Below are 284715 nucleotides of genomic sequence, written 5' to 3'. Positions count from 1 at the left end.
CTAATAGCGAAACACTGAATGTTTTTCCTGTAAGATCAATAGCAAAGTTATTAGATAATTATCTTCAACATTGTACTGGAAACTTTAGATAGTGTAATAGGAAAGGAAAATAAACAAAAACCATAAACCATAAATATTGGAAATTAAGAAGTAAAACTAGCATTATTCAGAAAGGCTGTGTGTATACATAGAATACACTACAGAATCTACCAAAAAATACTAGAATAATTGAGTTTCTTGACATTGCAGCATATAATGTCACTATATAAAAAGTCAATTATTGTTCTATGTGCTAGCAACAAAAAATGGAAAATGAGAACGTTTTAAAATACCATTTGCAATAGAATGAATAAAAGCAAATACCTAGGAATGAATCTAATGATCAAGGTGCAACCACTATACTGAAAACCACAAAACACTGCTGAGAGAAATTAAAGATCTAAATAAATGTAAAGATATGCCATGTTCATGGACTGGACAATTTGATGTTATTAAGATGTCAGCTCTCCCCAAACTGATCTATAGATCCCAATCCTAAATTCCAAGAGGAGTTTTTGAAGAAACTGACAGGTTGATTCTAAAATTTATATGACAATTCAAGGTACCTAGAATAACCAAAATAGTACTGAAAAAGAACAAAGTTGGAGGATATAAACTAATTTCAAGACATTCTATTAAGCAACAGTGATCAATTCAGTATGGTTTTGGTTTAAGGACAAACAAATAGGTGAATAGAACAAGATAGGAAGCCCAAAAAAACAGACCCACATTTATGGTCAGTTAATTTTTGATCAAGTCAATTCAATAAGGGAAAGGAAACTCTTTTTTTAATGGTGTGAGAATAACTGACTATCCATATTAAAAAAAAAAAAAAGAATCTCAACTCCTACCTCACTCCATATGCAAAACTGAGTTAACAATAGATCAGAGACTTAAATATAGTGCTAGAACCATGAAGCTTCCAGAGAAAACATAAGATGATATCTTTGAGACTTGGGTAGACAAAGTGTGAGATAATAGAAAAAATATATTTATTGGTGTCTGCCTCCTGGCTCAGAGTTCCTAAATTCCTTGGAATTTCCTGGGCCATAGGAATATCTTCTGTTCTAATGAGGTGACTCTTGGTGGACTCCTAGATGGGGGCTGGTCACCAGAAAGACCAAGCCATGATTAGAAGCTTAGAACTTTCAGCCCTAACCCCTATTCTCTGGAAGGGGTCTGGAAATTGAGTTAATTATCAATCATGCTTACTTGATGAAGCCTTTATAAAAATCCCCAAAGTACAGGATCCTGGGAGCTTTCTGGGTTGATGAACACGTGGAGGTGATGGGAGAGTCATGCCCGGAGGGAGTATGGAAGCTGTGCACCCCTTTCCCACATGCCTTGCCCTATGCATCTCTTCCCTCTGGCTATCCCTGAGTTGTATCTTTTTATAATAAACCAGTAATCTAGTAAGTAAACTGTTTTCCTGGTTCTGTGAGCTGCTCTAGCAAATTAAAACCAAGGAGAAGGTCATGGAAGCCTCCAGTTGATAGCAGTCATCAGAAGCACAGGTGACAACCTGGACTTTCAATTGGCATCTGAAGTGGGGGAAGGAAGCCTTAGAGGACTAAACCCTTAACCTGCAGGACCTGACAGTATCTCCAGGTAGACAGTGTCAGAAATGAGTTAAATTACAGGACACCCAGCTGATGTCACAGAGAATTGCTTGGTGGGGGAAAAAACCCACACATTTGTTAACCAGGAGTGTCAGAAGTGCAGTCTTCTGTGTGAGTAGTAAAGGAGAGGTACCCAGGAAGAGTGACTTTTTCCTACTCACAAAGATTTCTTAGGACACAAAAAATAATAATCATAAGAGAAAAAATTAACAAATCAAATTAATCAAAAGTTAAATTTCTGCTTATCAAAATACACTATTAACCAAATGAATAAATAGGCTACAAACCGAGAAAAATATTCATGGTACATAACTCCAACAAGGGACTCATATACAGAATACATATGGAATCCTACTAATCAGTAACAAAAAGACAAGTAACACAACTTTATAAATGGGCAAAAGACTTGAAAAGACATTGCACAGAAGAAGGCAGATGAATAGTCACTGACATGAAATATGCTCAATATTCATCAGGAAATGCAAATTAAAACCACAATGAGATACATTTCATACCCACTGGAGTGTAGTTTTTTGAATGATAGCAAATGGGCATTAGGAATCTTTTTGGAGAGATGGAAATATTCCAAAACTGGATGTGGGGATGGTTGCACAACTTTATAAATTTACCCCCAAAAAAATCAATGGATTATACCATCACAATAGGTGGATTTTATGATATGTAAATTAGTCCTCATTAAGCTCATACATTGCTGATGAAAGTGTCAGCCATATATTACAATTTAAAGACACAAGCATGTGGTGAAATTATAAAGAAAAGCTGGAGAATGATAAACATAAAATTCTGGAGAGTGATTACTGGGAGGGGAGGGAGGGGAGGGAAGGGGAGGGAGGGGGATGGGAAGCAATAAGCACAGAGGGACCTTCAAAGGTATTTGTAATTTTTTTCCCGATATTGGGTAGTGGTACACAGGTGTTCATTGTATCAATAGTTTTTATAGCTTACATGTAGCTTATAGATGTTATTTTGTTTCTATCCTATAGTTAATAAGAACTACTTCAAATAAATAAAATAAAGCATAAAAGAGATTGCAGGCAGACCTGATAAGAACACGTGATACAATAACACACTGTCCAGTGGGGAGTAAGATGCAACCCCACCTAAGAAACTTGATAATAGCACAGAAGGCAGAGTTGGAAGACAGTCCCCAGAGATGAGAGCCAACGGGCATCCACACGGACTCCAGGGAGAACAGCTGGGAATGCAGGACCAGACAGTGAGGAAGAGGATGATGGGTTGGGTGAAGGCCACGGCGTCTCCACTTTGGGTGCACAAGACAGTGAAGGAACACAACACCCGATCTGTCCCCACCCCTCTCAGCTCAATACCATTTAGGTACCACACCCTAACGCTTCAGTGAAGATGTGTGCAAATCTTCCTTTGAGTTCATCATCTGGCCTGTCTGGAGAGGTAAATGAGGACATTTAGGAACAGAGAAGAGTGGTGAGTGCTGGCGGCCCTTTCATCATTGGCAGTACCTTCACTGGGGATTACTTGGCTAAGCACCATATCTGCACAGCTGGAGAAATATAAGTTCCTCGCAGGCCGACCTACCATAACAAATAGATTCACAATGTTAACGGTGCAAACACAACAGGCATTCCTTTCTGCCTTCTGTGCCCAGTTCGAGGAAGGTGGTCCCGCTGGGGACTCTCCTTCATGCAGTGATTAGATCCCAAACTCTTTTCATCTCACGGCTTCTCCATCTTCCTAGGTCCTTGTTGTCATCTGCTTCCAGGAAAGGGAAGAGGAGGAAGGAGGCAGGAAAGACACATCTATTTTTTTTAAGTTCTTGGTCCAGCGACCTTGGGACAAAGATTTCTTAGATAGGATACGTAAAGAACAAACCATCAAAGAAAAAAACTGACAAACCAATTAATTGGTCTGCATTAAAATGAAAATTTTCTCCTTTTCAAAAGACGCTATTAACAAAATGAAAAGACAAGCCACAAAGAGATCATTTTTGTAATCCACATATCTGACAGAGGGCTTGCATCCAGACTATACAAAGGACACTTAGAATTCAATAATAAGAAGACATTTTTAAATGGGGAAAAGTTTTTAAAACATTCACAAAAGGAGATATACAAATGACCAAGAAGTACATCAAAAGGATGCTTGATAGCTTTAGTCAAGGAAATGCAAATTAAAACTACAGTGAGATATCATGACACACCCACCAGAATGTTTAAAATTAACGGGACTGGGCTTCCCTGGTGGCACAGTGGTTAAGAATCCGCCTGCCAATGCAGGGGACACGGGTTCAAGCCCTGGTCCGGGAAGATCCCACATGCCACGGAGCAACTAAGCCCGTGTGCCACAACTACCGAGCCTGCACTCCAGAGCCTGCGGGCCACAACTACTGAGCCCACATGCCACAACTACTGAAGCCCACGCATCTAGAGCCTGTGCTCTGCAACAAGAGAAGCCACTGCAATGAGAAGCCCGCGCACCGCAACTAGAGAGAAAGCCCGTGCACAGCAACGAAAATGCAGCTAAAAATAAATAAATAAATGTTTTAAATAAAATTAACGGGACTGACAGTATCAAGTGTTGGTGAAGGTGTGGAATAGCAGGAGCTCTCATATACAGTATAGCCGAATGTAGAATGGTACAACCACAGCGGTTTCTGGTAGTTAAACAAGTAGTCATATGACTCAGCAATTCCACTACTAGTCATGTAGCCAAGAGAACAGAAAACATGTTTACCTGGAGACTGATACAAACGTGCACAGCAGCCGGATCCACAATAGCCCTAAACTACAAACAACCCAAATGCCCACAAGCAGGTGAATGGGTAAACAAATTGTGGCAGATTCATACAATGGAAACCTACTCAGCATAAAAACAAACAAACAAACAAAAACACCACACACACACACACACACTATTGCTACACGCAACATGGATGCATTTCAGAACATTACGTTAAGCAAAAGTAGCCAGCCCAGACGATTTCATGTTGTGTGATTCCATTTATATGAAATCTTAGACTATGCGACCAATCGAGGGTAACGTAAAGCAGATCTGTGGTTGGGCGGGGGCGGGGGTAGGGAGGGGCATCCTACCACAAAGACGCACGAAAAAAACCTCTGGGATGATGGAAATGTTCTATAACTTGATGGTGGTGATGGTGGTCTACATCAGTCTGGGAGTGGGGGCATCCATAAAATGGCATACTTTTAAAGGGTGCATTTCCTTGTACGTGAACTATGCCTTCATAACACTGATTAAAAAAAGAAAGTCTTGGTCCAGAAAATGCACACACATCTCCCGTCACGTTCAGTGGTCAGAACAATGGATCGTCAGGGCAACGCAGCCTCAAGGGAAGCGGGGAACTGTAGTCCAGCTGTGCGGCCAGGAGAAAGAGGAAAATTAGTCTGGGTGAACGGCAACACAACGCACAGTCTGTGGCCCAGAAGGCTCCTAGAGACCTCTTCCAAGGCAGATAAGGCGGGGCTGGCCAAAGTTCACCACAAGACAGTAGATGAGGCCTGGGACAGAGACCTGAGCATGGACCTACCGGGGCACAGAGGAAAAGGATGTCTTCCCAGAGAAGAGGGGATGGTCAACAGCCTGACCCCAGAAGAACAAAGCAAGAGGAAAAGGAATAAACAACAGCATGGGAACAGGAAAGCAGATGCTGGAGAACTGGTGAGGAGTTCTACGCAGCCGGGCAGCGTGTCTGGGGAAAAGGAGTGGGTGGTGGGGCTTCCTGGGTCTATGGTGAGGGGCTAAGCGGTGCGGGTTCCATCGTGCACACCGTGAAAAGCCTGGAAGGGTCTGAGGGAAGCTGTGGCTCTGACAGCCCCCAGGCTGTTCCCATCCTTCACCCCGGAGCTGCTGCGCTCAGAGCACACGGCAGCTGCACAGCCCTCTCCCACGCAGTCCCAGCACCTAGGAGTGGGGGCAGGTCCCCACGTGGGACACAGGCCCCAAGCAAGACGGGCTGCAGGCAGCCCCCTCCGCTGGAGGAGAAGTTCCGGCTGTGACTCAGGCTGCTCGCCTCGAATCCGGAGTCAGCGTCACAGGCAGGAAGTCCTGTATGGCCGGAGCCCACTCGCAAAGCCCACACCCATCTGAGTCAGGGCACAGAGAAGGCACCCGTTGCTCAGGCAACCGAGGCCCCAGCTCTGGGCATGGATTCCGGCCTGGTTAACCCCTCACCTGCCAAGTAGGGGGTATCTGGCCCCCAGCTGCTATAAGTCAAAACTCTAGACTCACCTGGATTGGCTCTACCTGCCATCCAGCCTGTCCCCCAAAAGGCAGCTCAGAATGGAGGCTGCAGAGTCTGCCGCTCCTCGCTGTCCCACTGGGGAAAGGAAGGCTCAGAGGGGCCAGGTCCTCGCCCACGGTGACCGGCTAACCAGCAGCAGAACTGAGATGGGAACCCCAGGTGTCCTGGCTTCTGCCTACGAGGTCATCTTATCCACTCGGTGTGATGGGAGAGAGCCTAGGAGCCTATGAAAATACTTAAGGCCAAGAAAAGAATTACTGGTTCCAAAATACAAAAAGAAAACTGCGGAATCAAATTTAATAAAATGTTTATAAAGTTTATAGAATAGAACTTGGTGGTCGGCTTCATTAATGGCTACATTTAGAATGTGTAAAATGTTTCCTTACATTTGAAAACAATGTCTAGATTAGCTTCCGTCACCTTGCAAGAATTCCCAAGTATTCAAGAGGATGTCTGAAAAAGCTTGACCAACACCGAATTAGTTACCTGTGACCCGATAATTTCAAAAGCAAAATTGTAAATGTCTTTTCAATTTATTTACAGTAAGAAAAAAAATCTGTATTTCATATGTGATCTGTGTTATTTATGAGGAGAGAAGCTTCCAGAAATAAGGAGGCAAAAGCCCAATGGAACCTCTATGTGCCTCTGACTGTACCACCTTCCCTACCTAAGGCTAAAAGTGGGGAAGAAAGAGGGCCCAGCCTGGGGATGCAGCTCCCGCCCTCACCTCCAGGCACAGTGGAGCAGGATGGGAAGGTGCCCTGCCTCAGAGTGAAATGGACCTGGAGGATTTTCCCCTCCTGAACAGCAAAGCTTCTCCTCTTCCGGCGGGGCTGGCAGCTGGCTGAGCTGCCAGCCACAGTGACAACATCCTCCCAGCCACGCTGGGCGTGCACACTGCGGCTCCCCACACCCACTGAAAGGACCGATCCTATGAGACAAGGTGCCGGGGAGAAGTCCGATTTCATGTTCCAAGTAGGTTATGCTGATGGAAACAAGATAAAGGCTTCGTGCCTGGTTCTTAGTTGTATCAGGAGTCCTGGGAAATGCTTTCCTCCAGTAAATGGTACAATATTTGCTCTCTGGGGTAATTAGAGATTCACAGACCTGCCGTCTCTCCTGTGAGGATCCACAGATGATTCTGAAGTGGCTGGCCAGGGAGTCAGCCCTCCCAGGGCATGGGAGGTAGGCATGGGGAAGAGAGCAGAGCTCAAGACCTGAAGACATGGGCTCAAATCGTGAATACAGTTACTAACTAGCCAATCCTTCGCCATTCCTGGTGGTTCACCATTGCTGGCCTCAGTTTCTTCATCTGTAGGATGTAAGGAGGGGACGAGATTTTCATCTCAAAGTTTCCCTTCAGCTCCAAAAGTTCAAGAGCTTTAGCTTTTCTCTGTGGCCATGTGGCTCCTGCCCTGAGTCTTTTAGTCCTAGCGACCCCAAAGGTCTACCCTAAGCCCAAGGACCACCTCGGTCCCAAGCAGAACATCTGCTATAGGGGCCTCCTGGCCCCCTGCCCTCTCTTCCCTCTCCCTCCACAGATGGGGCTGCCTTCCCTGTGCTGGCCCCCATCACTCAGACTGGGACACCAGCAAACCTGGGGTACCCAAAGTATTTTTTTAACTTAAGTACCTTACAACAATAAAATTACATTTGCCCACCCCATCTTTTGTGCTGTTGTCATTTTTTTCCATTTTCTTACATTACAAACCCTATGATACAATGCTATACTTTTTCCTTGAAGCAGTCATTTGTCTTTTAAAAACAACAAAAGAAGGAAAAATATTGTTCTTTTATATTTACTGACATTTCGCCATTATCAGTGCTTTTCATCCTTTCTTTTATATCTGAGTTTCCATCTGGTGCCATTTCCCTTCATTTGAAAAACTTCCTCTAGCATTTTGTGAAATGCAGGTCTGCTCATCTTTGGTTTAGCTGAAAATGACTTTCTATTGCCTTCATTTTTTGAAAAGGATATTTTTCACTGGATATAGAATTTTCAGTTGACTTTAAAGATGCATTCCATCATAATATGATCCCCATTGTTTTTGATGAGAAGTTTGTTCTCATTTGTATCATTGTTTCCCAGGATGTAAAGTAGTTTTTGTCTCTGATTTCAAGTTTTTTCCCTTTCTTTGGTTCTCAGTAGTTTGATAACATGCCTAGGTAGCAGTTTTCTTTGTATTTATCCAGCTGTGGGGTTAGCTGAGTTTCCTAGATCTGTAAGTTTATGTTTGCACAAAATTTGTGGAAATCTACAACATTGTTTTTTCCATATGTTATTTTCTGCCCAAGCTTCTCTTTCTCCTCCTTCTAGGACTCCAATCACACATAAAACAGGCCACTCAATATTGTCTCACAGGCCAAGGAGACCATGTTCAATTTTACTTCAGTTAGTTTTTTTTCTCTATTCTTCAGATTGGGTAATTTCTTTTGATCTATCTTCAGTTTCACTCACCCTTTCTTCTGGCATCTCCAATTTGCTATTAAGTCCATTAATAAATTTTTCCTTTCAGATATTTTAGTTCTCAATTCTGGAATTTCCATTTGGTTCTTATTTTTATTTTCTTTCTCCCATCTGCTCATCATTATGATCGAGTCTTTGTATATTTTAATAGCTTTTTTTTTAAAGACCTGTCAGCTACTTGCAGCATCTGGGTCGTTCTGAAGTCCGTTTCTATTGACTGTTTTTCTTTTGACTATTGATCACGTTTTATGATTCTCTGTGTCTAGCAAATTTTAAGTGTCTACTGGTCATTGCATACAATATGTTGTAGAGACTCTGGATTCTGAATTTTTTTTCCATGATGGCTTTACTCACATGTCTGGCAATTGGACTGGCTGTCAGCTAGGACACCTCAGTTCACCTCCATCCTCTTGTAGGCTACACCAGCTTCCTGGCCTAGTGGTCTCAGGATGGTATTCCAAGAGGCTGACACCAGAAACTGCAAAGCAACTTAAGGTCTAGCCTTGAAAGTCATATAATATCCCTTCTACATAGTCTGTTGATCAAAGCAAGTCTCAAGGCCAGCCCAGATTCCAGGAAATGGGGAAATAGACTTATTCTGTGAAGAGTGGCAGAGTCTCATTGCAAGGGGACATACATACTTGGATGCAGGAGTTTTGTGGCCATAAACAGTCTACCATAGCACCCTTTACTATCCTTAGAATGAAAGCATAGAAAATAGAACCAACCTCAAATTTTTTAAAACTCAAAATAATTCAGTAACCATAGTATAAGGGAGGTATGAGAGGAAATGAAATTATAATAAAACAATATACATTTCAATATGTAAATGTTGGGCATAATTGCCCTAGAAGACATAATGAAGTAATCAGCATCTTATGTTTGTATGCAGATCTACACATGCAGAGGCACACAGGAGTATTATATTGGTGACTCAGATATTATGAGCATCATTACCAACACTAATGATTTCCAAAATGGTGAACAACTGTTGGTAATGTTCAGAACAAAACAAAAGACAAAATTCCCTTGATTTACACCACAGTTGCATTCCTGGACTATTCGGCGTCGACTGAAAGCCACGCGAAGAAGTACTTATGTTCTAGGTTCAGATACATGTGAACAAGTTTGGCCCCTACAGGAATGTCTACAGGACATTCAAAGTCCAACAGGACAAGAGACAATTTGTTGAGAACATTACAGGATAACTAGGTACCTCCTTTATCTTTGGTCCAACCAAAACCGCACTGTAGAGTTTGAGGTGTTCCCTGGGGAGTGGTACTGCTGGTTGAAAACTATCAGATTGGGGGCTATTATAACAGGGCTATGGACCAGAAATGCACACTATGGAAAGTCTCCCGGTGCACTATCAGAGGCAAAGCAATGCCCAAGAGGACTACCAGTGAGGTTCTGGAGAGAAAAGGAAGAAAAACAGAAGAGGTGCCCAGGAGGGTGTGATCAAAGCAGGTACGGCTCCCAGCAGATCATGAAGTAAGTAGCTCTGTGTTTCCCACCCACATCAGAATCAGGACAGACCCAGTGATGCAGCCCCTCTGGGGGAGGGCAGGCCGAGCAGCCCACCATACCCGTCTAGCTCATAGCCTCCATCCTGAGCGCAGGAAGGTGGTGGACCGGCAGTCATCTGCCCCGCTCCAACATCTGAAGCTGACCCTACGGACTTACTTCTGTTGAACTTTAGAGGGAAACAGGGACTTCCCTGGTGGTCCAGTGGTTAAGACTCCGCGCTCCCAATGCAGGGGGCCCGGGTTTGAGCCCTGGTCTGAGAACTAGATCCTGCACGTCGCGACTAAGCGTTCGCATGCTGCAACAAAGATGCCGCGTGCTGCAACTAAGACCCAGGACAGCCAAATAAATAAATAAACATTATTTTAAAAATAAAGAGGAACAAATTCAGTGCCCCTGGGCAGGGATTCTGGCGGAGGGGGATACCTCAAGATTTTGTGTTTAAGGCTGTGCCTCCACCTTGCCAAAGTTTTTCTTGAGGAATAAGGGAAGATCACAGCTTGATTTGAGAGCAGTGGGTGAGTCCCCAGAGGCAGAGGGAGCCAGCCAAGAGCTCCCGTGTGTCTGCATGTGGCACACGCGTTGAGAGTGTGATCTATGGGTTGTGGAGTCATTTCTGTTAATTAAACTCCTTAATGTAATTTTGAGGTAAGAGTGCTTGGCCTGTATTTCCGACAGTCCCTGGAGGACCAGGAAAGTGGGAGAATACGCCATCTGGCAGAGCACCATGAAACTTAATCACCGGGGGGGGGAGGGGGGGGATTCGTGGAAAACTGTACTGATGGGGGAGAGATACATAGATGGACAAAGTGACACACAGAATCTGTACTCCTTTACCAATGATCAAGGTTGACAGCAGGGTTTTGTTTCCCCTCCATGTCCAACCCACCCACCCACCCAGCCTCCAGTAGCATCTGCATCCCTCCCAGAGGCCAGCCCGCTCCCTCCTCCAAAGTCCTGTGGTGGCTGTTCTCACTCCTGTGTTGTGACAGGCCCTCCCCTCCCCACCCCAGAGTCAGGATCCTCTGATTTCCCCCCAAAATCAAACCCTCTTGCTCCTCAGATTGTGTTTATGTAGGGCCACAAAAGTGCCGTGTTAACTCAAGGCCGTGCATCTTTGGAAGGAAATCAATACATAATTATGTGTTCTGTCTGGGCAGCAATGGCCCAGAACCAGGCTGACTGGGAATTAGATAAAGTAGAAAACAGAGTGGTCAAGGCTGGCCAAGCTGACCGGGGATGCACGTTGGCTGGGAAGGGTGTGGAGGCTCTGGCCACCTCTTGGGTCTCAGAGCCTTTCCTCATGAAGCTGCCGTGTCCTGGGATGAGTTCAGACCGGCAGGTGGTGGTCTGCGGTGGGGGGGGGGGGGGGCGGGGGCTGGCTCTTTGGCTTCTCCCTGTGGAGGATTCACTGCTGCATCTACGGAGGGCAGGACTCTGGGGCAGCCTCCAGGCCTCCACACTCTCCCTCTCAAATCCACCCCACATGGGTGCCCGCAGCCCAGATGATCTTCCTAAAGTGTAGATATGACCACTTCATTTCTCTGCTTAAAGCCGTTCTTGGGAAGCAGCATGGGGGTTAAATCATCCTCCATGAAATCAGAAAGGCCTAAGTTTGCATCTTTCCTGGGCCCCCGTAAGTCACAGAACCCCTCTGTCAAACAGACAAGGATATGGAGCCTACAGAGTTGTTTGCAAGGGTTCTATGAAGTCACACGGGCAAAACATGTAACCCAGTGCCCAGCACATAGTAAGTACTGGCCTTCATCATCACCATCATCATCATCGTTGTCATCACTTTTTTATGGCTTCCCAGAGGCAGTGCCTGATGATCTAAGCCAAATGAAGAGCCTGTAGCCAAGAAGGGGTGGGTGAGGGGTCTTAGTCCGTTAGGGCTGCTGCAATAAGGTGCCATAGAGACCAGTGGCTGAAACAACAAACATTGATTTCTCCCAGTTCTGGAGGCTGGGTAGTCCCAGATCCAGGTCCCTGCAGATTAAGTGCCTGGTGAGAGCCCTCTTCCTGGTTTGCAGATGGCTGCCTGCTTGCTGTGTCCTCATGTGGTGAAGAGAGAGAGAGCTCTGTGTCTTGTCCTCTTTTTAGAAGGGCACTAATCCCATCCTGAGGGCCCCACCCTCATGACCTCATCTAACTCTAATCACCTCCCAAAGGTCCCACCTCCAAATACCATCACACTGAGAATGAGAATTTCAACATATGAATTTGGGGTGGGGGGACACACATTAGGTCCACAGCAGGGGGGGAGGTGAGAGGAAGCTGTGGCATCTTCAAAGGGACAGTTGCTGAGCAGATGGTGGGTCCAGCTGGTGTTTGGGTAAAATGCTCACTTTCTTCATCTTCCCCAGGCCTCCTTCCACGTGTTTGGGCAACAGCACTTATGATTTGGAAGAGCTTCAGTCATCTTTCCTCCACTTGTGGGAGGTTCCGAGCCTCGTGGGTGCAGGATCTGGATGAAAGTCACGTCCCAACAGGCTTCCCTGTGATGTCGGCATGTGCTTGTGACAATGGAGGGGCTGGGCTTGGCTATGGCTGGCTCACAGCACTGACAACGCAAAGATCCAAGCTCATTCTGGAACTAGTGTTCAGACCTCAGTCTTGGGCTGGGGCCAGAGCTCAGTCTGGAATTGGGGTCAGAACTCAGCCCAGGGCTGGGATCAGTCCTCAGCCTGTAGCCAGAATCAGGGCTCACGTGAGCTACAGGTGAGACTCAGCCTGAGGACAAGGAACAGAATTTCTTGCCGTGAAGCTTAAAGATTTCTATGAACATAACCCACGGCCAAAGCTTTGTGGGCATCAGGCTCTAACCACACCATTGATGTTCCAGGGGCTGAAATGCATCATTTCCCTCCATGGCTTTAATGCATCTTCCAGCCCACATGCAACATTAATGCAGACATCTTTAAAAACAAAAATATCAACATTGGTGATTTATCTTCTGCAGCCAACACGCCTGCCATAACCATTCTGCCTCTTGATACCAAAAAGGACCCTCAACAGGCAGAAGAAAAGCAAAAGTAAACCTCCCTTGAATATTTCCAAAGACCCAGGTGTTCGGGCCCTCTGTAGCCAATACCCCTCCCATGGCAAGAAGGGAGCCCACCGGGCCAGAAGGACAGAGTGTATGGTGCTAGTGGCCGCGGTGCATGGGCTGGAGAGCGTCCACCAGGAGAAGAGGGGAGTTGGACATAGACCAGAGAGCAGAGAAGAGGAGCCGGGGATCCCTGAGCGAGAACAGGCCTGAGGACAAGGTGATGGGAAGGGACTTAGCAGGGGGGCCAGCGTCTGTGCCTTGGATTCCATACTGCCCTTCACCAGCAACAGAAGCCCCTGAGGGGAGCCCGTCCTCTCTCCCTCAGGATAAGGAGCACGTGGGTAGAGCACCCATGGTCCCCGCCCCATGTGGCCCAGATGCCACGTCCTCCCTCCAAGCTCTTTCCCTATGGGGACAGCAGACCTGCCCACGTCCAGCCTTCTCTGTATCTCCCTCCCCAGCCTTGATGTCCCCCAGCCCGCTATAGACTCAAGTCTCTATTTCATCCCCCAATTCCTCAACTGAGATGGTTCCAGAAGGCAAACTCTTCCACAGCATTAAAAAATAATTTACAGAAATAATGTTCCTTTAATAAAAGCCACCTAGAATGATACAATTTTTATAGCGCATGCCAGAATAAGAAAGGTCCGAGCTCTCGGAGAAAAATGAATCTCTCCCACTCCAGTATACTCCAAACGATACAACCTCCTCGGGTGAACATAACATATTGACTTGGAAAGTTTAACTTGTAAGGTAATTGGGCCAAGACGGCCACTTATTCTACTCCAGAGCCCTCCAAAGACAAGCTCTTTCAGCCCGGCTCATAAATATGAGGACAGGAAGAACAAACTCGCTTCTGCTGCTTCTTTGTCTTTTTTTTTTTTTTTTTAATATAATTAAACAGTTAGTGGCTAAATTGCATTGTAATTGATCACAAAATTGCTTTTTTAATGAGATTTAGACACTAGGAAATAGCTTTTTTTTTCTTCAATACGCCCAAAGTGAACTTGGTCATTTTGACAACAAATTGTCTCCCTGGCTGTCTCCTCGGCTGGTGTGACCCTGAGATTTAGCAGAGAGGAAGGTACGGGGCGAAGCCAGCAGACCCTCCTGCCTCCAGCAAGGATGGTACTTTTATAATACCCTCCTCCCAGGACCCTCAGAGCACGCCCTTCCCCGCTCCACCCAATATGCCTGGAGTGTCAGAGCTGGGGTCCCGAGATTATCCTGTCTGCCCTCCTCATTTTCCAGTGCCCTTTTTTTTTTTTTTTTTTTTTTTTTGCATGCTGCCAGTGGAAGGAGCAGGATGTGCAAGGGCCCTGGAGGAAGGCGGGAGAGGGGGGGGTCACGGCAATCCCACAGAACTGAGGGAATTCAGGGATCAGAAGGATGGAGACAGAGAAAGGCAGAGCCGGTGGCCATCGGGAAGCAGCTTTGTCTGCCTCGGGAAGGGCCTTAAGATGGTAATAACATGAACAGGTCTGCACCTAGAAGAGACCTCACTCTGGCTTTTGTCAAGAGAAGAGATCTGAGGGAGGCCATGGGATGTCGTGAAGACAGGCAGGAGGGTTTACCAAGCGTCCAGACAGGAAGTGATAGCAGCTGCGACCAGGTGGAGGTGATGGAGGCGGCAGAGAGAAATGGACAGATCTGAGAGATATTTTGGAGGTAAAATGGACAGGACACAACGTGATTAGATAAGGGCGGGTAACGAACAGGAGGGAGTGAAGCATGGATCTGCCTTGGGCCACTGGAGGCACCACCAGCTGGGCAGTGGTCCCCCCTGCTTCAGACTCCGTGTCCCCTCTGCACACCTAGGGCCCACCCCCAGCACTAGCACCCTAACCATGCCAAGCTCCTTAGCAGCAGAAGTCATTTATTCCTCATAACAACTCCAGAAGTTAGGTCTGTTATTACTCCCATTTAAGAGACGGGGATACAGGCTCAGAGAGATGAAGGAACTTGCCAAGGTCACCCAGCCAGTAAGTGGCAGGCGCAGGGTTCAAACCCGGGCCGTCTCAATCCGCAGCCCACGTTGTCACCCACCTCACACACTGTCCTGGGTTCAGTTCCAGGTCCCAGGAGGCCTCCCCCTTCTGCCCATCTTGTCCCTGGGTTGCTGTATGACCCCTGTCTCTCCTGTGTGCGTGGACATCCTTTCAACGACCCTCCCCACAACAGTTGAGGCAAGTTAGTTTTGTCTCTGTCCCTTGTCACTCTGTGGCTGCGTCAGTGACCTTGGGAAATCAATTCTGCACAGATTCAAATACAAATTCATCAAGAAGTCTGGAAGCAGTCGCCCACCCAGCACACTTCTGATATGGCCTGGGGATCAATTAGAATAATGCTAGTTCCTGCTGGATAAACATCAGAAATTTAAGATCTTGACACAATGAAAGATCACCTCTCACTTACCTAAGAGTCCAGGGTGAGTGGGTGTTCCTGGCTGGCAAACAAATTTCCTCCCCTTAAGGATTCAGAGACACTGGTTCTCTCCATCTTGTGTCCACACCATCCTCCAGGGCAAGGCTCTGCAAACTTTTTCTGTAAAGGGCCAGAGGGTAAACATTTTAGGCTTTGTGGGCCAGACCACATCTGTCACAACTACTGAACTCTGCCATTGTAGGGAGAAAGTGGGCATTGATGACATTAAACGAATGGGCATGGCTGTGTTCTAATAAAACTTTATTTACAAAAACAAGTAGCAAATTTCAATAAAACTTTATTTACAAGAACACGCAGCGGGCCAGATTTGGCCCATGGGCTATAGCTTGACTCCTACTTCCAACTGGCAAAGGGGATAAGGGGCTGATAAAGGGATACCTACTTCCTAAGCTCCTTCAGCCAGAAGTGTCACCCATCACTTTCATGTACATTCATGTGTCCCTACCTAGATGGAAATGTAGTCCCTGGCTGGGCAATCACTTCCCAGCAACAATGCTACACTGCGGGAGGGAAAGCATGCATGGGTCTTCGGCAACTGGCTAGGCAGCCATCTCTGGGAATTTAGTTACATTCAACTAATACCAAGCCTCTAATACGTGGCAGGCTCTGTGCTCCATGTGGGGACACAGGGGGGTCCACAAGACATGGCTCCAGTCCTAGAAGGATCAGAGTCTAGTTTAAACTGGAAATGCAGCTGTTTTTAAGATAAGACTTCACATCTCTTTCAGGGCTTCTCTGGTGGGGCAGTGGTTAAGAATCCACCTGGCAATGCAGGGGACACGGGTTCGAGCCCTGATCTGGGAAGATCCCACATGCTGAGGAGCAACTAAGCCCGTGCACCACAACTATTGAGCCTGCGAGCCACAACTACCGAGCCCATGTGCCACAACTACTGAAGCCCGCTCACCCAGAGCCCGTGCTCCACAACAGGAGAAGCCACCGCAATGAGAAGCCCACACACCACAACAAAGAGTAGCCCCCGCTCGCTGCAACTAGAGAAAGCCCAGGCACAGCAATGAAGGCTCAACACAGCCAAAAATAAATATAAATAAAATAAATTAATTTAAAAAAAAAAAAGCCGGAAGAAATGCCAGGTCATTAAAAAAAAAAAAGGTACCCCAAATACCAGGCTGAAAACCGTGGTCCTACCAGGGAGCTGATGGGAAAGGCAGAGAATTGATGGAAGCTTCACAAAGCAGGGACCATCGTATGTATTTACCATTGACTCCTGGAGCTCAGCACAGGGCCTGGCACATAGTACTTGTTGAATGAATGAATGAATGAACACCTAGATCATCTGTAGAGTTAGACCCTGGAGGTTTGGAGGTGGGTGGGCAACTTGAACATGCTTGATTGGTTTATCATCTACACCAGAGAATCTTAGATTAATGCAGTGTCAAAATATCAAAGGGGAATAATTTTCATCCAAACAAAAAGAGTAAAAACTTAGATTCACCACGTAGACATTTGGCATAGAAAAGAAATTCTAGTCCTAGTGAAACCAGGAGACCTAACTCTAAGAATTTGTAACAATAACAGCCATAGGGGATGTATGTATATGTATAGCTGATTCACTTTGTAATAAAGCACAAACTAACACACCATTGTAAAGCAATTATACTCCAATAAAGATGTTAAAAAAAAGAAAATTAATTGTAAAAAAATAAAAAATAAAAAAAATAACAGCCACAATTCAATACAATTCTTTACACCTGATAAAATGCATCCATATCCATGAACTCATGGGAAGCCTCATAAATAATGTGAGGTCAACAAGGCAAGCTCCATTCTCCCCATTTTACAGAAAAGGATACAGAGGGCCCAAGAGGTGAAGTGGATCCCCCAAGGTCACACAGCTAGGAGATTCCCAGAACCAGGCCTGGAGGTCAAGGCTGATTTTGAAATCAGTGAGGATCTATCCCTTCCCCTAGCCTGTGGCTCTGGGTTGAGAACATAATATCAACAAAGTACCAATTTCTAGAATTAAACCCATTTTTTAAAAAATGTTATTCCAACTTGCATCTTACCTAAGAAAAGTGATCTAAAGTATGCATGTATTTCAAATACAAAGTAGTTTTAATTTTGTAAAGTTTATGAAATAGAGTACCCTGGGGGCATGCCTCGCAAATGAGATTGGATTTACACAGAACCAAGAGACAGGAGCTGGGAGACCCTCTCTTATTACGTGACCTCTGGCAAGTCACTTCCTCACTCGGAGTTTATTCTCAGTTGTCACCACGGGGTGGGATCAGACATTCTCCGGAGTCTTTCCCTACTCAAAGAAAAATGCTATGATCAATTATGTCCAGGCATTAGGCCAACATTTTCACAATCTCCCAATAACCCATTCTGTAAGCATAAGGGGGAGACAAAGGCATTGGGGGTTCACTTGAAGGAGGCTGGGGTGATGTCCCTCCAGGCAGCCTCTGGATTTGAGCATCCAGACAAAGAGATTTGGGGGATTGGGGAAGGCGGGTTGGGTGCAGCTGAGTCCCCGCAGGCACCTATGAGCCGGGACATGTCATAAACCTCTCAGATGCAGATGCAAGCAACCTGCTCTTCCCCACCCATCACTCTGCAAGGACTCTGACCTTGGACAACATCTCTCTCTTCATCTTCAGAAAGTGGTAAGTAAGGTGATTATGAGCCATTGACATCATAATAATGAGCTTGGAATGGAGTGCCACAGGCAGCGGTGAGGGAAGCCAGGTGGCAAATCTTCACCCAGACTCCTCTGGGCGGCGGGTGATGGTCCTCTGCACACATCCTCTGCAGATCCACCTGGCTGAGAGGGGCAGAAAGGAAGCAGGCCGGGAGCTGGGCTGCTGGGAATTTCCAAACCAGAGCCTGTGCACCGGGAAGGAAGCGTTTGACAGAACTTCTCAGGGGTTTGTTCTGAATAGTAATGAGTGGCATGCCGAAGTCAGGATTTGTATTTCTTATTTTTCAAAAGCCATATTGATGGGAGCGAGCTCACAATACAAACAACGGTGATTGCAATCACTTGCCGTTCCCATAGCAACAGACCAGATTAAAAGGGCAAACAACGGAGCTGGAACTCTTCAGATTACTCTTCCGATTTTAACCGCCAGGCAGCACGCTAACACATGGAGTCCCCGGCTCACTGTTTAACAGAATGAAAACCTCTCCTCAGTAACTGACTGGGGACCCTCCAGACCAACCACCCTGGCCCTCACTACTCCCATCCAGGGCATAAAGCCCAACGAAAGTCATCTGGTAGCTTCTTGATTACCTCCAGTGATGGGGAGCTCATTCCACCACTGGCTGGATATGGTGCCCTTTATTGGGCACCCTCTTAGCAGCCAAAGGCCTGGGCTCAGGCCATTGAAACAAGTATGAAAACAACAGTCGACAATAGCATCAATTTTAATCAAAGCCAACATTACACACTGTGCTCATCACGCCTTATTTGTGACCCCCTCTAATCCTCACAACGGTCTGCAACGAGCATTATTATCATTCCTACTTTGCGGATAAGGAGACTATGGCTTGGGGAGATGAAGGCCAAGGTCACACAACTAGAAGGAGCAAAGCCAAGACTGAAGCTCAGACCCATCTGACCCCAGAGACCATGCCTTTTCCCCCACTGTGCCCTGGAAGGAAGGAATCAGCTGGATGTGGAGACAGTTGCCTGGCAGGGGTAGGCAGGGCTGAGAAAGTGAGGACTCAGGGACAGCTGGGGTAGAAGGCACCAGCCCCACTTGCACTGCCAAGCTGCTGTCTCTGAGCCCCAGGCGCCTCCTGAGAGAGGAACGCGGTCCTGGGGCTGCGGGCTCAGCCGTCTCTCTGGCTGTGGTGTTGTGACTGTTGCATTCTTTGGGGTTTGGTCTGTGGTTTCCAGGGCTCCAGCTTTGCCTATCTCCAGCTTCCTTCTCCCCCGGCCCTGTGTTCCCTCCTCACACAGCTGCCCAGCATTTGATCGGCCTGGTTCAAAGCAATCTCTGCAGGCCCAGGGAGAAGCAGATTTTTGGAAAAACAAAAACAACACTGAAATAAAAACAATAATGAATTCACAAAGAAAATGACAATTAAATAAGCCACCCCAGGGCATCTGGTGTTGAGCCACAGATAAACAAGGTCTGTTCCCAAACTCAGGCATTCCATCATTGATTTACCTCTCAACTGTTTATTGTGTACCTACTATGTGCCGGGCACTGCTCGAGGTGCTGGAGATTCAAAAGGGTCGAGACCTGGGTCATCCAGAGAGAGATCAGGGTGGGGAGAGCTGGCAGGCATGGCCACAAACCACAGAGAGCAAGGTAAAAAGAGACAAATGCGGGCTTCCCTGGTGGCGCAGTGGTTAAGAATCCGCCTGCCAATGCAGGGGACACGGGTTCGAGCCCTGGTCCGGGAAGATCCCACATGCCGCGGAGCAGCTAAGCCCGTGCGCCACAACTACTGAGCCTGCGCGCTAGGGCCCACGAGCCACAACTACTGAAGCCCGCATGCCGCAACTACTGAAGCCTGCACGCCTAGAGCCCGTGCTCCACCACAAGAGAAGCCGTCGCAATGAGAAGCCCGCGCACCGCAACAAAGAGTAGCCCCCACTCGCCACAACTAGAGAAAGCCAGTGCGCAGCAACAAAGACCCAACACAGCCAAAAATAAATAAATTAAATAAATAAATAAATAAAAAGAGACAAACGCTACAAGAGTGGCATGGGCCATTGCCACTGATGCTGAGACAGAAGAGAGGCTGCTCTCCTGGAAGACCCTGGAAGGCCTCTTGGAGGAGAGGGTCTTTTCAGTCATTCATTCACTCCATCATTGAAGCAATGTTTCCGGGGTCCCCACAGACCCTCTGCTAGGGTCTGGGGATAAGAGGATGGGCACTAGACCTATCCCTGAAGATGGAACCAGAGTCTAGCAAAAAAGAAGACAGCAAATGATTAAACTCATCAAAAAGTGCCCCGGGGCTTCCCTGGTGGCGCAGTGGTTAAGAATCCGCCTGCCAATGCAGGGGACATGGGTTCGAGCCCTGGTTCGGGAAGATCCCACATGCCGCGGAGCAACTAAGCCCGTGCGCCACAACTACTGATCCTCCACTCTAGAGCCCGCGAGCCACAACTACTGAAGCCCGTGTGCCACAGCTACTGAAGCCCGCACGCCTAGAGTCTGTGCTCTGCAACAAGAGAAGCCACCACAATGAGAAGCCCGCGCCCCGCAACAAAGAGTAGCCCCCGCTCACTGCAACTAGAGAAAGCCCGCGTGCAGCAGCGAAGACCCAATGCAGCCAAAAATTAGATAAATGAATAAATAAATAAATTTATTTAAAAAATGTAATTAGAAATATTTAAACAAAAAAAAAAAAGTGCCCCGAAGGATAAAGAGAGGGCTCTAGGTATGAGTAAGACATTACACTGTTCAGGTGAAGCTTCCTAAAGGGAGTGACATTTGGGCTGAGATCAGAATGAGGAGGCGCTGGAAGGATGGGGTGCAGGAGGCTGATCGGTGGGGTCTCAGCTAGAAACACACGGTCCCCTCACTGGAACAGCGGAGGAGCCCGTGATGAGAGCACCATTTACAAACGTGTGCGCAGGGTTAAGGGAAATCAAGAGGTAGAGAGTGGTACCCAGGGCTGGTAACAGTGAGGGGCCCTGACTATCTCTGGACCTGAAGGGGAGGAAACAGTCACCAGCATCTGGAGAGAGTAACTGCAGAGAGGGCCTCATGATAGGACCTGCCACCTTCAGCCACGACACAACCAACCCCCTGACCTCACTCTTCTCCTACCATTTGATCTCCTGCCAAGGCCTCCCACTGGCCAAACCCAACCAGAAGCCAGAAAGCAAGGGATCCTCTTGATTGGGCCCCTGTGGTCAACCTCCAAGGGCATGGAGAGAACCAGACAAGAGCCAGAGTGGACCCGAAGGGACAATGGGAACATCTTATCTTTTAAAAGAATCACTCCAAACGCTGTGTTGAAATAGATGGTCAGAGAACAATGGTGGAAGTAGAGAGACCAATGATGGGGCATACTGTAAAAATCTGAGTGGGAGGGGCTAATGATGGCTCGGACTAGGACGATGGCAGACAGAGGTACTGAGAAACAGATTCTGGGTGTATTTTGCAGGTACAGGTAACAGAATTTGCTGAGATTGGATGTGGAGTATGAGAGAAAGAGCATCAGAAGGGGTCCAAAGTTCTTAGCCTGAGCTATTGGAAGGAGAGTGGCTGCTCACCAGGATAGGGAAGAATACAGGTGAATGTGGGGGGAAGGAAGGGGAGGAGGAAAGATAAGGGGTTGTGTTTTAGACACATTAAGGTTGAGAGTTTATTGGACATCCAAGTGGAGATGTTGAGAAAGTGACTGGATATAGAGGTCTGGAGTTCAAGGTGGAGGTCTGGGCTAGGGACAGGAATGTGACAGTCATCACTATATTCCGGACGGTCAAAGCCATGGAGACCAGATGAGATACAACGAAAGCAAAAAGCCAAACAAGGACGTGAAAGGAAGCATCATCGTGTCATACCTCTGGCTTGGCAGTGAAAACATTTATACAGTCATAATAATACAAACACAAAACACTGACTTAGCCAAAATTGTGATTTAACTGTGTTGGGAAGATGGAAGAAGTAAAGAAAGAGCTGGCAAGTGGGATCTACAAGTGCTTAAGCCTAGGATTCCTAATAGGACAAAGATAACGTTTGAAATCTAGAAATTCAGACTTGGTCATAAAAGATATCCCTGGTTCAGAGTAGTCTGGAAATTGCCCTAAAAAGAAGTGCCATTCTCCCTCCCCACAGCAGCCCTGTTCAGACGCTTGTTTGGCCAGAGCCTGGGGAAGGAAGGGCAGGATACTTCCAACTTAACAAACGGCACATTTCTGGAAATGTGACTGTGTATGCCCAGTAATCACTCAACAAAGGCAGCTTTCAGCATCCACGTCAAGATGCTGTGTTTGTTCAATAACCTGATATCACTACTGGACACATAGCTTAAGTAATTAAACTGGAATGAAGGTTTGAGTAGGCGTTTTAAAGGATACTTTTATTTTAAACATGCTCTTTCTTCCATTACATGCTGATTGCCAGGAAGTTCATTCCTGAAAGCAGCACAGTTTCCCCCCAACCCCACCCCACCGCTGGTAATTTGGTGCTTTTTCAAGGCTACAATGCTTCAGCCAACAAACAATTCTGGGGGTGGGGAACTTCAGAACTGATACAAAATGTTATTATGAATTGGACTCTCATTAAGATGAAAGGATGATGTGTGGTTTCAGGTTTTATTACTTTAAACCATTTGCTGGATGATTCTTTTTTCCCTTGGAAGACACAAAGCTGTGACTCAGTAAGCTCACAGCAATAATGAACAAGCGACAGATAACTCAATTCCTTCAGATCTGTCTTCCAGCTTCATGTGTCTCTTTAGATAGTTTGTGTTTTATTTAGTAATTTCACTTTTTCTTTACTCAAAACCAGGGTGGGTGTTTCTTTCCTGAGAAGATTTTCATGCAGCAGCTGAAGGTTGCAGAAAAAAAAAAAAGCCCCACTGGTGAAAGATGCTCTATTAAAGTAAGATTGACGCCAAAATTGAAAATTGAGAGCTAATCTTTGCGTATCTTTCAAATGGAAGTATTTTTAAATTGGCCATTTAAAAAAGAATAGGGCTTCCCTGGTGGCACAGTGGTTGAGAATCCGCCTGCCAGTGCAGGGGAACGGGTTCGAGCCCTGGCCCAGGAAGATCCCACATGCCACGGAGTAACTAAGCCTGTGCGCCACAACTACTGAGCCTGCGCTCTAGAGCCCGCGACCCACAACTACCGAGCCCTCGTGCCACAACTACTGAAGCCCCCACACCTAGAGCTCACTATCTGCAACAAGAGAAGCCACAGCAATGAGAAGCCTGCGCACTGCAACGAAGAGTAGACCCTGCTCACTGCAACTAGAGAAAGCCTGCGCACAGCAATAAAGACCCAACACAGCCAAAAAATAATAAATAAATAAATAAATAAATAAATAAAATAAAAAAGAATAAAATTGGTTGGAATACTACAGTGCAAGTTGGGCAGTATCATGATAATTCTAATTAGGTGCATTCCCCTGTTTGAGATTTACTTACAAAACGACCTCAGTTTTAGCGGGAAGAAATCCTTACTGACAAATCTGATGACGACTATGGAATTTTACTTGCCTTGTGGTGGGCTACAAGGGCAAGCCCCATAAAATGTGGACTTGGAGATGAAGGCATAGCCATCCTTCCATGCTAGTGATTTGAACTCTTGTGCCCAGAACACAATGGAATTTACTGAGAGATATTAAGTATCTGTGCTTCTGTTTCTTTATTTCAAAGATCACCAGGAATTAATTTTTCACAATATTGAGGAAGCATCTGGATTTGCAGCTAGAGGCAGTGTTATCAGCTCTCCCGCAACTTCATCTCCATCCTAGGAGAATGGGTCCTCCATTTGGAATTTTACTGGCTTTGCTGATCCCATTCTTGGCAGTGTGGGTAGGAATATACGGATTCCCCAGAAAGTGTCAGTACTGAACAGTTTGAAAGTCAGGAATCTCATACATAATGGGTAAAATATTTTACAGGAGGCAACTGAGAAGTGGAAGGCCAAGGATAAAGAAAGAGAAAGGAAGGATGAGAGGAGTAGACAAAGTGAACAGAAGCATCCTGGTTACACGGGCCACGAAGCATGCGGCTTCAGTGACACTTGGGCATCATCATTCGGCAGCTAGGAAGGCGGTCGTGCAAGGGTTTTAGGTGCCAAGCTCAGAAGTGGTGTCCATCACCTCCACCCCCATTCCGCTGGCCAGAGCTCAGGCACATGGACCCATCTAACTGCAGGCGGAACTGGGAAGCAGGCCAGTCGTGTGCCCAGGGATGGAAGGAAAAGGCTTTGGTGACCACCCATCTGGTCTGTCACAAGACTCCTTCTATCATAGTTCTAGGCTCTCCAGCTGCCTCTAACTCTCCCCAGGAATAACCAAGTTACTCATCCTGCACGATGGGGGCCCCTCACGAAGGGAAGAAAGCATGTAAGTGGCACACTCTGATGATCCCTGGCTCTAAATCCCCAGCTAACCTGCCGATCCCATGCCAGCAGCCTTCCTGGGAAGCTGGCTTCTGCACACCGCCAGAAATTGGTTCCCACTGAGGGCAGCTGTTCTTAAATTAACCAAAACAAGGCACAGAGGGGAAGGAGCATTTGGAGAGACAGCTGATGGCTTCACTGAATCAGAGGAAGCCGCTCTGCTGCTGCCACCCCACTGCCAAGCTTCCCCTCCCGGTGGGCCAGAGAATGTTTTTCATGTTCCTTCCTCAGATCTGAACTCAGGGCCATTTACAAGCCCCGGACGCAGATGAGGCCTTCTGATGCCAGCCCCAGGAGCTGAGAGGGCAGCCGTGAGGGGCCAGCCAGAGATGCAAAGTCCCAGGAATAGAAAAGGCATTTCTAAGAGACGCATGCAAAGCAGTCAGCAGGATGAATACAAACTTTTGAGATTGGTGTCACTTTTCTTCCCAAGAATTCCCCAAAGGGGTCCTGAAAAGTAGCTGTGAAAGAACTGAAGATTCAGTGTTGGCCGTTTGCAATATTTATTACAAAAAAGGGATGTCCGTGAAAGGCTGCACCATTCACATTGGCACAAGACATGCAGCAGTCTCCCCGAGGCTGGGCATCCCTCATTACCACACTGGCAGGCGCTGTCAGGGCTACAGGATGGCTGTGAAAATTCACTCTCACCTAGAGCCAGGCAGTGGGGGTCCTGCCAAAATACAGAGGGCACCTGAACAAGGGGCTTTCTGAAGGCAAACGTAAGGCTGGGACTGCTAGGGTGCAGCCACAGTGCATGTAGGGGTGACCCTGAGGCGACAGCATGCAGAGTGATCGTAATAATAAAAGCAGCCGACATGGTCACTCACTGTCATGGTCAGCGAGTACATTTCTAAGTACTTTAGAATGCACATTAACAAATTCAGTCCTCCCAACTACCCCATAAGGTAGCCACAATCATAACCTCCATTGTACAAGTGAGGAAACTACGGCTCAGAGAGGTTAAGTAACTTGCACAACATCACACAGCTGGTAAGTGGTCACACTGGGTTAGGAATCCAAGCCTGTCCAATTCCAGAGCCCTTGCTCTTAACCTTCATTCTATGCTGACCTCTGATGTGGCCCTGGAGATAGTGGGACGGGTGTCACTGAGATGATCTCTGAAGGACCCCAGGGAATCATTACGGCAAGTGGACAGTAGTCACGGTCAGCTTTAATTGGACAACCAAACTGATAGCAGCAATGTCCCAATGTTCCAATGCAAGTGGACAGCCAAGAGGACCACTGAGGAACAGTCACCTGTATTTATGAAAATCACTACAATGTCAGCAGTCAGAGAGTGAATGCCTAATGGATGGAAAAACTCCAGTCCAGGCTATAAGAGTCAGTGACAGCAGGAGGGAGAGCTCTGCTCTGGGGTCAGAGTTAGTTTTGGTTCAAATCCCAGCTCTGCCGTGACCTACCCATGCAACCTTGGACAGGTTACATAACCTCTCCAGCCCCCAAACTCCTCAAAGATAAAATGGGCCTTTGGGGAGGAAGGGGGAGAGTGAAAAATCCACGTCAAAGATTGTTGGAAAGACTATATTAACTGGGTAGGTGTATCAGCCAAGCTTTAGCAGGAATCCGAATAGCAGGGATCCAATAGCACTGTCGCTTTGGGTAATTTGAGGCAAGTTTTGAAAGGGGACTTTATAGAAGCGAGGGCAGGATACAGTGAAACCTGTATTAGGACCTGTCCAGGTCCTAATAAATCCCAAAGCCTGGGAATGAGTTACCCTACATGGAAAAAGGGGACTTTGCAAACGTGATCTTGAGGTGGGTAGATGATCCAGAGTGATTGGGGTGGGCCCAGTGTAATCACAAAGGTCCTTATAAGAGAGAGAAGAGAATCGGAGAAGATGTGATGACAGAAGCAGGGGTGGAGGGCTGTGGAGCCACGAGCCAAGGAAGGCAGGCAGGCGGAGAAGCTGGAAGAGGGAAGGAAGGAATTCTGCCCCCAGAGCTTCCGGAAGGAACACAACCCTGCTGACACCTTGACTTTAGTTCCCTGAGACTCATTTCGGACTTCTGACCTCTAGAACTGTAAGATTTGTGTTGTTTTAAGCCACCAAATGTGTGGCGATTTCCTACAGCAGCCATGGGCGACTAATACAGTGAGGGATGGGGGCGGAGGGCTGCCCTGAAGAAGGTGTGACCTTTAATCAGCCCGGCCAGGAAATCCCCCCCACCAAGAAAGCAAGCAGAGGAAACAAAACCCTGACCTCTCTCTCCTCTGGAGAAGAAGTTGCCAAGAACCCAACTGAAGCCAGAGGGAGACACGTCCATACAGATCAGCTTCCGGGGCGGAGCGCGGGGAGCAGAGGGGGGGACAGATCGGAAGAGACAGAGAGGCTCTCCAGCACCACAGCGAGGCCTGGAGGAAATCGACGTCGGCTCGCACACCGTACAAGAGGTGGGAGCCGCGCGTGAGTCCTGAGAAAGAGCAGGACGCCCACAGTGCGGCGGGAAAATGAGACTCACCCTTAACCCTCAGATCAGAACCCCAGCAAGACAGACTCAGATCTGGGGCACGGAGGGTGGAAATCCTTCCAGAGCTTCCTGGCGGCGGGGGGTGGGAAATGCCTTGAATGATCTAATAGGAGCCAGTGTGCAGAGGCGATCAACTCAGAGACCACCACCCCTCCTCCTGTCTTAACCACCAATCCCAGCCCTGGCTACGTGCCCCACACACACCACACCCTTCAAGGATGAGATTGTGCTGGATGGAGAAGAAAGCCCAGGGTCCCAGGCATCGGCTGCCCCTCCTAGCCTGGCTCTGGCCAACTGCTACTGCCCATAGTACCAGCTGGGGACATGCTCAGGCCCTGCCCTCAGAAACTAACATTCACAGGCCAACTTAGCTGAAACATGCAGCCTGGCACTAGCCAAGAAGGCAACTGTGCAGATTAAGAAAAGCTATCCTTGGGGCTTCCCTGGTGGCGCAGTGGTTGAGAGTCTGCCTGCCAATGCAGGGGACACGGGTTCAAGCCCTGGTCTGGGAGGATCCCACATGCGGAGCAACTAGGCCCGTGAGCCACAACTACTGAGCCTGCGCGTCTGGAGCCTGTGCTCCGCAACAAGAGAGGCCGCGATAGTGAGAGGCCCGCGCACCGCAATGAAGAGTGGCCCCCACTTGCCGCAACTAGAGAAAGCCCTCGCACAGAAACGAAGACCCAACGCAGCCATAAATAAATAAATAAACAAAAAAACAAAAAAAGAAAAGCTACCCTTTCCTTAAGACATTTTCCTGCCATCTACTGGGGATCTACAATAACTGCACATATCCAAGATGACAGTGAGGAAAACGGGGGCCCCCTGGAATTGTGCAATGCACAACCTGCACAACTGTGAGTGGCAGCCCCCCAGCCTGTCATAGAGCCCTCATCACAACTGGATGATAGTGATTGTGGCCTTTTTTGGTTTGTTGTCTGTCTCCCCAGCCCCCACCGAAACTACCATCGGTGCCCCCGGCCAAAACCTCCCGGAACACGCCGCTAGATGAACGCACTGGGCAGTGCACTGTTGCAGTGAGAGAACACAGGGGAGAATACTGTTGGGTCATGTTTCTATGAAGCTCAAGAACGAGTAAAATGAATTTACGGTGTCCAGGGTCAGAACAGAAGGTGGTGTATATTCACTGTCAATACAGTAGCCACTATCCCCTGTGATGACTGAGCACCTGGAGTTCAGCTGGTCTGAACTGGGACGTGCTGGAAGCATCAACTATACTTCAAAGACTTAGTGTGAGAATCAGAGTGCAAAGTGTCTCATGAATGATAATATGATAACATTCTTGACAGATGGGGTTAAAATTAACGCCACCTATTTCCTTTTTTATTTTTTTTAACATGGCTACTAGAAAATCGTAAGCTACCTTCGTGACCTGTATTATCTTCCTATTGGACAGAGCTACTCTCACCCTCTCCTGCCTGCGCTCAGAGGGGAAGGGAAGCCTGTGCCTCAGACTCAAGGTCATTCTGCAGCAGACCTCAGTGAACTGGGCATTTGTCTGCCGCCTGATCCCATCCAACTCTTCCTTTAGGAGGGTCTAGTTAAGGCGTTTTGACAGCTTCTGCAGAAGGTCTGACTTATTATTAGGATACACGGGTGTTGCACACGGGGAATCAGATCTTAAAAATTCTCTCTTCTTCCTCCTTTTTTCTCCCTCTTCCTCTCCCTCTGATCTTCCTACTCTTCCTTTCTCCCCCTCTCTCTCCTCTCTATACATCTGTCTCATTCCTCTCTCCCTCACCAACTTGCTTCCCTACTTCTCAGGCCACAAGGGGGGCAACAGGCTGCCAACTGGTCCCCAGTTATGCTGCTAACCTGTAACCACCTGGAGAGAGATCCCTCTGCCTCTGTCTCTGGGTGTCTCTCTCCTAACTCATCAAGGAACTGGCAGCCTGGCTGTGGTCGCAGCCCGCCCTGGGCAACCAGCTCTGCAGAACGTAGGTCTCCGTCCTTCCTTCGTAATGCAGGCTGGGGAGGTGAGACTCACGGGCAGCTCCAGCTGGGGGGCTGGGATCGCTGAGCCTGTCAGCCAGGAGGCAGGCAAACCAGGGGCCTCGTAAGACATTCAGGAGAAGAACAGAGTGTGGGTGGAGGTTTAAAAAGAGGGGGGAATCCCATCATGCCACCAAAGAGTAGAGAAAAAAAAAATTGGTGAGGCAGAAAGAAAATGCTGGGATGCAAATAGAGCCACAAATTGTAAGTGGTGGAGAAAATGCTGGCAACGCATTTCATCCCAGCCCTGGATCCGTCATAGACTCACTGCTGTGACTTTGGACGTGTCCCTTCTCATCTCTGGCCCTTAGCTTCTCCATCTGCAAAATAAGCTGTTAGATACTTTCTGAGGGTCCTTACACATGTAGGAATCAAGATGTGTTTTTCATAAAGAAATGGACTATGTTGGCTCACGACCAGCAGGTATTTCTGAACCCGTGGTATGGGGCAGGCATTATTCTAGCTACTGGGGATGTGGCAGAGAACAAAGCAGGAGAAATTTCTCTGCCCTCCAGAGACTGTCACACTCAGTAAAAGCTGCCAGCCTCAAGACCGCTGAGGAGAGACAAATGCTCCATTACATCTTCAAATGATATTTTTATTGGAGGCAGGAGGAAAGGTGAGCTTCTTCGTTCGTCGGATTCTCACACTAATGAGAATACCTGAAGTAATGGAGCAATTGTAATTAGGCCAGGAACTCTGCACACGCAAAATGGCCATACGTAAGAATGGGGCCATACCTAACCTTTCCTTGAAAGCCCTGAGAGCGGAGGGATGGGGGAAAAGGCTGTGCGGGGGGCAGCCTTCCCCCAAACAGCAGGTACTTGGAGGCTGCCAAGGTGGTCCCTCATTCGCAGGCCGATCAATCAAGGTGAAGTTCAAGACAGAGTCTCTGGTACAAGACATGGGAAACCCAGGGAGGAAGAGGGAAAGGCAGGCAGCCAGATGGTGGCTATCCGAGGACTCAAACCTGGGCTTCCAGGCTGTCATCACGCAGACGGTGGTCATGGGGAAGCCAGGGCTCCAGCACTTTCCATGAAGCATCTATTATTCAGGGGAAATCAGGAGCCATGGAAGGCCCAGGTGGCCCCTCGCTCCCCAGCTCTCTCCACCCTCACCTGCTGCCTGGGCCCCACAGGAGCAACAGCCTTGCAGGAAATTAAAAGAAATGCCAGCTCCGCTCTTCAGTTTGGGTTATACTCACCGCTGCCACTTACTGAGCCCAGCTGTGTGACCCGGGCAAGCGGCATCCTCCCCAGAGCTGAGGCTCATCTGCCAAGTGGCACCTACACTGCCCACCGTGAAGCAAGGGAAAAGGCACTCAAAAAGGGGCGCTGATTCGTCCCCGGGCTCACGCCAAGCCTCCAGCGGATCCCGCGCCGTTGAAGGTTGAACTCTTGGCTAAATGCATCTGACTGAGGTCGCCTGGCCATTTCTGTACGAGGAGGTGGCTTGGCCTGTGACAAGCGGTAACTGGGCACGCGCTATAGCCCTTTGCCATGCCACCAACTTCGGGACACGCACCAAACCCTCAGATGCCCCGTCTAGCTGAGCCCCTCTCATGGCGAGGGTTCTGCCACTGAAGGGGTCCTCACCTCCTGAGAGGTGGCCGTGCCCAGTGGGGCAGGAAAATGCTGACTCTAGCCCCCATTCATCTGGGTCGGAATTCAAATTCCGCCCCTGCCCCTGACTAGCTGGGTGACACTGCACATGCTTCTCTACCTCTCAGCTTTCCTCCCCTCCTTCCAGTCTGGAGGAGACTTGATGCCTGACCAGCAGCATCCTGGCAGAGAACAGGGGGCCCAGCTGAAGGTGCCACTGCAGAGAGCTGAATGAAGGTGCAGGTGGGGTTGGGGGAACCAGCAAAGAATGAGGGGCACCTTGGGGGACGGGTGGGGGTGAAGGACCAGGGGAGGGGCTGCTGCTCTGGGGAGCAGGGAGAGCTGTGGCCTAGAAGGGCTCCCTGACCCCAATTGTGACCACAGGACAAAGAGCACAGACACGGCAAAACCACAGCCCAGCAAGAAGGGAGTGGGAGAAACAGAGACCCAGCCTTACTCTCCTCCCACACAGATCTCCTGCTGGTACCTCCTGTTGGCCAAACCCAACTGGAGGCTGGAGGGCCAGGGAGCTGGGACACATCAGCATGTTGAGCCTCTCAGGGGACAGAGCAGGCCAGAGAACAGACCTGGGGACAAAAAGAAACCAGCTGGCTGTGGTAGGCTCTATAATGGCCCCCAAAGGTGCCCACATTCTACTCTCCAGAACCTGTGAATAGGTTACCTTCGTGGTAGCAGGGACTTCGCACGTGTGCTTAAGTTAAGGGTCTGGAGACGGGGAGACCATCTTGCATTATCCAGGCGGGCCCAATGTATCCACAAGAGTGCTTATAAGAGGGAGGCAAGGGGGTCACCACAGAGGGGATGTGATGACGGAAGGAGAGGAACACAGACGGAGCGGAAGATGCTGCTCTGCTGGCTTTGGAGACAGAGGATGGGGCCACAAGCCAAGGCATGCAAGGGCTTCTAGAAGCTGGAATAAGTAAGGAAACGGATTCTCTCCTGGAGCCTCCAAAAAGGAAACAAGCCTAGTGACCCATTTGGGGACTTCTGACCTCCAGAATTGTAATGGAATAAATTTGTGCAGCTTTAAGCCATTAAGTTTGTGGTAATTAGCTACAGCAGCACTAGAAGCCTAATACACCTGCATAGTACCCAAGGGGGTCCCTCTGCCTGGTCCCCAGCCCCCTGCCACCCTCCCAAATCATTCTCTGGTGTTGTGTCACGTAAACCCCACTAGACAGAGGTCAGGAGGGTGGCTCAGACATGGGAACAAATGCCTTGGTTAAGCAGTAATGATTCTCAGAGGGGCCAGGCCAGAGGGGGAGTAATAGGGAAGAACAATTGGTACTAGATGTTTCTTTCACTTTAACCTTTGTGTTCTATTGCTTTTGCTTCCAGCTAAGAATGTTGCCTATAGCCTGAAATATACAGGATAGCCCATTCTCAAGGCTCTGACCTTGAAGGGTATAACACTTTTCCACTCATACAGAGATAAAAAGTTGCAGAACAGAGAATAACACTCATCTTGTTGGAAGTTTACAGGAACATCGCAACCTGACCTAAGGAGACAGCTGCAACAACAGACGATTCGAGAAGTTTGCAGCAAGCAACAACACCCCTCCGTCACCTTGCTTTGCTTTGAAACCCTTTGGGGAGTTCGGGGTTTTTTGGGACCACCAGCCACCCGACTCCTTCCATGGCTCTGCAATAAATCTTTCTCTGCTCCAAACTCCAACGTTTTGGTTTGTTTGGCCTCCCTGTGTGTCGGGCACAAGAACTTGTCCAGTAACAGGGGCTGTGAGGCCCACACAAGCCCCGCTCACGTTTACCCCTCCAACTGCTCCCAAACTAAGCCTATAGACATGCTCTGGGTTGCTCTCTAATAGAAGTTTCATATTTTTCTCCTTTTGTTTTTTAAAAAAAGTCATACCCCTGTATGGACTGTCTGGTGACGGAGGCAACACAATGTAGAACAAGAAGGCCCAGCCCAGAATCCTGGAAACCTGGATGCTAATCCCCGTCTACCCCAGCTTTGGAGTGGCATCTAGAAAGTTACTGGCCTTCTCTGAGCCTCAGTTTCCCCATCTGTACAAGGGGATGAGACTGAGGCCCTAGTCTGCTGGCATGCTGATTCCATGGTTCTAAACACCTCCCCCCTGTCGCCAGTCAGCCTGACCCTGTAGGAGTCGGGGTGGTCAGGGCCCCTGGAGAGCCGTCACCTCCAGAGCCCAAAGCTTTCCCGGCCAAGTCCAGCTCCTGGACCAGGAACTACAATCTGCTTGTTCTCTGCTGCCCCCTGCTGGCCGCTCAAAAACAAAGGCTTCCTGCTAGATAGATCCCTTGGAAACAGTCAAAAGGGACCCTCAGGAGATGCCCCTGCTACTTCCTGCGTGCACCGGCCTAGACCTGGCCAGCCAAGACCTCCTTGGAGACACAAGGAAGCCAGTGCAAGGACCAGAGGCCTGGCTGGGGAGGCTGCCTGCTGTGGGGCCCGGAGTCAGCTCTCCCCATCTCTGCATTCCACCTCCCCCGGCACTAGTGAGATGAAGTATGAGATGCCGTGAATTCTGAAAACTGGTGATGTTGTCCCATTCTCTGCCTTTGGATGACAGTAACAAGAGGATGGTGTCCCTGTTCCTTCTCTCTCTCTCTCACACACACACACGCACACACACACACACACACACGCACACACACGAATTCACACAAGAGAAGCACACAAAAAGCGTGCTTGACAAGGCAAAAATTAGCAGGAGGGAGTCCACTGAGAAGACCAAGAGGGCTGGACCAGGAAGAAAAAGAGAGACTGTGCAAAAACCATGATTAAGAAGCTGAGGGTATGTCAAAGGCACATTATGATTTGTGTCCCCCATTTAAAAAGAAAAGACAGGCAATTAGAAATGCTGGGTGCAGATGAGGCTGGGGGAAAGCTGGCCTAGAAAGTCATGAACCAAAATGTGGCTTGATTTTAATCCACTGGATGCCATGTGAGAAAGGATTCCCAGGACTTTTGTAATAGAAATGTCTCAAATGGCTGCTGCAGTTTGCGGGGGGAGGTCTCCAGTTGTTTGAGTTCAACACCTCCTTAACTACTAATGCCAGGGTGTCTCCCACCACACTTCATGGGGGTCCTGGCCCCTACCCCTCTTTGTTCTTGGGCTTGCAAATGTCCTGGGGCATCAGGAGGGGAGCCTTCCACCCAGGATGCACTGGACAGGACCACACAGGGTCCTGGGATACATTCAGGCATCAATCCCCCTGGGGGGACCACAAATGAAGTGAGATCGTCATTGTCCCCAGGAAAAGAGGAAGTAGAGGGGACGCTGCACACAGAATATGGACAGGACAGTGGAGGCTGGGAAGCTTGCAGACCACAGTTCCTATCCTCAAATAATCCCATTTGCCGGGCTCTTCATCTGCTTCTGAGCTGCCCCTGAGACTCTGGCTGTCCAGACACCACCCAGGCCTGTTTTCAGGGCAGCCAGGAGCAGGTGAAGGTCCCCTCTGCTCTCATCCCACAGCCTCCACCCTGCTCCTCCTTCTCTAGCTCAGAGCCTTCTTTCCGGCCTCAGGACATTCCTCCCTTCCGTCTTCTGCAGGTCATAATGTCCCCTTCCTTGGACTTCCTTTAAAATCTCCACCTGGTTCTCTGACAGTATACCTGGCAGCCCATCAGACACCAAGCCTGATTCAACCAAAAATCAACCCTCTTTCCTCGACGGTCGGAAGACTTAAACCTCAAATCTCCTAGTGCCACAAAAGGGAAGAGGAAGGGGGGGAAAAATCCCATGTTAAAATAGACGCTGCCACTCCAGTAGCCAGGAATATCCTCATTCTGGTGGTCCAGGGGTCATGAATTTGGAACCACAGAAAATTGCAATCACACTACACGGCCATATTCAGGTAAATGATGTATATTGATTTTTCAGATTTTAGAGTCAACCGACGGACAAAGCATAGAAGACTTCATTCTGGTGACAGACAGAACACAGACGTTAACAGCCGGGATGATGGGAGAGTAAAGGTACATCAAACTGGTTACGGAGGAAGAAGTGCGAGATGAGAGGGGAGGTCCCAATGCTGCCACCCTCATCCTACACAGAAGAGAGTCCCTGCGGCCCAGCAGAGAGCTCTAGGTGAAGAATAAATACCAAGTTACAAAAATAACCAAGCAAAGAACCAGCCATATAACTATCCGAAATTAGGAGAAGGGGAGGGAAGGAAGGGATCAGAAAGCATCAAAGCATTCAATTCTCACTTTTCATTGACATGGGGTAAAAAGCACACGTGGGGAAGCTGATTTGAACATATGGAGATAGAGAAAACTACCAAAAGAGTAAAAAACAGGGTCCATTAAAACTGCTAGCTCTATGCTAAGGGAAGGGAGAGATAGGGCAGGAAACTTCATTTTTATCCATAAGCTCTTCTGTGCCCTTTGGGGTTTTTTGGGGGGTTTTTTGTTAACCCTGGCATGTATCAATAAAAAATGTTGCTTGCCACGTTAGTAAACAAAGGATGTTGCAGCCACCCACAATGTGCACCCTGAGAGGATTCAGGATGGAGAAAAGCAGGATATTGAGCCTACATATAATAGTTAAGGTGTATCTCAAAGGAATGTTTTCAAGGAGCCCAGACTCTTGCATCTTTCCATACCAAGAAAAGTGCTACTAAACTCATTAACTTGAGGTGTCTGATTTTCTTTCATTAACGGTAACCTTTTGAAGTTCCGACTATCTGGTCTTTGTTACAAGAACTCCTGTACATCCTGGCTCCTTCCTTACCTCTTCGGAGCAGTCCCTCAGGGCTATCTGAGAGGCTGTCTTCTGGGGCGGGAGTCCTCAGAAAAGTCCGCTGAATAAAACATAATTCTCAACCTCTAGGCTGTGCATTACTTTTTCAGTCGACACATGCATTATTTTGACTTTTAAAATTAAAAGTTTAAAAAGTGACACCAAAATCCTGGCCAACTGAACCAGAAACGGCCAGGCCATCTGCTAGCTGCCCAGTGCCCTGCTGTCCGGCTGGGGCGGAGGGGTCAGTGCGCGGCGAAGGGGCGGCGGACTGGGGAGGGTGGGGGAGGGGCCGATGGAGGTGGGGGCCGGAAGCGGGAGGCCTGGCGCCTGCGCACTAGCCCAGCATGTTCCGGCAGCGCAGGCGCTCTTCCTCGCGTTTCTCCTCCAGGCGGTTCTCCAGCAGCCTGAGCTCCCTGCGCACCACCTTCCGCATGGACGGCTCCAGCTCCAGCACTTTCTCCAGATCCGCCTTGGCCTCTGCCTCATTCCACACCTCGGCGTGAGCCCGGGCCCGCACGTAGTAGGCCTTCGCGATGCCTGCGGGGAAGATCCAGCTGGACCCGCCACCCAGCCCCAGAGGCAGCCCCGACCCCGTACCCGGCGGGGCTTGGCCAGCTGACACAACCCTTAACCTTGACCCTGATCCTTAACCTCTCTGTGCCTCCAGAGCCCGTCTCCTGCACTATAAAATACGGACGGTAATAATCGCAGTACCTACTTCCCTCCCTTCCGCGGACCCTTCCAAGGCCCTGCAACTAATTTTACATTCACAACTTTCTATTCTTTTCTTACAGAAGCGCCCCTAATGGTGCAAGCTCCAGGCCCAATCCCTGCACCTGTCCCTTACGGTCACTATAAGGACTAAATGAAATGATAAATGCAGAGAATTTAGCGTGTGACGCAGAGTAAGTGATGTAACATTCTTCAAACATCGTCTTCACAAGTATCGCCATATCCGCGCATCACGGATCCTAGAATGTACTTAATATTGTTCTCTGTATTGATTGCCCCCATTTTTAAAACCCGTTTACCGCTGCACACAGGTTTGGTGAACTGCTTATATTTTGCCCTAATGCACCTTAAAATAAAATATCTCCCGCAATAAGTACAGCTCATTCATTACCTGTGGTATCGTTACAGGCTTGGGAAAAACCCTGCTGCGTGGAGGCGAGTGTTGATGCCCTGACAGGGTCAGAAGAGAAGGCCGCGGAGGTCTGTGCACGTGACTCCGGGCCCCTGGGCGGGATTGGGCGCCCCTCCCCGCCCCAGCCCAGGACCCGCTTCACGCCGCCCACCTGGGTGGTGCCGGAGGATGTCACTGGTGTGCTCCAGCACCTCGTAGTACTCGCCCTTCTTCAGCAGACATTGGCAGTAGTTCAGGATCAGGGTGTTGATCATCTTCTCCAGCTTCAACCACTGCACCTCCCAGGGTTTCTCCTGCCCCGTGAAGAAAGGTCTGCGGCTGCCCTGCCCCCACCCCTCTCCCCCCGCGCGCAGGGCCAGTGCAGGGCTGCTCCCCCCACATGCACCCCGCTTCCCAACCCCCTGGCGGCAGCCTCCCACCTTGGTCTGCAGATTCCTCAGGCAGACGATGGCTTCCTGGTACTTGGTAGAAGCCTCCTCGTAGCGGCCCAGCTTGAAGAGCCGGTTTCCTTCTCCATGGAGGATGGGCACCGCCTGCATCTTCTCATCTTTACTCAGGTTCCAGGTCTCCCTCTGGTACTGGCTGGGGGCCTCCACCTGCCCCAAGAGCTGCAGGTCAGTAAGGCAGGGACCCCGAGTGCTCGAAGCCCAGCAGGGCAGGCCCTTTCCCTTGCAGGGAACCAGAGAAAGTGGACCCAGCACATCTTGCTGAAGTCATTTCTTCATTTTCCCCAGTGAAGATCGCGGGCAGAATCATGCTTGCTGGCCAAACACATACAAACGGAGGAAGGAAGCAACAAGCCCCCCACCCAGGGCCTTACCCTAGATCAGAGCCTTTGTGCAAATTAAGAAAAGGTACTCCTTTGTCAACACACTTCTAATATTCAGAAAATTGCCATGATATTCACTTCATTAGAACAGGACACTTTATTGCCTGTTGGAATCTGTTGGAATCTGTTGGAAAAATATTATTATAAAAGCACAAATATATAATGTCTGTAATGAGCACCTTAGAGGGGATGCCCTCTTGCAGTGCACAAGCCACACAACTGTTCAAGCAAGCCCCTTGGTGACACAGTTCTTATTTATTTGCACTCACCCATGTAACCCTCAGGCTGAGCCTCAGCCTTGGCCATTAGCTGAGTCCTGCCCTGGTTTGACCCTCTCCCACCACCCCACAGACAAGGGCCATCAGTCATTCTGGGGTCTGGGGGAGAGATTGTGGATGGTTCCGTGCAGCCTCTCCCACTACTGGAGAATGAGATCGGAACCCACAAACCGTAGGGACTGGGGCTGAGGATGTAATTCTAGACTTTTGGAAAAAAATGGAAGTAGATAACCAATAGAAATAAAATGCCTCCAAGAAGAAAGTAACATTTTTAAAAATTAGTCCCAAAAGGGCTTTTCCCTTGGAAAAGGCAAAGTACCGTTTTTTTGGGGGGGGGGAGGGGTCCAATTCCAGTTCCCCTGTGGTTTATGAACCCTTTATCGTTCTCTAAAGAGGAACTGGGTGATGTCCAGTGACCCGTGGGGCTGGGCTCCCCTTGATGCCCACTGACCCCTGTTGCTCTTCGATGCTGGGACAGTACCTACCCCGCCTCCCATGCCCCAGGGTCACACCTGCAGCAGCTCTATTACGAAGATCAGTGGCTGCGGCTCCTTCTGCAGCTCATCCAGGTCCTCGTAGCCCAGTGTGTGGTAGGCGAACATGTTGGCCAACCCACACGTGTGCACGTGCCACTCAGTGGGGTCCTTGCCCTCCGCCATCTGCCGCAGGCTCCGGGACAAGATGGGGTAGACCCCTGTGTGCTGTGGGGAAAATTGGGCGGATGGCATCAGGCTGTCTGCTCAGAGCCAGCTGGGCCACAGAGAGCCCCACTCTGGGGCCCCCCAGAGCAGGACTCCTGCTCTCTCCCTACACCTGCCCCATGGCTGTTACTACTCATCACCCCGGCGTACCCCCACTAATCACTGTGGTTACCTGTGTGCCAGGGAGAGCGCGCTACACCTATTAGCTCCTTTAATCCTTAAGGTGACCCAACGAGGGAGGCGCTACTATTCTCCCCATTTTAGAGATGTGGGAACTAGAGCCCAGAGAGGTTAAGTGATTTGCTTAAGGTCACACGGCTAGGAAACGAGAGTCAGGTTTCAAACCCAGCTCCGGGGACCATGCTTTAGCCACAATGCTATGCTACCTCTTGCTGGCCCTTGCGGTCGACTGTAACGGGTTTCTCTCCCAAGGAGACCCTCAGTCCATGAAACCTATGACCCGCAGGGACGGGAGCATGGAGAGCTGTGGAAGGAGCAGGGCTCTGGGCCCACGAGGGCCAGGTTGGTGTCCTGATGGTGCTGCTGACTGGCAGTGAGTCCAGGTCACTGCAGCTCCCTGAGCTCCCATCCCCTGGGTTGCACCTATCTGATAGTGAGGCTGGTGTAGGGGTTAAATAAATGAGATGGCGCAGATATAGGGCCAGCTCACCACAGCTTCCCCCAGCACCAGGAGCTGGGGTGGCCACCCTCAGTGTGGAAGAAGGCTAGGAAAATCAGCTGCTTGGCATCAGGCAAGGCCTGTGGCATTTTAGGCCATCTTAGGCCTCAGCTGCCCCATCTGTGAGCTGGGATGCCCCACAGACGAGCTCTGAGAACCGCTCTCCAGGGGCTGGGTTCTGAGATGGCCCATCTCAGGCTCCTGCGCCGCAACTCCAGTAAGACACACCACTGGGAAAGTGAAGGGGCAGGAATGGTTCCGCTTGGTCTCCAAGTCACCAGCAAGAGGATGAAGGTCACCCCTCCCTGCCTGCACCAGCCAGGATTAGCCCGGAGTACCTTCGGCTTCTTTGTGAGCTGGATGACCAGATGGCAGTTAAGCCTGTTGAGATTAAAGCTGGATGAAGAGAGGGAGGGGCCCCCCCGGGAACAGCTTGCTGGGGGGAGGGCGCACTCCTGGCCCTCACATAGCAGCCCCAGCTCGCAGCCCCCTGCCTCCCAGAAAGTCAGTGCTGAGCTGCTGACCCCAGGAATGGGAGGCTGCTTGGACATGACCTCAGACCAATGCCTTGTCCCATTAGCCACCTGCCACCCTAGCGCTACCAGGGATGCTGGTTGGCACGGTGAACTGTAGGATGCCACCGGGAGTGGGCAGAAGTCCCAAGAAGAAGGATACAGGCCAGAAGAAGGAGCAGAACTCCAGGGCCCCGCACCCACCTCTGCAGCACCTCCGCTGAGACTGGGCAGGGGGACCCCAGGACCACTGCCCCTGTCTGGGGCTTCAAGACCACAGCCTGTTTCTGTCTGAGGGGCTCTGCCTATCTGGAAATTGCAAACTGGCATCCTGGAGGCCACATTCAGCTCCCAGATTCGTTTCGTTTTATCCTTCACGTGGTGGGGTTTTTGTGTTAATTAGTTGCCAACACTTAAGCATTGAGAGAATTCATGGACTAATGAAAATCTCTGGTTTGTCTCTAAAACTCAGACTATCCAGCCACACCAGACCTGCCCCTTTCACACAGCAGCCATCCCGTTGGAGCTGAGGGGCAGCTGCCCCCTGCGGATGGAGCAGATGACCTTCAGTCACCCAGGGGCCCTGGCCCTTGTGGTATTTGAGTTTGCAACCCCTGGCCTCACTAGACTGGGCACCAACAGAAAATTCCTCGTAGAGACCAGTGTGCTCCCTGGGTAGAGGGGGTGGTAGTGCATTTCAGGGCAGAAGCTCCCAGAGCCCCTGACGGCCCCTGCTTCTTCACACTCCCTGGCCTGGATGCTACCTCTCTTCCCACTTCTAGGCCTGGTGAACTCCTATTCATCCTTCAACACCCAGCTCAATGCCATCTTCTTGAAAAAATTCCAGTGTGCTCCCCTCCTGTGGCTCTATACCAATCTGTCCTCACTCATTTATATCGTGGTGCTACCTGCCCTGCATTGTAATTGCTTAGGTGTCTGCTCCTCCTCCAGAATTCAAGTTCCTTCAAGGATGGGGACTTTGCCTGTTTAGTCTGTAACAGCTAGCACAGGCCAAACCTGGTGCACTGAATGTTTTCAGATAGATAGACCTACAGATAGATGACGGGTGGATGCTTAGTGATGGAAGAATGGATTATGAATAATTCTGGTTGAAGGGAAGGATGGATGAATTGATGCCTAAGTGTGTGGATAGAAGGATGGATAAAACATGGATGCAGAGGTGGGTAAATGACTCTGGAAAGTGTGTGTGTGTGTGTGTGTGTGTGTGTGTGTGTGTGTGCATGTGCAATCATAGCAGCTGTGAGCTGGGGGGAGATGAGGGGGACTATTGGAAAAACCAGTAATCATCGTGGCATAAAAATTACCAGCCTGTGAGATGGGCAGTGCACTCATGTGACCACTAATGTGATCAAAAGAACACAGAGTCCACAGGAAACCAAGAACCATGCCCACATTATGGGAATAACCTCAGCTTATGGTTTTGCAAACAACAAATCAATCAACCCATCAAAGAATTTGACAGCCTTTTATGCACTCAGCACTCCTACATTAGCAAATATGCATCCTATGGAGAAGGGGCCCTTGTTGGTGACCAAGCTTTGTCTAACATATGGCCTAAATTACGGGCACATCTGGGTCTGAAAAAGTACAGGAGCCCTATAAGCAAAGTCAATAGATACCATTTTAAACTAATTGAAACCACAAAGAAGCCGATTTTCTGAAGACTCGACTTGTTAAAAATAAAACATCTTTTAAAAAATTAAAACATCAGGATAAAGAGTAACATAAGGACTGGTACAAAGAAAAGATGCTCAACTAATATTTGCTAAGTGAATGAAGAAATGAATAACACGTTGGCTAGGATCCCCTAGGGGTAGAGGATGGCATTGCAGCCTGGCTCTATTAGACATTGTAACCGGAAACAGTGCATAAGGAGGGGACCAGGGATCCATCCCTGATCCTATCCCTTAGCTTGTTTGACCCAGAGCAAGTTACTTTCCTCCTCTGAGTCCTTTTTTTAAAATATTTATTTATTTATTTGGTTGCACTGGGTCTTAGTTGCAGCACGTAAGAACTTTAGTTGTGGCATGTGGCATCTAGTTCCCTGACCAAGGATTGAACCCAGGCACCCCCCTGCATTGGGAGTGCAGAGCCTTAACCACCAGACCACCAGGGAAGTCCTCCTTCTCTGAGTCTTATACTTCCTCATCAGTAAATCAAGGAAGTTAGTCTCTAGAATGCTTCTAGCTCAAAATAATAAGCTCCCACTTCTCAATTGCCCTGTCCCATGATTTGCCCTAGTATACATCAGATCAGGTAATCCCCACAACAGCCGCTTAACATGGGGATTTGTTAATTTATAGATGAGGAAATGGAACGCTAGTAGGGAGAAGGGACTTCCCCAGGGTCACACAGCTAATAAATGAGCAGAGTTCAAATTCCGGTCTCTCTTTCGCTCTCAAATTGCTTTTTCAAAAAGTCAGTGGCTCCTGGTGAAATAATGAATCTGGGCATCCACCCAGAATCCAATAATCCTTCCCAAAAGTGAGGGCTGTGAGGTGGGCCCTGCACCCACATCACCAGCCAGCCTTGACATCGATTGTCACTTTAGCAGCACCTATTCTTTTGGGGGAACCCATCTTCATCGCTACCGTAGCTGAGAAGGAGCAGGCAGGGTTCTCTCTCCAGAGTTTTGTTTTACCCTCTCTTTCCTGAAACACAGCAGCCCTGCAAAGCGGATGGGCGGGGCCTACTTACGATGGTGTCACACCAGAACTCGGCCACCTCGCTGACCCGCATGGACGTCAGCAGGATCTCCCAGACCTCCAGCTTGAACATGTTCCCGATGATGATGTGCATGGGATGGCCCACCTGCTTGCTGTCATCTATCACCGTCCGCTCCTCATCACATTTCAGGGTTCGGAAATGAAAGGTCACCTGGTCACCAAGAGAGCAGACCCTGGTCTAGACATACCTCCCGAGGCCCAGCAGAAGCCACCCCTATCACCGACTCCCTGGGCTGTCCTCTCCCAGCCCCAATCAGACCTTAGAGCATCCCCCGCCAGCCTGCACTCCCCCACTCCCTCCTAAAGGACCCCATCCCACTCTCGACAGCTCTGCAGGTCAGGAAGTCTTTCCTTAAACACGCCCTAGATCTGAGGCCGCAGACCCAGACACATCCATCATCCATCTAGGAGCCCACCAGAGATTCCCGGACAAACACCCTGAGCCCTGAAGGCCCTTCCTTCTCCCACAGCATTTGGGACTTCAGAAAATTCCCAAAGCCCCACCCGCACTCCACGCTGAAGTTTAATTGAAGTTTAATTTGCAAAGTATCAAAAACACCCCGTGAATGGGCACCACTTCAGAGCTACCCAGATGCCTGGGGCAGAGGGAAGGGGAGGGGCGGTTGATAATTCCAGCAAGGACCTCCTGGCCATTTGTTGGCAAAGCTGACGAAGGCTGTTTGCAGTGCCCTGTGGCCAAGCTGGAATGCAGAAGGCTGCCATGGGGGCTTTTAACTGGTCTGGGGGGGGGGTGGGCCCCACTCACTCGGGCTCCGGTGATGAAGTTTGGGAGCTCCCCCGTGCCCCCATGCAGAATGGTTTTCTTGATCCCTTCCACGTTGAGGAGCAGAGCGGCGTCCATGGCTCCAGGTGCGGGGTGACGTCCAGCCCAGCTGAGATAATCTGCCTAGAGGAAGGCACTTAGGTGGCTGAGCGGGGGAAGGGCGGGGGTGGGCGGAGCGGGGGTTGGGTGTGAATGCGAGGGATAAGGTGAGGCCACTCCCGGCAGGCTGGCCGCTGCCCCATCCTCTGCTTCTAGCAGTGACGCAGGGACCCTGCCTGACATCCACTGTTACTGCCTCAGCTTCTGTTCTAGCCCACCCTAAGGAGGAAGGAAGACAGCTGGAGCTTTCTTAAAGAAGACAGGAGGGGACTTCCCTGGTGGTCCAGTGGTTAAGACTCCGGGATCCCAATGCAGGGGGCCAGGGTTCAATCCCTGGTCAAGGAACTAGATCACGAACACAGCAAAGAACATCCCACACGCGGCAACAAATATCCGCGTGCTGCAGCTAAGACCCCGCGCAGCCAAATAAATAAATATTAAAAAAAAAAAAAAAAAAAAAGAAGAAGAAGAAGACAGGGGATGAGGAGTAGCAGCAGGAGAGAGGCCTCAGGCCACTGAAGGAGGAAAGGAGGGGGCACCGGAAGCCCCCTTTGCCCTGCCTGGTCCTGGAGCGTTGGTCCCGGTCTCAGACTCTTAGTCCCTTTGGAGCCCAGGCCGGGGTGCAGTCCTGCTTCCCTCTTTTCTGTGTCCCGCTATCTCCTCCCCAAGATCTGCCCGCAGGTTTCTGGCTTGGGAGAGCGCTAGACGGAGTAAGAGAAGAGGAGCACGTTTGGAGAAAGCTGAGGAACCCCCACCAGCCATGCTCCTGTCTCCCCTACAGGTCTGGCTGAGGACAGTGAGCTCTCCCGTCCCCTTTGCGGGGTCTCATCCCTGTGCCCTGGCACCCAGGCAGAGCTTATTCTGGGCATTTGGGGTTTAAAAGTGAAAAATGATGTGAAGACGTGGTGTTTGGCGCCACCTTGTGGCCAGTTCAAGTTCTCATGCCTCGGCTCCCCCAGGCCTTGAGGGTGATAAGGATTCTGAGCAGCACAAAACGTGCTCTTCTTGACCAGAGGCTGTGTTACAGGGAGCAGGGACACAGGACCCTGCCACAGGGAGAGACGAGAACACGGCACTAGGAGCCCAGGAGAGCTGCGTTCAAAGGGCTGAGCCCACCTCTTATTTCCTGACCTTGTGGCTTTGGGTATCTCTCACCCTATCTCCACTTTCCCAACTGAAATGGGAAAATCGACCTCTCCTGCCTCCCTCTCTGTGAAATTGAGAAGTTTCCCTGAAAAGTGAGTGGGACCCCCCAAACCCAGCATCCCTAAAAGTTTTGACTCCCATGAGGAACCACTGGCATACAGCAGGGCCAAGCCTGGGCCAACTGGTCTGGGCCACAAACCCAGACTGGAGCAGCTCAATCACCCCTCCAAGACCCCTCCCTGAGTGCTCAGAACCTCCCCACTGTGGGCCCAGCTCCATCTCTCTCTGGGGACAGGGGATAAGGTGGAGGGGGGTTACAGAGGTCCTCCTTTTCTGTTCCATTCTTTCTGCAGCCACATAGCAACCTAGAGCAGTCTGCATGCGTAGGAGGTAAGATGGATACTTAGATGGTAAAACTACAAAGAAAAATCAGAGCGATTCCCATAAAAGTCAAGGGAGAGAGGACCAGAGCAGGGGCAGTGGTTGCTTCTGGGGTCCTGGCAATATTCTGTTTCTTCACCCAGGCGATGGTTACATGGGTGTTGGCTTTATAAGTATTCATGCTACTAGCCTTTACGTTTTAGGCATTTTTCTGTCCGTGATATCATTCACAATGGAAGAAAAAGTTCTAATTGGGTCTCACCTTGTTCAAAACTCTCCCTCTGTTTCAATTGCTTCCCTTTGCAGAGAGTCGAAAGGCACACATGGGGACTTCCCTGCGGTCCAGTGGTTAGGACCCCATGCTGCCATTGTAGGGGAGGGACGTGGGTTCAATCCCTGGTCAGGGATGTAAGATCCCACATGCCACGTGGTGCGGCCAAAAAAAAAAGAAACAAAGAACGAAAGGCGCACATGGATTGCAGAAATACCTAGGGGTTGAACTGACAAATTTGGCCCATGGTTGGCAAGGGTGAGGGGTACAAGCAGAAGGGGGTGTTGAAGCTGAGGCCGGAAGTTTCAGTTTCACTGCTGAGAAAAATGAGGTGCTCAGGCCACAGCCTCCAGAGGGACCCCCAGCCACTGTTTGGCCCACAAACTAACCTCCTAATGGACTTCATAAAAATGCAATTCTAATAACCTCAGTCCCCTCTGAAAATTCAACAAAGGCTTCCCACCGCCATCAGGATAAATTCTAAGCTCCTTCCTTGGCTGATGGGGTCCTTCAAGCCCTGCCTCTTGCCATCCGGCTCCTGGCCTCTCCATCTCGCTCAGCCTTCCTCTGCTCCTGGAACTTGATGGAGCTCTGGCCTCCCAATATCGGCCTTTGCAGATCCCTCTATTGGAAATCCTCTTCGGCTTTGTCCCCCTAACTCATCAGCTAAAACATCATATGCTAAGGGAAGCCTGCCCCGACCCCCCAGCTCCAGTGGGTTCCCCATTCCTTTTACACCCTCTCATCATCCCCTAGCACCTCACATTCATGACATTTTGCACAGTTTAATGTCTGCTTCTTGCATCACACTGGCAGTTCCATGAGGTCAAGGTAACTGGTGGAAGTTTTTCTGTTGGACAGGGAGCCTTCAGGTCAGGGCAGGGCTGGAGCTCCTTCTCCTCCTCCAACCTCCTCCCCAACAGAGGCAAGGATGGAGCTGGACCCAGAAAGCCTCAGCCTGGAACCACGGACTGGTTTTTCCTCGTTACAAGGAGGACCAGGAGCCCCTGTACCCACCACCCCTCCGCCGGGAGCCTGCTTGCCTCCGTACATTTTCCTTCCCACCACCTTGCTCCACCCTCCACAGGAGGCCAATAGAGAGGCTCCTCATTCAGAAGAAATTGTTTCTTCCTCCTCTTGTTGCCATGGAGACCGCTCTCCTTCACCTGCCCTTCCAGTCACAGAGCTGAGGGAGGCGGGCTGAAAGCTTCAAGCAGGGAGGGCCTCAGCGTGCATTCAACCCCTCGTTCCTGATGCTTGATGAGGCCGTGGAATCTCAGGGTAAGAATTCAGGTTTCAAAGTCAAACCTTCAGGGTTTAAGTTCCAGCTCCGACTCTCTGTTCCATCTTAGGTGAGACACCTCACCCGTCTGAATCTCAGTTTTGTCATCTGTAATGGGAATAAAAATAGTACCTGCTTCATAGCGTTGCTGTGAAGATTAAGGAAGATTAAAGAAAGGAAATGCACTTAGCAGACACATGGTAAGGGCTTCACGCATATAAGCTATTGTTGTATAGATGCCCGTGATGTACGAGCCAGGCACTGCGACAGGAAGACGGGCATGGATGGACAATGGCAACACGACAACCAATTTGGGAGGATTTGTTTCTACGTGTGTCATCTTCCCTGAGTCTTTCCCACATGTTCAACTTAGTTTCCAGAAAAATAATAACTCTTGCTTTCCCCCCTCATATTTCATTGGTAGAGGACACAAATTAAATTCCCTAATTACAATAATAAATCCAAAAAGCATACAAGAAGTGTGGGAACAAACACTTCCGACGCTTGGGAAACAACTCAGCTAGGGGAAGAAGTTGAGCAGGCAAAACCGAGCAGCGTTTTTCAAACCGCAGCTCACAACTCTTAGAGAGCCATTGTAACATAAACTTAGCGAGCTGTCACCAGGATTTTTTTTTTTTTTAATGAAATAGAAAATATGTCAAAGCACCTCACACATAGTCAAGTATCGTTTCAGGAAACTTTTGTTTTAGTTACACATATGGGTGTGTGCTGGGGGTCTCCCCTGGGTCCTGGGCCCCCAAACATGATGTTCCTTGTGCAAGAAGAACCCCCCTTTCCCTGCCTCCTACCTCCCCACATACACACTCAAACACACACAAACACACACATTCTTTGCTTGGTGAACTCATTTTCTAGGTCTCAGCTTTAAGTGACATAATTTTTGTGTCATAATTTTCTTTGATGAATCGATTACTGGTTATTTAATTTATTCATGTCCGTTTCTCCCCACACACTAGATCTGAGCTCCTGGAGGTAAGGAATGCATCCGTTTTGTTGACCTTTGTGGACCGTTGTTAGCACAGTGCTGAATCTATCAAGACACAAGTAGGTATTTGGAAAGACACATGAGGGGACATGGGGAAGGAGAAGGGGGGCCGGGAGAGACCAGGGTTGGATACACCTGCCGGGGAGAGGTGCAAGCTGAGGAGATGCAGTGTGGTACGCTGGTGAGGCTCATGGACCCTGGTCCCAGACTGAGTTTGAATCCTTGCTGCATACTAACCGGGGGAAATTGGGGCCCCACCTGACCTCCCTACACCTCCATTTCCTCATCTAGTCCTTGGCTGCAATGAGGGGTTCATGAGTTCCTCCTGTAAAGTGCTTGGAACACCAGTACCTGGTGTATAGTAAGTGCCTCGTATTAATCGTTCTCCTCCCATGGGGAGGGTCCCTTCGCAAGGGTGTGGGTGAGATCACCCAGAGGTGAAGAATAGGGTTAAGGACTGAGCTTCAAGGGGCCCATCAGTCGAAACTCGGGGTGGGGGGTGGAGGGTTTTAGGTGAGGACGGCAGCAAGGAAACGGAAGGGAGAGCATGGCTAATACTGCTTTGAGGTGAAGGGGGGACGAGGCTTTCTAAACGGTGGATTTTTTAGTTTGGATGCTAAAGGGAGGGAGGGAGGCACTCAGCTGGATAGAGGGGACGGGGCGGGGAGCGTACTTGGAGGAGGAGGGGAGGTGCACCCAATCTGTCCCCTCTTCCAGGATGGACTTTCCTGGGGGTCAGCGCGGGTGGCAAGTTTGGGGGACAGAGGGTCAGTCTCCGGAAGGCACAGGGTCACGAGGGAAGTTTGAAACAAAACTTCCACAGGAACCCAAGGTTCCGAGCTCCCCCAGCCCAGGCTCTTTCTTACCAAACCACTGAGACCTCCAAGCAGGATGGGAGGGGCCCCTAGGAGCTCGGGACCCCGCCTCCGCCCCGCCCGGTCAGACCAGCCAGAACCCTTTGTAGTTAAGGAGGGAGCCCAGCGACCGGGGGCCGAGCGTCAGGAGGTGGCGCCGGGGCTGAGCCGGCGCGGGGGAAGGATTCCTCAAGCTGAGCGGGCGGGACCCCAGAATACAAAGAGGCCTCAACGCGCGGCTCCCGGCCCGCCAGACATCCAGAGGCATGAATGGGGAAGGCCGGGCCAATCCGAGGCAAGATTCACAGCCGCGGGCGCAGGGGCCAATGGGATCCCCGACGAGGCAGCGAGGCGGAGACGGAGCCAATCAGCTGTGAGGACAGGGCCAGGGGGCGGATCCACGCGATGTTTCAAATCGTCTGGATGGGTGAGGAGCAGCTGTGCTCGGCGTCTGGTCAGCGTTGGGCGCTGTTGGGTGAGTGCGGGCCGGGGCGTGGTAGGGCCTCTGTTCAGAAGGGACGGGAGGTGGGGAGAGGGGACCTCCCGTTAGGACGGACACGGTATGTGGGGCTTCTGGGTATAGCCGGATGGACATTGGGGTGTCTGGTCAGCCCGCCAGAGCGCGTGGGGTCAGGGCGAACCCGTGAAAGAGCCGCTGGTCCTGCCCTGGACCAAGTGCTGAGGCTCGGTGGCGGCCGGCCAGTCCTGACTGCCTCCCTCTCCGCCTGAGGCAGATAACGGAAAGGAGGCTGGGATGAAAAGACAGCTTGTTTCAGACACTTGCAGCCCGGGACACCTTGCTGACCGGCCTTGTTCAGCCTCTACCCTCTCTGGGCCTCGCTGACCCATCTTCCAGGAAGCATCCTCCTTCCTGCACCCACAGTTGCCAAGTGCCCCACCCCACGGGCCCCCATCCCATCTCTTTCCCCGGTACTCAGGGTGTCTTCGAAGCCTGGGAAAGGGACGGTGGGGGGACGCCTTGCTGACCTCCCTTTGATCTCCTCTCCAGGGTCTGCTGGGCAGAACAGACTCTCGGCCAGGCAGATGGCTTCTCGGTGGCCGGCTGTGGGGACCTCCATGCGCCGGAGGTCCCTACAGAGCCAGGAGCAGCTGGAGGAGAGCGAGGCCCTACAGCCTGCAGTTGGCCACCCAGACAGCTCCAGCGGGGCCCTGGACTCCCTGTGCAGACAGTTCCAAAGGAGGCTGCCCCTGAGAGCAGTCAGCCTGAACCTCAGGGCGGGCCCCTCCTGGAAACGCCTGGAAACCCCAGAGCCAGGACAGCCCGGCCTCCAGGCTGCAGCTCGCTCAGCTAAGAGCGCCTTGGGTGCCGTGTCCCAGGTAATGTCGAACGTGTCCAGGTATGGAGGGCTTTCTTGATGCTGGATAATAGCTGCCCCCGAGGAGCCCCCAAGAATATAGACTCTGTGAAGACAGGGCCTTTGATTTGTTCATTGCTGTGTCCCCAGCACTCCAAATAGTTCCTGGCACGTAGCAGGTGCTCAACAGATAGCTGAATGAGTGAATGAAAGCAGTGTTGTGAGGAAACAGGGCCTCATAAGACAAGATGATAGAGCTGTATTGTGATAGGAAATTACATTCAAGGGGCTAATGGTGGGGGAACACCAAAAAGAAGCTTAGTCAGTGAAGGCTTCCCGGAGGAGGTGATTCCGTGGAATTCGCCCAGGAAAGGGGGAAGTATGAGGAGTGTACAAGGCAGGTGAAATAGTCCAGACCCAGGGCTGAGGGAGGGCAAGATGCTGAAGAGAACTGGCAGGAACTTAGTCTACGTGTGGCCGGAGGACAGCGAGCAACGTGGGACGTGAGAGGGGGTTCGGTGTGCCGAACATGTTTAGATGCTCCCAAGAGCGATTGGGAGCCCTGGGAACCAGTGGGAAGAATTTGCACCATGGTGGGAATTGGGTCCGATTAGCATCTTAGAACTTGTTCTTTAGCTACTTGATGAAAAGGGGGTTAGAAGAAGATTCGCCTCTGAGGGGGTCTGGGGGTCTGGCCTTGCAGAGGAGTGAGCAACTCCAAGAACTGCTCAGAAGGTAGCTTTGAGAGGATCTGGTATCAGATGAGAGGTGTGGGCAGGAAGAGGCCATGTGTGCTGGGGTGACGGGTCCCTGGGCCTCCCAAGTGGCTGTGTCTCCAAACCTAGAGCTGGAGGTGTGGGGAGGCGTCACCTAGGAAGGACAGGAGCTGTGAGAGTGGACAGGCCTCCAAGGAGAGAACTGGGGGTGGGCAGGGCATCTCCTTGCTGTCTGAGTGGGAATCTGAAGGTTTGGGAGAGGGAAGCATTTCTGGACCCTTTGAGGAGAAGTCTCTGAGCCAAATGTCAGTCCCTGAGAAGGGTCTCTGTGCAACAGTGTGGACGGTAGATTAGAGTGAGGGAGACCAGAAGCCGGGAGAGAAATTATTTCACGGTATCCTGTGGGTAGGCCTGGTCTCCTCTGGGCCTCCCCTTTGAGTCTGGGTCAGTCTGTCCCGAAAGAGGGTTTGGACTTAGACCAAACGCAGACTCCATGAGCCAGCGCGGTTCTGCTGCTGACCACGCACTCACCCCCGGGGGCCCTGAGCTGGGTCCTTGCCGTGGACCCATTCCCCATGGACTCATCTGCAACCCTCACCCTGAGACTAAAAGCTGCATGGATTTGTAGGACCAGCTGGTGGGCAGAAGTGTTGGGGGCATGGCCTGGGGACTCTGGGGTAGCTCACTCTTGGCTTGTCCGTGCTGACCTTTCCGTGTACCTGTCGCAGAGAATCCAGGAGTCCTGCCAAAGTGGCACCAAGTGGCTGGTGGAAACCCAGGTGAAAGGCAGGAGGAGGAAGAGAGGGGCACAGAAGGGCAGCGGCCCCCCCGCTCGCAGCCTGAGCCAGAGGAGCGCCCGGCTATCAGTGGCTGCCCCTGCCCGCCCAGCCCTGGACCCCCGGGAGAGGGCGCAGCACCGCCTCTCCACCCCGATGGGCCCGCGTGCCCACCCTCGGCGGCGGTCCAGGAGGGAGGCTGCCTTCCGGAGCCCCTACTCCTCAGCAGAGCCCCTCTGCTCCCCCAGGTACGTGCGGTAGTGTCTGCCCCGCAAACACTAACTGGGCCCTGGGGGCTGCTGAGCCCCTCCTGGGGCTACCTGGAGCCAGGGACACCCTGAGCGGAATCACATCCGTGCTGTGGCCCAGCTCTGCGCCCTGCAAGTGGGGGATCTGGGGAGGTCCTTCAGGGCCTTAGTTTCTCCGTCTGCCAAAGGAAGAGACGAGCTTAACTCTGGGAGGATCACAGTCGCCCGAGCCTCCGGGGAACCCAAAAGCAAGTTCTGAAGCCATCCGGAGGGCTGAGGCTCACCTGTCTACAAGATCACCTGCCCTTGACCTTGTGGGCCTTGATCCAGCTTTTCTCTGCCATCTGCTCCAAGCTGCTCTGATGTCACTTCCTGGAATGGGGGTCTGCGGTGACACGTTCCCAGCCCGTGTGGGTCATCTGGGCCCATACACCAGGCCGGGTGCTGGATGGGAAGGGCTCCTATCACAGGTTTCCAACTAGTGACTGATATGTGTGGCTTTTCCTTCCGTTCAGCGAGTCTGACAGTGACCTAGAGCCCGTGGGGGCAGGAATCCAGCATCTCCAGAAGCTGTCCCAAGAGCTGGATGAGGCCATCATAGCCGAGGAGAGGTGAGCTGGCATACCATGCTTCAAAGGGACATGGCCGGGAGGGTCCGCCTTGAGCCAGCCACTTTTTTTTAGGCAGGCTCTGGCTCTGCCCTGCTGTGGGACCCTGGTTGGCCCTCTCCCTCTCTGAGCCTCTGTCTCCTCTGCAACATGCCTTGGTCTCCTCCTTGATGAAAGACCTAGATTGGGGTGGTGGTTAAGGACATACCCTGCACGTATGTGGCCCCCTGGGCCTTGGTCCCCCACATTTGTCCATCACGTGTGGCCAGGTCCCTGGTTCCTGAAAGACCCGCCCTTCCTCTGCCACTCCCCATGGCTCCTCTCAGCCCTGCCCGCCCATGGAACTGGGGAAAGCATCCTGGCTGCTGTGAAATGCCTGGTCTGTCTGCTTAGGACACCATCCCGGGGGCAGGGCCTGGGCCTGGAGCTGCCCTAACTGGGGGCCGTTTGTACGTGGCTGTGACGGCCTCTGAGGCAGGGCCTGCCGGCTCTGACTACATGCTGAGTGGGCCACGTCCCGCCACGTTGCCAGGTCTGCTCTTGTCTAGCTCAGGTGGGGAGGGTCCCTCAAAGCCTGCGGCACCCAGTGGCATCTGTCCCTCCTGCTTTCCCACCTCTAGTGGCGACATGACTGTTTCTCTCATTCATGACTGAGGACAGCATCCTGCAGGTAATGCCCTCCTCCTAAGCAGCTTTCTCTGTGTCTTCCCCCTCCTCCTCCTCCTCCTCCTCCTCCTCCTCCTCCTCCTCCTCCTGCACGAGCCCGTAGACATACTTGGAGGCATGTTAAAGAACTGAGTCTTTTCTGGAAAAAGCCACAGAGCCAATGGGCCCCACAGAGCAGGAAGGTGCAAGTCTTCTGAGCTGCTCGGAGCCGGAGCTGCTGACCTCACTGGGCCCATCACTGATGGAGCAGAGCATACCTGGGCCCCAGGCAGCCGCAGCCACCTTCCAGCACCTCATTTCGGGGGGCAGTCTATGGTGTCCCCGCCTCCCCTGGCTTCAGCACTGTGAGGGGCATGAAGGGAGCTCTGTCTTGCAGGAAGCAAGCCATAGCTGACCACCATGCCCGCACACCCAGGATCCGCGCCTCCCGGGAGTTCCTGGAGGACCCGGGAGCTGGCAGTGCCCCTGGGCCGCTGCAAACAAGGACCAGACTAACAAGGGCCTGCTTGTTAGCTTGGAGGCTGCTCGGGGGTCTCTGCTCTCCTGCTCCAGCTACGTCCCCGCCCGCCAGCGACCACTTGCCGCAGTCTGCGACTGACTCGGGGAGACCTCGGAGAGGCGGGGGGAACTGTTCATTCTACTCCCCTTTGGGGCTTAGAAACTCATCCCACACGTGAGCTTTACAGTTGCTTCACTTGTAACGTGAAGTGCAAGCACAAGGTAATATCTGAGAGCTCTGAGCTGTGTACCCAGGAGTAGGGTCTGCAAAGAGTCATCTCCTGTGTCACCAGCGCAGTGGCTCTTGGGAACCCAGATTCTAGCCCTGCTGCCCACAGCAGAGCCCCGGAAGAAGGGATGGGAGAGAGTTCCAGGCCCCAAGACCCTGAGTCCACAGGTACCTATTTACATTCTCAGCACAGGGCACCGTGGGCGTTCAGGGAGAGGTAGCCCTGTTCAATAGCAATTTCTGCCCTTTGTAAATTATTTAAGAAATCTGCTTTGTCATTTTATTCGAAACAAACCAGTGTATGACTTTCCTAGATAACACTGCTTTTTCATAATAAAGACACTCTTTCTGTATCTGACATCTCTTCGTTGTCACCCTACCCCCTGCACCGCTCTGAGCAACAGGTCTGTGGTCTAGGGCCCGGCTTTGTCCCCCTCATCCACCCCGACTCCAAGCCAGCCTGCCCCCAGCTCAGGCAGAACATGAGCAACGGGAAAGGTCTCTCGGCTTAGTTCAGAGCAAAGCACATTTTAAAGGCAAATAAGGTTTTTATTTAAGTGACAACATTTGAGAGTTAAAAACCAACTCACATCAAAATCAAGACCAGTTGTAAAAATCTTTTAACTCCGTAAGCTGTTTTTTTCTTGTTAGAAATCTGATATTTTACATTTTCTTTTCTAACGGATTTTGTACAAGGCAGCCATGAGAAATAGAATAAACCTTTTTCACCACAGAACCGTCCACCACAAATAATACTGAGAGTTACATACTTAGGAACAGTCAGACGGACAAGATCAGACCGGCTGCCACCGCCGAGTAAACAAACAGAAAAGGACAGCGGGGTCCGAGGGTGGGAGTCCCTGCGAGCGAGCCACCCTACCGTCCCACTCCTCCTTGGTGTCACCTGCCTCTCCTTGTGCCAGTGAGGGTGGCAGTCAAATTCCTGATTTTTTTTTTCCCATCCACTCTGTTGATTTCTCAGCAAGGAGACAAGGACCCAGGCCAGGCCTCGCTGCTTGGACTTAACCCTACTTAGGACGGGGGGTGGGAGGGGAGGTTTCTTTTGGCTGAGCCAAAGAGAATAGGTTTCCAGAGCACTGGGCACCCAAACCCCCAGGGATTCGGCAGGAAAGTTGGTTATTTAAGGCGGGGTCAAGCTGAGGCTCCGCAGGCAGGGCTCCCCTCCCGGGCAGGGCTGCACCTGGGCTGGGTGGGCGAGTGTCCCCCACAAAACCGGCGCCACCTCGGGACCCATTTCCACCTGCCTCAGGGTCCGCCTTTCATTTAACAATCGGCGCCACGTTTTGTTGGCAGGGCACTTCCGGGGCGTGGGTCTGGGCTCCAAAGCCGTCAAAGTACAGTTTAAAACCAATGAGATCCAGCCTCCCCTCTTTCAGGGAGCCCACCCCACCCCAGTAATGTCTGGAATCCTGGGGTTCAAATATGTTGGTTTTCTGTGGCCCAGCACCCAGACTGGAGGGCCCTTTTTCCAAATGCATGAGTCTTACATTAAAAAAAAAAAAAAAAAGGTATCTGTTGCGGAGCCTAAGAGAGGAGTTGAGATCTTTAGAAAAATGCCATGAGGCCGGAAGAGCAGGCCCTGGCTACAGATGCACCCTGAACCCCCAACAGGGCGAAGGCAGGGGAGGCTGCAGGCAGGCCCTCTGTCGGGACAGCCGCCCCCCACCCCAAACTAGGAAGAACAAACATGCCACGCAGGGAACAAGGAGCTTTGGTCAGGCGGGAAGATCTGTCTTCCAGCTCCTGGGGAGCAGGCACACCGGGAGCTGGAAGGATTCTCTAGAAAACAGCCAGACTGGGGGTCACAGAACTGCTCCAGGAGAGGCAGTGGCACCCCCTCCAGAGAACGACACAAGGTGGTTCTTTGTTTTCCTCCAACTTAACTGGAAGGACAAAATCAAACAAACCACTAGCAGAGAAAGTGCACGTTGGTTACAGAGTTGCCGTGAAGGCAGTACTGAAACAAGTCGAGTCTGATCACTATACAGAGCTCCAAGTACACACGTTCACACACGCCGACCGACGCTCCCAGAACGCTGTGTTCACCATATCTCACTGTACACCTTCAGCATCTGAGGTGCAAGTCGTCAGAGCCCCAAACCGGAGCTCCAGGACGGAAGGGGTGCGGGCCCTCCTGCTGGGGCCCACGTCCCGGCTCCCATCCCCACACGCACAGAACCCTGCTCCCGCGGACTCCAAATTCCTCAGGGTTGCTGCCCTCTCCTGCTCCCAGCCTGGGGTTCTCAGAAAAAAGGGCAGAGGGACTCTAGCTGGGGGAGAAGTATCTCACGCTAATTATTTCATCACTTGAGAGCAACACATCAGTGGCTTCTGCAAAAAGGAGATGGAATTTCAGAGAAGCAGACCAACTCCGCCCGAGTTTAATTCAGCGTCTGTTTTGGAAAGGAGGGGAAGGACTGGAGTTGAGGTGGCTATGCCATATGAGCTGGTGCTCGACGGAGAGCCAAGAAGGATGAAACGTTAAAGGAGGGATAGGCCCGCTGCGAACCGCCAGGAGGCAGGACCAGAGAGGAAGCTGGGGGTGATCACCCCTCCCCAGCAGACTTGCCAGCAGCTCTGGGCCTGGGCGCAGATGCGGCGCTGGAAGTGGAGCAGGAGCTGGCAGGCTGGAGAAGACACAGTTCCAGTGGAGAGCAGGGGTGGGGGCTGGGAGCCCGGAGCCGTCCAGCCCCAGCGGCGCATCGAGTTTACCGGGTGATTCACAACAGCGGTGCCAGCCGCCCCCACCAGCAGCCGCCACTGGGGAGGACACTGGCCACATGGGACCTGCAAGAGGTAGACAGCAGAAGCGACACTGAGCTGACACAGGTGCCTGCTGGGTACACAGACGTCTGGGTCTGGGCAGCCCGGCCCGTGACACAGAACCTCGGCTGCAAGAGCTGGATCAGCCTCAGTGACAGCCCGAAGGGCTCAGGGGCAGCCCGGGTAGGCCAACACAGCAGGTGTGGGTCTGGGCCAGGGAGCGGGGGAAGTGCAGGAGACCAACGCCTGGGCCAGGGGCTCAGCAGGAGGAAGGCCTGGGCAGAATTTGAGGGGCCCCAGGAGAGCCAAGCCCTGCCAACCTCAGGGGATGACCCAAGAGGAGGTTATGGGCACCAAACCAAGCTGAGTGGCAGGGGGAAGGGAAGAGAACACAACAGTTTGAGCCAAAATTACATGAACCCCCGGAGCTCTGGGACCTCAGCTGTTATGCCTTCCAGGAGCCAAAGGGAGAAATTGCTCTGAGCAGAGCTGGGGAGGGGGAGCCCGACCAGTGCCCTTTGGGGAATGTCTCTGTCCCTGGGACACCAGGTTTGGACATCAGTGCAAAGCAAACCTCTCTATGGAGTAGGGACCCCTTCCCAGCAACCCCACAGAGGGGCTTCCTTTGAAGTGGGGGGGCAACGGCGGCTCCCTCCCGCCCCCCCTCTCTGCCCCAGCCCCTCTCTTAGTCTGCAAGGAAGGTATAGATCATTGGGCACTCTGAGGGGCTCCTAGGCCTGAAAAGCCTCAGAAGGCAGAAGTGCAGGACAGCCTAGGAGTCAAAATCTCCCACCAATCTCAGCCGGGGAGACACCTCCAATTACAGAAGGAAGGCAGGGCCCAGAGAGGGCAAGCAACAGGCTCAAGGGCTCACAGCCAGCTCAGCTAGGCCAGAACCCAGGGCCACAGCCTCACAGGGGAGGGCACCAGGCAAGACTCCGGGAAGAGGCATAACTGTCCTCAAGGGCCACGGGAGAAAGGTGAGGATACGGAGGACAAGAAAGAGGGGACAGCTGCAGGAGGACAGACCGTCAGCACCAGACCCCGCCCCCCAAGGGCCGTGGGCAAATGACTCAAACATGGGATGAGCCCAGGGGACATCCTCTCACTCCCAGAACGTGGCCACTTTGCCACGGGAGAGCCAGGCCCAAGATGGTGACCCGGGACGTCACACGGAGGGCGGGCACAAATGCCACGCGACCCTCCAGCAGGCAGCCAAGAAGCTGTACCTGCCAGCGGCTGTTGGTCCCTGGTCTGGGGGCTCCTCCCGTTAGGGCCTGCCTAGCATCGCTGCGGAAGCCTCAGGAACTCAGAAAGATGGTCGACTTTGTCAAACACTCCGGCTCCGGGCAGGCCTGCCCCCGGGATTACACAAACATCCACCCTCGCCGGGGCTTGCGTTGCAGGCGTGGGGGTGCCGCAGCGACTGCACTGAGACCCCTGGATCTCACCCCTTCGCAGCCCAGGGAGCCCCCCAAGGCCAGGCAGGGTCCTGCCCCCCTCGCTGGTCGGACACTGCTGGACAGACACGGGAGGGAAAAAGCAGGAAAAGGCCTGTGTCTGCCGGGGAGAAGGCAGCCCGCCGGGGCCCCCCTGCTCTGCGCACAGCCTGGCCCTCAGGGCACCGACTCGAACTTGGGGGGCCCGCGCGCCCAGCTGAGCGCGGACAGGGGCCGCTCGTGGTCCTTGTCGGACTCGGGCTGGCTCTGGGCCCGCTCGGGCTTGGGGTTGGCGGGCGGGTCGGGCTGCTGCACCGACATGGTCCGGCGCAGGTGGTTGCGCTTCCGCAGGAACTCGGGCTGCGCGTGGAGGCCGAAGCTGCCCTTGCGCAGGATCATCCGCGAGCTGTTCTTCTTGGGGCGCGAGCGGTGGCCGGCCTCCAGCGCGGCCAAGTGCGCGGCGTAGCCCTCGCTCAGGAACTGCGGAGGGGACGGGCGTCAGGCCAGAGGGCCAGGCGGGCCGTGGTCCTGCCCTTCCCCACACCCCAACACCGCCCTCTCCCCGGAACACCCAGCTGCCCCGGGGACCTGGGGAGCTCACGACCAGTCAGGGCTCCCCGCCCGGCTCTGGGCAACTGAGCGCTTCTGTCTGTACCCGCGGGTCATGCCAGAGTTCCCTGGATTCCTGACGGGGTGAAGCTCCCATCCTTGTCACTTTCACTAAAATCCCCCAAAGGTAAGTCTCTCTCTCCCCTCCTCCAGTCTCTACCGCATGGAACCTCGTTATTTTCTGGCCTCCGCAGCTGCCCTTCTTGCCAATCCCTCTCCCTAGGTCCTCAGAACCTTTGCTACTCAAAGTGTGGGCCGCGGATCAACAGCATCAGCACGACCTGGACCCTTGACGGGTAGAATGTCAGGCCCCAGCCCAGGCCCAGGAATCGGAATCTGCATTTAAACGAGGCCCCCAGGTGATCTGTGTGCACCTTAGAGTTGACAAGCCCTGCTCTAACGGTCCCCACTCTGAGGTCCCACCATCTCTGCCCCTCCACCTGCTGGTCACTTTCAGGCACCTCCCACTCAACGTGGCCCAAAGAGATCATCGCCTTTCATTCAGTCGCCTGCTTTTCAATCCCAGTAATGGTACCACCTACCCGGTCACCCAGGTCAGAAACCGGGCGCCATCCTTGACTTTCCCTTTCTCTCGACCCATGCGTCTGATCCCTTCGTTACCAAATCCAATCCAGCCTGCCTTAGAAGTGCCTCTCAGACCCTTGGCCTTCTGTGTCCTGCCACGGCCCTGCCACAGCTTCCCTCCCCTCTCCCCTTCCTCTAATCCGCCTTCCACCTGCAGCCTGACGGATCTCTCTGAATCACAAACTCACTCGAGAGCCGTAGAGTCCCAGCTTGGCAAGACACACAGGCCATCCAGGACCCGCTGCCCCAGCCCCCTCTCCCCTTCCCTCCCACAGCACACTCAGCCAAGCTGAGTCACTTGCAGTTCCCATAATATACATGTGCTCTGCCGTCTCCTGACCTTTGCTTTTGCTGCTGCCTCTGTCACAAAGGCTCCTCCAACCTCAGGCCCTTCCTGGACAATTCCTTCAAACTCCCAAAAACCAGCCTTGTCCCTGAGTCCGGCTTAGCTGCTCCTCTCTGGGACCCCACAGTTCTCTGCGCTCCCTGTCATTCATTGGGGCTCCTGCCACACTGCACTGTCATTGTCTGCTCATTTTTCCATCTCCCCCACTAGACTGGATGACATGACATCCGATTCCACCGTGGATCTCCCCTGCACCCAGCGCAGGGCCTGGCCCAAAGCAGGCACCCAGTCGTGTTTGTTGAATGAAGGAAGGAAGGAAGGAAGAAAGGAAGGAAGGAAGGAAGGAAGGAAGGAAGGAAGGAAGGAAGGAAGGAAGGAAGGAAGGAAGGAAAGAACAAACAAATGACTAAACGAGCAAACAACGGAATAAACCTCCTCCTCCCCTCTCCCCTTTTGTTGGTTCCACCCCTCACCCCCCAACCCCCAGCCCCACCTCTACCCACCTGGCACTGGGTTTGATACTTCTTGGTGGGCCGGCCCACAATGAAGATCTGGGAGGGTGGCAGGCCTAGCACGCTGTAGACGGAGATGTCCTTCGTGGAGCCATAGGCCGCGCTGATTTTGATGAAGCACTGAAACACAGGGCAGCTGATGGAGGGAGAGGGGGCCCAGCGCATCCCCACAAAGGATTCCTAGATGTCCCCCCAGGGAGCACTGCTGGGGGACCCTTTATCTGCACACTGATAGACTCCAAGTCATGGGTCCACCCTGCATCAGGAACCACCCCCTGCAGTGGCCTCCCCTCCCGCCCCACCCCCTGCACCGAAAGCCTGATACGGGCTCCACCCGTGAATCACAGCCCCACCATTTGCTGACCCCACGTGAGGAACACGATCCGTAGGTTACGAACAGTGGGGCAAAGTGCTCCTCTGTGGACGGGAACTTGAGTGCCAAGTCGACACAATCCAGGGCCAGGACTGGAGGCTGGTTCTGTCCTGACAATTCTGCCCTCTGGTTCTCCTGCCTGTCCGTGCCTTTCTCCCCATTCCGTGACTACCACCTGGATTCTGGTCTTTCTGTCCCTTGCTTGGGCAGCAGCCTCCCAACTGGCCTTCCTGCCCCTCGTTTCTCCCGCCAATCTGTTCTCCATACAGCTGCGAAAACGATCTTTCTACCACGCAGATGAGACACTGCCACTCCCCTGCCTTAAGCTTTTCCGTGGCTCACCATCACCCTCAGCAGAGAGTCCATGGTCTTGCCCAGTTTCTAAGGTTTTCACGGCCTGCCCAGCCCAGGCCCCTGATCACTTCTGGGACCTCAGCTCCCACCTGGCCTGAATCTGATCCAGCACATACCCCCATCCTGAATACCTGCAGCTCTGAGAACATCCCAGGCTCTTTCCTACCTCAGTGCCTTTGCACATGCTGTTTCTTTGGCCACCGGACAAACTCATACTCATGCTTCAAGACTCAGCTCAAAAGTTACCACCTCCTAGAAGCCTTCCCTGGCCTCTCCAGACAAAGCTAGGTCCTTTCTCCTCTGTTTTCCCAAAGGGTCTTTTCTAATCACCCACCAGTAAACTGTCAATTTCCATGTTTTTCTTCCTGTAGATCAGGGATTGGCAGACTCTTTTGGTGAAAGACCAGATACTAAATATTTTAGGCTTTGCACTCTGTTGCAACTACTCAACTATTCCACTGTAGCTCAAAAGCAGCCATAAACAACCCGTAAGCAAATGAGCATGGCTGTGTTCCAGTAATACTTTATTTATGGACATGGAAATTTGAGTTTCATATAATTTTCACATGTCATGAAACCTTATTCTTCTCTTGATTTTTTCCCCCCAACCATGTAAGAGAATTAAAACCATTCTTAGCTCACAAGTCATATAAAAACCATGGGCCGGATTCAGCCCCTGGGCCATGATTTGTCAACCCCGGCTCTAGATCAGCAGTTCTCAAAATTTTGTTAAGCATCAGAATCCCCTGGCGGGCTTGTTAAAATCCAGATTGCTGGGCCCCCTTCCCAGAGTTTCAGATTCAGTAGGTCTCCAAGGGGGGCCAGAGACTCTGCATGTCTAATGAGGTCCCAGGGAACCCAGTGCCACGGGGCTCACAGTGAAAATCACGGCTCTAGGACATCCCGAGTTCTGTTTGCCTCTGTGCATGTCCAACACCCAGGACAGGGGAGGGAACACACTAGGCACTTAAGTGTCTGTTGAAGGGATAACCAGATGCAGAGACAAGAGTTTAGGCTTTCGGGTCAGAAGATAAAGGATGAAAGGGTGACTCTGAGATCCTGGGCACATCCCTAAGCCTCACCTTTCTCACTCGCCCGTGGGGATAATAAGACACACCTCGCTGGGCAGTAAAAGGACCAGTGAGGTGCACGGGAATGTGCTTTGCAAACTGGGCATCCGCTTGGACAATCGGAGGATATGGGGTCAAGGAGGAGGCCCCCCCGACCCCGGGTTGAGGGAGGAGGGGAGGGGTGAGGAAGAGGGCGGTGGAGGAAGCCCTGCCCAGCCGGGACACTCACCTCCTGCATGAGGTTGCGCAGGAAGATGGCCTTCTGCCGCAGCGGGTCGTGCACCAGCCCGTCCGAGAAGAAGATCATGCCCTGTGGGAAGTTGTGCTGGGACAGCCACGACACCACCCGCTGCTTCTGCATGTCCGGCCGCCCCGTGATGTAGAGGATCATGTAGCCCAGGTCCTGCCAGTGCCTGGCGAGACGGCATTGCAGGGTCCAGCCCCGCCCCATGTGGGCCACCCCCTGCTCAGCAGCCCGCCCCACTCCCCACTTTCCCCTGCCCCGAGAAGCCGGACAGGCTGTTCCCAGGAGCACTAGGGGAAAACAAGGGGGCACCCTGAAATCCGCACCCCCAGTTGAGCCCCGCGGGTCCTGGCCATCTCCCCCGGATGGCCCACAGGCACCAACCACATGCCCACAACACAAATGATCCCCCCACTCCTGCCCCCTCTGCTTGGGTCCCCTTCTCCGTGATGCGCCATCATCACTCAAGTTTCTGGAGCCAGAGAGAAGCGCCTTTGATTCCTCCCTTTCCTTCGGTCTCTCCTCCTTCCTCCTCCAATCAAGGAGCCTTTGATTCTACCTGACAGGATCTTCACTCCATCCTCTCACTTTAACTCCACTTCTTAGCCTTAGCTCAGGACCCATCGCTCTCCTGGGCCACTACAGAAGCCTCCTGGGAGGCCCCTTTCCCTCCAGTGCCCCCAATTCCAAATCCAACCTGGGCCGTGCAACTTCGAGCAGGTTACTTAATGCCCCCAGGATTTCAGTTTCCCCATCTGTAAAATGGGGATAATAACAACAATTACCACCTAGGGTTTTCTGAAGGATGAAATAAATTCATCCCAAACAAGCCTGGCAGTGACTTTATTGTTATCCCTGGTAGTATTTCCATGGTGATTTCTGTAAATTGCACATCTAACCCCACCACTCCTTTGCCTAAAGCCATTCCTGGCTCCCCGGTGCCCTGAGGTCGCAAGGCCCCCCTGCACTGGTGGTCCTCCACTGCCCTTGAGCATGGCAGCTCCCCAGCCACACGGAGCTGCTTTGCTGCCCCAGACAAGCCCTGTGCTCTTCTGCTGCAGACCCCTGCCCTAGAGAGGCTTCGTGGCTCCATCTCCTAATGTTCCCATCCCCCCATCTTTCAAGGCCACCTCCTCCAGGAAGCCTTCCCTGCTTTCCAAGCAGGATCTGCCTGTCTCTTCTCTGTGCTCTCACAGTGGGCAAGTACTCTCTGTTGACATGGAATCCTGTCTGCAAGATGTCAGATGAGACCAGGCCTGACTGCAGGCTTTTGTGGCCCTAGCCACTGACTGGCCACCATAGATTGGGGGTTTCCAAACCTGGAAGATGCTCTGAGAGATTTGGGGAGGTTTTGTAAGAATGCACAGGCTCAGGTGTCACCTCCAGAGTTCTGGTTAATTCTGAGGAGGTACCCAGTGATCTGTGATTATAAAAAGCAGCTTCTGATGCTTGGCAAGGTTTGGAGAGCATCGCAGCGACCCCAGGAGCCCATGTGAAGAGGTGAGAGCCCAGATGGACTGCCCCCCAGAGAGGAAGGACCACAGCCTCCCCTTCCCAGGTGTGGGAGGGGGACACTGACTTGGGAGGGGCTTGGAGAAGATACAATGGGAATAAAGGACGCACGCTTATAAGGAGGAGGTCGACCCCTGAAGTGAGCAGGTCCAGGGCCTGTTTCCACAAGGCCAGTGGGCATCTTGAGGTGGGCAGTCTCGTAGGAGTCCTTGAGCCAGACTAGTTTTCTCTCCCCACAGTGACCACTGCTGCTGGGGTGATGCAGGGCAGTCCCCTGACCCAGTCCCCAAGAGCTCCCAGGACCTGGGATCGGTCCCACTCTTGGTGTTCTGGTCACTTGGAGTCCTGGAGTACGGTTTCTCATGCCCATGACTTGTTTTCTCCACTGGACTGTGAATTTCCTCTAACTAGGATCTCTTTCTGCATCAGTGCCCAGCCTAGAGCCTGGCCCAGAGCCAGCCTCAGAAAAGAGTGGAAGGAGGGAGGCAGGGAGGGAGGGAGAGACTAAAGTGGTACCTCTTTTGCTTTTCTATTGGCAAACTCCATTTGCACCTCTCTCAGCGGTACAATAGCCCTAGGAAGCTGTGCTTCCTGCCACACCGCCTGCCCTGTCCCAATCTGGCCTCCAACATCCAATGGCCCTAAACTTGCCCCACCTCTTCCCCACACATGGTCTGTTCGTCCCTGTCCTTGTCACCTTCTTGGCCTATCAAAACCAGTTTTGTATTTTCTTCTTTTTGTCTGTCTGCATGTGCTAATATTTGTACAATGGCATGGATGGCAATATATATATATATATATGTATATATATATATATATATATATATATATATATATATATATAATCCTTCAGGAGTTGCCTCAAATGTCACCTGCCCCAGGAAGTCTGCTCTGCTTTCTCCAATCAGCTGTAATAGTTGCAATCTCTCGATTAGCACTGTGTGTTAGCTAGTCTCGAAAGATGGCCTCCCAGTGAGCCATGTGTCCCAGTATTCACACCTTTATGTGGTCCCTTCCCCTTGAATCTGGGCTGACCCTGCGACTCACTTAGAACCAATAGAACGTAGTGGAAAGGACACTGAATTCCGAGGCTGGGTCCTAAGAAGGCTTGTAGCTTCCAGCTGGGTCTCTAGGAACCAGAGGAGGCCGGTCACCATGGTGGAAGTCAGCCACCAGGTACAAAGTCTGGCTTGTCTGAGACCACCTGGCTGGCCACATGGAGAGAGAGAAAGAGGGACCCCAGCCGAGGAACAAGACACATGAGTTCATCATCCATCTTGAACATCTTGAACCTCCAGCTCAGTGGAGCCCTTAGATGACCCCCAGCCTGGACCACCACCTGACTGCCATTGCTGGAGAGACCCCACATGAGAAACTCCCAGCAGAACCCAGTCAATGATGTGATAGAATAAGAAAGTATGATCTTCAGTTGCTAAGTATGGAGCCATTTGCTACACAGCAACCGGTAATCAGAACACACCAATTTTATCCTGATTGGGATCTGAATGCAAGAGACCAGGCCTGATTCACTGCACAGAATGCTCAGACAGTGTTAGAATAAACAGAGGGAGGAAGATAGGGAGGGAGGGAGGGAGGAAGATAGGGAGGGAGGGAGGGAGGGCATCCGAGTTTCTCAAGGGCCCTCAGTAAATTACTCCTGGAGGTGAAGCCAGGACTCCTGGCTCCTGGCCCAGAGACCAGTGGAATTCCTAGCGGAAACTAGAAAAACACAGCCCAGATCCCCCAGGGCTGCTGGCCCCTGCCCCTGGGGGACACATCCCCTGCAGGGAGGGAGCACTCACCGGACAACGTCCACTGCCCCTGGCCGGACCTTGGGGTCGCTCCCCATGATGGACACGCTGGCCGCAAAGGAGCCGTCGATGCTGAAGACCACGCACTCCATGCCCCGGGGCAGCACCGTGAGGTAGCTCATCGCGCAGGTCTGGTCGCCCCTGAAAGGTATGGCCAGCCGTGCGCTCAAGGTCAGGTGTCAGCCTGAGGCCAAGGTCAGCCCACAGCCGGGGTCAGAGCTCAGTCGGGGCCAGGTTGAAAGAGAACCTGGGCAGCATCTCCTGATGCTACAGCTGTGACCGCATCTCATTTTCCTCTCTCCCTGCAGACAAGGACAGGGTCCAAAAGACAGTACCTCGAGGACCCCATCTTCTGGACAGGCCTGGCTGGCAGGGCCATGGAATTGGGTGAAACCACCATGAGAATGTCCCCCGGGTCTTACCTGACGACCATCTTCACGGGGTAGACGCCGACCCCCAGGCGCCGGGGCCGCGGTACGCTGTACGTGATTCGGCCGCTGCTGTTGGTGATCTCCGTGTCCAAGTGCACCCAGCGGCCGGAGGAAGGCTCTGCCATGACCAGGATGTCCACCTGCAGGCAGTGAGGGGACCAGGGGAATCGCTGAAGGCCGGGGGGCTGGGGCTGGGCTTGGGAGCTCTTCTCTGCCAAGACAGCAGGGCTTGGGGTCCTGTCCGATGCTAGTTCCTGGCTCCCACCACCTTTCCTCTTTCCACTGCAGCCGCACCAGCTTCTCCGAGGCACCCGGTCCATCCCTCACTCCCGCTCTCCCTCCCTGACCTGCGTGAGCATCTCCCACCTCGTGCAGCCAGGCCTTCCGCAGCCCTCACCCCACGTGCCACATGGTACCCAGGAGGGGATGGCCCAGCCTCTGTACCTTCTCCCCGGTCAGGGCCACCATGTCGAGGGGCCCGTACATGAACCGCCCCACCAGGACCTGGGGGCCGTCTTCGGCGGCAATCACGTCGTTGGCCCGGTGGTTGGCGGTGACATTCTGGAAGGACAGAAACCAGCTCAACCTCTGCAAGGGGACTTGACCTGGCTTTTTCCTTCCATCAGCCACAGGATCAGCTGGAGGGTTGCGCACCTGCCGGATATTGCCTTCCTTCCTATTAACCTCATCAGAGTTTTCCGAGATGTGTCCCCATGGAATCCACGAGGGAAACAGACCCTTAGACCCTCACGTTGTCTCCAAGGGGCCCTGGGCTCCTGCAGACCAGCATTCTCCGCTCTTGATCGTCCCCATGGCCCGGAGGTAACGCCAGTCCTCAGAGCCTGGCATCCTTCTAGACCCCCAGGCTGGAAACTGAGGCTCACCTTCACTTCTTCCTTCCTCATCACGGCTCACATCCAGTAGCCGTTTACCATCCGTCTTTGCTTCGTGGGCGATTTAAATGTCAAGGGTAGAGAAAACAGTGTAGGAAATCTCGTGTGGCCGGAAACCACTCACGGCCATTCTGGTTCTGTTCTTCCCTGGCTGGATTCCCCCACCCCGCTCCAGATCATCCTGGAGCAATGCTGGACGTCGCGTCACTTGTCTGTAACTATCCCAGCATCCCCTTCCTTCTTCACGTCTGGTTTCAATTCATTCCGTAGCTCAAAGGCCTACATTGGCCCCATCTGCCCACCACCCCCAGCCTGGCTTCAAGACCCAAACCACTCTATCTTCACAGAACCACCCACATCTGTGTCTTTTCCCACACCCAGGTACCTCTCACCTGGGCTCTGCTAGTAGCATCTTAAAGGAGCCCCCTTATTCAAAAACATTCCCTGTGGCAGATCAACCGTCTTTATAAAGCACAGATCTTTTAACCCCCCGGGCCCTCGGGATGAAGTCCAAATCCTGAGCCTGGCCTCAGAACGTTGCTGGGCAGTCTTTTCAGTCCCATCTCCTGCTGCTGCCCTTCGAAGCCCCACTGGTTCTTTCAGGTCAGGCTCTGTAGAGGTCTCTGGGCCTTTGCTCACGCTGGGCCCCCCACTTTCCATGGTACCCCTGGCCCCCTGCCTCCTTCTTCCAGCCCATCCACTAAGACCTGACTCAACTTCGTCCTCTCCAGGAGGCATTGGTGGACTCCCCAGAGATGGTCTCTACCTCCGCTCAATTCCCATGGTATTTTAATTCACTTCAACAAACGTTTGCAGGCACCTCATCGGCACTGGTCCCAGAGCTGGGCTCTGGGGATGCAGAGAGGAACCAGTCATGGACCCTGACCTGGAAACCCTCAGTCAAGTGGGAGATGCAGGCCTGCTTACAAGAATACTGATAAGGGAAGAGCTCATTCATGGAAATGAACACATGGAAAGATGCCATAAAAAGGAATTAAGTACTGACACAAACCACAACGTGGGTGAACCTTGAAAAAGGTGCTCAGTGAAAGAAGCCAGACACAAAGAACCTCATATTGTATGATTCCATTATATGAAATGTCCAGAACAGGCAAATCTATAGAGACAGAAAGTAGATTAGTGGTTGCTTAAGGTTAGGGGTGGGGGTAGGGGGCTGGGGGAGGGGGATGGTAGCTAAAGGGTAAGGGGTTTCTTTTGGAGGTGATGAAAACGATCTAAAATTAACCATGATGATGGTTGCACACATCTGTGAATATACTAAGATACATTGAATTGCACACTTTAAGTGGGTGAATTGTATAAAATGTGGTTATAGCTCAATAAATATGTTTACCAAAAAAAGAGCTGATTCGTGGATCACTGATCACCTTCTACCATTTAGGACTGTTCTTGGGGTCCATGTCTGATGTTCCCACAGGACTGGAAGTGCCCACCACAGAGGTGGCTGTGCTTGTAAATCCCTGTGCCCCACTGCTTGGCAAAGGGTCTGGGACACAGTGGGCGTTGACGATCGCTTGCTAAGTAAATGAATGTATGCTTACTGAACTCCTATTCATACGTCAATACCTTGCAGAGATGATGCTTCTTCAGGGAAACGCTGCACGGCCTGCCCTGACGATCCTTCTCTACATCTTCTTCCTAATCTGTGCCTCCCTCTATATGATGGCAAATGCCACACCAGGCTGTGAGCCCCGTGGTTGTGTGTAGGACTCTTTCGGACCCCTGTGTACATCTACAGAGGCCTGGCGTATAGCAATTGCTCCATAATTGGCATCTCCTCACCATCCCCAGTGCCCTGGACTCCCACCCGTGGTGCTCCTGTGGAGCCAGGCCACGGGGGACCAGCTCCCCCATCTCACCTACTCCCCCCCCACCCCTCCACTGCAGCCCTGGGGGCCTCGTCTAAGCCTGAATCCCAGCATGTATGAGCACGGAGATCTGAGGAGCAAACCAAAGCCCTTCCCCGCCGTGTGGATGCCCCAGCCCCCGGGGGCAGCCCCACCTCCCGGAGACCACAGCCTCAACCCGTAGGCACCTCCAACAAGCACATACCCGCAGCTTGACCTGGGTCCTCTTACGAAGCCACTTCTCGCGGGGGTTGGTGGGGCTCAGTGCTGCGGGGTCCAAACCAGCGCTCTCCTTGACGTTCACGCTCTCGTAGCGCATCACCTGATCAGCGGCCCAGCAGGACTCCGGGTCAGGCCATCTGGACCCCTCTCCCTCCTCCCCATGGTGTCAGGTCCTCCCCCAGGCCTCCCCACCTCCCAGCCTGGGACCCTCAGGAGGCCGGGAGCCCCCAGCACCTACCACTCTGCCCACCTTTCCTGAGAGCTGGGGCCAGACCACTGTCTCGCAAATGCTCTGGCCTGGGAGCAGCCTCTGCTCTCGACACCCAAACCTCGCAGCCACCTGCATCTGTACCCATTCTCTGCCTTCCCCCATTACGGTGGGTGACCCTGATCGAAGGCCAGCTAGAGCCCTGGTCCCACCCAGCCCCACCCACCTCCTCAAGAACATAATGGAGCCAGCTCCCCGCTCAACCCGACGTCGCTGGCGAGTCCCTCACTACTGGATCATTCTCCTTGGCATCTAAATATGCCGTCACAGTGCCTCTCCCTGGGACCCCTCTCAACAACTATCACATGCTCCTGTTCTCCCTGACAGCAAAAGTCCACAGAAGACTCGCCCTGCACTGTCTCCACTTCCCCCCTGCCTTCTCCCCTCCCTCACTCCAGGCAGGTTTCTGACCCTGTGTCTCCCCTGAAGCCATTCTTGCCAAGGCCCCGTGACCTCCATCCTGCCCAACTCAGCGGCCCCCTCCCGTCTATCCGCTCTGGTCCTCCTCCGACCTCAAGGGATGTCCTCCTCCGTTTCCTTCGGTGGCTCTTCCTCTCTCCCCAGAGGAGCTCCAGGACCCCTCCCTGAACTTCTCCATCTACAGTAACTCCCTCGGTATCTGTGATATTGTGACTTATAATAAGAAGTATATATTTGGTCTTTGTCCAATTTCTGGCACAAAGCTCCTCAAATCCTTGGAATTTCCTAAGTGAGAGGGACAAAGGTGTCTTTTGTTATGTTAATGAGGTGACTTGAACCGCATCTAAGGATGGGGCTGGTTGCCAGGAGAACCAACCTTGTGAACAGAGGGTTGGCACTTTCAGTCCCACCCCAGCCCCACATCACCACCTCCAGAGAGGGGAGAGGGGCTGGAGGGTGGAGTTCAATCACCGATGGCCAGTGATTTAATCCATCATGTCAATGTAACGAAGCCTCCACACAACCCCAAAAGGATGGGGTTTGGAGATCTTCCAGGTTGGTAAACACACGGGAATTTGGGGACAGTGGTGCCCTCAGAGAGGGCATGTGAAGCTCCAGCTCCTTTCCCCATACCCTGCCCTTTGCATCTCTTCCATCTGGCTGCTCCTTTTATAAAATCCTTTTATAATTAACCAGTAATCTAGTAAATAAACTGAGTTCTGTGAGCCACTCTAGCAAATTAACTGAATCCAAGGAGAGGATCTTTGGAACCTCCATTCTATAGCCCGTGGGTCAGAAAACCCAGGTGAGGGACTTCCCTGGTGGTCCAGTGGTAGAGAATCCGCCTTCCGATGCAGAGGACGTGGGTTCAATCCCTGGTCGGGGAACTAAGATCCCACATGCTGCGGGGCAACTAAAACCCACGCGCCACAACTACTGAGCTCACACGCCTCAACAAGAGAGCCCATGTGCCGCAAACTACAGAGCCCGTGCGCCACAACTAGAGAGAGAAAAACCTGCATGCCACAACTAGAGAGAAGCCCATGCGCTGCAACGGAGAGCCCACGCGCTGCAACAAAAGGACCCACATGCCTCAATGAAGATCTCATGTGCGCCAACTAAGACCCGACGCAGCCAAAAAAAATAAAGAAAAAAATTTTTCATGATGTTTAAAAAAAAAAAAAGAGAGAGAGAGAAACCCAGGTGATGACCTGAAGATTGACATCTGATGGGGGAGGGGCGGGCAGTTGTAGGGCTGAGCCCTCAACCTGTGGGATCTGACCCTATCTCTAGGTAGATAATGTCAAAACTGAGTGAAATTATAGGACACCCAGCTGAGGTCAGAGACTTGCTTGGTGTGGGGAAAAAACACACACATGGGAATTGGTGTGAGAAGCAGGGTAATCCATCGCTGGCTTTAAATGCCATCCAAGCTCTGATGACTCCACATTTTTATCTCCAAGCCAGCTAAGCTCCAGACTCTCCACTCACCTTCCTTCCCAACATCTAACAGGCATCTCATCTTCCCAGGTCCAGACCCATGACTCAGTATCCCCTCCCACCCAGCCCCCCTCTTCCCCAGCCCTAGGGCATGGTGTCACCATAGCTAATCGAGTGGAAACCAGGATTCGAGGGACTCCCCTCCTTCCCTCGCAGCCCGAATGTCAGCAGGTCCTGTCACCACACCTCAAACCCGGCGGCTCCTCGGCACCTCCGCCACCAGCTCCCTAGCCCAAGCCGCCACCTCAAAGTTGGGGTCCCACGCTTACCTCATAGCGGGGCCTCACGCTTGCTCTCCTGCCCTCCAAACAGCAGCCACAGGACTTCCTTCTAAAATATCAGTATCTCTCCCTTGCTCAAAACCCTGCAGTGGCTTCTCATTGGACCCAGTATAAAATCTCCCTCTGACCTTGGCCGTGGAGGGTGCATGTGATCCGACCCTCACCTCCCAGCCTCTACCCCCCCCCCCAGGCTCTCCCTCAGTCATTGGCCTCTCTCTCCACCTATTTTAGAGATGAGGACCTTGAGACCCACAGGGGAACAGGCATGATGACTCCAGTCTCCAAGTTGAAACACAGGTACATTCTCCTACGTGGTGTCTATTTAATTTTCTAGAAAGTACCACGCCATTGGCCAGAAGCCAGTGTTCCTTAGGAAAACCGTTGTCTGTCCAGGTCACCCCCCCAGTCGCCGCGCTTCGGTGCCTTCCCAGCGTCCAACGTGGCCCGCGAGGTCAGCCTCTTCCCCCCAGAAGGATGCCCCCTCCCGAGAAGGGACGGCAGTACCTGTCTGAGGATGAAGGCCACCACGTCCGTGGACTCCCAGTAGCTGGCGTGGAAGAGGTGCGGCAGGGCCACGGCGGGGAAGGCGGTGAGGACGTCGGGGCAGTACAGGGCGTAGTCGATGCGCTTGCTGCCCCACCACTTGGCTGTGACTGCGGCTCCAAGAGGGAGGCAAGGTCAGAGCGGCCTGCCCGGGGCTTTGACCCAAGGGGCAGCGTGGGACCCCGGGGCCCGGATCCAGGGGTGGATGTGCCACTCGGGGCACAAGTTGAGGGCCAGAGCGCTCGGCTCAGAATGAGCTCTGGGAAATGTGCCGCTCCTCCTCCACCTTCGACCACCCCCAGCCCCATCGCATACCCACCCCTCCCCCAGGACGTGTACTGCAAACTGGTCCCCGGGATGGGGGCCTGACCCACGGAGACGGGCACAGACTCAACCCAGGGCTGTTGGTCACAGGGACTCCCAGGGGGAAAACTGAACGTTCGGATTAAGTCGAGGCCTGGCAAGGTCACGGCTCAGTCCACGGTCAGAGGTCAGGGCCCCTGTCCAGGGTCAGAGGTCACAGTTCTCTCTGAGGTCAGAGCTCGGTCTGGATTCCCTTTTCCCCTCCTCCCCCGCCCTCAGCAGCCCCGGCAGTGGGCCAGCGGCCACCCGGAGGAGGGTTCCCCCTCCCGCGGATCCAAGCAAGGCCCGGGAGACCCTCACTCACTGCGGGAGGTGCCCACGGGGGCCAGGCTGTCCGAGGACTCCGAGCTCTCACTGTGGGAGCTGCCCTGGCTTATCCTCCGCCCCGGGCGCTGGGACCTCGGGGCCTGAGGGGGTGAGGCAGGCGCCTCCAGAAGCGGCGGGCTGCCCCGGGAGCTGCCCTCCAGGAAGAGGGAGCTGTGGGTGTGCAGGGCGTCAGCTGGAGGGGGAATTTCACAGTCAAGGCCGAGTGGTGGGCCTCAGATGAAGCTGCCCGTGTGCGCCAGCCCCGTGCTGGGCGGGAGGCTGGGCGCCCAGGGAGGAGCCAGGCCGGCCTGCTGCCTCACCTGCCCAACGGGCGGCCCGCACCTCTTACCCCAGGGCCTGACGGGACCCCCTCACCATAGCATGCAGTCAGATTTCACCTCCTCCAAGCCATGGGTTAGGCAGGCACGAGTCAGGGTCCCAGCCATCACGTCCAGCCCCGGTAGAGCTGCCGAGGGCGCGTCTGGGACACTGCCCCAGAAGCACCAGCTGAGGCCACAGGTGGCACACCACCATGTGCTCTTGTATCAGACCCCTCCCTGGGCCACAGAGGATTGTGGCTGAGCTTGGAAATGAAGGGGGCCTCCAGCCTGGGAGCGAGGGCGCCCCCTGGGGGCAGGGGGATGCCCTGAGCAGAGAGCGACACATTTTAAGATGTGGGAAGGTTTTAGAGCCCCTTCTATCTACGGAAACGCCTGACAAAAGAGGACTTTGGAAATTAAGTTTCCTTTGAAATGGGGGCGAGGGGGGTAAACCGGCTTTTAATCCTGAACGAGCCACGTGCACAGCAACCCCCGCCCCCAATCTAGCCCAAATCTCTGAACAGGCTTGGCTAAACTTCCTGAACTGTGGTACGGAGCCAAGGCTCTGATCTCCGAGCCCCTGACTGTCCAATAGAGGCCTCGCCTTGACCTCACCCCAGTCCATGCCTGGCTCACCCCACTTAAGCCCTGGAGGCCACTGGCCCTCCCCCAAACCCACCTGCCCTTTCTCCTGCTGTTCCCTCCACCCAGCAGTTCTCTCCAACCCCCATCCTCCAGCTCTTCTCCACCTGTCCAAATGCCTTGGTTGAAGGCCCCCTCTTCCATGAAGCCCTCCAGGGTGACCCACTCCCTGCCCTGCCCCTCCAGAGTCCAGGCTGGGCTCTAGGAATAGCACTCAGCATGGATCCCCGGACTTGCAATCAGGTCTGACAACTCAAGTATTATGCTGGTCCTGGCCATGGGAGCTGGTCACGGGGCAGAGCCCAAAGATGCCGCCTGCAGAACAGGTGCTCACACAGGTGGGCTGTTCGGAAGGCAGGTGAGTCAGCTGTCTTCCTGTCCCCCCCCGCACAGAGCACAGAGACCTTGTTCAGGTGAGTCTGGTCACTCTGACAGCTGACTAGCTTGGAGGGGCTGGACCAGAGAGGGTGGCCCTGGGGCACCTCCTAGCTGGGGCCCAGCCTCTGGCTCAGCACACTCTTACACTCCCGAGGGCCTACCAAGGAGGAGGGACTGTCCGTCACCCAGCGGGAACCTCTGGTAGCGGGGCACGCTGACGGGCGACACCAGGTGGAACTTGGGCTCCAGCAGTGGTTCAAGCCGGGAGGCAGAGGGGTCTGCGCAGTGGAAAAAGCTGTAGACCTGACTGCAGGCAGGACGTACCTGGAAACCTGGGTGGGGGTGGGGAGTGGGAGGATACATGGGGGAAGCCCCTTGAGCACCTGCTCCCTTGGCCCTAGGAGGCTCCCTTGACTGCAGCTTTGAGTAGCCTACTCCTCTGCTCAAGAACCTGCCGTGGCTCCCTGCTACCAACAGGATCAAAGCCATTAGGTTCAGCTTGGCCTTCAATGCCTTGCCAACCTGCCCCACCTAGAAGCACCGCTGTAGGCGCCCAACACTACAGCCATGGTGGACGTCGGTGACCCCAGCCAGGCTTGCTGCTTTCCTTTCTCTGTGCTTCTGCTCAAGCTGCCCCTCCTCCTAGCAGGACGCCCTCCACTATTTCCACTGGTCAAACTCCTTTAAATTCTTCTAGCTGTCACTTAGTTGCTCCCTGATCTATGAAGCGGACCTAGGATCTTTCAGTCAGGATCAGCACCCCTTCCTTCGGCCCGCTCAATTCCCAGGTCCAGTAGTAAGTAGACTTCTTAGTTTGCCAGAGCTGACAGAACACTTCTCCCATTGACCAGCAGGTGTCTCCACTGAGGCTTCAGCTCATCAACGTGCCTCCCTGTCCCTCACAGGGGACTGGACGGTCCAGCATACAGGGAGCCCTAGGTTTCCTTAGCAACGTCAAGGGTGGCCGTGAGATTCTGCCTCCTTCCCCGACTTCTAGCAGACACCCCCCCCCCCCCCACTTCTTATCTGTTCCATGGTGCAGGCTGTTGGTAAGCTTTGGTGCTAAGGAAATTCGAGAATCCCTGATCCATTGTTCTCCGAGGTGCCTCCAGCCTCTTATATCCTCAGAGTCATTGCTAAGCCATCTGCTGGTGCAAATCACCTCCGTGTGTATTTTAGAGGAATGGGGAGAAGGCACTGAAGGCTGCAGGGACTGCGAGAGCAAAGGCACTGAGGTGAGCGGGGCATCTGTGGGGGCAGTAAGACCAACCTGGCTGCAGAGGGCCTGCCTGGGCGCTGGGGATGGAGGGGGTGGGTGCAATAGGGCTTCTCTTCCCTGACAGCATGACAACTGGACAATGGGGGCACAAATCACTCTGGGCCATGTGACAGGGACAGCGAAATCCACCAGGAGCTGCCTCACCTTTGCCCATCTAGGGAAACTGCCCCACTCTCCCTCCCACCCCCACCCCTCCTTCTTCTTCCTCGCCTCTCGCTTCATCTACCCCAACTCCGCGGCCCTCCCCGCCCCCGCTCTCCCCAGTTCCAGGCCCTCACACAGTGGCCTAGTGACCCAAAGGCATCTTGGACCCCAGCCCGCGCCACACCCACCATCCAGTCCGGGCAGCACCGTCCTCCGCATGGCCAGGACCAGGCCCAGGGGCGAGCCAAAGAGGAAGAAGTCGGACACCTCGAAATCCAAGCGGCCCAGGCTGACCTCGGGGAGCTGGGGCCCCCCGGCCGCAGGGGGCTCAGCCTCATCCTTCAGCACGCTCGAGTGGATGCTGGCCAAGGGAGGAAGACAGGGGAGCGCAGGTTAGGGGAGGACCAAGCACGGGGAGTGAGCACTTAGCAGAGCAGCCTGAGGTCCGCGGTGCAGCGCCCAGCCCTCCATCTCTGGGGCGGGGCTCAGACCCGGAGTCCACTTGATGGATCACCGACACGAGTTGGCGACCATCTCAGCATCCAGCACCAAGGCCTGGCCAACATTTGGGTAAGGCAGCAGTCAGCCAACTTTTCCTGTAAAGGGCCAGATGGTAAATACTTCAGACTTCGGGGGCCGTGTGGCCTCCATCACATCCACGTAACTCAACTCTGCCGCGTGGCACACCGGCAGCCACAGGCGCTACTTGAACAAACACGCGTGGCCATGATCCAGTCAAACTTTCTTCGCTAAAATGGACTGAGCACCTGAAAACCCAAGCCCCCTGCGCACTGGCAGGTCTGCCCCATCGTACTGGTCTTGTGACGGCCGCACTACGAATTCCTGCCCTGTCCAGCAGAGAAGCCCGGCCTGGCCAGACAGCTGGGTGACATCAGTTCTGCCAGGATGAGGGCTTTCATGGTAACGCATGTTCCAGGCAGCTCACAGACACAGATGCAAACAGCTTGGTCTTCCCTCCCCTCCAGCCCGCAAAGGAAGCTGAGCTTAAAGAGAAAAACAGGAGACACACCGAATTCCAGCCGTTCCCATCCCAGGTGCCCGTTGCCCCGAAGACTTCAAGTCGATGTTTAGCCACAGACCCAGAGTGGGCTGCTGAGAATGGGCAGAAAACTGGGGACCTCCCTGACCTTCCAGCTGCATTTAGGTACTGCTCGGGGTTTAAGAAAGTCCAGCGGGATCGCATGATCTATGAATCCATTAACGGAATGCAAATTCTACTAAAGTACTCAAGTTGGAGGAGAAAGGGAATCTTAGAAATAACAGTCGAAATAATGTGTGCCAGTCCCCCATCCCCTGTGGGCGAGGGTCTGGGCAGTTGAATCTGCATCCCCACACGCCGCCCGCCTCTCGCAGTGTGAGCATCTTGCAGTGAGGATGACCACCTGGTGTTTAACAATTCGTGTCTCATGTACAGCGTGGTCCCGAAACACACACCAGCTACGTAACTGCCAGAGAAACAGCCATCTGTCCCTACACCAGAAGGAAGAGCTGGCTTTGTTGGACCAGCTATCGAGAGCCTCCAACTTCACGTCACTCTCCAAATTTGGGGCTTCCTTAAAGGATTTTTCAAGGATGAACCAGAAATGGTATGCTTTTACCTTGCAACCTGACTTGAAATGTAGCTGCTTTTCTAAAGAATAACCTTTCAGAGGGGCTTTAAATATGATTTGAATATGCAGAGCCTTTGACCTAATAATTCTTCCTCCAAGAATCCATCTGAATGAAATAACCCCAATATATATATATATATAAATATTTATGCACAAAGATGTTTCTGGAGTGCTGTTTATAATTGCAAAGAACTGGAAAAAGCCAAAGTGTCCAGTTACTGGGACTAAGTAAGATGTCATCCATTCACTCAAAAAAATATTTTTAAGAATATTTACCAAGTATTTTTAAGTATATGGGGAAAAGACCACAATATAAGAGGGGTTTTTAAAGTAGAACTATAGGCAAAGTATGTAAAAAATATACTCCAAGGAAATACTCCAAAGTCAGCAGTGGTGAGAGGATACATTTTCCAAACGTTGTGATGACCTCATGCTACTTACCATTTGGGTAGAAAAGAAGGAGGGAGGATGGGAGGAGAGAATTGAGGAGAGAGGGAAGAAGGAAAGAGGCGTTCCTTCCCATTTGGATCTATGTTCAAAACCCATTTGAAGCCTGAATAAATGTACAGATAATTCATTTAGCCAGTGTCTGTTAACATGCCTCTTCTAGAAAGTTAAAGGGTGGGCAGTTCCATGGAGGGACCCGGCTGGCCTTTGAATGAGAGTGCCTTGGGTGCTGGGCACTGGGAGACCAAAATGCTGACCCCAACTCTCCAGTAACTGGCTGTGTGATCCCTGGAAAGTTCCTAACCTCCTTGGCCTCTGCTGCCCCATCTGAGAAATACCAAGAACACAATACTAAGAAATACAAAACACACCTACATCTGTTCTTTCACCAGATTCTTAAGACCATCAGTGAAGTAGGCTGAAGCGCAGCATCTACTCTCTTGGTGAGACCGACTGCCCCCATCTCTCTGCAAGCTGGGGAGTGGGGCGGGCACAGCGTGCAGAGTCCCGGGTCTTGGCGCAGGGTCCGTGGGGAATGGCCTTGGTCCCAGCATTTCAGTGCTGGTCCCTTCCCCCCACCCCGATGCAAGGGCCTGGGAGTCACAGGACTCCCAGATGACTGTGGGCCGAGGTCCTGTCCCCCTGGACGCCTTGCTGGAAGGCAGCAGGCACAGGGAGCGGTTACCTTGATAGGAAGGCGTGATGCTGGGTGATGGCCTCGCAGTCATAGGTGGAGGAGTCGCTCTGTTTCCGTGGCAATGGCCTCTTGGGTTCTTCATCCTCCAGCGCGCTGGAGACATCAATGCTGCTCTTGCTGAGCCGCTTGCTGCTGGCCAGGCTGCACTCCTCCTCCACCACCGCCGGGGTGTCCTTCGGGGCCGAGCAGAGGACAGGAGGACACTTCAGTCACCGGAGACTCTGGGGCCCCGCCTCCTCCCCCAGCACAAATGAACCCCTTTCTCCTACGGTGTGAGAGGCAGTACTTCTTCCAAAAGGGGCATGGGAGCCACAGCACAGTAATGGTGGGATTTTAGGCACAGGGCTGTCCCCGGAGTCCAAAGGGCTCGGCAATCCAGCGGGACTCTGGACAGCTGTCTAGGGACCAAACCCGGCATGAGCCCTCTCTGGGCTTCAGTTTCTTCACCTGTATTAATAACCTCCCACTACTCTTGCAGGACTATGACACAATACCTTGTAACGTGGATGTCACAGCACAAACAGGAAAAGCTAACACTGCTCCCCCAGGAGAGGCCCTGTTCCCCTGGGGCCGGGGCTGGGGGTCCCAAGGACAGACCCTCCCCCATTCCCACTCTCTGGCCCGCACCTGGGTGCTGCTGACGCTCCCCTTCCGGCTGTTGCTGCCAGGGCTGTCACCTGAGGGCCCCGCGCTGTAGCAGATGGCATCGAAGGCCAGGAGGCCCCCCACACAGTCGCCGATGAGACACACCTGGAGAAGGCAGAGCTGGGACCGCAGGCCTGCCCACTGCCACCCCCCCACTCCACACCCAGCCAGAGCGTGGGTCGCCTGTCCGCGGGGGAACAAGGAGCCTGTCCCAGGGAGGCACTGAGAGTCCCAACAGGGGGATGGGAGGGTCAGCCTGAGGACGGGAAGCAGGCTACAGTCAGGGGTCAGACTTGGGCCACAGATCGGCATGGGCTGAAAATCAGAACTCAGATGTTGGCCTCAGTTTCTCTATCTGTAAAATGAGGATAAAGCCAAAGATCTCAAAAGCTTCTTTGGATCTCAGAAGCTAGGGCTCCGGGGCACCCTGGTCTAGATCCTTCTGGAAGACCCCAGCCTCTCTCCAGGCAGGGACCAGGACGGGGAGGCGAGGGCAGGCTGTCCTACCTGCCCACTGAAGCCAATCCCATCGGGGGATTTGAGGAACTCCGTGTACACCTGGTTGGCTCGCTCGATGACGGTGGCAACTGCATCCTGGTACTGCGGGGAGGAGATGGCCAACAGGGGCAGGGCGGCCAGAGGGACGTGGTCCTGGCTGTTGCTGAGACAGCCCTCATCATGGCTGTAGGGATTCAGGCTGCAGACAGGGGGCCAAGGTAAGCCCAGCCGGGCAAAAGAGAGCACATGCTGGCCAGGAATTGGGCATTCGGCTCGGGGACTCTTCAGGAGGACCCAGGCAGGAGCCGGACGAGACAAAGCACAGGCAATGGGGTGGGGGTGGAGGGAGGGGCAAGCCTCTGCTGAATCCCCTGTATGTCCATCCCGTGCCAGCCATGATGTGGGCCCTGTGTCTCTTATGACAGCAGTGCTCTCTGCCCTCTTCTGTGTGGCCTCAAAGGACACCCCAGTTATGGAGGAAGCCTCTGGTGTGGATCAGGGTGGGGACATGTCACCATGGCGGACTTCCTGGAGGAGGTGAGGTTTGAACTAGGCCTCAAGAAAGGCTTTAGGGAAGCTAGAAGGGAGGTGATAGGGCGTGCCAGGCATGGGTATCACACACTGGCCACAGCTTGGAGGTGGGCACACCGCTGCACGCATGATATCGTGTCCATCTTTCTGGGGAGAGGATCCAGAGCCATCAAGGGCTTTGCAGAAAGGTCTGTGACCCCAGAAAGGACTAAGAGAGCCTGTCCTACAGCACCGCCCCCCCACCAGTGGATTGATCCTCAGCCGCTGTGTGGGCCCCTCACTTCCTGCCTCCCTCTCTCTGGGCAGCTCAGCCCCATCAGGGACCAGCTCCCAGCTGCCTGTGCCTGCCCGCACCCCACCCGTCCTACCTCTGTCCCCTGGGGCATCGGACCCAGCTGGCCGGGAGGGACAACAGAGGGAGGGACTGTACGTCCCCTCCCCAGAGCCTTCCCCCGTAGTCCAAGCTCAGGTTGACCCAGGGCCCAACAGGGACCTGACAGAAACTGGGGAAGGTGACAGGGCTCAGGGCACCCTGGACAGGAGGCAGGGACCTCATGGTGTGCCAGGCAGGCCTAACAGCCATTCCTCATCTCCAAAAGAAACACAGATTAGAGGAAACAGCCCTCAATTGCAGCCGGAGAGATTTTAATTAGCTGAGAAAGACCTCCTTCCCAGAAGTGATTAGGGGTGATCGATGGCCCGGGTAAGGAGCTGCCTGGGGGAGAGCTAGGCTCCCTCCCGCTGTCCCCTCCAGTGGATGCCGGGCCATTCGTCTTCCTGGAGATGGGGCCTGGGCTGGGTGACCCAGCTCTGGAGGTCAGATGTCCTGGGGGAGAGGGGGTAGGGGTGGGGAGTCCTGAGATTGATGATGAAGGAACACAATTAACTCCGACTATTGGCAGTGACGGACAGAGCCTTCTTTCAGCTCTGCTTCCCAAACCTGCTGCAGAGCAAAAGCCTGGAGGAAGTCAGGATGCAGATTCTACGGCTCCTCCCCTCCGGACTCAGCCGACCCAGGGGGAGGCCCGACCGCCTAGCAGTTTAACAAAAATCACACCCGGGATCTGGGCCATTAACCAGGCTGGGGAACTACTCTCCTTCCTGACCGAATCTCCTTCCTTCCAACTCTGGTTGGGATCTGCCCAGCCCGTGTCCTGGGAACACGGATAGATCTAGAAGGCAGAGGAGACTTCCCTTTCTCTCTCAGAGGGGAGAACTGAGACCCCCACATACCCTCCCCGTGTTCCCCCTGAAGCAGCCGGACGCTGAGCCCCTCTCCTTAGAGCCACACCTGATCCAGAGCACCCACTCCATCCCCCTGGGGAGCCGGCACCAGGCTGGGGATCCCTCTCCACCCTCCCCAAACCCCACATGGATGGCGGCTCCTCTGCAGAAGCTATGAAAGGGGGTGAGGGGCGAGACCAAGGTGCCACTGGCCTCCCTTTCACCCCAGCTGCAGAAAGTTCCCGGCTCCAGGCTCGAGAGCCAGCCATTTGCCACACATGGGTGCTCAGGGTCTTGTTTGCCTATATCACTGCTGAGCAGCCGGGGCTCCCAGCTGGCTCCAGGCACCACCTTCAGCTGGTTCAACAGGGCAGGCATCTGGGGAGCCCCTGAGGGAGACCCCGGGGCCTGGAGCAGTGGGCAGGATCTCCCAAAGCCCCCCAGGTTCTGAGGGCCCCCAGTTTCACTATCTGTCCCGCACCGGTTCCAGGGCAGGTTCGTGAAGAACTAAGCCCTGCAAGCACACTGCCTTATTCCCAGCCAGCAGGGTCCTCTTCTCCTGCCCCGGCCCACTGTCCACCAGCAAGGACAGTACCTTCTCTCCTACCAGGATGGTGTCGTGAGTCTCAGCTAATCCCCGCTCCCTGCCACGTCCTTCACACGCACTAGCACACAGAGTCCTCACAAAAACTCTAGGAGGTGGTTAATACCATGATCATCCCCATTTTACAGATAAGGAAACACACAGCGAGAGGTTAAACAACTTCCCCCAGGTTACACAGCTGGAACTCAAATCCAGGCTGACCGGAGAGCCCACACCCTTAACAGGTTACGCTACTCTCAAAGCACACCCAAAAGTCACCTCCTCCAGGAAGCCTCCCTGGCCCTCTCTCTGAGTGTCCGCAGTGCCCTGTGCCACCTCCATCATAGCACACATCTCTACTGGCTCTTAATTGTGTGGCTCGAGAGTGGGGCTGCCTGAGTTTGACTCCTGGGTCCACGGGCTGCGTAACCCTGGGGACATTGCTTAACCTCTCAATGCCTCAGCTTCCTTGTCTGGGCCAACGAGACCAGGGCCTGTTGAGCACAGGAAGTGGGTCTGAGCGCCACCCAGCCCCGGGCAGAGGAGGATTCGGTGCGCGAGTGTTAATCACTGTGGACTCTAGCTGACCACTTCCCACCGGCGATGCTCGTGGTTGATCGGGACCTGACACCCCAGAGAGGCCTAGGCAGGCACCCACCTGCCCACCACGTACCCACGTGGCAGGGGCAGCCCCTCCGCTTCTCGGCCCCACACCAACCCCAGCCAGTCCAAACAAGCAGAAAGGGACTCACTTGGAGACGAGTGAGAAAGCCTCAGAGCAGATGGCGGGACAGGGGACGAACTTGATGAGGATGTGGCCCAGGGCTGCGGGGAAGTGGGCGCGCGTGACCTTCTCCAGCACGGAGCTGAAGGTGTGGATGTCGGCCACCTTGCAGGACGGGTCCCCCGAGCCCGTGTCCAGGATGTTCCCCCCATGCAGCACCAGCAGGAGGACGTGCGTCTTGCAGGAGCGCTGCGGGCAGCCTTCCTAAGAGGGACATCAGTCAGGATAGAGAGAGACAGGCAGTGGGGAGGTGGGGGCAGCGGGCACACAGAGGATCACGCACACACAGGGGGACTCTGACGGCGCCTCCTGTGCATTCAGAGTGAGGGGCACAGGCTGCCAGGAGGGCAAGCCCCCCCGTGTCAGGGTGGGAAGAGTCCCAAGAGACTCTTTTTGTTCATACGGGACCCAGAAGCCCAGAGAAGGACAGGGACCAGCACGACGTCACACAGCAAGTCAGATGAAGAGCTGAGTGAAAACTGGGTGGCCTGTCTACCAGCTCGGGGCTCTTCCTGACATCCTGCCCACAGAGGTGGCCCAGACACCCTCAGAAACCCACCTCATTGTCTTCGTGGATCTCGATGCTTCCCTGGGCTGGGAACCTCTGTCTTCTCAAGGAAACCCGGTACAGTTCTCCTGTGGGGGGGGGGACAGAGGACTCAGCATCTCCAGGCCTCCCTCACGGTGACTGGATGTTCCCTGGGTCCAGCTGGCATGAGGCCTGGGCTCCCAGGTGAGCTGGAATGACAGCGTCCCCAGCTCGGGAGGGTCACGCTGCCCAGCCCCTGCCGCCGACAGATACACAACCTGAAACCTTTCTCCTCGTGAAGAAAGGGAGGCCGGGGACTTCCCTGGTGGTGCAGTGGTCAAGAATCCGCCTGCCAATGCAGGGCACACGGGTTCGAGCCCTGGTCCGGGAAGATCCCACATGCCGCGGAGCAGCTAAGCCCGTGCGCCACAACTACTGAGCCTGCGCTCTAGAGCCCGTGAGCCACAACTACTGAGCCTGCGCTCTAGAGCCCGTGAGCCACAACTACTGAGCCTGTGTGCTGCAACTACTGAAGACCGCGCACCTAGAGCCCGTGCTCCACAACAAGAGAAGCCACCGCAATGAGAAGCCCGCGCACCCCCATGAAGAGTAGCCTCTGCTCGCCGCAACTAGAGAAAGCCCGCACGCAGCAACGAAGACCCAACGCAGCCAAAAATAAATAAATTTATTTTTATTAAAAAAAAAAGGAAGAAAAAGAAAGGGAAGCCGGCAGTGTGAGGCCATCATGGATGCTGTCTGTCCCTGAGGCCAGGAGGGGTGTCCCTGAAAGGAACTATTCGGCTCTTCCTCACCGGTAATGAGAGAGCAACAGGACAAATGCCATCTGGTGACTACCAGTTACAGAGGGAAGCTTGGGCCAAGCATCCCTCTGAAAACAACCAGAGGAGCTGAGTAAAGTATTTTTTAAAAGATCTGTTTGAAGCTCTCGGAGTGACAGCAAGGCCTTAAATTATGGGACCCCGGTCCAGGGAAGGTGGATCCTCCGAGAGGCAAGGCCAGCATCCAGGAGCACACTTACCGTCACACACGAGATTTGGGGTGAAGCCAGCCACTGCCAGGAATGCTTTTCTTGCTTCTCTCGGCCGCCATGTCCTCCTCCAGGAAGCGCTCCTCGGCATCCAGCCCTGGCTGAGCTCTCATTCCTCTAACATGTAAACTACAGCCGTGGACCAAATCTGGCCCGCCGTCTGTTTTTGTAAATAAAGTTTTATTGGGACACAACTGACTTTTTCATTTATGTATTGTCTATGGCTGCTTTTGTGCCACAGCAGCAGAGTTAAGTAATTGCCACAGAGTTCTTACAGCTGGCAAAGCCGAAACTATGGACTATCTGTCTCCTTACAGAACAGTTTATCTGATCTAACACCCGCATTTCTGCATGTCACTGCACTGGACTCTCCGGTGGAGGGGCGCCTCCAAGACATCCAACAGCCCCCTCAAGGCCCACCCGGTGATTCCAGCCACACTGAGGAATCCTCACCACCTCTCCTTTCTCCCCATGAGAAGGATACTATTTTCTCTGTGTCGCTGAACCACAAAGCTAGACTGTGAACCACTCGTTTGCCTTCAAGCGGTTCATCTCTAAAGCAGCCGGTTCTAGACAGGATGGCCCTTTCTCCTTCCCACTCCACCCCCACCCCCTTCCACGAGCCTGCAGCACCCACTAGGAGTCACATCTGGGGAGGGGCCTTCCCAGGGGCTTTACAGGCAACCCTGTGGTAGGCGTGGGTGAGAGCCCTGGCCAACATGTTTCTAAGTCAACATCTTCTCAGCCACTACTGGCCCCAGGGGAGGGTGCGTGCAAAGAATTCCAAGTGAGAAGCTTTTCTCAGTCAGCAAGTGCCTTTCTGAAATATTCTGTCCTCACAGACACAACCCTGGTCTAAGGGTAACTGCTTTATGAGCTCGGAGCTGCTGCCCACACAGACAGGAAATCGTTTCCCAAATGATGGAGAGGTTTGGCTTGGAGGAGGACGAGAAAAAACTTGTTTTGAGGCCGGACTCTGCACTAAGACTCCTTCAGTGGCTCAGACTCTTCTGCCTTAATTCGAACATCCTGTAGACCCTGCCCTGGGCTTGGCTAGAAGAGGTCTGGGCCCTGCCTTCAGGACAGGATTATGCTAAAAGACACCAGTAAATGGCTCAGTTTTATTGAGCACTTATTATGTCCCAGGTACAATGAGCTTTATAGGTACCATCTCATCTAGTCCCCACAGTTATCCTCTGAGCTGTGGTCCTCTTATTATTAGCCCCGTTTTACAGATGAGAAAACTGAGGCTCGAACAACCAAGGTCACTTGCCCCAAACCGCGCAACTAATAAGACTGAGGGAGCTGCCCCACACTCAGCAGAAGACGATGTTTGACAAAGTGGCTCCCCTCCCATCCCCCTGATCTCCACAGCTTCCCAGTGAGGTAGACACGACAATCCCCATTCTGCAGGAGAAAAAACAGGAGCACAAATTGACGTGACACCCTGAAGACTAAAGCCCCCGAGACTTCTTCCCACCGCACGTGAAAGTTTGCTAGTAGGAAACCCCGAGAGTGTCCAGGAGGGAAGCTGAGTGTCGCTTCCCCAGGATGAAGCAACCATACTTCGTGGTGTGTGCAGCCTCATGTGTGCAGCTCTGGGGCAGCTGGACCAGGAGGAACCAGGAGCTGGGCAGAGCTGAGGTCATGGGCGGGGAGCCTGGGAGACCCCTCACTTCTGGGGCCGGGAGAAACCTAGTTGGGACCATGGACTTTGGAGCCAGAATGCCTGAGTACAAATCTAGGCTCTTACCAGCTGTGTGCCCTGTGTCTCAGTTTCCTCATCTGGAATATGGGCATAATAATAGTAGCTACCTCACAGAGTGGTGATGAGGATAAATGAGCCCATATATACAAAGTGCTTAGGACAGGGCCTGCAACATGGTAAGTGCTATATAAGTGTTAGTAGTTTATTATTATTATTATTATTACTATTATCCAGGGTGCATCGGGGGGCACGGAGCCAGGGCCACAGCTGACACAATGGGGCCGGAGGCTGATGGGGACATCACCGCCTCCACACTCCTGCCCTGCCCCCAAGTCCCTCCCTAAGCCCTGGCAGCCTCCCCAGCCTCACTGGGCTGGATGTCTGCTTGCAGTGTGATTACAGAATTAAATGCTGTGATTGCCACAAATTACCATAGCGAGGCTATAAATAAGTCGCAGGGAAGACATGAGGGTCCTGCCATCTCCTGGGCACCATGGCCTCCAGTAGGTGGGGACTGCATCCTGCACCCTCAGTGATTACACAGACTGAGAGCACCCGCATCCTTGATCTTCCCGTGGCCAGCTCCCTTGGGGCCCACGTGATGCCCTGGGCATCAAATCCGTGCTGCGTCCTGGCCACAAATGATGCTGAGGCAGCTCCAGGCTCAGTGGAGATGGGAGACCAGCAGGGCTGTCCTCAGCATGGCTCACGCCTTCCCTAGCCAAGGGGAAGAGTCCGGCCTCCCATGCTGTTTGAAGACGGAGACTTGCTTCCTTTTAATGCACAAAAGCCAGAAATGCTTTGCTCTGGAAGATGGAGGAGGGGAGACCTCGCCTGCCAGATCTGGATTCTGGCCCCTTGAGAGCTGACCAACAGGACCAGAGTTTCCCCATCTTCAGTCTTAGAAGAGGTCTCTGTAGACCAACAGAAAGGCAGCCTAGAACCCATCTGCCAGTACCTTGCCCACAAGGGTTCTGCTCTTCTAAGAACCAGACATTCCCACCACAATGATTGAGGCCACTGGCTCTGACTCACCCACAAGACACAACTCTTTCACTCTTCCATGCCTTTGCTCATGCTGAGCCCTCTGCCTGGGAAGCCCTTCCTCCCTCTGCAGACCAGCAAACTCCTACCTAACCTACGAACCTGCTCAATTGTCACCACCTCTGGAAAGCTTTCTCAGATCTACTCAGGCAGAGATGGTTATCTCACAGCGTGCCTGGCTGGGCCTGGCTTGCTGCCGTGAGATTACTTGTCTAATTTCCTCATCAGACTGTGGACCCCATGAGAGCAAGGCTTACCAGTCAGTGGTCAGGACCTAGCATGACATTTCTGTGAAAACCTATTGCAAGTGAAGATCCCTGGGTACACGTGACCTATGAGACATCTCTATGCCGTCAAACCCCCAGGAGAAACTGGGGCCAGGCGAGCATCGTCCAGCACGAGGCACATTGCTTGAAAGTCCCCAGGGAAAGTGGTATCAGGGAACCTGTGGGAATTCTAGAGCATCCTGGCCGGGGCCTTATCACTCTGCCCCTAGAGGCTTCCCCAGAGCCTCTGGTGACAAGAGCTGCTGGAGAGGTTCCTGGGTGGTGAGGAGCCGCATTCCAGGGGCCCCAGGACCTCATACCAGGCTGCCTGTTTCTTCCCACTTCCTGTTCATTTCTGTTTGCATGGCGCTATTCAGGCTGGGTCCCTGCCGTGCCCAGATCTGGGGCGGGGTGAGACCACAACTGTTTTTGTGACAATGTTTTGTGACAAGCTCTGAGGCAGGCCAGCTACTGCAACGCCTGCTCCCAGCACCCCTGCCAGCCCTGGCACCAGGACACCCAGCTCACCGTGCCTCCTCCTGCCGGCTGAAGAATAGAGGCTATTTTTGCTTAATCACATCCTTGGAAAGGCGCAAATCATGATCATCCCTTCTAATTACCGATGTGCTACACTCCTCTCAAGGCAAAAGCCAAGGTCGTCACCCACGCACTCGGCACCCTAAGCAAAGCATCACCCAGTTTGGCCAAAGACTCCATCTCCCTTGCCACCCGCCACTGGGACCCACAAGGAGTGGATGCTGGGGGTGTCCCCGGGCTAAAGCTGACCCCTCAATTTTACCCTCCATTCTACCAGCCCTGGCAGTCGCCCCACCTCTCTTAGTCACTCCTGGGGTCAACTGAGCAGAGCTGGGCCCAGCTTGAGGCCACATGGCACGTCCTGAGACGTATCTGCAGAAGTATCTAATCCTTTAGAGCACATGGAAGCACATGCATGGGCAAACACACACACACGTGTGTGTCTGCACAAGCCCAATGGCTTGGCTATCTTGCTCTGATGTGAGATGCACGGCATATACCTAGAAATGTCTGGGAAGATCTAGAGCTTCATTCAGCTGCAAGCAGGAGGCTCAGATCACGGCCCCAATCCCCCAGGTAGACGCCCATGGAGAAGGACACACACACGGGAGACAGGCATGGACAGAGTCCTGGGATGGGAAATGAGTACCCTAGTCAGAGGATGACCTCGGGCACTCTCCCCACGACCGCAAAATGAGGGGGTCAGACCTCATTCCCTCTTAGGAAGTCAGGCAGTCGGAGATTCCATGAGTCCAAGCATGCTGTGTGAGTTCAAGCCTCCATGCCCAGCAGAATTAGACTCTTAGACCCTAACGGGACCTGCAGGCATGATGGGTGAGTTGCTTTGAGGGATGCCAGAGGGAGGAAGAGGAACCAAGAAATGGCAGGTGGCAAATGTCACCTGGATTTTCAAAGTGGTTGATTCTATCTAGGGAGCTTCATGTCAATTTCCAGGCAAGACCTGTTGCAAATTAACAAACAAGTGTTTGGGGACCCTTAGAAAAGGAAGCAATGGGCCCCCAGAGCCCTGATAGGCTCACTCGGACATCTCTGGCCAACCCCACTTCATTGCTTGTTGGGTAGGGTCACTGGGCTGGGAGCCCAAGGTAGCGCCAAAGGCTTAGGGCATCTGGGGAGGAGGGGACACTGGCAGAAAGACAAACCAGGTTGGAACCCACAGCTCTCATAGCGGCTCAAGGAGTGCAGGTTCATGAATGGGGCCACGATGCGGATGGGGCACTGTGAAGCAAGGGAAAGAATGGGCCCGCGCTGGATGGTTTTAAAACTTTTTTAAAATGGTGAAATCTTTTGCCCAGTGAAATTTTCCTTAGAAACCCAATTTGCAGAACAGGTGAAAGTGGACGGCTCTGACTGAAAAAGGTTGGGGGGCCCAGAGCCCCGCTTCCTTACTCCCCCCAACCCTTGACCTAGGCAGCCACTGAGGGCTCCAGAGAACAATTAAAAAGCCACCAACTTTGTTCACCAGCCAGACTCCAGGCCACCCTCCTCCACGGTGCCCCAGCCCCTGGCTTTATGCAAAAACAGCAGTCTAGGTGGAGGGGTGGGAGGATGGGTTGGAGGCCTGATATTGGAAGAAAACACACCAAAATGTTTATAAGTGGTTTTCTCTGGATGGTGGAACAATGGGTGATTTTTTTTAACTTTCTGCTTTTCTCTATTTTCCAATTTTTCTCTAGCAAACTCATATTTCTTTTAGTTTACAACTATTTATGAATACATCGATTGAATGCACTACAGGCTTGTGTCATGTTTACGATAAGAACATTTTCAACAAGCTACTACCCCTTACTCTGCTAAATGCAAACACCACAGACAAAACAAAGTGAAATGCCCTGCCCTCTGGGAGCTGACAGCAAATGAGGGAATGCAAAAGGAAATGACATGCTTATGGAAGGAAAGAACAAATGTGAAACACGAAGAGTGAATCACCATCCTGCATTTGGGTTAAAAATCCAACTTGACATGACTTGCCAATTCCTCCTCCATTGGTTATTGCCCAAACTTGTGTCAGGGCTGGAAGTACCAAGATGAATCAGATATATAGCAGGTGACTTCAAGGATCTCTCAAGCCCCTAGGGTCACATGACCAAGGCCTATGTCATGTGACCCAGCCCGGTCACATGACCAAAGGCTGCGAACAGCCTGAGCCAGGGTAATGGGACCCCCAAAGGTAGTCAGCCTCTGAGGTGCACACACTAGAGACTATGGAATGAGGAGGGGACGTCCCCGTCCTGCTCCCTGCAGCTCAGGTCACTTTGAGGGCACATCTGGAGCCCAATAACTGGGCAGGAAAGCTGTGGAAGGGGGCCCAGCCTGGGGAAGAGCAGGCTCTATGGGACATTTGCTGCCTGCAAATCCCAGCCGAGCTGTGTTTGGGTCACAGGAGCAGAAGACAGAGTCGGGATGAATGGGGGCGCGGATAGTTTCTGAAGAGTTCTGAATTTCAGCACAACTAAGGAAATGTTTACAATAGTACAAGAGTGACCCGTGCTGGCCCAGCGGCAGGGCGTTCTGTCCCCTTTGGGAGATTGTACAAGCAAGGAGTGTAAGTGGTCATTTGGCAGGGTTGCTGGCAGGGGATGTTCATCCAGGGCTGGGGGATCTAGAGGCCGAGGTCCCTCCTATGACTCCTTAAGCCTTTCAGGGTCAGAAGCCAATCAAGTCAGCCTAGATTCATCTGGCTAATGAGGCCAAACCCCAGGGGCCAATTAGCCCCCCACAGAGTTGCTTGTCCCCACTAAGGCCTGTCCCTTGCTAGGGTCTGGGCCCCAGATCCTGCCTCTTGAAAACACACTTTTGGCCACCCCAAGGGAGCTTGGGGATAGCTCCAAGGAGCCACTCCCCCTGGGGGAACCCAGTGTCCCCATCTTGAATCAGGCCCAGGGAAGGTTTCAGATATACAACCATAAGAACCTCTCCTGCCACTACACAGTGATGCTAGAAGGGCTTGGCGTCCCCTATCTGGTGACTCTCTGTAATAAGTGCAGTCTTCCTCAGATGGGTCTTGAATTTCTAGTCCTCGCCCAGCGTCTCAGGCAAACTTCACATTCATCCTGCGAGGGCAGGGTGCTCTGCCCATTTTACAGATGAGAAAACTGAGGCTCAGAGAGGTTAAGTGAAGGGGTGGGGATTTGAACCCAGGTCACCCGGCAAGGGCTCTTTCATCCTCCTGAAGCATCACCCCACAAAGGTGGGGGTTAAGAAAGGGGTGTTCTTGTCAGTCTTTTAAATGCCTCCATACTGGCTCTGCCAGCAGAGCCATCCCTGGCAGGGAGGGAAACGGGAAAAGAGGCAGTTATCAGGAGCAGAAGCCTGCCTGAACCTTTGGGTCCTACCCCCTAAGGAACCTCTGTCAAGCCTGCCCTGGCCCGGCTTGGAAGTCAGCACACAAAGGAACCCCAAAGCACACTCCCCGATGGTAATCCCCTCAAAACGAACATGGGCTCCAGAAAAGGAGTGGGGCAGGGCCCTTGAACATATGAAAAGGTGCTCAACCTTAGAACCCTAAACTGCAGGAACACTCATTGAAGTCACTCTAAAACGCCTTTTTTTTTCACCTTAGCAGTTATTAACACCCAGCCGCCCAAGGTGTGGGAAAGCAGCCTCTCCTCATTCATTGTGGGTGAAAGCGAAAACCAGTACAGCCTCTATGGAGGGCAGTTTGGCAAGGTCATTCCACATACAGAATGCCCTTGACCCAGCAATTCCAAGTCCATGTGCAAAATGACATGGGTACAACACTAACCACTGCCACACTTTCTAAGATATAGACAAGAGACAGAAAGCAACCTATGTGCCCATAAATAGGGGCCTGGTTCAATAAACTAGGCCACCGTGAAATATGACACACCCGTTGCAAAGAATGATGCCCTTCTGAATGTATTAGATAGTAAAATACTCCGGATATATTATTATCTGAGAAAAGCAAGGTACAGAGTGGAAGGCACCGAATGCTCCCATCTGTGTGGGGTAGATATAAAGTTATATATATATATAAATGAATATTTAGGGAGATGCTCATACATGCAGAGAATATCTCTGGAATGTTCTAGAAGAACCTAGTCACAATCGTGGCTTCTGGGGAGAGGGAGGCACCCTCATCACCTTCGTTCCTTTAGAATTTTATACCATGTACATGTGCTACCTACTCAAGAGACAGATTAAAAATAAGAACTTTTTCAAAGGGCATGTAGCAGGGTGATTAAAAGCCCTTTTGTCCCCAGGAGAAAGGGATTTGAGGAGACAGAGGTTCCCTGAGACTAAAAAGAGATCCCCACCCCCTGCCCCAGGCTGAGGGGAGGAGACAGAACTAGGTGCGGTGCCCTCACAACTTGGGGGACTCTCGCAAGTCCAGGAGGAGAGAGAATGATTTTCACGGTCTGGTCACCCTGTGCCCCAAGGAGCCTGGCCCCTCGGCAGACCAGGACGGAAGCGAGTACCAGGCTGGGGCCCGGAGCCCCGCAGCATCCATGAGTGTGGACGGAGAGCTTCCTGCACGCATTCTCATGTGCACACACTGTTTCCCCACCAGGGTGGCGGGGAAGACCCCTGGGGGCTTTGGAACAAGGGCAGGAAAATGAGGAAAAGGGAAACCCCTGGAATCACAGAGGGGGCTCTGTCACCAGTCTGGCTGGATGGGTATGCAGAGTCGAAATTGCAAAGGGGCTCATAGAAAAATAAAGGAAAAGGTGGTTCGTTCATGTATAAGTCCACTGACTGTGCAGTATGGTCTCCATTCGCCCCTCCAGATCCACCTCCACCATCCCCAATGAGGCTCCCTCCCTGCCCGCTCACCACAGGCTGTCCCTCTCCTGTCCCTCCTGAAGGTCAAGCTCCTGCGCAGGTGGGGCAGGGACAGAGGGGGAGGCTCTCCATGCAGCGACCTTCAGGGCTGGGAGTGGCCCAGGGCATCGTCCTGTGCCTGGCGGGTTTCCTTTACCTGAGATTGAAGAAACCCCTACTGGACTCTCCTCCAGTCATGCTGCTCGAGAGCCTTCCTTTTCCTGCTGGAACCCCCGACCGAATCATGACTAGACTCTAACTGCCCTACAAAAATCTTATCATGTCAGCCTACACTGTCCTTTCCTGCGTCTTCCCCATCCTGACCAAGGCCCGTGTGGTCTGCCCACAGGCCCGACTCTCCACTCACCTCTCCCACCACTTGCCCCACCCTCTCTGAGCTCAACCACGTCGGCCTTTTTGACAGTTGTCAAGGATCCCATGTCCCTCTCGCCACAGGGCCTTTGCACATCCTGTTCCCTATGCCTGGACTCTTCCTCTCACCCTCTGTGCCCAGACAGTCCCTACAGAAACCTCAGGGTTCCTTACTCCTGGGGGGCCTTCCCTTCTTACTCTCTTCCTCCCAAAAGCACCATGGCTTTCTGTATCCTAGGACTAATCCTTATACTTTTAGTTTTGTGGTTATTTCATTTGTCTTCCCCTCCACCAACCCCCAGATTGTAAGATCCTTAAAGGCTGGAACTGGATTTGTTTTTGTTCCATTTTATCCCCAGAGACTATTAAGGTGCTGGCATATAAAAGAGACTCATTAAATATTTTTCAAACAAGCGAATGAACTAATAATTTGTTCCTATTTTGTGCCCCTACACGTGTCAGAAGCTGCACACGTCCCTGGCAATGCAGACGCGGCACAGACTCACATAGATGCACACGGAGCCTTGTGCAGATGACTGCATTGATGCTTGGACACACACGCTAACGCACACACACCAATGCACAGGCACACGTTTCCCTGTGCGCGTGCACACACACGAACGGACCGTGCCAAACATAGGCATACGCACACGCACGCAAGGAAAGTGCTCCCAAGGCGGACGTCTGCCACCCTGAGCTCATTAAAGCCGCTAAATATAGCCCGTCTGCAGCTGTGCTCAGCAAGCTGCCCACACAGGCCAGGAAAAGACATCAGTTACCAGGCAGAGGAGTGGGGAGGCCAGCCGTGGGCAGGGGGCTTCACGCACCACGCCTCACGCCTGTGTGGGGCTGCTGGGGAGGCCATGGGGCTGAGGGTATGCAGGAGGGGTAGCCCCTCGGTGGCTGGTCCGGATATTCAGAGCTGCTCCTCTGGTCCCTAGTCCCAGACAGTGGGCCGTGAGGTCAAGCCACGCCCCCACGAGCATCCCCATCCTCCCCCTCTGCCTCTGTGGGACAACCACACAGGTTTTCCTGACAGTTATTGGGGTCAAGGAGCCAAGCTCAGTCCAGGACCAGGGACTGGAGCCAGCATACAGCCTGGGACAAATCGGGGCTCGGTTGGTGCCTAGGGTAGAGGTTCAGTCTGGGATGAAGATCAAGGGTCCTTCTGGGGCCAGGATTGGGACTCAGTCTGGACCACTGTCGAGGACGAGAGAAAGTTCAGAGACGCACTGCTCATCCCGCTCTAACAAACAGGCATGGCCACGGGCAGACCCTCCCCACACTGGGGGCACCACCTGCTGCCCCGACCCCTGCACCTGAAGCCTGGCACTGGCCCTGAGAAAGCCATCTGACGACCACAAGTGTAAGTCACATGTGAAGGTCAAGTTGTACTCCACACAGACTGGGTCCAACTCAGAGGGCCCAATAGCAAGTCCTCCTGTCCTGGAATCTGCACCCTCCTCCCACCACCCCGACCCACACAGGTGGACATGAGGTAGAGAAAGTCTCTCCAACTCGCACTTTACTGTGCACATCCTGGACCCCAAGTTTTTTGGGGGGTTCGTGGAGCTGGCTCTTGAAGGGGGTACCTGTGGGACACAGGGGACAATGGGGCACCTCCCCAGGTACCTGGGGTGACCAGAAAGGAGAAACTTCAGGAAAATGGGAGCTCAGACCAGACATGGAACTGAGCTCCGGAGATGGAGGAGCATGGAGATCTGTGTTTGAGCACCTTCCTTGGAAGGTTATTTACCCCTAGTCTTTATCTTATCAATGTGACACAGTTGTAATGATTGTAACCTTTCCCAGCATCCAGGTGGCCATGAAGATCAGTGTGCAGCGCCCTGCACACTGCGAAGCTGCTGAGAGGGGAAGGGAGGGGGGATGGAGAGAGTGAGGCAGCCACGGCTCCCCTGGGAGAGTCTGCTCCCCCTGGAGATGGACCCGGGGGACAGAGGAAGGAGAGTTACTACACCCACTGAGCCAACAGCTGTGCCCTCAGCCTCCTCTGTGATGACGGTAGGTCCTGGCAGGAAGGGGTGGACCCAGCTCCCTGATCCAGGAAGCGATGAATGGAGTAGAGGGCAGAGGCCAGCAGGGCTGGGTCCCAAGGCAATCGCTCTGGAGCCCCAAGTCCTTCCTACCATCTGCTGTGGAGGGGGCTGCTAGTGTCCCCTCCACGGGGCTGGATGCACCGCTCGAGTTTTCCAACTAGCTTAAGAGAAAACTGTGCTTGGAGTCTGCATGCTCCTTCTAGAAGTCAGTCTGGAAAGGAAGGGGAGGGCTGGTGGGGAAGGTGGGCAGGTAGGCCGTGCGGAGGCCAGTCTCATCCTTTATTGGAGAGGAATCACTAGAGGGCATCAGGAGGCCATGAGGACAAGTCTGCCTCCTGCAAAGGTCTCTCTCACACTCTGGAGGAAGAACCAAAGGGGGAGAGACCGGAGGCAGGGAGGCCAGCATGGGAGGACGGATCCATCCAGAAGAGAGAAGATGGTGGCCTCAGCTGCAGAAGGGATGGGGGATGGAGTGGGTGGAGGCATTGAGAGCTCTGCTGGGGGTAGAATGAATGCTCTCAGGGGTCTGATCTGACTCTGGAAGGTGGCAGAGAAGGGGAAGTTTAGACAGACGCCCAGATGTCTGGCTTGAGTTTGTGGAAAATGGCGCCATTCACTCTGTACAGAACAGGAGTGAGGTTCAATGAGCAGGTAATCAGCTCCCCAAGTCCTTACACCCAGCACCATGTCAGGTGCCAGAAGTGCTCTGTAAATGTCGGCTCTGCTGTGGAGTAGCGTGAACACGGCAGAACAGCCAGACGTGCGGGCAAAGGAAACCAGGAGACAGAGGCAGCGACGGAAAATCAGAGAGCGCTAGAATGTCAGAGCTAGAAGGGGCTCTACGTACAGACGGGCCAGGAGACCGGCCACAGGCAGGAGCTGAGGCTGCACAGCAAGTTAGCTGGAGGGGTGGGGGGCCCAGGTCTCCTGCACGCTGGTCCGAGCCCCTCTCCCCTCTGCCTCCACCCGGCCCCTCCGCACTGGTTCCCTAGGCTTCCTCAAGTCTGGTTCCAAACAGCAAGCACAAGCCAGAGGCAGCAGGCTGCCAGCGCACCTGTGCAGCTGCAGGATGAAGGCTGGGCTGCCTGGCTGAGGAGGGAGGATTCCAGGACACCCCCGGAGTCCCCCACCTGTGGTCACTGCAGACAAGGCCTTACAACCCCATGCCTGCACATGAGCTGGGAGGCCCTTGAAGGCCCCTTTCCTGCACTCCCAACCCTTGTGGCCAGCTCAGGAGGGCTCCCTGGGGACTCAGACTGTGACAGTGACAACAGAGCCGGCCACAGGACCAGCAGAGCATGGAAAAGACTGGGCTCTGTAAGACGCTGAGATTCACCCCCGCGCCTGCACCAGGTGTTCCAGGGCTCATCCAAAAGCCAATAATAAGCGAGAACCATGCAATGCTTCCTATCTGTGAGGTGCAGACCTTGGCACCCATGTACATTACCTCTATGCCCTCAGCGACTGTCGAAGTAGACATTACGATCATCTTTCCCCAACTGAGTAAACCGAGGCCCAGAGATGTTAGGTAACTTGCCCAAAGAAGCACAGAGAGTAAATGGAGGAACTGGGCCTCAAGCCCAGGCCTGACACCTTGAAAGCTCAGATGCTATAGCACCAGTCCCAGGATTTTCTGACTCCTGGTCCAGGGCAATTTTTACCACGTCCCACCTTGTTTTTAGTGAGGTTTTGAAAACCAAGTGGAAATATCAAATACGATAATACGCACAGAGGTGTAACATAAATGGTGAAGCACATCATAAATGTCAGGCATTGCCATTATTCTATTTTTATTCAGGGCCACAGACTTTTATTTTGCCAGTTTTGGATGACAAACACAAATCACCATCAACTACCACCGTCATTTCATAAAAGAAAAAGTATTTGAATGCCATAATGTGTAGACAGGACCAAAGTGCGGAATAAAAAGCTGTTCTCTCAACCGAATGCATTCAATGTTATGGGAAAACACATTACAGGACTGTCGTTTGTCTCGTTGTCAAAAACGCTGGGTTTGTGCTTGGCAATCACTGACCTCAATGACCATTTCGGCTCTGAAATTCTTCCATGCATCTACTGTTATTCTTTACTAAACAAGAATATCCTTAAGGAGCAGAAGTGGATGACAGCTGCCGGCAATCTCATTCTGACTAAAATCCATAACCGTGGTGTTAAAAACAGAAAACAAACAAACAAAAAGGCTTTGTTTCTCCTTAAACACGCATTTTTCCCCAACCAGGTCCAGAAGACACCAAACGTCTGATCAATGCATTTGTGTCTGTGGAGAACAGAGCTGTGGTTTGGCGTTTCGGAGACAGCCCCGCGGCAGGTGGCCGTGTTTTTCACTTTGAGGCCGCTGTGGTTTCTTCTTCCTAGGGGCCCAGAAGGAGTGATCTGGGCTTTGTTCCTCTCTCACATTCCTGAGGAATGTGATCCTGTGTTCAGCATGCTTTTATTTTATTATGTTTGACATCTCTGGGGGCAGCCTAGCTGGCCAGGGAGAGACTGACCCTCCCAGGCCATGCTAATTCCTAGAGACAATAAACAACTCACCCTAGAACGCACCTTTCACATGCAAACCAACCAATCCTGGGTCCTCAGCTCCAACCACCTCCTTTAACGAACTCCCACACGCCAGGCAAATATCCCCCCTGCCCTAAATCACCTTGGGGCCAGGTGCCCGAGAACTAGAGACCGCCCCTGTGGCCCAGAGCCTGCGACTTTATTCAATCCAGCCAGGCCTCAGCTGTTTCCCCTGCCCTGACGTGCCTTTCCCACAGAAAACACAATCCAGGCTCTGGGCCAGGCTTTCCCCATGCCCCTTCTGCCCGCCCCACCCCCAACCAAACCTGGTGCTTCCCCCATGGCCCCTGCCCTGGGGAAGTGTAAATAACAAATTCTTCGGTCAATGGCTTTGATCTCTCCATGGCTTTGATCTCTCCGGGTCTTCACTCAGTCACCTCTATAAATTAAAATCCCGTGGGTACATTTTAACACCCAGCCCCCCTCCTAATGAACTTGGTTCCTCACATCCTGTAAGGACACAGGAGAGAGAACTGCCCCCTTCTCTGCACTGCCCCTCGCCTTGCCCAGTGCACTTACGGCCTGAGTCTTGTGGGGGGCACGCACACCCCTCTCAGAGACACTCATGGCTCCCAGCCCCTGAGGGGCTTTGTCTATGAACTGCCACCGGATGTGTGAAGCATAGAAATCTTCTCCAAGGCCTGTGCACCTACTCAGGCCGTGGGAAGCTGGCGCTACAGGTACCCCTCCTGTCAGCTGACGGATGGAAGAGCTTGGAGGAAGAACTCAAGAAAGGCTTCAGCCTGGGGAGGGGGTGGGCAGAGTGGGCTGCAACCACAGACCAAAAGAGCAGGAGAGAGAAGGAAGGAAAGTTCTGACAGATACACACATAGACCCCAGTCCCCAGCCCTGGCCTCGTGTGGAACTCAATACTGCCAACAGCAAAGACGTCCGGCTCAGAGAGTGCCCATCAAGTGCACCCCAAACCTCCAGGGAAGATGGCCTGAGGTCACTGTGCCAGAAATTGACATCTTTACCAAGTCTCTCCTGGGCCTAATCCTGTGCTCGGCCTCTTGAGAAAACACAGGCAGAAGGAAATCTGAGACGCCTGTATCATACGAAGGACACAAGGACTTGGGAGGCCCCGCTCTGCAGACAAGGCCTCTGAGTGATGGGACAGAGGATCATGACCGCTGGCACAGCCTCGGTTACCGTGTCACCAACTGTGGTTCCTGGAAGTTGTGTCACCCGAGAGAGATGGTCTCAACGGCTCAGGAGGGCTTGCTCCCGTTTCCGGTGCCCCCCTCTGCCCACAGGCAGACCACGCACGAGGCTTCCCGTGGTTCCACCTGCTCTGCTGAGCTCAGCCTCCTGGCCCATCAGCCTCAGGCCCCTCTCTCTGGCCCTGACCCCCGAGCTGCCCAGCACGTAGGAAGTTGGGAACCCGTGGAGCTCAGCTCCTGGGGCAGAGAGTGGCCCCGGCCCTCCGATCCCACACGGTAGTGAAGACCCTACCACCTGAGTGGATAAGGGGGCCCCCCGGCCCAAGGAGCTTGGACCCATCCAAGGTGGAGAAAAGACCCCTGGGGGCCAGGTTTAACTCACGTTGCTTCTCCTGGAGGATGCTGGATGTGCACGGCACGTTCCCGTCTCCTGCAGAAGAAGAGAAGAGAGGTGAGCGGACTCCGCATCGCTGTCGGCCAGACGCTGGGAGGCCACTGTGGCCCCACTGGCCCCTCCTGTCCAGCTGCCCCCGCCCGGAGCCAAGAGCCGGAGGTGAGCACCGGGGAACGCCCAGCCCCTCCCGCCCTGCCCTGCCCCTGCCACACCCAGCTCTCCGCGCACACACACGACAAAGCCCAAGCCCTGATGCCATTGCCTGGGGAGGCGTGTCCTGGCCACCCTGCCACCTCCGCCCACCTGCATAAAGCAGCTGCTTGTCTGGGGTGGCCCTTTTCTACACTTACTCTCATCTCTGAGGGTCACCGCCGCCCTGCAGACAACTGGAAATCCCTGCCTCTAGGCCAGCCTCTAGTCTCCTAAGTGCTTGACCCACGTCCCCCACCGCCTCCTGGACCTCAGCTCAGCAGGCAGCGCGTGCGCACCACGACCACAGAGAGCGGCCTGGAACTGCCCCTGTTCCCAAGTCCCCACCTCAATGAAGGCACCACCTTCTCCCCAAGCCTGGGAATCACCCGTGACCCCTTTCCCTGCCTCGTCCCCACTTTCAGTCAGTCACAGAATGCTGGGGCCGTCTGCCTCATTCTCTCCTCCTTACTCTCTCCTTCTCCACCGGATTTGGACTCCCCAGTGGAAGGGGTTTCTGTGCTGTTCACTGGTGTGTTTCCAGGCCTAAAACAGTGCGTCTCAGTCAATATCTGTTGAATGAATAAATGAAACACACACACAAACACATACACACACACACAAATACATACACACAAACACACACACACAAACACACACACACACACACACACACACCACTCCCCAAATACAGAACTCCATCCCGTCTCCCTGGACTATTGCAATAGCTCCTCCTTTTGATGAGAAGCTTTTTTCTATAATTATGAAAGTAACACAAGTTCCTTATGGAAAATTTGAAAAACACCAACCAGCAGAGAAAAGGGAAAAGATTCCTTATAATCCCATGACTGAGGGAAAACTACTGGTCCCCATTCCATGTCATTCCTTCCAGGCTTCTTTCCATAAACATTTTTTTGGGCCAATTGAGATCATATCATCTCTCTGTGGGCAGGGATTATGTCATTTATCTCTGTATCCCCAACAAATAGATCAATGGGTGGCTCGTGGAAGGTATCATAGATGATAAAGAAGCACAAAATACACTTTCTGTACTTCAAGTTGAAGCATGAATAAATAAATAAAGCTACGAAACCTCTGTAAACATCACTCCAACAGCTATAGAACATTCTATTGAGAGGATACATCATGGTTGACTTTTAAATTATCCTATTGGCAGAAAGTTTCAAAATTTCACCATTATGATTACTGCTGCAAGGAACATCTTTATGGCTGAAGCTCTTTCTGCCTGTTTTATGATTTCCTTAAAATACAGCCACAGAAGGAAAATTCTGGGTCAAAGGGTAAGAACATTTTTAAGGCTCCCGATGTTTATTGCCTGATTGCTTTCCAGAGAGGCCTGATTATGTTCTGATTTACACACCCAGTCGCAGCAGAAGTCAGGGCTGCCCTTAACAGACACTCACCTCCCCAGCATTTACATTGGTCTGTCAAATTTCTCTGCCTCTAGTTTCACCAGTTTAATCTTTCGAAAACTGGCCTGCCCAGGCCACTCTCTTGCTCCAAGCCCTCCAGTGACTCACCGTCATCAATTTCTCAGCCTGGCAAGCAAGCCTCTCTGTAAAGTGGCCCCTGCCCACGTCCCCAGCCTTTGCCCACCCCTTCCTGCCTCATCTCCACCAGCCAAATGACCTGCACACCATTAGGGCTCTTCCATCTTTCTCTGTCGAACCCGCTATATCCTGCGGGCTGGGTGGAGAACCAACCCCGAGGCCACCTCTTCCACGAAGACTTTGATCCTTCCTCAAAGGCCTCAATTCTCAGGACCTTTGTCCTCAAAGGTCAGCTCTGCGTCCCAAGGGACTCACAGGGTCAGGTTCAGCAAAGGCCAGTTCCCTTCCATCGCGAATGCTCCCCTCGAGCCCACCCCTCCTAACTGGAAGGCTCAGAAAGGGACCTAAGCCAAACCCCAGGAGCTAGAAAATTCTCTGTGGCCAGAGTGAGGCTGGAATTTGAAAAGTGGAATCCCCGGCCCTCAGCTGACCTCAGCCCACTGAGAGCCCAGTCAGTTAGCAGTTCTGTCTGAGCCCCCCAAAGATCTTCAAGCCAGGGGAGCCCCTTGGCATCAGGAGCCCTAGCCCTGGCTCTGTGGCACCATGTTTTGGGCCTTGATTATACACATCTGTACAATGGAAGGTCTCACTCTACCCTGCTGAAGGGTCCTCCAGCTCTGCCAGGACAGGGGTCCAGGGCCAGGGGGACAACACAAAAGTGGCCAGACTGGAGTCTAGGGCATGGGCCAAGCAATGTAGAAGTCACGCCTCCAGCCTGAAAACTCTAGCTAGAGGCAGGATCCTGCTGCCCGGGTGGGACCCTCTCTCCTGACCCTGACCATGCCGGCAGAACCTACAGGTACCAGGTCTGGCGTCCCCGGCTTCCTGAGCAAGTCTGAGGTCCCCCCAAAAATGTGTCCACAGCTTCCCCAAGGACCCCAGTTCTCCAAGGAAGGTTCCAGGGCACAGAGAGAAGCCAGCTCCAGGCCTCTGCCGGGGGCCTTGAACGCCCTTCCTCGTGCAAAGCTGCCGGCCCCTCCCCTGCAGACTCAAGGGCGGCTCCAGTGCAGGAAATGCCACCACCTCCCCGCCAACAATCCAGGGGCTGATGGGCGACTCCCTTCCAAGGGAATGAACCATCCCAGATGCCACGCACCGGAATCCATCACCCTGTTTCTGCAGCCTCTGCCTCCTAGGGCTGCCTTCATGGCTCATGTCACCTGAATCCTAATCTGTCTCCCTCCTCCATGGGATCAGGGCCTCTGGGCGCTCTCAAAGGCAGGAGTAGGGAATGCAAAGAGCATAGAGTTGGAGTCAGGAGGCTGAGATTCCCTTCCAGGTTCCCATGGACTCAGACTCACTGTGTGACCTGAGGCAAGTCACCTTCCCTCTCTGGGCCTCATTCCCACAATCCAGTGTGGGTCCAGTGCTCTCTAAGGACCCTACAAGTACTGAAAGTCCTTGGTGGTACTGCATTTCGGTTAAACACCTGGACTCAAATCTTGGTAACCGTGTACCCTTGGACAAGTTACTTAACTTCTGCATGCCTCAGTCTTCTAATCTATAAAATGGGGACAGGAGTGCTACCTACCTCAGAGGGTTATTGTGAATATCAAATGATTAATGTGTGTAAAGCCCTTAGCACACAGCCCAGCACACAGTAGCCATTCAAGGTGTGAGGAGTGGTCTTATTGTTGCTTCATTTACTTATTTACTTTTAACAACAGGCTCAAGACCTCATCTCTTTTGTCACCATCACGACTCCAGGTGGAGCCAGGTAGAGAAACTCAATGGTTAGTGCTGGGTGCCAGCTCACAGTGCTCCCCGGGCCCAGGGGTCATGGCAGAGCCTGTGCTCCAGAGAGGCCCAGGTAGAGAACAGAGGCCTGGGCACCCTCGCAGAGTAGCCCCCCGACAGCATGACACGGTGCCCGCAGACCGCTTCCCCGGGTGCCAGAGCAGCACTGATGCGGACAGAGCAAGGGAGATCCCACATCAGATGTCAGATGCGTAGGTCAGGACCGAACACGAGCATCCTGTCTGAGCACCAGCTGAGTCCAGGGGGAAAGTCAGCTCCCACCACCCAGCAGGGCAGATGCCTCACATCGAGATGAAGACACTCACTTATAAAACCCCTTCTATTTATCTATCTGCCAAGCACTGTGCCAGGGGCCGTGGGGGACGCGGAGATGAAAAGTCAAGGTGAGATGAGAGAGGAGGAGGGAGAGACTCGCTCTGACCGAGCGACCCTGGGGAAGGTGCGGCAGAGCCACGACTTGAGAGCCTCGGGGCAAACATAGCTTGACAGGGAGAGGACCGAGCAGGACATTGCAAGCAGCCAGCGAGACCGCGTCCGCAGCACGCCGAACCGAGGAAAGGCAGGTGTAGAGGAGCGGGGCCCGGGGCAGATAAGAAAACTGCAGCTTGGAGAGACGGAGGGATTCACTAGCTCTTCCAAACCCGAGTCTCCTGCCATTTCTACTGTGCCCCAAACCAACTACATGAGCAGGGCCCAGTGCAAAACGAAAAGGCAGGGGCCCTCGTTCAAAAAGCAAAATAAATAAAACCTGGGGATTCCCTGGCGGTCCAGTAGGTAGGACCCACGCTTTCACTGCCAAGGGCAGAGGTTTAATCCCAGGTCAGGAACTAAGATCCCACAAGCCATGAGGCCCAGCCGAAAAAAAAAGAAAAAAATAAAACTGTTAAAGGTACTAAATCACAGTTTTTCCCTTTGTCCTTTCCTGCCCTGTCCTGGTGTTCTTTATTTGCTACCTAATGTTGTGCTCCCTCGTGCACAGGGATACCTGAGGGGTGAGTGTAGACCCTCACAGGTGCCCGGGGGCGGCCGCTTCTCAACGTGGCACCCAGGCACATGGGCCATCAGCTACCGGAGTCCCCCTCCCGCCAGCTGCTGGACCCTGGCACCGTGCCGGGACCGAGAGCAGGAAAGCTGGGCCATGCGTCCACCCTTCCCACTGCCTGCTGCCCCGACCCCCCGGGCGGGCAGGTGACCCCCAAGGGTACTGCAGCCTCCGCATCAAAACACTCTAGGTCCCCGGATGGGGTGGGTGAGAGGCCTGCCCTCTCCGAGTCACCCACTGAAGGCACTGCAGCACTGCCAGCCCAGGGCGGGAACGGCCGCTCTGTGCTGACACTGGGCTCCGTGCCTCTGACCCCAACCATCCCGGCACCCAGGCCCCTGCTTGCGGGAGGACAGCAGCTGTCTCTGGGCAGGTGCAGGGAGGAGGAAGCTGGGTGGCAGAGGGCAGGAGAGCGGGAGGCCAAGAGCCCATCCTGGGAGGCAGGGAGGCGGGGGGAGGCGGCCCGACCGTGAACCAAGCTCCCAGCACATGCTCCACTGTCCCATCAAGCGGCACTTACAAAACACAGATCTGAAGATAAAATCATTCAGAATTGAGATCGTTAAACCCCAAGCCCCAGGCCTTTCAGAGCACTGGTCACAGCCCTGACTACCACACATACACCTCTGGTGCTTCTCTAGTACCTGCTCTGTGCCAGACCCTGGGGGAAGGGGAGGCGATGGGCCAGGTCTAGCCCATCACCTCCCTGCTCTCAGGCCAGGCCCTAGGAGCGACTCACCTAGGTGGTTTAAAGGATGCCGCTACCAAGCAATACTTCATTGCCAGAAAGGAAGTAGGATCTGTAGCCCAGGCAGGATTTCAGTGGCAATAATGCCTGCTGGGGGAGTGGAGCTGGGTCATTAAAGCTGGGGGTAGCGGGGAAGCAGGGGTGCAGAGGTGGAAAGAAGCCAGGAGGGAATGTCCCTGAGGAGCTGGTACACAGGATTCACACCGGTGTCACATGGGTAGAAGGAAGAACGTTGGGGAGGTCAGAGCCGGCCCCACCAGTGCGGGTTCAGCTGTGGAAACCAGAAAGGCTGTCCCTGGGCTGCAGAGCTTGTGGTTTGCCCGGTGCTTTCCCACCTGTTAGATCACTAAGATCTCACACCTGTGCGGAGAAGGGTGCCTTCACAGATGAGGAAGCTGAGGCTCAGAAGGATGAAGTCACTTACCCAATTTTATATCTGGTCCCTTTCAACGCCCTCACGTCTGCTGGGGGCTCTTCCCATGACCTCTGCCCCCTATTGGGGGAGGGGCTTTCAGAGCAGGGGCTTCCTGGGATGGCTCAGGCAGTGTGGGCAGTGCTCCCTGAAGTCGGGGGGTGGTCAGGGGCCGAGAAGTGGGGAGCAGTGGAAATGGAGAAGGGGTTGTTTGTAAGGGCTGCTGGGGAAAAGCGTCCAGAGGCTGGAGCTGACCAGTGCTTCCTCAAGCTCGGATGCCGGAGCCCGGTGAGGCCACCGACCTGGGCAAGAAGGAGCTCAGTGCATGACAAGGTAGGTGTGGAGCCCGAGCGGCAGGGAGCTGGTCTCCTCCGCCCAGCCACCGGCTCCGGCTCCAGCTCCGCCGTCCCGCACAGCCACCAGCAGGCGGGCGCAGCGGAGTCGGCGGTGAAGCCGGCTTCCTGATTAGCAGGCTCCCAGGACGAGGGTGATTAACCAGATGTGCCGCTGGTTCAGCCACTGTCTAAATGAGACCCCACTTAGCCTAAGCTTTCCAGGGCCCCTGGGCCCAGTAGGCTCGCCTCAGCTGGAGCTTTCATCAAATGCAGAAGCTGCCAGCAACTCCCACAAACACGACGGGCTACACAGAGAGGGCTGGGTACCGGGAGGGCAGGGCCTCTGTCGCCCACAAATCCCGCCCGTCCCAACCTCACACCCCCACGCACCTGAGTCCCATCATTTCCTCCAAGAAGATGCTTCCATATCCCGCCCATGGTTTCCTGCGTGATTTTATATTTCCTCTTTCCAATCCCCTTCCAACAAACCGTGAGCTCCCCGAGCGCAAGAGAAGCAAAATGTGTGGCCAAGGACAGAAACACTTTCACCAAACGCCTGAAACAGGAGGATGGGGCGGCTGCTGAGGGAGCGATTCAGGCAGACTGGGCCTCGGGGAAGAAGGAGTCGGGAATCCTCCTCCTGATATGCCAGAAAGGGTCTGAGCAGACCCCACGGAGCAGGAATGGGGGCAGCTGAAGCCCTGTGATCTGCCAGGCCTTGGGGGCCCAAACCAGGCTCTGGCCAGCCTGGTAACTCAGCTCACGAAGTGGGGCTGAGAAGGAAAGACCCATACACTACCCCCTGCCCAGGGTGCTCCCCAGATGCTGAGCCTCTGCTGAGTTGCAAGGTCAAGATTCACCCTCATCACCTCTCATCCGGCCCGTCACAACCCCCTCTACACTCATTCCCTGGTCCCTCCTACTGTCTTCTACACTGGCTTCCAGAAAGATCTCTCTAAAATGTAGCTCGTCCCTCCCGCTTAAACTATTCCGTGGGTCCCCAGGGGCACTCCTGATGTTCAAGGGCTTCCTCTTCAGCTCCCCCACTCCCACTTCTTCTCCGAGATCTCCCCACCCCTCTGGCCAGCCCCCCAGCCCAATGCCTAGCACCCCAACTTCAGTCAAGATGAACTCTGAGTAGCTCCCCAAATTTCCCTGCCTTCTCATACCTCCCTCCGTACCTCTGCACCTGCTGTTCCCTCTGCCTGCTGCACCCTCACGGGTCTGTCCAGAGCCCCAAAAGGCCTCCTTCATGCCTCACATCTCAGCTCCAGCTCCGTGTCCTTCTCTGATCCCTCTGGACCTTGTTCCCACTCTTGTTAGAGTAATTAGCTTACGGGCCTGGAACCGCCCTACCCCAAGTCTGGGAGCCGGTCAATTCTGAGTCCCTTTCTGAGTCATCAGTGTGTCCCCAGCATTGACCGGCACAGGCTCTGACACAGAGTAAGTACCAGTACGTGTGTCCTGAATGCATAAGTGAGGGAGGGAGGGCATGAATGTGTGAAGAACACCTCACTGCTTCGGGTTCAGAAAGGGAGGCAAAGCACCACCACCCAGAAAGGCACAGCTGTAAACAGACGGGCCAGCACTGCAGGGGCGGCCCAAGTAAGCAGTGCTGAGCAAGAGGGAGGTGGTCTGGGAGAGGCTGGGCCATCGGGGAGGCTCCCTGGGGAAGTGCACAGGATTACGAGAGCTGGAGAGGAAATCAGGGGAAAGGCAGGGGGAAAAGCAGGCAGAGCTCAAGTGGGCTTGAGAGTCAGCAGGCAGCCCCTGGGCATTTGGCTGGAACACAGTGTGAATGACAGCGGGAGGTACAGCCCAGAAGTCATGAATATCAGAGTAGAGATAACCTTGAGATCGCCAGATTTAGCAATGACCTGACAGCCCCTGTGTAGCATGCCTCATGGTAGTCATTCCAGGGCTGTTTGACTCCTGCAGGGATGGGGAACGTACTAACCCTAGACAATTATAATTGTTAGAAGGAAGGCTAGAACCAGGATGGCCTCACATGCCAGGCTGGGGGGTTTATACTTCCTTCTTTTTTTTTTTTTTTTTTAATTTTTATTCTTTTTTTTTTTTTTTTTGGCTGCGTTGGGTCTTCGTTGCTGCTTGCAGGCTTTCTCTAGTTGCGGTGAGCGGGGGCTACTCTTCGTTGCCGTGCGCAGACTTCTCATTGCAGTGGCTTCTCTTGTTCTGGAGCACAGGCTCTAGGCGCATGGGCTTCAGTAGTTGTGGCGTGCGGGCTCAGTAGTTGTGGCTTGCGGGCTCTAGAGCGCAGGCTCCGTAGTTGTGGCACACGGGCTTAGTTGCTCCGTGGCATGTGGGATCTTCCTGGACCAGGACTCGAACCCATGTCCCCTGCATTGGCAGGCGGATTCTTAACCACTGCGCCACCAGGGAAGTCCCACACAATTCGTATTTCTGATGGTTTCCAAGTGATGCTAATTGTGTTGGTCCAGGGACCACTCTTTAAGAATCACATATCTAGAAATAAGGGTATAAACTAGAGTCAGAGGGTGAGTGGTAGGAAGAAACAGCTCTCTGGAAAGCTCGAGGCAGAGAAATTGATCAGGGACACCTAGGCAGTGACTTTGTCTTCATGAGAATGTGGCCTTGATGACACTAAGTTTGTTTCAAAAACAAGAAGGGTCCTGATTGTAAAGAGTCTCTTAAGTGACAGCTCATAGACTATTAGCACAAATTATTCTGGAAGAGATATGTAAATCCGGAGCATAAAAGATTAGTGACACAGCAAGATCCAAGTGGAATTTATCCCAGGAATGAAAGATTGTTCAATATATGAAAATCCATCAGTGTAATATGCTGTATTAACACAATAAAGGACAAAAACCACATGATCATCTCAATAGATGCAGAAAAAGCATTTGGCAAAATCTAACATCCTTTCATAAAAGCTCTCAAGAAACTGGAGGGAATCTCTTCAACCACAGAAGGGACTACAACAAAAAAAACCCCACAGCTAACATCATATTTAATGGTGAAAGACTGAAGAGTTTTCCCCTAAGATCAGGAACAAGACAAGATGTTGGTTCTCATCATTTCTATTCAATATTATACTGGAGAGTCTAGCCAGGAAAATTAGACAATGAAAGGAAATAAAACGCATCCAGTTTGGACAGATTGGACTACCTCTATTTGGAGATTGTATATATAGAAAATCCTAAGGAATCCCCCCAAAATAAAACCAATAAACGAGTTCAGCAAAGTTGAGGTATACAACATCAATTTACAAAAATAAATTGTATTTCTACACACTTGCAATAAACAATCTATAAATGAAATTAAGAAAACAATTTTGGTTACAATAGCATGGAAAAGAATAAAACGCTTAGGAATGAATTTAACAAAACAAGTGTAAGACTTGTACACTGAAAACTATAAAACGTCATTAAAAGAAATTAAAGAAGACCTAAATAAATGGAAAGACATTGTATGTTCGTGCATTAGAAAATTAATATTGTTAAGCTAGAAATACTTCCACAATTGATCTGCAAGATTCAACAACAATCCCTATCAAAATCCCAGCTGGATTTTTTGCAGAAACTGATGAGCTGATTCTAAAATTCATGTGGAAACGCAAGGAACACAGAAGAGCCAAACCTGCAAGAAAAGAACTTGCAAAAAAAAAAATGTTGGTGGACTCCCACTTCCTGATTTCAAACTTACTACAAGTGTACAGTAATAAAGACTCTGTGGTACTGGCACAAAGACAGACATATATACAAGTGGAATAGAATTGAATGTCCAGAAATAAACCCATATGTTTATGATTAATTGATTTTTGACAGGCATACCAAGATAATTCAATGGAGGAAAGAATAATTTTTTTCAATAAATGGTACTAGTACCACTGGTTACCCACACGCAAAAGAATGAACTTGAATCCCTACCACACAAGCATATACAAAAATTAACCTGAAGTGGATCCTAGACCTAAATATAAAAGCTAAAACTATAAAACTCTTAAGAGAAAACATAGGGGTAAACCTTCATGACCTTGCATTAGGCAATGGTTTTTTAGATATGGCACCAAAAGCACAAACAATAAAATAAAAAATAGACAAATTGGACTGTCTAAAATTGTTTAAAATTTGTGCTGCAAAGGACATTATCAAGGAAGTGAAAGGACAATCTGCAGAATGGGAGAAATATTTGTAAATTATACAACTGATAAGGGTCTAGCATCCAGAATATATATAGAACCCTTACAACTCAACAATAAAAAGACAACCCAATTTTTTTTTTGGCCGTGCTGCATAGCATGTGAGATCTTAGTTCCCTGACCAGCGATCGAACCCATGGCCCCTGCAGTGGAAGCTTGGAATCCTAACTACTGAACCTCCAGGGAATTCCCAAGACAACCCAATTTTTAAATGGGCAAAAGATTTGAATAGACATTTCTTCAAAGAAGATGAACAATGACCGATAAGCACATGAAAAGAAGCTCAACATCATTAGTCATCAGGGAGATGCAAATCAAAACCACAATCATACACCACTTCACACCCTCTAGGATGGCTATAACCAAAAAGACAGACAATAACAGGTGTTGGCAAGAATGTAGAGAAAGTTGAACCCTTATAAAGTACTGGTAGGAATGTAAAGTGGTGCAGCCACTTTGGAAAAGAGTTTGTCAGTTCTTCCAAAAGTTAAACAGTTACCATACGATACATCAATTCCACTCATAGATATATACACCCAAGAGAAAATATGTCCACACAAAAACTTGTACACAGATACTTTTGACAGCATTATTTATAGTAGTCAAAAAGCGGAAACAACCCAAATGTCCATTGACTGATGAATGGATAACCAATATGTGGTATATCCATACTATAGAATATTATTGAGACACAAAGTGGAATGAAGTACTGATTCATGCTACAGCATGGATGAATCTCAAAAACATTATGCTAGACAAGACAGCAGCCACAAAAGACCACATTGTTTGACTTCATGTATATGAAATTCCAGGGGCTTGGGGAGAGGAAAATGGGGATTGACTGCTCACGGGTATGGGGTGTCTTTGGGGGGAGTGACAAAAATGTTTTAGAGCTAGATAATAGCGATAATTGCACAACTTCAATAATATATTAAAAACCATAAAATTGTACACATTAAAAGGGTGAATTTTATGATATGTGAATTATGTCTCAATTTAAAAAAGAATTTGGCAAGACCTGCTTTACTTGGACAATGTTAGTGACAGCTGTGTGTTTCCTTAGACAATTAGAACCAAGCTCGATCCTGCTGTGTTATAATCTCACTTATGGATCTTTGGCTAATTAACCCAATCTGAAGTGTGTGTGGGTTATTCCCATCCACATCTGACAGACCAGAAAACTGTGAAACTTAAAAGAACAAGGGGATAGAGACTCTAAAAAGCATGGAATGAGTCCATGACATCTATGAATCCGTATCAGATTGTTATGAAAAAGAACCAACCAGAGCACATGAAAATCAAAAGATGATTGTTAAAAAAAAAAAAGAAGAAGAGTTGATCAGAAGAACGGAAACAGCCAAAGAAGAGAAAAATTGGTGAGCTGCTGATTAGTTGGAAGAAAGGACTATTTCCAGAACCCAGCAGGAACCGAGAAATAAGAATAGGCAGGGCAAGTTGAGACATGGTTCCAGCAACTATCTAAGTTTTGGAAGGAGAAAACATAGTGAAAGAAATACTTGAAGAAATAATCAAAAGAAAATGTCACAGTAATAAAAAAAGAGGACACTAGGTTCAGACACAGCAAACAACAAAACCTCATCTGCAAACTTGGCTGTGACTTCAGAATGCAAAGAATAAAGCTTTTAAAAACTGAAAGCTTCAACAAGAGGGAAAAACAGATTATCCACAAATTTGCCCCAGACTTCTCACCAACAACACTAAATGCGAGAAGGCCATGAGGAGTGTCTTCAAAGATAGTTTGGAATACTATTCTGAATGCAGGCAAACTTGCATCCAGGTGTAAAGGCAAAATGAACACATGCCGAGAAATGCAAGGACTTGGAAAATGACTATCCCTACCTGACACTCCCTACCTGAAAGAATTACTTGAGGAGCTATTCTAATTAACAGAGGAAGTAAATCCAAGAGGAAGTCATGGAACTTAAGAAGCAGCGGTGAAAACTATACACTAAAAAGGGTGAATGCTGGCACTTCCCTAGCAGTCCAGTGGTTAAGACTCCACGCTTCCACTGCAGGGGGCGTGGGTTCAATCCCTGGTCTGGGAACTGAGATCCCGCAGGCCAGGCTAAGGCACGGCCAAAAAAAAAAAAAAACAAAACAGGGTGAATGTTACCTAATGTAAATCATACCTCAATACACTTAACTGAGGAGGGGGAGGAGGAAAGGGAAGGGGGAAGGGTGGGAGGAGAAGGGGGAGGGGATTACAGCGTTACAGTCAGGATCAAATAAGAAAGCCTGGATCACTCTTACCACTCAGCATCTATCTGGAGATCCTGTGCAATGCAATTGAATAAGAAAAATAAGTAAGCTGGGTAAATATTGGCAAGGATATAGCTGTTGAGATTTGTAAACAGTGTGACACTCTACCTAAATAAACCCAAGAGATTAACTGACAAACTATTAGAAAATAAGAAAATTCAGCCAAGTGGCAGGAATTCAAGAGACAAAGATTTCAAATACATAGCAGACAGATAATTTATATCCAAAATACAGGTAAAGAACTGCTAAAAGCCAATAAGAAAAAGACAGTTCAATAGAAGATGAACAAAAAGCATGATTAAGAAACTCAGAAAAAAAGAAAACAGAGTTGGGAAACACATTTATGGAAAGATGACCACTCTCACTGGCAATCAAGTAGGGACAAAGCAAAACAAGAAAATGTCTTCATCCGTCAAGTTGACGATATCAAGTCTGGTGACATTGTGAGGAAATGGCTCACCGAATCCACAGCTGGCGTGAATATAAATTCGCAGTCTTTTTGGAAAACTGTTTAGCAGTATCTATTACAAGTTTCAACGCTTACACTCTTAACCCATGTATCACTGTTTTAATGATGAAAAATTCCAATGTTTATCACTACACAGTGGTTAGATAAATTATGGTACATCTATTGTGGAGAATACTATGGTACAGGTAAAAATAATGAGTCAAATCTATAAATACTCATAGGAAAAGCTCTCCTAGATCTACTATTAGATGGAAAAAATAAGTTAAATTGCAACAATGACATCTAATATCTATCTCTAGAGAGATACCCTCCACGTTGATAAACTTTGAAGTGAGGTCTGCAATTGAAGAAGTAATTAAGGAAGACTGGTTTATTTGTATTGATTATTTGTATTGTTTGTTTGTTTACAACAAGAATGTATTCAAGTGGGAATTCCCTGGCGGTCCAGTGGTTAGGACTCTGCGCTTTCACTGCCGAGGGCACGGGTTCAATCCCTGGTCAGGGAACTAAGATCCCATAAGCCACAAGGCGCAGCCAAAAAAACAAGAGAAAGAATGTATTCAAGAAATAATATGGTTATTTGTACACTAATGTTCATAGCACCATTATCCACAATAGCTAAAAGGTGAAAACATGTCCATCAATAGATGAATGGATAAACAACACATGGTAGATACATGCAATGGAATATTATTCAGCCTCGAAAAGGAAGAAAATCCTGTCACATGTTACAACATGAATGACCCTTGAAGACATGCTAAGTGAAACAAGCCAGATATAAAAAGACAAATTCTGCTTGATTCTACTTATATGAGGCACCTAGAGTGGTCAAATTCATAGGAACAGAATGTAGAATGGCAGTTCCCAGGGGCTGGGGGAAGGGGGAATGGGGAGTTATTGTTTAATGGGGACAGAGTTTCAGTTTGAGAGGATGAAAAAGTTCTGGAGCTTTTTCATCCTGGTGGTGATGATTGCACAACAGTGTGAATATATTAATGCCACTAAGCTGTACACTTGAAAATGGCTAAAATAGTAAGTTTTATATTATATATTTTACCAAATTTTTTAAAACACTACATAAAAATAACAAGACAAGCAATTGTAAAAATAATAATAAGGTGGACTGAGCTGATGCCAAAGGATCCCTTTCCATTAAAATACTGGGCAATAGGGACTTCCCTGGTGGCGCAGTGGGTAAGACTCCACGCTCCCAATGCAGGGGACCCAGGTTCGATCCCTGGTCAGGGAACTAGATCCCACGTGCATGCCGCAACTAAGAGTTCGCATGCCACAATTAAGGAGCCCGCCCGCCACAACTAAGACCTGGTGCAACCAAATAAATAAGTAAATATTAAAAAAAAAATACTGGGCAATAAATATCCAAAAGAAAAAAGTAAATATGTAACCAAGCTCAAGATAAAGAATGGATAATATACAAGTGCTAGAAACAAAGAGGGAACTACAATCCAGACACAAAAGCAGCAGCTAATGTAGAGAAGACCCCTGGAAGATTCAGGCGGATAAAGGCTCCAGGGCTAGAGGCTGAGAACAGTACTGCTGTCAACTCCACAGGCTTGGCCTCAGCCTGTGGGAGGTGGGGAGCTAGAGCAGAGCCCCCTGTGTAGTAGGGATCCGTGAAGGGCTGCTCCACCCATAAGGAAACATTAAAAAAAAAAAAAATCCTCTGGGGAAGCAGCCAAAAAACCATTCACAGACAGTGGGGAAGAAAAAAGTCGCGCTTGAGTAATTAAAACCCTAAGCCCTTGCCACCTATGGGTGTAGGGTCTAAATTTACACCACTCAAGTAGAATGGAACCGCAAAGCTGTAAATTTAGCATATAAAATGTCCACGATTAGTGAAACACTCAGGCCCAGCACAAACACAAGACCAATCACTAGAAGGACGTTTTCAAGACCTGGGGGACACAAGATTCCCATAGAAAAGAAAAGGGTGGGGTGTTGACCAAGATGAGTTCACAATAAAAAATGAAGAAGCAAAACCCATGAGGTACAGGTAGCATGTGCGCAGGTACACACACATGCACACACACATACCAGAATCAGCGCCCTCAAGAACTGGAGATACCAGAGCAGCCTGAACATACCCATGCAACACAGGCTCCAAATGACTGAGATTAAAGATGGGCCATAGAACATAATTAAGGTTCAGAAGGAAGCAGCTCAGCTCCATCTGGAACTTGCAGAGCATTAAGTGGTTTTGAGATGTCCAGGCAGAGGCAAGTAGGAGCCTCCTGAGAATATGAGTCTGGAGCCCAGGGGGTAGGTCTTGGCTAGAGATGAACTTGGGGGTCATCACCAGGGGTAGCTGTGATTGGCCAGGGCCTGAACCATGGGGGGGCTGTCTCTGCAGTTAGCCCTGCGTTTAAGGGCAGGAATGTAGAAGGAGGCAGCGGTAGAGCTCGATCTATAACACCAATTTTTATTGCAGCCTTTTCCAGAAAGTGTTTTCAGAACTTCCTCTCCCCGAAGGAGTCCCCAGAGGCTCTCTCCTCAGGCCCCTGACTCAGCCTGTCTTATTGCTCTGTAGCCGTGGCCATGATCCTCTTCCTCTCTCCTGTGAGCTCCTACAGGGGTAACAAGGCCAGCCTGCTTGTCTTTATTTCCCCACCATCCTGGGTTGAGCCCATGTCTCGGCTCCAGAAGTGGCTGCTGGAATGAATGAAATCGGCGTGTGTGTTCTGCCGTGTTGTGGGAATTCACATCATGAATCCACAGGGGAATGGGGCTCAGAAGGAGCCAGAAACACGGCTGGTTTCCTCTTCCTCACCCCTGCTTCTCTCTCTCTCCCTCTTGCTCCCCATTTCATACTGGGAGGAAACAGCATCAATTCTTGGACTCAGGCAAGCCACTGCCCCTAATCCAACCTCTCATGACCTCCATGATGCATTTGTTAGAACTGTATTTGTGCAAGATCTTTCACTCTTCTTTCCCCCTTCCCACGTTATAATGACCAGGCACTGAAGGCACTTTGCAAGTATCAGCTCATTTAATGCGTGCAATTTGTGTGCTAGCCCCATTCTGCAGATGAAGAAACTGAGGCTCTGAGAGGTGATGTGACTTTCCTGGCCACAAAGCCATGGGGTGGCAGGGCCAAGGTTCAAACCCAGACCTCTTAGATCCCAAAGCTACGGTTTCAGCCTTGCCCATCGACCTCCATCTGCTCCCCCCTCCCCTGCCCTCCCAGCTCACACTGCTTCTCACTCACCACCTCCTTAGCTCTCACTGTGTCTGAGTCGCACATTCCTTGGCAGACAGGCGCGGGTTGGGATGGGAGGGGATGGCCAGATGGGTGGTGAGTACAAGTCTCGGTTTGTCTTTTCATCACTCCAAGCATTGTCCCGGGGAAGCACTTGGAGTCCATGACCCCTTCTGGGCCCCCTCCGGGTTCCTGGGGTGAAGGAAAGAGTAAACAAAGGGTCCATCTGCAAATGAGTAGCAGGGAAGACTGGGAAATTTCCTCTGGACTGGTCTTGGGTACCAGACTCAGAGCCCACTCGTTCTGTGAATGTGACAGTGGCCCAGGAGGGCCTTGCCTTTAAGACTCTGGGTTGCTCGGACTTGACTTTGCCGGGGCTCAGAACGGTGCTGAGCCTCGGTGCAATTTGGGAAGCAAAGCCCTGGTCTGGGAATCAGGAGGCTGGAGATCTAAGTGTGACGCTGCCCCCGACTTGGAGGACCTTGGGCAAGATGCAGCTCCTCTTGAGCCCTGGGTGCTTCACTTGTAAAATGGAACAGTCACCCCAGGCCTGTCCATTTCTCAGGATGGGCAAGCTGGTACGGGGCGGGCTGTGAGCCAAGGAGGCCGGGATGGGGGAGGGTAAGAAAAGGAACAGATGCTGGGGTAAGACAGCTACCACCAAGATGGTCAACACCAAAATGGTCATTCTCTTGGGCTAGGCCAGGACTGTCTCACTGAGCGTCTCCTGATAGGTAGCCTGGCCCAGACCATGACAGGAAAGATGGGGCCAAGAGAGGAAGGAAAAGAGGCGATGGGGAGGAGGGGAAGTAGGAGGAGTGATATATTGGGTGGGGAGGAGGGATAGAAAAAGTTAACAGAAGCAGAGGCACCCTGGATCCTGGATAGGGTTCTAGCCCCAGCTCTGCTCCTCACTCCTGTGTGACCTTAGTCAACTACAGCCCCTCTCTGAGCCTCAGGTTCCCCATGTGCCATCTCAGATTTTATGAGCTCCTTGGTTCCATCCTCCACTTGCCTTGTGAAGCCTGGGTCCATAGGTTCATTGTCAAGAACGCTTCCTTGAGACCCCCTCTCTTGCCTCCTTCTAAAATTCCTGCCTCTCCCCTCTGGGCCCAACAACCCTCAGCTTAAGGGTTGACCCCCTTATGTTTTGACTTACACTCTGTGACACATCACAAGGCAGAAGCCTTAGTTAAATCACCTTTGGTCCCTCCTACCAAGCACTTATACATAGTAGGTGCTCAACGAACATTCTGTTCGTAATATGAAATGGTCAGACGGACAGAAGGATGGATGCCTAAAAGAATATGCCTGCTTTGTCTGCGGATTAAGCTCCTGGTCAAAACTCCCCTCCTTAAAAAGCCTCTGGACGAATCCCCAGCCATAACCTTCTTCAACAATTTAACCAAAGGAAGTTACAACCCCAGCTGCTGCCCCTCTCCCCTGCCCATTCCCAAAGGCTTTCCAGTTGCTACCCTACCTTAACTAGCAGATTCCAAGGAGCTTGGACCCTGCCACCTGCCCTTAATTACCCATGCTCCTGGGTGGTCATCCAATGAACACAGGAAGCTCTGTTGAAGTATCCCAGAGTTTTTCTGCCACAGAAAACCCTGCAGAAGTCCCCATGAGGATTCCTGCAGGTCATAGAATTCAGGGGTTGTAAGCGAAGTTCCCAGACAGATAGATGACTCTTCATAGAAAACCCAGGTTCTAGCCCCAAATTGCCATCACTTCAAACTGCACACTGTCCGCAACACACATATGTATACACCCAGCCAGGAGAGAAGCAGAATCTTACCTTGATGCTCCTCGAGTTTCCCCATGGTCTCGATCTGCTCCACCAGGTCATTTGAATTCCACTGGCTCATCCCAATGAGGATGGCGTTCTTCCCTTCAGCCACCTCCTCTGTGGAAAGAAGCAAAGATGGGCATGAGCTGGCAGGGCTGTGTAGAGGTAGCCCTAACAGGAGCCTATATCTCAGGGAGTATTTATTTCTTCCTTTGAGTTGAGGAAGATGTCAACTATTGAAGGTGTCTATAGTTACAGACAGGTATAAGACATCCAGGCATTTTTCACTGCAAGAAGGCATTGTTGTTATACCCTACTGGGCCTCCACATGTTACAGCAAAAAAAAGTAACAAGGGAACAGTCATGAGAGAGGCTGAAAACTCATAGGAGGCTCCATTCCTAGCAGTAAGAGTGGTATTTCTTGAAAGGCAGTGTGTTTGGGAAGAAAAGGTAAAGCCTTACCACTAGGTAGCAGTTGTTCTTTGGGTGAGTTACTTGGCTTCTCTGAGCCTCAGTTTTCCTATCAGTAAAATGGGACTGGCAATGTCTAATCATAGAGTTGTTGTAAGGATTAAAGGAGATAATGAATATAAAGGTCTTGGTGCACAGGGGGTGCTTACAGATGGGAGACATTAAGGTTACTTCTTCACATGAGGAGTGAGTTGCCATCCTTATTTGAGCAGATCAGGATTTGAGTGGTGTAGGAGCAGCTCTGGAGTAACTGAGAGAGCAGAAGACTTCTGCCTCTAAGCAAGCCTTAAGCTATATGGAACCCTTAGCCCACATCTCAAACTTATGAACCTCTTAATGCTTCCATTCTCCCTTTAGTCCTCCCCTCAACCCTGTCTCCATCCTTGCCCTTTCCCAGTCTGAGCTTAGAGGAATTGGTGAGGTCATATTCCCTAACACGCTGAACACAAGCCCCTGGGTCCCACACATCAATTACACATATCTGGTGCAGTCCCTCATCCCAGAAAGGGACATTTCCTCAAGAACAAACCCACAGGAATGCCCCCTCTCTCTCTTTAAAGAGACAGGCCTTCCTGGTGAAGAGCTTTGTGCCTTTTCTCATAGAACAGACATTAAAGGGTAGTGAGGAGAATCCCTAAGCTCATCATAACCGAGAATAAAGAGATAAGACCCATTTCACTGCCAAAGAACTTCACAGAGCCGATGGAACCAATATGGTGACTCTAAAGCTTGGGGATCTGTCCAGAGTTCTGAATTACTTAAGCTCAGTAATCCAGACCCCATCTCTGGCTGGGACACCTCCTCCTGCCTTATTTGATTATTTTATGTGATCTATTTAACACCACTTACCAAATCCTTACTATGCACTGAGGTGCTTATAAGTGTTTTACAAATACAAATTCATTTAATTCTCATAACAACACTAAAAAAGTACAATTATTATTATCTCCATTTTATAGACAAGGAGACTGAAGCATGGAATAGTTCAGTAACTGGCCGAAGGTCACTGGCCTGAGCCAGGATTTAAACCCAGATATACTATTTCAAGAGTCCTAAAATCCCACCCTCCTGATGGCCTGCCTGCCCTGGACATCCTGTATTGGCTGCCCAAGCACCACACACAACCAGACAATTTCCTGAACCCGGTGTGTTCCATCTGGGCATGGTTGACGCCTCTAGGCAGCGTCGTGCTCTGGGCAGAGCCCTGCCTGGGTTCCAGTCCTGAGCTGCTACATGTGACCTGTACCTTTACAGATGTCCCTCAACTGTTCCTATTCTCTTATTGCTTAAATGGGAATGACAGCTCTGGTTCCACAACTCTTTCTAGCAAACTTTCATGAGGACAACTGACATAGTAAATTTGAAAAGGCTACGCAAGCCAAAATGCTGTAAACAAATATCAGGTAGTAGTATTCTTGGGGAAGCAGGATCACCAGGGGGTTAAGAGCTCCATTCTGGGGTCAGATTGACTCTTTGCAATCCTGGATTCCAGCACCATTTGCTAGCTGTCTGACCTCGGACGGTAACTTATGCTGTATGAGCCTCCACTTCCTCATCTATAAAACGATACCATAGTAATGCCCACGTCACAGAATTGCTGTGAGGATTCAATCAGACAATGAGATAATGAAGGTAAAGCGTGTGTAAGCATGACTAGCACACAGTAGGAGCACAGATGTGGATAACAGCACAGGAAGATGATGGTACCACCACTACCACCACCACCAGAGCATGTGGAGTTATGCCCCGGTTCCAGTTATGCTGCTGCCTACCCCTTATGTCATTTTGTCCCAGCTTCGGAGCGGGGTCGTCAGGGTCAGCCTGTAGCCCACCTTGAGTGCCTATGTCTCCTGGCTCAGTTACCCAAGCATGCAGTTTTCTGCTTGTTCGTTTAACATTCGTTCTACAACGCAGGGATTCCTGAGCAGCTGCTGTATGCAGTGTGAGACACGACCTCCATCCTGTAGGAATTCAGCTTTGTGAAAAAACACAATGGGAAATTGACACAGTCAGATGAGTGAGCTGGGGCTCCTGGTCCAGGGCTGGGTATACAGCAGGTGCTTACACGTCCTAGATCCTGGATTTTCTATAATGCGTAATCCCTATCCCACGGTGTATGTGAGGCTTTCAGAACCCCGAGAGGCTTCAGCATCTTCTCCCTCTTCCTTGTATCTGTATGACCCACCTCCATCTCTCCCTCTCTGTCTTCTGTCTATCTCTCTAGGAAATGTATCTCCTCTCAGACTCTCCCCGTGTTCCTCTCTGCTTGATGCCCATCCCTGACCCACTCAGTCCAGGTCCCTTTCCATTGATCTCTGTCCCTCTGGGTCCTGGGGTTTCTCTGTCTCTCTGCCGTGTCTGTCCCTCCCTCTGGGCCTCGATCACGATTACTCTTTGCTCTAGCTCTGTCTTTATCCCAGAACCTGTCTCTCTCCTCTCTCTGGGTGGCTGTGTCTCTTTCTTGATCTCTCTCCTTCTCTGGGCTTCTCTTTCTTTCTCTGGGTGCCTGGCTCTCAGGAGCTTTCCATCTCTGCAGGCCTTCTTGGTGTCTCTGATCTCTCTCTCTCCTGGGTCACTGTCTCTCTTTCAACTCTCTTGGTGTGGCTCTCTTGGCGTCTCTCTTGGTGTGTCTGTGTGTGTGTGCATGTGTCCCTCTCTCCCATCCTCTCTGAGTCTCTCTTGCTCTCTCTCCCTCTCTGCTTTCTCGTATTTTCCCTGGCTTCCTTGCACTCTCTGCGGCTCCCCCCGCCTCCGCCCCAGGCTTCAGCCTGCCTGTCTCTGCAGCTGCTCCCCGGCCCCCCACCTCACAGACGAGATTTCTCTCCCTCTCTGGGCCGCTCCTCTGCCCCTGCGCTCAGTACTCAGCCTTAGATCTTCACTCTGGCAACAATGGGCTTGTCCCCTGAGTGGCAGCAAGAAACACACACACACACACGCACACAAACACACACACACACACACACACACGGAAGCAGCAGCCGAGAAAGCTCCTTTTGGAGTCACTCAGGAGAACGAGGGAGACGCGTGCCTCAGCTCTGAGCCTCTGCTCTGTTTCCCCTCATTGTAGTACGAGACTCCCATGGAGGCCAAAGGCCACAAAGGGCTTATCTGAATAAATGTCCTGGTTATTGACTTTGCTTTTCGACTTCTGGTGACTGTTCCCTATGTGCCGATGCTCAACCCTGGTGACCCCTGGTGTGGACAGAGTTTTTGCATCTACTTCGACCCCCCCTGAGCCCCAGTCCTGCCCATTCTAGGTGCCAGGCTCAGCCTCACCCAGCAGTACCACGCCCCTGGCCTTGACCTCAGACTGACTCCGACCCTGAACAAAACCTGGATACAGTGAAAGCCTTTCTTCCTACCCTGGGGGCTCTGTGTCTGCTGGACCCACAGGACTTCAAAGCGGGTAACCTCCTTGTCCCGTGCTAGGGAGGCTTCAGCTGCAGCTCATGGAGCCAAGGGCTCGGTCACCTTCGGCCGTCAGCCGGTCCAGGTCCCTCCATCACTCCTTGCCTGAGGCCTACAGGCCAGTCTCTCCACGGACCAGATATGCGCTGCTCTGGGGCCTCTGGGACACAAGATTGCTAACCTCCGCGACTGGGGACCGATCGCCCCATGCCCCACCTACGGCCGTACCACCACCCTCTCTTCATCGCAAGGGGGTCCCCACCCAGCCCATTCCCAGAAGCCTTTGGGGCAGCTCCTTGGCATTTGCTTCTCCACATCCCCTCCCCTAATGAGAGGGAGGGTCAGCGGTCAGCGACACACCTGTGCTTTGCTTCTCCGAGGGCTCCTTTGCCCAGCTTCCCAAAGCGACATCCTCCACTCCAGCCACGAGACAAACCCTGTACCCCTGCTGCGCTCCAGAGGGGGGACCCGGGGTCCAAAGGCTCAAGACGCGCCTGAGGTCAGACAGTGGCCAGTCACTGCCCCAACCCTGAGGAAAAGCTGGCTGCTCTGACCCCAGATGACCTGCGCCACTTCCCTCTACTCTCAGAGATTCTGAGTTCGGCGTCTCCAGTGTCCTGGAGCAGGAGCAGGGGTCCACAGGGCCGCTCCAGAGCCTGGGCAGGAAAGCACACCCAGAGGCTACCGGGCCGGGTCTGCCCCTCCACCCCGCACATCGCTGAGCATGCGCCCCCTTGCTCACTCTGGCCACGCCTGCCTTCCTATTCACTCCTCTGGGAACAGCTTCGCACTGGCTGTTCCCGCTGTCCGGAACACTACTCCCCCAGATCCTCACCTGCCTGTTTCTTGCTATGCAGCTCTCAGGTCAAGGCCACATCCGCTGGGGGCCTCCAAATTGCCCGTTCACTCTATCACAGTCCCTTATGTTATACTGGGGGGGGAGTGCCTCCATTTTTTTTAAACGGCATTACTAAAGCTATCACTGACATTCAATACACTACACGTATTTAAAATGTACAATTTGGGAATTCCCTGGCGGTCCAGTGGTTGGACTCGGCGCTCTCACTGCTGAGGGCCCGGGTTCAATCCCTGGTCACGGAACTGAGATCCCGCAAGCTGCGCAGTGCGGCCAAAAAAAAAAAAAAAAAGTACAATTTGATAAGTTTTGACCTATGTGCACACCCAGGAAGCCATCACCCTAATCAAGATAGTGGACATATATCCATCACACCCAGAAGTTTTCTCCTGTCCCTTTTGATCCCTCCTCCCCACCCCGAGGCAACCACTGATCTGCCCCTGTTGCCATAGACTCGTTTGCATTTTCTAGAGTTTTCTATAAATGGAATTATAATATGCACTCTTCCTCAGTCTGACTCTTTTTCACTCAGCACAATTATTCTGAGATTCATCCGTATTGTTGTGTGTATCAGTTCATTCCTTCTTATTGCCAAGTGGTATTTCACGAATACTGAATACGTGAATGTACCGCAATTTGTTTATTCATTTACCCATTGATGTGCATTGGGTTGTTTTCACTTTGGGGGGATCATAAATAAAGCTGCAATAAACATTCAGGTACATGTCTTTAGGTGGACATATGTTTGCTTACCTCTTGTGTAAATACCTAGGAGTGGAAAGGTGGTTAACTATGATTAACTTTTTAAGAAGCTGCAATCTGTTTCCCAAAATAGCTGTCCCATCGTACGTTCCCACCAAGCAGACTTTAAAAGTCCCAATTCCTCCACATCCTGGTCAGTTGTCTTAATCAGTCCTTCTAATAAGTATGAGGCAGTTTCTCATTGTGGCTTCACTTTACCTTTTCCTAATAACTAACAATGTTGAGCATATTTTCATTTTTCACCTTTCATTTTTCATTTATCTACCTTCTTTGGTGAGGTGTCTATTCCTCTGCATTATTTTATTTACGGAAACTATCAATAGAACTCACTTGCTTGTACGTTGTCTTCCCACCCATCACCACTAAACTGTAAGCTCCATGGGGGCCAGGACAGTGTCCCCTTGCCCTGCATCCCCTACACCTGGAATAGGGGGATGGACAGATGCTCAATAAGTACTTGAGAGAGTAAATAAATGACTCTGAATTCTAGCCCCTGCTCTGCCTGACCCTTTGTGTGACCCTCAACAAGTTTCCCAGTTCTTTGGCCTCAGTTTTCCAGCCTGTAAAAATGAGGTCAGGGTGTTGAACTCAAAGACCTTGAGGGCCCCCTAGCTCTGACATGGGTTTGAGGCATGTCCCCTCTTGGCCACCATGGGTTTCCCTCACTCTGCACTCCAACCTTGCTAAACTGTGGCTCCCCAGATACCCTTTGACTGTATTGACAGGACAGGGAGTGGTGCTTCTTCTAGGTCTGGGAGCCTGGACCCCATCACCCATCCTGCAGCATCCAATCACGGGTACCAGCCGCCCTGAGGCCCCATGCCTGCTGCCACAGCCCAGGGAGCTGGCATCCTGCCCAGGGGATTGTTATGGTCCCGGATAGCTCCATACTCCTACCTGACTTCCCCCCAGTCCCTCCCATGCCTTACATGCACAACCAGAGCCCCCAGAGCCTAAGGGTCTTCCTCTGCTACTAGACCATGAGCCATGAAGGTCTCTTGTCCCACCAGCTAAACCCTAGTGCTGGACAAGTGGGATGGAGCTGAAAGAAGAAAGGGAGGGAGGAGGGCCCCATTTTCAGTAATAAGTCGAAGAAAAAGGCCTGACCTGGACACTAAGCTCCTGGGCTCCAGCCCCTCTGCCCCCACCTCGCTGTGTGATCTTGAGAGGTCCCTTCCATGCTCTGGCCTCTGTTCCTGACAATGTGGCTCCACCACGGCTGGAGGTGGAACTGCAGAGGCAGCAGGATGCAGGTGGGGACAGAGACCACACCCAGGCCAGGGTCAGGGCTCAGCCTGGGCTGGAGAACAGAGGCAGGGAGGTGACCCTTCAGAGCACGCCCAGAAAGCCGGACACTCATGGCCTGGCCCCAGATGCTGAGAAAGCTCTTGGGAGCAGAGAAGGAGGATGGCTTTACCTCTTACTGCCCTGAGCGGAGGAAATACGCAAAAGCCTTGCCCAGGGAGACCACAGGGAACAGACAGGAGGTGAGGAGTTGGCAACGCAGAACCAAAGAGGTTCCAGCAGCCTGTGGGAGGGTCTTGGGGCTGAGCGCTACAGATGCTCTGGGAGAGGTGACATAGGAAAGGTTCAGAGACATGAGGTTCAGAGGTCTGGTAGGAAGTGCTGAGAGGTGGAAGACAGGGAAAGAGATGGGAGAGTGTGTGATCCTGGGATAGTGGAGAGAAGGAGAGACGGAGGTGAGGAGAGCGGGGAGGAGATGAAACAAAGGAATAGAAGAGAAGGTGGGGCCACCCATAAGAGAGGAGTGAGAGGTGAGGCCAGTTTAGGAACTGCAGACAGAGCAGTGAGATCATGGGGGCAGAGGACAGAACGCTGAGGGTCCGCAGGGAGGGAAGCAGGTTGGATCCACAGCTGCTCAAAAGGAAAGCAGGTGCATAAGGCCCATGGGGATGGAGATGGAGCTGACCGGTGCCACCCGCAGACGCCTCCCGCAGGGAGCCATCATCGTCATCTGCGAATGCAGAGCCCTGATGAACTACAAAAATATTTTAAATGAAAGTGTTCTAAGCATCAAAATATTGAAGCCGTTGTTGTCACACTTTGGGTTAGTTGCTATGGAGAAAGTCAGCCCCGGCTGCCACTCCAATCAGACGCCAGTGGGAGACAGGAAAGAAGCCCCAAATGGGCTGGTTTGGGGTTGGCATCAGGGAGGGGGTACTCCATCCAGAGTCAAGAATGGGGGAGGCTCAGGCTGGGGCAGTGTCCCACTGCCCAACCCCACCGTGCCTCCCCGAAAATCACCTGAACTGGATACAGTCTCCATTTCTGGAGGCACCGAGCTGATAGGGAAACTGAGGCCCAGAGAAAGTGAAAGACTTGCCCAAGATCACAGAACGAGTCAATGACACGGCTGAGACCATGTCCCAAGTGTCCTGCTCTGGGTCCTGGGGTCTTGCCAGCGCATGCTCTGTTTCTCTTTCAAGACCCCATTCAGCCAGTACTTCAAAGCTGGCCCCATCCCAGAAGTAAGTCAATCCCCCAAATATGGTGACTTCCCAGAGTGGAGCTGAGCCAGCCAAGTGAGACTCGGGGACCCTCCTAGCCTGGAGACCCTCCTAGGCTTGTGCGTCTCACCCACCCTGGCACGGCCCAGGCCAGCATGACTGTGAGGGTCCTCTCTCCTGAAGTCCAGGCAGACTCTGCCTTCCACTGGTCCCCTGCCCTGCACGTCCTCATCTCTGAGACCGTGCTCTCTGCCTGAAATGCCCACCCCATCTGGTGCCCTCTTCTCCAATCCTTGTAATGTTTCTTGTTTTCCCATCCTCACTTAGATAGCGCCCCCTGCTATGTCCGGCAGGCAGGCCATGCACCCAGCACTGAAATGCAGAGCTGATGTCCTCCCCTCCCTCGTCTCTCCCCTGAACATCTGCAATAATCTAACTGGTCCGCATCTCCACTCCAGCTCCCCCTCCCGTCTGTAGGCTGACCTTGAGAGTCACCTACTGGGTCACATGCAGCCTCATCTCTCCTTTCCCCCTCCCGCACGGGCCTCCAGTCCCCGGAAGGCCCCCTCTTTCCTGCTTCAGCACCATCATACCTGCTGCGTCTTCTGCCTAAGGCTCTTTCCTCCCACTCTTCTTCTAGCCAGCTCCTATCCTCAGTGCTGCAGAGAGGATATTAAGGCCCTCCCCAGCCTAAATCAGGTACCCCCATCATCACTCTTTCTATTAACACTTGGTGCTTTTTACTCAGCGGTATTAGTTCCCATTTGTGACTGTATTTTTCTTTATGTAATTGTTTGACGTTTGCCTCTCCCACTAGACTATCAGCTTGATGAGGGCAGTGGCCACGCCTATCTGTTTACTGCAGTATGGTAAGCGCCTGAAATATTGTAGGAACTCAGCAAATATCTCAAAGAGTGAATGACTGGACGCTGAGCCCCAGCCCTGAGGGGACTCACAGATTGGGTAATAATGAAGCACGGAATTGCAGTGTCTGAGTGGGGAGAGATACTAACTCCCAACAGGGATCCCCTTCTTGGAGCTTCTAAAAAGGTCACCCAGACAATGATGGGACAATGAGATTCACTCACCTCTAGCATCAAAGAATTCATCATCAGAGCTTTCCACTGAGTCGCTGAGGACATTTCGAAGGTGCCAGGGGGCACCACCGCCCGGGGGAGGGCCACCTGCCAAAGGAAACACACCTGTTAGCCAAGCTTGAGGCCGTGTCCTGGCATGAAGGAGGTAAACCCAGACTGCCCCTGGACCAAGGTTTAGTCGGCATCCTGCACGTCCCTGCCCTCCTGACTTCAAGTACACAGCACCTCACAGAGCCCTTCCACCGCTGTGCTTTCATTTAAGACCCAAATTCCTTTCTGAGACGGCTCAGTGGGGCAGGAACGAGGGTGCCCATTTTGCACACACCAAAACCGAGACCAGAGGTAGTTAAGAGATGTTGCCAAGGTGACACGGTGTATCAGGAAGTATCAGGTAAGTTTTGCTGTGTTAATAAATCATCTTAAAACAATAACGGGGGCTTCCCTGGTGGCGCAGTGGTTGAGAGTCTGCCTGCCAATGCAGGGGACAAGGGTTCGAACCCTGGTCTGGGAAGATCCCTCATGCCGCGGAGCAACTAGGCCCGTGAGCCACAATTACTGAGCCTGCGCGTCTGGAGCTTGTGCTCCGCAACAAGAGAGGCCGCGATAGTGAGAGGCCCGCGCACGGCGATGAAGAGTGGCCCCCGCTCGCCGCAATTAGAGAAAGCCCTCGCACAGAAACGAAGACCCGACACAGCCATAAATAATAAAATAAATAAATAAAAGAACGTGAATTTCTTAAAAAAAAAAAAGAATTAATTTAATTTAATTAATTAAAAAAGAATTAATTTAATTAAATTAATTAAATTAATTAAAAAAAATAATAACGGTTCATTCCTCACTCACACACAGGTAGGAAGGGGGCTCTGGCCATGGCGGTCACTCAAGACTCTGGCCATGGCGGTCACTCAAAGACGCCGCCTTATGATGCCAGCATCTCGAATCGAGACTTGAAGTTCTGCAGAAGCTGGGGAGGAGAGCACAGAAAGGCACGCCCAGTCGTAAACGAGTCTTCCCACACGTGACAGACTTCTGCTCCTGTCATTGGCCAAAGCAAGTCACGTGACCAAGCCCAGCTTTAAGAGGGTGGAGGGAGGAGAAGCAGACACCCGGAAGGGCACTAGTGATGTTTGTTGCACGAGTGTGCAGGCCAGGGAAGGACTGAAGCCTCCCCTGGGGAAAAAGCCCCACACTAAGAGAAGGGGGACCTGAACTTGAGTTCCACCCCGTCTCTGCCACTTGCAACCTCTGCGGCCATTTCCTCTCCATACCACAGCCTCAGTTTCCCCTTCTACAAAATATCGGCAACAATCAAGCCCGAGCTCGAAGGATCAGAAATAACGCATGCTCAGCACCTCTGTTTCGGGGGGCGCTCAGTGATGGTGACTGCTATTATTATTAATACCTGCAGAGGCCAGGACATGGGGCTGAGAGGTTCTCCAGAGCAGGCAGGAGCAAGTGCACATAGAGAACGTGGCCCCTTGCCCTGAACTCAGCCTCAACGCACCTCCTGCCCCGTGACCAGAGGGAGGAAGGCCAGAGGCAGAGCTGGGTCAGAAGCCTCTTCCCCTGCCCCCCATTCTCAGAGCCCCCTTTACTTGGCACTTTGGGGCTCTCATGGAACCAGCTGGCGCCCGGCACATCCAGGAACCCCTCCACCTGCTCCCTGGACACGTGCACTACTGGAGATGGCAGATGAATTCCAATCTAATTGTAAACATTAAAACCATATAAGTGTTAGAAGAAAATTGACCTGGTAATTTTCCTGAGGAAATAATCAGAGAAGTATACAAAGATGGCAATATATAGTTGATCATCTTGGTGTTCTGGTAATACCAGTAAACTGGAAGAAATCCCAGTGTTCATCCACAGAGGACCAGACATACATTCATACACAGTCATCAAGGGAATTCTTTGCAACTGGTAGGAAAATCAAGTAGCTCCTTATGTATTGACATGGAAAGATGCCCACGGAGTATGGGTAGAAGAAAACAAATGCACACTGGTCCCAGAACCGTAGGTATCTTTTGACCCCATTTTTGAAAAATATACTTATACCTGCACGCTGAGGATATGTACAGCATGTAAGTTAAGAACTCAGGGTCTGAGGTTGGAAGAGGCCTAGATTCAGGCTCAGGCCCTTTCCTCTTAGAAGCTGTGTGATGTCAAGTGTGTCCCTTCACCTCTCTGTGCCTCATTTTCCTCAGCTATAAAGTGAGGAAAGCTCATACCTGCCCCATGAGCTTATTGTAAAGATGAAATAAAATACATCGAGGTGCTTAGCACAGGGCCTAGCATATAGCAAGTGCTCACAACAGTCATTATTATATAAATATACTCACACATGCATTAAAATGTCTGGAAGGACAGGCACCAAAACATCAATAGAGATTATCTCTACAGAGTAGAATTTGATAAGAAGCAGGGGAAACTCAATTTTTACCCTGCACATATAATTTCATATGACTATTAATTTTATAAATTCATCTTATCGGTTCTAAGACATACATTTTTTTCACACTTCAACATCTTTAAAATTGGGGTGTGTCTTACATGATGGCATGTCCTCATTTAGTTGGCATTGTTTATTCTTTCCTGGGGTATAGAAAATAATGATGCATCTTACAATTGACTGCATCTTAATTCAATGGAAAACAGTAAAATCGCCATGCACACAAGGTACGTCTTCCTCCGTATGGCCCTGGCCATCCAGTACATGTGGGTTCTTGCATCAGCAATGCCCCTACCTCAGTTTCCCCGTCTGTGCAATGAGGAACCTGACAGAGACTTTCCCCTGAAACTTTTCAACTCCGACTGATGTTTGAGGAGCCAGTCTGGCACATAGTAGATGTGGATGAACCAGTGAGAGGTGGGCATTTCCCCCCGCCATGGCTAGAATGCCCATCACGATGCAGTCCTCAGAAAATCTGCTGCAGCCTCAGCTCACCCAGTCACCCTGCAGGATGCTGGCACTGTTCCCTGCCCTGAGCTCAGACCTCAGAATGTAAACTGTTCCTGAAGGGAGAGGCCAGCACAGGTCAGCCCAGGGACTCAGCCCTCCTGCCTGTCCCTCCTGCCCCACCCACCACAAACTCCCAAACACACACCCAGCTTGAGCTCCCTGGCTTGGAGCCAGACCAAAAGCACTTTCTGAAACACAGAAAAGGCAGAGGCCACAGGAAACACTGACCTGCGAGTCACTTCTAGGTGTAAAGCTGGGTCTGCCCTACACTCCCTGTGGGGACCCTCTAAGCTTTTGATTCTCACCCAACAGTGTGGATGGCATGACAGGCTGATCAGCAATTTCCTGCCCATGATCCCTGGATTTATTGCAAGGGAGTTTGAAAATCCAGATTCACCATAACTGAGTATTTCTAACGTGGATATGGGACCGTTTCCCAAATGTATGTGGGGGGAAGTTCTAGCTAGTGCAACAAGACAAGAAAAAGAAATAAAAGGTATACATGTTGGAAGAGAAAAAACAAAACTGCTTTTATTCTCAGATGGCATGATTGTCTATCTAGAAAACAAAAACTCTGCAAAACCTACAAAAAAAGAACCTACTGGAACTAATAATTGAGTATAGCGAGATCGCAGGATACAAGGTCAAAATACAAAAGTCAGTTGCAATCCTGTATGTCAGCAATGAACTGGAATTTGAAATCTGAAAAACAATACCATTTACAATAGTATCAAAATAAAATAAAGAAGTGCTTAGGTATAAATCAAATGTATGTGAAGATTTCTGTGATTCAATAAATACAATCACTTAAAATTCTTCTTGATTTTACACTAATTTTATATGTTTTCTCATATAAACCTATCCCTTTTATAGATGCTAAAGGTATAAAAACTATCAGACATCCTATATCAATGTACAAATATCCCTTGCTGTCCAAATCGATTCCATTACTAAGAAAGCAAGAATCAGGAGAGTCAGGACAGTCATATCAGCCGCATCTACTTGGTTCCTGAGTTTTGGATGGTGAGCAGCAAGGGTTTAAGTAGCGATGGGCTTGTCTGAAGATGTATCTGAGTCGATTTGGGTCCTGAGTTTGGATAGTGAGGGTTCCGCAACAAGGTCCTGGTTACGGTGGGTCTCATACCTGTACAGTATATACTCCACCTGAGAATGAAGACGGGCAAGGATATTCCTGCCAACCTCTCCCTCCTAAATAGAGTGTGTGCTGGAGCCTGAGGAAAAGAGGAGAGCTCTGGAAGTTGTCCCTCCCTCACTCCCACCACCACATCCATCCTTGCAGGCCACCATCATCTTAGGTCACCGCAACACCCATAACATGTGTGACGGGCTGGCCTTGGTGAGAATCCCAGCGGGGAGAACCCGCCAGCAGGGAAGGCTGCAGGGAGGCCAGTTCAGCTCCATTTGAGGGAGATGTTCTCCCAGCTAGAGGTGGGCAGAGAGGGAAGGGGCTTCTGGGTGTCAAAGGGAGCTGTCCATCCTGCAAGGCACTGTGTGAGTTGCTAGGGACACTGAGGTGAATAAGAGGGACAGGGCCGGGCCCTGCCATGGGGCCCTCCCAGCGCTTACACTCTGCGGGGTGTGGGTGATGGTGGCAGTGGGCAGGGAAAGCAGACCTGGAACAAGGAAGCAGCAAAGATCATTTCAGCAGCAGAAAGTGCTGGGAAGAAAATAAAACGGTCCCTTCCTACCTCCACCACGTCCTCCTTCCTTGAGTGTCCCTACAGTGTAATTACAGGCTAGAGAATAGACAGGCATGAACGCGTGGATCTGTACATCCACCGAGGGATGATGAAAAGGGCGATCGGCCCCGTCATCAAAAGAACTCTGTCACCTGTTCGAGTTATAAATGCTGAACCAGCGCTGTTTCTCCTTCCACACGAACCCTTCACCTGATTGTTGACTCTCCTTTGTGGCTGAAATCTACAGTTGATTTTCTCTTCAAAGGCATCTTTTATCTGGTTTACTTTTATCTTCTTTGTTTTCAAAATGCATACCTGCACTGGTTTTTAAATACACACTATAAGTTTGTTTAAACCTGCTACAGTCCCTCCCTCCTTGCAAACAACCTCTGGAAAGGTAGGTATGTGGAAGGATCTCAGTTATCTACCCTGGTGTAAAAAACAACCTGTAAGAACGGATCATGGTAAGAAGCAGCCGTCACCTGGCTCCTGGGTGGAAGATGTTCCCTTCATCTCTTCCTTCAGGGTGCAGGCTTTTTAGTGAACGGCAAAGATCATACTTCAAAAAAGGAAAACAGTGATAGACAGAGTATCTTGGGAGGGGTGTGAGGGGAAGACTTTTCTGAAAAGGTGTCAGATCAGTGGAGACTTGAATGATGAGAAAGAGCCAGACATGCTAAGCGCGAGTGTGTACATCTGTATGTGTATGCATGCTCCTGGCACACGCGCGTGGGATGGACAGACAGAGGAGGAGGATGAGAGCCTGTGATAAGAGCTGGAACAAGCGACAGAGGGGGAGACAGGTGTAAGGGGAGGTGAGAGAGGAAATGGAGCCAGACCAGGTAAGATTAGGGTTAAGTTTAGGGTTAGGATAAGGTAAGGGGTTGCCTGCTTGCTGTGGATGGGAGCTCAGAACAGGTGGATTTTAAGGTTCCAACCTCCACCCAGAGTCTATCACCTGCACACTTCAGGAAGAGGGAAACACAGATGCCCAAGAGGGTCAGGAAGTCTCCCAAGAGATAGGGGGCACAGGTCAGGTTGCTAAAGGCCACACGTGATCTTGAGAGTCAGAGAAGGTGGGTACCATGATCCCAGAACAGCGAGGGCAAAGGCCCAGAAGCACAATCTCCTTGAGGTGGGTCCCTGCCCTTCACCTCTCTGCATTTTCTGTGTCTAGTACAGGGTCCCAGGTGAAAGAGGGCCAAGGGGTGTTTGGCAAACAAGCGAATGAACAAAAATGATCTGCTAGCTGCTTCACAGGTATTATCTAAAGTAATCCTAACCAAGCCTCTTGGAGTGGGTGTCATGAATCCCCATCTTACAGCTCAGGAAATAAAGTTCAGAGGTGTGAAGTCATTCGACTGAGGTCATAAAGCCAATAAGTGATGGAAGCAAGATTTGAACCCAGGTCCATATGACTCCAGGGTCTGTGCTCAGGACCACCATGCTGGGTGCTCTGTAGCAGAGCTCAGGGCGCAGGGCCCAGGTCTCTTCTCTTCCCTTCCCAGGCTGCAGAGTCCCTTCCGCAACCCCAAGGCTCAGCCTACTTCTTCCAGCAGACTCTTCTGTCCCACCTTCTCTACCACACTTATTCAAAACTCTAAATCAGGGGACTTCCCTGGGGGTCAAGTGGTTAAGACTCCGCGCTTCCAATGCAGGGGTGTGGGTTCGATCCCTGGCTGGGGAACTAAGATCCCACATGCCTCGAAGCATGGCCAAATTTTTTTTAAAAACCTCTAAATCAGGATAAAAGAGAAAAGGGAATATCCCAATCCTTCCCGGCAATCCAGAGAGAAACAAACGATCCTTCACACCCCACGATGCGCTGGTCCCTCAGCAAAGCTCGGGGTAGGGTGGGGGGCCTGCAGTGGGAGGGGCTGCGAGGAGCCATCCCCGCCCTCTCTCCTGGCGCATCTACCCGCCGCCATCAGGTCCAGTGCGGTCTCCTCGACCTTGTCTCAGGCCTGGGTCTCCCCAGCGTGGGTGCAGCCAGAGGTCACCCACTTCCCCACCTTGGCCCTGGCTCCCAGGGACACAGGAATAGGCAGACGGACAGATGGACAGGAGCCAACAGTGGGTACTCTGCCCAGTACCGGGGACCCCAGGGCAGCCCCGGCGTGAGGGTCAGCCCCACCAGAAGGGAGTCACCGCCCTGCTCTCAGGAGCCCAGTCTGAGGGGGAAGACATTTCACGGTGAGGAAAGCCCTGGCACAGTAAAGTGAGGGAGGCGGGTATTGGCCGACTCTTCCTGGGCCAGACCTTGGGCCAGGTGGTGCCCAGGAGGAAGGAGTTGGGGACAGAGCTGAATGGGCTCAATCCTGGCTCCTGGGTGCCAGCCTCGGGGCCCAGCCCTGCACAGCCCCTGCACAGGGCACAGGACAAAGGAGGGGTGGGCAGCCTGGCCTCTGGGCTAAATGCCATCCCTACCTCGTCTCAGAGGTGTGGACAGGACCTCCCAGAGGCAGACACCCTGCAGGCTGAAGGGCCCAGAGGCCTTCCTGGGGGAGGAGGCCCAAGCTGAGCCTTAAAGGAAGGGTGGGCAGGGTTGGCCAGGCTGGGGCAGGGTGGGAGGGAGTAGAGACATGGGTCAAAGCAATCGGGCCATTTCCAAGAGACGCTGGATCCAGAACCTTCTCCTCAAGAGTAAGAAGTCTGGCTCATCAGAGCAAGGGAGGGGACATAGGCGTCTGCTGTGACAGCCACGGCCCTGTGGGTGTTCAAGTAACACCTACCAATTTCCAGACCTCCAGGGAGTCACAAGCACCTCTGAGCTGGCCAAGGTGGGCTGCCTGGCACTGAGCCTGCTGCCCGTGACTGTGGCCGCAGCTTCGGTGCCCGGTCCTGCCTGAGGCCACATCTGAAACCACGGCCCGGCAGGCCTGCTGGATTCCAGCAATCTGTGCCTCGGAAGAGGACGGGGCCGAGGGGGAGAAAGGAGCTCGGCTGTGGGCTCATTCAGGCAGGCCCCTCATCTCCAGTCTGTCTCTGTCTCCTCTGTCTCTCTGTCTCTCACATACACACACACACACACACACACACACACACACACAGGCACGAGGATGGCAGGTTCTACAAGCACAAGCATCTGGGTCTAACTGCTGACAATCAATGCTGCAGAAACCATCAGGCTGCCAGACATCCCATGGGCAGTGGGAGCCCCGTGGACACGTAGAGTCCAGAGCCTAAACGTGGCCCACACAGCCACACACACACACACACACACACACACACACACACTTAGAATCACACTTCACAGTTCTGGCCTGGGGTCCCAGGGGTCCATCCACTTGCTGGATGCAGAGTGAGAGATGCAGAGTCTGAGTAAGGCTCCTACTGGCAGGTGGGGGGGACTCTGAAGGCCCCCCTCATCTCTGCCCCTCCTCCCGTAGCCCTGCCTTCCTCCTCTCACTGTCAACTCTGCCACTTCTCAACTGGTGATCTTAATAAATGTCACTACACCACTCTGTGTTCAGTCTCCTCCTCTGTAAAATGGGGGTAATAATAGTCCTTCCCTAGGGTTGCTATGAAGATTATGTGAATGAATATTCGAAAAAGGTTTGGCATGGTGCCTGGCACTCAGTGCTATAAAAGGGTTTGTTAAATAACATAAATAAATCATGATATCCACGGGCCTTTCTTTGGTCCTTTCACAGGTGGGAGCTCCCAAGAGTGGGCCCCTCTCCTTCTCCTCCAGCCCCTGGAATGGGAGCCCAGAGGGCAGAGCAGGAACTGCCCTCCTCACCCTGAGGCTGGAGGCTCCCAAGCCCCAACACTCTTGGGGCTGCTCCTGGTGCACGGCTGGCCCTTCTCTCCTCTCCACCGGCGCAGCTCCGTGGGGCTCTGTCTTATCTGCTCCCCAAACCTTGAGCTACCTAAGGCCAGGGCCTGCTCTGTCTGCAAGCCCCTCCACCCATAAGTCTGGGTTCCAGTAACACGTCGCCACTGGGAAGGGCCCCCCAACACCCCCCAGCCCATACCATTTTCTTTCCCTCCAAGACTTTGCTCCTGAACGTCCTGGTACCTGAAATACCCTCCATCCCCACCCTACCCCAGCTGAAAGCCTTCCTTGACCCCAGTGCTGGTCTGGGTGCCTGCCTCTTCCGTACTTCCATAACGTCCTTTACCTGTGCCCATCAGAGCACCAATCTGCAGACCAGGTCCAGGCCTGCCCGTCCCACTGGGCTGTGGGTTCCCCCAGGCAGAAACCCGGTAGGAATCCTCCCCAGGCCCATAGCCTCTCCCAGCCCAGGGCTGGGCACAGAGAAAGCTCTTGTTACACTCAGCATGGCCCAGCACCAGGTAGATCTCAGGAGGGCCCCCTCTCAGGGAAGTATCCCATAGGGAATGTCCTCAGGCCCCATCTCTGGGTCAGGATGCGTCTGACCAGACCAATCAGGGCCAACCAGCCCATGCTCAGCCTTCAAGGGGCTATGGGGCCACCCAGGGAGAAACAAGAGGCCAGGAGAAGCTGATTCCAGAAAAAGGCATTATTGAAGGAAACCAGTGCTGGTTGGGGGTTGGTTGCTATAGAAACATGTCCTAACTATCTCCCAAACTGCTGTATGCGCCACTGATGAGCTCGTGTGCTGGGCTGTTTCAGGGCACATGCCAGGAGTCCCAGAAGGGCCTGTGTGCTGGGGCTCCCAGCACCTGGAGCCCAGATCCTGGAGGACCCTGAAGGAATCCAGCTTCCAGGGGACCCACGTAGCTCCATCAGTCCAGGGGTGGACTCAAGAATTGAGGCTGAGGCTCCGGGATGCAGAATTTTCCTGAGACTATCCATGGCCCAACCTTGACCTCAACCACAGCCTAACCTCGAGCTAACCACAGCCTAACCTCGAGCTGACCACAGATCAAGTCACAACCCCGATCCCAGAACAACTGGGACCTGATCTCAAACCAGGCCGTGAAGCTGAGCACAGGCCAAGCCACACACTAAGCCTTGACCCAGTCATGGACCCAGCCACACGTTCGGCAATGACTCAAAAAACAAGGAATGCCTCTAGCCACCGACTGAGGCCTGACCCCGGCCATAAACAGCACCAGGCACAATCAAGGCACTGTATCCTATAACTTCAAGGCTATTTTCACAGCTAACACTAAATTCTGTACAGCATTTTACACCACTGCCAGGGATTTGCACGGCCTTCACTTCCTATCATCCCCACGACAGCCCAGTGAGGTCAGTTCAGAAGGGCTCCAATCCCTCTTTGCGATGACAAAAGGGAAGCTCAGACGGAACCTGCCTCCCGTCATGCTCCCTGCGCCTGGGGGTGGCCTGGGGGTGGGACGACAACCCCAGTCTCCCAGCAGGACACAGGTGGGCCAACCAGTCGCTTTGGGAAAAAATGTGCTTTTTGAAGACCTGCTGGTATCTCATAAATATGCCACTTAAATACCCATTAATTACCTGATTTAGGAGAGGATTAGTGATTAATAGCTTTGGCTATCTATTGTACTTTCATTTGCTCTGCCAGTTCGGTCCCCAACAGTTCTGAGTTGTTTGGAACAATTCTCTCAAGCCCCAGATGTCCCCGCTCTGTCCCACCAGACTCTTGCTCCGTAAGGGAGAGGCTTTCTCCTGCCTCTAAAGGGAGCTCCCAGAGCACCTGCCAATTCACCACTGATGGCTCTGCCACCTGCAGGCTTCTCAGGAGGACGGGGGAGGGTGGAGCCCAAAAGACAGGACAGAGGGGCCCCTTCCGATCACCCCAGGACCCACTGTGGGAAGCAGGGAACAGAGACCAGGAGGGACACAGGCATCCAATCAGGGCATGGGGAGACCAGATTGGGGAGGGTCACACAGTCAGCGGAGGATGCGGGGGGCTCCTTTAGAGCCGCCACCTCAATGAGCTGGCCGGCTTTTTGGTAAGGTCACCAAAGGCTACCGTCAGCCTGAAGCAAGCGGCAGCAGGGGAGCTGCTCCCACCAGCCAGGGCCAAGGTGACTCCGATGGGCCATTTGTGCTACCTGCCACTCTGGAGTTACTACAGAGCAAGGATGGGGCCCAAGGTTGCCTCTGCCCCAGGCGCTGCATTTGGTGCCAAATCACAGCACCGGGAATTGCCAGCCAGGACCCCGGAGGCAGGGCTGCGTAATGCTCTCACCGCTGCTCCAGATTACACTGTACAAGAAGGAAACAAAAAGGCAGCAAAGGGATAAACACCACCCCACCCCACCCCCCACTGGGCAGTAATGGGAAGGCTGAAAATAGCTCCTTTTACCACAAGGGATGATTTCAGAATTGCTCAGCTGAGACCAGCCTCACGGGAGGTGGGAAGTTGGAGGACCGGCGGCGGGGGGGGGGGTGGGGGGGGGTGGGGGGCGGTTATGGCAGGCCAAAGGGAGTTCTGATCAGGAGGGCAGCAAGCTGGACCACGGCCACAGCCGCCCCAAACCCCCCAAAGACAGACTCGTGGAACAGCTGCAGGCCCTCGAGCCCGCAGCCCGGCTCCTGCACACCTAGATCCATCCCCGAGGAGGTCAGGAGCGCAGGACATGACGTGCTCTGCAAATACTGAGCCGAGCAAACACAGCATCGGCGGCAGACAGCTCAGAAGAGGCCTCTTGGATCCACCAGAACTCAACGCCCCTCCCAGACAGAACCCAATGCGTTTCTATTTTTGCTTTCAACCCTTGTTTGGCATCCCCGGCTAACAGACGGCTACTTCCCCTCCCCCCTGAACAGCAGGTCATCTGGGAGGGGGAAGACCTCGCTGGCCTTCCCTGCCCCAGGTCTGCAAATTAACAGGCTGACCCTCAAAACGGAAGGTGAGGCTCCAGACAAGCACACGCACATCCCTCCACCAGGACACCTGCAGAGAACAGCTTGACGCCGGAGAACTCCGGTTTCCAGAGGCAAATGCATTAGCACCTGCCCCGCTGCCAGCCCTGACCGCCCCAGCACCACAACGCCCTCCCCCGCAGGTCCTGTAGTCACCCCACACTCAGGTCACAGCCCAAGTCCCTACGTGCCACCCCCAGCCTCAGCCGGGCCCCAGCTTGAGCCGTGACCCCATCCGCGAGTGAACCTCACGAATGCCACCCTGGGGAGAGTCTGGAGGAGGCGGGGTGGGGGCCCCACTGCAGGGACCCAGCGCCCACCCACAGCCGCTGACAGGCAGGGGCACCTCACACGCGCGCCCCCCGGTGGCCACACGGCTGTGCAGGCCTCCGCAGGCAGGCAGACGTGGGGCCCTGGAGGTGGCATTTACCTCCGGAGTGACTCACTAAGGCGCCCATTCGTTTGCGGAAGGGGCTGCAGTGTAGCATTTCCCTTCTCTTTAGAAAACAAGAATTTTAGAAGAGGGAGTATAAAGAGATTTGAGGGAGTGGGTGGGGAGCTCAGATCCCATTTGATTTCCAGACTCATCTGTTATGCATTCTCTCCTCCCCCCTCCCACTCCCAGCCCTTCCCCTGGGGGCCCGGGCTGCCCCCTTCCACGTGGCTCCTGGCTGCAGATCTGGTGATAGGCTGGGGCCCCGGGACCCCCAAGAGGCAGGTGCTCTCCATGTCCTGGTCCTCAGCTCCCCATTTGTCCTCCCATTCCCACCACCCTTGTGAGGGAGGAGAAGGGAAGAGGTGAGGGCCCAAAAGGCACAGTAAAGCCAGTGGGGAGCGAGGCCAAGAAGGAAAAGAGAGCAATGTTTGAGCTGGCGCAAACTCAGAGCTGTCCTGTCCCCCGAACTCATTCCTTCCCATTCCCCTTTTACAAATGAGGAAACTGAGGCCAGAGGGGCAGTTCAAGGGCAACCAGTGACAGAGCCAGGTCTGTTCTTTGTTACACAGTCCAACTCCTAGGAATGCTGAATCCCAGAGAAGACGAGACCTAAGTTCTAATCCCAGCTCTGCCTCTGACTTTATGTGTGACCCTAGAACCAGACACTTAACATTTCCAGGCCTCAGTTTTCTCATCCATAAAATGGGAATAACATCAGCCCTACTTCGTGATAATCCCTGACCCTCTCCCTCCCTCTCCCAAGCCTGGAATCCCAGAGAATTTCTGGGAGGCACCCAGATCCTACTGAGTAGCTCCCAGTCCTCAAAGCCTCACTGGTCTTGGGAGTTCACACCCTCTGTCATTGAAGACACCAGAGCTCAGAGAAAAACCCTTTGCCTTTCTGGCCTCGGTCTCCCACTTGCATAATTAACAGGTAGGACCAGAAGATCTCCAAGCCTCTTCTAGCCATGAATTAGCACTGTATACTAAGATGTATATGAGAAAACATCCCACTTTCTGGCCAGTCCAACACAGACATGGCCCCAGCAAGGGGGGCCTAGCCATGTCCTCATACTCTGTGTTCCACCACTCGAACACCAGCTAGGACTGGGGCTTCATGCACTGGGGGTAGGACTCTGTTTTAACTGTACTGTCTTTGACTCACCACACCACACCACAGCCAGGGCTAAGAGGCAGCAAAGGGTCTCAATCTGGGGCCTGCTGGGGCCTGCCAGGTCGCCTGCTGTGACAGGTAACTCAGCAGAGGAACCAGAGACTGGCCCAAGCTCCAGCACTTCCCCGACTGCACAGAAGGCCCCAAAGGCTTCCTGGGGGCAGAGTTTTCGAAAGGCCTTGAGTTGGGACACAGGCATCTGATTTGGCCCTAGCCTTCTCCCTAGGAACCTGAAAAGGTGCATTTGCAATCTCCACGCAGAAACGTGATGCTCTTCCCCAGATACACAGCGAAGCCATCCCAGCACCCTCGGCCTGGGAGTTTCTGAGTCGTGCCTCAAATCTCCTGGCACCTCCCCAAAGTCCTGAGAATCCCAGAGTTGGTCCCTTTCCGAAGCTTCCAAATGTTCTGTCCTCTGAGAGCTCCGGCCACTCCCCACACCACCACCTGGGAGCCGTGAAGCAGGGGGCCCAGAAGAAGGTCTGGCTTTGGGATGGTGAGGGGGCAGCTGACTCAGCAGAACAAGGTCCCAGCCAAAACTCTGGAAACACAGGTTCTGGGCCCAGCTCTGCCACCACCTTTTTCTGTGGCCTTGGGCAAATACCTACACCCCACACCCCAGGCCTCAGTGTCCCCTCATGGTGAGGGCTTTGAACATGAGTTTCTGGAAGCGTCCTCTCAGCTCTGCCACTATAGGATCAGTATTTTACTCACTTGAATTACTGGGTTTGATACAGTCCAGCCCTCTGGCTCCGCCCCTCAGAGCAGAGGCCAACACCTGGGAGCAAATAAACTGGTTCCTCCCTCCAGCCTGGAAGGCCCAGCCCTGTGGCCCCAGCCCGGCCTCTCCAGATGGTCCTGGCCCAGCCTGAGAGGTTCCAAGACCCTCTTGGCTGTTGTCTCTGTTCCTGCCCGGCGGGGCCTTCCACTTGCCCTGCCCCCGGGCGGGCAGACACCCCTGCCAACATGCTGGGGTGTGGAGGGAGGGGTAGAGGGGCCCAGGGAGGAAGGGAGGGGCCGTGCAGCTGGCAAGAACCAGCACAAACTCTTCCCAACTAAGACAGCCCTGCCAGGCTGGCCTCGCTTTGCTCCCCCAGGAGCAGCCAGAGGGATCTGTCAAAACACCCAAGCCTTACACAACCCTCCCATCCTCCATGCTCTCCGGAGCTCCTCTCGGCCTTCTGCACCCCCCTAGGGACGCTTCACCCCAGCCAGACAGATTTCTCCACCCTTGGGCACCTCCTCCCCACCCACCCCCATTCCCACCCGCCATACCTACACCTTTCCCGTCCCACCCTCCTAGCCTCACCTGCCCGTGGAAGCCTGCCCCTTGCCACCTGCCTGTCCAAATTCTGCCAGCCTTTAAGGCCCAACTTCTAGAGAAATTCGGCCTTCACTGTTTCAAGCCACCACTGGCCTCCTCTCTGTCTGCACCTCACTTGAGGCCTGCCGCCACAGGTAGCTCTGTGCATTTCCCGGCCCCTCCCCACTGCCAGCCCTCACCTCCCTACTGCAGACTTTCATCCCCAAGGTAGGCCTCTCTCCTCCTTTGTCCACTAGACAGAGCGCTCCCTCAGGGCAAGACCAATGGCTCTCCTCCTCTTGCCTTTTCTCTCAAGACTGGACACGGGGCACCATAACGATCCTGTTCTGTGTGCTGAAATCTCCCCAGAGATTTGGTAGTCGCCCCGTTGGGGATCCACCCTCTGCCCTTTATCCAATCCTTTCTAGGACTTGATTACATTTTCTCTTGTACCTGGGTTCTCCTGGCAGCATGGAAGTCCTTTTCACTGCCTTTCTTCAGCTCCTGTGTGACACAGTTGACATGGCCATGGCTGGCTGCTCAGGCTGTGCCCTGCACAGGTCTGGGACGCATTCACTAGACTACAATGTGATGACCTTGGAGTCATGCCCTATGGTAGCCCTGAGGCCCAAGCCCCTATCTCTAGTCAGTGGCTCCCTGGACCCGTTTTAGACGGAACACCTCACAGGTCAGAGAGCACACTCCCTCATTCACAGACCAGATTCTCACAGCCTTCAGCCTCCTTTGGTTCTAATAGCACCCTCTCCCTGCCAGAGTGAAGGCCTGATCATTTCTCACTGACCATCAGCCTGTCCATCCGCGGTAGATGGTCCTGAATAGCCACCCCTGTCTGAGTTACAGCCCTTCCTTGGGCCTCAGTTTCTCTAGCTGTAAAGAGAGGGACTGGGGCTCCTACCTCCGAGGACTCCCTCTGTTCTAAAGCTCACCAGTCCATCCTACACAGATTTTGACATCCGTGCACACATCACCACAAGTCGTCTTCAAGTCAGCGAGCTTAGAAGCCTTAGGAAGAGAAGGGACCTTTACAAAATGCAAAGGAGCCCGGAAGAGCTAAGAAGAGGAGGAGCGATCCCCTCTTGCTGGGGTCAATCCCAAAGTCTCCTTGGGGCGGCAGCTGAGTGTGGGAGGGAAGAGCCTGGGCGGTTTGATCCACAGAGGAGGGCAGTCCGTGCTGCCCTGAGGGAAAGGGCCAAGCACGAAACTGCAGTAGGAAAGACAAAATGTTAGGACACCAGGCACTGATGCTCGAAGCAGAGCAGTTTTTCTCCCGTCACTGGAACGAATTCCCACGGACTCTCAGTCTAGAGACCAAAGGACCCACAGACCAAGGTGGAGAGGCTGGAACCGCATCTTTGTTCTGTGAGGGGGGCAACCTACAAGGGTAGCAATGGAGAAAATCTAGTACTCGGAGTCCTTACAGCCTGGGTCTACATCTAGGCTCTGCCCAGACCCTCTGGGCCACCTGGAGGGAGCTATTTCTCCGAGTACCTGTTTCCAGATGTTTTAAAAAGGGAAGAGTAACACTTCCTGCCTCCCGGCATGGCTATGCACATTGCCTGGTACCTCGGACAAGCAGCAATTGTTAACTGCTGTTGTGATGACAGTGCTTGGGCAGGTGATCTGTGCAAGGGGTGTGCATGCACTTGCACACACACAGGCAGCAGAGGCGCGGGGGCAGTGGGCGGGACACACACCCTGCCATGTGCCCTATGGGAGGAGCGGGGGTGGGTAAGGACCCAGGGAGACAGCCTTTCCCAGCCGCCTGGGGGGAAAGGGGAGGGAAGTGAGAAAGGGGGTGCTTAGATGTGTTCCGTACTTGCTGTGTCTCACACAACCAGCCCCACCCCAAGGGGACTCCTCAGGGACAGAACGGGAGTGTATTCTCAGGCATCCAAATCACACACCCAGCATATGTACAGGGGCATCGGACCCGGCCCTTGGTCAGGGCAGCATTTGTGGGGTAGCAGTGGATTTACACACAGCCCAGCGGTATCCAGCCCAAGTGTGTGCAGGGGCGAACTCACACTCATGCCATCACTGTCATCGCTGGTGGGTAGAGGGTGGGGTTCGTGCCAGACCAATGCCGAGTCCAAGGGGATGGCATGGCACCTGCCAACGTCACAGGCTGGGTGTGAGTTCACGGTGGATTTACACATGCCAGCCTCCCAAGCCAGCCCTGCTGTGTCCAGGCTTGCTGCCACCGTCGTTCCGCCACCCTCCCAAGGCACCATGGGCCCAGAGAGTGCAAACAGGAGCAGAGTCTCCACCACCTCCTGGTCCCAGTGCCCAGCTCAGGGCCTGGCACAAAGCAGATGTTGGTGAATGAACGTCTGGCTGAATGAATGAACGAATGACTAACGCCCACTCCCTCACATCACGGGCCACACGGCCTGTGTCTGGGGGAGGGCAGAGCCCTGGGGACCCCAGAAGAGGCCCCGCTTCAGACCTCCGCACCTGAGGCTCTGCCTCCCAGGGTCCGGGAGGGGGGAGGGGGGGAACGGCTCACTAGCCGGTGCGGAGCGGGGCACCCCTCCTTCCCCAGAAGAAATCTGGGTCTCCTGACTGAGCTGGGGGCGGGGGGGGGGGGGGGGTTGTCGCGTCCCGGATAGAGCGAGCGGCCGGACAAGGGGGCGCGTCCTGGTTGGCGCTGGGGGGCGTGGGATGGCGAGGCGGCCGCGGGACCTCGCCTTCGGTCCCCGCGCCCGGCTCTGCCCAGGGCCTCGGGAGGGCGGCGATCGCTCCCCACCGCCGGGCTGGGCAGAGGCGCCGCAGACCTGGCCCTTTCCGGCGGGGCCGCGGCGAGGGGACGCGGTGTCCCACGAGGTGACCGGGGGCGCAGGAAGGGCGCGGGGTGCGCGGAGCCCCCACTCCACGCTCCCGGGGGCCCGCCGCGCCGCCGCCCCCTCAGCCCGCCCGGAACCTCCGCCCACCTGCGCCGGGGGCTCACCTGGGCCGGCGGCCCCCCCTCGAGACGCGCGGGTCCCTCCCCCCGCCGGCGGCCCAGCCCTCCCGGCGCCCGCCCTCACCTGCACGGCCCGCCTTGGCCATGGCCCGGGCGGCGGGCTCCGGCGGCGCTGCCCGCTCTCCTCGCGGCTCCCAGCCCGGCCCCGGCCGCCCAGCCGCCTCCGGCCGCGAGCGGACTCCGAGCGCCGCGCCCCGCGCCCCCGCCCCGCTCGCCGCGGCCGCCGCCACCGCAGCCGCCGCCGCCTCGCCGCTCCCTCCCGCTCCCTTAAAGGCGCCGAGCGGCGGCCGCGCCGGCCCCCCCGCGCCGCCGGGGAGGGACTGACGGAGGAAGGCGCCCAACGCCGCCCCCGCGGGCCCGCACCCCTGCCCGGGGCCGCGGCCGCCGCTCCGAAACGCTCCGCTCCGAGCCCCGGACGGGCGCAGAGACGCAGAGGCGCTGCGGTCCGGGCGGAGATGCGCACGCGGACCGCGAGTCGGGGGCGAGAGCCACTGAGATTGGGCGCTAGAGACAGCCCTGGGGCCGAAACACCGACGGGGAGAGGGGGAGAGAAATTCGGAGGAGATTCGAGATCCTGGCACCTGGAGAGTAACAGAGAGCAGAGAGGAGAGAGAGAAAGGAAGGACGGGCACCGGGAGGCTCCCGCGAAGCCAAGAGGGAGGTGTCTCCATGGGTCAGAGGCAAGAGGTGGACCCCTCCATCAGCGCCAACTCCAGGCTGTCATTTCTAGAATCCACAACCTGGACCTGAACTAGCCTCAGAGGGGAAGGGATTTCTGTGCCCTTAGTTCTAAAGGAACTTGTAAAATACACGTAAAGCCCACCTGGCATTCCAGGCTGGAGCAGTCTGGGGAGGCCAGGAGCCTAGCTGTGAGCAGTAGCCCCCTGTGCTTCCCACACCTGGGACGCAGACATCCTGGTGAACAGGCCCAGCGGAGGCCGGGGAGACCGGGGTTGTGGCTTCTGCCTGGTGGAGGCCGGGGATCCACAGCCCAGCCCCAGCAGGGGGCGGGAGAAGGCCAGCCGTTTCGGTGACGCCTGGGTGGTAGCCAGATGGGCGGCCCCAGGGGAGAGCAGTCCTCTCCCTAGCTCAAGGCTGGGCCAGGTCGGTGGGCCCAGCAGATGTCTGCCCAGCCTTTGGCAGCTCCCAACATCCCCAAAGCCGGTTGCCTGGCTCTGCTGCTGGAAAGGGCTAGGGGGTATCTGCTCTCGGATGACTTTTCAATTCCCACCAAACCATCCATTGAGAAGATGCCCTCTGCTTCCTTCTGAGGAACTGGGAAGGGCTAAAGCCCAGTTACCGTCTGTAGCCAGGCACCCCACACACCCTGTCCCACACCCGCCTTCCAGGGAAAAGGATAATTCCACCCTTAGGGTAGCCAGTGTCCCGACTCCAGGGTCCCATTAGCCCCTCTATGGAAATGGGGCACATGTGGTGCTGAAAGGGTCCTCAGTGGGCATTTAGCCCAGCACCCCACCCCCCAGGGCTTTGTCTCCATCCACCAGATCCCCATCAAGTGGCCCTTCAGCTCCTGGTTTATTACATCCAAGGACAGGGAGCTCAGTACCTCAAGCAAGAGTTCTTCCACCTTTGGACACTGCTGACCGTGAGAAGGTTTCCCCTCATTTGAGCTGAAATCTGCACCTCAGATGACCCACCTGTGGGTCCTTCTGGGGCCTCACTCAACAAAACCAAGGGCCCTCTGTCTAAACTCCCTAGTGTGGCTTCATCAAGAGGGACCAACCATCCTGGTTTGCCAGAGACTCCTGGTTTTAGCACTGAAAGTCCCACATCCCAGGGAACCCCTCAGTCCCCAGAGTTCTGGATCCCAGAACCAGACAGCAGGGCTGACCGACAGACAAAATTTCAGAAGCTCCGAGGTTGAAGCCAGAGCTCTTGGCCGGTGTGTGCCATCCGTCACCAGCTGGGAGTGTGTGAGTGAATCCCTGCAGCCTTTCCCCATTACTCGGGCATGGTGGAGGCAGGGACAGCAATGAGTGGACCCGCAGTATGCTCGGGGCTTTACATATATCATGTCTTTTAACCCTCAGGCACTCGGTACATAATACCCTCGGATGTCTTGTATTATCCCCAGTTTACACAAAAGGAAAGGGAGGCTGAGAAAGTTCGGTGCTTGTGGTTATGCAGGATAAATTTAGAGCCTATGTTCTATCCCTTGGACCTGGTTCTCACCCTTCCCTGCAGGCAGGGCACAGTCAGAGACCTGACTGCCTAGATAATGTCCAGGTTCGGCCACCTGGTCTGTGGGTGTGAGTTGTCACAGAGGAACAATAAAGCAGCCTCAGAGGGGACACACCCGGGCCTGAGCACCTCCTGGGGCCCTTAGCTCACAGCGGCAGCAGTGACCACAGTCTGGCAGGGGCCCTACTTCCAGGCAGCACTGCGCGCGTGCGCGTGCGTGTCTGTGCGTGCGTGCGTGCGTGCGTGCATGTGTGTGTATTTCATAGGCAAACACATCCTGCTCAGGGAAGACGCTCCCGGAGGTGGGCACTGAGACCCCTCCCACCTCTCCGTCCAGTCACCACAAACCCTTGGGAGGGGGTGGGTGGGGCAGGTAAGGGGAGATGCCGAGTTGATGGGAGTTACAGAAATCATCTAGCCAGACCCTCCTCCACGCCCCCATTTCTCAGATGAGAAGACAGTGGGCCAGAGATGGAGGAGGCTTGCCACGTGACAACCCACTTCCGGGATCCATCCGTGGCTTCTCCACTTTGGACGTCCACCGCAGCCCCAGTCCCTGTCTGAAGGTCAGTGCTGCCGCGCGGATCTGGAGTCCAACGGGGACTATGGGGCCCTGGCCCCCCAGGGCAGCTCCTGAATGCGTGGGCTGTGACCTGCTACCAAGGAAGTTCTGGCCCTGCCTGCAGATAGAGCAAACACATCAGGACTCAAGGCCATTAGATTAACTGCTGGGAGTTAACTTCCTGCGTCAGAAGAATTGTCCTTAATTGAAGAAAGGAATAACTAGCAATTTAGAGACGCTGACCTCAGCTGCCTGCAGGAGAGAGAAGCCAGAGTCAGCCGGTGCTTCCTGGGCCTCCCAGCTCTGTGACTGAGAGACGGGGTCAGGGTTCCAGACAGGATCTTTCCTCTGGGACCCGCTGCCCAGACCCTTTCCTCTGCCCACAGTCTGTTCAGCTTCCGCCTCTGGAGTAGCCCGTTGCCCCCCGGGCCCAGCCAAGCACTCCAGCCTGGAGAACTGGGAAAACAGTGCAGAGGCCAATGCTACCTGTTGCCCAGGAGAGTGTGAACACAGATGTGGATGGAGCGAAGAGGTCCAGGTGGGTGCGGAGAGGGACATGGCTGGGGTGACTCCTCCACATGACAGACCCAAGGCCTGGGTATCCATCCTGGGCAGGTGGTGTCCAGGCACTTGGAGAGGTAAGTGACCGTCATCAGGAGCCAACGTGGCCCCGTGGAAAGGCAGCCACGCCAGGTTACACTCATTTCCTTTTTGGACACGTTGCAACCGGTGGAGTTCGGTATTGCAGTGCCTGCTGGGCCTGGCGTAGCCGCTGTCCAACCCTCTGATGGTGACTTGCACCGAAGTCAGGAGCAGGACAGTGGGCTGGTTAAGTGACCTACCCCTGTCCTCTGCTGATGGACGCCAGCAGAAGGAGGCCTGGGGCAGGACTAGGGCCAGCTCGAGCCCGGCAGCAAAGGTGCCAGTGCCTCTGCCGGGGTCACGTGGGTCTCTCTCACCCGAGCTGCTGGAAACGCCTCCCCTCCCTGCAGTGTCTCCTGCCCTGGCTCTAGCCTTCTGGGCCCCTCCTCGCTGGTTCCCACACTTTAAAGAAACTTAGGGGTTGTCCACTGCCATGGGGATCGCCCCCAATCACAAAAGCAGCCCTAGGAATAGATGCTTTTCTTTGGAGCCTTCCAGAACAGCTGGGAGTGGCTGGTTTGTTCTCACCATCGTCTTCTTGCACCAGGCTGCCCCCGACTTCTGCCCACCATCCGGGACACTGGGTAGAATGTGCCTTCGCATCTAGAGCTCTTCTTCTTCTCCTTGCTGGGAGCTGTGGCTTATCTAGTCCGTGCTTCCACCTTCAACCTCAAGAAGGGTTAGGACCCTGCCTGTCCCCCTCCCTGCTGGCGAGGGCCCGTTCCCAGCAGTTACGCTAATAACCACAGCCTCACGTTCACAGCAGATCCTGTGAAGGAGGCACTGGGTCACCAAGGGTCTCATTTATGATCTCATGCAGAGGCAGGAAGATTCCCTTAAGATCGACACAAACGACCCCTTAGGTGAGCCCTAGACCCCTGTGTAAGAACCCCTGGCCAGGAAAGAACCCCCCACCCCCGCCAACCTAGTAGACCAAGCTGAATGCTCTACCTTTACATAGACCATGGTCCCCCCCTATGCCCACAAGGGTGGGCCGCAAAATCTAGATGACATTCACATTCCTGCATCCTCAGTATTTTCGAAAGATGCTTGGCGACATCTTGCAGAACCTGTTGAACAAGACCTCCGCTGATTTTACTTGAGTGCTGAGATGACCCGAGGCTCAAGTTTAGATTTTATTGCATCAATTGCTGTTTAGCTGGCTTCGCTGTTCTTCCGAGTGGGGTGTGCTGGTAGATGGGATTTTGGAGAGAGGGTCTGGAGAGGCTGAACGGAGAATTTTTTAAGAAAAGAGGGGGTTGGGTGGAGGCAGCGACATGTGGCCACTGCTCTAAGGGACGAGCTGATTTAAGAGGCTGCCCAGTGGGTTAGCAATTTATCTCCTCCTTCAGCGCTTGCAGTTGGAGCTGTGTTTTGCGTTTGTCTGATGTCAAGACTGTTGAGATTGGCCTCAAGCAAGACCAGTTGTCTTCAAGTTATATTTAGACCAAATACAAATGAGGAACTGGCTGAAAATCTAAAACGCACTGCAAGAGTGGTCCTTGGAGTCTACACTCCTGCAAACGTGCATCAGTGCCAGCGGCCCAAAACAAGCATGTACCAAAGCTCCGACCTCAGACTCGTTGCTCCCCTGCCCTGGCCCCCCACACGACATTGTTTGTTTACGACAGATTCCAGAACGCAGAGAAGCAGACACAGGTATAGATGATAAGGCACTAAGGAAACAATAGATCAGCCTGTGGGTCCTGATTCCTAATGTAACTGTATTGACGAGGCAGGAAATCACAAGCAGATTATGTAAATAGATTATGTAACAGACTTTATCGGCACCTAGTAGAATATCTACACCTGTTAGGGCTCTTGTACACCTTTCTTCAGATACGGCTTTGCTCAGGCTCCACAACTCGGCATGGTCCTTGCTCTGGACCCCTACAAGGTCCCAGCTCTGGCCATGCTGGCTGAGTACCAGGATGGCAGTGCTGGAAGGTCCTGAGGGAATCATCTAGACCCAAACCATCTTTATCTATTTTGTTTGAACCCGAGATGCACCTAACAGGATATAATAGGATTTAGTATTAGCAGCTCATGGCATCTCCTAGCAGTCTCAGCAGAGTCTTTTTGGTTTTTTTTTTTTTTTTGGTCTCTTTTTGTCCTCACCCCCAGTCCATTCCTCTCTTCCAAATGCTGTGTGCTTTTCCCATCTAACTTCAGAAGCTCTTTCTCCTGTCTGTGTAGCCTAAACATTATATACCTGCATGGAAGCATTTAAAACATTACATAATGGCACCATGGCTAGCCCGTTCTGCTTCTTACTTTCCCCCCTTTAATATTGTTTTCAGATCTATTCATACCGATATTTGTAGATTTGGCAGGTTCCTTTTGATGATAATGTTTCCTAGTGTGATAAGACCTCATCTTGTATCTCCTCATCCCCTCTTGATGGGCATTTAATTTTCACAGCTCTTCGCTGCTACAGATGCTGCTGCAACAAACATCCCCTGCATTTCCTGGGTTTCCGTGTCAGAGATTCTCTGGGGCACATACACAGCACTGGAACCATAGGGCCGTCGGGAACACGCAGATTTCCCTAATCACCGCATCAGTAAGCTGCTCGAGAGAGAGGGAGAGAGAGAGAGAGAGAGAGAGAGAGAGAGAGAGTGTTCTGCCAATACCCTCATTTGATGGATATTAAGACCGAGGCCCAGAGCAGGGAAAGGCCTTGTCCTAGTTTAGAACCCGATTGTTCTGACTTCCAGCCCAGTCTCCATCCGCTCAGAACACTCCACACTCCCTGTCTCCCACGGAGAGAACAGGGCAGCTGCAGCCTCGTTGAGCAGGAAGCTCGGCCTGTGATACAAATTTCATCTCTCTCCTCCAGGTCTGAGCACAGTGGTACCCACCACATGCCTCCCCAGGAGGGGATGGAGAAGAAGGTGGGCAGTCTGAGCTGAAGTCAGCAGAGAAAGGCCTCCTATTCAACAGGAATAAACCCTGGCAGCCCCCATGGCCCGAGTGTGATATAAGCTCCCGCTGCAGACCTGCCCCACCCTGCCCTCTCCACCGAGGCATCATCTGTACTTGCTGATACAGATCTCAAAGTGTATTAGTCTTAACTCCCCAGAGAGGACCCCACACTGCTGGGGCTCAGGCAGCTGCTGAAGAGAAGCCAAGACAGAGTCACTGGGGGGAGGGAACCCCTGAGAAAGGGTCATTCTGTCCATCCTTCTGCCTCCAGACTTTGCTACAACCTTCAGCTCTCTCTGTTAGGCTAGCTGGGAAGCTCTTCTTCACATCTGCTCTATTTCTCTCCAGCTGTAACAACAACACAATAACAACAATAACAGGAATAGATTTGCTGAGTGACTACTATGTACCTGGAAGTGTTTTAAGGACTTTTCATGTGTTACCTCATTTAATCCTTATAGCAACATAATGAGGGAGGCATTATTCTAACCGTCCCCATTTCACAGATAAGAAACTGAGGCTCAGAGAGGCTAGGTATCTTTCTTTAGGTCACACAGCTAGTAAGGGGTTGGACCAAGTATACCAACCCAAGCCCTAGGATGTCTGTGATTCTCACCTTAACCTCTAGAGAGAAGAAGACAAGAAATAAATAAGACAAAAGCAAGACACAGGAAACTGAGAGGCTGAGGCTCTGCCACTAACTCCAGGCACAGCCTCAGACAGCTCACCGCCCTGCCCTGTCTATACTAGATTCACAGGTTTCCCAGAACCTTTCCGCTGGGCTCTGACCCCGTGGTTTTCCAAAGCCCACATTCAAGATGCTCTGGCAGGTGGAGAAGCTGAGTCAGCAGGAGTCTCCAGGGCACAGATGCTGCGGCCTTGGCCCGGGCAGAGGCCTCCTGGGGTTATCGGCCCGTATCCCCTGGCCGGATCTCATCCCCTGGCCGGATCTCGTCCCCTGGCCGGATCTCGTGGGTGGGTGCTGCTGGGGCTATCTATTCTTATTGGAATTTGAATGCTTCAGGTCAGAGTGACTAAAAGGCTGAATTTTACAAGGGTTTTGAAAGTGAATTGACTCCGCTTATTAAAGATATACTAGATTACTCGCTGAGCGAAAGGACGCTCCGGGGACTCCAGGCCTTTCTCGAAGACAGAAACATCCCTTTCCGAGCCCAGCCGCTCCCAGTAAACCACGGGGGGAGACATTGCACTGGGCAGGTGCCAATTAAATTACCGGCTGAAGGATAGCAGTCCATCAAGGAAACATCCTGGCCTGGAAGGGCTGCAGGTGAATAAAGAGGCAGTTGTAGAAATGCCCTCTGGTTATTTTATGCAAATCCATTTCTAAAGGCAGGAAGGCAAAGACTACAAGGAAAGTATTCACAGGAAGACTTGACTTTTGGTCATGAAATGTATAAGGGAGAGAGAGGGATGAAGGGTGTTTTGTGCTCCAGAATGTGACGCACAGGACCGATGCCAGGTAGGGGTCAAGACACTGCTTGTTTTCAGACTCAGAGTCCTAGGGGAGTGAGTCCTAGGTGGGCGGGGGCTGGGAGGTTGCTCGTCTATGCCTCTGAGGATGCTGGACAGTTTGAAGGGTATCTGGACTCAGGGCTGGAGTTGGAAGGACTTCCAGACCCCACTCACCACATCCAACTCCAGCTCAGCTGACCCAGCACCTCACTGTACAGATGGGGAAGCCGGGCCCCAGGTACTAGGGGTGGGAAGGGGGGAGTCAAAAACAGGGCATTGGTGGCAGAGGGTCTCCAGGTTCATCTCTCCTCACGCTCCTGTGTGGAGGTGGAGGCAGTGTCGCTGGCTTGTGGAAAGGAGTCTTTTCTACTCTCTTTGACCCCCTCCACCCCATCCTGCCAGGAGAAGCGGGAGTGTTGCTGGTGCCCAGGTAGCATTTGCTTGCAGAAGTAACACAAGGTCCAGACGGTGTGCATGCAACACGGATGCTTCCTATTGTAGCGGGCACAGACTCGGGCTCTCTTAAGCCAAAGGGAATTTATTGGCGGGCTGCCGGGGCTGAGGCTGCAGGGACAGGCTTGGAGAGCAGACAGGAACAAAGGCAGCTCAGAGGGCAGAGAACTGTAAAGCCCAACAGCCATCTCGTAGCAGAACAATTTGGCCTGAGGGTCACTCCCTGCACCTTGGACAGCCCCACCACTGAGTGGGTTCTAGAGGAGCCTCATCTTTGCACCCGTCCTTCAAGCCAGGCCTGATTGGCCAAGGCTGGGACGTGGGAGCCCCAGGTTCCAGCAGTGGGAGAGGGAGCTCTGAGAATCCCGCCATGGCAAGTGGGCTCCTGCATTCCCAGGACTCTATTCCAAGGGCACTGGGAGTGTCGTACATGAAAGGCTGCATCGTGAGTTCCAAATCACTTGGGTATTGGGGGCTGTGTCATCTCATGGATGACATAGCCCCTGCAATACCCCAAAAACTCAATCCTGAAGACTTGCCAAAGTTAAGGGTTCCAAAAGTCTTCAGGAGAGTGCTGTTGTCTGCTGTTTAGAGTCATCTGGCACTGGCATCCTCCGTGCACGAGGGTCCTGGTGTGGCCCCAGCAGGAAAGTTCTGGGAAGGGGCTGGATTAACCTCACAACTGTCAGTTGGAGAGGCTGTCAGTCCTTCCATAGTGCTTTTTAGTCCAGGCTGCCGCAGGCTGTATGGTTTTAAATGTTCCAACGTTACAATATTTCATACTTGGGAATTAAGCACAACTATGATTTTCAGAGTTCAAATTATATTTCAAGCTATAGAGAGTAAGATTTAACAACTTGGCCTGAGATTCAGTAGATTTCTGCTCCCCTCCCCACCATGAGTTATTAGAAATTCCTGGGGTGGGGAAATGAGATTTTTTTCTGTGCATCAAAAGGGAGCATGGCCCAACAAAGTTAGAGGAAACAGTGGTGGAGCTGATGAGCCCCACTTTCACTATTGATTTCCCATCAGACCCGGCCCCACTCTGCAGAAAAGGGGGTAATAAACCCTCCTCTGTCTACCTCAGAGTAAGAGGTTAGAAAATGCTTTGTGATGGGGGCACAGCTTGTACCTAGACGGCTTCTAGGTACAAGAATTACAGGGGAAGAGGCCGGACCCCAGAATCATTCAGTTCAGGGTTCCTTAACCAGGCATCCAGGCCAGCCTGGATCTGGGGATTGCCAGCCCCCTGACATGACACTGCAGGTGTGTGTATGTGTGTGTAGATACATGCACATATGTGTATGTGTGCATGTGTGTGCGCATGTATATGTATGTGTATGTACATGTGTTCGTGTCTGTGTGTGTGTTTTCTGAGGAAAGGGCCCATAGCCTTTTCCAGATTTTTAAAGGGATTTTTACTAAAACAGCAAGAACTCCTATTTCGTCAATCCCTTTGTGCGGATGGGAGACAGACCCCCTGAGTTAGTGTGGGGAGTCTGGGGCATGTTCATGTCTAACCTGTGAACGATTATGTGAGTTAATTAGAAGCGTTGGCAGAGCTAAGCCCGCATCCCTGTGATCTCCCACGGCAAGGTGGCCTTCCGCCACGCCTGCCACAGGTCACAGGGCTGCAGCAGTGCCCGCCGCCTGGGTCTCAGGCCCCAGCATGCCCTCCCCAGGCAAGGACGACAGGATGAACACTGACGGGAAGGCCGACACCCCGAGGTCCGGCCTAGATTGTCCTCGCAAAGACCCCATGGCTCAGTGGGCCCTGCATCTGTTCCAAACATGCCTGGAATTTCTTTTTGACACTAAAGTAAATGTTGGCTGGAGAGCCACCTACGTGGCTGACGGAGGCTGCCGGCTTCTCATTGGAGGGCCGGGAGGAAACTCTGCAGGTCTTTGAGGCTTGCCAAGACTCCTCCGTCACACTGAGCAGATATAAAATCCATTACCAAGAGCTAATAAAGGCGAGGAGACCAGGCTGAGGACAAGCCGAGGGCGCAGCGGGCCCGGGCGGGTGGGGCTCAGCGGGCTCCCCCTCTGCTACTCAGCCTTCAATATTTGCCCCTCTTGCAGCACCTCCTTCGGATCCCCATTGTCCTCAGTTCAATAGTTTGGGCAGCGATTCTGTTTCTCATTCACTATAAAAGCCCGTCCCTACAGACCTCTTGGCACATTTATTGTGAGGCTGGAATTTATGACGGATTGGATTTCAGAGGAGGGATTGATTAAATACAGATGGAGCACTTGGCAGGGGCCTGGGGCTCCCAGTAGACTCCCCCCATCTGGAAACAGAATAAAGATTAGGAAGCTTGAGCAAGGGGCAATCTGGGGCAAATCCTGCTTTCAAGGGCAGCGAGGGTGGACGCTCTCCCAGGGAAACTGCTTGTTTCTGTTCAAGGGCATCTTCTCGAAGCCGGACGAAAATTCTTTGTCGGCAGGAATCATGAGCCGCCAAGGCCACTCCTCACTGCCTCAGATGCACTCAGTCTCGGGCACACAGGCTCCCAGTGCAGGCGTCTCAGCTCTGGCTAAACCCCTCTAGCACCTTAGCCTAATCGCAGTATATTCACATATGCCTTCCCCTTTCGAGAGCTCAGTCCTTGCCCTGCTGTTCCCTCTGCCTGGAGGGTCCTTCCCCTACTTCTATAATTACTAGAGTTTCAATTTTCTTTCAAGGTCTCATTCAAATGCCACGTCCTCCATGAAGACCACCAGGATTGCAACCTTCGCTCAATAAAAATGAGTCACTACTTTGAACGCACAACCATGCTCTGTTGCTTCCCTCTGTTTCACCTTAATTTTCATTCTGCTTAACGAGGGTCTGTGCCTTACTTATCTCTGGATTTCCATAGATGTAGTAAACTTTGAATGACTGTTAGTGAAAATTAAAATGTGTCTTGTGACCTAGTCTTAAGAAGACATGCTACTTTTTGTAGCGCGCACCGGCAGACTCTCTCTCCAGCTTCAGGGAACGCGGCCTCTGTTTTCCTCTGAAGCTGCCGCTTCTCCATGTTCAGTCCATGCGGTTGGGATGCTGCTGATCTATCCTCTTTTCCAGGTGCACATGTGACTAAGATCTGACCAATCAGAGCACAGGGATTAGGTCGGGGATGGGTCTGTTACGTGGGTTGGGCCCATCAGACCAATGAGCAGTGACCCTGCAGCCTTCGTGGCACTCCTGGGAGAGAAGGGCTTCTCTCTGCTGAGGTTGCCAAGGGGAAAAATGTCCAGCTGGGGCCCCTGGTGCCCCGCGTGACGCTACGTGGGGAGGGGCTGCCTGAGAATGATGCCTTGAGGAGGCAAAGGAGGAAATTAGACCGGAGGGCGGGGACACTGGCTTTGCCACTGAGGCTGGCCTGCACGGGGCAGAGGCCGTTTGTGAACAGTGCTTGGGAGGTAGAGCCAAAGCCCAGGTACCGCCCGGGCGAGGGCTGTACCAGCATGTCCAATTCGGCACATGCCCCGGGCACAGGAGGCGAGGCCGCAGCTGTGGCTTCGGCTGCCTTCTGAGCGGATGCCCAGCCTCCGGCTGGCCGGAGGTTCTGGGGGAAGAGCCTGAGCGGCAGGCAGGATGCCAGGGCCCTGGGGCGTCCCCTGCAGTACACTGGGAAGAGCCCAAATTTGTAAGCAGACCCAGAACCACTGTCTCGTTGGGGAAATCTCCTTCTAACTTGGCTTCAGTTTTATCTGTAAAACAGGTTAATAATCTCTAGTTCAGTTTAGTGTGAGAATCAAATGAGATCGTGTAAATAAAGCACCTACCTGGTCAGCACTCAAGCAGTGGATAATTATCATTACTCTGTGGGCTGAGTTCTGGGGAGGGTTCAGCCCCAGCAGGGGATGAGGGAGGCAGATGATGGAAACTGAGGCAGCAGCTCAGCTCTGGGCAGTGGGGATGCTGTATCAGGAAGGTGGGAAATGCATCTTAGTCATCTTTGTAGGCCCCAAACTAAGCCTAGTGCCTGGCAGAGTGCAGGACCATAGCAAGTATTTTTAAATGCAGATTCCACTTACAATTACATCCACTAAGACTTTCTAGACCATCTAAGAATCATCTGCTTGAGAGAAAGACCAAATGGTGTCACAGAATGGAAAGGTTACTAGGTCTGAAGTCAAAAGATGCAGATTGAGTTTTGGTTCTGTCACTGTGTGTCCGTATGACCTCTTCATTTCTGTAGACCTCAATTTTTTCATCTGCAAAACAAGGCTAGTGGACTTCCCTGGTGGCGCAGTGGTTAAGAATCCCCCTGCCAATGCAGGGGACACGGGTTCGTGCCCTGGTCCGGGAAGATCCCACATGCCACGGAGCAGCTAAGCCCGTGCGCCACAACTACTGAGCCTGCGCTCTAGAGCCTGCGAGCCGCAACTACTGAGCCCACGCGCCTAAAGCCCGTGCTCTGCAACAAGAGAAGCCACCACAATGAGAAGCCTGCGCACCGCAACGAAGAGTAGCCCCTGCTCGCTGCAACTAGAGAAAGCCCACACGCAGCAAAGAAGACCCAACGCAGCCAAAAAACAAAACAACAGCAACAACAACAAAAAAACAAGGCTGGAAATACTTCATCCGCCTGCCCCTTAAGGATGTGGTCCAGTTCAGAAGGTTCTGGTGGCACCGGGAGCCCTAGAGCAAGTGTACAGGACCACTGTCCACGGTGCAGTTTAGTCCCATGGCCAAAAGGGACATCTCTCTGAGGTGGCCCAGGGGGATAAGCTGGAGGGGGAACCAGATGCGTGGCTCAGGGCAGCCAAAGGAATGGCTAAGTGTTGCCGAGTGTTTGGCTTCCAGGGCAAGGCAAGAAGAGACACAGGGCTGTAGGCAAGAAGAACACAACAGGAGCAAAGAGGCAAGGAAAGCACTTCAGAAAGAAGGCTGTGAGAACAGCCACAAGCTTCCCCCTCCTAAGTCCTCAGCGACAAACCTAAGAGTGAACACTTGCTGAGCACTTACTATCCGCCAGGTGCTCTTCTCAATGTTCGCAAGGATTATTTCCCTTAATCCACACAGTAACCCTGGGTGGATACTACTGTTATCCCCATTTCACAGATTAGGAAACTGAGGCATGGAGGTCCCAGGAGATCTTAACTCGTGGCTCACATTCTTAAGCAGTCCGTGTTACTGCTGGTACGCAAAGCAGGGTGGCTACAGTGACTGAAAGAGAGAAGGGAATGTATTGAAAGGCATTTTGTGAATTGTAAAGTGCTGAGTAGATGTGGGATGGAGTTAAACCCCAAATATTCACTTAACCTCTCTCGGCCTCTCAGTAACTCTCCAAGGACGGTGTGTTGGACAATCATGGCTAAGGAGAACCACGTTTCCTCCTGAGCCTGGCCCTGGAGCTTGGTCTGTAGGGGCCATAAAGGCAAGTGGCTGCACAGGTGCTGGTGGCCAGACTCATCTCCCCAGCTCTCTGGACTCCCAGCCTCCCATGCCATCTCGAGGAATCGTCTGCTGGGGGCCTCCTAGGTAATTCAGCCCAGGCTTAGGGAACCCTGGACCTGTGGGGTAGATGTCAGAGCCCAAGTGTCCAGGATCTGATGACAGTGTGTCAGAGCCGGACGCTGCTGGAATTCTCCCATTCCCAAATGGGATGCTGGGCAAGCTTCTAGACACAGGCACGGCGACCACAAGTGGGAGGCCTCAGGCTGACCTCACCCGCACCCAAGGGAAGGCAGAGGAATAGGGTGTGGATGGAAGATTCCAGGGAGACAACCAGAGCAGAAGGGAAATGCTTCTGGTCCAGGGAGGGGGCAGTGAGGGAGGCTGGGGAGGGGAGGGCGAGGAACGGCACAAGGTGCGAAGACACACCCAGAGGGGGTGCCGAGGTGCCCGGGGGAGGGCTGCAATGGAAGCAAAGGGAGACAGAGCCTGGGGAGGCAAAGGCTGTGACAGAGGGGCTCTGGGAGAGGGTGACTTCTCTTGGATCCAGGGCAGAATGGGAGGGGAGCAGCCCCTCAGTCAGTCCCCCGGGGAGAGCTGGGGCTCAGAGAAGGGTAGGAGGCGCAGGTGTCTTACTCATTTCATGGCGGCGGGACATGGAGGAGCCCAACCTCCGGACACCTGCTGGGGCATGGGGGTGGGGGGTCTGATTCAGTGGCGGGAAGGGATGGACCCAGCCACAGGAAAAGTCCAGCTGGGTGGATGGAAAGTTAGCCAGAAAAAAAGGTGAGAGGCAGCAGGTTCGGTTCAAGAAAAATCGATCAGGGTTACCAGGCGGATGGAGCACAGAAACAGCTAAGGGGACTCGAGGAAGAGCAGCGGATAGAGGGGGTTCACCAGAGAGGGTGGGGGCAACTTCGGGGCTCCCTGCTCCAGGCTGAGGGTCAGAGGCCACACTTGAGGCTCTGGGAAGACTGGTGAGAGCAGAGCAGGCCCAGTGTCACAGGAACAGGGCCCTGGGCAGGCTGGCAAGAGGGACCTAGAACCGGAGCCACAAAGCAAAGAGGAGGCCTGGCCACACAGCCAGCCCAAAGTCATTATCAGAGCTGCGAGCCTGGTCAGGGTGGGACCCGCACGGATGGACGAGTTGACTGAGATCACTTGGGCCTGACAGCCAGCCCGGGGCCCAACATGGGATTCCCTGGGGCCCTGACCAAAGACAATAGGAAGCCCTCAGGTTGTATGGTGGAAGCCCTTCCAGGCCAGCCGCATTATTAGGTTCAACCAACCAATAAACAGATGCGAGGTCTCTGCTCTTGAACCAGCAGAGCTGAATGGGAGAGGCCACTATTTAGGAAGATAGTGGTCGCACCGCTGCCTTCCTGCTGCTTCTCATGAGCCCCAAGAACTGAGAGCTCTCCAGCCCGCTGGCCCTCCCAGAGGGCGCTCCTGCGGTGACCCGTGCGTGGTGAGCAGACACCCCTGATTTACAGGGTTTGCGGGGAATTCTCATCAGTCCCTCAAGTTGCTGAAACAGAGTTCCTCAGAAACATTCAAGAGTTAAGGAAACCTACAGGGCACCACAGAGAAAACTGGAAGCTTTCCGACCGGGCTTAGAGCCCCTTCCTCTCCTCTGGGCCCTGGGCGCTTCGCTCAGACGCTCACTCTCGCCTTCCAGACCCACCAGCGCACAGTTCATGCCGCCTCCAGGCACTGCCTCTGGCTGCCCATTCCCTGCACACACACTCCCCTCAATTTCAGGGAAGCAGGAACTGTGAGCAAAGGAAGGGAGGGAGGAGAGGCAGAAAGGATGCTCCTCGCCGTCTCCCCTCCGACCCCCAGCACCAACAGGCAGAGGGGGAAGGGACCCCAGCATCAAGGCAGTCATTCCTGCGGTCCCCCATTCACTCCTCTGCCCTCTGCCCGAGCCCTGGGCGCCCCGCCACCCCACCCCCAGCCCACTCTGCAGCAGTTCTGGAAGTTCTGAGTTGGAATCCCTGACGCATCGGCACCTCGGAGATGGGATCTGCAGCTCCTCACAGGTGACATCCTACATCAGGTCACAGAAGATTCACACAGGTTTCTGCGGACTCTGCAGAGATGTGATAGAACCCCCATCCAAAACCAAAACCGACCCCAGGAAAAAGCATGCCTTCCTTCTTTCATTAACTCAAAAGAATTTACTGAGCACTAACTACCTGCTGGGCAGAGGCCTTGCCCTCAAGGAGCTGTACAGACTAGAGGCAAGTGTGGAAACAGGGAAGACCCCCTAGGGCCAGAGCTGTGAAGCTGGACAGGTCAGGAATTTCAGCATGTCCGTCCACTGGGACAGCCTATGTAACACAAATACTACGCTTATGCATTTCTCTGTTTCTGAAAATAACACGTGAATAGGTCAGGAGAAAACTGGAGGGGATTAGAGAATAACCTACACAGGATCAGCCTTTGCTCATGAAGAACAAAAATTCTAGAGGTCTGGGATAATTGCAAGGCTATAAACAGGAAAATTTATATTTTAAGGATTCAACTTCCATTTTCAAATGAAAGTTTTTATTTCTTGCAATTTACTTTTGCATCTTTGGAGAATGCTTTGGCCGAGGAGGTTCACTGTGGGCCAGGGCTATAAAGTAGACAGCAGACACGGAGGTAGGTGTAAGCCTCACCCATAGGAGTCAGAGACAGGGAGACCCAGCTGGTGGGAGGAGCAGGAGAGATACTGGAAACATCTGCAAGCAAAGGAGTCTGGACTTGACTCTTCAGCAGACAGGAGGTGCTTAGGAAAGGACTGCTTCAGACAACAGCGTCTAAGACATGTTGAGTGGACACAGGAAGAGGCAGGAGAATGCACTTGAGTGAACTCTCAAAACTTTGACACCTATCTTTATGGGACTAAGTGAATCCATGACCACGGTGCTGCTGAATATAGGCTTAGGTGATCAAATCATCTCCCCATTCTGTGCCTCATTTGATTCATCTACAAAATGGGAATAATAATGGTATCTACCACACACAGATATGAGGATTAAATAAGTTAATACAGGGAAGGCATTTAGAGCCATGCCTGGTACATAGTATGTGCTCAATAAAATGTTAGCTTTTTATTATCATTTATTTCTTTCTGGGAGTGGTGAGAGGTGGCAAATAATCCACTACGCTCATATTAAATATAAAAGTATTCTCAGTGGTTTCTGTAAATCACATTTCACTTTGCCTGGAAAAAAAAAAGGAGCTGTAAATTTTTTCAAACCGACATGCACATACTTTAAAATATTGAGTTTATTTAAAAAATGAGCACAGTCAAAACTGCCACACAAATTATCAATAACAGACACTCCTATCAAGTGTACGTATATAATTCCTCAAATAGAGGACCTTTAATTTCCCTTGAAGCCTTTTAAATTCTGAGTTTATATAAAATTAAGCAGGAAAACATTAACATTAAACAAAAATCAATTTTGCACAAATAAGTGTGATCAAGCAGCTTAAATTATCACCTGAAATACTTGTACTTCAGAGAAGAATCCCAGATGACAACACTATATGTGCTATAAAAGGATTCACATTATTCTGTGGGGTATGTCTCACATCACTCGTTCTCCACATTTCTTTCACCAGGCCCCAGGCAAAAAAGTGAGGGAAACTTTTTCAAGGCAGTGGCCTTATTTTATACACATTCCTTTTCTTTTTCTGAATCCAGAGTTTCTGAAAACACAGAGGCTTTTCTCTTGGTAAAATCTGACTTATAAGACGTTCGAGGACCAAGCTATTGTGGTTCTTAAAGTTTCTTCCTTTCTTGGGGGAGACCCTGTGGTCTTCACACTATCCAGATCTGTTTTCTCCTCCCACACAGGCTCCTTTTTGGTGTGGAAACACAGCAACTTGTGACCTCGGCAGAGAGGGGGGTGAGCTCTGTACCTCTGACCAGGCCCCAGAAGAAGGCCAGCCTCTCCTGATGTCCTCAAACTTCCTCTGAATTCAGAGTTCTGTATATCAGAATGTGTCAACCCACAGCGACAGAAGACTTGAGGAACTCAAAATGTGAAGAAGCACCTAGTAACTGAGAATTAGAGAAATGTGTGTTTATTGTTGTACACAGATAACTGCTGGGTTCCTATTTTAATGATGGAGCAGAGTTTTGGCAGCATAACTAAGTCCTGTGCTCAACACAAGTCTGTAACCCGGCAGGACAGGTGTCCTGGTAGGAAACTGTCAAAGAAGCAAACACGAGCCAGGTGATGGGACCAGACAGTAATTGCACTTGTGCTGGCATCAAGGCCACCCACAGATCAACAGTAACTTGAATCCCTGTGTGAAACAGACTTATCTGTTCTCTTTCAAAACGCTCTGATCACCAAACTGAGCCAGTGTAATGAACATGGTATTTCAATGGGAAAATTATACATTCAGAAAATATTATAGTCATAATTGATTCACGTTTCCTGGGCACTGATAAATATAACACATTCCATCATAAGCTACCAGAACCATTGCTCTGACAATGAGAAGATGCAAAGTGAGGATGGCCTCACTGGCACTTCCTTCCTTTCAGTGGGCAGCACCTTCTGGGCCTGGATGGACAGCTGAGGACAAAGATTTCCTGTGGCTAGTAGAAAGGGTGGTGCCGTCCCCTCACCAGTGACACTGGGGGCCCCACCTTGGAGAGCCTTTATGTAGCCGCCTCCAAGAATTCTGAGGTGAACACGGCTTCTGCATAATCTTCACACACATCCTGAAGTTCAGCAGCCACGGCCCCCAGAGCTTCATCTACAAGCTCTTCTGCAAAGCTGGAAGACAAACAACACAGCTAGAGGTACATACAGCCAAGTATGGGAGCCATTCTGTTACTCAGCGGAGGAACTTACCAAGTCACTTCTAAGATTTAAATGGAAACTCAAAAGGCCAAGATAATTTTAAAGAAGAAAAACAAGGTGAGAAGCCTGGCTTTCCTAGACATTAAGATGGTGGTGCTGAGATCCCAAAGTCAGGCTAGAGGGAGGGGCCTGTCATACACACAGGGCGGACCTCACCCTTGAGATGGTTGAAACCAGAGGTGACTGGAAACTAACTAGCTGCACCCCAGCCCCAATCCAGATCTACCCCCTACAGCTGCCCAACTGCCTGACAGAGGAAAGGGTGTGGGCCTTCTCTGTGGGGCGGGGGGCAGGAAATTCCAGGTTTCTCTCAACACACACATACACACACACCCATACGCACACACATTTTCCCGCCTCCAAACTGTTTGAGAGTAAGTTGCAGACTTGATATCCCTCAGGTACTTCTGGGTACATTTCCTAAAAACAAGGACATTCTCTTAAATAATCCTGATACAATTATAAAAATCTTAACATTAACACGGATACAATACTATTATCTAATCTTACCTACAGACCTTTTTCAAATTTTTGCCAACTGTCCAAAAAATGTCCTTTAAAAGAAAACATTTTCTAGTCCAGGATTCAGTGCAGGATCACATGTTGCATTCAGTGGCCACATCTCTTTAGTCTATTTTCATCTAGAATCACTCTTCAATCTTTGTCTTTCACGACCTTAACATTTTTTGAAGAGTAAAGGCTATTTTTTTTTTGTTTGTTTTAGAATGTCCCTCAATTTGGGTTTGTCAGGTTCAGGTTCTACATTTTGGGGACAAATGTCCAGAAGGGTTACTGTGTCCCTCAATACATCTATTTGTCTTACTATGATGAGTGTTAATTTCTATCGCACAGTTACGCTGATGTCTGCCAGGTTTCTCCCTTGTAAAGTCACTATTTTCCCTTTGTAATTAATACTTACATTGCAGGGAGATACTTTGAGACTATGTAAATATCCTGTTTCTCATCAAACTTGCTGAATCAATTATTACAGGGTTGCCAACACTGATTTTCTAATTCTGTCATTCCCAACTACATGGAAGAGCTTTCCCTTCTCTATTACTTATTTATGTGTTTATATCGGCTTGGTCTTACACATTCTTATTTTATTCAACAGTTTGTAATCTGTTTCTATTATTACTTATTTTGATACTCAAAGTGTCCCAGATTGGCCAGTAGGAGCCCCTTCAAGCCAGCTCCCAGGTCCTCTTGGCATGTCCCCATCATTCTTTGAACACTTCCTTTCTGCCACACGATGTTTCAGCCTCATCTTACATTTTCCCAGCCCCAGTCTTGGAATCGGCCATTTCTCCGAGGAGCCCTGGTACCTTTTCATGGAGAAGAGTATTTAGAAACCAAAATCTGGGTACTAAGTGTGCTCATTGCTACTAAGTATGCCATCGCTTCTAGGCCCTCTCACCAGATAGACTCGGACAGACAAACAGACACATAGACACACACCCCATGTCTATTTCTATATCTATCAAAAACCATAAATTCATAATACCTTCAATCCCACTTCAAAACAGGAGATTCATTCTAGCCTTCCCCCAGAAACCTGGCTCTCATTATTCACAATATACTTATTTACTTGATCAACCCTAAAATATAGAGAAAGTAGTTTTAGAATTGTTAACCCATGCTGCTGGGTAAAAGAAACCTACTTATTAGAATCTAATATGTGTTTACAGTCTTTTTGTCTTTAGCCAGAAGGTACAGAGTCAAAATACTGCATTCAAAAGTAACTCAGACAAGGCCTTATCTGTATGTATCCCTTTAGTATGGTTATTTCTTGGAAATACAGTTAGTGTCATATTTCTTTTTGTATTCCAATTTAGGGTCAACCTCCACTGCCCCCCCATCCTTGATGATTTGGAGGGATGTATAGGAAACATTAACAGTTCCAAAAGTCAGAATTATACAAAAGAGGTAAACAAAGGTTAAGTGTCCTTCCCCTTCTCTCATCCCTTCTACCCTGATTCCTGTCCCAGCTGTTTTATTTTGGCTAATCTGACAATCTTTTGTCTTTTAATTGGTGTGTATAGTTCTTTTTCACTTAATGTAATTCTGATATATGTGAGCTTCTACTACTAAAATACTACGTACTTTCTATTTGTCTATTTGTTCTCTCTTCTTTCTTGCCTTTTTTAGGATTTTGTGATTGTTTAAATTACATTCTTTCCTCACTATTAACTTGGATTTTAAACACTCTTACTATTCTTTTAGTGGCCACTCTAGATTACAATAAGCATCCTTGACTTAAAGTCTAACACTAATCGATATTCTTACCATTTCCCCAGACAATGCAAGAACCTAATTAGAATACTAACTCTATTTATCCCCTTCCCAATTTATATGCTATTTTTATCGTGTATTTCAGATGTATATATACATACATATACACACCCATAAGACATCAGTTTTTTGTTTTATACAGTCAATATTCACTTACCTACATGTTGACTTTTTCTTAATTCATGCCTTCCCCTATTTCTGACTTTTCATCTGTGACTGTTTTTGCTCTGCCTGAAAAATACCCTTTTAATGTTTCCTATAGTGACGGTCTACTGGTAATAAATTTTCTCAGCTTTGTTTAGAACTTTTATTGCCTTCCTTCTTGAAATACATTTCACTGGGCTTAGATCCAAATTGGTAGCTTTCTCTTTTAGAACTTTAAAAAATACACCAGGTCATCCAGCTTCCATTGTTTCTGTTTCTCCTTTTTCCTTCCTCGGGCTGATTTTAAGATTTTCTCTTTGTCTTTCATTTTCCAACAATACTATGATATTCTACATATGGATTTCTTTTATTTTTCTTGCTTGGGGCATTTAGAGCTTCTTGAATCTATGGCTTGATGTCTTTTGTTATTTGGGGAAGTTATCAGCCGTTATCTCCATGGATGTGGTTTCTGCCCCATTCTCTCTCTCTCCTCTCCTTCCGTGACTCCAGCCACATGGATATTAGACCTTGTCCCTTTATTCTCCATGTCCCTCATCCTCTCTTCTTTATTTTCCTCTTTCTGGGTGTCTCCGTGCATCACACTGGATATTTTCTTCTGTCTTCTGTCCCAAGTCTCTAATTTTTTTTTTCCATAAATAAGATCTTTTATTTGTCACCATTAAAAGTCTGAATTTTCAGCAGATCCTTGGCTCATGTCCATCAGCTCGTTCAACTCGAGCACCTGCCTCGTCCCCAGTAGCTTTTCCAGAACTACTACCTTCACCACGTAGCTCCATGAGTCTTCCCAATTCAAACTTGGGCTTCTTCAGCATTTTTACCTTTCTAACAATGACATCATGGAACAGATAAATAGATTGGCAAGCCTTTTCCATGTCTTTTCCAATGCTGTCTGGAATCCATTGATTGACCACCTCTTTCAAGTCATTTGTCTGCACCTCTCGGGTCATGATTTCCCTCATCTTCTTGCAGATCTGGCAGACCTGCTGGTGCTGGGCATAAAAGGTCTTCCGAATCTGACTGTTGCGTTTTTTAGTAAAACCCACACAGAACAGATGAAGCAAATAGCCATCATTAGTCTTGACACCCACGTGAGCTTCAATCATGGTCTGACATTTTTGACCATGGAGCACATTTTGTCACGGGTAAGATCCATGCCACGGAAATCAGTCAGGCAGTATTTGCCCTGAACATCCTCAGTAATTAGCTTGAATTTTCTAAATGCAAACTCATCATTCTGCAGATCAGCAAGGCTCACTTCAAAAACACAACACTTGAGGCCATCAGATGCAATTTTGGTTCCCTGAGTTCTTGTGACTAGTGTTTTCCCAATATTTCTTACATTGAACATAGCTGGTGCTTTCACATCATACCAATCTTCCTTAGAAAATGGGTCAACCACTTTCTTCTTGGCTCCCTTTTTGCCGCCTTTCATAAGACTCCTGTTCTTGCTGACGCCATGTGCTGCTCAGAGAGCCAAAAGGCTCTAATTTTTTCTTTTGATGTGTCTAATTTGCTATTAAGTCCATCCAATGAGTTGCTCATTTCAGAATTTGTATTTTTCAGTTCTAGAACGTCCACGTGGATTTAGTTTAGTTCCCAGTTCTCTGCCAAAATTCTAAATTGTGTCCTTTTATCTCTATGCATATAGTAGGCACAGTTATTCCAATATCTGTGCCCAGTGGCTCTAATATGTGGAGCTGCTGTGGGTCTGTTCTTGTTATTGTCATGTCTCTCTGTTGCCTGCTTTTTTTTTTTACCATATACCAGACACTGAATTTGAAAATTGCAGAAATAATTTCAATCCTAAGATGATATTATAAATCTTCAGAGAAAAGTTAAGTTTGCTTCTGCTCGGTGCCTGTGGGGCAACAATCTAGAATCACCTCAATGCAATCTCAGGAAGTGAGACGACGTGGAGCTGAGTGGAGTCCTGAGAGGGCCTGCCGGCATCCCGGTCGCCCTTATTCCAGAGTGCCACCCTTCAGGGTCCCAATCAGAAACGAGCAAAGTTCATCGGGCCAGTTCCCCGCCCTTGGCAAGCCCTTAATTTCCACCTCTGTCCTCTGATCTGAAAAGGCCATTGAAAGTGCCATTCATCTTCCTCCAGAACCGACAATCCAGTGCCAGACACGGGCTAACTTCCCTGGGTCTCTGTCTTCTCGGGATCCTGGCCCAGTTATTCTTCATTACCTAGTTAACTTCCTGGTGCCGTCAAGCACATATGTTTTATTTTTAATCTAGCTTTTCTATAAACAGTTATCCTCAGTGGGAGAGGCGGTCCAAATTACCAAGTGTGTCATTACTAGAAGCAGAAGTGATTACTTTGTTTTTATGCTTGCTTTGCTTTCTATATTCCTATCACTAATTCATCCCCAAACTATGAGAGAAATACAAAGGTGCTCCCAATACACTCAAACACATGACGTAATGTATCTGTTTTCTTCTTTTTTAACCTTCCTCACGCTGGCTTCCCCCTCTGGAAACTATTCCTCCTGGAGCCCTCTGTCCTCCTGACTCCAATCTAGACTAGCTGCTTTCTATGCTCACTGAAAAATTCTCTTAGAAATAGCTTTTGCCATTTTCCTGGAAGTTCCATGTTGGAGTCTTAAGTTCCCTAAATCCCGTCTTCCTCCTTCTCACTGTGCACCTTGTGCTGGCGGCACACACCCTCTGGTAGCCTACTGAGAAACAGTGCATGGGAACTACATTCTTGGACACTTTGCATACCTTAAACTGTCTTTATTCTACCCTTTTATTTAATCAATAATTTAGCTGAGTACAGAATTCTAGGGTAAACATGGGAAGTATGCTCTAATATCTTCTAGCAGGGTTGCTACTGACAACAATATGCCATTCTCATTTCTGATTATTTGAATGTGCCCAGTTTTAACCCTCTGGAACCTTCTGTCATCTTCTCCTTACATTGGGATGCCCACCTATCCTTTGCACAACAACGTGCCGTGATGTGTTCTGTTCTGTTTATTTATTCAGTTATTCACTCACTCACTCACTCACAGTGGACAACTGGCGAACCCTTTCAATCCAGAGACTAACAACCTTCTGGGGATTTTTCTTATAGTATTTCCTCAATAATTTTCCATTCCTCCTTTTTCCCTGTTTTCACATTCTGGAACTCCTATTATTCAGATGTTTTCTCTGTTATAATAGCCTATGTAGCTTTCATGGTTTTCAGCAAATGTCTGGATCTCTTAGCAATTTGCTATATTCAAGAATGAGAGTTTCAACTAAGTCTCCTACTTTCTGACCCCCTGGACCCCTGCATCTAGTGCTTCTCATTCCCGAGTCTTACCAAGGTTCTTCTGCACAAATCAGCTAGGGTCTTGGCTCCACCCTCATCAGGTACTTGGCTCTCTCTGGTCTGCTAAGTCACTTGCCATTTGTCTAACTGCTTCATGGCTTCCAAAATTTTCTTGCTATTTCTTATTTGCTGTCATTTATGGTTTCATGCCTTTTATTTAGTCTTTCAGTGGCATAGAGTGGGCTAGGGATATAGGGAGTAGAGATAAATCATATGTTCAATCTGTCCTTTTCAACCAGAAGTCTCCTGATTTGTTTTTCAAACAAGAAATCTTTAAGAGTTTGCTTTCATTAAAAGCATTATCACCTTAAGCCTTTCCTTCCAGAATCACTCTTTTATTTACATCCAGTTTATATCACCTGCCCCATCTGACCACCGGAACAGTGCTTTTCTCCACGTGGAGGGAGGAGTGGAGACATTAAAAGAAAGAGAAAAACTCAGCTTACTTCTCCCTCACCCAAGAGGCTATCAGATGAAGTCAACTGTCTTTGGATACTTTTTCAAGATTTGATCAATATACTTCTCATCTGTGGAACACTCAAATAAGAAACAAAACAAGAGAGATCAAAAACAGAGCTAGAATATTTAGATGTGCCGTCACTTGAGGGTCAAGGACAGGAGAGGAGAACATCCGTGAAGTTCAGGCGTATTTTAACAGATCTGACCTCAACATCTTAACTTATTAGTCCTTATAAACTGAGAGAGCTTTTCCTACATCTACAGAACAACTATGAACAAAATGTATCGTTAATCAAGTGGTAAGAACACATAAGGAACAGTCTATCTTCCTTAGCTTATTTTGGATTTCCCAAGATGCCAGTTAGCCTAACCAATCCAGACAGGTTCTGTGCAAACCAGTGAGTATGCTACAGGACTGCGTGTTAACACACGGAAGCAAGTCAAGTGTACCTACCCTCCTCTCCAGATAATAAATGCGCATCTCAACAGAACAAAGGGTCTCATATGCTTTGAAAGGTATGTATACTAAGAGAAGTCCCAGGACTTCAGGCTAAACCTGAGAGGTAGAACGTAAGTGATTATCTCTGATCCCACCCAAAAGCCCACCAAAATAAAAGGAGATAAATGAACACATAAATCTACAAGGAGAAAAAGACAAAACTAGATGAGAAATGTCCAAGATTTTCGGAAGATAAAAAGCACACGGAAGAATCAAAATTGACTCAGCAGTACAGAGGAAAAATACAGAGGAACCTGAAACCTTAGGGTACATAGAGGGAGATGCCAAGGAAAAGCAAGCTGATCTGTCTCACAAAACATGTCTCACAGAAAGACTCTGGAAGTAAGAGAACCAGGAACCATGAAAGTGGAATGAAGGATCTGGTAGGAAATGAGGCAACTGGCTGAGAATCTGCAGAACAAGCAGTTAGACTGATGGGTCTCCACATCTGCTCCTGGCAGCTACCTGACAATCCCTGCTTGACCCCCACAAAAAAAGGAAGGTATATTCTTTGGAAAAAATAAACCAGTAATTTGGGACTTTCCTGGTGGTGCAGTGGTTAAGAATCCGCCTGCTAATGCAGGGGACGTGGGTTTGAGCCCTGGTCCGGGAAGATCCCACATGCCGCGGAGCAACTAAGCCCGTGAGCCACAACTACTGAGCCTGTGCTCTAGAGCTCGCGAGCCACAACTACTGAGCCCGTGTGCCACAACTACTGAAGCCCGTGCGCCTAGAGTCCGCACTCTGCAACAAGAGAAGCCACCGCAATGAGAAGCCCACACACCGCAACGAAGAGTAGCCCCTGCTCACCGCAACTAGAGAAAGCCCGCGCGCAGCAACGAAGACCCAGCACAGCCAAAAATAAATAAAGTAATAAACCAGTAATTTAAAACCCAGCCAAATCATCAATCAAGTATAAAGATAGACACCTTCAAACATGTTAAGTCTCAAGAAATGTCCTCTAATACACAAAGCAGGATAGGCTCCATCAAAGTAAGAGAGTAAACCAAGAAAGAGGAGGACACGTGCAAACAGAAAACAAGGACCCGAACATGGGAGGGAGAATCCCACACTCAGTGTGGTTCCCAGGACAAGCACCACACTGTAGACCTAGAAAGCGGCTGGGCCAGACTGAGAGAGAAGGAAAGAGGGCCTCAGGACAAAGAGTGGGGGGTGGAGGCGAGAAACAGAGATTAATCAACATATCTGATCATGAGGAAAATTATGTTCAGACGTGTTGGCTAGTATGTGGGGAATGATAATAAATACATAAAAGAATAAGCAAATTAAAAAGAGGCAATTATTAACTCCTGGAATACGTTTGAAACTTGTTCAAGAAAGAAATGTAATCATGGTATACTGCTTGGCTCAATGATGAAGATTATCTGCATGTATGTAATAAAGTGATACTCATGAGGAAGTTAAATTTGGGCCCCATTTTAAAAGAAGGAATTTGCACACATCTTTCAATTAACTATTTACGTAAAAGAAGGCTACCCATTCTTCAAGTATTTAGTAGCAGTGGAACTGTTTTCTGACTGCACAAAACTCCCCGTCTCAGGGGAGGTGACAGCCAGAAGGAGAAGGTTAAGTGTAGCAAAGTCTGTAGGCCTGCTGCTCCTAGTGTAAGTTTGTCCCGACCGAGAAGATTTCATGATCATAACTGTTTCCTGCCCAGTAATAATCTGTGTTCTCTGACGACACGGCCCTCAGTAACAGCAACAGGAAACCCGTCCTGACTTGAATATTGTGCCTCTACCTAAGGAGGGGAGTCTGCAGAACGCTCCTTCGGATGCCATCAGCCATGCCATTTTCCAATCTCCTCTCCCTGAAGAAAGGCATTTAGCAGAGAAAGCCTGTTCGCTAGCCCCAAAGCAGCCACTGGAACTCCAGGGCACAAAAGCACAGCCTGAGACCCTGGCCAGGCCTTTCTCCAGCCTTTCCGTAAGTTGACACGTGGCACCCAGTTCCTTAACAAAGCACAAACCTTCTACTGACCTTTCAGCTATCAGCCACGGGTTGAAGGAGCCCACAGCCTCGTGCGCAATAACTCGGAGGTACTGCTCGAAGCGGCGGCAGTAGTCACCGATGCTGTGCCGCATGCCCCGCGGGACAAAGAGGGCAGCTCGGCCTTTCCTCTGCTGAGCACCTTCTGAAAGGGAGAGGAGGGGAGTCTCTCTCTTCTCCGGTCTCTCCTCTGTTCCCACACTTTCATCTAGGGAACTGAGAGCAAATAAAAATGATGAGAGCATTCAAAATCATCTGCAAGCGAGGGTAAACTGTTAATTCACCCTGATGGTTTGACAACCAAAGGTTTACCTTCATTTCCCTTCCTCACACTGAACAATACGCAACATCTTATCACCACTCATTGTTTCTCCTTCACACCGGACTAACCCTCCACACAGGAGGAACATGTGTCCCACGGACAAAAGAATTCTTAAAAGCAGATCTTGCAGTAATTACCTGCACAATCACCTGTGCCAGTGTGATGCTTTCAATCGTAAAAACCAGCTAAATGTTACTGAAAGGATCCTTAAGATGCAACACACTCAATTCCCATCTTATAAGCACTACTATTTTACTGGGCCATCTTGGAGTTTGTCAAGATCTTGGTCAAAAGAAGGATCTCTCTCTGTCTTGTGGTAATTGAAGGAATGTGAAATCTAACAACATCAAAGGCAACCAACTACAATGAAATCAGACAGTCTCGTTACCACTTACGTGCCACTGCAGGGCCTTTCTAACACGATGTTCACGTCTGGGTCTTTGCGAGCTGCTGTTTTTGTGATCCTGATTGGATGAGGAGAAAGACACCTTTCACTTACTGCTGGGATTTTTTGGTCTAGAAAAGGAGAAGCATAAAATGACTGCATATAAAGAAATGCTGGTGTATATATCAGAGCTGTCTTAGTGGCCAATAACCTGTGAGGAAGTCATGGGCACATCTCTTAAGCATAAAGGTTGCATTAGCAGTGCAAAGGGAAAAAAGTGCCCTTTGTTTTAAATGAAAAGGGGAATTTAGAAGTCCCCAAGAGGGACTTCCGTGGTGGTCCAGTGGTTGAGGATCTGTCTTGCAATACAGGGGACACCAGTTCGATCCCCGGTCGGGGAACTAAGATCCCACATGCTGCGGGGCAATTCAGCCTGTGTGCCACAAGTGCAGAGCCTGCACACCACAACTGGAGAGCCCGAGTGCCGCAACTACTGAGGCTGTACCCTCTGGAGCTCACGTGCCACAACTAGAGAGCCCACGCGCCACAACTAGAGAGAAGCTTGCGCACCGCAGCAAGGAGCCCACATGCTGCAACAGAAGATCCCGCATGCCGCAACTAAGACCCGATGCAGCCAAAAAATAAATTAATAAATAATATTAAGGGGACTGTCCTTAAAAAAATAAAAGTTACCAAGAAACAAACCAATGAGGAGTCAGTTTTAAGAAATAAAGAACTTGTTTAAAAGCTTCTGCCAGCTCTCTGGAAGACTCTTCGAAGAGGTCTGTGCAAAGCCAGGTTCCATTAGGATCCAGCCCCCATTCCGAGGAGTCTTAAGCCGTTGGGTTTGTTTTTTAACCTTTAAATGATTTGATTACTGGAGAAGGAAAAAAACCACTCACACCTGAACACTTAATTAGCTGATTTAATTTGTCTCTGGGCTTCTCTGGAAAAATCTGCATGATGATAGTCAAAACATTAACTTATTAACTATACTTTGCAGGCTTGACAGCTCTTTTGAGTTTTGGATTATTTATCATTTTAAATGCATTTCAAATGTAGAATTCCACTACTGGGCATATACCCAGAGAAAATGATAATTCAAAAAGACACATGCACCCCAATGTTCATTGCAGCACTATTTACAATAGCCAGGTCATGGAAGCAACCTAAATGCCCATCAACAGATGAATGGATAAAGAAGATGTGGTACATACATACAATGGAATATTACTCAGCCATAAAAAGGAATGAAATTGGGTCATTTGTAGAGATGTGGATGGACCTAGAGACTGTCATACAGACTGAAGTAAGTCAGAAAGAGAAAAACAAATATCATATATTAACGCATTTATGTGGAATCTAGAAAAATGGTACAGATGAACTGGTTTGCAAGGCAGAAAGAGACACAGATGTAGAGAACAAACGTATGGACACCAAGGGGGGAAAGCGGGGTGGGGGGGATGAATTGGGAGATTGGAATTGACATATATATACTAATATGTGTAAAATAGGTAACTAATAAAAAAATGTAGAATCTCTGACTCGCATATTTATATGCTTATGATTTTTTACGCTCAGAAATACTGCATAAGTCAGTTTTTGTAAAAATATTACTGAGAGTACAATCAATTTTCAATTGATTTCAGAAAAGAGAAGATAAGAGATATAGATTCGGCACTGCACAATTCAAAAATCACTTTAAATTTGGTTTTTGTGATGCAACTGAACATACAATCAGAACAATTAGAAACAGAGGGTTCTTACGAGGATTTCATGATTCTGGATTTAAAGTGTCCAAAAATTCATTTCAGTTCCTGGTGTTCTACAGAGCTCCTTTTAAATGCATACCTAGACTCTAGCAGAGTCAGAGATAGTGACTAACAATTTAAATTGTCCTTGAAAAAGAGAACACCGACTCCTTGGTAAGGCTGTCTTCTGCATGATGCAACCTGACTGTGGCCACTGGCCAAACCATCAGTGAAACAGTCGCCCTTCAACATTTCCCTCTCCTCTGCTTCCTTACGAAAAGATGCCCACTGATTCACTAAGCAATGATTAGAAGGGTCCTCCCTGTGCCAGGCCCATGCTAGGTACAGTTGGGACACAACTGAATATGACAAAACTCTCTGGCCTCAAAGATTCTGTGGCTTCTTTGGGAGAGATAAAGAGCTCTAACAGGGTAGGACATGCCAAAAGTCTATGGGAGTTCACAGGAAGGGAGCAAAGTTCCAGCCCAGGAAAGCCAGGAAAAGCACTGCCGAGTAGGATCACGCGAGCCGGGCCTCGAAGAATGGTTCAGCTGTCATGTGATGATGAAAATGGAAGCTGGAGTAGGGCTGGGGGAAAGAGAGAACGACATGAACAAAGAATAGCGCTGGAAAAATTACAGAAGACAAAAGGAACAAATTTGTATTGTGTTTAGATGGCTCATCTTTCTGTCAAAATTTGACATGGAGAATACTTTTCCTAAGACAATACCCCAAACTCACATTCTAAAAAAAGTATATATACATAAGCTGCTGTTGTAAACCTTCTATATCCACAATTTCCTTTACTTCTCTTAATACTCATAGTACTGAAATTCCTTTAGAGGTAACGTTTAACCACATTTTATTTTCCTCCTTTCATTGAGTAAAGTAATAACTGATAAGCATGTGTCAAAGAGAATTTGAGTAACACTTCCCAGCCCAAATTGTGACAGTAGCCTAGCAACTGCAGCCAAAACGCCTATGTATGAATTTTTTAAAGTGGAAGAGAAAAGTGAAAGTCTTTTCAACAAACAGAGCAAGAACAAGTGGATATCCATTAGTGGAAAAAAAAAAAGAACCTCAACCTCTACCTCAAACCACAGGCAAACTTTTATTCAAGATGGATCATAGGCCTACACATAAAAGCTAAAACCATAAAGCTTCTAGAGGAAAACAAGAGCCTCTCTTCTCAACTTGGGAGTAGGCAAAGGTTTATTAGATCAGAGAAAGCAAAAACTATACAAGAAAAAATGGATAGCTTAGACTTTATCAAAATTTAAAATGTCTGCTCATAATAAAACACATTTGAGAAAATAAATACGTGAGCTATACATGGGGAAGAATGTTTGCAGATATTCGCTGGAGGAGATTAGTGACTGCTGGGATGAGGGGAGGGAGAATGAGGGGTGATGCCACTGGATGCAGGGCTTCTTTTCAGTGATGAAAATGTTCTGCAATTAGCAATGACATCTGCACAATTCTGTAAATATACTAAAAATTACTGAACTCTTTAAAAGGGTGAATTTTATGGTATGTGAATGACATCCAATAAAGCTGTTTTGAAAACAAACAAACTATATATATATATGACAAAGAACTCAAACCCAAAATGCATAAAGAATTCTTACAACTCAAAAATAAAAAGACAATCCAATTTTTTTAAATGTACAAAAGATTTGGACACTTCACAAAGGAAGATATACAAGTGACTAATAATTACTTGAAAATGTTCTAAACGTCATTATTCACCAAGGAAATGAAATTAAAGCCATAAAGAGATATTGCTACAGGCCCACCAGAATGGTTACAATGAAAAAGACTGGGGCTTCCCTGGTGGCGCAGTGGTTAAGAATCCGCCTGCCAATGCAGGGGACACGGGTTCGAGCCCTGGTCTGGGAAGATCCCACATGCCGCGGAGCAACTAAGCCCGTGAGCCACAACTACTGAGCTTGCGCGTCTGGAGCCTGTGCTCCGCAACAAAAGAGGCCGCGACAGTGATAGGCCCGCGCACCGCGATGAAGAGTGGCCCCTGCTCGCCGCAACTGGAGAAAGCCCTCACACAGAAACAAAGACCCAACACAGCCAAAAATAAATAAATAAATAAATTTATGAAAAAGACTGACAATTCAAATACTGGCAAAGATCTCTAGCAACAGGAACTCAATGTAGATGGGCGTGTAAAACGGTACAGCCACTTTGGGGAAAGGTTTAGCAGTTTTTTATAAAGTTAAACATGTACCTATCCCATAACCTGGCAAGTCTACTCAGGTGTTCATCCAAGAAAAATGAAAACTTATGTCCATACAAAGACTATACATGAATACACCCATAGCAGATGTATTTCTAATAGCCCCAAACTAGAAACAACCAAATGCAGATCTACAGGCAAATGGATAAACTAGATGTGGTACATGCATACGATGGAATACTACTCAGCAATAAAAAGGAATGAACACTGATAAAAAGTGTGGTAGGCTGCACACTGGCTCCACATTCTATTCCCTGGAACCTGTTAATGTCCCCTCTCTGGCAAGAGGGACTTTAAGGATCTTGAGATGGGGAGAGTGACCTGGATCACTGGGGTGGCCCCTAAATGTAATCAACATGTCCTTACAACAGGCAGAGGAAGATCTGACTCAGAAGAGGAGAAGGCAATGTGACAACAGAAGCAGTGTGAAGCAATATGGCTGCAAGCCAAGGACTGCAGGCAGCCTTAGAAGCTGGAAGAAGGAACCAGCCCTGCCACCACCTTGATTTTAGCCCTTTAAGACTCACTTCAGACTTCTGACCTCCAGGAACTGTAAGAGAAAAAATTTGTTTTAAACTGCTAAATTTGTGCTTTAACTTGTTACAAACTTGGTACTGTGGCAATAGGAAACAAGTAATAGATAAATTTATAAACTATCATGCTAAATGAAAGAAGCCTTAGACAAAAGAGTAAATACATGTACGATTCCATTTATATGAAATTCTAAAACAGGCAAAACTAACCTATAGTTAAAAAAAAAAAGCACAGTGGTTGCCTGGGTGGTGGGGAACTGACTGGGAAGGAGCATAGGGGAACTCTCTGCGGTCATGAGAAGCTCTGTGTTGAAAGGAGTGTTGGGTAACAAAGGTATGCCCGCTTGTCAAAACCCATCAAATAACACAGTTAAGATCTGTGCATTTTATTATATGTGAATTTTATCTCAAAAGGAAAAAGAGGGCTTCCCTGGTGGCGCAGTGGTTGAGAATCTGCCTGCCAGTGCAGGAGACACAGGTTCGAGCCCTGGTCTGGGAAGATCCCACATGCCGCAGAGCAACTGGGCCCGTGAGCCACAACTACTGAGCCTGCGCGTCTGGAGCCTGTGCTCCGCAACAAGAGAGGCCGCGAATAGTCAAGAGGCCCGCGCACCGCAATGAAGAGTGGCCCCCGCTCGCCGCAACTAGAGAAAGCCCTCGCACAGAAACGAAGACCCAACACAGCCAAAAATAAATAAATAAATAAATTTATTAAAAAAAAAGGAAAAAGAGCCATAAATAAATATTAAGCTCTAGGTAGTGATACAAATGCTGAAATATTTCAGATAAGATGTACTGATGTCTTCAAATTACTCTGAAATGCATCCAAAAATAAGATGGATTGATGGATGCACAGAGGAAGTAGACATATGATAAAGCAAACACAGCAACATTTGAATTGTAGAATCTAGAAGATGCGTATATGGGTGTCCACTGCAGAATTTTTTCAACTTTTCTGTATGTTTGAAATTTTTCAGAATACAATGTCGAGGGAAAAAGTGGGGAAACACTCACCATTTTTTTCTTCCTGCATCCAAAGATGAGGATCTGTATATACAATTTTATTATATCTCTGGCGAACCGTCTCCTGGTATTTCTTTAAAAAAAAAAAAAAAAAAGTGTAATTTATGAGGAAAAAAATTAGTTTCATTACAAACCAGAGACTAGTAGAGCAGACATTTGCTATAGACACGTTGCCAGAAACAGGCATCCCCCAGGGCCAGGAAGTGATTAGTTCATGAGATGAAATGTAAAAGAAAATGAAGCAGGGCTTCCCTGGTGGCGCAGTGGTTGAGAATCTGCCTGCCAATGCAGGGGACACGGGTTCAAGCCCTGGTCTGGGAAGATCCCACATGCCACGGAGCAACTAGGCCCGTGAGCCACAACTACTGAGTCTGCGCGTCTGGAGCCTGTGCTCTGCAACAAGAGAGGCCGTGATAGTGAGAGGCCCACGCACCGCGATGAAGAGTGGCCCCCGCTTGCCACAACTAGAGAAAGCCCTCGCACGGAAACGAAGACCCAACACAGCCAAAAATAAATAAAAATTAATTAATTAATTTAAAAAAAAAAGAAAATGAAGCAGTTAATCTAATTAATCTAATCTAGACCAGCACTGCCCACAAGAACGTGAAGTGGTGATGGAAATGTTCTATTTTTGCCATGTCCAATATACCAGCTACTAACTAGTGACCACTTGAAATGTGAGTAATGTATTTAATCTTAATTAATTTACATTTAAATGGCCATCTGTGGCTAGAGACCACCATTTTGGACCCTTCAGGTCTAGACAGTTACAAGGGGAAATCAGTTACAAGACTAGGATAAACTACACATTTTAAAATTTTCAAAAACCAACTAAAAGTTGCCTTCCCTATAATGTTTCTGTTTAGCAGCAAAGCCAAAATGAGATTTCATCACGGTGGAGTTAAAAAGAAAATGCTGGACTAGGAGTCAGGAGACCTGGATTCTCAGCCCACCTCTGGTGGGAATTTTTGTGTGACCTTGGCCACGTCACTTACTCCCTTATTGGGTCTCAATTTCCTGCTCAGAACAATCCAGGGGTTGGCTTGAGTAATGTCTGAGGTCTAAAAGTCTCTGAGAAAAGCGTTCTAAAGTAGTATCATGGGAATTAGAGAAGGTAAAGTTAACTGTGATTTGCCAGGATCCCATGCTAGCAGAGCAGAAGAGGCAACTGAACAGCATTTACAAGCTGAGGGATGAAGAAGTTAAGTTGCTGGTCGCATCTGTGGGCCTGGGCTCCGGTCCAGCGTCTTTCGTATCCCATACCAACGATGAGTTATGTGTCAGGTAGGGTGCTGACACTTCATACCTCATTCTGTCCTTAAAAGCACCCTACTTATTAGAGAGGGTACGGGACTTTACCAAGGCCGTACCCTGGGCTGGCGGCCGAGCTGGGATTTAAACTCAGCACCAGGTGACTCTGAAGTTCTAAGCTACAGAGCCATGAGGAGGAGCTGCGCTCGGCAGAAGTCAGCCGCCAGCCCCCGACCAGAGCTGGCAGGCCCGGCCTTACTTCCATTTCCTCCATGCGGAGCATCATGGCCTCCAGACGTGGGCTGTCCTCGCTGTCCCCCCAGGTGGCTAAGGCCTCAGGCTCCGAGATCTTAGAGTGAGTCACAGCCCAGAGCTCGTGAGCGGCATCTTCCAAAAAATCATCCAGCTGATGAATGCTACTGGATTCACAATCAATAGCTGTAGCCTGCAAAACAAGGGAAGGGGATGGAAAGGCAATACAAAGATAACAGAGATCTTAAAGATTAATGCTAATCATAATAAACCAACCACGCAGTGATCCAACACGCAGAGTTTCTACACTAAATCTAACCTCTCCTAAGTCAGTAAACATCAAGAGCAGTGACATCAGGACAATTTCTACCACAGTCATTTAAACAGTAACATCAACTGAGGAGTACCATTTCTGTCCATGGGAATTATCTTTATTACCTGTTTTGCCAGTTGGTAAAGCAAATATATTCCTTGTCCTATACTCAGAAGAATGTCCAATATTTCACATGTCACATACTACAGAGGACATACCTACAGTATTCTCTTTTTGGTTCAGTGCTTTGTAAAAACATCTGTTCACGACATCACAAAAGTTCATGATTCTTGTCTTTGCGTGAGACTTTCTACCTATAACCTGGAAGAGCTTTACCAGCCTTTCTTGACCTTGTATTCTTTACATTCACTTTACAGCTTGCAAAGCATTTTTATATGTGTTGTTATTTCTTTTGATTCTAATATACGTCTATAATCTGCTCTGAAAGAGGCTTTTACAAAGAATGTCTGCTGGGGGAATAATCGTATCAGGCTCTGGAATGAGACATTCCTGGGACTAAATCTTGGTTCTGCCTACTGGTATGCCTCCAAGTGTGGGCATGTTTACTTAACCTCTCTGGGCCTCAACCCTCTGGTCTGTAACATGGAAATAATAATCCTATATTTCAGAGTTGTAAGGATTACATGAGCATTTGCACATTGGAACACTTAGAATAGTGGCTGGCACGAAGAACAGTTACCGCCATAGTAATTTTTAAAACCTTTTAACGGTTCACGGAAGAAAATATATTAATGGCCAATCAAGATATAAAGAAATGCTCAACCTTAACCAAAGTTAAAGAAATAAATATCAGTTGAATAACCAATACAATAAAATTAACAAAAAAATCTAGAGACAACTAAACCAGTAATACAGGTCTGGTTAAGATGTGTTTATTTATATTTTCATTCTTAATATTTAAAGAATTGAATATCAAGAATACTATGAGATGAGAGAGAAGGAAGTTCCCAATAATGCTGGTATGGAAAGACCACCAAAATATAAAGAAAGAAGCTGGATACAGAAGAGCATATGGTATCCGTTTGTGGGGAGCTTTTACTTTTTACATTACACTTTTTCTGAATCGTTTGCATTTTTAGCCATGTGCATATACAACTTTTAATTAAAAAAAAAAAAACACACTTTGGAAAAATGTATTTCACATACAAGTTCAGTTAATGACAATAGCAGCAGCAGGAGACAAATATGTTATGATGGCACCCTTCCAAAAACTTTTTCCTGATATCAGGGATCATCTTGTCTGCAAGTAAAACTACCGAGAGCTTCAGTTTACTTGCAAAGCGCAGCAAACATCTTCTCCATTTGAGAGATGAGAACTCTGGGAATATGTGTTCAAGGTCCCACAGCTCTTTTACAAGTTAGCACAGCAAAATAACTCTTTTCACTTCATCATGCCAACTTCAATGAGTTTGCTTTTATTCAGTTATTTATAAAAACTGACTCCTGATGGTGCTGCCTGGGAAATTCTTTGCAGTGATGCTGATGTTTAACAGCAGCCCAGAATACTGAACGCTGGACAGAGTTCCTTTTCTTTTTCAAGAAATTGTATTAAAGCCCATCTAATGTCTACAGAATGATTCTTATATATAAGGCTGATCATTTCTAGTAATAGTCAAACATGTCTACTTCACTGACAGCATTTATGACCACTTCATGTTTCTGTCATATTAATATGCTTTATGGAGCTGCCTCCCTAGATGAGAGGCTAGTCTCATTTTTTGCTTGGGAAAAAGGTATTTGGTGGCTCTGCTGCACAAAGCATCCAGCCATAGCACGCCCAGTCTGTACGAGTCGGAGGTAGGCTTTCGGCTTCCGGTCTCAGAAGCCTCACCTCACGTGAGATTCTGCCACAAAATATTGGTACAATAAAATTACAATTGCAAAAATTATGAAAATACACCAAAACTAAACTATTGCTTAATAAATTAGAACAGGGATACAGTCTCAAAATCTACTTTCTTCCCGTTTCTAAGGTTGGGCTGGTGGAACTTCATTCCAACTTCCTTCTAACCTGAGACCTTCACCCTTGCTCTGTCCCTCACTTGCTTTGAGCATGTAAAGCAGTAACTTCTTTCCAACCTCCACAAAGACCCACTAGAGGCAGCCTGCACCTCCCCCTCCCTACGCCGAGGCAGGGTGGGAACATTCCCACAAATGCTGAACACAAGTCCTCCGGAGGAAGAGCCCAAGGGTGGACAACCACATGATATGTTTTCATTTTTCTCAAATGTTATCATTCGTTCCTGAGCCACCTCTTCTCTCTGCCAGGCCAGGTACTGGTCATTATTAGGCACTCAAAACGTGCTGGCCTAACAATAAATATTAGGCCCTCAGTATAAAGGAAATTAGGCCAGTAATGAGCAAAACTGGGCTGAATCAGAGGAAATGAGGGCAGCCATTCTTCTGCCGCGGGCCATCAACATTCAGGGTCACGCAGTCTACCCACATTCTGTCATCAGGAGGAAAGGAAAAAGTCGCTGACAAAAACCTGTGGCTCTAGAGATTTCTGTGAGCTGTCTGCAAGGCTCATCTAAGTCATAATGCTAAACATACACTGTAAGAATTAATATGCCAAATATGAAAAACAGCCTCCACCCTCTGGAGTGGGGTAGTCTAGTGTTGGCAGGGTAATCCGCCTATCAGCTTTCCTTACAGCCGAGGACATCATCATGCAGTAATACCAGTGTCAGTCCAGAAGGCCAGCCCCACACAGCACACACCTTTTCTGCCGCCCGGGCTGTTGCTGCGATCACTGAGAGCCGATCCTTCAAATGAGCATCTGCTTCCAGAGAAGAATTGACTCTCTATTAAAACAGACAAGCATGCTCATAAATTATGAAAATTTACAACCCATATTAGTACAAATGAATTTTGCTCCCAGAATAACTTCTGTGTGGAACTGTTCATCAGCTTTAGCTATATTAGGCTTTTTGCGGGAATTCAAAGCACTCTGTCTTCATGAAAATAAATGCCATGTGCTGATCTTGGCTTTCTGCCCCTTTTCTTCCCTCAACTTTGTAAACACTGTCAGAGTAGCTGTGTGGTTTTGGGCAATTACTCAACTTCTCTGTTCCACAGTTTCCTCACTGATAAAATAAGGAGGTTGGACGGTCTGGCCTCTAAGAACCCTCCCAGTTCTATAGTCCTGAGATTTCCATGGACTCTAATAATGATTTAACATTTCTTAGACCAAGAGATACACAAGTTCAGTGGTCTATTCAGGGTCCCAGAATGTCCTTCATTCTATTTAAGATTCTAGTGCTCTTCTGTGTCCTCATCTATTCACACACACAAGATGATTTCCATTTACGGGTTGGATCTACAGGGTCTGGCCATAGCCTTCAGCTCACTGCTTACAGGAGGATGGCACAACCTACTGGTGATGCTCTATGCAATTTCATCTTGAAGAAAGTACTGGTTTGTGCACAGAAGCTGTCCTAACATCTCTCTCCTTGGGAAAAAGAGAGCAAATCATTCCAAATCACTGAGGTGAAAGAGCACGGGATTAGAGTGGAAGCAGTGAACAGAACACTAGAACCACCAATAGCTCTATTTGGTGAGGAACGTAAATTGCAATAGAAACTCATTTCCCAAACTAAAATCTCACCTTTCTCAAAAGTGGTACTTTCTCTTCCCCCATCTTGTTCCCTTACTCACAACGGAAGACACATCAACAGTGTGGGTGCCCAAAAGGGGCCCCCGCAGCCCAGCACGCACGCTACGAAGCACAGAGCAGCACTGCAGCTTCCAGCGGCCACACACTCAGCCCTGCAAAGGCTCAGTGTGACCTCCGGAGCAACTCTTTTGATTTGAGAATTTCCAAAAGGCAAGCACATGGGATGAACTAGATTACCTGGGCCTTGACCAGGAGAGGCTTCAAACGCTCCAGAACTGCCTTCTCTACCTTATCCGCTAAGTGGGTGGCAGAAACACTATTTAGAAATAAAACTGAAAATTAAAATCAAAAGCAAGAAAATATCCTATTGTGCATATTTATTTACCACCCCAGGCGAAGGAAAACCAAATGATTATAAAAACTGTAGGGCCTCTCTAATTTTCATGGCCATACGAGATCCCTGGGGATCTTGTTAAATGCAGATTCTGATTCAGTTGGTCTGAGGGAGGCCTGAGAGTCTGCATTTCCAACAAGCTTTCAGGTGATGCAATAATGCTGGTCCTGAACCTAACTTTGAGGACAAGGGCTGAGATAACATCTGAAGAAGTATATTAGGCTCTGAATCCATTTTGAAAGAATAATGGCTGCCTTGAAACAACTAAAGAGGGCAGAAGACTCAACAAATGAAACTAATTTTGTTCCCTCCCAAGCCCGACAATAACAGAATTAGACATAAACTCACAAAGACAAGGGGGGAAAATGGTGCTGGAAACAGAAGGACAAAAGTGGTAAGTAACTTACTGACCTGAGAAAGCTGAATTCTAGGGTCATAATGGGGAAACCTGAGAACTCACACAATTTGCACTGCTGACTTAAAGAGGCACAAGACTGGTAGCACCAGGTATGCCTAGGCCTGGGGGTGAGTTGGGAGGAGGTGGCTTAACTATAAAAGGCAAGAGTCAAATGATGTTTGAGAAGTTAGATCCCTAGGTCCCTTTCCCTCCTTCGCACAACTGGACCACTGCCTCTCTCCAACTCTGAGGGAAGTCTGGTTGCTCATCCTCTGGAGGGGCCTCTTGACTAGGGGATGCCAATTACATTGGGACAGTAGCTGCCCTACTGAAAAGAGGGGATTCATGTACGTGAGCTGAATGCCGAGTGGTAAGACTCACCACCCTCCTGCCCAGCTCAGCTCCTAGGACGCTGGCATCCAGGTCCTCACCCTCCACGCAGAAGATCAAAAGACACATCTTTGGATAGTCTGACCTACCCCAAAGGAAAGACCTAAAGACCCACATGAGGGTCCTTAGCCAACAGTCCACCAGATGACCCTAGAGTAAAGCTCAAGGTCAATAGTCCTTTCATCAGATGGTGCTAGAATAGCCAGATATACATAAGGAAAACAATGAACTTTGATGCATGAGCATCTGATCTCATGCACAGAAATTAATAAAAAATGGATTGCAGACATAAAAATAAAACCTAAAACTATAAAGCATTTAGAAGAAAACAGAATATCTTTGAGATGTTAGCATTGGCAATGATTACTTATTTCACAAAAGAGACTGCAAAATGAAAAAACTGATAAGCTGATCTTAATCAAAATTTAAAACTTCTAGTCATCAAAAGACTCCATTAAGAAAATATATAGGCAAGCCACAGTATTGTGAGAAAATATCTGCTGCACATATTCTGAAAAGGGCCTCAAATCCAGAAAATACGTTCTAAAACTCTTAAAAACCAATAATTAAAAAAAACGATAAAAAAATGGGCAAAAGACTTGAATAGACACGTCACAATAAGCACTAAAACAGATCCTCATCATCATTAGACTTCAAGGAAATACAAATTAAAATCCCAACAAGATACCACCACACTCTCACCAGAACGGCTAAAATTAAAAAAAAGAAACAAAAAAAACCCCCAGACATTACCAAATGTCAGCTGGGATGTGGAAAAACTAGAAAGTAACTCCCATATTAACTAAAAATGGAAAATACCCCAAAGGTTAATTCACAGGAGGATGGATAAACAGACTGTGGGATAGTCATGCAATAGAATACTTCTTGGCAATAAAATAGAAAACTATACAAGGCAGCCCGCTGTCCCCCTGACCAGGCTTCTTCCAGAAGTCCACTGCACTTGGTTCACTTCCAGATGCCCCAAATGGGGTAAGCCCTACATTTGCAAGGACTCATTCATGACCTTGCCCACTAACTTCCCAGGATGGGCACCTAAAAACTCCTAGGGAAGTGCAGCCTACTTTCCCTGGGAATCTTCATCTCCTACCAGCAGCATTGCCTTTTCCTTGTTTAGCTAGGTTTGGGCTCGCTTCTCAGCTGTCAGGATGAACAATATATGGCTAGCGATACACACTTAGATAACAGATTTATGAATAAGGGTAATGAAAAGATAACACAGGAATCAGGACAGTGGTGAGCTCTGGGGAGAAAGAAGGGGATGCAACTGAAGAGGGACTCACAGGGAGTTTGAGGGCAGGGGTGCTGACCTATCTCTTGGTTTGGGGTGGTGGTTCACAGTGCTCACCCTCTAAAGAAGGAGCCACAGCCCTTCCAGCCTGGGAGTGAACGTTCTGTCATGACCAGTGACAGCATGCGCAGCTGTGTCAACGAGAATTCTGTTATGTGACTTCAGGGTGAATCATTATCAGAGCTAGAAAAATGAGCCAACTGCAGCAGTATCAACTAAACCTTCTCATGAACTTCTTCGTGCCCGTAGTTAGGTGGTAACACTCTTGGGGGCAAATGGGAAAAGCAACCTCATTCGAAAACCTTAGGCTGCACTCAAGCTAACACGTGAAGCAAAAGTATCCACACAGCCACGCACAAGAGCAGACTGTACGTCAACCTCCTACCCTACCGAGCCAGGAGAAAAGCACCTCTGAGTGCAGCACAAACAAATAGATAGAATACTGATCTTTCAGATAAAACTCCTCCGAAACTATAGCTATCATTCAAACTCCACACCAAAGAAATAATTCCTAGCAAAGATACTGTGTAAAATACACGTAGGCATGTAGATATTCATTCATTCATTCATTTAGTGAGCTTAGGCCCAAATGGTCCAGCTTGGTGGTGAAACTATCTAGACCAATTAGAATAGACAAGCATTCACTATCCTTCCTCAGAAGCAAACACATACCTCAGTTTTTTTCCCACTTATTAATTAATTAATCAATCTATTTATTATTTATTTATGGCTGCGTTGGGTCTTCGTTGCTGCGCGTGGGCTTTCTCTAGTTGCGGCAAGCAGCGGCTACTCTTCGTTGCGGTGGGCGTGCTTCTCATTGTGGTGGCTTCTCTTGTTGAGGAGCACGGGCTCTAGGTACATGGGCTTCAGTAGTTGTGGCACGTGGGCTCAGTAGTTGTGGCTTGTGGGCTCTAGAGCGCAGGCTCAGTAGTTGTGGCGCATGGGCTTAGTTGCTCCGTGGCATGTGGGATCTTCCCGGACCAGGGCTCGAACCCGTGTCCCCTGCATTGGCAGGTGGATTCTTAACCACTGTGCCACCAGGGAAGTCCCATGCCTCAGTTTTTGAAGTCTATCCATTTCTTCAGTTTTGAGTTCATTCAATTCCTTTGTTCTTCTGGAAGTTTCAGCATCAAGCCAATTGAGCCTAGAGGATGGTATCAGAGTCACCCCAACTCTCCTCAAACCAGCCAGGACTCCCTGGGGCTCCAGTCTGGGCTCTACTGTTGGCTTCTTAGGTGACTTCAAAGTACTTTAAGCAGGCAGATGGTCAATAAACATGAGAAGTGTGACTACACCACTAAACAATCTCAACTAGTTGTGAAAATGACTAGATGATGTAGAACAGCCCTGCTGCTTTGGTTTTTCTCTACCTCAGAAACACACAGTTACCTCTGTTTTTGCATTTTGTCCATTTCTTCGGCTTTTAATTCTTCTAATTCCTTTAATCTTTTGGAAGTTTCAGCATCAAGCCAAGTGAGTCTAGCAGACAGTACAAAAGACTCAGACCAATTCTGCCTTGACCTGCAGGTATCATTACCACATAAAGAGACCAGGAGTCAGGATCCCCCAGAGCACCAATCCTGGCTCCATTAAAGACTCAGGAGGTAACGCAGCCTCTGGGCCAGTAAAGCTCTCCGTGTAACGTTTCATGTAAAAAGACATTCACCCACAAGAGCACTCCTAGTGAGTGTGCAGAGCCACAAAAAAAAATACCTACGAATATTCTCGAGAAAACTAGCCATTGCTGCAATTAGGACTTCTTGCTCAGCTGTAAAACAAAGCTGTTCCTGTATCTTCCAGCTCAGACAAAGAAATGGGCTCCCAGGAGAGCCCTAAAGGCAGAGCAAAGTCAAATAAAAACAGAAAGGAAAAGCTAACTGGGAACAACCTTATTGTATGTGTTAGGGCTTGATGCTTTCAGTTTAGGTTACATGAATAGTATCAAATTATCTAATGGTCCACTTTCACTTTGGCTTCCCCATAATTGCAAGAACAATTCCAGCCAAACTAATGCAGAACAACCTGTTTTCACTGCTCTCTTGTCATGGAATGGCCTCACCTCATCACCCCCCTATTTAAAGCCTATTCTTTAAGTCCTAATTGATTTTCCATCTCCCTCCACAAAGCCTAGATCTCTGCAGAGGTGTCCTGTCCCCCTCTGAACTCTCTCAGCTCTTAACTCTTCAGTTCTCAGGGGACATACCATGTTCTATCTTAAATTATAGTCAGTGATATGTCCTCTCTACTGACTATAAATAAGCAGGGACTGGGATTCTGTCTTTTTTGCCCCCCTTTTTAAAAGTCTCCAGAGAGCTCACAACTGTACCATATACACATACAAAACAAGCAATTGGTAGACAACTGACACATATGTAATTTTTGAATGAATTAGACAAGGAATAAAACAGGGGTTCACTGTCTGAGCTGCATAATTTGACAGAAAAGTTTAGTAAATTCCATTTTAAATAGCCAACTTTATACATGGGAAAGAGAAGAGTTCTCTTTAGAATCCTTGTGAAAGGGGACCTTTACTTTTCAAAGACTTGACGAACGCCAGCACAAACCTCACTGCTTCGTGCTCAACAGCACCTCTCAACTGACTTTCCTCTTGAGTATCTTCTTGCTGGAGAGACTGTTCTTTTGTGGCATCTTTGGGGCTATATTTCACCTTTAGCCAGGCAGCACTGCAAAAAAATGGAAAACTATACCTTTGTAATCATTCACTCCACATCCAATGACTCGTAAAAGGTGCCAGCTCAGAGAAGACAAGAGCGTTAAATTAATGGTGATCTACAGGATGGGGCTCTGAATTGGAAACTGAATGTAAAGCAGAGTGAGATCCTCCAGGGTTCAGGCTCAGTGTCAAAGGAGAGAAGTCCTCCTTTGCTTCATAGAAGCAATCACTATTTTAAATGAAAAAACAACTGTCAATTACAGAATAACGGGTGAACCTCAACAAAACCCTGTTTTAATATATAGATTTGGGTCACTAATTACATTCCATGTTACATAGCAACTTTGTGCCTTTATAAGGCCTAATACAGCACTTGGAGCCTGTAAGCCTTATGCCCTCCCCTCCCCCACCGACCACACATACACTCTAGAAGACAGTCCACTGTATATTTGGTTTGCAATATAAACTCCAACCAACTGCTGTTTTTATGAGCTTACAACTGAATTCACATCTCTATACTAACACATATATAAAAATACAGAATTTTTTTTTTTTTTTTTTTTTGGCCACATTGGGTGGCATGCGAGATCCTAGTTCCCCAACCAGGGATCAAACCCATGCCCCCTGCAGTGGAAGCACAGAGTCCTAACCACTGGACTGCCAGGGAATTCCCCAAAAACATAGAATTTAGAGCAGAGAAATAAAAGCAAAAAAGCACATACATTGTGAAATCAGAAGACCTGATTTTAGTCCCAGCTCTGCTATATAAGCAAGACATTAGATTCGCTGGACACTGTTTCTTCAGCTTTAAAGTGAGAGTCGAGGAATAAGCATAAACAGCCATTCACAATCATTCAGTCTTCGGGGACTCCATCCCACCAGGCTTCTCACCGTGTCTCCTGCCCGCCTCTTAAAAGCTGAACCCTTCAAGTCACCTATCTTCTCACTTGTTCTCCTCCCCCCATTACTACTTTTGGCTGCCTTCCTTCTACTGTCCTACCTCCTGCCCCTTTCCATTGTGCTTTTGAGAACCACTGTCTCACGGTATACAAGCTCCCCTTCACTTTTATTTTTTTTTCTATATATATATATATATATATATTTTATAAATTTATTTATTTATTTTTGGCAGCGTTGGGTCTTCGTTGCTGCACACGGGCTTTCTGTAGTTGTGGCGAGCGAGGCTACTCTTCGTTGCAGTGCGCGGGCTTCTCGTTGAGGTGGCTTCTCTTGTTGCAGAGCACGGGCTCTAGGTGCGCGGGCTTCAGTAGTTGTGGTGCACAGGATTAGCTGCTCCGCGGCATGTGGGATCTTCCCTGACCAGGTCTCGAACCCGTGTCCCCTACATTGGCAGGCGGATTCTTAACCACTGCGCCACCAGGGAAGTCCTTCCCTTCGCTTTTAACCAATTCCCCAAAGACTACTCCCACCTAACTGGACTCTGCTGCCCCTGAAGGACAATGCCTTCTCCCCAGCTCCGTGGAATGGCGGGTCCTCATTCTCCATGTGCTGTGAGTGAGGGTGACAAGGCAGTAATATCAGCATTATCCTAACTGTCCCCTGCAGTCAGGACAGCGTCTATGAGATTTGCATGGTTTTATAATTCATATTGTCTTGACTTGGAATAGGAATTATTTTTAAATATTCATTCACTCAGCAAAAATTTACTAAATGTCTACTAAGATTTACTACGTCAGGCACTGTACATTCAGATATAAGGAAGGCACAGTTCCTGGCCTCAGGTAACTAGGATCCACTGGGTGAAGAGACAAGTGAAGGGCAGCCCATGATCCTCCATACGGTGAACATGTCCACAGGGTATTGGGGTGACCCGTGAGAGTTACTCTACCCATAGCCAGGTAGGAAAGAGGAACCAATAGGCTTCTAGCAAAAAATGTCTCATGTATATATTACTCATCCAAATAAGCTTTTCTCCTTAATGGGAACTAAAGATGCTGCTTTATTTGCTCTAAGGAGTAGGTCACCTTTGATCTGTGGAGGAAAATAAAGTCACATACCCAAATGGTGCCGTGAATTTTTACATACCATTTAGGAGATGCCAGCGGGGATGTGGGGTTTGGAGGTATCCAAGGAGCCCTATGGTTCTTCACAGGCTGCTGGTTCATTTTTAACCTGGAGGAGACTGTTGTCCGTTGCAACCTGCCTTTGCTGTAACATTGGGGTGGTCTACTTTTTCCAGCTTTGTGGAGTCCCTGCAAGAGATAACTATGAATTATAAAGCCAAACGGATATCAGAGAAACTGGCTGTAACCTCTGGCTTACTGAAGTTTCAAATGGCCCTATGATGTTCATACACCCATTCAGAAGAAACCTAACTGGAAAGCAGTGTAGCAGAAATTTGGGGAGAGTACAAATTACACTGAAACAACCTTGGTTGTGGGGAGAGGGGTGGAGGCATAAAACTGGAATCCCTGGCTTGGCCGTCTTTATATATACATATACATATGTATATATACTTTTTTTTTAAAATAATTTTTCCTAACTAAACAAAAGAGGTAAATTGTAAAACACTGTAGAGGATGAGGCTGCCTTGGAGAAGAGCACCAGGCTGAATTTACACAGGCTGAATCCTGATTTCCCAACGACCCCCCTTAAGAATTTGTTTGAAAAGGAATAAGGACGATCTTAATCCATGATCTACCAGTAACAGGTGATAACTGCCAATATCCTTTTTCTGGGGTCACCTGACAATATGCAGGTTTGCTACATAAGCCTCTGGACAACCCATCAAATGGGAGTAACTACATTAAGGGTATTTAGACTAGGAGGTGGTCTTGTGGCCAGTTCTCCACTGGTAGGGCCTTAAGTTAAATTTTAGATAGAAGCTTAAAATATAATGTACTTTCAAGCCAGCTGGCTCCCAAAGCCATATTAGAAAGTACTCACCCTAAGATGCCTTTCAATATCAAATATTTATCGATATTTATCTTTAGCAGGAAATCTTAATCCCCTCAAATTTCACACTTCCAAATCAGAAGCAGAAAAAACCTGAATTTTAAAATAGCCTACCCAGGGCTTCCCTGGTGGCGCAGTGGTTGAGACTCTGCCTGCCAATGCAGGGCACATGGGTTCGAGCCCTCGTCTGGGAAGATCCCACATGCCGCGGAGCAACTAAGCCCGTGAGCCACAACTACTGAGCCTGCGCGTCTGGAGCTTGTGCTCCGCAATAAGAGAGGCCGCGACAGTGAGAGACCCGCGCACCGCGATGAAGAGTGGCCCCCGCTCGCCACAACTAGAGAAAGCCCTCGCACAGAAACAAAGACCCAACACAGCTAAAAATAATAAATAAATAATAAATAAATAAATTTTAAAAAATAAATAAATAAAAATAAAATAGCCTACCCAGTGAAGACCTTGGTATCAAAATAGTTAGGCTCTTACTAAACCAGGACAAGAAAGAATGCCCTGCCCTTAGTAACAGTATTAAAACTTGTTGTTTTTTGTTAAAAAATAAAAACGACCTGGAGCTAAGCTAAGTCAGCTTAGTTTAGATAGTTGGACTCAAGGGCTCTGGCATTCAAATGCCTGAGAACTCAAATCCTAGCTCCACCGCTTACCGGCCTGTGTGACCTTGGACAATGTCATATTAATACAAACGGGCCAGAAGAAAGGAGTGATTTCATACTTGCTGTAGTCTTGCCGGTGCCAGAGTATCTTTCTTCCTAAAGGGTGGCACATTCTCAGTCACAAGCTTCTTTTTCCCTGCTCTTGTTTTTGCCAGGGCTAATGCCTCTTCTTTGAAGTTCGCATTTTGGTCTACAGTAGATGGAGTTTCTTCCGGAAGGATATCCGCATCTAATACATCAAGCTCGTTTTCCAACCTCTGGGTCATTGGAAGCTCTGTATCAGGTTGATACTTATCTACATGGAGATTTCAGAAGGAAAAACTGAGGGAAATGCTGCTCAAATCAAGTGAGAATGATTATCTAGAGACAGATAAGCTCACAATACCCTGTTAAAAACTGAGGTAAATTTGCTGTCAAAGTTGCTCCTAATCCTATGACTCCTACTGCAGTTCTACAAGCAGAAACCTAAGTGCCATGGCTGACTCCCTGAATCTCACCTCCCACATTTACTTATTCACCCGGTCCCTCAGATCCTAATTCTTAAATATCTCTTGTCCTTCCTTCCCTTCTGCCACTACCCAAGGTCAGGCTTGCAATATCCTGTGACTGTAACAATAGCATCTTCTAACTGACCCCTTCTTTATCTTCAATCACACCTTCTCCTGGCTACCATAATTATTTTTTTTCAATGTAAATATTTAAATATCACTTCTCAAAACCTTCAATGGCTCCTAATTTGATACAGAATAAAGTCTGAACTCCATACATGACATACAACCTGCAGTGCAAGAGAAAGTAAAACTGTCTTCATTTGAAGATGAGATATTTCCTACATAGAAAAAAAATCCAAGAGAATCTACAGATAAGCAATTACAACTAAGAATAGAGTTCAGCAAGGTTTCTGGATAAAAGAAGAAAAATATACCAAAGTCAACATCATTCCCACACATCAAAATAACTAATTTGAGAAAATATAAGAGAAAAAATACCCCATTAACATTAGCAACTAAACTGTAAAGCACTAAGGAAGAAATCTAATGAAAGATGTACAAGACTTTTACAGAAAAAATTCAAAGCTATTTTAAAGGACATGAAAGAAAATCTGGATTAATTGTATTCATGAATGACAAAATACTGTAAAGCTGTCAATTCTCCCCAAAGTGACCTACAATTTCAAATGCAAGTTCAATTAAAGTCCCAACAGATTTTTTTGTGGATCTAAACAGGTTAATGCTAAAATTCTTATGAAGTGTAAAATCCCAAGATAGCCCAGATAATTCTGAAGAACAATAAAGTGGGGAATAGGGCAGGGGTGGGAGTCTTATTTTCCCAGAGATAAAGTGTTCGTGATAAAGCTGTAATAATTAAGGCAGTGTGGGAGTGATACAGGAACAGGCAGAAACCAATGAAGCAGGATGGATATGACAAAGGCAGTATGACGAATCAGTGGATATGAACTGGATTGTTCAATAAATAGTGCTGAAATTATTAGTATCCACAGGTAACAAAATAAAAATTTAACTGTTCAGCGTGAGGATCCTTGCCTCAAACTGCACAATTATATTCTAAATGGAATAAAGACCTAAATGTGAAAAGAAAACTTTAAAGATTTTAGAAGAAAATATAAGAGAATATGATTATGACATCAGGGCAGAAAAGGCTTTCTTAAGGTCAAATATAATGTTAACATATTTAAACTTAATTACATGAAACTACAACTTCCTTTTGACAAAAAGACACCATAAAGTCACAAACAAGCCAGAGTCTGGAAGTAGATCTCTGTAATGCATATAACTAATATAGGCTTCATATCCAGAATATATAAAGAACGCCTATGAATCTATAAGAAAAACAAACAATCCAATAGAGAAACAGGCAAAGGATAGAAAACGGCAATTTAGAGAGAAAATCTGAACCGTCAATAAAAACATGAAAAGATGATCATCAGTAATCAGAAAAATCGAAATTAAGACAATGAGGTACCATTTCACATCCACCAGATTAGGGGGAAATTTTTAATGTGACAATACCACGTATAAACAAGAATGTAGAAAAACAAGTACTCTTACAAGCTACTAGTGCAGGAGTAAACTGGCACAGCTACTTGAAGACTCACCCACACTGTCACCCAGCAGTTTCACTCCTGGGCACAGACTCAGCCTAGAGGAACCCTCACGCTTACACAGGAAGACATGAACACAGATATTCACTTCATCAGTGTTTGTAAGAGCAAAAAAGTGGAAACGACCCAAATGTCCACCAATAAGAACTGAGAATAAACTATGGTATATTCATACAAGGGAAACCTATCCAGTGGTTGAATTAATAAATTAGAATTCATGTATAAATATGAACAAGTCTTACAAACGTAAGTGGAGGGGAAAGCAATCTGCAAATGTTGCATTTGTAAGATATCACTGACATGAAACGCATAGCATATGAAACAGTACTTTATATTGTTTATGGATAGAGACATAAGCAGTACAAGTATAAAAACAGGGCAGGTCCATATTATAATAAAAAAAGTAACCTCTGGTGAGGGAGGGAGGGGTATAGAATGGGGAGAGAAATATAAAAGGCACTTCAGCTGTAGCTGTCATATTTTATTTCCAAAAAGAATTCTGAAGCAAATAAAACAAAAATGTTAAAGTTTGTTAAATCTGGCTAGTAGATATACAGGTATTTATTATTTTCATTCTTTTTCTATATGTTTTAAATATTTCATAATAAAAGGAAAACTAAATTTAGACTACTTTAACTACTTTAAGAGTAGTCTAAACTACATTTAGACTACTTTAATCTGGCCAAAGGCCAGATTCTCCTTGCATCACTTTTTTAATCTGGTACTTTTCAAGGTCATGGAAGTTACGCAGCAAGGATACATAAATTAGAAGGAAAGAATGCTCAGACTAAATCCTCAGTCTAAAACTTATTTATTAATCCCCAAGTTTACATACAGCAAGGCAACTCTGACCTCTAGGTCCTGATGCCTTTTCAGTTCTGATTTGCATAAATCAACTGCAAATGTAGTACAAGTTCCAGGGGCAGCTGAGTTTGAGGACATTGCTGGTGATGGGGAGGGAACCAGCATCCTTACATCTGACAAGTTATACTAATGCAATCAACCACTGCAAGAACATTTCAGAAGCCGCTAAAGAAACACGCCAGCCAACAATTACATAAATCACAAGATCAAATCAGGCTCACACATATATCCCAACTGAAAGGACGGGGTTTTCCACCCAAGTGGCTCCCTATGACTTTTAGGGGTGGGGGGGGCCGTTGGGAAGAGGAGACCTTAGGAACTCAGAATGGAGGAATTAGGTAGAGTGAGATCTAAAACAGAAACAGAAACTGCAACATTCTGAAATCCAGATTATACAGACCAAAAAAATACCAATAAAATAAATAAAAATAAGAGGGCTACCATATCCTTCCCCATGAGCAACTGTATTAAATTTGCAAAGCAGCTAACCAAAATACCTCAATTTGTAACGATGATAACGACAGTGATTTTATGATCGGCCCTGACATCTGCACACTTCTTCAGTTTCTAACACAATTCACATTCACATCTGAGGCTCACCATGACACACAGAGCAGGTGGGGCAACGATTACTACGATTTTTCAGATGAGGAAGTAACAGTTAAGTGCTTTACTCAAGGTCACAAGGTCAGCAAGCAGCAGAGTCACATCTTCTGACTCTCTCAGTCCAGGGCAAGGCCCGTTCATTCTGCCCTGTCAGGAACTACGGAGCTGTTCCACATAAACACGTTTTCCAGATAACTGAAGCTCACTTAATTCTTGATGAATTATCTAATTTGCTACTTACAACAACTAAGTCAGTTACATCAGATAAGGACCACAGGCGTACCTGAGAGATCTTGCGGGTTCAGTTCCGGACCACCAAAATAGAGCAAATATCACAATAAAGCGAGTCACACAAACGTTTTGGTTTCCCAGTGCACATAAAAGTTATGTTTACGCTATGTAGTATGTAGTCGATTAAGTGTGCAATAGCCTTACGTCTTTAAAAAATGTATACACCTTAATTAAAAAATACTGTATTACTAAAAAATGCTAACCATCACCTGACAATGCAGGGTTGCCACAAACCTTCAATTTGTAAAAGCACAGTATCTGTGAAGCGCAATAAAGTGAAGCACAAAAAAATAAGGTATGCCTGTATTATCCCCAGTCACAGATGAAAAAACTGAAGGTTCAGAGAGATTAAGTCATCAACCCAGGATCACAAACTGGTGGAGCTGGGACTAGAGTGAGGTCTTTCTGGTCCCCATTTTTCCCACGGTGGTCTGTCTTTCTGCTTTCCCACATTGGTGCCTACAGTGAGTTTTATATTAGCAGGTTTCCCAACTTCTCTCTCTGAATCTGGTCCTCGTCTTTCACAACTCAGTTATGGGTGCCTCTCATCTTTTAACTCATTTAGGGAACACATCTCTGTGTGCAGGCCTGGATAGTTCTCCACATTCCCTCCAGAGTATCATAAATGAGCACCCAGGACTCAGGTTACTATGATTTGCTGCTCAGAGGTCTTTTCTTGTTCTATTTCACTTCTTCACAGTCACTCATTTAAATGCCTAACTATGTGTCGGCCTTGGGGCTACCATAGAGGATACAGAGGCAAATAGACATCACACCTGTCCTGAGGGAAAGGCTGGCAAAGGCAGCCTTCTGGTTAGAAGGAAGGTGCTATATTAGTTCTACCTGCCTACCAATGAAGGGAACAGAATACCACATTAGAGTGAGTAAATATCTAATAGTAACTGAGTAAGTTAGGTTTTGTTACATTCATGATAGAGGCAGTGCATTAAGCTACAGATTTCCACAGAATTAGTTTAGATTGAGAAATAAATGAAAACCAGACTGATATATAACTTTCAAATCAGTAGAAGAAACAAAATGAAACAAGAACAGCTTGATTAACATAGTAAATTACAACAAAGAAAAAAAAAGTGGCAAGTGGAAAACAAAAAATAAGGTAGAAAGAAGTTCAAATGTGCTATTAATCTCAGTAAATGTAAGTAGGTTAAATATAGAACTCTACAACAGGGTTAAAAACACCAACAGTAAACTATTTAGAAGAGACATTCTTAAAATAAAACAGCAAAGAAAAACTGAACATAAAGGGATGGAAAATGGTATTCTAGGTAAATGCCAAACAAGTTAGGTAGATGAAAGAATATTAACATCAAACAAAAGTGAATGACATCAAAAAGGCAAAGAGAGATATTTAATAATAACATACAAAATCCACAGAAAAAAGATTTATCAGTAAGGAATGCTTATGCATCTAACAGCACAACTTCAAAATGTACAAAACAAAAATGAATAGAAATACAAAGAGAAATTTTAAAAGTCTCAAGAGACTTTAACATACCTTTATATCAGTCATCTACAGATCAAGTAAATAAAACCAGAAAACCATAGAAGAAAAAGAAATAAAAGGAATAAAGATTGGAAAGGAGGAAATAAACCAATGGTTATATTCATAGATGACATGACTATATACATTGCAAAACACAAATAATCTGCCCATAAATTATTAGAAATAAATTAGCTTAGCAAGGTTGCTAGATATAAGAGCAACACATAAAATCGACTATATGTCTGTATATCCACAATATTCATTAAAAATTAAATTTTTAAAAATACATCATTTACTGAAAGCACTAAGAGCACTGAAAATAGCAATACCAAGGAACAATTCTAAATAAAGATGAACAAACGCACACACACATTATAAGTTACTGAGAATATTTAAAGACAACCTAAATGAATGGAGGGATATATACCCTGCTGGTGGATTGGGAAATATAATATTGTAAAGATAACAATTCCTCATCAAAATTCCAATAGGTTGTTTGTTGTTGGAGGGGGAGGGGATGAAAATTAACAAATTCTGATCCTAAAATTTCTATGGAAATACCAAGGGTCAAGATTTGCCAAGACATTCGGGAAGAAGGACAGGTGACAAAAGCTGTTCTACTACATATCAAGACTTAGAATAGTTAAGTAAGATAGTGTACACTAGCATAAGAACCAACAAATAAATCAGTGGAAGAGAACAGAGGACCCAGAAACTGACCCACACATATGTGGACACAACTTATGACAAAAGTGACACTGTATGCCACTATGGGGAAAGAATAATATTTTCAACAAAGAGTGCTAGCTCAACTAGATATCCACCTGGAAGAAAATGAACCTTTTTTAGGAAATAACATAGGAAAGTAGTTTCTTAATTTTGGCATAAGGAAAAGCTTCTTAAACAGGATCCAAAAACAAACCAAAAAAACAAACAACAACAACAAAAAAAAACCTATACAGGAAAAGATTGCTACATTGGAATACAGTGAAATTTAGAATTCTGTCCATCAAAAGACACCACGGCAACATTTAAAAGCAAGCCACATCTTATTTCTATGAGGATATTTACAACACAGGTAACTGAGAAAGGGTCCTATGTAGAATACTCCTACAAAGAACTCCTACAAATCAATAAAGAAATGGAGAGAGAGAGAGAGAAAGGAAAAAAGGGAATAGAAAATGAGAGAGAGAAAGAGGGAGGGAGGACTGGTCAAGAGACTTGAACTGGCACTTCACAAAAGAAGACATGTAAATGGCCAATAAATATATGAAGAAGTACTCACCATTAAACATCCAGAAAATGTAACTAAAACCGCAATGACAGCCTTACACATCAACCAGGTCGCCAAAATTTTAAAAACTAATAACAAGGGCTGGCAAGGATGTGTAGCAACTGTTCTCATACATGGTTGGAATATAAAAGGATAAAACTACTTTGAAAAAAATCTTTATTACAGTTGAACAAATACATACCCTGATGACCTAACAATTATACTCCTGGGAATAAACCCAACAGAAACACAGGCACACATGTACCAAGAGACATATATAAAAACGATCACAGTAGTTTCCCTTACAAGCACTCCAAACTGGAAAAAACCCAATGATTAAAACAACAGAATAGATAAATAAACGGCCATATATTCATACAATGGAATACAGCAATGAACATAAACAAATCACAGCTACACAAACAGAACAGATGAATCTCACAAAATGTTAAGTGGAAGAAGCCAGTCACAAGAAAATACCAATTGTGTGATTCTATTTTTTATAAAGTTCCAAATCAGGCAAAACCAAAGTACAGCATTAAAAATCACAGTGATAGTTAATAGAGGGGAAGAAGCAGGGGAAGGAGGTTGGAAGAGGAGAGTCTAGGGGGATTTCTTAGTGCTTGTAATGTTCCATTTCCTGACTTGGGTGGTGGCCATACACAAATGTTTGTTTTCTGATAATTGAGCTGTAAATTTATAGTGCACTTTTCTATCTGTACATTCCACTTCAATTAAAAGAAGGAAAACTAGTTTACTGGATTCATCCACACTCTGATATAAATGGCATATTAAAAAATTCAATATTAAAATCTTAAAACTATTTTAAAATACTATCAATGTATATATGTCAGTTTAAGAAGGAAAAAAAAAAAGACGAAAAGAAAATCTCTTAGCAAAACAGGAACAGAAGAAAATTTCCTTAACTTCATATGCAGATTTGCCGAAAAACAATAGTCAGCATCACACATGAAAAAACATTCCCTTTAAACTGGTAAGGGGGGGGCACGCAAGGGGAGTTGATGTCCACCATTACAGCTATTATTCAATATTACCCTGAATTAAAATCCATTCAATAAAGCAGAAAGAGGAAAAAAGAAAGGTATAAAAATTGCAAGGAGAGAGGCAAAACTTAAGTGAGCTCATCTATCTGGAAAAATACATAAAAATTAACAAAACCTCATATTTCATCAACTCTGAAATATCAAGTACAAGACATATCATTATTTTATGTACCGATAGGAAATTTTAAAATATCGTCAAGTAATTGTAAGATATCATCAATTTAAGAATGCATCCCAATTTCAGAAATGTTCAAATGTATACCTTAGAACCAATGAAATACAGTACCATAACAAATTAAAGATTTCAGCAAGGTGTCAGATATAAGAGCGATGTACAAATCCAACAGCTCTCCTATAAGTAGCAATAACCAATTTCAAAATGTAATTTTAAAAAAAGATCCCATTCACAATAGCAATAAAAACTGGAAATAAACCTAACAAGAAATTTAGGAATTCCTATATATTCCTACGTCAGGGATTATCATATGCAGAAAGTTATAAAATTCAACTGAAGGGATGGAAAAGGGGCATGAATAAATTGACAGGATCATATTGTAAAGATGTCATTCCTCTCCTAATTAATTTATGAACTCAGTGTAATACCAATCGAACTCCCAATAGCATTTTTCATGGAACTTGACAAGCTCATTCTAAATTCCTCTGAAGATAAGCAATCACCATCAGCAAAATTTTGAAAAAGCACAACAACAAAGAGGAAAGAACTGCCTCTTAAAATATTAAAATATGTAGGAAAGAATGATGATTTTGCCTACAAAATTAAAATTTTCTGGGAATTCCCTGGCAGTCCAGAGGTTAGGACTTGGTGCTTTCACTGCCAGTGTCCAGGGTCAATCCCTGGTCAGAGAAGTAAGATCCTGCAAGCCTCGTGGCATAGCTGAAAAAAGTAAATAAAATAAATAATAAAAATAAAATTTTCTGTGCCAGAAAAGATATCATAAACAAAATTCAAAAGTAAGTGTCTAAGAGAAAATATTTACAATACATGTAAACTAGAAAAGGATTAAGATCCAAAATATATAAAGAACTTCTATATACCCATAAGCAAAAGACAGAACCCAGTAGGGAGATGGCAAAGGATATGAACAGATAAATCACAGAAGAGGAAATGAACAAGGCTAAGGAACACATGAAAGAAAAACCTTCCTGACTAGGAATCAGGGAAACACAATATAAAACAGTAAGGTACCATTTTCCACCAAGAGACTGGAAATTTCTTATATTTCATTATATAAAGTACTTGGCAAGGATATGGGGAAATACATACTGATGGTCACTGCTAAACAAAACATAATTGTATGCCCATTTTCAAGGGCAAGTTGGCAGTATCTGTTTAAATGTGCACACCACGTAAGCTTGCAATTCTGCTTATTGGAATAACGAGAATTTATTACCTATGTAAAAAAAGATCATATATATCAACCAAACGTGTGTTTGTGTAGATATGTATATATCTATCGTTAAAATATAAATTAAAAAACTTAAAAAAAAAAAAGCAGGGCTCTAACTTCCAGCTCTGCAGGGATTTACTTTGGTTAGCCCAAACGCTATGATGCAGGAAACGGGAATTTTACTTTCTCCACCCTCCTCTATGGAAAAATACTCCAGCCTCCAGCCTAAGGAAGCATTTTGGTTGCTATTCCTTTATCCTAGTTCAAGCGCACCTACTGTGGACTAGGCTTTAACTCCTGACCCGGGGCGGGGTGGGCAACTGTTACAGTCCAGACAATTTCAAAGAATAAAGTATCTTGTAATAAACACTTTAGGACACATACCAGCAAGAAGCTTCTTTGCCACTGAAGGTCCTCTTGTTTCCTGTGGAAATATCTCCTTTGCTACGAAGGGCCTCCTCTCACTCTTTGGTGATGTACTTCGCCATCTCTCTAAGGCCCTTTGGCTACCAATAGGAAATCTGCTCCGAATTTCACTGAAACATTTCTTTGCCTTTTTTGGTGACAGTGTCTTTTCCAGGAGGGATTCCAAAGCCTGCCATGAAACAGTTAATCATTCTCTTAGTTTATCTCACAAAAGTCCAACTTTTCAATTATAAAACTGAAAATGGGAACTCCAGAGGAACTCATTATTAAATGGCTATCTCTAATTGTTAATGAAATGTCACTTAATTTTAAAACTTGGTCATTTAGGAATCCAATTAATAAAAGAAATTCTGCATGTTCTTTTACATGTTTAGCTCACTAAAACCAATAGCAAAAAAATAAAGAATATGACCACTCTTAAAGGCATCCAAACTCTAAAATTAAGGATTCCTATTTTAAAAACTAACCACAGTCTTCAGAATATAATCCTATATGCTATATAAGCATTTTAATTCTCAATGAAAACCTCATAAACTTAAATTATCCTTTAAGTGGGCACACAGACTGTATTTAATGTACATCTTCATAAACTAAAGGAAACTTAGCATGTTCAGTGGCTCTGGTCACTCATCTACCACAATGGGGGGGTATCTGTGCCCCTCCACCCCTTCTAAGTGAGGCATGTCCTCTAACAAGTACCCACTCATCACCAGGCAGCAAGGGCCCAGTCTCCCTCCAGTCAGTACAAGTTAAGGACAACTGAACACAGCCAGGGACATTTAGTTCAGATGACAGTAAGGCAATAAGAAAATAATAAGCTATGGGTTGGTGTAGTACACATCAACAAGAAAGAATAAATTTCTTGTGCTACTGGATATTTTCAAATGTAGAGGAGACAAACATTATATTTAAGAAACATTATGTTAAGGCACTCCTGCTCAAAATTTGGGAAAGGGACTATATCTCTTGAGATCCTTTCTAGGATTAGCAAGATATGCCCTCTAAATGAAATCATTTGGCCAATAAATATTTCTTATGGATAAGTTTAAAAAGCACCACATAACTTGATATGCTACCTAAAGGTCTCCATTTGACAATAACATTCCTGATGGTAAGTTCTATACACACGAATATAACCGATGTAAATCACAAACATATTTGCTGGATAATGAAACTGTAAAGGTAGAAGGGGACTTAAAGATCACCAAGGGCTAGTTAATGGTAGAATTGGTCTGTCACTTAGTCTCGAATTCTTCCCACTACAGCCAACAGTTTACTGTGTCACACTAACAGAAAGGCCATCCTTTTATTTGTGGATGAAAATGTGTGGCGCAGTGGAAATAACAGTGGCATGGGAGTCAGAAAACAGGCATTGGATTTCCAGCCATCAAGAGAAGTAACTGTGTCACGTCTCTGACCTTTTTTTTTAACCTGTAAAATAATAGTAATAAAACCTATTGCAAATCACAGCAACGCAGTAAGGATGAAATGACAGCACTCCACAAACTTCAAAGAACTACAAAGATTTAAGGACACAGTGTTTTTGCTGTGTTTGTCACCAATCAAACTAAAAACACTATCCATTCCTGACTAGTACATACCGGCTGTGATTTCCAGAAGTCTCTAGCCATAGCACGAGACTTTAGGCTCTGCTTCCATATATTTTTGTGTTTCTTTTTTTCAAAACTCTATCTAGATTGCACACTGATATTCTAATCTAAGCATTAAACTAAGCAGTGCTTTACTGTTTTCCTTTTGTATGCTAATAAGTTCTTTTGGTCACAGTATGGAACATTCTGTTTAAGTAATGGACCTGGTTAAGAGTTGTTATATGTTCTAGACTCAAGTCACCAATTCTCAAAGCAGTGAAATACAATACAGACTAGACTGTAAAAACAAAATTAAAATGAAGTGCTTCTTCTGCCCTCTGCAAAGCTTGAATTTATTAGGTACCAGCTTTGTCTTGTATTCTCCACGAATCTCAATGAAATTAGGCAATGGTAAACATTACTTCCCTGCTTAGAAACAATGCACTTTACACAAAAATCGGAGTCAATCTCATACCTCAGTTTGTTGCAGGATATCTATCACCACATCAGGGACAGAAGAATTGGCCTCCAGCTTGGCAGAACAGAGTGAAAGCTGGCGGATGAGACTGCCCAGTTCCTTGCACCAAGTAGGAACTGGGTGCTCCACCCGGTCAGTAAACTGAGTAACAAACATCTGTAAGGCCCGAATGGCTCCTCGATGGGCAGCTGCCAGCCTGGACACTGCCCATGACTGGCAATAAATGAGATGCGAGAGTTATTTCAATACTCACAACTTCTAAACATTAACCCAACCCTTACGAACATTTATAGCCAATCTTCTTTCTATGTAAGAACAACTTCTACTGTAAAAACTTTTTCATAGTAAAGGGAATTGTAAAGCTTAAAGGTTTTCTAATGACAAAGTCTTTTCCCTTTTATGCTCAGTTTCTTATACCAGGAGCAACAACCTATTTTCAGAACCTGTTTCTTGGAAGGTAAGCCCAAATTCAGAATATGTAAGATGCTCACTCCCTAACAGGTTTCTACAAGCACTGAAAATAATATTAGTGCAGAGAACCCACACATAATACTAACAAAACACTGGAAATGTAGTTTATAAGTAGTAAGTATTAATCATAATTAAATTGCATCATACCTTCTTAGTGTGTTTAATTTTATGTGGACTCAGTTTATCCAATTCTTCCTGGATTTCTTTAACCTGTTTTGTAAAGGGGAGAGAAATGAAAACTTCGTACCTTTCCACTGATCTTTTCTGTAGAAAAGGATACATTTTCTCTTGTCCAAATATAACCATTATTATTATTATTTTTTAAATAAATTTATCTATTTATTTTTGGCTGCGTTGGGTCTTCGTTGCTGCGTGCGGGCTTTCTCCAGCTGCGGCGAGCAGGGGCTACTCTGCGTTGCGGTGCGCGGGCTTCTCATTGTGGTGGCTTCTCTTGTTGCGGAGCACGGGCTCTAGGTCCACGGGCTTCAGTAGTTGTGGCTCGTGGGCTCAGTAGTTGTGGCTCGCGGGTTCTAGAGTGCAGGCTCAGTAGTTGTGGCGCACGGGCCTAGTTGCTCCGCGGCATGTGGGATCTTCCCGGGCCAGGGCTTGAACCCGTGTCCCCTGCATTGGCAGACGGATTCTTAACCACTGCGCCACCAGGGAAGTCCCAAATATAACCCTTATTAATTCAAGTCACTTGAAAATGAAACAAGGCTCTTCATTCATGCACCCCCAAAGTAGCTATTGATTTCCAGTTCAAGATGGTGACTAGAACACAGGGTTCACCTTCCATCCCTTGGTCCCCAATGTAAGAGGAATTTAACATGAAGGAGTGAAGGTGAAGATGACTCTGGAAAGGTAGGAGAGCCAGATCAGGACGTCTTCAGTGCTGTGGCTAAAGAATTCAGCTTCCACCCTCTAAGTAACAGCGAGCCAATCAAACCTTTCAAGCACAGCTCTGATTCGTGTTTCAGAACAATCTTTATGGCAGCAGCGCAGAGTTAAAAACAAAATGAACCCAACAAGAATACAGAACAAAATCTAACTCAGGCATTATCTTTTAAATGAAAGAGTCCAGTTTTGGGTTCAGCAATAAGGCTAACACGTGAGCTAAGTGGCCAGAAATGAGTTCAAGGCTTACTAATGAGTAAGGCGTTAAAGTTAAAACAAATATTTAAAAATTCTTTCCACAATGTAAAAAATGTAAATGCCTGCTTATTGGCCACTCAATGTGTCCTGAAAGACACTTAACACATTCTTCACTCTTTACTATTTAGTAAAGACAATTAAACTATTTACTATCTACTAAGCTTCTAGTACACAATAAACATGAGACAGATGGGAAACTAACAAGGTCCCTATCCTTCAAGACTATAAGGTGCATTACTAGGGACCACGGGTTTCAGGGTAACTGATCCACTTAAATTTATCTGCAAAAATATGGGCTGTATAAGCATTTTTTTCTGGGGAAAGGACACATAGCTTTTAGTAGATTCTCAAGAGTCTATGACCCCAAAAAGTAAAGAAAAAAACAAAAACAAAAAACCCCCCAGTATTTAAAGAGTTTGGCCAGGGACTTCCCTGGTGGTGCAGTGGTTAAGAATCCGCTGGCCAGTGCAGGGGACACGGGTTTGATCCCTGGTCCGGGAAGATCCCACATGCCTCAGAGCAACTAAGCCCATGCGCCACAACTACTGAACCTGCACTCTAGAGCCCACAAGCCACAACTACTGAGCCTGTGTGCCACAACTAGTGAAGCCCGTGTGCCTAGAGCCGGTGCTCCGCAAGAAGAGAAGCCACTGCAATGAGAAGCCCGTGCACCACAACGAAGAGTAGCCTGCACTCACCACGACTAGAGAAAGCCCGCACGCAGCAACAAAGACCCAACACAGCCAAAAATTTTTAAAAAGTAAATAAATAAAACAAATAAATTTATTAAAAAAAAAAAGAGAAGGCACCGCAATGAGAAGCCTGCGCACCACAACAAAGAGTAGCCCCTGCTCGCAGCAACTAGCGTAAGCCTGTGCGCAGCAACGAGGACCCAAGGCAGCCAAAAATAAATTTAAAAAATTTTTTAAAAAGATAAAAATAAAATAAAGAGTTTGGCCATATACACATAATACACAAACACACATAAAGGCAGAGGACGAGAAGCAGAATTATTTGTCCACGTGTTCAGGAAATTCGGCCTCACAAACACATCAGAATTCATGTAGGATACTCTGGTGCTGATATTCCTGAGACAAAAGGAAAACAGGAATTCCCTGAGAAGGTCCCCGGTCCCTGAGCCTCCGCACCTGCTGCTGGAGGACGTAGAGCATTCGGGCAGAACGGACGGCCTGCTCCTGCCTCCTGACACGGATTCTCCGCTCTTCATCTGGATCCAAAGCTTCTTCCATGCGATCTGAAAATATTTTTCCCCCAAAAGTGGATTATAAACCACACATTAAAAACTTATAAAAACTTCAATTACTCAAAGAGATAATGAGGTTGACAATCTCTAGTTTTATTAAGAAAAACAATGAAGCTGTCATAGCCAAAAATTTCAGTTTTCATCAGCCAAGAAACTAGGAACCAGCAAGTGGGCCTGTGTCCTGACTCAGAGATGGAAGAGACATGAAGACTAACTAGATCAAGCTCCCCTCCAGGCAGGAATTCCCTGAACCAAATCCCACTGGACAGCCTATTCCACAGTTATGCATCTCTTACTATTCTTAAATTCTTTCGATTGAACCCAAATCTATAATGCTTTCTATTTTTTTTTTAATTAAATTTCTTGGTCGCGTCACGTGGCATGCAGGATCTTCGTTCCCCGACCAGGGATGGAACCCCTGCCCCCTGCAGTGGAAGTGCAGGGTCTTAACCACTGGACCACCAGGGAAGTCCCATGCTTTCTATTTTTTAAAAAAACCATTTATTGACCTATTTTTATGTTTAGCAAGATTTCTTGTGCACTCTCTTATCTTGAACCCAGATGAGAAGTCCTTTCTCCAACATATTAAGACACCAAGGGCTAAAATTATTTGCGTGTCCAAAGTCTTCGTTTATCTGTCAGGAAGCACACCCTCGTACACACTGCTGCTCCACATTTTCAAAAGATTCATTCACAGAAACTGTTTCTGGAAGACTGCCTGAGCAGCTCTGCTCTAAAGGTCCCCTGTACGAGGCCCCATCACCAGAGCAGCGGGCCTCGTGGCTCTGCTCCCCTCGTAGCGTGGTTTCCACAAACTATGCTGTGGGGTCATGCCGCAGACCGCCACCGAGCGACGTCAGGAGGAACGAGCCACACGCTGCTGCTATTCTGAGGTGGGAACGTTTTCCAGTTGTTCATATTACACAACATACTCTTTATGAAGACCCACCAGAGAAATTTTTTTCCAGCCTCAATACGTGGTATATTTTTTTCCTTAGACAACTGTCTTTTTCTTTGTAAATTCTGCAATTGATCACATTTCCCTGGTTAGCTGACTGTGAGGAAGCTCAGAAACAAATCTGTAACCCATTCCTAATAAATGTTGTTTTTCCTTTCCTTATTTTTTCCTGTGCCAAAATATCCTCATTTACATATTTTTGTTCTATTTTATTCAATCTGTTTTTGTAAGGCACCTTAAATTCCTTACATAACATGCACACGCGCACATATACATATATTACTTGACTTTATAGTGCAAAAGATCATGGTAGACTATGTGTTATCTTAGCACAGTAGCTCCTTTGGATGTTAACTCCCTATTCCTTGCAGTCTGAAAGCTAGGCTTGATCCCCCTACTTGTTAGCTATGGTAACCCCAAATTTTCCATGTGCAATCAATCTTCTACTCCCCAGGGAAATGCAAGGGCATAGGGAACACTGAAAAACTGTAGAGAACAGTATATGAGGATTATACACCTTCCTTTCTACCCTGTGGTCAGATATTTTATACGTATATCCATAACTCCCCATCACTGCTGTGTACTCATCTAAACACTGCCTAAGTTAGAACTGGTTTTAGCTATAATATACAGGTATTATGTTCTTTTCTGAACACATTAAAAATAATTTTTCCAGAAGGACTTCTGGATACAGAAGCAACACATTACAGGATAATTTGCACTCAGGTGCTAGAAGACCTAGGCTTCAGACAACAGGTACCGCAATTACTAGGCGGGGCCCTCAGTCAGTCGACTTACCAAGTACAGCCTAAGGAAAAGGGGCTCTTTCAGGTGCCTCTGCTGGAAAGAGGGGCTAGGGCAGGGCAAACTCATCAGAAAAAAAGACACTGGTCAAACTCAAAGTCCACCTGTCTTGTCATGAGTGCTCACTCTAGTGACAGAAGGAGAGAATGGAATGTGACGGGGGCGGGGGTCCCGAAGAATGTATTTGGACTATACCCTCTCATAGCATCTTTTCAAAGTCAAGAGCCCAATTTTTCTCACCTTTTTTAGTTAATTCTTCAATTTTATGGATACAACTGCTCAATTCTTTCTGGAGTCGCTGAACTTCCAGCAGGCTTTTGTGTCCGCATAGGCTTTTGTGGTCACCTATCCTGGCATGTGGCTGAAGTCCTGGATCACGAGTGGGTGGCGAATTTGGCATGGTGAGGTCTGACTGTCCTGGATGAGATGTGTACAGGTATACCCTGGCACCTGAGCTGGAAATTTCTACTTTGGATGGCTGGCGGCTGCCGTGACAGACTTCCCGACTCTTTGATTCCTTCCTTTCCACTCTATGGTCAGATATTTTATGGTTAGAGTGTCCACATTTCTGAAAGATTTGGGGCTGACTTCTGAGATGGTGTTCTTTTATATGTTCTTCAAGTTGTCTTCGTTTTACATCTCTTTTGGCTAGATGGACGGCATAGCTAAGTCTCTCTTCTGATATGACAGAAAATGAAACAGAACTGCTTAGGTCAGGACCGTCTCTAAAACCTGAATCTCTACAATGGTATGACTCATTGTATGAGTGCTTCAGTTTTTCAATTCTAATTCCATGTGGGCAAGAATATCGGATTGCCAAGTTGCTTGAATGTGTAGGAACATTCCTATTAAACTGCAGCTGGTTCTTTAAAAAAAAAAAAAAAAAAGTAAGCACACATTAGAAAAATAACATATTGCATAGTTAGTATGTATCTATAATCAAGTTTCTAACATTTCACCCACACGATTATTAGTGCTAAGCGGTATTTTCCTGTTGTACTGACAGAATCAGCTACTCTCACACACCCTTGAATTAACCACACACCCCTGGTTCTATCCTACCATCACCCAGTCCCCAGTATTATACTTCTGGTTTACCAGTAGCATACTAGAATCCTCCTCACAAAGTCAACTCAGAAAGCTTCAAACAGAACCAGTGAGTTCCTCAACTCCCCAGTGATGGGCTTCTGCCCTGTATCAAAATGTCAGTTTCCAGCAAGTGATCAGTACAATTCATTATGAGTGTTCCTGAAAACTGTTCCACAGATGTGCCATACAGAACCTAAGCCACTGACAATACTCTTGCTGAGATTTTTCGTCTGGTGGTTAGACCACATCTCTTATCCTACGCCTAAGTGCATCTTGCTCTAAACAGTCCACTTCACCTTCTTATGCAGGTTTAAGTCTTTGTTAGTTAAAATCATGATAGACACAGGTTTTGTTTTTCACTTAACAAACATAGGCATGTTTCCATACTCCCACAGTTTTCATTATTTTTCACAGTTGCATTTTCCAAAATCCAATGAATGGCCTTTTCATGCTTAACCTAACTATAACCTTATTATTAAACATTTAGATTGTTTCAGCTTTTCCACTAATAGAAATAGTACTTCAACTAATATTCCCATGCATTTAGTTTTTTTCTGTTTTTAAATTATTTCCTTAGGATAAATTATCTGTTCTGCGATTACTATGTCAAAGGGAGCAAACAATTCTGTGGCTTTGGACCTGTCCATGGCAGGTAAACAGCACTAGGAGAATCCGTGCATGAAACCCAGTGCCGCCTGTGCTATGATGCCTTATTCTTGAGACAGCTCCCCAACTCTCACAGCACACACAGGAACATGTGTTTATACAATCATGTGTATGAAGAGTTAGTTTAAACTAACCCAGTGTGATAAAACGTCAGGAAAGTATTTTAGGGAAAAAAAGTAGAGATGAGAGAGAAAAAAAATAATTACCATCTGAAAGGTGCACAGAATGAGGAACAATACCTGGAACTTATGGCCTTATTGGAGAAATCTTCCCCAAAAGTAAAAATAACCTAAAATACCTAGGGGATTTCATATAAGTACTAGGAAAAAAAAAAAAAAAAAGAATGAATGAATTCCTCTTTAACCTGGGTGTAGGGAAAAGCTTTCTAACTGTGACTCAAAATCCATATGCAATAAAAGAGTGATAATTTTTACTACATTAAAATAAAAATTTTTTAAACAACTTCTGCTTTTTATGGTTTAAAAACACCATAAACAAAGTCAAAGAACTGAAAAACTGGAAGAAAAATATTTGTAAATTGAGATGAAAAAAGACCAAAACTCAGTAGAAAATGGTGAAAACACATGAACAGACAACTAACAACAACAAAAGAAACATGGCCCTTAAATATATGAACAGTTCGTCAAGTTCATAAACACACAAGTTAAAAATACACTGAGACAGCAACAGATCAGCAAAAATTAAGAGATATAACAACACGTGCTGTTGGCAAGACTGTGAAAAGAGGCCTTCTCACAGGATGCTGGTGGGAGCGCAACCCTCAGAGACGGGACTCCAGCAACAGCAAACAAAACCACACATGCGTTTGCCTTTTGACCGAGCAGTCTCACTTCCAGGAATTTATCCTGACGATACACCCCCAACAATACATATGCACAGGGTTACTCAGTGCTCTATTGTAACTGCCAAGTATTGGAATTGACCTAAATGCCTATGTAGAAGCGTGTCTCAAACTGTGCTATATCCTGGACTTCTCCGGTGGCGCAGTAGTTAAGAATCTGCCTGCCAATGCAGGGGACAAGGGTCCGAGCCCTGGTCCGGGAAAACCCCACATGCCGCAGAGCAACTAGGCCTGTGTGCCACAACTACTGAGCCTGTGCTCTAGAGCCCTCAAGCCACAACTACTGAAGCCCACGTGCCTAGAGCCCGTGCTCCCCAACAAGAGAAGCCACCGCAATGAGAAGCCTGCGCACCGCAACGAAGAGTAGCTTCCACTCGCTGCAACTAAAAGCCCGCACTCAGCAACAAAGACCCAACGCAGCCATAAATAAATAAATAAAAGAAAACAAAAGAAACTATGCTACATCCACACAGAGGAGTACTATGAAGATGTTAAGAATGAGGAAGGTGTGTATGAACTCATGCGGAGGGATTTCTCAGATATGCTGTTCAGTGAAAAGAGCAAAGTGCAAAAAAGAGTATCTGTAATATTCCACCCTTCAAAAAAGGGGAGAAGTACTTCATGAGAAAGCACACACACATCTGATCATTTGTGCAGAAAGAGACACAGGGAAGAAAAATCAGAGAATAATAAGATTAGGTATCTACAGGGTGTGGGTAGGAATTGGGTGGAAAGGATAGAGGGAATTGGGGGGGGGGGGCGCTAATACTTCACTGAATGTTCCTTTTTGCACACGTTTGTTTGGAACCACGTTAATGTTTCCCACATACTAGAGAGACAGGAAGGAAGAGAAGAAGGGAGGGAGAAAGGGAGGAAGATAGTAAATAAAATTCATACGGATGAAGGAAAACCCTAAAAATAAATACTAACAGAAACCAACGAACCAAAATGAAGTTCAGATGACTAACATAACCACACTAAAAAGTGAAGGTTAAAAAAAAAAAAAAATCAATCTAATTAACTTTTGAACATAGCATTTGGACTATATGCCCTCAGGCTAAAGACAAAAAGTTCTCTAAACAAATACTGAACTCTAATTTATAGGGTTCTTTTTTTGCGGAGGCATGGATTGCAATTCTCAAACAGTTTTGTACATTCTAGGATTGAGCAAGTGAGTACGCATACTGTGGATAACCGGAGACTGGTTTCACACTGTTGAATATGGGAGTTACAAATGGGAAGTGTTGGATTGGACTGGAGACAGCTGTGTGAACTCATGGGTTTAATATAGACAGATAGGCAGATAGACAAACAGACACATGGAAAGGGAGGAAAGAATGGAGTAAGAGAGAGGAGGGGGGAAGGAAGAAGTGCAGATCTGCATATGAATGTGTGTACAGGCACACAAGTATATACATCTATTTCCCAGTTATGTCCTCTGAGAGGGCATATGAGAGAAACACTAACATCCGAGAACCAATGAGCATATCAAGTACCCGGACACTGATTCCTAAAATCCATTCTCCACCAAAGGGATGAAGTCTCCTTTGATAAATGGCTGATTCTAGGGCTGGGACAGGGGAAAATTATGCTGAGCCTGGAATATCTTTTTATAGCAAAAAGTGGTCAAAGATTGATGGAAACGTGAAAGGGACACTGGAATCAGCTTGAAGTGACTCTCATTTCACTGGTCAAATCAGAGACCATTTGAATATCATACTGAATTAAGTAACAATCTAAAAGTCTGTTCTGATATAAATAAATAAATAAGTCACCACTTGCCTACCATCATAATAAAAATTTGATTCCGGCAAAAATCATCAATGAGCTCTTCTCCGGTTATCACAGCGTGAGGGACCACGAGCAGCAAAGTCTCCTGAGACACCCTCTACGAGGCGGTGCAGGAAGTCCTGCACGGGAACCAGCGCAAACGCTGGAAGTTTCTGGAGACGGTGGAGCTGCAGATCAGCCTGAAGAACATGACCCGCAGAAGGACAAACGCTTCTCAGGCACCGTCAGGCTTAAGTCCACTCCCCGCCCCAAGTTTTCCGTATGTGTTCTGGGGGGCCAGCAGCACTGTGATGGGGCCAAGGCTGCGGATATCCCCCACGTGGACGTCGAGGCCCTGAAGAAACTCAACAAGAATAAGAAACTGGTCAAGAAGCTGGCCAAGAAGTATGATGCCTTTTTGGCTTCAGAGTCTATGATCAAGCAGATCCCACGAATCCTGGGCCCAGGCCTGAATAAGGCTGGCAAGTTCCCTTCCTTGCTGACCCACAATGAGAACATGGTGGCCAAAGTTGATGAAGTGAAGTCCACAATCAAGTTCCAGATGAAGAAGGTGCCGTGTCTGGCAGTGGCTGCTGGCCACATGAAAATGACAGATGATGAGCTTGCATACAACATCCACTTAGCTGTCAACTTCCTGGTGTCATTGCTCAAGAAAAACTGGCAGAACGTTCGGGCTTTGTACATTAAGAGCACCATGGGCAAGCCCCAGCGCCTGTACTAAGGCACAGCTTAGTAAACCATACTCCCACCATTAAAAAGAAAAAAAAAAATCATCAGTGAATGCTAAACTAGCAAATGAAGTTTGGGGAATAAAAGGATATTAACAGAGTCTCAAAGACAGATACTCCAATTACAAAAGGCAAAAGAGTAACTTTACAATGGAAAACTTGGCAGACACCACCTTAATCAAATAATTAAAGTTAACATTGTCAGTAATGGGACTAAACCGACAGCGTGTACCTCCTGATATGATGCACTGAGAAGAACTCAGCATCACCTTGGTGGTTTTCCCACCGCAAGTGCATAACCTGAACGTAATTATAAGAAAATTTCAGACAAACCCAAAATGAGAGGAAATCCTCAAATAACAAGCCCGTATTTTTCAAAAATGTCAATGTTATGAAATACAAAGACAGACTCAAAAATCGTTCAGATTAAAGGAAACTAAAGAAACATGACAACGAAACTCATGATCTTAGATTTTCTTTCACTATGAAGGACATTATTGGAACAATTAACAAAATCTCAGTGAGGTCTGTAGGTTACATGATAGCATCATTTGATGTTAATTTCCTGATTTTGATCACTGTACCATGATTATACAAGCAAAAGAATCCGCCTGCCAATGCAGGGGACGCGGGTTTGAGCCCTGGTCCGGGAAGATCCCACATGCCGCGGGGTAACTAAGCCCATGAGCCACAACTACTGAGCCTGCGCTCTAGAGCCCACGAGTCACTACTGAAGCCTGTGAGCCTACAGCCCATGCTCCACAACAGGAGAAGCCACCGCAATGAGAAGCCCGTGCACCGCAAGGAAGAGTAGCTCCCACTCGCCTCAACTAGAGAAAGCCCGCACGCAGCAATGAAGACCCAACACAGCCAAAAAAAAAAAAGAATAAAAAAAGAAAAAAAAAAAGTACTTAGGGGCAAAAGGGCATCATGTTTGTAACTTAACCAGTTTAGAAAATAATTGTGTGTGTGTGTGTGTGTGTGTGTGTGTGTGTAGCGAGACAGAGAGAAAAAAAAGGAAGGAGGGAGAGACAGAGGGAGGGAAAATGTAATAAAATGCTAACATTTGGGGAATCTGGGAGAAGAGTATCCAGGAATTCTGTGTACTATTCTTGCAGCTTTTCTGTCAGTCTGAAATTATGTGAAAATTTAAAAAAAGTTTTTCTTTGAGATATTACTATACACCCACCAGAATGGTGTAATTAAAAAATATATATAATTTAAAAACACCAGCAAATTCTGGCAAAGATGTGGAGCAACTGGAGCTCTCATTCATTACTGGTAGGAAAATAAAATGGTACAACCACTTTGGAAAAGGGTCTGTTGGTTTGTTAAAAAACTAAACATACACCTACCCTATGACCCAGCAATTTTACTTCCAGGTATTTACCCAAGAGAAATGAAAACATGTTTACAAAAAGATCTGTACAAGAATGTTCATAGCTGTTTCATTCATAGTAACCCAAACAGCCCAGGTGTCCATCAACTGGAGAATGAATAAACAGTGGTACACATTTACTATGGAACACTACTCAGTATTCAAAAGTAACAAACTACTGATACATGCAGCAAGGTAAATGAATCTCAGAAATATTACACCAAATCTCAGAAACATTATACCCAGTGAAAGAAGCCTCACACAAAAGAGTACATAGTATATGACTCTGCTTACATGAAGTTCTAGAACAAAGAAAACTAATCTATGTTGAAAAAAAATCAGAACAGTGGTTGCCTGTGGAGGCTTGGGGTGGGACTGACTAGGAAGGGGCACGAGAGAACTTTCTGGGGTAATGTAAATGATCTGTATCCTGATAGTGGTATGAGTTATACATGTGTATACACTTGTCAAAACTCAGCAAATGTGACAAGATGTATACATTTCAGTGTATTTGTTGTAGATGTAAAATGTACATCAAAAGAAAAAAATGGTAAACAAAGAATGAATTCTAGGGGGCTTCCCTGGCGGTCCAGTGGTTAAGACTTTGCCTTCCAGTGCACGGGGTGTGGGTTCAATCCCTGGTCAGGGAGCTAAGATCCCACATGCCTCGGGCCAAAAAACCAAAGCACAGAACAGAAGCAATATTGTAACAAATTCAATAAAGACCATTTAAAAATGATCCACATCAAAAACAAAAAAAAAATCTTTAAAAAAGAATGAATTCTAGTATATGATACGCATGCTCAAGTACTCAGGGTACTCAGGGTCTGCAATTTATTTATTTATTTTATTTTTATTTTATTTATTTATTTTTGGCTGTGTTGGGCGTTCGTTGCTGCACGCGGGCTTTCTGTAGTTGCGGCGAGCAGGGGCTACTCTTCTTTGCAGTGCGCGGGCTTCTCATTGCGGTGGCTTCTCTTGTTGCAAAGCACGGGCTCTAGGCATGTGGGCTTCAGTAGTTGTGGCACGCGGGCTCAGTAGTTGTGGCTCGCGGGCTCTAGAGCGCAGGCTCAGTAGTTGTGGTGCACGGGCTTAGTTGCTCCATGGCATGCGGGATCTTCCCAGGCCAGGGCTGAACCCGTGTCCTCTGCCTTGGCAGGCAGATTCTTATCCACTGCGCCGCCAGGGAAGCCCCTGCAATTTATTTTGATCTGAGTCCAAAAGTATGAGGGATTGATGAATGGATTCTAGAGGGATGGACTGAAGGACAGATATGCAATGGAACAAACACGTGAAATAGTAATGGAATCTACAGGTTCACTGTAAAATTCTGTTTGTTGTATGTTTGAAGATTTGCGTAAATACAGTGCTGAGGGAAAAGACATTTTGGGGACAACTGGGTGAAGCTGAATGAAGACTGGTTATTAGATAATATTAGGGAATTATTTTTTGTCCATTTTCTTAGGTGTGATAATGGTTAAATCTAAAAGGTGATTTAAAACGTGTTCATTGTCCTTTTCTTTGTCTGAAATGTTTCATAACAAAACTCTGAAGAGAAAAATGAAACGAAACTACCTGGGTCTGAAGTTTCCTGGGGTCACTCCTCCCATCCAGTTGGACACTAGATGCTAGATGAACACAGGCTGAGGCTGGTCTGCCTGATCCCATCGCGTCAGAAAGTGCAGCACAATAGTGAAAGCTCAGTCATCAGCCAACAGTTCTCTCCTAAAATCGTTGCCTAAAATAAAAGAAAGTACTTTCAGACCAACTGTATTCAAACAAAAGGAAAGAATAAGTAAAACACAATGCCATGCTCATGTAACAATATTCTAGTAGTCCCCAGCCCCCTCATACTACAGAGTGAATGCTTAAGGACAGGTATATGATAGTTTCTTCCACTTACTAAAGCAACTACACTTTTGAAATTCTACCTTCCAAGCGAATAGGGGACACACTAGCTTAATGACTATCTCTTGAGCCCTTTTCATTCCAAATTTCACATCTCAAAGGTTGCCGATAAGACGTTATTCCAAAGACAGAGCTCTGCTATGGCCAACAAGCACTTTCCCACAAGGAAGTTTTACGGATATACAGCGTACATTAATAAATCCTAACTACTAACCAAAAAGCAGTACGCTTCACTCTTCTAGGTAGCTCAAAAGGACATAACTCTGAATGACTCTAAGTAAACCTGTGGCATCGGAGTACGTAGACTGACGCCAGGAACTGCCATTAACTAGCTGAATGACCTCTGTACATCTTCAATTTCCCCCAAACTCCCCCCACCCTATATTCACATACAGTGTCTAACAGATGAGAGCGTTTGGTAAACTACACACGCATCAGTGCCTCTCCCTATTCTGAATGCCTCCTCATATGCACTACTGCCCCTGCACTCACACACTTGCTCATGTCGTTATTTACCTATTTCACAGGTATCTGTCTCATCTTCCCAGCTAGACAAGGTTCCTGGAGGGTTAGGGCCTTGTCTTGCTCTTCTCTGAGATTCCCCACAACAGTGCTTTGAGCATAGTGGACAATTTAACTCAACATTTGTCGAATTAAGCAGATCTTCCATAAACCAACTAGTGTTAACTGCATGGGGGAGCTTGTCCTCTCAAAGAATCCCATAGGAAATCAACTGGGAAATTCAGGTTTTTTTAAGAGATCCCTAATTTAAGCTTTTGAATAAACTCAAGGATTGTAGACTGGATTTGCTTAAAGACTGACACATCTGTAGAAGTATAAAGATTCCTTATTTCTAAGGCTGTAGAGACATGATCAAAAGCGAAGGTGGAAGGAGGCACCCGAGTGAGGCAATCCCAACTGGCTTGACATCTCCACAGCCCAGGGGCCGGAGCCGCAGAATGAAGGAGCCTGCAGAATTGGGGCCTGGGCATCTGCGGCTTGTACGTGGTCAGTACTTTCCCCCTGGATGCCAAAGGCCTAACAGTCCGTTCTCCAACAGGAAGAAGCCAGGTGATCCCCACAGTTCCAGGATACCTCGAGTGACGCTACACACACACACAAGCACATACACACACAAAGTCCAGGGACACCCACCCCGAACCGTTCCCCTATACAAAGTCCTGGGACACCCCTCTCCTTGCAACCTGTCCCTTTCCCATTGTGCCCGGAAACCTCCCAATGTGTTATCCCATATACGGTGAGGCATCTCCATGAAGTATCTCTCTCCCCAATCCTGAGACACCCTTACGGCCTGTGCCTTCATCCATAACCCAGAACAAATCTCCCCCCAACCTGTTCCCTCCCAAAGAGCCCCAGGGTCCCCCAACTTGTTCCCTATATATACTACTGGAATGCACCCCTCAATCTGTCCTCCCCCTCACAATTTTCTCCCAAATTGTTCCCCCTCCCTCTGATTCTAGACCCTCCTGCAGCCTGTCTCCTCCCACCCTGCTGTGCATGATCTCTCGTGGCCAACGCCTGTCTCCTCCCTTGAAAACGGAGGCACTTCCTCGGCTTCATTCACCCCCGCAGCCGTGCCTGTCCTGGACACCCCTGGCACGTTCTCAGAGTCCGGTTCTTCCCCCGCAGACCTTGGGCAGCTCCATAACCTGGTCCCATGCCCACAGGTGTAAGACACCCACCCCGGCAGCCCCAGGACACTTCTACCTCCTGTCTCGCGCCCTGGAGCCCCGGGGCCCTCTGCGGACGGCCTCCTCCCCGTCGTGAGGCCGGAGACAGCCGCACTGGGTTCTTCTCCTGCAGACCCAGTCACCCACACTGCGGCAGGCCGGCGCCCCGCCGTGGGAACTCCTACAGCTGCAAGCACCCCCAAAGACAGAGGTACCCTCACAGCCCCAGGGATGGCTCCGTCGGCTCTCCTTCTCCATAGGCCTGCAACGCCTTCAGAGTCAGTGTCCCCGTCCGCAGGTCCTGAAGCCCTGACAGCAGTGGGCACCTCAGTCGCCTGTCCCCTTCCCCATACCCCTAAGCCATCCCCAGAGCTGGCATCACCCACCAGCGGCCCAGGGGCCACAGCAGCTGTGGACACCCCTGCAGTCAGAGGTACTCCTGCAGTCTGTCCCCTCCCTGGCAAGCGTGAGAAACCCCCAGAGCCAGTCTCCACCCCCAGGGGACCAGGTACCCGAGGAGCCGTGGGCACCTCAGCAGCCACAGGAACCCCAGCACTCTGTCTCTTTCCCCATGATCCTGGGGAAGCCTCACAACCAGTATCCTCTCCCACAGACCACAGCTCCTGGGGAGCCATAGGTACCCCTGAAGCCAAGGGTATCCTGGCAGTACGAACCTCTCCCCACAGGTTCAAGTCATCCCTGGAGCCGCCTTCCTGACACACAGAGCCAGGCACCCACACAGCGGCAGGCACCCTGGCAGGTACGCTTCCAGACCCAGAGGTACACACAGCTGTGGGCGCCCCTGCTGGAGCACTCCTGTGCTTGGTCACACCTGCTGCCTCTGGCGACCCCACTGCCTCAGAGAGCCCCGCGGCCTGTCTTCTCATGCAGAGACATGAGGCATCCCCACAGACAGCCTCCTGATCCACAGACCCGGGTCCCCCTAAAGCTGCAGGCACCGGAGCCTCTGGCCCCCCCAGAGCCCGCCTCCTTTCCCACAGACTCAAGACATTCCCACCGCAGGTCTCCTCCCTGACAGCCCCCGGCACTGCATCAGCCGGGGGCACCCCCAGAGCCTGCTGCCTAGCCCACAGGCCTGTAACACCACCGCCGCTAGTCCGTTCTCCCACGGCTCCCGCTACCACCGGAGCCTGGGACACCCTCACAGGCTGTTCCATTCCCCACGGACCCCGGACACTCCCACAGCCTGTCTCTGGCCCCAGAGCCCTAGGTACTCCCATAGGCTGTCCTATGTCCCACAGGCCTGGAGCGCCCCCAGGACCTGCCTCCTGCTCATCAGGACCAGACACCTCTGCAGGCTGTGCAGCTTCCCGGGACCCGGAGTCGCCCCCAGAGCCTGTCTCCACCCACACAGCCTGCCCCCTCTCCCCAAATCCTGGCTCACCCCGACATCTCGTTCCCGCTCCAATCGCACAAGGCATCCCTATGGGCTGTCCGGTGCCCCGCAGGCCAGGGAGAAGCCCGGCGTCTGTCTCCTCCACGGCTTGTCTCCTCCGCCACGCGGCTGGGGCACCCACAAAGGGAGTTTCCTCCCGCGCAGCTCTGGGCACCCCTGCGGTCCACCCCCTTCCCCCTAAGCCTGGGGTATCCCCAAAGACAGGCACCTGCGCTGCCTGCTCCCTCCCCCGCAGACCTAGAGCAGCCCCGCAGCCGGGCTCTCCCTCCACAGCTCTAGGTACCTCCACAGCCTCAGGCCACCCCACAGTGGCCCCGGGAACCCCCCCAGTCGGCCCTTTTCCCCAAGAGCCCAGGGCAACCCCATAGCCTATCCCCTCCACGGGCCCAGGCACCGCCACGGCTTGTCTTCTCCCCCACTGGTGTGGGGCAATCCCAGAACTTGCCTCCAGAGTCCCAGGCACAGCCACAGGTGGCATCCTCACAGCCTGGCCCTGCCCACACAAACCTGAGGCCCTCTCACAGCTTGCCCCTAGGTCCGGAGCTATGGCTACTCCTGCGGCCCGGGGGACTGTCCTGGCCTGTCCTTTCACCCACGGTCCGGTGAGACCACCACGGCTGGTCTCTACCCATGAAGCCCGTCCAGGAACCCCCCTTTCAACCGGCCCTTCTCCTGCAGGCACGGGATGGAGCTCGACTCTGCTTCCTTCCCCACATCCTGAAGCTGCCCTCATAGCCTGCACCTTCAACCACAGTTCCAGAATGCTCTCATGCCCCGTAGATCCCGGACAACCTCTCTCACAGCCCCGGGGGTTCCTATAAGACGTCTCCTCCTCCTCCCCAGTGCCAGTCACCCACACAGAGCCAACAGGCCCCACCACCTGGGGTTCCCCCACTGCCCCGTTCACCCACACAGTCCCAAGGTCCCTTGCAGCCTCCATCGAGCCTGCCGTGCCAGGTGTCCCCCCAGCCTCGTTCGCCCCGGCGGCCTGGGCTGTTCCCGCTGCAGGTCTTCTCCCCCATGGCCGCCGACAGTCCTGCAGCCTTTCCGCACTCACACAGCGCGTCCCCCGAACCGAGGACCTCGCCCGGCGCCTCCCTCCACGGCCTCGGGACGTCCCTGCACCCCGTCTCTTCTCCCACGGCCGCCGGACTCCGCGCCCGGACCTGCTGGGCCCCACGCAGCAGCCCGGCGTCTCCGCCGCTAGCTCGCCCCCGCGCAGCCCCGGCAAGACCCCTGGGCCAGCCGCCCCACTCATCGCTCCAGGACGACTCCCGCCTTCCCAGCGCAGCCCCGGGGCACTTTCTGTCTCAGCACCGGCTCCCAGGGCGGCTCCACGCACGCACTCACACACTCAGCTCCAGCCCTCGGAGCCTTCCTCCCTCCCAACCCCCTACCCCCGCCCAGTCCCGGACGCCCGCCCCCCGGTCCCGGGGCCCCACTAAAGCCTCGGCAGGAGAAAAGGTAATTAGGCCCGACGAGCGGCAGGATCTAAGCTCGGTCAAAGTCTCCTCTCCCGCAGATCCATGACTCCTAACGCGGCTTCCCACAATCCCCCCAGCTCCGGCCAGAGCCCACCTGGTCTGGGGCGCGGCGCGCCTACCAGAAAGCGGGCTGGGGGCCGCAACTAGGCCTCGCTTCCGGCCGCTCGCCCAGTCGCCATGGCAACGGGCGCAGGGCGGCTTGGGAGCCGTTAAGGCTCCGGAGCCACCTAAGGGTTCAGGGGCTGCGTGGCGGCAGGTTTTGCAGCCACTGCACATGGGGCTGGGGCCGGGACCAGACAGGGGCAGAAGCCGGGGTTTCGGGGTGCAGCCAGCACAGAGACCTGAGAAGAGAACAGAATGACGGTGCGGAGGAGTTCTGGCCGTCAGAGGCTCCCGTAGCACTTCAGAGCCAGGCTGGCTCCCTCAAGCCCTGCCCAGCTCCCCGCCCACCCGGAAATAGCTTCGCCCCACCCCGCATGGAGCTCCTCCCAGCGGCGGCCGAACCCAAGACACCTCTAGCTTTCCGAGGCACGCTTTCCCGATGGCCCGCTACGAAGAGGTAAGCGTGTACGGCTACGAGGAGTTCACGCAGGCGGTGGAGCAGCACAGTGGCAAGACTATTTTCGCCTACTTTTCTGGTTCTAAGGACGCCGAAGGCAAAAGCTGGTGCCCCGACTGCGTGCAGGGTGAGGCCGGGATTCGGGGGCTGCAGCCCAGAGGAAGTGGCAGGAAGGCCGAGGCTATGGCCAGAGAGTGGGGTGGAGAGGAAGCAGAGGGTCTTGAGGAGGGCGATCTGAGCTCTCATCTTGCCTTTTCCTACCCTGTTTCCGACTCCTGCTATTAAGTCCTTCCCGCCCCGCCAAGAGTGCTCTTCTACCATTCGACCCGGGTAATCTTGGAATCTAGTCCATTAGAACTTTTCACTTCTCCAATGTGATTAGTGTCTTACAGGAGACGTGAATTGGTCTCCTTATGATGTCAGCAAATATTTGTCTTTCATTGTTCTGGGCGCTGTGGCCTGGGGACAAATCAGGACTGAGAGTGGGTCCTTACCCTTAAAGTGGCTCTCAAAAATCAGAAAAAAACACGTGACTTCTGTTAATCTCCTCAGTTAACTGCAGGATAAAGTCTGAGTACTTACCAAGACTGAGGGGAGAGGAGGGGAGGGGAGAGGGACGCTGTTCATCAGTGCCTGATTGTAAAGTTGGTAATTATTTCTATCAACTTTTTAAAAAGCTGAACCGGTCGTCCGAGAGGGGCTGAAGCATGTTGGTGAAGGATGTGTGTTCATCTACTGCCAAGTAGGAGAAAAACCTTAGTAAGTGGCAATGTGTACTCTATTTCCCAGACATGCACTAGACTCTTGCAAATTTAGGCGGGAAGGGTCTTGTGATTCAGGTTCCGAGTTCTAAGGTACAGTCGGATAAGTCAAGCAACTAGAAGATATTAAATACGAATTAAAAATTCGAATGTTCAGCCATTTGTATTAGGTAAGGGTAATTCAATAATTTGGCCTGATGTTAGTTCAGAGCTTAATTGTCTTTATATTTATTTTATATCTTAGTATATATTCACTTCAATGAAAACTTTGCACAGGAGAATATATGTCGTAGACGTCAAGGTTTTTAAAATGTTTACAATGAAAACAGTGTTTACTGAAAGACTGAAAGTGGGAATGTATCAAATACCAAGCAGAATGTAAGAAACCAAGTAAATATTTTTCATGATCACTTTCTCCTTCTGAAATAGTTGGAAAGATCCAAATAATGACTTCAGGAAAAAGTTGAAATTAACTGCAGTGCCTACACTACTTAAATATGGAACAGTGAGTATCTTTCTTTAACTGTGTTGGGGATACAGTTCACCCTATCAAAACTCTTAACTTGTTCTGGATTCAAATTTGAAAAGATCTTGACATTTCATCCCAAGTATCACCTTGCTCTTCAGAATGTATTCAAAATACACATGGCTGTCCATCCCTATGGCCTATCCCAATAAGTCATTAATAATGCAAATATTAGGGTTTTTTTCATGCCTTTTAAAAGCCATTCTTATTTTAAAATTCTGTAAGCACTGTTGAAGAAAGCTGGTTAACATACAATTCCTTAAAACAGTGGTATCAGTAGTTGTTTTCGACTTAATCCATAATTCTGGATGAAAAGAAAGGGCATGTCCTCTAGTTTAGTCATGGCCCTGGGATCCTAAATTACAGAGTTAAAGGGAAGGGCTGACGCTGGGCTTCCTGTCTCCTGTTTTAGTCCACGGAGCCAAGTATTTTAATGACTCGCCTTAAGGTAAATATCTTAACTATTTCATAAAGCTTGTTACAACTAGTTAATAGTTTCTGAATAGCATAATTTCTCTGTTCCAAGACTTGTGTCATTCAAGGTAGAACAACTCATTCCCCTCCTAAGAACATTTTTGTAGCTGTGGGTTAAGATATGACTGTTGTTCTCTTACAGCCTCAAAAACTGGTAGAATCTGAGTGTCTTCAGGCCAACCTCGTGGAGATGTTGTTCTCTGAAGATTAAGATTTGATGATGGCAATTGTGTCTTTACTTCCTGATTTGCTCTAGTATAAAAGAATGTGCATACTTGCTTTGAATTCATGTTAGCAATAAGTAAATAAATAAATGATGATGTAAAAAAATTGGTACATGTCTAAACAATAGAGAGTGCTATTAAAATGCTCATGAACCCTCAACTTGCTTTAATATATGGGTATTTTTAAGCTACCATAGGTAAAATAAGTCTTCAGGAGTGGCAGTAATAGCACAAAGGAAGCTATTATTGGAGATGACAGAAATACCTAAAAGCCCCTAATAGTGCAGTAGACAGCTTCCAAATCTCTAAAGGAGTTAGGATCTTTTACCTTAAATTCCACGAATTTACAAAGAACTGTTATTCCTAAAACAGCTTCTTTGGCTTTAGAATGTAGAACTTAACCTAACCACTGAAGAGAAGCACAGCACATCTAATCCAGCCTCTGCTTAATGCTGGCAGTTTTGTTACAGCTGTCTGAATATGCCTCACTACTTGGGATGAGGCGGGTGGCAGAGAGGTCAGAGACCATATAACCTCGTGATGGGAAGGACTCCAGCCTGTGAGTCAGTCTCACTGATTATCACTTAATAGCTGTGTAACCATTAACCTGTTTAAACCTCAGTTTCCTCCTTTATGAACATGGATCGTTCTGAGGATAAAATGAGAATGCAACTAAGCGCTTAACATTGTGCCTGGTTTGTGGTATCTGCCAAATAAAGGTCAGCTTTCCCAAATGAGCACAAGTGTTCGAGGCTCCTCACCTTTGTTCTAGTCTTAAGGTCAAGAGTCCAATTAGTAGTTAACCACCAATCTTCTCCCTGCCATTACCAGGTCAGTGACATACCAATGATTCTTCCTTAAAACTCACTTGGAAAGCAACTGGTGATACAGGTATGTCTCCTGCCCTGCAGAATTTAAGAACCTTTATGCGGTTCCTGCTGTCTGATGTAAAGAGGTCACTTACTCCACACCTCTCGCTCTGTAGATGAAGGGGGCAGGATAGCTGATCTGAGGGACAGCAAGGTTCCAGGAGACAGACTTGTCCCAGGCCCCACTGTACATGAAAACAGAGCTCGGCTTAGAGTTTGGGATATTCGGCGGCCCTCCCCTTCCCTCGCCCCCCACTGCCTTAAATTGGTCTGAAACACCTAACATTTCGATTCTTACTCAGCTGACTGTGTTAAATACTAATAAAAGCTTACGAATCCACAGGGAAATCAAAGTAGAACAATTCTGGTTTAACAGAAATCATCTATTAACAAGAAAAAGTTAGTTCAATTAAAGAGCACACTAACGGTTCTCGGTGCTACCACGATAAAGGTACACAGGAAGAGTCTTTTTTTGTCGTCACTGCACAAAAGCAATAGGTACACGTCTTAAGAGCCTGGTCCGGATCCAGCCGTTCACTTTCCCGATGCGTTGCTGTGCTGCTGCTGCTCCGCCAGGGCTTGCTGGAGGCGCATGCGCTTCCGAGAATAGTGCTGCCAGTGCAGAATTTGCTGCTCGTCAATAAATTTCGCACACTGAGCATTCACCAGCTCCTTACGGAAGTGTTCGTACTGGAGCAGTTCTAACATGTGTAAACACTGAGGGTACCTGGGGTTAAGTCTGTAAGTTAGTGATCGACATAACGTAATAATACCACGCTCTAGTTCAGTTACTCACCTAAAAACGATCTTGCAGCCTACCATTTCTGTAACATTAATTTAGTATACTTTGGTAGTACAGTTCTTTTTTTTTCCTGCTTATGCATCAAAAGTCAACTGGTAAACGGAGTCAACATTGGGGGACAAAGCATGCTATTCTCTTCTGGTGGTTTCCAAGGTGAGGAACACGAACACTTTTTATTTAAGTAATTAATTGTGTGTTTAATTAATACCTACTGGTTTTCCATAAACAATGATAAGACAACTTTTATTTTAAAACTGAGTCAATCTCAGAAAGAACTAAGCACAAATACTGTATTCTAGTTTTCCATAGGGATATAACAATTCTGAAATTAAGTACATATACTCTAAGGTTGAGCAAATACGTAAGTAAATATGCTGTAGATAGAAAGCCAAATTTCTGGCTCTCAGAAAAAGAGTTTCAGATAAGGAAGGGGGAAGGCTAGAATGAATCCTGTTACTGAGTTGGAATTGAAAACAGTATGAACTCATGGCTTTGAATATATATATATATATATATATATATACACATACACACACAGATATAGAAATAGGTATTTATATACACACACAATTTCTAGCTTTGTGTGTTGAGAGGGCCTAGAAGCAATGACACCAATGCGCACACTGAGTGCCCAGATCATGGGTTTTATATAGAATTATCCAAGGTTGGTTGGAGACATGGCTGATTCTAAGGCTAACAGAGGGAAAGTACAAGATGAGCCTGGAATATTATGTAGTGCCAGAAAGAAAAATGCTCAAAAAATTATAGGGATATGTCAAAAGTACTCAGGAGCCAATGTGAAGGGGCTCCCACTGGCTATATCTGGGATCAAGAAGATACATAATTATAACCCACAAGATAAAGAATCCAAGAGTCCATGTTGATGTAACTTTTTTAAGTGAATAAATAAATCAGGAACAAGGAAATGTTCCTTCCTTACAACTGAATACCAACTAATAAATGAATAAATAAATCAGGAACAAGGAAATGTTCCTTCCTTACAACTGAATACCGACTAATAAATGAATAAAGAATGATGAAATTAGAAAATCACCACAGTAAAAACTGTTTCAAGCAAGTATCTTCCATAGATGCTAAAGTTAGGTAAAAGAATGAAATATGAAACGATATTTACATAGTCTCAAAGTATTCCCTCACAAAATACGTATTAAATACAAAAGGAAAAATAGTAACTTGATACAGAGAAAAGTGGCAGCCACCACCTCAACCAAGTGGTCAAAATTAATATCACCCATAGAGGGACAAATTGACATCCTATGACTCCTGATATACCAAGAAGGATATAAGATTACTTCTGTGTCACACTTACGGGGGGAAAAAAAAAAAGAAGACTGATGAACTCAGATTAATGGAGACTAAGACATGACAACAAAATGCAGCATCTGAGCCTAGACTGGACACTGCCCCAGACACAGGACATTAGTGAGACAGCTGGCAAAATGTGAATGAGGTCTGCTGGTTAGATAACAAGATCAGATGATATATCAATGTTAATGTTCTGATTCTGATCACTGTACTATGATTATGTAAGAGGTTTGCATTTAGAATATCTGGGGGAAGAATATACAGGAATTCTTCTTACTGTTTTTCCATTTGTTTTTAAGTAAAACTATTTCAAATAGAAAAGACATAAAATTTAAATGAGTCAGTTAAAAAACAGTAAGTCTTACAGGGAGTACACAGATAGAGCCAAAATTGTACAAGTGGTATACAAATGACTAAAGTTTGGGGACAGTACACTACAGCAGTGCCTCTCAAATTTTAATGCACACATGAATCACTTCTTAAAATGCAGACTCTGATTCAGGAAGTCTGGGGTGGAGCCTGAGGACTGCATTTCTAACAAGCTCCCAAGTGATACCAATGTTGCTGGTCTGAGGACCACATTGAGTAGCAGGGCCCTACACCACGTTGTCCTTATTACACATTTGCTTCCTATACTCCAAAGATACATAGTTGCTTGTAATTGTCAGCAGCTAAGCCTGGAAAGCCCTACTCACACCTAACCTGGCTATTTCCTTTTCATGAGGACATTGTTGGTAGTTAAAAAGACCTAGGTTTGAAACCAGCTCTGCCATTCTCCAGCTGGGTAGCCTCAAACAAAGTACTTAAACTCCCTTAAGGTTTAGTTTCTTCAACTGTAAAATAAGTTAATGTGACGACCAAGAGAATGCTCTTCAAGTAGCATTTAGTCAGTAACTGGAACTTAGACACACAGCGACCATTTATCAGACTTGTAGAGACAATGCTCAGAATACATTATATGACAAAATAAGGAATTATAAATATGTTAATAGGCTACAATTATAGCATTAACCAACAAGATGAAATAGAAGAGGTACAAAAGGAAAGTTTTGCAATTAGATTTTTTAAAAATAAATAAGAAATAAATGGAGAACTAAACTAATAGCATTGATGAAAATAAGAACTGAAAGATTTTAGTTGACATAAAGCTCCCAGCAAGTCAACAATATGAATCCTTGCCCCCTCATTCCCTGCCCCCACAAAAAAGGTAATGTAAACTTAAGTTGAACAAATAGAAGTATAATGTCCATATGAAGAGAAAAAAGCTATTTGGTCCACCGTACCCTGACATCTGAAGGCCTGTGTTTAGCTCTTGGCTGAAAAACATAAGGCATAAGTGCAAAATATCCAAAGGTGGGCACATGAGAAACGGCTGAAGGTAGGTGAGAAAAAAAGATGTAAGAGATAAATTATAGTTGCAAGTCGTGGCTATTAGTAAAATAGTGGAAACTGTCTAGAAGAGGCAGCTGCTCCTCTGCTCTAGCCAGTGGTTGACCTGGGAGAACAAAGACCTGGGGTTACCAGATCTTCCAGAATTTTAAAGAGTAGCTAGAAATCTGGATTAAAATATGAAACTTTCTAATCTTCAAATGTTGGCAACTATTAAACGATAACCTTGCAGAAATGAAATGGGGGTTAATTTGCAACCTCTCTTGAATTTAAATATCTGAATGGCTGTTCCTCAAGAGGGCATAGATTGGTTCTGGATTAATTCAGGGACAAAACTCAACATGGGTTGAAGTTACATGGAGGTATATCATATTATAATACAAGGAAGAACTTTCTAGCATCTAGCTAACAATGGAATTGGTTGCCCCTGAATGGAGTAGTATGTGCTCACTGGAAACCTCCAGCCAGCATGTAGATGACCATCTCAGCAATGTTGTGGGTGAAACTGAACTTGATGGTGTCTAGGGCTCATTGTCCAACACTGAGTCTCTAAGTCTACATACATACAACATGTTGCAATCTAATAAAAAAAGTCTTTTCTCTGGATTATTAAATGAATAAGTGGTTCTTTATAAAGGGCCAGTAAGGGTGCCAAGGGTCCTGCAAGCTACAGGAGGATGTGGGCTTCGCACATCCTCCTTGTTATAAGACACAGATCAGAAAAGTGGGAGTACAAGTTTGAAACATTTTCCTCTCAAACTTGTGTTTGTTTAGGAAAAAAAAAGACTAAAAGTTTCACCATTGCTTTTTGACTACCTAGTTAAGACAAAGCACAGGTGGGAATTCACGGTTTATTTTTTACCATTAAAAAGGAATACGTTCAGGGACTTCCCTGGCAGTCCAGTGGTTAAGACTCCGCGCTCCCAATGCACGGGGCCCGGGTTCAATCCCTGGTCAGGGAACTAGATCCCGCATGCCGCAACTAAGACCTGGCGCAGCCAAATAAATCAATAAATATTTTTTTTAAAAAATGTAAGCTATAGCACTACTGCAAATTAGCAGAATTAAAAAAAAAAAAGGTATAAGTTCTTGATTATAGTATGCTCCTTGCAATTCATAAGCCTTAAAACGAAAGCATCTATTGCACAACTTAAATAATAAATACATATATTTATTATGTAAAATATATAAAATAAAATAAGCAGCTACTAAGACTCGGGTAAGGCTACCTCCTCTAGAAAACCTTCCTTACAAGTAAGTACCCCTTTCTATGGTCTTTCACGTTCAGGCTATGGCTATGTCATTCCATATATAGACTGTGGGTTCCTTGGGGTCAGAAATCCAGTGAGATGAAGTGAGTGGTATAAGATAAGGTCAGACAAGACAGGGCTAGATTATATAGGTCTTTAGCTCAAGAAAAGAGATTAGATTTTCTTCTGCATGCAATGAGAAGCAACTGAAGAGTTCTAATGGAATGCTTTGATTTATATTTTTAAGATACCAAGTTGGCTTCTGTGTAGAAAATGGTTCTGCTTTGTTTGGCCTGGGGGTGGGGGATGGTGGGGAGAAAGCAGGGATACTGGTGAGTATATTACTGAAATAATCCAAGTAAAGTTAGAGATCAGTGTGTCTCGTGTTAAAATGGAGACAACTAAAAGAAGTGCAGAGATTCAAAATATATTTTTTCCAATGTGAAACTAAGAAGTCTATTAAATATCAGTGCTTTGGAGTATAATACAGTACACACATATTTAGGACTATAAAAATTAAACTTACTTTAGATACTTGGCATATTCTGGTTCTTTCCAGTAAAGCAAGTACTTAAGATAATTAACAAAAGCTTTGTCTTTGAAGTAACCTCTTTGGGCAAGAACTGAAAGGCATAAAAAAAAAAAAAAAATACACCTGTAGAGCAAATCAATCCTTGGACTACTGATTTGTGACTCCTAACATAAAAGTAAAGAATTTACTTACATAACATCCCCACCACCAACACTCGTTGAATTCACGACAGAAGTCCCAGTTTGCTCAATTATATATATACCAATATAAGTGTAGCGATAATTCTGTTCAATTGAGAATGTACAAAAGTAGATACTAAAGTCATCCCTCAAATCCACAGGGGACTGGTTCTAAGAGACCCCACAGACACCAAAACCCACAGATGCTCAAGTCTCATATAAAATAACATAGCGCAATGACAATGACAGTATTGTCACCCTCCGAATGGGAAGATTCAACCAACTGCAGCTGAATCCGAGGATACAAAGGGCCAACTATGAATTGGAACTATGAATTGCAACTCTTCTATCAGAAATTATAAATAGCTACTCAATTCAATGAGGTTCTCAACAACTTACAATTAAGGTAATTTGGGTTGGCTAAACACTGCACAAATTCCAACTCCAGCTGAAACCGAAGTCGATTTCCAGCATCATCTAGGAGAGAAGATAGCAAAAATCATCCAAAATAAACGTCACCATATACAATACTGATTTGTAGAAAGAAAACAGCAGTAAAGAAACCTGACTAATGATGAGATACGTTTCTACATAAAGAAGGGCATGTGAATGTTTTCCTAAACTGGGCGAGGGAGGAGAAAAACCTTCCTTAGAAGTCTAAGGAAAGCAAAGCCCTGATTAAAAGGAATGTTTAATCAGGAATGAATGAATTCTCTAATGTTAAAGACAAGTTATCAAAGAAAACAGAATCACACACGGGGCAGAACATTTATCACTCGTGAGCCACTATGTTGGGATTTTAACATTTTAACATTGACCACTGTTGCGGTAAGTTGCGGTAACTGTGCCTTGCCTTACTTTAATAATGCGTTAGAAGTTGTTAAGTTATTAAGCTAAGCAAAAATAAAGCAAACGCTAAACCTATCAAGAAAAGTTCAGAATGCAAGCTGAAAGAGACCACGGCGAGTACGCAAGATCAGGGAACGCGTGCTTCGGTGAGACGCGTCAGTGGCAAAATAATACACGAGTTTGTCGACGATATTTTAAACTTATGCAAGCTCATTTAAGACCCAGAAAACAAATCGAGGAAGCGGTTTATGATCCAAAATCTCTCCTTTAGCCTCGCCGGAAGCCGGTGGGGTCGGTGTCTGAATAACAAGTGAGGAGAAAGGATATACCAACAAAACAAACTCTGAAAAGGCCAAACTACCTTCGCCCTTCCAGACGCTAGAAGAGCCCTAGCCCCTCCCAGTCCGAACAATCACCTTGCGGGGAGTTAGGCCTGGAAGGCGAACCCGGGGAAGCGGGAGCAGGTGTCTGGGCCCAGGATAGTTCTATTTGCCAAAACGCACGGCTCGGAGCGCCACTCACCTGTCTCCATAGCGACGGGTGCTGCCATCACCAGCAAAGAAGCTATGCAGCCAGCTGGCCGACACCGCGAACGCCGGGAGTGGCGGGGGAGGTGCCGGAAGCCGCGGCTCCCCCTTCCTGCCGCGGTGCAGTGTGGGATGCGGGAGGCGGGCAGAGACTCGCGCGGGGGCGGGCGGCTCCGCCCATCCCAGGCCCGGCCCGGCCCGGCCCGGCCCGGCCCCGCCTCCCCCCGCGCGGGCTCCTGACAGGCTAGGGGGCGATGCGGGGGCTGACCTATCGCGGGGCCTAACCCAGGGCTTCAGAGGGGCCGTTACCAGCCCCCGCCAGGATCACTGTTCCTGCACGTCCCTGTGTCGTGGGACCCTCGGGTACCGCTGTGCCTGCGTCACAGTGCCATGTGATGTCACTCCTCACCGTGTGACGTAATCCGTCGAGGAGCGTGGGGCAATGGGGCCTCGCGAGGCCTGCTTGGCTCCGTTACCCCTGTAAGATGGCCTCACCCCTTGGGGGAAAGTCCTCTCCGCCCCGGGCGGAGTCCGCCCGCTACGAGGAGGCGGCGACGGTCCGCGTGGAGACCTCGTCCCACCGCGTGGAGACGTCCTCCCGTCAGGTGCGGAGGTCTTCCCGGCAGGTGGAGACTACGCAGCGCCGCAGCTAGGGGCGCTCCGTCTCCCTCTCTGGGAAACGGCTCCCTCGTGTCTTCGAGGTGTCATACCAGCACGTGGAAACCGCCTCGCAGCGCACGGAGACGGCCTCCCGCCGCGTCAGGGCCTCGTCTCTGCGGGTGGAGACGTCTCTGCACCGCGTGGAGAGCCCGCCGCGGCGGGAGCAGCCGGCCGCTCGCCAAAATGTCCAAAAGGCCCGATGAAATGCTTCCTTCCTCGGGGTCACGAGAGGGCCATGGCCCTTGGCCAGGGCAGAATTGCCTCCAGTTCGCAGCCAGCCTGCTGCCAGGTGGACCGATCATCTTTGGTTTCCTGGAAACCGACCACAAATCAATTTAAGAAAGAGCCAAGTTGCGGTTTCGGGACTCAGCCAACATTCATTGACACTGCTGCTCCCTGGACCATCCTTTCCTGCCTTTCACCCAGTAAACTATTTTAACTTGAAGGCAGCACAAAAAGTTTTCGGGCCCTAGATATTGTATATATTGAGATGATGGACAAAGAGGCTGTTTGAACCTCTGAGGCAGGTGAGTTTTGGATTCTTAGCCCCTGAACGACCTTTGCTGCTTCAAATTTAGGGACAGAGCAAACTGAAGTCATGACCAGTGGAATGATTATATGCCTGCAGCAAACCTGAGGGGCAAGGAACAGACTTTCCTTAATTAATTAGTTGGCCTGTGTTTATGTTTCAAAATTGTTATTTTCTTTATGCCAAGCCCTTGTGCATGGTAGCCCGAGCCATACACATTTTAACATAGGTCAAATGTAGTTCAAAGTGAAACTACATCAACAGCCAGGAATAATCTTAGAAAGGAAACCTGACCTGTGATTTGAGGAGGTACAGGGGAGGAATATTTATTGAGCACCTACTCTGTGCCAGGTGTTATTTTAGCATTTGGGCTGTAGCAGTGAACAAGGCAAACAGGGTCCTGGCTCTTGGGGAGCTTACACTCTAGTGAAAAGGCAGACAACAAATGACAATAGAAAGTTTTCTATTGTGATTAGCACTATGAAGGAAATAAACAGGTAATGTGATAGAGAATGTAAGGGGGTTCTTTAGGTGGGATGGTCAGGGAAGGCCTTGCTGATTAGGCAGCATTTGATCTGGGACTTGTATAGTGAACAATGAGTCATGCAAAGGTCTGGGGAAAGTGCATTTTAGGTAGAGGAATCAGCCAAGTCCAAGGGGTGAAGGGGAGCAAGCTTGGGCTCTTCAAGGAGCAGAAAAAAGACCAGTGTGGCTGGAGCCTAGGGAGGGAGAGCGTTGTATGGAAGAGAGGATGTTAGAGAAGCAGGCAGTGGCCAGTTCATAGAGGGTCTTGAAAGCCACAATAAGGAGCTTGGGTTTTATTCTAAGGTCAATGGGAAGACGCTGGAGGGTTTTCAGCAGGGGAGTGACATGATGCATTTTACATTTAAAAAATATCCTGGTTCCTGTGTGTAGGATTAGGACAGTGGTTCTCAGGGGTGATTTTTATCCCCCAAGGGACAGTTGGCAATGTTTAAAGACTTTTTTTAGTTTGTCACAATGGAGGGGGGGGCAGTTGCTACTGGCATCTAGTGAGTGGAGACCAGTGCCCAAGACAGCCCCCCTCCCCCAAGCAAAGGGAACTACGTTTGGACTAACACACTTAGTCCAAAATGTCAATAGTGTGAGGTTGAGAAACCCTGATGTGTAGGGGACCAGAGAGGAAACAGGAACTAGTTAGGAAGCTAATAGCGTGGTCCAGTAAGAGATGATAGTGGCTCATACTAGGGTGGCAGAAGTGGAACTAGAGAAAAGAGCACAGATTAGGTATGTGTTCTGGAAGCGGAGCTGACATGACTGATGGATATGGAAGGTGAGGGAAAGAGAAATAGAAGAATCAAGGATGACTTCTAAGTTTTGACTTGAGCAGTTTGGTGTATGGTGGTGCCATTTACTAGGCTGAGAAATACTAGGGGAGGATCGGTTTAGGAGGAAAAATCAGTTCCATTTTGGCCGTATTGAGTTTCAGATGCCTATCAAATACCCAAATGGAGTTGACTGCAAGCGGCTGGCTGCCGTGAGAAAGGTGAGGACTGGAAATATAAAATATAGGGTCGTCAGTCCATAGATGGTATTTAAAGCCAGGGGACTGAGTGACAATCATCTGCCAGTCTGTCTCACTCATTTTATGCCCATGAATGGATTAGAGCTCTTGTTCATCAGGGAGCACCAGCTGGCTAAACACCTCTCCCCCCTCTCACCCCCACAGGGTCTGGCTTGACCTAACTTGTCCTTGCCTGTAGCCCTTTGGTAGCCACCAATAAGGGAGAAAGTTGCACTAAAATGTGAGGCAAATGCTTCTGAAAACTTGACTTTCACTGGCAACGTTACACTGCTCCTGGGAAGAGGGTTCTTAAAGGTTCAGAAGTTAAATTTTTTCGGGGGTTTTGGGGGGGGTGTTTTGGAGGTTGTTGCATGGATATCAGTGTCCCAGGTTCTCACGGGATGGCTGAACAACTGAACTGATGTATAACAGTGGTTCTCGACTGGTGGCAGTTTTCCCCGCAGGGGACACTTAGCAATGTGTGGAGGCATTGTTGTCACAACTGTGGGGGTTGGATGCCACAGGCATCTAGTGGGTGGAGAGCAGGGATGCCACTACACATCCTACAACGCGCAGGGTCGTCCCGCCACCCCATCCCCGACGACAAAGAATCACTTGGCCCAAAATGTCTATAGTACCAACAGTGAAAAACTCCGAAGATTCTAGCAGTTTGGAAAGCTAGAGCATGGTCCATTGGGGGAAGCACCCCACTTCATGACAGGTTTGCTATGGGAAAAGGTTTAGAGGTAGTGGTCTCTGTCAAATGTCAGGGCAGGAACTGTCGGAGGGGAGACATATGTGGCTTTTCGAGGAGACCTTACATCCCTGCTTTCAACCATGTATGATATTTATCCCAGGAGGAAAGGCGGTCCCATCTAGCAAGATGTAAAGACCTTGATTTTGTGGGGCCTCCTTGTGAGGTAGGGTACTCGCTGTTGGCAGGCACTGTGCTCAGTCAGTACCACGTTACCTCATTTAATCACGGGAGTGCGCTGGGCCTCCCAGGCGGATAGGGGCTCAGGCCAGGGGAACGTTAGAAACTCCGAGAGGCTACCCTAATGCTTCTGCCTCATAAAACTTCTGCTGTAGACTAACAGTTAGACTTCGGAATTTTAGTCTTTGGTGAGCTTACTCATTCTTCTTAATGTGACAGACTGCTTGCATTATATACACTCTCAAGTGTTTTTTAAGTGAACAAAGTAGTTACTTTTCTTTAACAATGTTCCTTATCAATGTTTTTATTACAAAAGCGATAGGTGCTTAATGTAACAAATTAAATAATTCAAGATGTGTAAAGAAAAATTTAGTAATTTGTCCGTTTCCATTTCCATCCTCTGGAAATAATTCATGTCAGCAACTTGGTGTATAGCCTTCTAGACCTTTCTGCATTAAGTGCTCCTAACCCCCTTCTTAGTCATACCTGGAAAAATGGTTGGAAGGTTACTGTGAAAAAGCCAAAGACTTGGTTTCTAGATGATTGATTCTCTTGGAAGGATATAGGATTCTGGTAGCTCTTTCTTTTTGTTACACTTGTTTCGTAAGAAGGGTTTTTACCTAGGTTTCTTCCTCCCAGTTTCATTTACTCATATTTCCAAACTGAAATCCAAAGGGATATACACAGAGCAAGAAAGTGTCAAAAAAGACAAGAGACATGAAAAAAAAGGATGTGACAAGATACTTGTCACATATACTGTATATCAGATTCCACAGCTTTAAAATGATCCTGTATGTTAAAGGAGCTTATATCTGTCATAATTTTTAAGGTACCTGCTGCATATTGTTAAGTGTGTGCTACCCATACTGTGTGTCATCGTCCTTCCCACTTTGTCTTGGAAGCTCCAAAGGAGCACAGGTGCTTTTGTATCTGTGACATGGTATACAATCGCTAGCCCAACGTGTGTGCAATGAAGAACGAAGAGCCTTGCTGTCCCTCTATTCCCAGCCAAGAAGGCGTCGCATGGCTCCATCTACTAATCCGTTAGACTTACTGATCTAGGTAGTAGCTGTGACCTGCCTTCAGTTGTTGCCAGCCAGGTTAGTTTGGAAAAACTAAGTACCTGTCAGCACCTGTCATTCTCATAATCCATTCATTTATATGTAAGCTGAGGGCAGCTTACAAAGTTCAGCATATGTATTTTCTGTCAGCTGTGTTGAAAATACTTGAAAGAATTCTGTTACTAGAACACTCTTTCCCCAGATCACATGAGCCATGGAAAGAATCAGGAGCCCAACCAGCAAGGTATTTGTGTCAAGGGTCCATCTAGATCTCCCAGGATTCCGGTTCCTCCATTCTTACCGCTGCTCCCATCCCAGCATAGCTGGTACTTGACCCAGCCTCTAGGGGGTTCCACAAGCTGTTAGGCTGGAGAAACCGTTCACCGTTTAAAACACCTTTTTTCCGAACGGTTTATCTTCATGGTACAGATGGAAAAACTGAAGTCCATAGAAGCCAAAAGTAATTTGGCCAGGAGCAGAGGTGCTAGCAACCACTTTTGACTGCCTCCTAGGATGGTTTCTTTTGATAGCCAAATGAAGGTAGGTCTAGTGTCCTTAAATTTAATTTACAATGAGCATAGTGGATCATACTAAAAATAGAAAAGGACGAGAGACAGAAGTAACATTTATACGGAATTCTACAGAGCACTCATTCCTGTGAGACTCCAAAAACATTATTATTTTGAAGCTCTGTTATTAAGTGCAGAAACATTTAGCATCATCATGGCTTCTTGATAAATTGGCCCCTTTATCATTGTGAAATAACCTTATCTCTGGTAATGTTCTTTGCTCTGAAATCTATTTGATAGTAATATAGCTGCTCTAGCTTTCTTTTGATTATTGTTAAGATGGTGCATCTTTTTCCAACCTATTTATGTCTTTTTATTTAAAGTAGATTTGTCGTTAGTATTATAGTTGGATCTTGGTTGGTTTTTTTTTTTAATCCTAGTAATTTCTGCCTTTTACTTGGGAAGTTTAGACAATTTATATTTTCTGTAATTATTGACGTGGCTGGGTTTAAATCTACCATCTAGCTGTTTGTTTTATATTTGTTCTCTCTGGTCTTTGTTCCCTTTTTTCCTTTTTTTTTTTAAGACTGATTTAGTACTTTTAATTATTCCATTTTATCTCCTTTGTGGGCTTACTCACTCTTTTCATTTTAGTAGTTTCATGAGGGTTTATATATACATTTTTTGACTTTTCATATTCTACCTTAACATGATATTATACTCCTTGACCCATAGTATAAGAATCTTACAAGAGTATACTTCTGTTTTTCTTGACTCTTTTGCTATTGTTGTCATACAGTTTACTTATACATGTTACAAATCCCACAGTACATTGTTAGCATATTTGCTTTAAACAGTCGATTGTCTTTTTTTTTTTAATTTTTTACAGTAGGTCCTTGTTGGTTATCTATTTTAAATATTCAGTTGATTGTCTTTTGAAGAATTTTAAGTGATAACTTTTAAAAGCTCTACTCACATAGTTAGCAGTTTTGATGCTCTCCACTCCTTTGTATAGATCCAGGTTTCCATCTGGTAGCATGTTCCTTCTGCTTAAAGGACTTCCTTAATCATTGCTTCTAGTGCAGCTTTGCTGGTGATGAATTCTTTTAGTTTTTATATGTCCAATAAAGTCTTGATTTTGCCCTCCTTTTTGAAATATATTTTGAAAATCATCAATGTAGTCTAATCCGTTTGTTTTACTTAATAAGGAAACTGAGGCACAGAGTGAGAACATCTTGCCAGTCACATGGCACTTAGCCTACCTGCAGTGGCACTACCCCCACCGGTCTCTCAGAATAGCAAAGATTTTGCCACTGGAAACTCATTCATTTAGTTGTCAGTGGCCTGTCCACATTACCCTTTAAAGATACCAGGAGAAAGGGCTAAAGTAATTACATTGCTCTTTAGTGTGTCTTCTTTGATCAGATTCCTTTACCACATCCAGAGCCACTTCATCCATTAGGCGTGGCAGGCTATAACCCTAGGGGTTGTGAACTTTGTAAGGGCCTGCCAAAACGGTTGAAGCTTGAAAAATTCATTGACTTCAAAATACAAGAAGAAGAAAATAGCAAAATTGAAATTAATACGTGCCAGTGTGCGCACATTGTAATATATGTGATAGGATACGGATCAGGACCTCCAAAAATAAGAATATCTAAGACCCAGGTCTTAAAATGGTTCTGCCAAGGTAACTATAAACTGATACCTGGATTCTGGTGAGATGACAGGGTAGGGCCTCTCTCCAAAAGTGATAAGACTGATAAGACTTTGGCCAGGGGCAGCCTAGAGATCTCAAGTTTCCTTTATTTTCTTTCTTCCCTCCTTTGACCAGACTGACCTTCCCACTGACTGAAAAACTAGACCTCGGATAAGTGAATTCACCCCTCTGGGCCTCACTGCCCCCACTGAAAATGAGATGTTTGGACCAATCTTTAGATCTGTGATTCCCAAAGTGAGGAATGCAAATGTTGCTGGTGTGCAAGAGGATTTTAGGAGGTATGGAAAAATTTTTTATTTTGATAATTAAATATTTATTTCAGTGTGTATTAGATAAAAAAATATAACTAACCCTCAAACTTGTTATTTCACCAATATTTTACTTCAGCTATAGTAGGCATTTTTAAATGTTTAAATGAATTGATTTAAAGAAAAAATAATCAGATTCCATAAACAATCGGCCTTGGGTGTGGCCAGAAGTTTGAAAGTAGTGTGGAATACACTGACTGATGTTTGGGAAACAAGGCATTAATTTAGTTCCTTAAGTGAATGTTTTTTGAACTCCCTGAGAAAGCCTGGGGCTGTGACATCAATTTAGTGGATTGTAATCAGCATTTTTCTTATTAATGAAATAAAAATAGAAAAATACAGAATATATCAGAGCGTTCACACATGGTAAAGGTAAGCATTGCTTTGTGAAACTTTTCTGTGTTGTCACGGTGTAAATATGTTAATACTGAGAGTCGCTGTCCAGAAAGTTGGAGAAAAGTGCGTCCTGTGAGGCCGTGCCCATCTTTGAGTTTGTGCCATGACAGACAGTGGACAGCAGAGGTCAGGCAATCCCCGCACGGCAGCAAAGGCTGATCCTTAGCCCAGCAGAAACCTCAAGGGAATGCCAAGCGGCACAGAGGCCTGAGGCCAGGCCTGAGGTGACAATTGTTAACAGAAAGTCCAGCTCATTGGCCTTCAGGGGTGACCACTACTGAGAGCGACCGGAGCTCCACGAGCACTCAGGTCCCCCGCTATGGCGGGACACTCCAGGTGGCACCGCCGCAGCCACTTCCCGTCTTCCATCCCCAGATTGGATTCTCATCTTTGGACTTTCAAAATACCCTGGGGATGCTTCGGTGTCTAGTGTTTCTCAGACTAAGGCCCTGTGATTCGGGATTGGGCCCTAGCCGTGTTCATCTTGGAAAATCAAAGTATCTTCATGTTATGTGCCCACGCTGATTTAAGGGAACACTCTTCATGTTTCACATTCCCTTCGCCTTGATTATTGGAGAGCACCCAGCACGCGCTGAGCACTCACTCTCCCCCAGGCACCGTTCAAAGCACTCCTGCTTTCCTCACATCTGCAGGAGGTAGATGAGGACACTGGGGCATAGAAAGGTTAAGTGATTTACCCCAGGTTACCAGCTAGGAAGAAGAGGAGCCAAGACCCACACCCAGGCTGGCTCCCCTACCTGTGCTCTTAACACTTGCGCTTGTGCTCTTAACCACTAGCTTTTGCTGACGAGAGAGGGCTAGAGAGCCTTCCCAAAGTCTCTTCCTGCTCTTCCCAGTGTCATATCCAGTGGCCTCTTTGGTCCACATCCTCCCTGACCCTTCTGTCGCATTTGACCCCAAGGACCATCCCCTTCTGGAAATTTTCTCCCCCATTGGCTTCCATGAGCTGCACTCTGGCCCAGTCTTCTTTCACTGAGTCCTCTCCCTGCCCCTGAAACCCTGCAAATATCAGTGGTCCCCAGAGTTCTTTCCTCAGCCTTCTTTTCTCACTGTGCCTACCTCACCCCAGCACTCATGGTGCCAACTGCTGCCTGAGTGCTGATGGCCTTCCCACCCAGACCTCTCTCCTGAGCAACTGGCCTGGACATCTTGCTCTTGATGGCCTAGGTTCATCTTCTACTCAAAATGTCCAAAACTGGCCCATCTGCCTCCTGTCCCAACTCCACCCCATAGTTTTGGGCATATTCCCACACACCTCTGCCTGTGTTTCCTCAGTGAATAACGTCATCTGCCCAGCTGCCGGGCAGAAATCTGTTACCTCTGACTTCTCACTATTACAGCCTCATACAAGTCAGTCCAGTGGATCTGTCTGCTTTGTCTCTTGAGACCAGCCATTGCCTTAGTTCAGAGTTTTGTCATCTCTCTGCCTGGTTTTCCTTTTCTCTCTTCTGATCCATCTCCAACATGCTACCAAAATTATGTTTTGTGAAACACATTTCACTCTTTTCGTTCCCCTCTTCCTCAAACACTTTCAGTGCTCCTGCACCTCCTGTGCTACGCCTGGCCTGGCCTTCAGTTCTCTGGCGTCTGTGCCACCAGGTCCCTCTAGGCACTCTGTGCTACAGCCGCTTTGTGCCTGTACTCACTCCTAAAAGCACACTTTCTGGGACCTGTTTCCAACTTATGCTGGGACTCCAGCGCCACTCCCTGAAGGAACAAGAGCGGGAACATAGGAATGGGAGAAGGTGAAACCAAAGCAGCTGCAGGACCTAGTGTTCTGTGAGGACGATACACCAGGTGTGGCTTATCCATTGTCCTTGTGTGACCAAGTGGGCACTTCTGGATGAGGGTGTGTCATGTACCAGCACCCTGTCAAGCACATTCGTGTGCAGGGCCTGCGTCCAATCCTGAGACCTTTAACTCAAGGCAGGAGCCTGGCTGTGATGCAAGAGATGCTATGATTCCCAGGAACCAGCATCATGACCAGGCCAGGCTCCCCATTGCCTCTCTGATCTCACCTCCTATCACTCCCCTTACCCCCAATTCCTTTTCACTTTATTTGCCTTCATGCTAATCCTTAAATATGCCAAGTTTATTCCTGCCTCAGGGCCTTTGCACTTTCCATATATGCTGCCTAGAATGCTCTTCCCCAGATTTTTTAATGATTTGCCTCTTCATATCATTTAGGTATTACATAAAACATTGACTTTACTGATTAAATACCCCGAACCCTTATTTCACATTTTTCCATAGCACTTACCACAATGCGAATTTATTTTATTCGTTGCTTGTTTACTGTCTGTGTTCCCCACTGGAAAGGCAAGGACCCTGACTTGTTTGTCACTAGATCCCCAAAAGCCTGTAATGACACCTAGCACAGATCAGGTGTGTAATAAATGTTTGTGGTAAACATAAGTGAGTGAATGAATGAATGGTCAGGATGAATTTCAGGACCCTCAGCAGTTTGGGCTCAGACTGAGACTGCCACTGCCCTCTGTCAGTCTGGGCAGGATTGGCTGGTGCTGAGCCCAGGTCTTTAGCAGGCTCAAGGGTGAGGAACTGGGGGAGGCCAGGTGAACTCTCACATTTACCCTTGGCCCTCTGATGATCCTTCTACCAGGTAAAATCCTGCCTGTCCTCAAGGCCCTGCTGCATTTCCACCTCCCCAAGGAGCCTGGCCTGGTCCTCCACCCCACCCTGAGCCCACTTCCTAAGTGTTGTCACTCCCCACTGCAGCTCCCTCTTTTTACGGCACCCACGTGATTGCTCTTTAAATTACTCCTCATTGTTTACTCCTGTCTCTCCCATGAGATTGAAAGCACATCAAGGACAGGGACTATCACAGAGCCTCTTTGTGTTCAGTAACTATGCCTAGACAGAATGGACAAGGTTAGGTGTGTCTGGACACAGGCATGATCACTGAATGTTCTCAGCCCCTGTAAGGCAGGGCATCCCCTGGCAGTAATCAGGGAGTGTAGCTTCTCTAGAGCACAATTAAGGGCACATTTGGAAAGCTATACAGACTTTGAATAAAGACAGAATTGTTTGGTGACAGACGCTCACTCATATGCTACATGGTCGTTTCCCCTTCTTTTTATTCACCCATGATTTACTGAAATCCCGCCCAGTGATTCTGAGATGGCCTCCAGGAGCTAGGGGAAGACATAAACGGGAAGATTCAAGTTCAGAATCAGATCTGTGCCTACCGTTGGGGCAGGCCAGGAGGGGTGACCCCACGATCCCTCCCTCCCTTTGCCTTCAGTCTGTTATAAATTGCCTTCACCCCGTGATGCTTCAGCTGGGAGTCCGGACTTGAACTGGCTTAAACAGATTGCTGTGCTTGCAAATAGCAAGGCACTTCAGAGCCTGCAAAATCACTTTATCACTTTTCTTAAATGAAGATCCAACTCTACCATGTCTGTTCTGGTTTGGCTTCTTGGTCATAACCTTGGAGTGACTCAGCGGGCATCACCCAGACTCCCTGGGGCCACCAGAGTGAGCTGGCCAGGTGGGCAGCCTCAGCTGAGACTGTCTCCCAACCAGTCTGAGGTCTGCGGATTAGGCTTCATGGTTGGAGAGCTCCAGACAGGGAGCGGCAGGGTAGGTCCCTTGGGAAGACAGGAGTGTGTCGGGAGTCAAGGAGCACTGTTCACCAGCTACGGCGGGCCGCCCAAGCATCCAGGTGGCTGTTCTGTGTAATTATTACTTTTTATGTACAGATAGTTTTACTTTTGTTTATTTGCACATACCATGGTCTTCGTATTCCCTATTTGCAAAAATATTCACAGTGGCCATACTATAGCATGTTGGACATGTGGATAGCACTGCACTCATCATCTTTTATGTACAAAGCTGTTATTTTTCTGTTGAATTATTTCCTTGCAATCCATTCCCAGGAGTGGAATTACCACGGGAAATGGGATGAACGTTTAAATAGCTCTAGAGCCGTATTGCCCAATTCCTTCCCTAAAAGGCTGTGCTTATTTATGGGGCCACTGACAGTGTGTTTAAGCAGCTTTTTCCACAGCCATGGGAGCATGAGATGTTATCATTTCCTAATGTGTGCTAATTTCGGCCGTGTGGAGTGGCGCATCGCTACTCCAGTGTGCGTTTCCCTGACTGCATCAAGGGTGAGCCTGTCGTAGGTACTGGTCCTCTCTTGCGATGGCCTTCCTGCTGCGTCGCCGGCCCTGTGTGTCTGTCTCTCTCCACCTCCCTGCCTCTCACTGACTGTCGGCCTCATTCTCTAAGCCTGTCTGTCTCGTCTTTCAGCCTCTGAATCCTGTCTTTCTCTGGTTTCTAACTGGGCAGACATGTGGCTGATTTGTGAAGGTCCTAGATGAGCCCTGACAAGCTGCTGGCTGGACCTGGACACTGGCCCCTGGCCTCTAAGGCCTCCCTCCCCAGTGAACTCAGACGAGGCCCTTCCTTCGAGCGGGGGCTCATCTGGGCTGACCTCCCGAGAAACGGCTGGTAATGACCAGGCTGTCCGTCAGGGATCTCCTCCAATGATGTGTTCCAGGCTCTCCAGCCTCAGGACAACTCGCCAAACAGACCTGCACGTCCTGGCAGTTGGGAATATGTGATCTGACAGAGCTAGTGAGTGGGGCCCCCAGAGTCCAGACGTGTGGACAGCAGAGGGGCCCACAGCGGTGACAGCAGCTTGACCTGCCTTCCTGCTCCAGCGAGCCCCTTGCCTGAAGTGGCAGAAAGAGCTCACCTCTCAGGCAGAAAACCCACTTGGCCCCAAGTGGATAGGGAGCCCCCAGCACTCCATAGTGTGGCAGGGACAGGGGGCTGGCACACTGCTCCACTTCCAATGGCCTTGAAGGTTCATGGGCACTTGGGAAGATTTCAGAAAGGCAGCTGACCTCAAGGGAAGCTGTGCAGGTGCCCTTGATGAACCCCCGTGATTGGTGGGTTGCTGAATCCAGGCTCCGGACCTGCCTGCTGCCACTTGTCACGGAGGCAGACAGGCCTTGAGAGTTTGGGCTCCTGCAGTCACCTCTCAGACTCCATGGATGGTCCTAGCACATTAGAATCCAAGAGATTGTTAAAAGCCAGACAGGAACTCAAACATCAAGTTTTCTACCCTTTCATCTAATATTCTTAACACTCAGCTGTTTCTTTTCTTTTTAATTAATTAATTAATTTTTGGCTGTGTTGGGTCTTCGTTGCTGCGCGCAGGCTTTCTCTAGTTGCAATGAGCGGGGGCTGCTCTTCGTTGTAGTGCGAAGGCTTCTCATTGCGGTGGCTTCTCTTGTTGTGGACCACGGGCTCTAGGCACGTGGGCTTCAGTAGTCATGGCGCACAGGCTTAGTTGCTCCTCGGCATGTGGGATCTTCCCGGACCAGGGCTCAAACCCATGTCCCCTGCATTGGCAGGCGGATTCTTTTTTTTTTCCTTTTTTTTTTTTTTAACATCTTTATTGGAGTATAATTGTTTTACATTGTTGTGTTAGTTGCTGCTGTATAACAAAGTGAATCAGCTATACGTATACATATATCTCCATATCCCCTCTTGTGTCTCCCTCCCACTCTCCCTATCCCACCCCTCTAGGTGGTCACAAAGCACTGAGCTGGTCTCACTGTGCTATGTGGCTGCTTCCCACTAGCTATCTATTTTACATTTGGTAGTGTATATATGTCAATGTCACTCTCTCACTTCGTCCCAGCTTACCCTTCCCCCTCCCTGTGTCCTCAGGTCCATTCTCTACGTCTGCATCTTTATTCCTGTCCTGCCCCTAGGTTCTTCAGAACCTTTTTTTTTTTTTTTTTAGATTCCATATAGATGTGTTAGCATACAGTATTTGTTTTTCTCTTTCTGGCTTACTTCACTCTGTATGACAGACTCTAGGTCCATCCACCTCACTACAAATAACTCAATTTCGTTTCTTTTTATGAGCTGAGTAATATTCCCTTGTATATATGCGCCACATCTTCTTTATCCATTCATCTGTTGATGGACACTTAGGTTGCTTCCATGTCCTGGCTATTGTAAATAGAGCTGCAGTGAATATTGTGGTACATGACTCTTTTTGAATTATGGTTTTCTCAGGGTATAAGCCCAGTAGTGGGATTGCTGGGTCATATGGTAGTTGTATTTTTAGTTTTTTAAGGAACCTCCATACTGTTCTCCACAGTGGCTGTATCAATTTACATTCCCACCAACAGTGCAAGAGGGTTCCCTTTTCTCCACACCCTCTCCAGAATTTATTGTTTGTAGATTTTTTGATGATGGCCATTCTGACCGGTGTGAAGTGATACCTCACTGTAGTTTTGTTTTGGTTTTTTTTTGAATTTTATTTATTTTTTATACAGCAGGTTCTTATTAGTTATCCATTTTATACATATTAGTGTATATATGTCAATCCCAATCTCCCAATTCATCCCACCACCTCACTGTAGTTTTGATTTGCGTTTCTCTAATGATTAGTGATGTTGAGCATTCTTTCATGTGTTTTGTTGGCAATCTGTATATCTTCTTTGGAGAAATGTCTATTTAGGTCTTCTGCCCATTTTTGGATTGGGTTGTTTGTTTCAACATAATGAAATATTCTTCATAAACACTTTTAATTCCTGAATAAGAGTTTTGAGTGGACACACCATAAATACTTACTATTATCCAAATGTTGGGCATTTATGTTTTTCATTTTTCAAGAATGTAAAAACACACTGAAAAAAAAAAAACGCTGAGGTAAACATCTTTTAAGTATAAATCTTTGTCCACAATTTGAATTTTCCCTTAGATTAAATTCATACTCATAGGAGTATAAACATGTTTTTAGTCTTTCTATTTTGCTTTCCAGAAAGGTTGAACCAATAACACATGCCTAAAACAAACAAACAAACAAAAAAACACATGCCTATCTCACTACACACAACTACCTGAAGAAATATCATTTTTTTAAAAATTTACTTATTTGAAAGGCAGTGAGTCTGTTGCTTCCTTTCAATAGATAAACTGAGACTCAGTGAAGAAAAGACACCTGCCTGGGGTCACCCCAAGAGTGTGTTATCTCATTCCATCCGCACAACCTACGATAGTGGGGAGCTAAAGCACACAGATGGGGTAACCTGCCCAGTCTCTCACTCAGCTCATGAGACGTGGAGCCTGAGTTTAATCCTACACAGTTGGAACCTAGGGCCCTTCACCTCTATTCTGTACTTCACCTCTGTTCTTTGGCTGTTCTTCGTTCCCAGATATGATGCTGAAAGGTGGTTTGGGGCCAAGACCTGAAAGAACTTGGAGTTTGGATTTACCCTGTAGACAGAGGGGCACCATTAATGGGTTCTTAAGCCTCAAGACTGTGTTTTACAAAGATGTTTCTGGTAGACTGGCTGGGAGAGGCTGGCGACAGGGAGGTTGGTTGGGGAGGTGCAGCACACAGATACTGTGAACAACAAAGAGGCCTGCACAGACCCATGCGCACGTGGGCTTGTGGGTTATGGGCCGTGGGCAGTCGGTAACATTAGGGGTCTGGGGAGGCTTCCTCCTGTGCCCTTTTCACTGGGCAAGGGCCATTTTTATCTGCTACACGTCAGGCAGAACCTGTGCCAACGGCCAAAGACTCCACCTCAAATCTAGCAAATAAGAGAGAGGATGGTATGGATTACGTTATATTTAAAACAAGCCCACACAATGCCTGTAATTTTTTATTCTGACTCCGTAATTATAACTCAAGACCAGTCAGATCATAGTTATGCCCACACAGACCCACTGTTGAGACACATTGAATTAAAGGCTTTGCTGCTTCTGCAGATTCTATTTTAGACGCCAAGCACTGGCAGGTAACCGGCCTTTCACAAGGCTCGTCTTGGTGGAGCCCCTCTCAGGGCAGCCTGCGCGAAGGCCAGGTCAACACTGGGCTCTTGAAAAGACCACCGATACTTGTGATGCTTTGCCCAACCTGAGCCTCAGGCCTGAGCCAGGGGCCTGGAGAGCTGAGGGGGCACCATCCTTGGAGCAGGCCAGCCTCCCTTGGTCAGGCCCATCTCAGAGCCTCTGCACTCTAGAAGATTCCTGAATGCTGCTCTCCCCCAGACCCTGACGAGGGTCCCAGGGTCAGATAGGCAAAGCCCTGGCTATTGGGCACAGTTGTCACAGATAAGCTGACATTGCCATTGCTCAAAGGGGCCTAATTTAGAAAAGATGAGAAAAAGCAGCACAAGCCAGCCATGCTTACACAGGCAGCCCCTGTGACTAACCAGGCCTAGGCTAATTAAGGCCCTCTCCCCATCTTGGGATCCACCAAAGAACACCACCTGTCAGCCTCACGAAGACGCCCCTGACAGAGCAAGAGTGGGGTTGGGTCCCTCCTCACAGACCTGAAGCCCCACTGCCCCTTCCTCCACGTGGCCCCTCACACCCAGTCCTGCCTCCAGGGAACCCTGTGGGGGAGATAGGCCAGCTCCCGTTCATCCATAAGCTGCAGGCAGGCCTGGGCTCTGTCAGAGGGCCTTCACGTGTATCATCCCATTCCTCCCATCTCGTAATCATCTCTTTAGACATGAGGAAATGGAGCGCGGAGAGGTAAAGTGTGGGGCTCCAGGCCACCCAGGCCATATGTGAAGGGGTGGGAGCTGGAACCCACTTGTCAGACGCCCCCAGATCACACGGCTCGTCCATAGGCAGCTTGCCTGAAACCACCAGGCCTGCTCCCAGCTGCTGCTTGGTGGTTTCACACCCCCGGCAACTTGCTAAGCACTTGGGCCCAAGAGAGCCCAATCCCAGTACCTGTCTTAGCACAACTTTCTGCAGCACACGGCTCCTCGCCTCAGCCAGCTCCTTGCACAGACCCTTGCTCTCGTGTCCCACCGTAGAACGGACAGTTCCTTCCTCAGGCCTTTGATGCATCTTGTACTTCGATTTTGACATTTAAGACATTATTGTCACCATTCACATGACTCTCCTACTAGACTTCTCGGGGCAGAGCCTGTGTCCTGTCTCTTTGTTACTAGTTTGACAGCTGGCACATAGTGGCTGCTTGCTGTTTGGGTTTTTTTTGGGGGGGGGGTTTTGGTTTTTATTTATTTATTTATTTATGGCTGTGTTGGGTCTTCATTGCAGCTCGCGGGCTCTCTCTAGTTGCAGCGAGCGGGGGCTACTCTTTGTTGCGGTGCGCGGGCTTCTCATTGCAGTGGCTTCTCTTGTTGTGGAGCACGGGCCCTAGGCGCACGGGCTTCAGTAGTTGTGGAGTGTGGGCTTCAGTAGTTGTGGCTCGCAGGCTCTAGAGCGCAGGCTCAGTAGTTGTGGCGCACGGGCTTAGTTGCTCCGCGGCATGTGGGATCTTCCCGGACCAGGGCTCGAACCTGTGTCCCCTGCATTGGCAGGCAGATTCTTAACCACTACGCCACCAGGGAAGTGCCTGCTTGCTGTTTGTTGCAAGAAAAAAGGAGAGTCTGAAAAACTATTCATCCTTCAAAACTATGCCTAGGATAGATGCTGGGAAGGCTTTCCTGATTCACGCAAGCTGAGTTAACCCCGTCTGCTCCTATACAATCAGTAGGAGGATTGTTTACTTGGGTACACCTTTGGGGGGCAGGGACGGAAGCCGATTCTCCCTGTGACCCTGTCTCTCAGCACAGAGCAGGCATCTAGCAGGGGTCAGTAAATGTAGAACTGAATTGCTCTTTGCTTCACAGTCCCAGATAAAGGGCACCATGACCTGAACCAGCCAGCCGCCCAAGTCACCAGGCTGAAACCACCGAGGGCTGGCGTGCCAGGGATGTTTGCTGAGGAAGGGAACACCAAAATAAAACCTAACTTTAAAAAAGAAACACACCCAGTAGGTGTTCTATTTCTATGAAAATCAGCTCTGTTTTTAGGTAACTGCCATCCTGCCTCACCTCCCCAAGGTGAGCCCTGCCTTCCCACAGGGCCCCTCTGCACCCCACCCGGTAATCATGGCCTTACCTGCCCCCATCTCCTCCCCTGTTTGCTCTCTGGGGTTTCCCTCGATTGCAGGGTGAGAGCTTCCAAACGCCCCAGAGGGCTGTCTCATGCCTGGGCCCGGACTCCCTCCCTCCTTCCCTGACCTGCCCTTGTCAGGGCCCAGGCCTTGGGGGGTGGGGGAGGGACAGGGCAGGGAGTCAGTCCCTTAACTGAGCCAGAGCTGGGCAGCTTCACAGCTAGGGGCACAGGAGCCAGGCCCTGCCCCTCCCAGGTCTCTGTCAAGCCAGCAGGGGCCCACTCCCTAGTTCAGACAAAACTCGAGGTCTGCATGGTGCAGTGAAGAGAACGGGGCTTTGTTGTCAGGCTTGTGGTGCTGGGCCTGGGCCTGGCTCCTCCTCCTCGGCTGCCAGCATCTAGGCAGGTCGCCTACCTCCCACCGTCTCCCAGCTTCAGACCCCTCCCTGGCCAAATGGAGCCGGACCTGCTGCACGGGTCTGCTGAGGGCCACGCCACGATGAATTTCTCGCAGGGTGAGAAATTTGGATTGGAGAGCAGCAACTCCATGCTTCCTGTGTGCTCATCAAGAATCAAGCTCCGGGGACTTCCCTGGTGGCGCAGTGCTTAAGAATCCACCTGTCAATGCAGCAGACACGGGTTCGAGCCCTGGTCCAGGAAGATCCCACATGCTGCGGAGCAACTAAGCCCGTGAGCCACAACTACTGAAGCCCACATGCCTAGATCCCGTGTTCCGCAACAAGAGAAGCCACCGCGATGAGAAGCCCACACACCGCAACTGGAGAAAGCCCGCGCAGCAACGAAGACCCAACGCAGCCAAACTTTAATTAATTAATTAATTATTTTTAAAAAAGAATCAAGCTCCAGCACCCCAGCCCTGTTCTGTGAGCCTCCTTCTGGCTCAGCCTCACCTCCTCCATCAGCCCCTTTGTCCCAGAGTCGCACTGGAGCCTTAGGGAGCACCCCACTCTCTGGCAGGGTTCCTGCTTCTCACGGAGGGCTAACAGGGTGAGGGACCCTCGTTACCTGGGCAGCTCCCCCCAGCCTCCAGCCAGATTCTAGGAAGAGGCCAGGGCAAGCCTGAGGCGGGGGCTGGGGCTGAGGCTCACCGTCCTGGGAAACTTGTGAGCCTCCCTCACAGCTCAGCACTCGGGCAGGCATCCAGCTACCCACAGCTGCGGTTTCCAGAGAGCCGGGCCTCCCACCGCAGGGACAGTAAGCTGAGAAGCACTGGAGCTATAAATGTGAAGTGGTGAACCATGGGACATTGCCGCAGCCCCACAGCGGGCAGGAGCCTGCCCCCCCGCCTCCCTGCCTCGCGGCAAGCTTCAGGCCCCGCCAGGCCTCTGAGACAGCCCAGGCCTGTCCACCAGCTCCGCTCTGGGCTCTGAGCAGGGCTGCTGCCCCACTCCCACCCCCGGGAGGTCCCAGGCACAGTGTAAGGCCCGGCTGGGGGCAGGGCAGGCAGGACACCACACAGCACTTTGTACACCAGCGGTCAGGGCCTCTGGGCTTACCTCACAAGCATCATCTTATTTTATGTTGACTTACGCAAAAGGAGGGGGGCCCATAATCGTTTTGAAGCTTATTGCTTCTAAAGGTCTCACTCCTCCCCCGGCTGGTACCGAGTCAGCTTCAGATCCATCTGGAGGCTACCTTGGGCACAGTCAGGGTGACCTTGGGGTGGACCTGGGGCTCATGTGGTCCTGATGGGCATCCTCATAGGCCCTGCCAAAAAGGAGGCCCCGGGAGCGGCAGCGATGCCTGATAACATAAGAGCAGCCGCTTCACCAAGTGCCCGCCGTGTGCCCAGCCCAGAGCTCTCAGACCATAGAAGGGTCGTTGTTTCACAGGCGAGAGACCACACCCAGGGAGGAAGTCCGGAGCTCGGCTGTGCCTCAGGTCTTACCACCACTCCCACACTTCAGACCTGGGCAGGAGTGTGGTGCAAGGTGGGGAGCAGGGGCCCATCTGGAAGGGTCTGGGGAAACAGAGAACAGGAAGGAAGCCCCCTCTTTCTCTCCTCTCAGAGCCTGTCAAGGACAGGCCTCTTCTCCAACACCCCTACTCTGCTGGGCAATCTGTCCCCTAGCACAGGCCCCTCCTGTTAGGCTAGGGAGCTGGCCAGGAAAGGAAAGTCACCCTCAGTGTGTCTGTCACCTGCCCCACACGAGAGCTCAGAGGTGAGCCCTTGGGTCTCTGGGGAGGCCCCACACAGTGGGATTGTCTTGAGCGATATCACTTCAATGTCCCTTAGCTGGCGCCCCTCAGGGAGGTGGACAGAGATGGATACCTAGGGAGTGCCATCAGCCACGGTGGAGGGCCTGCCAGGAGGAAGCACTCTGGGCTGGGTGATGGGGAAGAGAGACAGCGAGGGCTTCTAGACATGACCCCAGGCCCAAGGGTCACTGGCCAGGGAAGCAGCTGGCAGCCTGTCCTCACCCCTTGTGAGGCAGGTATTTTGGCTTCCAAAGTCCACAAATGGGAAAAAACAGGCTGGGCAAATGTTTACTGCAAAAAACATTTAGTATTTCTTATTTGTAAGAAACTTGAAAACTTTACAGGAGGATATAAAAGTTTAATATATGGAAAAATAACATTTTGTTGTGTAGGATGGATCAATATTATAAAGATGTCATTTCTCATCTAATCTATAAACCTATTCTGATTCATTGAGTCATCTAATACGTATTGAGCCATTACTGTGTACCAGGTGTATTCTAGGCACAAGGAATACAGGATTGAACAAAACAGGCAAAAATCCCTGCCTTCGTGGGGCTTACAGTCTTAAAGATGGGAGAGAGATAGACAAACAAAATAAAGAACTAAAGAAGTAAATTATATAGTACACTAGATGAAAAATGCAATAGAGAAAAATCAAAGACATTATAGAGAGTGTGGGGCGGGTGGGGAGTTATAATTTAAAACAGGCTGAGTAGTAGTAACATTTGAGCAGAGATTTAAAGGAGGTGATGGGGCAGGAGTGTACTTGGTGTGCCCTAGGAGCAGCAAAGAGGCCTGTGTAGTTAGATCAGAGTGAGTCAGTGGTTCTTAGACATTTGGGGATGCCTGGAGACATTTTTCATTGTCACAATGGGGGGTGGGAAGTGCGGGGTTGCTGCTGGTCTCCGGTGAATAGATGCCGGGATGCTGCTGAACATCCTGCAGTGCACAGACAGCTTCCTGCAACAAAGATTTATTTGGTCTGAAGTGCCAATTGTGCTGAGGTCAGGAAACCCTGGAGAGTGAGGCAGAGTAGCAGAGAGATAGTCAGAGAGGTAACTGCCAACCAAGTTTTTTTTGGAACTAGAGAAGCTGATTCAGAAATTCTTATGGAAAAATATGTGATAATAGCTGGGGGCAGGAGGTGGGGGGGATTAAAAAGAAGAATAAACAGAGTTTTACCATATTTTAGCATACACTATAAATATTCTTACGACAAATGACTAATTTCCTTAATATATAAAGAGTTCTTATAAGTGAATAAGAAAAGGCCTTTTTAAAAAACTCTTAAAAATAGGAAAAAAGGAGTTTACCCCCCCAAAAAAGATACACAAATGGATTATAAATATGTGAAAAAATTGTAAATGTTACTTGCAATTTAAAGAAATGAGAATGAAAATCATGAGATAGCATTTTGCAACTATCAGAGTAGCAATGATTGAGAAATTTGATTATATACGGGGTTATTCAGGATATGTGAGAATATAGCCTCATGCAGTTTTTTGTTTTTTTGTTTTTTTTGGCTGCATTGGGTCTTTGTTGCTGCGTGTGGGCTTTCTCTAGTTGCGGCAAACGGGGGCTACTCTTCGTTGCGGTGCGCGGGCTTCTCATTGTGGTGGCTTCTCTTGTTGCGGAGCACAGGCTCTAGGCGCACGGGCTTCAGTAGTTGTGGCACACGGGCTCAGTAGTTGTGGCTCACGAGCTCCAGAGCGCAGGCTCAGTAGTTGTGGTGCACGGGCTTAGTTGCTCCGCGGCATGTGGGATCTTCCCGGACCAGGGCTCGAACCCGTGTCCCCTGCATTGGCAGGTGGATTCTTAACCACTGCGCCACCAGGGAAGTCCTCATGCACAGTTCTTGAGAATATATATTGGCACAGCCTTTCTGGAAAGCAAGTTGGCAATATCTGTCCCAGATTTTTTTTGGGGGGGTGGCGGGGCCGAGGCACCACGCAGCTTGTGGGATCTTAGCTCCCCAACCACGGATGGAACCCGGGCCCTCAGCAGTGAAAGTGCAGAACCTTAATCACTGGACTGCCAGGGAATTCCCCTCTGTCCCACATTTAAATACATACACGTTTTCATCCAGCATGCCATTCTAGGCAAGTATTCTACTCACGTACATTTACAAAGATTTAAGTACAGACATGTTTATTACAGTCTTAGCAAAAGATTGGAAATGACCCAAGTGCCCATCAACAGGGGTCTTGTTTATTATACGGTATACACTTACAATAGAATACTATGCGGCTTTTAAAAAGACTGAGGTTTACTCCTAGGCACACAGCCAAGAGAAGTGAAAACATATGTCCACAAAAAGACGTATGCAGAGAATTTTATAACAGCTTTATTCAGATAGCCCTCAACTGGAGCAAACCTAATGTCCATCAAAGGAGAATAAACAAACTGTGGCATATTCATACAATGGAACACTAGTTAGCAACAACGATAAAAGGAATGAATGGATACACACAACAGGAATGAATTTCTAAAGCATTTTGTTGCACAAAATAAATCAGACACAAGAGTAGGTACTGTAAGATTCCATTTACATGAATTTCAACAGGCAAAACCAACCTATGCTGACAGAAATCAGTACAGTGGTTGCCTCAAGAAGGTGTAGATTCCTGGAAGGGGCAAGAGAACCTTCAGGGGTTAAGGAGATGGAAATGAGGTGTTGCTTACACCTTTTATACAGTTGTCTAAATCACTGATCTGTGCAATTCACTGAATTTAATTTTACCTCAGTTTAAAACCAAAATTGGGAATTCCCTGGTGGTCCAGTGGTTAGAAGTCGGTGCTCTCACTTCCAGGCCCTGGGTTCAATCCCTGGTCGGGGAACTAGGATCCCACAAGCTGGGGAGCAGCCAAAAAGAAAAAAAGAAAAAAGAAAAACAAAATTAACTATTGAATGGGGAAATAAAGTCAAACTTAATATGTCCTGAAATGGAATGATCTCCAAATAAATTAAGGGGGAGGGGTGGAAACAAGGACAGAAAATGTGTATAGTATGCTCCCAGATGTAATAAAGAGGACGCATATCTATTACGTAAGCTTGTATACAGTTGGCCCTCTGTATCCTCGAGTTCTGCATCTGCAGATTCAACCAACCATCATGCAGGATCACAGATATGGGCGTGCCGACTATACTAGGCCATTTTATACAAGGGACTTGCGCATCCGCAGATTTTGGTACCCTCAGGGGTCCTGGAGCCAACCCCTGTGGGCCGACTGTATATGTAACATGTCTGGAAGGACATGTAAGAAACTGTTGGGCAATGGTTGCCTTTCTGGAAGGGCCTGGAGGCCTCAAGGTCTAAAGTGGAGGGACATGTCTCAATATTTTTTTGTACTGTTGGAATTTTTTCACTGTGTTCATGGTAACTTTTTAGATATAAAAACTAGTTAAAATTTCTTGATTGGATAACAGGGTGTTCTGAGGTTGAATTGTCATATTTCTCTACCCTTGATAGCTGGAAGCAGGGACATAAATGCTGCTCTCACACTGCCGGCAGTGGGCGGCCTATGTCTCTGAGAGTAGAAGTGGGCATTTGCACAAGCATATCAGGGAAGCGCCTGGAAGGCGTTTCTGGGGCAGGGAAGTGAGAACCTGAATCCTGGCTCAGGACACCACAGGAAATAAACTGAATATCTATCTGAGCACAAGGATTTTGGCCGGAAATGGTAAGCTTTCTGTTGGAGAATGTAAAAAGCCATCCCATGATGTGGAAGATTTATCATGATGGAATTTTTTTTTTAATGTGAAAAGAAGCTTCTTTGGTGGGTTGGAAGACAAGGCTTTTAAGATGATGTGGGACCAGGGGAGAGAGTACCCCAGAAAAAGGAGTTCTGAGCTAAGAATAGGACTTCCAGGTGTAGTTTTTAACCAGACGGTCCAGGATTTGGTCTTTATTTCCCCAAAAAGAACATGCCATCAAGGGTCCTACCAGGGAATGTCCGTATTCATTTTGAGAATTGGACTCTGTGCTAGTGAGCTGACTCCCTGCTTGAAGTCCAGAGCAAAAGTTTCATTATCCATTATTCTTGTGTGTAAGGGATGGTGGGGAGGAGGGAAGACTTTTCCTGTCCCAGGGAGATGCCCTGCTCACTGGTTTTGCCAGAGGAGGCGGTCCAGGTCTTTCCCTAAGGAAGTCCTCAGCTCAGAGGGACAGGGAAGGATCCCAATTCCAAGATCAAAGGATAAGGAACCCTGGAATGCATGGGATCCTTGTGGAGTCATAAGTCCCTGGAAAAACAGCTCAGAGAGCAATCCTGGTCAAGATTATGTGTTCAGCTAACCTTGGGCCCAAATGTCTGATGTATGCTAAGAAGAGAGAAATCAAGGGTCTTGGGTAGAACCTCTTTACAAAATATAAGAGGCAAAATATCAATGGGGAAAAGGTCTCAGAGGGCTTTCAGCAAATGGCTAAGACCCAGATGGGAGCAGGGAGTGGGCCATGTAATAGACTTTAAGCCAAGACATCATGGGGATGCGGCAGGGGCTGCATCTGGCCCAAGCAGATGAAGGGTCAGTAGGGTAAGGGTATTCATGACTCTGTGGAAAGGCCCTTACAGATGCTCTAGTCCAGCCCCTTCCTGATGGAAACTGAGGCCCAGAGAGTGGACTGACTTGTTCAGTATCCGACGTCAGGACTGAGCTTGGTCCATGACTCAGACTCTAGCCTCCCAATCCAGTGGTTCTCCTGGAAGTGGAGGCAGAGGTGAAGCCCTTGACCAAACACATACTCTCTTCCTACCCAGGAATGTGTTTCTACTGAATTCCATGGAAAGGGAGCCACTCAAGTAGCCTGGAGTGAGGGCAGCCCTCTGAAGGGGTCATAATAGCAGACCCTGGTTCATCACCTACCCAGCAGCTCCCCCTTTTCTTCCCCTGCCAGAAGCCATGTTTTGTAGTAGGTGAAAACCTCTTGATTTCAGGAAACATAGGCCAATTTCCCAAGCCCAAGAAATGAGTCCTAATTGGTCTCATGGTATTCCAATTCCCCTTTGTCAGTGATTGGCCTAAGGGTGGGCATATGATCTAGTTCTGGCCAACAAGACATAAAGGGAAGATTGTAGGGCTTTCTGAGAGAGCTTTTGCTTTCCTAATAAAAGGGAAAGATGCAGTAGGCACCATCATGCCCCCATCTCGCACACCTTCCTTCCTGCCTTCAGTGCAGATGTGTGTATAGTATGAGGGTCAAGCATGACAGTAAAGGCATAGCACCCTTAAGATAGCAGAGTGGACGATCAATCCCAAGTCTTTGGTGGCCCGAGTGAGCTGCTGGACCAGTGCCAGCAACCGTCTACCTCCAGACTTCTTGTTAAGTAAACATTAAATGCCCTTATGATTTAAGCCGCTGTTAGCTAGGTTTTCTCTTACTTGCAGCCGAAAGCAATCCTGACTGGCACTGGCCATCAATGTTAGTGCAACTCCAGCCAACTTCAAGAGATGCTGTTTAGAAACAGCCTTTGGTCAGCCTCCTCAACCTTGGGATCTTTTCTCCTGAACCCCTGCCCAGCTTTCTTGTCATTCCTCAACCAGATGGAATCCCCCCACCCTTCCACCCACCCCACCACATCCTCCCCCATCAGCCTGGCCAGTCCTACTCATCCTTCATTGCCCACGTTGGATGACCTTCACTGACCTTGCTCACTACCACCAGGCATACATCTAATTGACAACACTGATCAGTCATTTATTTACCAATCACACTTGTGGTGGCCTGCTGTGGATTAGCCATAGGGCCAGCACTGGACCCAGCAGGCAGTGCAAGTCTTTGGAAGCCCTCACTGGTGGGGCAGACACGTCAACAACAGCAGTGTAGGGAGCAGTGACAGAGGGGTGGGTCGGTTTTATCTTGGCAGGGGAGCAGGTAGCCATTTCCATACTGCTCTCTCCAACCAAAGGCTTTATTTCTCTGGGCAAAGACCAGCCCTGTCTGTTCCAGGACTGACCTAAGCCCGTCTCAGAGGAGGCAGCAGAAAGGGCTCTTGTGAATGATCCCTGAGCAGGCAGGGCCTTGGGGTAGACGTGCTCTTGGCCACCCACCTTTCCCTACCGTCCCTGTAAGGCCAAGGCCCTTAATGGCTAGAGGAAGCAGCAGTGGACATGGCAGCGGAAGATCCGAATTGGAACCTTAGCCACCACTAACTTGATGTGTGACTTTGGACATGACGTGGCCTCTCTGAGCCCCAGTATTAATGAAAGACAGAGGAGGTTAATAATGCCTTCCTATCTCGCAGGCTGCTGCAAAGACTGAATGAGATGACTGTCAGATGCACCAGGGCCGGGGAGGCCTGGCACACTGGAGGTGGGCAGTAAGTGTTCATTCATCCACCTGCCTGCCCACCCCCACCCCACACACAGCAGAAAGCCAGAGACAGCGCCATGTACCTTCCGTGGGAGACAGACCGGGCGCTCAGACATCATCCCACCCAAGGAACCAGGTGGGATGCTTGGTCCTCGGGTGGGGCATGGGGGTTCCTTGGGTTCCCAGACTTTCTCCTGCTCTGAAAAATACCATCAATGGAACAGCACAAGAAGGAAAGAAAATTGGGTTGGTGGGAAGGAGGATAGGATCCTCTCATGTGTCTCTCACAGGTTGTTCTGAGGGCTCCCAGGCCACTCTGGAGTCCTTGTCCAGCAACTTCAGGTAGATTCACCCATGGGCAGGGGCTGTCTGCTCAGGGACCGCCGGGCACTGCTTGCTCTCAGCGATGCTCTGTCAGCAGCAGGCTAGACTGCCAAGACCAGTCAGCAGAGGGAGGCTTTCCCCAGAGGTGCCCAAACTCTGGCATGACAGACAAACCCTGAAGGAACCCTGCTTTTGGCGGTTAACAGGTATTCCCTCTGGGTCTGCAGGTGAGGGAGGACCTAGACCTCCGCCTGTGGCCCCAAAGGAGGCCATCACTGCCCATATTTGGAGTGTGATCCCAGCTGTCGTGGGGCAGGAAAAGCATCTCCCGGAAGAGCCAAACTGACCTGCCTGGGAGAAAAGGGGCAGATTCCAGCAAATGTCGGCCAGACAACAGAGGGGCCTAGGAGCTGAAGGAGGTGCCCCACAGAGCTGGGAAGGGGGTCCAAACTGTCAGTTCAGATGGAGCAGTGAACCGTCAGTGGGGTGACAGTGGGGTGGTGTCGTCCAGAAGTTATCGACTCAAATTCCTCATCCTTTTGCGGTGGCACCATACTCCTGGTGGTCCCAGGAGGCTCTGATTCCCACTCGCTCCAGCGGTGGAAAGCTGCCCAGGACCAGACATTTTGTCCCCGGGCTGGATTGTCCCTTCCGAGTGACAGGAGGGGTCTGAGGCAGCCCAAGGTAAGCTGGGAGAGACACAGGCTCTGGAAGGTTGTTTTCCACCTCCAGAGCTGGGATCTGATTGCCATTTAGATGACGAGAGAACACCAGAGCCCAGCCATGGGGCCAGCTCGAGGCTTAGTGGGGGTGGCACCCTGCCTGTCCCAGAGATGATGGCAGGCCCTCAGGAAAGATGGACGCCAGCAGCCTTATGGGAGGCTCCCTTCACTTCCGAGCCTGCCCTCCAGACACCCGGCCCCAGCTGAGACCCCAGGCGTGGAGGAAGAGGTGGCCCGTTGGCTGGGTCTCCGTGGGGTGTGGGCATCGTGGGGTCACCTTGGGGCATGAACCCCAAAGCTCTGCTACAAGTTGTACTGGAAGGTTCGGGTGTCCTCAGGAGGGCAGGGGCCTTGGGCGTGGTCTTGCGGCTCTTCCTAAGTCTCAGTGTGCTGTCACATTAGCCCAGTCAGGGAAACTGTCCAAGTCAAATATGACCCGTCCCCAGGTGTTGACGGCCAAAAATACACAGGTGATTCCAATGACGTTCATTATTAGTCCTGTTTTCATCTGGAAAAAAACAGGGTCAGAGTCAGCACCCTCGGGTCTGCCAGGCTGTCAGAACAAAGGTGAACGGGCCTTGGGAACCGGCACTCTGGGAGAAGGGAGCAAAGGCTGTTTGCTGGGCCTGCCGTCCCCAGGCCAGGCCCTGTGCTCACCCCACCCCCCAGGCAGAGCAACTTCGTGTCCAGTAAGAATCACCACTGCTAAGGCAGCCTGGGAAACAGGCAGCACGGGTGGGCTCTTCAGGCCCATTGGGACGTTTGGAAAACTGGGCCTCAGGGAGGCGAGGGAGTTACTGGAGGGGCCCGGGTCTGACCCCAGCGCCGTCACCGCCGCACAGGCACGTGCTGGCCTTTCTAGGGCCTGCTCTGCGTTCTTTGGGTGCTCACTAACCATTGCTTTCAAACCCTGTGGCAGAATTTTCACTGGGGATTGGAATTGAGTTTGCAATTCCTGGTTTCTGCGAGCCACCCTCTGTGTGAGAATGCTCCGTGGAGTCCCAGAGATACCAGCGGAGGCTCTGAGTTAACTAACACCCGATTGGGCCGAGGGAGGGGCCCGCTTTCCTGGCCTCCCCTGTTTGCCCACTTGCCTCTCCCCATTCCGGAGCTGCAGAGCTGCCCTCCTCCCGCCGGAGGCTGGGATAAAGCCAAAGCAGAACCGAAGAGTTCCTCCTGTGGCAGCATTTGTTTCCAAGGCAGCATCTGCTCCCAGGCAGTGGTGTCTCTCGCCCTGCCTGCTTCCATGTCTGTAGACACCTCTGTCAATCTCTTTGGCTGTCATTAACATTTCCCCTCATCTCAGCCTTGCCCCTCCTGACTGTCCTCACGGGTTCTTACTAGATTGTGAAGTCCATCTCGTCCGTGTGGGACTCCCACCCTCACCCCTTCCCAGTGCTCAGTGAAGGCTCCCCTGGTGGCTGCTCGGGCACTTCCAGGTGGGAGATTCTGTAACCCACCTCTCAGCTTTGGGAGACAGAACAGTCTATGAAATCAGAGATCACGTCAAAAAAGAAGAAAAAAGCTGCATATAAATGCAAATAACGAGCTAGGTCTGGACATTTGGTCCCAAACTGTTTGACGCCACAGGTCATTAATAAATGGGGCATCCCTCATGACAAAAGCATCACAGGTGATAGGAGTGAATAAAAGCGGCTGCGTTACCATGTCGGAAACCTTGAGGTGTCCATAGGAAAACACGATGGCATTAGGTGGGGTGGCCACGGGCAACATGAAGGCAAAGGATGAAGTCAGGGTACAGGGGATCATGATGTACAGCGGGTTGAGGCCAGTGGAACGTGACTGGGGAAAAACACAGCACTACAACGTCACAGATGCAGAAAACAGAAGCTCCTGGGGACCGTCACTCTGAAAAGCTTTTCCCTAATGTACTGTGTACATTCCCACCTCTGTGCCTCTGTCCTGCTGGCCCCTCTACCCTTTGCCACATCTGGATGATAACTCTGCTGGACCCTGAAGGCTAAACTTACCGGGAAGCCTTTCTGAACCCCCTCAGTTCACTCAACGTCTACTTCTTGGGCACCTACTATGTGCCAGAGACCACGCTGGGCACTCCTGCAGGCCATGTGTGCACATGTCTGTCTGTCCTGACACAGAGAGAGCCTAGAGGGCAGGGACCACATCTCTCACCTGTGTGTGTGCCTCTGTATGTATGTGTTTTTATACACATTTGGGATCGTTTTGTGTATGGAATTTGGTATCCATCTGTTTAAAGCTTAAAATTCAGCCACATCTAGCACAGAGTAGACAGATGCTCATAAATATCTGTTGAATGAATGAATGATATAATAATTTGTAATGTCTGTCAATATCAAAATTAATAATCTATCATGCAGATCTACTTGCACATGAGAGCAGACACATATGCAGAGATGTTCAGTGCAACATTGTAACAGCAGAACACACAGGAAACAGACTCAATGGCCATCAATAGCAGGACGGTCAAATAAAATACATATATACAAACAATGGAATAGTTTGCAGCTGAAAAGAAGAATTGAGTAGGTTTTATGTGCTAACAGTGGAAGGATCTCCAAGATATATGATTAGATTTAATAAGGTGCAGAACAGGACCACGGAATAATGCCATTTGTTTAAAAGGAGAGTGTGTGTGTCTGTGTGTGCATGCGTAATACGTCCAGAAAGATACCTAAGGAATTAATAACAGGAGTTGTCTTTAGGGAGGAAGCTAGAGCGTAAGGGTCTGTATACTCTTTGGTATTATTAGACGTTTTCTGGCTATGTGTATGTCTCACATTTTCAGCTTTGAAAAATTATGTGTTCCCATTTTATGAAATACCCTTCAGGACTGATTTTTTTTTTTTAATGGCTTGATAGTATTACATTGTATGAATATATGATAACTTATTTCATCAGTCCCCTGCTATTATGGAAGTATTTTTATAACAAATAATTCTTTGATGTGCATCTTTATAATATAAGCTTGTAGGCATCTCTGATGATTTTCCTAAGACAGATTCCTGGACATAAAATTCCCAGAGTCTGGTGTAATCTCTCAGCAGTTGAGTTTTTTTAAATCCTTGTCGTTTTATTTTCACAAACCTTGTATTTTAAACCTTTCTATGCACAAAATATAAATATGTACATAATATTTTTTTTTACCAGTGGCCTCCAATTTTCTTTATTTTCACCACTATCAGGAAAGTATTTTAGCATATACTTTTAATATAGGGGTTTTTATTATAACATATATACATGTATCACTGTATTGATATATTCTAAACCATAGGAAAAAATAAATATTTTTTTATTGGAAAAAAAAAAAAATTCCCAGAGTCAAAGGGTATGAGCGGGTTTCAGGTTATGGTTCCCGTGGGTAAACAGGTCTCTGAAAAGGCTGCGCCAGTTGCACTCCCTCTAGGAGTAACTGAGAGGAACCAGTCTGCTTCCTGGTTTCCCCATGGTGTGTGCACCCCGTGTGCCTCTGTGACCCAGCTGGGGGTCACCACCTTCCCCTTGCCTGCAGGTGGGTGCTGAGGCAGGAGCGTGAGGTCTGTGTGGAATCTAACTCGGGGCTTCGGATTCTAGAAAAGCTTGTTTTCGAAGGGCCTGGCCACCCACTCAGGTGAAGACCCCCATTTGACTAGTGTCTGGAGGTGACAAAGCCAGGCCTCTGCTAGGGAAGGAGTCCTCACTACGGCACGACCAGCGTCAGAAGACGCTCCTCGGCATCTTTTCGCCCTGGGCAGCCTGCTTAGGGGAGGGGGAGATGGGCCACCTTGCTCTTTCTAACACTTCCATCTTCACTTGGAATAAAAGGAGAAAATCACTTGGGTTTGCTTTTTATACACGTGGACACCCTGGCAACTGAATGAAAAGTTACCAACTTCAATCCTGTGTTGAGGCCTTTGTAAGTCTGTCCTCCCAACTCCAGAATGACAGCCCCAGCCTCTCCCCGGCTCGTTTTGCATCTACAGAGGGTTTTCATAGCCCTCATCCTACTTGACCCTCAGCACAAGAGTAGGGGAAAGAACTTGAGTGACGGGTTTGAGGATCCCACAACTTGAACTCAGGTCTTCTGACTCCGAACCTAGGGCTTTTTCTGTACCACCTTGAGGTTGGTACTGCCAAGTGATGAGTGACAAAAGGAAATGCAAGAGAAGGTCACAGTCGAGCTTCCTATAAGCTCTGCTTTCTTCTCAGTCCCAATTCAAAAACATGCTTGCCCACGGAACACAGCCCTTTAGCCTGGCACTCAGCATCCCCACCCACCACCACCCACAGCCTCTCTGGGCTCAGTGCCCACTGAGCCCCAGTCCCTGAGCTTGCCAAGCAAGGCTTCTGGGAGTTTTCAGTCATGCTCCCATTTCCTTCACGTGGGCTACTCCATCTTCCCGGAACGTCCTCTCCCCTCCCACCATTCCCAGGCTCCATTTCCCCCAAGATCTCTTCCTGGCGGGTTCCAGCCAATGGTGTCCCCCTGTCCTGCAGGCCTCCCGCTCACCTGTGCTACATTCTGAGAGACCCTCTATCATTCCCCCATGGCATCCTTGGTGTAAGCCCTATCTCCCCAGCTTGAGAAATAATCGATTACATTCATAAATAAATTTAGGGCACCTGGTTGTTGCTTAGCACCTTTGGTCAGCGTGGAGGATACAAAGAAGAACCAGCAAAGCATTGAGCGCAGGCCCAGGGCCATCAAGGGCACACAAGTCTGTGTCAGAGCAGGGCTCAGGACCCAGGTCTCCAGAGCCTGGCCAGGCTTGGGCCCCTGATGTCACTGTCTCTCTAGGGACCCAGGATATGGTCAGCTTCCTATGAAATGATGACTAAGGGTCATCACCCCCAGCAGGGTTACTTACCATGGAGGCAAAGATGGGCAGGAACAGGGTGGTGGTAGCCACGTTGCTTGTGCATTCAGTGAGCACAGCAATGAGTGTGGACAAGATCAAGGTGATGGCTGCCGGGGACACGGCATGCAAGGGCTCCATCTGGCTCCCCATCCATTCTGACAGCCCCGAGGCCTGGGAAATACAGGGAGGGCGGTCACCGCAGGGCTCCTGGCTCACAGTTCCTCCGGAGCCTGGAGGGACCTTCATCTGTCTCCAAAGAGCTCAGCCCATCCTTCACTTCTGATTCTCTCTCTCTGCATACGTACCATAGGTGATCTAATCCATACCCACAATTTCAGTCTCCATCCTCACTCTGCTATCTCCTAAATCCTCGTTTCCAGCCCAGCTGGTCTGCTGTCTGGATTTCCACACAGATATCCCATGAGCGTGTCAGACCCAACATGCCCCAACCTGAATTCATCTTCTGCTCCCCCTGGGCTCCCCAGCCCAGTGACTAGACTCACCTAGTGTCCAACCTAGAAGGCTAGGGGGTCATCCTGGGGTCTCTGTCCCCCTTATTTCTTATGCCCAGTCACCATGACACCCAAAACATCTCATGTCCATCATCTCCTCTCTGTCTCCCACAGTTCTTAAAGCTCAGGAGAGTGATTTGAGCCAGAAGTTGGGAATTTAGATTTGGGGCTTTAGGCTAAGAAGAGATTGTCCAGGGAGAGAATGAAACGTGAACAGAGAAGAAGCCAAGGACAGAACCTTCAGGAACACTCATATCTAAGGGAGAACAGAGGAAAAGTCAGCCAAGGAGGCAGGGCAGGAATAGTCAGAGTTAGAAGTAGACAGGAGAAAATGATGTCTTGGGGACCAAAGGAGGAAGGAGTTTCAAAAAGGAGACAGTGGACCATGGAGTCCAGTGTTCTGAGCATGTGTTAGATGAAGGCTATAGAGCATCTACTGGGTCTCCCCCAACCCCTGTCCGGCCTAGGCCTCCACTTCAGACATCCAAGAGATTTTTCCCAAGTGCAGATCTGACCAAGTTACTCTCTGGCCTCAAGCCTTTAGTAGCTGCCCACCACCTTCAGAATAAAGTCCACACTCCCTATCTTGACCCTCAGTGAAGTGGCTTCTGTGAGCCTCACCAGCCTTATCGTCTGCTGTTCCTCAGCTGGATACAACACGCTGATTTCTGTACTCATGTGTCACTTCTTTCTGAAATGCTCTTCCAAACATGTCCCCCTCTCTAGGCTGTGAAATCCTCAAGAACAGGGACCATATATCAATCTCTGTAATTCCTGTGCCTGACCTAACACAGACATAATAGGAAGGTTTGATGACGAATGAATGAGTGAATGAGAGATGGATGGAGAGGTGACTAAGTGGATGGATCTGTTCATCAAAATAATAGTTATGTACCCACTATGTGCTAGGCTCCGTCCTAGATGCTGAGCAAACAGCAATAATAAGACAGACCAAGTCTATCTATTACGTTCTATTCCTGGATAGATGGATGAACGGATGGACAGAGGAAAGCAGCACCAAGCATCCCTCCCTCTGGCTCATTTCTTCCCTATCAGGGAAGGGGGGAGGTAAGAAAGTTGCATTTTTGGGTGTTTTCCCCCAAAAGCTCTTCCTCGCCTCCTATGTCGCTACATACCTAGCTAGAGAAAAAAAAATTTTAATGGCAACCATATCAACAAAGTTCATCAGGAAGAAGAACCAAGGGTAATGGTGAAAATATTCACCAAGACTTGAAAGAAAGATCTGCCTAGAATAAATCAAAGCAGAGATTGTTATTACCAAACCCCACAGGAGACCTCCCATCATCCCCCATCTCTTTTGGCTAACCAGGGTCACTCATTCACTCATTTCTGAAATCACTCAGAGAGTACTTTCTCTATTCCAGGCACTATTCATGGTGCAGGGTACCTAGATGACAAGACCGAGGCGCCGTCTTCAAGAAATGAACAGTTACATGGAGAAGACAGACACAGAAACACACAGGCACAGGCCCGGGGTGCCGAGGAGGAGGGGTGCAGCAGTTCTCAGCTGCCCTCTTGGTGAAGGAAGGGGCCCTAGGCAGCGCACAGTGGAAAAGTTACCTCGCATCCTTTAGCCAGAGCAAAGCCACCCCCCAGGAGCAGCACGATGCCCCAGGGTACTTTCTCCTGGGCCACCTTCCAATTCAGCAGCGGAGGCGGATAAAATGGTGTTTTCCTTTCTGAGAAGAGATGATAAAAACACACACATACGTTGGGAATTCCCTGGCAGGCCAGTGGTTAGGACTCCGTGCTTTCACTGCTGAGGGCCCAGGTTCAATCCCTGGTTGGGGAACTAAGATCCCACAAGCCATGTAGTGCGGCCAGGAAAAAAAAGAACAAAACAACCCATACGTAACCCAGAGCAGCATTAGCAAGCAAAAGAGGTAAAAGAGATCTAATGCAGGGGAATAAAAGCCTGCAAGGACAATGAGTGCCGTCTCATATCTGTAAATTAGCTAAAATTTACGGTAATCACTACAACACCCACTGCTGGTAAAGACATGATATGGTAAAGCTATTATACACTCCTGTTAGTGTTATAAATTGGTGCAGTCTTTTTGAAAAGCAATTTACCAATACATTTTAAAAGCCTTTAAGACATATATACTCTTTTACCCAAGCTGCAATCACTGCTAGAAATTTATCCGAAAGAAGAAACACCCTCAAAGAAAAAGCTATATTCACGAAAACATTAATTTATAATAATGAAGAATTCAAAACAGCCAGAATGCTCCATGACAGGGGAATGGTTACAGCCCCCGATACAATATAATGCCGTTATTAGAGAAAATAAATTTGAAGACTGTGGCAATAGCAGGAAATGTTTCTAGCATAACCACAAGCAAAAACATGAAAACAAAAACCAATAAAGAAACAGGATTGAAATTATGTATGTTTTGATTATAGCCATATAATATATATGCATATTAACAAAGTCAGGGAGGGATAGAGAAACCCCCAAAATACTGATGGCATTATGGGAAATGTGAAATCTCTTTCTGTTCCTGTTGTAAAATAAATAAGATTTCAAATGTTTAAAAAGCAAAAGAGGAGATTCTGCACTAAACAATATACAGAGAAGGCTTGGAAAATACGCTGTGCCCAGACTTTGTAATCTAGCCAGTCCTTTTCAACAGGGTGAGATGTTCTCCCTCCCAGGCCCAGGGAACACCATGGAGATCCTTTGCTGCCGGGGCCCCAACTCTGATGAATGAGAGGCCAGGACAGGAGCCTTACCTTCCTCAGTCTGGCTGCAGAAGTTGAACTTGGGCTTCTGCGAAGGCACAATGAATAGCAAGATGGCCACAAAGATGGCCACTGTGGCATCGGAGGCATACCTGGGCAGGGAAGAGCACATGGGATTAGTCCATCTTGGCTGCACTGACAGTCATGCAACAAGCCTGCGCTGTGTCTGAATGCTCCCACGTGAGGAGATGGGCTCATCTGAGTAAGAAAACTGGAACCCCAAAGGCCAAGATCGGGAGGGATGAGGTAGACTGAATCCCGGCTGGAAACCAAGACTCCCATGTTCTCGGCCTAGCTCTGCCACCAACTCTGAGTGACTCTGAGGGGCTCACTTCCCTCTCTGTCTGTGTTGCTCCATAGGTGAGCTTCATGAGCTCTCCTCAACCAGATTCTCCGGGATTCTGGGTTCACCAGGGTGACCACAAGGACTTTGGGGCTACCCCAAGCAGACCTTCAAAATGGAGTAAGCAGTAACAGGCAGCAATCTCCCTGTGCACATCTTCTGCCCTTTCTAGGATATGCATGTTTCTCAACCTTTCTTCTATTCTGACCACATAACATCTTAGCCAGGAGAGAAACTTCATATCCCCCCTTTTGCCAAGTCTCTATCTAAAGAAGCTTCTGGACCCCAGGATGTGTGTCTTCAGAGGGACTCGCCCGGATCTGAAGAAACACGAGAAAGGAAAGATGGCAGAACAGAGACTTGGAAACCAGAGCACTGAGAGCCCCAGTCCTAGCCCAACCGACCTCTCTCTATCACAGCCTGGCTACCCTGCCAGCCTGTTGGGGCAAGAGGGGCCACAAGAACACGTCTGTGAGCTTGTCAGGAAGACTGGTGAGACAAAAATGAGTCCAGAAACCAACAGAGTGCTCCAGAACCGGACGGCAGAGGAGGAGGAGAGCCATGGGGGGGTGCTGTGGGAGGAACCACTTACTTTGTCTTGCCCTCCACCCAGGCGATTGACAGCCAGCCGGGCATGAAGCCGGGGTCCCGGGAGAACCACAGGCCGACCAGCAGGAAGAAGCAGAGAAGGACGTTGACCTCAGCGAAGGAGAGGGGCCCCAGCTTCCTGTACTCCGCCCACAGCACCTCGCGGGCAGCCTTCTCCTCACTCTTCTTCTCCAGCCCGCAGCCCCAGGACTCTTTAATACTAGAGAATGCAAAGACAGGAGGACGGCGGGGCGTGTTGGTTGACTCAGGGCTGGTTGAATGGAAGCGTGGACACTGGGCAGCAGAACATGATAGAAAGCCACACAGGGCTGCCTGTCCCCCGGGGGGCCTTGAGCAAGTCCCTTCCCACTCCCCATTTCTGTCATCTGCCTACCCTACCTCACAGGACATAGTGGGGCAAAGTCTCTGTTTTATGGACCCAGCATATGCCCCCAGGGTGCCCCCAGAAGAAGCCTGAGATGGCCCAGGTGGGGTGTCAGGGACAGTGGAGGTTGGAAGAGAGGATGCAGGAGGGTGGGAGGCTGAGCAAAACGGAGCAGGGGATGGACAGGAGCATAGGAAGCAGAAAGAAGCAGAACCGAGGCCACTGCTGGCACGGGGGTCCTGGCAGGTGCCAGTCGCCTAGAGACCGGTGGCTGCCGACATCTGGGGGTGGCCGTGAGAAATCTGGAACCGGCTCAAGGTGGGGCCGAGGCTCCTTCACATGCTCCGTCTTCCTCCTCCCACTGCGGCCTGGAGCTGCCTTCGATGGTGCCAGGATGCCAGTCCCCATCAGCAGGTGGCTCAAGAGGACACAAGGGACAAGGACAGGTCCCAGCAGACTGGGTCAGGCAGGAGCAGGGTGGGTACTTGCATTGCAAGGAGCTGACACGTAGGATTAAGGACGCAGAAGACTCGGGGGCTCGTAGTAGCTGTGGCGAAGGCAGGAGGGAAGCCAGCCAGGTCCTGCTCTTGGACGTGCTCCCTAGGAACCAGTGCCCATTGGCCAACACGCCTGCCCAGGGCACCCTGCAGGACTTCCCTGGGGAGTGTTGGCAGGAGGGGGCAGGAAGGAGGAGGGATCTCGGAGGAGTTACAGAGGGTACCTAGCCTTGGGGAGGGGCTGACTGGGGCCACTGGCACACAGGATGCCAATCCCGAGGGATCCACTGAGGATTCCAGTCACACGTTCCAGCCCCCGTCAGCCTGAAGGTGGGGGGCAAGGCCAAGAGGATTATCCCTAGAGAGCCTTCCCTTGTGGGAGTCCTTCCTGGGACCCTAAAACAGACTTCCTAGGAGCACAGGGGTTAATGGAATACGTGCTGAGGTGCCAAATGCTGAAGCCAGGGCTGGACGGGAACCACCCTTGAGAGGGTGAGGGCCATGCAGGGTGTGGGGCACGGCCTAGAGCCAGGGACTCAAGGAGGTTGGGACACAGCTTCCTGTGGCGCTCAGGGGTTAGGAAAGGAAGTGGCAGTGATGGGGACTCGGGTCTGCACAGCCTGCCAAGATCTCCGTTCTGGACAAGGGGCAAGGACATTTGTCCTCAGGGACACCCTCCAGACCATCCAGCATGGGGATGGCTCTGCTGGCGTGGGAGCTGGCCTCTCTGTCCTCGCCCCCTTGGCATGAGAGAGTCTGTGTTCCACCCACTACCGGTCTGCTGCCACCTGTCGTTCTCCAGACTCCGGGGCTGGACCAGAGGCTTCAGGCTTCCAGGATAAGGGGTGACTTTGGTAGCTGCCCAGCCCATGTCTGATGCTGGAGACACATCCCGACACCACACTGGCTGCAGACTCTGGGGGCTGCATCATATATGCAGGTGTCCAGTGCTGGCCCCCTGCAGTGGTGCCCCCAGGCCTTCAGGTCCCTCTTACACTAAGCGGTTTCACATTCATCTTTGGGTTAATCCGTCTGGTGACTGCTGGGCTGGCACGAGATGCAGGCAAATGGATCCAGCTTTCCTGTGGGGACCCTGGGAGCTGGGTGGGTGCATGATGAACTGGGTCAGTGCGCTGCAGGAGAGGCGAAGGGACCCCGAGCCCCGTGGCAGGGGTCCAGAAGAACTGTCATCCCTAACTCGGGGCTTAGCCTGGTGAGGAAAGTTGGGTGTAAGCCAGCAGGAATATCCCAAGAGTCCTGGGCGGTCTTGGGAGGGTCTGTGGCCCCCTTGGCTGGATGCGGCCTAGGAAGCGGCCCATAAACTCGGGAAGATACGGTTTTTCTGGATTAGGCTGGAGGGAGTGACCCTGACCTTGCTCTCCACGACCAACCAGATGAGGGATTCAGACTGTGCAGCCGAGCAGCCGTAGGAGCAGCTTCCCTTTCACCTGGGGGCCCGGACGCCAGGCAGGGTGGGGTGCGCGACGAATGCCTACGGCTACCGTTAAGTCGTCATTATGGCTGCTTTGATTACGGACAGAGATTGTTTTGAACGGCAGTTTTCAAAACAGTTCCTCCTTCAGAAGAAAACTTAACCGAAGTGCCCCTTTTCCCCATTAACTCACAGGTCTTCGTGGGCGCTTTACCTTTCAGCTCTGAGATCTCTTGGCCACATAAGGCCTCTGTTTTTTGTTGGGCTCAAGCGCCATGTGAACGAAGGCACAGAGCACATGGCTCACAGCTAGGTACTTTACACGCCAGCGTGGGCGGGTCACCTTCACGCCACAGATAAGTTTGTGCGTTGAAAAATGACAACAACCTTTTGAGGTATTTGTCAGCCACACATCATGGTTTCTGTCCAAAGTCTGGCTGCTGTCAAGGTTGACTCTGGGTCAGCTGTGTGCTGGGAACTGGAAGGTAAACTTTGCAGAAGCTGTGCGCTGCTGGGAACATTGTAAGCATTCAGTAAATCTGGGTTTGCACTGACGTGGATATTATCAGGAGGTCTGCTGTGACCTGGCCTGACGGGCACTGGCAGCCAAGTGGAAGTCTGTCCAGCAGTGTTGACGGGCACCAAGAACAAAGCTGCTTGTTAATTGCTTTGACAACGGTACACCTGCCCTTTCTCCCTGGGCTGGGAGCTGGGCCGGGTGTAGCGGTCAGAGAGGACTTACCGCAGGCCACAGAGGAGCCCAGGTCGGGGGAGGGATGGCACTGGAGCACGACTACAGGTGCCAAGGGGCAGGGCGTGGTGTGCCCAGGGACGCCCGGAGCAGCGAGCAGGCAATCCGTCAGAATCGGAATGGGGGTGGGGGCAGTTGGGAAAGGTGTCGCTGAGGAAGGAGCATTTGAACTGGCCTTGAGGACTGAGGAGGTTGGAAGGTAGGAAGGCAGGGAGTGGCATGCCAGGAAGAGGGAACAGCACGTGCAAAGGCACGGTGAGCAGCAGGGGTAGCGGGAACTGGAGGGCAAACTAGCAGGAGATGGGGCTGGAGAAATGGTCCAGGCCACACAGGAGGAACTCTCTAGACTCCCCTGCTGAGCCGAGGCGTGGTTAGATCCTCTATTCCGTAAGCATCTCAGACTTACTTGAATCTCATGTAAATAAACCGGAGCCACAGCCAGGAGAGCAGCAGCATGATCAGCATATTAGGGAAGGCAAATCCAAACCAAGAGGCGAAGTTCACGACGTCTTTGCTGTCAGGAAACAATCTGAAGGGAAACATACCGGTCCACATCTCTACCAGACACTGAGCTGTGGAGAGCGGGCGGGCCGGACCCTGCGGGCGGAGGCTGAGCGGCAGCCGGGCCCCGAGAGGTGGTCTGGAGCGGGGGCCTCCCTCCTGAAGTCCAGCCACCCACACCCATCACTCAGCATTACCCCAGTCAAGCAGGGGCCCCAGAACATGGCCGCGCACAAGACAAGCCTGAGGAGCGACCAACTGACCCTCCTGGAGGTCCACACCCCGCTGAGAAGCTCATGAAAGGCATGGCCCTTCAGGCCAGAAAAATACACCTTTGTACACACATAATTTGGCCAACAGCTCCAGGGGGTCCACAGATGCCTCAGAACCTCACCCCATGGGCTTCTGCAAGGGAAGGCCGCCCCCCGCCCCCTAGGAAATCAAATCTCAAAAGCTTCCCAGGGTGGGACCAGAAGATGTTTCCTGGGGGCTAGAGGAGGGTCACTTCCGCCCCCAGCCCCAGGCACTGCTCCCTTCAGTCCAAGGGTGTCAGACTAGCCACAGAGCTTTACCCATTCAGCCCAGAGGAATTTCAGGGAGAACCATAAGGCTATCATTACAGAAAACACTTGCAGGAGCAAAACAGTCTGCTTGTTCGACCTCAAGTGTCTGCAGGCCTGCCCTTCCCACCTCCCAGCTGCCCTCCCCACCCCTGTCCAGGGTGTTTGTCTGCACAGGACGGGCACCGCCATACTTCTGTTCCTTCCCTCTGTGCCCACTGCACTTTGTACTTATCTTCATTAACGCATTTACACAACCCGCCAGAACTCTCTGGGTGTCTGCTACCCTCAGCTGCCTCTCACTTCTGTGACCCAAGCCCCACCCGGCACAAGGCCAAGAACAGAACTGGGTCCTCAAAGCCTGGGTCCCTTTGTGGCCAAGGCTGGAAAGTTCTAAACCACCCCATGGTCCACCTGGAGCCTCACAGGGGCACACGTCCCCCCTCAAGGGCAATTAGAGGGGCCGTAGTGAAAGAGCCAGTGAGGAACCAGGTGACCTAACCTCTAACCTTTCCGGGTGTCATAGGACCATCGCCATTAACAACCGAGGTCGTGAGCCAGCTTTGAGGGCAGCATCTTTAGGGGCATCTATTTTCTATAAGTTTTAACCAAGGAACCCACTTCTCGGATTACACTGTCAATTCCCATGACCAGCTCCGCATTCAATCCACATTCCCTGTCTGAGCGAGAATCCTGAGCCCAGGAAAGAAAGGCAGGACTTGTCCTGAGCAGAAAGCAACCCGGTCTGTGGACATCAGCTCCTACGCTGTGGGGTCCTGAGCATGTGCAGGGAGGTTGGGCCACAGAGGCTGATGGCGGCCCATCCTCTCACCCCAGCCAGGCGGCCCCCACCCCCATCCCGGCTCCAGGGCCCAGCTGAAGAGGAGGAAGAGGTGGGTGGGCCCCTCCAGCCCCATCCCCCCCCCCCCACTATTGTCCCCAAAAGGCATGGCCAGCGACTCACTCTTGCATCTGGCCCAGGAGCACCACGTTGGGTCCCGTGCCGGTCAGGGTGGCAGTGCCTCCGATGCTGGCTGCGTAGCACACGCACAGGGTCATGGCCTTGCATATGTTCTTCCTGTCGACCTCCCGCTGCCTCATGGAGGGACCTTCAAAATGCGCTTGGCTCCCTGTGGTGGGCACACTGCCGTGGGCACACTGGGGACCACCTGCCCAGCCCCAGCTCCTGACCCTGCCGCTGACCTGAGGACCCAGGCGTGCCAGCTCTGCCGGCTCCCTGCCCAGGTTCTGTCTCCCCCACCTCCAGCCCAGTGCTCTTATCCGGCCCCACGTGCCACCCCCCCCCCAGCTATGTCCCTCGGCAAGGCCCAGGCTCCTCAGTGCTCCGAGCAAAGTCAGCAACTTCAGACACACTCCTTTCTTTCCTGCCTCCTTGCTCTTGCTCAAGCTGTTCCCTTCATCTGGAGGGAGGGGTCCACATCCATCTCAGATGTCCTCTCCTCCTAGCAAGGTCTCTCCCTTTTCTGCGCTCCCTCAGAGTCTGGCTAATGGCAACCCGTGGCCTCCCCCAAGTCGGATGAACTAACCGAGGGGCCTCTTGACTCCATCCCACCGGGCTCCACAATATGAGTGTGTCTGCTTCATCTCTGCTGGCCCAGGGTCTGGCAATCAGGCTATCAGCACAGGCCCTGAGTGGCCCCACGCTGGGCCCTGGGGATGGGGCAGCGAACAAGACAGAGAAAAACACAGGCACTGTCTGACTCGCCTGAGCTCGGTGCCTAGCGGGGAAGCAAAGGTGGGATGACCAACCCCAGTACCTGCGGGAACAGTGTGGAGGGATTTGGCCTGTTCAGAGGAGGCCTCCCTGAGGATGAGTAGGGGTAGAAGGGATTGAGGGGCATCCAGTAGGTGCTCAAAAGATACCCAAATGAATGATCAAATCAACACGTATTCATTTCTGTGATGGCGGGAACGGAGGGCAGGAACTTGCTATAAGCTCTACTTAAGGATCTAACTTTTAATGCACTAATCACATTCCTAAAACTTAGGAAAACAGTGTCTTCTAAGTATTTCTTCTATGTGCCTGCTAAAAGGAGGGCTCCAGGAAGCAGGGAGGTGGCTAAAGCTGTTGGCAACAGAGGGGAAGGCTGCCCTGGCCAGGGGCTCACCTGGCAGCTCGCCGGCCTTGCCCTTGTCTGTCAGCTCCAGAGCCCCGAGGCTGGCCTCGGTGGCTGCGCTCATGGCCTCCATCTGCCGCAGCACGGCCTCCACAAGGGGCACCATCATGGCCGTGGTGGCCGTGTTGCTGATCCACATGGAGAGAAAGGCCGTGACGCCCATGAAGCCCAGCATCAGCCTGCAGAGGAGGGGCAGGGAGGAAAGCCGGAGGATCCCCCACCCCCACCTCTCACAAGCCCTAGGGAGCAGCGGGGGGCTAGGTGCCCCCTGCAGGGATGCCCGGGGTCAGGGCCAAGGTGCTGAGGCCAGTTCAAGATTGGGTGTCCAGGAAGGGATTGCAGTTTTAGTGCCTCCCTCCCTCCCTTCCCTCCCTTCCTCTGCCTCTCTCCCGCAAACATTACTGACATCTACTCTGCTGGCTACCGGGTCACCAGGCGGCCTCAGCCTCAGTCGTGGTTCTAAGGCGCTCACCATCTAGCAAGGGAAGCACCAGCATCCAGTTTGTGCGGACCCAGTGTGGAGAGTTGGCCCTAATATGACTTAGGGGTGCGCTGGAGCAGCCCTGTGTGCAGGCAGACCAAACTTCCCACTTCTATCTAGAAGATTCCCACCCACCCTGACCCCACTTCTCCCCTCATGAGTTCAGAAAGGCTGCGTGGAGTCAGCCTTCAGGGGTAGGATGAGCCGGGGAGGGCCCTGGGGAAGTGGGACCTCCTTCACGGCTGATCCCCTGCCCCACCTCCCTCCATTCACACTCTTTGCCGCCCTCCACTCTGCAGTGGACCGGATCCCCAAACAGTATTCAGAAAACGTTCCCTTTCCGTATAACACCCCACCTTCCACCTCTGTGCCACCTGTGTCATCTGCCTAGAAAACGCCTCACAGTCTCTCAAAGCCTTCAGGCAGCATCCCTTCTCTGTCACCTCCTTCCCAGTGCACACCAGGTAGGGCTGACCACACCCTCCTCAGTCTTCTCTAGGCCACTTCTCGCTGGCTGGATTTGAAACTGTTTCCATGTCTGCTCTCTCCTTAGAACGTGAGCAGGGAAGGTCTGATTCTTCTCCATGGGCCCCGCACACCTGGCACAAGGCCAGGAGCAGAGGAGCTTGGGAGGGGCGGTTGGCTAAATGGAACTCAACCTCTTGGTCCCCATGCCCCTCTGCAGTCAGGCTTCTCCCCAGGGCCACTAATTTATTCGCCTGAAGAAGGGTCTCGGGGCTGCACTGCACCGGGCTTTAGCTGGTATCCGTGCAGTAGACCTCATGGACCCATAAGTACAAAGGCTGGGATCCAGGCTAGGATGAGGGTCAGAATTTACATGAATGAGGCTTCCAACATGATGCTCCAAGGCACCAAGGGAGCCTCGACATACAGGTCGCCCCCAGCACAGGCAGTGCCCTGGGCAGCCGGAAGCCAGGCTCGGAGGAGGAGCCAGGGGGCAGGAAGGAGCAGAGACGCGTGTGTGAACGTCCTGGATTTGGGAGCGAAAGCGCTCCAGCACACTCCAGAACGAGGCCCACCCGCTGATGGAGAAAAGCCAGCCACTCAAAGGATCCTAAAAGCAGGAAGTCTGAGGCCTCACATTTCTAGAAAATGCAATGGCTTTTGATTTGACCCTGTAAACCAGTCACTGGAGGGGCTCGGGTAACAGGTCAGAGAGTCACAAAGCCCTCACTCAAGGGAGCTGAGGCACCAAGGGTGCTTGGGCGGGCCAGGGCCTCTGTGTGCTCAGAGCCCAGCGTGGTCCTTGACATGAGGACATAGCAGGAGGGAGTTACTGTGAAGTAACCAACCTGCCTTCCCAGGGCTGGGCTGGGTCACGCCATCATTTAGGGAGCACGTTGCCTCAAAAAAAAGGTGCATGCTGAGTTCCCAATTAGAGGGGGCAAGGCCCCATCAGATAGGCCCGGTCCAATCCCCATGTGACGTCAGCAAACCATTTAACTCCTCTCTGCCTCAGAACAGAACGTGGGTGATGGGAATAATCCCCAACCCTCAGAGGTGCGGTGAGAGTCAGATGAGGTGGTAAATAAGCCCCCGGTATCATGCCCGGGGCCCTGCGGGCGCTCAGTACACCCAGGTGATTCTGCTGTATCAACTCCACGGCTTGGTCGGAATGACCTGTGACTGGCAGGGGAGATCTTGGAGAGGGGTGAGACGACTGAGTAATGGGGGGAAGGTGGGGTAAGCAGCAGCTTTGCAGAGGGAAGAGATGTGCCAGCTTTGGAGGGATGACCTTTCCGCTTCCCCCCCGAGCTGGGTAGTTGAGCCATCTCTTTCCTGCTTTCCCCACAAAGCCCCTAGGGGTATCAGGCATGGCTTGATCTGGCCTCCACCCACCCAGGGGTCTGCCTGGCTGCCAAGCCCAGGTAAGGCCATGGCCAGTCCTTGCCTGTGGGTGATCTGGCCTGTGCCACACACCCCTCCCTGGCCCTGGGGCCTACTGCAGGGCCCTGCGGTAAGAGAGAGAAGGGGTAATTACTGGGCAGGCTTGGCCCCCACCCAGAGGAGCGTGCGCAGGGCGATCCTCTTATGCAGGTTCCAGTGCTCCACAGCCACAGCCACGATGAGGCCGCCCAGGAACAGCATGTTGGTGTCCTTCATGTACTGGACGCACACCTGCAGGATGGCATGGAGGCCCCATCAGGCCTGCCCCCTGACCACACGCTGCTTGGGCTCAGGGTCACCCAAGTCCCCAGAGATAGGCGAGCAGAGCAGATGCTGACTTCAGGGCAGCTTGGAATGGGGATGGAGGGTCAAGGGTATGTCTCTATGCCAGAGAGAGCCCACAAACAGGGTATTATCTGGTCCCCCGGGTCCTAGGCAGCTCAGAGAAGGGCTCGGGAGAAGGAGCCACTGGGAGAGAAGCAGGAAGCCGCCCGGATGCTCTGGGACTGCTCACCTGTTTGGAGTCCAGAATCTTGAAGAGTGGGAAAAACAAGGCAGGCATGAGGGCAGTGACAGCCAGAGGGATGACTTCTGTGCACCAGTAAATCGCCATGAGGATGATGACGTAGGCACACCTGACAAACTGAAGAGACGGCACTGAGGCCTGGCGAGCTGCTGCCGCCCCGCTCCCCACCCCAGAACACTCGGGACAGCAGGGCATGGACTGCCAAAACAGGGTGGCATGTCAGTGGGAACCCCTGCTTCCCTGCCCCCGTCAGCACAGCCTTCCAGGGTCAGGACAGTGAGGCGGGCACAGGACCCGTCATCAAGAGACTCCTGCCCCCTGCCCCCCAGCTGTGCGGTCCTGGGCAGGTCTCTCACCTCTCCAAGCCTTGCATCCTCACGTCTTCACAGGGAAGAAGAGGGGGGAAAGGAGGAGGAGGAGGAGGAGGAGGAGGAGGAGGAAGGGGAGGAGGAGGAAGAAGGAAGAGGAAGAAGAGAAAAAAAAAGAAAATACTGTTTTTGATGACCCGCTCTAAAAATTAAATCATTTTACAAAGTAAGTGCAATTCTTAGGAAAGGCTCCCCAAAGCACATCCTCAAACTCCTGGTATCTGTATCTAATTTCCTTCTCAAAAGGCTGCTCCAACTTTCTCGGCTCCCAGAAATGTGTGTTGTAAACCAGCTCATTCAGACAATGGCCAGCACTGAGTATTTTCAGGGTTGTTGTTTATTATAATTGAGAAGATGGTCTTGGTGTCTGTTAGCCTCTCTAGTTACAAGGGTCTCAAGCTTTACTGTTCGTATTTAATCTTGTGTGAACTGCCTGTTCACACCCTTTAGCTACTTAGCCACTGGGATCTTGGCTTTGGAGTGAGACAGACCTAGGTTTGGTTCAAGCGCTCGCAGCCCTGGCCCCTTACTCACTGTAGGACTTTAATTCTCCGTCTCATCGCCTAATAAAATAAGGATAATAATGCCCACCTCCCTGGGTTGTTTTTTGTTTCATCAGCATTTTTACTATAATCATTATTAACCACCCAGGCGCTGCCTCTCCCTCATTCCAGCCCCCTCCACTTTAATCAGCCTCCAGAACCTATAGCTTCTACCCCAAAATCTTCCTCTTTCCCTTCTTCCTTCACCCTGTGGCCCTGCCTTTGCTCAGGCCACATCTTCTGCCTGCATCACTGCCGCTATCTTTTTTTTTTTGCTGTTTTATTCGCTGTAGTTTTTTTTTTTTTTTTGTAATTGAAGTATAGTTGATTTACAATATTGTGTTAATTTCAGGTGTACAGCACAGCTATTTTCTAATACGATCTTTCTACTTGCATCACTCCACACTGCTGCTCCCTCTTTCTCTTTTAACAAACCGGATCATATCACTCCCTTGTTTAAAAGCCTTCCTTTGCCTTCAGGACAAAAGCCAAATGCCTGAGCATGTCCTGGGAGACCCTCTGCGATGGAGCAGGCCCTGCAGGGCCCTCCAGCCACATCTCCCATGCCCACTCCCACCCCGAGCTCCTGCGACCCCAGGGCACTGGGGGGAACTGAGGCAGATGCTCCGCCTCCCACGGCTGCTCTCACACATGACACCGTTCCTTTGGCCTGGAGTGAGTGCTCGGGGCTCAGTTCACTGCTGCCCCTAGTCTGGGTCTGTGTCCTTCCTCTATGCACGCCCCCACCCGCAGCAATTAGCACGCTGGGTTGGCATTATACTTCACCCACCATTGAACACTGAACAGTGGAGTGAGCAGTGGAGGGCAGAATCCGTGTCACTCGGCATCCAGCACAGGCCTGAAACCCCGGAGACACTGCAAATGCTGATTAGAGAAACGGACCAGCACAGCATGGGCTGTGACAACACTGCTGGGAAAACGTACCTGCACACAATCACTGTTTATCACCACCCGAGATAACACATATTATACGCATGGAACGTCACACAAAGGCTGAGACATTCTTTGTCTGGACCGCGTTATCAGTGATAAAAATAAATCTTTCTTCGGCAGCCCATGAGAACCCCAGGACACCTCCCTACTGTCTAATGCAGGGCTTCTCAGCCTCGGCACTACTGACACTTTGGGTTGGATGGTTCTGTGTTGGGGGCGGCGGGGGCCTGTCTTGGGCATGGTAGGATGTTTGGCAGTATCTCTGGCCTCCACCCTGCTAGATGCCAGTGGCACTCTCTCCAGTTGTGACAACAAAAGATGCCTCCAAACTTTGTCAGATGTCCCTTTGTTGGGAAGGAGGGGAGAATCAATGCTGGTTGAAGCCTCTGGGCCCAAGGCAGGATAGCAACGTGGTTAGAAGACCAGGCTTTGACACCGGGCAGGCCTGATCAATGTCCGCTGTCTGCCATTGTATGGCCTTCAGTTACGCCTTCTCTGGGCCTTGGTGTCAAGGGAGAGAGAGGTAGGAATGGTCCGCTGCAGGGGGGGGGCAATAAGACGGTGTGCTGTAGAGAATTTTAAAACGGTAATACTGTCTAAAACTCAGTCTCCCTCTTCTTATCATCATGTGAGAACAATTCCCAACGATGTCTTTGATAAAATACTCCTCCCACTCCCAACCCTGGCCCCTCCCCCTGCTTGTTTCATGTCCTCACCTGTAAATCGAGGATTTAAAAGTACCCATTCTTAACATATGGCACACAGAAAGTGATTTTTTTATTATCTGAACTTAGAAGCGGCAGGTGACATGTGTAACCAGTTTTCCCGGGACAGTTCCTAGAGGCGCCAGAAGTAACCAACAGAAAAGACACAGGCTAACTGCCCTCTCACCTCCATGCTCCTATCAGGAGGCCCAGGAGGTGCGCCATCCCTGAATAATACCAGTCAGCAAACTTGACCCTCCCTCGTCTAGAATGCTCCCAGAGTGTTGTGGAGAGAGCAGAATAGGACAGGCGACCTTAGAGAAGCCTGAGGAGGGGTTGGTCACCGTGCAGAATGAGATGGATTCTGCCTGCAGGTGGGAGCCCAGTTCCTGGTCAGTTCGGAGCCTTCCCTGCCGCTGAGAATGTGGCCGGAGGAGCACGTCAAGCTGAGCTCACAGTGGACAGTGGGACTTAAAAGTCCACACCCAGCACCGTGGAGAGCGCATAGTGGGGCTCAAAAAATATGTTAAGCGCACAACTGAAGAAAACCATGGCTCATTATTTACCTCATTATTAACAAATAAGGGCATCCATGACATAGTGCTTAATGGAAAAAATGTAGCTAAGAGAACATACTGTGTGTGTGTCTTATGGGATTTGAAAGTCTTTTCATTTTTACTTTATACTTCACAGACTTTAAACATAAGAATTTTCACATAACTTTAATAACACAATGAATATATTTTTTTATTTAATAAAAAGCTATTTTTTTTTTAAAGAAAGAACCCAGAGAACAGGCAGAAAAGTGGAGCAGAGATGAAGACAGGAAGGAAGCAAGGTGAAGGAGATGAGTAAAAGAAGAAAGGCTGCAGGAGAGGGGCCCGGGCACTGGCAGAGGGTGACATGCCCTGGGAGTCGGCACCCCGCTTGGACGGGGCCGCCCAGGCTGCCAACTTCTCGCCAGCTTCCCCGCTGCGCTGCCCCCTGCCCTGGGTTTCCTTGCAAACTTTGTGGCCGTGGGTGGGGACGGGGAGCTCTTCAGTGGTGACCAAAACAGAAGCACACAGGGAGAAAACAAGCAGACAGGGTTCTGGCTCCCAGTCACCTGCACCACCGGGAGAGAAAGCACGTGAAGTCAGCCCCTGGAATGACTTTTACTGATACCTCCTCTTCCCTCGCCTGATCCTCACTCCCAGGGCAGGTTAATGACATGCATACACAGCCTGAGTTGGGGTCCCAGCTCAGGGCCACCTGTGTGTCGGGGGATGGGATGTGTGGGGGTGGGGTCTCGGTCATACTCTTCCGGAGCAGGAAGGTCAGCAAAGCTACCATAATTAGTCCAGGGAACATCACTCCCCACCAGCAGAACTAAAATCACAGCTCTCCTGCCTGGCTCCCTCCCACAGATGGTAACAGCCCCAAATCTTTTTCTACAGAGGAAATATGGCCGATCACAGTTGGTGTGGAAACTAAAGAACCCCTCTAGTTGGATCTGCTGTCCTTGGCCCATCCAGGGTCTGTGTTCAGCCCACCCAAGGGCTCCTCCCGGCCTCCCCCTCCCCCATCCTAGGAACCAGCATAATCCCTTTTGGCACCTAAAGCCATAAAATGTCAACAACCAAACCACCTTGCCCCATCATACAGACGAGAACACCAAGGCCCAGAGAACGCAGGGGCTTGGCTAAAATCACAAGGATGGGTGAAAGGTGGAAGTCCGGTTCTCTAAAAGATTGGCTTCCCGATACCCCAGTACAACCCCGTTCCTCTAGGACTGCCCTCAGAACATCCCCTAAAGAGCCCCTCTGTTTCCCAAACCTGCTTGGGCTGGGGGGAGCTGAGGTTTCCTGTCTGGGCTGAGAGTGAAAGGTGGAAAGAGGGAATGAGGAAGGAGCAGCCAGCAGCCACAAAAGCCTTCAAAGGGCTCGGGCCTCTGCCAAACAGGCCTCGCACTGCCCAGCAGGGCCTGGGCCAGGGCTCCCCGCACCGCCCCCACCCTGTGGCCAAGGCCATTCATTCTCCGCTTCCCTCCTGGGAGCACCAGGAGGCCAGGGCTTGGGACACAGCTTCCCCGAGACCCTGCGTCGTGCCACCCAAGGCGTGAGCTCTGGGACTGTGTCCCGCCTCCTGCCGCCGCCACAGCGGGCAGTGAGCAAAAGCAGGCCGACCTGACCTGCCTTTCAGCTGGGAGCAGGCTTCTGACTCAGCTGTGGCTGCCCAGGTTTCAGAGCTGGAAAGAAATGTGGATCACAGACAGGGAAACCGAGGCTCAAAGGAGGGCCAGAGAGGGACAAAGATGGCACTCAGGGTTCACTTAGGTGATGATCTTTTTGTGTAGGTCCCCGACTGGCCTTCGGAAGCCACCTACAGCTGGGAAGTCCCCATTCCCCAAGGGAAGAGACAGGAGAAAGAAGGGAAAGACAAGCCCCCAGGCTCCCTCTTGGTACAGGTGGCATTTGGGGGGCCTGGGGACCGGGTTATGCACTCTGGGGAGATTCTGAGCCTATAGAGGGGCTGTGTGGCCAAGATCGGTGCTAACTTCTGGGTTTCTGTGCTTGCCAAAACAGTTCTTGCGCCCTGGGATCTGTGAACCCCAAGATCCATGGCTGTCAGAATTCTTTGCAGGGCACCTCCCATAGCACCCGGAGCTCCTGAGCGTCCGTGCCCCAGGGGAGCCGTGCCCGCCCCCGGGAATCCGTGCGCTCCACCTAATGCTCCCGGGTTCGGTGCCCGCTGCTGGGCACCCGGCGCCCAGAATCCAAGGGGCTGCCCAGAGACGCAACTGACCTTGGCGGGCATCAGAATGATGAGTGGCAGCAGCAGAATCGGGGTGACGAACAAGATCACGAAGGACTTGAACTTGGAGACATAGCTCAGTGCGGAGGCCATCGCGGAGAGGGAGCCTGGCGGTAGAGGCGAGAGAGGGGCAGCTTGTAGCTTCACGGGCTTAAGAAGGGGCCGCAGTCCAGGGGGTTGGAGGGGGCGGCGGCAACTCCGCCTCCCATGGTGGGGCCTCCCCGCGGCCCCGGGGCGGGGCCAATCCCGCGGGGTCGGCGGGACAAGCCTGCCCCCAACTCTGCCTGCGGGCGGAGGCGGGCGGCGCCCACGGACTCCAGCGCTTCGGGCGGGCCCTCCGGGAGTGGTCTGGGCCCTGGCACCTCCTGGCTCTCCGAGGCTTTCCTGCAGTACCCTAGACAGGCGCGCCCGCGGACGGCCAAGCGGGAGTGATCGGTCATTCAGTCTGCGGGCTTAGGCGTGCGGCGCCCCCGCTGCATCCGCACCTGCCCCTTCCTGGGCCCTGCCGGGGTCCCAGGTGAAAGTCCCTAGCGGTTTCTGAGTCTTTCGGATCCATCTCCCCAACCTCTCCCTCCTCTTCACCTGGTTACTCCTGTTCCTCCCACTCCCATCCCGGAGGGGTCTCCCGCAGCGACCCACCGCGCGCCCAGGGCCGTCGGCTCCGCGGGCCTCCCCTCCCACACCGCCCCCCCGTCCCCCACCCCCACCCCGTCACCCTCAGCTCCCCTGCAGTGTCCGCGCTGCTCTGGGCACAGGACTCGTCCCCAGCGCGCCCTCTCCCACCCAGCGCATCCCGGGCACTCTCCAGCGATCGCGGAGGAGGTGAGGCCACCGTCCTCCGCAGCCCGGGCGGGGTGCTTTCGCCCTCCAGCGGACACTGGCGCAGCCCGCCGACGTCCTGCTGGCACTGCGTGCGCGGAAGGCGGACTGAGCCCGCCTGACAGCGGCAGCTACTGCCATTCTGCAGGGGAAACGAGGGTCCACAGAGGAAGGGACTTAACCAAGGCTGCCCTGAGAGGGTCGTTCATTCACTCGGCCCGCCTCCTGCGGACAAGTACTGAGTACCTATTCTGTGCTAAGCCCAGACACCACCACCCCTATCTATCACTTTCTTTTTTCCTCCCTTCTCCTCTGCCTGCCGGGCTCCTCATTCTGCAGCTTTCTTTGGGGGAGGCCTACCCCTGTTTGTGGTTTAACCACAGCCTGTTCCTTAGTTATTAGTATCCTCTGTCTTCAACCCAGCCCTGGTGCCAGAGTCCCAGATTCTCCATATTTCCAACTTTTTCCAGCATGGATGTGCCTCAGGCCCTACAACTCAACACATCCTAAATCAAGTTCACGAGTCTCCTCCTGTGACCTCCACCTAAGGACAGGTATTCCCCCAAACCCTTCCTGTATCTTTCTTCTGTCCTCCCCCTTTGTAATTCTCATTCATCTAAACCTGGGTTTCCCTCCATCCCCCCATCCCAGGGCACTTAGCACTGTTTGTACCTATTTAATTATTGGTGTGATTTTTATTTAACGTTTGTTTTATTCATCACCATATGTCCAACCAGCACCTTTTACAGTGCCTGATCTGATACGTGCACTCAAAACTTTTTCTCTGGGATGTGTGAGTGAATGCAAGTAGTCAATGAAAAAAATCAATCAATAGTCAATCTAAGAAAGAAATGGAAATTTTTATTACAGCCAACCTGAGGATTAAAACCCAGGAAATAGTCTTTCAGAAAGCTCTGAGGACTGCTTTGTCTGTTAGAGGTCAAGGCACTTGAGTTTTTGAGACAAAGGGTTATACATCAAAGTAACACGTTGATGGTTTACATAGTCCAACAAGGCAAGTAGTGGGTTACGGTGACCCCTTATAGGATTGAAAGAGGAATGTTATCTCCTGAGGAGTTACCTTGCTGGCGCCAGGAGAAAGTTCCCCCCAACCTTTTTTTTTTTTTTTTTTTTTGGTGAGTAGGCATTCCTGTGTCTTCTAAGGGGGTCTAGTTAATGTATAATGCAGATGCACAATGCACATTAAAGGGATGAAAGTAGTGGCTCAAACAGGCAGAGAGATAATTTTATGTTTAAAATTTTTCTTGTCCTGCCTTAAAAATAATTTTATTTCCTCTAAGTAAACCATTTCCTTACAGTAATACAACTGCTTTTATTACCCAACCGCACTTGGGTCCGTTTGCCCAACACTCAGCAAAGCAAGTCTACTGACACTGGGTTGTGGTGAAGTATGGTGTTTATTGCAGGTGCCAAGCAAGGAGAATAGGCAGCTCATGCTCAAAAAGACCCAGACTCCCCAGTGGCTTTCAGGGAAGAGTTTTTAAAGGCAACATTTGGGGTGAGGGTTGCAGGGGACATGACTTTCTTCTGATTGGTTGTTGGTGGTGGGGTAACAAGGTGGTGTCTTGCGACTCTTAATTGTCAACCTTCTGGTTCCAACTAGTCTGGGGTCTATGTGCTTGTGGTCAACAAGTGCCCCATCCTCCACCTGGGTGGGGGCGGGTGGGGTCTTAGTTCTTGCAGAACAATTCAAAGATGTGTGTCAGATTGTATATATATCCCTTGAGGAGGAACTAGTACCCTGTTTTATTGCTGACCTATTGTTTCTTGACTGCTTTTCCTCTGTTTCTGCGTTCCCTCACTTCCCTTATTAATAACTGCTTGAGTCTGCTCTTTGGAATTCAGGGAAGACCTAGGAGACCAAAGCCTTTTTCTACAAAAAAGAAATGGACACGGAGGGGCTTTTTTTACCCGGGAGGGCCCCACAGGGTCCTGCTCGGTTTCAATCCCCCTTTTCTTTGATCCTCCTCAGTCCTAAGGGGAACAGGGGCAGGACAAGAAAGAGAATAAAGTTTTGGATAGAGAGGTTAACCATAAACTCAGCAGGGGAACTCGGTTTTAGGGAGACTCGATTTCACTTTAAATGGGGTATACGTGGTTAGAGCATGGACTCTAGAGCTGGACTGCCTGAATGCATATCCTGCCCCTAATCCCATCCTGGCTGTGTGCCTTATCAAGTTGCCCTCTCTGAGCTTATTTTTTCACAAATAACACCAACTTTGATTTGAGAAGGTTGCTTTGAAGATTATATGAATTAATGCTCAGAAAATGCTTACCAGTGCCCTGGCATATAATCAACAATCAGTAAATGTTTGCTTTTGCAATTATATGCAAAATACTCTTAGTGTCAGGAACAATGGGGAAGGGCTTCACCCAGGAGGTGGCATTTAAGCTGAGACTTCAAGTCTGAGTAAAAACTTGCCAGGCAGCAGTGGAAGGTAGTCAAAATCACCAATGAATGATAAAGTGTTCAAATCGTTGAGAAAAATCCTGAGATAATTCAGGAATACTGGAGACTAAAGTGCAGCTACACCAAAAATAAGCTAATAAATGGAAAGATTATACCAAGTTCATGTATAGGAAGACCAAACATTGTAAAGATATGCATTCCTCTCAAATTAATCTATAAATTCATTTCAATTCCAATGAAAATCCCAACAGAATTTTTATTTGACAAGCTAAATCTAAAGTTCAAACTTTTGCAAGGAGCCAAGAATAGATAAGACACTTCTGAGGAGAGGGGGGAAATTAGTCTTTTCAGAATAAGACTCACTAAGTGATAGTAACTGATGTAACCATTAACTATTGGCATGAAGATAGAAAAATAGATGAGTAGCATAAAATGAAGAGCCTAGAAGTAGACCCAGGCTTACATGGAAACTTGCTATGCAAGAGAGATTACATGGACTAACCAATGCCTACTGGCAGCTGCTAAACTAATTAGTTCTAAGCAGTAGAGGCATTTTTCTTTCACTAAATATGTTAAACACATAACAAAAGTTTGATCATAATATGTAACAAATTAATAAAGTTATTTCTGATTTTTTAATCCACGAGTCATTCACTTATTCCCAATTCTCATCAATTGAAATGGGAATTCAATTGACACGTGCAAATTTATTTACCAAAAAATACTGACAAAGTACTGATGAGGACATGTAGCAACCGGGTCTCTCATTCATTGCTGGTGGGAATATAAAATCGTGCAAACACTCTGAAAAATAGTTTGGCGGTTTCTTATAGAGTTAAACATACATTTATCATAAAACCCAGCATCACACACCTGGGTATTTATGCTAGAGAAATGAAAACTCAT

General features: G+C 49.7%; 9 protein-coding genes and 2 pseudogenes across 21 annotated transcripts; 4 read left to right on the top strand and 7 right to left on the bottom strand.

The window, feature by feature from the left end:
- Positions 1–35663: 35663 nt before the first annotated feature.
- On the bottom strand, positions 35664–43081 carry AIPL1 (aryl hydrocarbon receptor interacting protein like 1). The gene is made up of 6 exons (XM_068530908.1): positions 42986–43081; positions 42191–42370; positions 38093–38281; positions 36893–37069; positions 36625–36766; positions 35664–35866 (listed from the first exon to the last, which is right to left on the bottom strand). Exons 1-6 carry the CDS (start codon positions 43079–43081, stop codon positions 35664–35666), a joined length of 987 nt encoding a protein of 328 aa, XP_068387009.1.
- A 5379-nt stretch (positions 43082–48460) lies between these two features.
- Positions 48461–53452, top strand: PIMREG (PICALM interacting mitotic regulator). Of its 3 annotated transcripts, none has more exons than XM_068530704.1 (6): positions 48461–48517; positions 49052–49380; positions 50803–51098; positions 51614–51709; positions 52327–52376; positions 52788–53452. In XM_068530704.1, exons 1-5 carry the CDS (start codon positions 48466–48468, stop codon positions 52358–52360), a joined length of 807 nt encoding a protein of 268 aa, XP_068386805.1. In that variant the 5' UTR covers positions 48461–48465; the 3' UTR covers positions 52361–52376; positions 52788–53452. The 3 variants fall into 3 exon arrangements, with proteins under 3 accessions (XP_068386805.1, XP_068386804.1, XP_068386806.1); XM_068530703.1 differs by having other exon boundaries at positions 52749–53452; XM_068530705.1 differs by lacking the exon at positions 48461–48517 and adding an exon at positions 48555–48602 and having other exon boundaries at positions 52749–53452.
- Positions 53453–57499: 4047 nt separating this feature from the next.
- Positions 57500–126066, bottom strand: PITPNM3 (PITPNM family member 3). Its single transcript, XM_068531777.1, has 20 exons — positions 126039–126066; positions 125187–125282; positions 116143–116250; positions 98129–98176; positions 82196–82272; positions 81605–81840; positions 78524–78713; positions 77999–78121; positions 77360–77544; positions 74785–74957; positions 73335–73505; positions 71832–72026; positions 71126–71274; positions 68136–68252; positions 65614–65730; positions 65161–65309; positions 64730–64879; positions 61401–61584; positions 59366–59494; positions 57500–57802 (listed from the first exon to the last, which is right to left on the bottom strand). Exons 1-20 carry the CDS (start codon positions 126064–126066, stop codon positions 57500–57502), a joined length of 2928 nt encoding a protein of 975 aa, XP_068387878.1.
- Positions 126067–159457: 33391 nt separating this feature from the next.
- Positions 159458–219974, bottom strand: KIAA0753 (KIAA0753 ortholog). 11 transcript variants are annotated; one of them, XM_068531626.1, is made up of 18 exons: positions 215466–216303; positions 214617–214779; positions 206768–207392; positions 204650–204756; positions 202500–202562; positions 201879–202094; positions 199773–199983; positions 190315–190550; positions 188715–188881; positions 186559–186696; positions 181742–181820; positions 180609–180692; positions 177562–177747; positions 176043–176124; positions 170507–170627; positions 169781–170005; positions 160832–160961; positions 159458–160234 (listed from the first exon to the last, which is right to left on the bottom strand). In XM_068531626.1, exons 2-17 carry the CDS (start codon positions 214707–214709, stop codon positions 160844–160846), a joined length of 2751 nt encoding a protein of 916 aa, XP_068387727.1. In that variant the 5' UTR covers positions 214710–214779; positions 215466–216303; the 3' UTR covers positions 159458–160234; positions 160832–160843. The 11 variants fall into 11 exon arrangements, with proteins under 11 accessions (XP_068387727.1, XP_068387723.1, XP_068387722.1 ...); XM_068531622.1 differs by lacking the exon at positions 215466–216303 and adding an exon at positions 219883–219974 and having other exon boundaries at positions 159458–160961; XM_068531621.1 differs by lacking the exon at positions 215466–216303 and adding an exon at positions 219636–219825 and having other exon boundaries at positions 159458–160961.
- On the bottom strand, positions 163736–165171 carry LOC137755029 (40S ribosomal protein S3a-like; annotated as a pseudogene).
- On the top strand, positions 210998–211677 carry LOC137754971 (large ribosomal subunit protein uL1 pseudogene; annotated as a pseudogene).
- LOC137755457 (collagen alpha-1(I) chain) lies at positions 216354–219429 on the bottom strand. Its single transcript, XM_068531619.1, is given in 2 exon segments — positions 216354–216477; positions 216479–219429. Coding segments are annotated over 2 exon segments (2961 nt in total). The 5' UTR covers positions 219316–219429.
- A 28-nt stretch (positions 219975–220002) lies between the features above and the next one.
- TXNDC17 (thioredoxin domain containing 17) lies at positions 220003–222193 on the top strand. The gene is given in 5 exon segments (XM_068531632.1): positions 220003–220044; positions 220047–220227; positions 220778–220859; positions 221291–221366; positions 222004–222193. Coding segments are annotated over 5 exon segments (435 nt in total). The 5' UTR covers positions 220003–220017; the 3' UTR covers positions 222073–222193.
- Positions 222194–222418: 225 nt separating this feature from the next.
- On the bottom strand, positions 222419–229917 carry MED31 (mediator complex subunit 31). Its single transcript, XM_068531633.1, has 4 exons — positions 229804–229917; positions 228832–228909; positions 228248–228344; positions 222419–223681 (listed from the first exon to the last, which is right to left on the bottom strand). The coding sequence occupies exons 1-4, from the start codon at positions 229829–229831 to the stop codon at positions 223489–223491; spliced, it is 396 nt and encodes a 131-aa protein (XP_068387734.1). The 5' UTR covers positions 229832–229917; the 3' UTR covers positions 222419–223488.
- Positions 229918–230293: 376 nt separating this feature from the next.
- C20H17orf100 (chromosome 20 C17orf100 homolog) lies at positions 230294–230671 on the top strand. The gene is given in 1 exon segment (XM_068530601.1): positions 230294–230671. A coding segment is annotated over 1 exon segment (378 nt).
- Positions 230672–257357: 26686 nt separating this feature from the next.
- SLC13A5 (solute carrier family 13 member 5) lies at positions 257358–280667 on the bottom strand. The gene is made up of 12 exons (XM_068530598.1): positions 280551–280667; positions 275187–275315; positions 274767–274903; positions 272275–272462; positions 271110–271275; positions 269491–269613; positions 266024–266239; positions 265080–265180; positions 263904–264022; positions 261820–261981; positions 258641–258778; positions 257358–257483 (listed from the first exon to the last, which is right to left on the bottom strand). The coding sequence occupies exons 1-12, from the start codon at positions 280650–280652 to the stop codon at positions 257358–257360; spliced, it is 1707 nt and encodes a 568-aa protein (XP_068386699.1). The 5' UTR covers positions 280653–280667.
- Positions 280668–284715: the final 4048 nt, after the last annotated feature.

The sequence above is a fragment of the Eschrichtius robustus genome, chromosome 20, assembly GCF_028021215.1.
Source record: "Eschrichtius robustus isolate mEscRob2 chromosome 20, mEscRob2.pri, whole genome shotgun sequence".
NCBI classification, from domain to species: Eukaryota; Metazoa; Chordata; class Mammalia; order Artiodactyla; family Eschrichtiidae; genus Eschrichtius; species Eschrichtius robustus.
Note: the sequence above shows the minus strand (reverse complement) of the source record. Positions and strands in the feature narration are given on the sequence as shown.

What these genes read in the sequence shown, in the direction of transcription:
- AIPL1 (XM_068530908.1), bottom strand. Translation starts at nt 43,081, where the DNA reads ATGGACGCCGCTCTGCTCCTCAACGTGGAAGGGATCAAGAAAACCATT. An exon ending in TCGTAATAGAGCTGCTGCAG is followed by an intron (nt 37,070 to 38,092) that starts GTGTGACCCTGG and finishes CTCTTGGGGCAG; the next exon opens with GTGGAGGCCCCCAGCCAGTA. An exon ending in TGAGGAATCTGCAGACCAAG is followed by an intron (nt 36,767 to 36,892) that starts GTGGGAGGCTGC and finishes TTCACGGGGCAG; the next exon opens with GAGAAACCCTGGGAGGTGCA.
- PIMREG (XM_068530704.1), top strand. Translation starts at nt 48,466, where the DNA reads ATGGGTGAGGAGCAGCTGTGCTCGGCGTCTGGTCAGCGTTGGGCGCTG. An exon ending in CCTTGGGTGCCGTGTCCCAG is followed by an intron (nt 49,381 to 50,802) that starts GTAATGTCGAAC and finishes TACCTGTCGCAG; the next exon opens with AGAATCCAGGAGTCCTGCCA. An exon ending in GAGCCCCTCTGCTCCCCCAG is followed by an intron (nt 51,099 to 51,613) that starts GTACGTGCGGTA and finishes CCTTCCGTTCAG; the next exon opens with CGAGTCTGACAGTGACCTAG.
- PITPNM3 (XM_068531777.1), bottom strand. Translation starts at nt 126,066, where the DNA reads ATGGCCAGAGCCCCCTTCCTACCTGTGT. An exon ending in TGGCCCTGACCGGGGAGAAG is followed by an intron (nt 65,310 to 65,613) that starts GTACAGAGGCTG and finishes CACTGCCTGCAG; the next exon opens with GTGGACATCCTGGTCATGGC. An exon ending in GGGGCAGTGGACGTTGTCCG is followed by an intron (nt 61,585 to 64,729) that starts GTGAGTGCTCCC and finishes CCGTCTCGCCAG; the next exon opens with GCACTGGCAGGACCTGGGCT.
- KIAA0753 (XM_068531622.1), bottom strand. Translation starts at nt 214,709, where the DNA reads ATGGGATCAGGCAGACCAGCCTCAGCCTGTGTTCATCTAGCATCTAGT. An exon ending in GTTGAGCACGAAGCAGTGAG is followed by an intron (nt 181,821 to 186,558) that starts GTTTGTGCTGGC and finishes ATTTCTAAATAG; the next exon opens with TGTTTCTGCCACCCACTTAG. An exon ending in GAAAGGCCCTGCAGTGGCAC is followed by an intron (nt 170,006 to 170,506) that starts GTAAGTGGTAAC and finishes ATTTGCTCTCAG; the next exon opens with TTCCCTAGATGAAAGTGTGG.
- MED31 (XM_068531633.1), bottom strand. Translation starts at nt 229,831, where the DNA reads ATGGCAGCACCCGTCGCTATGGAGACAG. An exon ending in ACCCGTCGCTATGGAGACAG is followed by an intron (nt 228,910 to 229,803) that starts GTGAGTGGCGCT and finishes CTTCTCTCCTAG; the next exon opens with ATGATGCTGGAAATCGACTT. An exon ending in GAATATGCCAAGTATCTAAA is followed by an intron (nt 223,682 to 228,247) that starts GTAAGTTTAATT and finishes ACTTAACCCCAG; the next exon opens with GTACCCTCAGTGTTTACACA.
- SLC13A5 (XM_068530598.1), bottom strand. Translation starts at nt 280,652, where the DNA reads ATGGCCTCCGCACTGAGCTATGTCTCCAAGTTCAAGTCCTTCGTGATC. An exon ending in GTGGGGGCCAAGCCTGCCCA is followed by an intron (nt 272,463 to 274,766) that starts GTAATTACCCCT and finishes CCTCCTCTGCAG; the next exon opens with GCTGATGCTGGGCTTCATGG. An exon ending in CAAGGCCGGCGAGCTGCCAG is followed by an intron (nt 271,276 to 272,274) that starts GTGAGCCCCTGG and finishes TGCCCACCACAG; the next exon opens with GGAGCCAAGCGCATTTTGAA.